We start from the raw sequence: 217,134 nt of genomic DNA, 5'->3' as shown, positions 1-217,134 counted from the left end.
CCGCGTCCAGAGAGGGAATGCTTGCCCTCACCCTCTCCTGCTAATTACGCATGCGTAGGCGGGAAAGGGGGCGGAGGAGCGCCTCACGCATGCGTCCTGCTGCTCTAGTCGCCGCATTCAGAGAGAGAATGCTTGCCCTCACCCTCTCCTGCTAACTGCACATGCTTGGGCAGGAAGGGAGGAACCGGAGGAGCAGTGATACCTTTTATTGGACCATTGAAATGCACAATGTATTTGTTGAGCTTTCGAAGCTGCTCCATGGGCTTCTTTTTCTTCATCTAAATAAATAATTTTTAAAAAAATATATTATTATTATTATTATTATTATTATTATCAGGGAAGATGTTGTTTTAATTTGCCATCTTGCCTTATTTTATTGAATTTTAACATGAATACGTATTTCATTTCATTGAATTTTTAACATGTACTGTAGCGGGTGATCCCAAACCCACGAACCCGAAGGCCCGTGGCCTGCGAGAGGACAAGCAGAGTCAAGGAGACCGATCTGGCTAGAATAAAAACGCTTTATTTTCTGCGCAGGGCAGCAGCACACCAAAGTAGGCGTCACCAAGGCTGCAGCACTGATGGCTTCTTGCCACCCCCCTTTTATGCCCTTCGCAGAGGGCTGTTTTCTAAACAACAAGCGATTGGTTGCGTTCACTGTTCACTCAATGGTCCTGTATTTTCTTCTTGGCATTACATCTGCTTGGAGCCTGGAATGTACAGAGATAGCTAGCTACTGCAAAAGAGATACTTAGCTGAGCTAGCTAAACTCCTCAAGGCCACTTGCTAAACACAGGCCATTGTATTCAGAGTTCTCTAGAGAAAGGAGGGGGTGATAAGTAAGTGCGTGCCGCAGTAAAAAAGAGTGGGGGGCCATCATAGCCCATGCACTTTACTCTGAGGCTCATTCTATAAGCCTTCTGCAACCACTCATTCTTTTGCAAAGCTTTGTACAGAAAGCAAGAAAGCATTATTATGTCCCTCTCAGTACTAATATGTAATTTATTAAATTTTAACTTGTATGTATTGTGTTTTACTGAATTTTAACATGTACTAATATGTATTATATTGACACTCATCCCTCCATGTTTCTGGATTTGATCATTCATGGATTTGATTAATATGTTCCCTCTAGGAATCTCTAGGTCCCCCAGTGCAACTCTATGGTCAACTTTAACTAAAAGTTGCACCAAAGACCTAGAGATTATTCCTAGAGAGACCACTCTCCTAGGCCTTTGTAGCTCCTCCAACACAACTCCATGCTGAATGTATCTTGGATGTTGACAAGAGTTGTGCTGGAGGACCTAGATTCCTAGAGAGGCATCCTCTGAGGTACAAACGTAGTGTTTTTGTTATCTGCGCTTTTTCCACATTCACGGGGGTCTTGTGCCCCTAACCCTAGTGAATATAGAGGCAAGTGTACTTGTTGCAAGCTTTCCAAGCTCCATGGGCTTCTTCTTCATCAGGGAAGGTGCTATCTTGCCTTATTTTATTACATTTTAACATGTATTATATTTAATTATTTTTTGCAGAATGTATGCCATAAGCAGGTTTATTTTATCTGTTTTAATTGATTGTATGTACTGTGCTGTGTAAATTTACAGTGCTATAGAAATAAAGCTTAATAATAACAACAATAACAATGTTGGGAGACAGATGCCTCTGCATGTAGTTTCAGCCCTTAGTGAAGATGGTCTGCTGGGGAGGAGATCTTTTGCAGGCAGGCTCCGCTTCCTTCTAGCCATGCAAATAGGGACATGTTCAAAGTCCAGGAAATTTAAAGCCCATTTGCTTCTTAACAGGAATCTCAACAGGGACTTGCAAAAGAGGGGTTCCTACTGGGAAGCAAATGGACTTTGAACATCTCCCCATTTGCATGGCCAGAAGGAAGCAGAGCCTGCCTGCGAAAGATCCCCTCCCCAGCAGACCATCTTCACTAAGGGCTGAAACTACATGCAGAGGCATCTGTCTGGCTAACATCACCAATTGTGTTTTTTCCTCCTGTTTGGTATGTTATATCTTGCCTGATGGAGAAACCCATGGAGCTTCGAAAGCATGCAACAAGCATATTGTGCATTTCGGTTGGCCAATAATAATAATAATAATAATAATAATAATAATAATAAGTTTTATTTATATTGTCCCGCCTCTCCCGATGGATCGAGGCGGGATTACAACAGAATTATACAAACATGATGATACTAATAACAGTTATTTAAAATCCCAATAAAGCTATCACTGATGGATTTCTGTTTGGATTTCTTAAATGGCCAACATAAATCTCTCTCTCAATGTCGCTGGTTCAGTCCCCGCCAGCTGCTCCTCTTCGTTGGAGGCCGAAGCTGCATCTGCACGGCAGAATTAATCCAGTTTGACACCACTTTAACGGCCATGGCTCCATGCTAGGCGGTGCTGGGAGTTGTAGTTTGTGGTGGCACCAGGCCAGGAAGGTGAATGTCTCACAAAACTACCCTTCACAGAATTCCAAAGAATACATCCCAGGATTCCATAGCATGGAGCCATGGCAATTAAAGCGGCGCGAAACTGCTTTACTTCTGCAGTGTGGTAGCACCCTACTACTCCCAGAACCAACCAGCTGACATGATAGTCCTGGAAGCCATACCCCCCCCCCCCAAAAAAATAATAATAATAATTTCCCCAAACTCTGAGCTCTATTTAGCTCAGTGGATCTTAACTTTGGAGACAACATGGTGACAGTAGCCCAAACAAGAAACTCGGCCTCCCCAGCTTTATCCCAAAATGTCTTTATCGATTGCATCTGCACTGACTGCAGAAATAAGCCAGTTTGATGCCACTTTAACTGCCAAGGATCAGAGTGTTAAACTAGATATTTCTGCAATATGATGCAGTTGATGATAGGCAGAGTATAAATACCATAAATAAATAAATAAACTAATTGGGACTAATGGTTTGAAGGCTGGGTTTCTTGTTTTCATTGCTGCCAATGTTGTCTCCAAAGTTAATGCAGCCTGACACTGTTTTAACTGCCATGGCTCCACGTTACAGACTCCTGGGCTCTGTTCTTTGTTGTGGCACCAGAGCTCTCTGAGAGAAGGCTAAATAGCTCACAAAACTACACATCTCAGCATTAACAGGGTAGTTAAAGCACTGTCAAAGTGCATTAATTCTGTGGTACAGATGCAGCCCTAGGAAACTCCCCCAAGCCCTGAGAGCAAACCGACCATGCCCTGGCTGCCTTTGGCACTATCATTCTGGACAGAGATGGCTGGCACTCCATGAGGAATATGTGACCTTGAGAGACCTTCTCCAGACTCAGACCTTTCTCCCAGAAGTGGGACTTAAAAGGCAGATTGCACGAAGACTAAAAAGAACATTTGGTCGAATTCAAATATATGGCTGTGTTAGTATGTAAAATAATTATGTAAAGAGCTCTTGTAGTGCCTTTGAGACTCAGCAAAAGAAAGAGGTTGGCAGCATGAGCCTTGGCAATGCGGCTGAGGAAGTAACTGAGGCCCAAATGCACCTGAGGTAGTAGAGTTACGTCTAAGAAAGCTCATGCTGCCAACCTCTTTCTTTCTTTCAGTTAGTCTCAAGAGGTGCTACAAGACCTCTTTTGCTCCCCACTATAGAGTAAGGAACAGGTTATCATCCCTGACTCTTCCCCAAAGAAGGCAGCAGAAACCTGGAATTGATCATGAGGAAAAGTGTTTTAATACAAAAACAATGGCAGGAAAACCTGAAGTGCAAAGTGCTCCTTTTGTGCCTCTTCGTCTCTCAGTGCCTGGTGCCAAGCTGCCCCCAGTTCTTCAGTGCCCTCTTCTGAAGTCTCTCCAGCCATGGCATGTGACGTTGTGCCTCGACCCAGAGGACGATGGCAGCTTCTGTCCGAACGCTGTAGCCTGGCCGAAGGAACAGGAGGGACAGCCCTTCATTCGTGGGAGTCATCAACTCAAGGCTGCTTTCTTTTTTAAAAAAATTAATTTTTTTAATATACTTTATTGTTAAAAAAAGCAATCCAATACAACATACACACCATTATATTCAAACAATACCTTAAGTTCTTACATATACTTAGGAGTGAGGAAGTAACCAACTAATTCAATAGAAAAGGACCAACCTTTATTTTTCCTAATTCTTCTTTCCTTTATATGTGATATATCCTTCATCTTCTACTTAAACCTTCTACTTATGGCCTTCACAAATCTTTCTTCTTCCCTACCTTCATCTACCTTTCTTTCCCTCTTCCCCATTTACTTTAACTCCTCTCTTAAGTCATCCTTAATATCCTCCTCCTACCTTCTCCTACAACCAAGGAAAAGCCGCTTTCAAAAAGGGCCTAATTAAAGTACAGCTGCTTCATGGTCTCCAGATCCACCAAGTCCTCCCCCATTTTTTGATGGTGCAGTGAGGTCTCCTTGCTCACATCTGCAGAGAGGTCCAGCACATCTGCAAAAGTCCTGAGGAAGAGAAAGGGGAAGAATGGGTTGGAACAACTGGGGAAGGAGCAGAAATACCAGCCCCATGACAAGGCTTGGTGAAAAAGTTAAGAATTCCTAGGGAGATCTTTCAACACAGGTTCAATGGGCATCTTGCAGGAGGCCTTTAGTTGTGGATTCCTGGTGTTTGACTAGATGGCCCTTGTGGCTCTTTTCATTTCTAAGATGTTGAGATCCTAACCTAAGGGAAACTCTGAGGTTCATTGAAATCATGTGTCTTCTATTTAAGAGTGGCATTCCACTCCATTCCTGGCTGAAGACACTTTCCCAAAAATGGGGAGAGAAAGGCCAGCCTAAAAGAAGAAGAAAAGCCCTCCTCTTTGTCATCTGAGATCATCCAGCCTCAGAGGGAGAGAAAGGCCAGCCAGCTTCATCAGGCCTCTCTTAAGTAAGAAGAGCAACCCTCCCTCCTATGCCATGGTCCAGGGCTGGGAGAAAGAGAAGAACTGCTGGACATAGGCCCCTTCTCCTTTTGAGTCATGTCTTTGTTAGATTGTAAGCCTGAGGGCAGGGAAATGACTAACTGACTCTCTGCAAGCCTGAAGAGCAGGATATAAATGCATTAAGTTGAACATGGAGGTTCCACACCAGGGTTATCCTTCATGGATCCCTGGCCCAAACCATCTGGGCCTTTGCTAAGGCCACCTTCCCTGAGGCAGTGACATCTGTTCATGGACAAGAGAGAAAGAGGCGAATAGCACCCCAGAGTCTGCCCCAAATGGACTGCCCTGTGGGAAGTGCCCTGAGTGAGCTTATTTAAACTTTGTTTTAAAACAATAAAAAGCAGTATCTGTTGTGCCTTTAGGAAAGACTGTTGTTAGCTATGAGCCATTTTGGAAGAATGCATACTCTGAACAGCAGGATATATACAACTGTCACATCCAAATATAAGACCTGTACACTCCAAAACATCTGTCTTTCTGCTCTGCTTTGCTCAATACCTTGGCAGCTCCGCATCCACTTCAAAGGAGGCCTCTTCCAACTCTTTCACCATGCTTAGTGCTTTGGCATTTCTGGCACTCTGCTCTTGCACGGCTTCGTTCAACGCTTCCTGTGTGGCAGCCAGTTCTTTCTCCAAGTCAGCTACCCAAAGGAAGAGTCAAAAGAGGCAGCCATTAGCAAGGAGTCTGCTCAGTGGCCGTAACACTTAGTGAAGTGACACTACTCTTCCTGCTTGAAACGAGCTTAGGAATAGCAAGTTGCCTACTTTAACATTTCACTCCAAGTGGCCCAGGAGGAGGGAGGGAATCTTACTAAGTGTGTCCAGTTACACTTTTCTTCACTCAGGCCAGGAAAAAAAGGATGGTTGCTTTTATGTAAGTCTTTACTTACTTCTAATGTTTTGTAGCCTACACTGAAAGATTGGGGATGTCTCGTAAATGTTTAGAAACACAGTGTTTTCATCAAGCTGTTGCTAGTTTTATGCAGATTTGCAGAAGTTTCATGTGCTTTGATCATATGGCATACTGGGAAAGAACTGTCCTATTACTACTATTAGCCTCATTTCTATCCTGTCTTTTTCTCAAGATTAGGATTCAAGGTGGCTCCCACATTTAAAAGCTCACTATTAAAAACATAGAAAAAGCTAACGTGAGAACCAAATTAAACTATTAACCATAGTTAAAACATAACATGTTAAAAAAGATTTCAAAGCGCTACACCAGGAAATCTGTTCCTTCTGTGCTGCACATCCCCCTTGCCTTACGTGGGGGATCCGTTCTGGACCCCGCCATGTAAGGCAAATTCCGCCTATGCTCAAGCCCCATTGGAAATAATGGGGTTTGTGTGTGGCGGTGCCACATGGCACGCGCACCCATTCATTTGAATGGGATGCGCTGCCCTTTGTGCCCTGCGCGTGCCCCACGGCTTGAGCGCATACGCTCAAGACTACGTAAAGCGCACCACGTATAACACAGGCACACTGTATTGCTTCCGCTGAGTCTCATCCAGCAGAGCTGTTTAGGGTGGTCAAGAGCTAACTCAACCGTCTCCCACCCTAAACGTATTATTTGAACCAACTAAGGCCTGCTGTGATGCTTTTAATAACTTTTTTACGGATAAAATCTCTTGGATAAGGACTGATCTGGACGCCGGCATTATAGCAGAGATAGGAAGAGAGATATCCAGTGACTCTGTGTGCCTTGTTAGACTGGATCATTTTGAGTTTGTAAATACTGATGAAGTAGACAAGATTCTTGGGTGTGTCAGGAGGACGACATGCCCTCTTGATCCTTGCCCATTATGGTTGACCGCCCAGTGAGGGGATGCAACAAAAACATTACTACAATCTATAATCAATGCATCTCTCAGGAAGGCAAGATTTAATAAATAAATAAAATAAATAAATAAATAAAATTTCCATCACAATTAAAGTAAGCAGTCATTAGACTGCTCTTGAAAAAACCCTCCCTGGATCCCCTGGTGAGAAACAATTATAGACCGGTCTCTCTGTTACCATTTTTGGGCAAGGTGATCAAGAGGGCAGTCGCCTTCCAGCTCCAAGCTGTCTTGGATGAAGCCGATTATCTAGACCCATTTCAAACTGGTTTCAGAGTGGGATACAGAGTTGAGACCGCCATGCTCGCCTTAGTCGATGATCCCTGTCTGGGCATCGACAGGGAAAGTGTGACCCTGCTGGTGCTCTTGGACATCTCAGCAGCATTCGATACCATAGACCATGGTATCCTTCTGGAACGCCTCAGGTAATTAGGTATTGGGGGCACTGTGCTCCAGTGGTTCCATTCCTACCTCTCAGGCAGATTCCAGATGATGATGCTGGAAGACAGCTGCTCTTCCAAGAGAGAGCTGACATCTGACGTCCCTCAGGGCGCCATTCTGTCCTCCATGTTTTTCAACACTTAGACGATGCAGCTGGGAGAGATCATCCAGAGATATGGGGTGCAGTGTCATCAGTACGCTGATGACACCCACATTTATTTCTCTATATCCCCGACTATAGCAGTGACTACAGATGGCATCTCTCCTCTGGATGCCTGTTTTGGATCGGTAATGGGCTGGATGAGGGAAAACAAACTCAGACTGAATCCAAAGAAAACGGAGGTGCTCGCAATAGGTACCCCAAGTCCAGGGATGGAGTTCTGTCATCCAGTCCTGGATGGGGTCACACTTCCCCTAAAGGACAAGGTTTGCAGTTTGGGAGTACTCCTGGAACCATCCTTACAATTGACATTCCAAATAGATGCGACGGTCAGGAGTGCTTGATATCAGCTTCGGTTGATATGCCAACTGTGTCCCTTCCTGGACAGAAAGGGCCTTGAAGCAGTAGTACTTGCACTGGTAATCTCTCGGTTAGATTTCTGCAATGCGCTCTACGCGGGGCTACCCTTGTACCAAATTCGGAAGCTTCATTTGGTTCAAAATGCAGCAGCCAGATTGGTCACCGGAACCTCTAGGTTTGACCATATAATACCAATACTGAATCTCTTCACTGGCTGCCAATTGGTATCTGGTTGCCATACAAGGTGTTGGTTATTACCTTTAAAGCCCTACATGGCTCGGGCCCAAGTTACTTGCGGGAGCGCTTCTCCCTACATAATCTGCGCCGCACTCTCAGAACATCTGGGAAGTTCTTACTAGAATATTATAATACCAGGTTAATGGCAACTTCACATAAGGCATTCACTGCCGTGGCCCCAAGATTATGGAATGACTTACCGGAAGAGATCCGTCTCGTTACTACCTTAGAGGCCTTGAAGAAGGCACTCAAAACGGATCTCTTCCGGTGGGCTTATCCACTGAATTCCATATAAAAAGTTATGACGACTGCTCTTCCTTCACTCTGACTGTTTGCTAATGGACGAGTCGTAATTTTTAGAGAACTAATAGGAATTCTTGATAAATTCAGTGTTAGTATTTTATTGTTGTATTGATTATAAATTGTACTAAGTGTCTTTTAAGGTTGTAATCCCGCCTCGATCCGTGGGAAAGGCAGGAGGTATAAATAAACTATATTATTATTATATTATTATTACTACTACTACAGGCTGGCAGTGAGAAAGCACTGCATTTCTCCATACCAAGGTACTGGTCTTTGTCCCTTCCCGTGTAGATCTCCTTCATAGGCAGCTCATGCCTTGTTGACTCCAGGGCTATGGCAAAGTGCTTGTATTGCTCTCGGAAGTGGACACACTGCTCAGCTATAGGGCCAAGGGCTTTGAGCTAGGGATGAGGGCAAAGGAAAGTCATGGGAGGTCACCCCAAAACCCCAACTGAGCTAGAACCCCTAATAATCATAGAACCATGGATTTGGAGAAGAGCCCAACCCTCTGCAATGCAGGAATACCCAACCAAAGCAGATGTCATCCAGCCTCTGCTTAAAAAGGTCAAACGAAGACTCCAGCACCCTTCGAGGCAGTGTGATCCACTGTCTAACAGCTCTTACGGTCAAGAAGCTCTTCCTAATGTTTAGACAGAATCTCTATCTCACATAAAATTTCCCATAACCCTTTCCATTATCTTCCCAACATACAAGAACCACCAAATTCAGAACATGCTTCTGTAGTCAACCTCTCTTGAAGAAAAATGCCATCGCACATAGTTTCCTTGTTTGTATACTGCATATACTCCCGGAATTCCTCAGTCAGTGGGATACTGGCAGCTGCAGTAAAAACAAAACAAACCTCTTGCAAGGTGTGAATGGAACTGCACTTGCACTACAGCTGCAGTCTCTATGATGTGAAGACTCTAGCTCTGCAGAAATGGGAGGCACTTATGTTGCTCTATTCACTGCATGGATTTATGGTTGTTGCTACTATGTGCCTTCAAGCTTCTTCCGACTTACGGTGATCCTAAAAGATTTGTCTTGGCAAGAATTCTTTGAGGAGTGTGTGTCTGGTGACCCAGCAGGTTGCCATGGTTGAGCACATTTTAACCTTTTTTCAACTGCATTGCATGGATTATATTATCTTTACTGAAAGCTTTTCTTGATTCTCATTTGTTATTGTCAACATCCATCCTCCTGCCTATGGCTTCCTGAGGTACCTTCTGGACAGCTGGCCAATGGCAAATCCCCTGTGAACAAATCTTGCCAAGGAAAACCCCATGATAGATTCACATTAGGGTCACCATTAGTCAGAAATGTGACAAATTGTATTGGCAGGTCATGGTAATACACATGCCTTCCCCCTTGGAATATCCCAGTACTTATGGAAGCAGCATACAAATATTGATGTAAAGCCATATGCCTGACCTGTCTGTCCACAGCTTCATTTAGCTTGCTCTCCTGCTTCAGATGCTCCAGCAAGCACTTCTTTCTCTGAGCTTCTATCTGGAGCCTTTCAGCTTCCTTGGACAGAGTGAGCAGGTTTCTTTCAGCTTCCCCTTCCAGGTGGGCAAGGTTTTTCTCCATCTATTATGGTAAAAGATTTCTAAGTTCAAGGTCACAAAGCCAGGCCACTCAAAAAGTTTTCATTTACTCGCTCGTGTATATATCTTTAAAGGATAACTAAGCAGTTGATGCCTGCAAGCCATTTACCTTGATGGAGGCATAGGTTAACAGCAATGACTGCGAATCCAGCATCTCAATCAGATCTTTGGTATTGGCAGGTGACTGAAAGAAAAAAAGAAGTTTTCCTTCTTAACAGACCTAACGTATGGCCATCATACCCCATAGTCACTGACAACCTTATTTTCCGTCAATTGACCTAGTTATTTTTTGAGGCTGTCCAAGTTGGTGGTCATCAGTGCACATAATCTGGTAGAGAATTCCATAATTGGCAAAAGTCATCCCAAAGACCATGGCCATTTTCCTTAGGTTAGGGAAATGGCTCATGTGTCACACTGCAGAACAGTTGAGAAGCAAGTCAGCATGAAGGAAGCTGCCCAGATCCTATCCACAGTGGAAGCGAGATCCAGAGGCAGCAATGGCATAGCTCTGGACATAGTTCCCATCGTCAACGAATGGCTCACACACAACAACAATTGTGACCTGGCATCACTCACCAAAGTTTGCTTTGTCTCTCTAGAGCCTTTTATGCTGACCTTTGAAATTGCTGTCCTGAAGCAGGTTTTATCTGGAAAGCAGGCAAACAGAGAGGCCCAAACTAAAAGTCATGTTCTCCTACGGTTGGGAGCTGTTAGGCCAGAGCCTCAGATTTCAGTGGGGACAGTGTAGCTCCCACTGTGGCTGCAAGGAATGGTACACTCCCTATTTTGTTTCTTTTACAGAAGAGAGATAAGGTAGCCAAAACTAAGGAGGAAGAGGCCCCTCCCTCCTCAACTGTCATCTCGGCCTCAGAGGGAGCCATCAGGCAGACCCAGTAACATCTTGGACTGCCTGAAGGAAGAGGCCCCTCCCTCCTCATCTGTCATCTCGGCCTCAGAGGGAGAGATCAGGCAGACCCAGCAACATCTTGGACTGCCTGAAGGAAGAGGCCCCTCCCTCCTCATCTGTCATCTCGGCCTCAGAGGGAGAGATCAGGCAGACCCAGCAACATCTTGGACTGCCTGAAGGAAGAGGCCCCTCCCTCCTCATCTGTCATCTCGGCCTCAGAGGGAGAGATCAGGCAGACCCAGCAACATCTTGGACTGCCTGAAGGAAGAGGCCCCTCCCTCCTCAACTGTCATCTCGGCCTCAGAGGGAGCCATCAGGCAGACCAGCAACATCAGGGACTGCCTGAAGGAAGAGGCCCCTCCCTCCTCAACTGTCATCTTGGCCTCAGAGGGAGCCATCAGGCAGACCCAGCAACATCAGGGACTGCCTGAAGGAAGAGGCCCCTCCCTCCTCAACTGTCATCTCGGCCTCAGAGGGAGAGATCAGGCAGACCCAGCAACATCAGGGACTGCCTGAAGGAAGAGGCCCCTCCCTCCTCAACTGTCATCTCGGCCTCAGAGGGAGCCATCAGGCAGACCCAGCAACATCAGGGACTGCCTGAAGGAAGAGGCCCCTCCCTCCTCAACTGTCATCTCGGCCTCAGAGGGAGAGATCAGGCAGACCCAGCAACATCACGGACTGCCTGAAGGAAGAGGCCCCTCCCTCCTGAACTGTCATCTCGGCCTCAGAGGGAGAGATCAGGCAGACCCAGCAACATCATGGACTGCCTGAAGTAAGAGGCCCCTCCCTCCTCAACTGTCATCTCGGCCTCAGAGGGAGCCATCAGGCAGACCCAGCAACATCTTGGACTGCCTGAAGGAAGAGGCCCCTCCCTCCTCAACTGTCATCTCGGCCTCAGAGGGAGCCATCAGGCAGACCCAGCAACATCTTGGACTGCCTGAAGGAAGAGGCCCCTCCCTCCTCAACTGTCATCTTGGCCTCAGAGGGAGCCATCAGGCAGACCAGCAACATCTTGGACTGCCTGAAGGAAGAGGCCCCTCCCTCCTCAACTGTCATCTCGGCCTCAGAGGGAGCCATCAGGCAGACCCAGCAACATCTTGGACTGCCTGAAGGAAGAGGCCCCTCCCTCCTCAACTGTCATCTCGGCCTCAGAGGGAGCCATCAGGCAGACCCAGCAACATCAGGGACTGCCTGAAGGAAGAGGCCCCTCCCTCCTCAACTGTCATCTCGGCCTCAGAGGGAGAGATCAGGCAGACCCAGCAACATCAGGGACTGCCTGAAGGAAGAGGCCCCTCCCTCCTCAACTGTCATCTCGGCCTCAGAGGGAGAGATCAGGCAGACCCAGCAACATCAGGGACTGCCTGAAGGACGAGACTTCTCCCTCCTCAACTGTCATCTCGGCCTCAGAGGGAGCCATCAGGCAGACCAGCAACATCTTGGACTGCCTGAAGGAAGAGGCCCCTCCCTCCTCAACTGTCATCTCGGCCTCAGAGGGAGCCATCAGGCAGACCAGCAACATCTTGGACTGCCTGAAGGAAGAGGCCCCTCCCTCCTCAACTGTCATCTCAGCCTCAGAGGGAGCCATCAGGCAGACCCAGCAACATCAGGGACTGCCTGAAGGAAGAGGCCCCTCCCTCCTCAACTGTCATCTCGGCCTCAGAGGGAGCCATCAGGCAGACCAGCAACATCTTGGACTGCCTGAAGGAAGAGGCTCCTCCCTCTTTAACTGTCATCTCGGCCTCAGAGGGAGCGATCAGGCAGACCCAGCAACATCAGGGACTGCCTGAAGGACGAGACTTCTCCCTCCTTTAACTGTATTTTGTATTGTATTACGATTTTACTGTACACCGCTATGATCATCGCGGAATAGCGGTCTATAAATAAAACATATTATTATTATTATTATTATTATTATTATCTGGATGGCTGCACTTTGCCCACTCCTTAGAGGTTCCTCATAAGCAAGGATCCCTTTGCGGACCTTGCTTCATTTCCTCATCCTGCCAGATTGTGTCCCTTTTGATAGAAGCCTCTATTGCTCCTGAGTGAGCAGGCCAACAACATTTTACTTAGTTATCTTATTTACAGCCACACATTAATACAATGCATCTAAAACAGTCTGAAATACTAAAAATTAAAAAAGCATTAAAGTCAACCCACTTAAAAGGATTAACTTAAAACAAGAATACATTAAAATGTTTCAGTTGTTCTATCCCAACCAATTAAAACCTGAAGGAGTATTTGAATCAGAATGTCTTTGCCTGTCAGTGAAAGGGATGCAGGGAGGGGGCCAACCAATCCTCTCTTGCCAGAGAGCTGCAGTCCAGGAGCAGCCACCAAGAAGGCCCTGTTTCCCAGGTCCTTGCCAGCCACAATGATGGTGGTGGTGAACAGAGAGAAAACCCTCTCCCAAAGATCTTGAAACTTGGATAGGGTCGTAAAGGGAGATACAATCTTTTAGACAGTCTGAACCTAAGCTGAATATAGTAGCCAAAATGGTTGACAAGCTGCCTTAAGAAACAGGCAGCCTTTTGCTAAAGAGTAAAGCTTGAAAAGGCTAATAACAACTGCCAGAGGTTTTCTAGTCAGATGGCCAAGGAACGTTATGGAAGTTCTGCTAAGAAGCACTACATTTTCCACATAACAGAGCCAGGAGGAGCCCTGAGCACTGTAGGCTGTCATTTGGATCACTTTCTTCATCCAGATCTAGAAGTGCTCAACCACTTCTAGCCAGGGCCACAAACGACGCTGTTGCCCAGAATGTTTTCTGGAATCATAGGCCTGTTACAGACTGCCAAAATAAAGCTGCTTTGGGTCTCTTTGGAGGTATGCTGTTTAAATGATGCATGGGTCCTAAGAGTCCGGAGGTCGCGCCAAAGCCACGCTCCATTCCTAAGCACTGGAGTGCAGCTTTGGTGCAGCTTCTGGATTCTTAAGATGCATGCATAATTTAAACAGCATATCTCCAAAGAGACCCGAAGCAGCTTTATTTTGGCAGTCTGTAACAGGCCATAGAGTTGGAAGAGACCCCAAAGATCATCCAGTCTAACTCCCTTTTGCCATGCAGAGAGAGCAACGAAAGCATTCCCGGTGACACACGGCCATCCAACCTCTGTTTCAAAACAGCCTCCAAAGAAGGAGACTTCGGGCCCAAACATACAGGCGAAAATAAAGATGCTTCATGTCACTTTGGAGGTATGCTGTTGAAAGGATGCATGCGTCCTAAGAGGCCAAAGCTGCGCCAAAGCCATGCTTCGGTGCTAAGGACTAGAGCACAGCATTGGCGCAGTTTCTGGCCTCTTAAGATGTGTGTGTCATTGAAACAGCATACCTCCAAAGTGACCCGAACCAGTTGTATTTTGGGCTGTCTGTTCAGGCCCTTTACCACACTCTGAGGCAGCAGCAACGTCTTCCATTGCTGAACAACGTTAACCATCAGGGAGGTCTTCCCAATGTTTAGGTGGAATCTCTGTGTAGTGAAATTAGGAAGCCTCCCTTAGAAATCCTTATCAAGAAATGCAGGTTAAATGAAAAAAGCAGCAATGAGCTCAGTGAAGACTAAACCCACCTGCTGAAGTTTTACATTTCTGAAACTGAACGGATGAACTTTTGGAAGAGGCAACCTGTTCCACACCTTTGAGCAAGGACAAGCTGGTCTCTGAGGCAGACTGCAAATTAAACACACACACACACAGAATAAGATAGCAGCTCCCTGCTACAAGACCACTGTGGAGATTTAGGATGTGGGAAAGATGCATGCGAGGGCATGTGTGAACACACTCCTGTGATCAGCCAATGCACATCGGAGTCTTGCCTCCCAATCCAGAGCATATCAACATGAGAGAAAGCTCCTCTGGTTTCAGTAGGTCTTACTTTGCAAGGAGAAAGAAGGGGAAGTTTAGCCCTCATAATTACCTTTCCCAGTCTTATGAACTACTCTCTCTCTCTCTCTCTCTCTCTCTCTCTCTCTCTCTCTCTCTGTGTGTGTGTGTGTGTGTGTGTGTATACACACTCATGTATACGTCTAGAAATTTAGGACAAAAGATTGACCCCAAAAACCTGAGCTGACTTATCCATGGGTCAATTTAAGTACTGTATCTTAACTCTTATTTAAAAGAAGGAACCATCTCATGGTGAAAAGCAAAAGTATAATATGTGAAGCACTGACCTCCTCTACTCTCTCATCCATCCAGTCTAAAGAGTGAGCAGTTATGTCTGATGGAGTTTAATAAGTTCTTTGGCATTGTTTTGCTTTGCTTCATCCTTTAGATCTTTGCTATGCGCCCCTAAATTTTACACTCGACTTATCGATAGGTCATAGCAAGATCCATAGCTCGACTCAGGCTTGCATCCTTCCGAGGTCACTAAAATGAGTACCCAGACTGTTGGGGGCAAATTAGCTTACTTGCTAATTAGCTTACTTGCTGTTCACTGCTATGATCTTTGGAATAGCGGTATATAAATAAAACAAATTATTAATTATTATTAATTATCCATAATTTTGGCTCCAAAACTTACCCTCGACTTATTCATGAGGTCGACTTAGAGTCAAGTATATACGGTAATACAAATTCATTTCTCTTTGCATTCTCTATTCAAAATCTAACAAAAAAGATAACACTGGCACCAACTCATCCCCCTCTCATTTCCTGATCCCCCTTTTTTGGGGGTGAATAAGAAGCCCCCAAAATCTGTACTCTTTGAGGCTAGCAACCACTTTTTACTTTCCTCCAGTCCTATTATATAACCCTCAGAAAGTATCTATGGTTCTCTAAGCAAAGCATAAAAGGAAGGAAACCCCTGCCTGTATGTTTCAATTAGAAGAGAAAAGGGGGCTGCCTAGAGGGAAAAAGGAGTCTCCTCTGCATTCCTGGATGTAATTCGGTTCATGCAGAAGCAGAAAACAAACCAAGGTCTGACTTGTGAGCAATATTGGCTCATAGCTCATAAGAACAGAGAGGTGACTCTCTGCAGGGTTAAAACGCACTGCAGAAATAATCCAGCGTGAGGCTGCTTTCACTGCCCTGGCTCAATGCTAGGGAATTCTGGGAACTGTGGTTTTGTGAGGCATTTAGCCTTCTCTGTTAGAGAGCTCTGGTGACACAATAAACTACAATTCCCAGGATCCGCTAGCACTGAGCCAAGGCAGTTAAAGCAGTCTCAGGCTGGATTATTTCTGCAGGGTGTTTGGGTCCGAAGTCACTCCTATGACAGAACAGCTTAACTCTCTGGTCTTCAGACTTACATGACATTAACAATGCGGTTGCTCCCTTTTAAAAAGGCAAATGGCCAGCTTTTCTTATGCCCAAGGCCTTACAGTTGTTAAGGACAACAGGGAAACAGGAAACAAATGATTCCAAATCTGGGCCTCACCTTCATCCTGGTTTTCTTCTCATAGTCCATGTATCTGGACGGCACGACTCTCCCCCCTAAAGACAACAAACAAACAAAGAAACAGACACAGCCAGAATGAAATGAAAAGAAAGAGAGATGGAAGACTGAGGCAAATGGCCAATGAATCCCTTATTTAGCCAAGTGGCTTTTCTAAGAGGCAAATGGACACCTTGCGGAAGGAAGGAAGGAAGGAAGGAAGGAAGGAAGGCAATTTGGTTAAAGGCCAGGACTTCTTGGTGTGGAAATGCTCCCTTTCAGTCTCAGCAATGAAGTGCATTAAGGCGGTTTAATGGGTTAATTTAATTACTTTAGAACAAAAATGTAATTAAAATTATGTTTAATTTAGTTTAATTGCGGGAGGAAGGGCATTCCCTGAAAAGTGTGCAGACATTTTCCTTGCCAGGTTTAGCTTTGAAGCACATTAAGGCGCATCCACACTGGAGAAATAACCCAGTTTGGAACCGCTTTAACTGCCTTGGCTCAAGGCTATGGAATTCTGGGAGTTGGAGTTTGTTGTGGGCCCAGAGCGGAGCAGAGCTCCAACTCCCAGAGTTCCATAGCCTTGAGCCAGAAAAAGAGTTAAAGCGGTGCCAAACCGGGTTATTTCCCAGTGTGGATGTAATGGGGGCCATTTTCATCCCTCTCTGGAAGCCGCCTTGGGTCCTCCCCTGGAGAAAGGCGGCATGCAAAGGAATCCAGTGATAAAGAAGGCTCAAACAAAAGGACCAATGCTGCTCACCTCTCTGCTTGGGCCGTGCCCCGGGCTCCGCCTCAGGCCCGACGGCCTTCCTAAGGAGAGAAAAGGGCGAGAAAAGTGAGCGACAGACCCCGAAGGCCTCTCCCTGCCTCCTTCCTTTCCTTCCATCTCTGCAGCCTCCCTCACCCGCGAAGATGAGCCTTTCCCGCCATCTTCTTCAAACAAAGCCACGGACGCCAGTGCGCATGCGCGCGGGACTAAAATAGGTCACGCAACTACCGAAAAGGCCGGAAGCGGAGTGGCTAGAGAGTCCCACTTCCGGTCTGGTTCATTCCCCTCACTTCGCCGCTTCCCTCGCCACGCATGCGCAGGCCCCACTTTTCCTTTGCCTCGTTTAACCGCCATGAATTCCAAAATATTGTATTATTCCATAGCCTTGAGCCAGACAACATGTTAAAACGGTGCCAAACCGGGTTATTTCTCCAGTGTGGATGCAGCCTATGTTAACATTTTAGATTATTTGGGTTAATAATGGCCTGACCATCATGGGAGTTGTAGTCCAGTTCCACTTCCTCCTCGGCGGCTGCCATGACAACACGTGACCCCCCTGGCCCCGCCCACCCGCCAACAGAACCTTCAACGTCCCTCTGGAAGCCTCCTTGGCGGCGGTAGAAGGAGCACGTTTCGCTGCCCTAGCGGAAGGGAGGGCAGAGGTGAGAGGTCAGGGGTCAAGCAGCTGGGAGGGGGAGAGGGCTCAGGGCGCCCCTGAACATGTGCAGAATGCCGTTCCTTTCTGCGGGGCCAGAACCCCATCTCTGCTGGACATGAAGGAGAGTCAGTGACACTCTCTCAGCCTCACAGAGAGCCATGGCATGCATCCTCAGGGCATCCTCAAAGGATGGCCAGCCTCCTCTGGACCAAGGAGGCCTCAAGGCCTAAGGGACACATTGTAAGCCGCCTTGAGAGCCTTGGCTGGAGAGCGAGCGGGGTCATCCTCATCATCCTCATCATCCTCATGATCATGATGTATTGATAGCCTGGGGCCCAATCACAAGGAATCCGGGCAGTTACAGCAATAAGGAGACAGAGAAGAGTGCAATCCAATCCAAAAGACAAAGGAAAGAGAGCACCGTCACTTACAGAACTCACAGGGGCATCAATCAATATTACAACTATTAGTATTCGTATTAGTATATCTGGCCAAGGACTGGACTCTACTGGTCTGTCATAATAATAATAATAATAATAATAATAGGTTTTATTTATATACCGCCCAATCACTGGGAATCCGAGCGGTTTACAATAGAGGGGATAACCGACAGTTCCCTGCCCACAGGCTTACAATCTAAAAGACACGACACAAAAGGAGAAGGGAATGGTGAGGGGGGAGGGAATCAGGTCCAGCATTCTTCTCTCCCTCTGAGGCCTGGACAAAGGCAGATGGACCGGAGGGAGGGCTCTTCTTCTTCAGGCTAGCCCTTGATGGCACTGGGCCAGCCTTCTCTCTCCCTCAGAGGCTGAAAGATGATAGTTAGAGATGGAGGAGCCTCTTTCTTCAGGCTAGCCCCTGATGGAACTGGGCCAGCCTACTCTCTCCCTTACAGGCCGAAAGATGACAGTTAGGGAGGGAGGAGCCTCTTTCTTCAGGCTAGCCCCTGATGGAACTGGGCCAGCCTTCTCTCTCCCTCAGAGGCCGATAGATGACAGTTAGGGAGGGAGGAGCCTCTTTCTTCAGGCCAGCCCCTGATGGTACTGGGCCAGCCTTCTCTCTCCCTCAGAGGCCGAAAGATGACAGTTAGGGAGGAAGGAGCCTCTTTCTTCAGGCCAGCCCCTGATGGTACTGGGCCAGCCTTCTCTCTCCCTCAGAGGCCGAAAGATGACAGTTAGGGAGGAATGAGCCTCTTTCTTCAGGCCAGCCCCTGATGGTACTGGGCCAGCCTTCTCTCTCCCTCAGAGGCCGAAAGATGACAGTTAGGGAGGGAGGAGCCTCTTTCTTCAGGCCAGCCCCTGATGGTACTGGGCCAGCCTTCTCTCTCCCTCAGAGGCCGAAAGATGACAGTTAGGGAGGGAGGAGCCTCTTTCTTCAGGCCAGCCCCTGATGGTACTGGGCCAGCCTTCTCTCTCTCTCAGAGGCCGAAAGATGACAGTTAGGGAGGGAGGAGCCTCTTTCTTCAGGCCAGCCCCTGATGGAACTGGGCCAGCCTACTCTCTCCCTTACAGGCCGAAAGATGACAGTTAGGGAGGGAGGAGCCTATTTCTTCAGGCTAGCCCCTGATGGAACTGGGCCAGCCTTCTCTCTCCCTCAGAGGCCGAAAGATGACAGTTAGGGAGGGAGGAGCCTCTTTCTTCAGGCCAGCCCCTGATGGTACTGGGCCAGCCTTCTCTCTCCCTCAGAGGCCGAAAGATGACAGTTAGGGAGGGAGGAGCCTCTTTCTTCAGGCTAGCCCCTGATGGAACTGGGCCAGCCTACTCTCTCCCTTACAGGCCAAAAGATGACAGGGAGAGAGGAGCCTCTTTCTTCAGGCCAGCTCCTGATGGTACTGGGCCAGCCTTCTCTCTCCCTCAGAGGCCGAAAGATGACTGTTGGGGAGGGAGGAGCCTCTTTCTTCAGGCCAGCCCTTGATGGAACTGGGCCAGCCTTCTCTCTCCCTCAGAGGCCGAAAGATGACAGTTAGGGAGGGAGGAGCCTCTTTCTTCAGGCTAGCCCCTGATGGAACTGGGCCAGCCTTCTCTCTCCCTCAGAGGCCGAAAGATGACAGTTAGGGAAGGAGGAGCCTCTTTCTTCAGGCTAGCCCCTGATGGTACTGGGCCAGCCTTCTCTCTCCCTCAGAGGCCGAAAGATGACAGTTAGGGAGGGAGGAGCCTCTTTCTTCAGGCTAGCCCCTGATGGAACTGGGCCAGCCTACTCTCTTCCTTACAGGCCGAAAGATGACAGTTAGGGAGGGAGGAGCCTCTTTCTTCAGGCTAGCCCCTGATGGTACTGGGCCAGCCTTCTCTCTCCCTCAGAGGCCGAAAGATGACAGTTAGGGAGGGAGGAGCCTCTTTCTTCAGGCCAGCCCCTGATGGTACTGGGCCAGCCTTCTCTCTCCCTCAGAGGCCGAAAGATGACAGTTAGGGAGGGAGGAGCCTCTTTCTTCAGGCTAGCCCCTGATGGTACTGGGCCAGCCTTCTCTCTCCCTCAGAGGCCGAAAGATGACAGTTAGGGAGGGAGGAGCCTCTTTCTTCAGGCTAGCCCCTGATGGAACTGGGCCAGCCTTCTCTCTCCCTCAGAGGCCGAAAGATGACAGTTAGGGAGGGAGGAGCCTCTTTCTTCAGGCTAGCCCCTGATGGTACTGGGCCAGCCTTCTCTCTCCCTCAGAGGCCGAAAGATGACAGTTAGGGAGGGAGGAGCCTCTTTCTTCAGGCTAGCCCCTGATGGAACTGGGCCAGCCTTCTCTCTCCCTCAGAGGCCGAAAGATGACAGTTATGGGGGGGAGCCTCTATCTTCAGGCTAGCCCCGATGGAACTGGGCCAGCCTACTCTCTCCCTTACAGGCCGAAAGATGACAGTTAGGGAGGGAGGAGCCTCTTTCTCCAGGCCAGCCCCTGATGGAACTGGGCCAGCCTTCTCTCTCCCTCAGAGGCCGAAAGATGACAGTTAGGGAGGAGGAGCCTCTTTCTTCAGGCTAGCCCCTGATGGAACCGGGCCAGCCTTCTCTCTCCCTCAGAGGCCGAAAGATGACAGTTAGGGAGGGAGAAGCCTCTTTCTTCAGGCCAGCCCCTGATGGAACTGGGCCAGCCTTCTCTCTCCCTCAGAGGCTGAAAGATGACAGTTAGGGAGGAAGGAGCCTCTTTCTTCAGGCCAGCCCCTGATGGTACTGGGCCAGCCTTCTCTCTCCCTCAGAGGCCGAAAGATGACAGTTAGGGAGGGAGGAGCCTCTTTCTTCAGGCCAGCCCCTGATGGTACTGGGCCAGCCTTCTCTCTCCCTCAGAGGCCAAAAGATGACAGTTGGGGAGGGAGGAGCCTCTTTCTTCAGGCCAGCCCCTGATGGTACTGGGACAGCTTTCTCTCTCCCTCAGAGGCCGAAAGATGACAGTTAGGGAGGGAGGAGCCTCTTTCTTCAGGCCAGCCCCTGATGGTACTGGGCCAGCCTTCTCTCTCCCTCAGAGGCCGAAAGATGACAGTTAGGGAGGAGGAGCCTCTTTCTTCAGGCCAGCCCCTGATGGAACTGGGCCAGCCTTCTCTCTCCCTCAGAGGCCGAAAGATGACAGTTAGGGAGGAGGAGCCTCTTTCTTCAGGCCAGCCCCTGATGGTACTGGGCCAGCCTTCTCTCTCCCTCAGAGGCCGAAAGATGACTGTTGGGGAGGGAGGAGCCTCTTTCTTCAGGCCAGCCCCTGATGGTACTGGGCCAGCCTTCTCTCTCCCTCAGAGGCCGAAAGATGACAGTTGGGGAGGGAGGAAACTAATGGGGAAGAAGGAACGGTAATGCATAGGTCATAGCTAGGGTTCCGTTTTAGCTGCTCTGGCATCCTGGGATTTGCAGTTTAGAAACAGAGTCACAGGATCCTAGACTTGGAAGAGGCCCAAAAAAGGGCCCTGATCCATTCCAGCCCCTTTATTCTGCCCTGCAGGAACTCCCCGTCAAAGCATCCCCATTGAGAGATGGCCTCTGCTTAAAAACAGCCTCCAAGGAAGGAGACTCCGCTGCAATCTCCGAGGAAGGAATGTGTTCCTCTGTCAAAAAGCCCTTACTCTCAGGAAGTCCCTCCTAATGTTAAGCTGGAATCTCTTTTCCTGGAGCTTGCATCCATTGCTCCATTGTGTCCTGTTCTCTGGAGCAGCAGAAGACAAGCTTGCGCCTTCCTCAAACAGGGCTATCGTATAAATACTATTACATAGAGGGTTTCTCTTCGCTGGGTGACTACAGACTTGTCCCTCCCCAGGAAGCAGCAAAGATTAGAAAGTTAATTTTTAGTAAGGTATTAATTCCTATTACTCGTTATGACCCTAAAATAGAATAGAATCTTTCATTATGTCCATAAACCATCAGTCATTATGACACTGAAAAAGTAACTTGCTGCTGCCTGTTGCTATTCTCTTAGTCACTTTGTTTTGAAGGAGGGAAAAAACCTTAGGATTGGGAACAAAATGTAGATTGAAAAATCCATCAAACTGTCTGTAAAAATGTACCCAGAAACCACTGGTGAGACTCATAAAGTTGCTTGGCTCTTTCCTGTGATGTTTTTTTGAAAAAGTGACTCCCAAAAGCGAACAGGGACCATTAGTGCTGCTTGTAAGACATGGTTTCCAGAGCTCTGTTTGGCTTCCACTCATCTTCATCTGGGAGTGAGAAAGACAGGCCCAGCTCCATCAGGCCTCGCTGTGAATTACTGTGACTTACGGTATGTCGCTCTGTTTTATCTTAATGTATTGTATTTACTTTATTGTATTCTCTATGTATTTTTATTGCTGCCACCCGCCCAGATTCCTTATGATTGGGTGGGCTATAAATAAATTATTATTATTATTATCATTATCACCTCTCTTTGGTTCTCTCTTTGTTGCTCAGGCTCTTGTAGTGCCTGGAGGCAAACCAGCCTGAGCATCCGCCAGCTGGGTGATGCTGGCCCGAGGCAGGCAGCTCTTTGTGGGGGTCTCTGCCTACTGCAAGCCACTTTTCCATGGCTGCCTCCTCCTGGTCACCAACACGGTCAGCTGCGGGCGGCTGCTGGCTGCAGGGGACACGCTCCGGCAAGCCTGGGAGATGAGGAAGGACCCCAAACACAAGCAGGATCTGGCCCGCACAGGTAAGTCTGCGTTCCAAAATGGCTTCTTCCACCACTCTGCCCCTACTGCTTTTGCAAATCCACCAGTGGCTTCATGGTCTAGTGTGGGGATTGTGCCTTGGGGCTGGTACTGTATCTCTCAGGTAGAGAGGCCTTGTAGGTGGCAGCCCCTGCTTGAGGAATACCCCCAGAGCCCCAAGATACTCACCTGGGGCCAACGTGGGTGATCTTTTCAGGGCCAGTACAATGCCATTTTTATCCCCCCACGTATTTTTAGGAACTGCTTTCAGTGCTTAGTGCTTTCGCACATCTGCGCTCATACCTTTGCTGCTGGTTTTAGTTTGGTTTTGTATGCTGAGATGTTTTGTTTTATGCCGCCAGGTATAATCAAGGCTTTATATCTTGCTTTCTCCGTCACAGTTTTATCATTACGGTTGTATGTTAGAGCGATAGCAGGGAATACGCCGCCCAAACAATCCTGATCAGGGGAACGTTAAAAAGTGTAGCTACTAGCCACAGAACAATCCGGAACACACGAGTGCGATTTATTTTATCATGAGTCCTGTTTTGGGAGAAAGGCAGCATATAAATAAAGTAAATTGGCATGGCAGGGGGTTGGATTTGATGGCCCTTGAGGTCTTTTCCAACTCTGTGATTCCAAATTATAATAAATACATAATACCCTGCTTGGCCCTGTCTGTTTTTGGAAACTGAGCCTGGTTAGTTCCTGAATGGGAGACTTGTCCCAGGAAGAATCCCTAGTCCTGATGAACTGCTGGAGCCACAGCAGCCACCAGTCAAATCTGGCAATGCTGCGCTCGGATGGAGCGCACTCCAAGGGCTTCTCCCCACCTTCCTCTCTCTTGGTGTGTAAATGAGTTGCTCCACCACGGAGCAAGAGGCCTTCCTCAGGGACCAAAGTCCATAGCTGATCTGGAAACTGGCGAGGAAGACGTGGAGGCATTTCTTACAAACAGGCCTTCAGATAGGATGCATTTCTCATGTTTGCCATTTCTATGCCTTCCACTGGAAAACAGGGAGCCAAGATAAAGGAATCCACCAGCACCTTTGAGACTTGTTTATTTGCAGCATGAGCCTCCACAGGCCAAAGCTCATTCTATAATAAATCAGCTTCAAAGGTGTACCTTCATTCCTCCACCTTTTCACTTGCTGAAACACATTAATGTGGCTATTTCTTTGAAAACGACATGCTTTCTATTAAAATAGAGGTTCTTAGAGCTGCCCACAATGAGAAAAATACTGCATGTAGCGAATATGGAAGGACAAGTGTAATTGAAAAGAAATCTCTGGATGCCAAAAGCATTGATTTGAATAAAAAGGTATTTGCTGCTTGCTCTTAGAAGGAAAGTAAGGGGGGCATACTAGCCTTCCTTGTTTATTCAGTCATTGACCAGTATAAAACACGATAAATAAAATGATAACAAAATAATAATTGTACAGTACAATTATTAGAACAGGATTCAAGGAACAAACATTAGAGTCCAACTCCAGCAGCTATCATTAGTTGTCACCAGCCAGTTGGGGATGCATTTTGCACATAATATAACAGAATTTTGCTACCTTAAGTGCATCATTTGGGTCCTGATTGTCCAATTGATATCATAAATAAAAGGTATCAGTATGTCCAGGATATTTGATTAAAAGAGGGGCAATCACCTATTTATCCATAAACTAGAAGCGGTTTTGCTTATCCCTGCTTCCCTTCTCAGTAGGGCATTTGGAACTCAGTGAGCAACCTGGAATATGCTCCTCAAGAACTTTGTTTGAACTCTTTCAAGGGCAGTTATACTAATGTAAGGTCCCAATTGGGCCCCGTATAACAGTTGTGTCCATACTTTGGCCATAAAAAGTTTAATGGCCTGCAGGAAGCCACTGTGGAGGATGCTTCACAGCAGCTGGCCTAGGCTTACCCTGCCATAGAGAGATCTGACCATTGATAGTAGTATCAATGTGGATTTATCTGAAAAGAAATGACACTCCTCGTAAGAAAGCTGCCACATTAGAGTAAAATTGCTGGTTTATCAAGCCTTGTTGTCTCAGCACTCACTAGCAGCTCCAGGGTTTTAGTTTTTTCAGCCCTTCCTGGAGATGCAACAGACTGACACTGTTATTTCCTGTGGGCAAAGTGGGAACTGGCCCCTGAGCAACAGCCCCCCCCCCCCCCATATTCCAGAGCTCCCTGTGGAGAGTTGGCTCTTCCTTCTTGAAGCCTGGCCTTCTGGGGCAAAGATCTGTACACAGCCCTTCCTGTCGCCTCCTTTTGCTCTCTGCCTGCAGGGATGGGGACTATGGAAGGGCAGACTCTGGAGCACAGCTGGCAGGAGCTGGAGGACAATTTTTGGGAGTTCTACAAGGTGGGTCTTCTCTCCCCTTGAGTCACCCTGGTTCTTGGTTCCCTTTTGTGCCACCAGAGCGGCTGACCTAGTTTCCGTTCCCCAGATGGACTGGTGTGTGTGGCCGCCGGCCCAGCTGGTCAACTTCCTGTTCCTGTCCCCCAAGTACCGTGTGATCTACATGAACGTCATCACTCTTGGCTGGGACACCTACCTGTCATACCTGAAGCATCGGGTGAGTGCAGCCACGAGGGATAACTTCAGGGAGGAATTTGTGCCTTAGACTGTGGTGCAGGAGTAGGGTGGCTTATTCCCGCTTTATCTGGAGACAATGAACCAGAATTGTTGACTGGACCAGGCACAGAATTGGAAGGGCCACCCAGTCCAACCCTCTGCCAGACAGTAATACACAACCACAGGAGTCCTGAAATATGTCCATCCGATCTTTAAAAACTCCCAAAGATGGAGAGTCCACCCCTCTCCAAGGCAGTCCATTGCACTGTTGAAGAGCTCATACAATCAAAAATTTGCCCTGCTCTGACATGGAATCATAGAATTGTTGGAAGGGACTGCAGGTGCCATCCACTCCAGCCCCTTGCCAAACAAAATACATGTTGTTGTGTGCCTTCAAGTTGTTTGGAACTTATGGCGACCCTAAGGTGAACCTATCATGGGTTTTTCTGGGGCTGAGAGTGGCTGACCCAAGGTCGCTCAGTGGGTTTCCATGCCACATAGGGGATTTCAACCCTGGTCTCCAAAGTTGTAGTCAAATGCTCAAAGCACTACACGTTAGCTCTCTAACCACACAATTACAGCACTCCCAAGAGATGCCCATCCAATCTCTGTTTACAGACCTCCAGAGGAGAATCCAACACTCCAAAGCAGTCCATTCCATTCTTGAACAGCTCTTATCGTAAAAGTTCTTCCTCGTGTTTTTGTGGATTCTCTGCTCTGTCTGTCTCTCTGTCCATTGTTCAACGATGGTCCTTGCTCTCTATGGAGGGAAAGGTTATTTGGTCTAGACCTCCTCCCTGTTAAAGGGGCTAGAGTTCTTCTTTCTCCATCTCCCTCCCTGATCACCCCTTAATCCAGATCTGTGGATGTGGAGGAAACCGCTGAGGACACTGTAGGGTGCTCTGGACAGCAGAAGGCCCAGAGATGCCTTTTTCCTTTCCTGAAAGACAGGTGCTCTCCATACACACACCTCTCAATTGGGAACACAACCAGGGCAAGGCAGTGCCTCCATTCTCTTGGTATTTTTGGGTAAGGCTAACTGGCAATAGCAATTAAGTATTCAGGGGCTGGGGGAGGCAATGGCCAAAAAACCAGTGATGATGAGATTTCTCCCTGTGGAGAGGCAAGGAACAGATTCCTTGCTCTGCTCTGCAGACAAGGGGAGACACAAAATGGACATGGGGGTGTATCTCTAATAGTGTTTGAGGGAGAGAGGCTTGGGGCTAACCACAGGACTATTACAGCTCACTGCCACTCAAAGAAGCCCCATTCTCACTGCTCTGGCAAGCTACCCTTGGGCAGTTAAGTTGGTTGCCTCCCTCTGAGCAGCAGGGACAACAATTCAGGCAGACTTGGGAGTTGAATCTCAGCAAAATAGAGAGACACATCATCTCCCCACAACTCTCTCCACCCCCTTCTCACTGCACTTAAACTCCATACCAGCCATTATCACATTTCCTCCTTTGGAGTTGACTCATCCCCATCCTCGAATACCAGAAGGAAAACTAAAAATGGAAGCAACCTTGATCGGCACACTTAGTTGCAACCAGGCAGCCGGATACGCTGCCAACTTGGGTTAAAAGTTGCTGCCTGGATCTTGCCTCTTAGCTTCCATTTTCTTCCTCTTTCTCTTTAGCCTAAACATCTGTCCCTCAGCCTGGAGGAAGATTCCAAACCTTGCAGTGCTGAAATCCCAACATCTGGATGAGGAGTGTCAACGGGTCTGTATGGATGGAAGGAGGACTTGTTTGGGTTCTGACACCAACTCTTCTGTGTCTTTGGGAACTTTGCGCCCTTTACAAAAAGTATTTGAATGTCTAGGCAGGAACTTATCGCTGTAATGAGCAATCTGCCCGACTGGAATCTAGCAGATAAGGGAAACCAAAGGAATGCTGCCTCTTCTATCCTTCAGCCCCGGGCAGGACCTGTATGGGAGAAGCAGATCTTATGGAGGAAGAATAGACTCCCTCTGGACCAGTGATGAACATGTGATGAATCAGGTGCTGACATCCAAACTGAGATCCTATCCCTCCTAATTTATTTGCCTTGTTGTTTTTTTTTTGGGGGGGGGGGGGAAGTATGCCAAATCATTGATTTTTCCTAATTAAAGAGAAACAGTAATCAACTTACTACAGTCCAAGGAGAGAAACTGATTTCTGACTCTCCCATGAGTGTGTGTGAGTGAGGGGGGAATTAACATATATACTTGACTGTAAGTCGAAGGCAGGTTTTCGGGGCCCAAATCATAGATTTTGATGTGACCTGTGGATAAGTCGAGGGTAAAACCTAGGGGCCTGTAACAAAGGATGTAAAGGATGGAGCAAAGAAAAATGCCAAAGAACTTACAAAATTCCAGCAGGTATAACTGTCCTCACAGTAAAGGTTGGATGGATAAGAGAGTGGGGTGTGTGTTGGTGCTTATTTTAGGTACTCCAAGGAGGAATTATGCTCTTGCTTTTCACCAGGGGATGGCTTTTATTTTGATAAAGAGTTAAAGTACAGTACTTAATGGATTACTTACTTTAATGGATAAGTCCACTCAGGTTTTTTGGGTCAGCGTTTTGACTAAAATTTCTAGACTTGCACATGTGTAGATTTACACACAGTTGTCCCTATTCTGGAGATGGGGCACAGCACAAGGGCAGGAATGGTTGGGATGTGTTGGAACCAAGAGCCAGGTGTCCAGAACTTTGTTTCACAGCTCTGGGAATGGCAAGATCAAACCAAGACCCCTCTTCCTGCTCCAGCAGATGGATCAGGAATGGTGGGGTGCCATGTGTTTGCCACCAGGGATGATACCTTTAAAAAAACAACAACATAAAAACATCACAAGCCACGGCACAGCAATGAGAGGTCCACAGGCACATCACAGCCTACTTCTATTTACAGGGGTCAGGAGTGAACATCTTAGTCTTCCCCTCTCTCTTTTCTGTACTCTGAGGAAGACGGGAAGGAGGATCAAGCAAGCCTCGGAGATCTTTTATACAACCAAGAGTGGGAAAGGGCAGAGTTGTCCTCTTGGGTGGAACAACTAGAAGATACTTCCCTGGGAGGGCGGGGGGACCAAGTTAGGGAGGACACAATTGCACGCGTCTGCCACAGCCACTCTAACCACCAAGGTCCAAGAAACCCAAGCATAACATGACCTGTGCCATCTCAGACTAGATGTGTAGTTTCACATATATCACAAACAACATGCCAGTACCAGTCCACACAGAACTCCAAGTCTGCCCTTCTCTGTGAAACACACTTTGTACACACAGAGATGTTGAATGGGTTGGGGCAAGTAAAATAAAACCCAATATTGTGTGCCTCTGCTTGCGGAGAAAAGTGGTATGGCCAGGCACAGGCTTCAGTCTTTGCCAAACCTGCAAAAACGAGACCTTCAAATCCACAAGAGTGGCTGTGGGGAGAAGTCGCTTGGAACCAAAGGGTGTCCCCCCTGGGGGAAAATACCTATCATGTCTCTGTGTGTCAGATGGCGAAGGCGGTGGTGGCAATCGCCAGGCGCAAGCTAAAAGATACAAGGTTCAAATGCTGACTTAGCAGAATTAGGGACCATCTCCCGCTTTGGACCAGGCACTCAACTCAGGGGAGGAATTATCATCTGGAACATCTTGCCTGGAGCCAAGATGACCCAAAAGAGACAGAGGGAAGGAAAGGGGACAGGAACTTTCCATGTCACAGGTACTCCTGCCTGTGAAAACACAAACATTGCCCTGACAGCCAGAGGTGGTCCAGAGCGGGTTGGGACGCTCAAAGAGAGGAGGAAGAGGTAGAGAAAGTCAGACATATAAACAGAGGGGAAGTATAAATATATAAATAAATACATAAATAAATACGTGAATAAAAGCATAAAGCCACGAGGGGCTGCTAAAATTCCTGCTCTACCTCTCCTTCCACCTCCATCCAAACAAAATCTCCCTGGGGCTCAAAAGGCAGGTGGGAACATATTGCCCCCACCCAAAGATTGAAGGGAGCGACGTTTAGGATTCCAAGAAGGCTGGACACACTCCGGGTCTGAGTCCCCTCCCCCCCGAACGCCAAGGGAGAAGGAAGAGGATGGGGCTGGATGTGGGAGTGGGTGGTGAGGACGGGGGAGCAAAAGCTGCCAAGGATCGGGGGCACGAGGCAGGCAGGGGTGGGGTGGGTGGGTGGACGGGGGGGGGGGGTCCCAGGAAAATTTAGGGAAGGGTGGAGTTTCCACACTCAAGTCTCTTAGCAGGCACAATCCTGGTGTGGAGGGGCTTGCTGGTCAGTCAGCTGGGGGCCCTGCTTGGCACCGGTCACTGCCAAGTCAGCTGCATCCAAGGACTCTGACATCTTCTCGCAGATGATGTCCACCAGGCGCTCAAAGGTTTGCTTCACGTTGATGTTGTCCTTGGCGCTGGCCTCGAAGAACTCGAACCCTGGAGAAAGAGGAGAAGAGAAGGCTTAAGGACTGGAACTGCACCAGAAGGGGAGGAAGAAGAGAAAACCATCCCAGGCAAGGAGGCTGTGGGCACAGCAGCGCTGGTAGGTCAGCTGGGGACCCTGCTTGGCGCTCAAGCTAGCCACCAGCCAAAAATGCTCCTGGGAAGCCTGTGAGCCTATTGAAAATCCTGAAATGCATTAATCTTGCATTAAGTCCCCTTTTGCAGCCCACACAAGAGGCCCTTCCCCCCAAAACCATGCTGGTCACTCACCCAGGTGTTCAGCAAGCTGGCGGCCCCTTTCCGACGATACCACCCGCTCATCTTCCATGTCACACTTGTTGCCCACCAACAGCACCTGGGCGTTGTCCCAAGAGTAGGTCTTGATCTGGGTCGACCTAGAGAAAGATGGGAAAGAGATGGGAAGAGGACATCACATTGCCTTGGGTCTTCCAGTCAGCTTATGGCAGCTCTACCACTACGGGTTTCTTGGGAAAAATTATTATTCAAAAGAGGTTTGCCACTGCCTTCCTCTGAGGCTGAGAAGGTGTAACCTGTCCCAGTGGGTTTCCATGGGTGAGCAGAGGGGATCTGAGCTGTCTCCTGTGACTTAGGGCAAAGCTCTCCTGGGGTTTTCTAGATGACATTTATTATTCAAGAGGAGTTTACCATCATGGCCTTCTTAGGATGCTGAGAGAGGGTTACACAACGATCACCTGTGGCCAAGTGGGAAATTGAACCCTGGCCTCCCATAATTCTACAGGTTTGAGGAAAGGCTATAGATAAATCAGTGGCTTTCAGAAAACTCAGCAGTGGGAAGGGCATAAAAAAATCATATTTGGAACTGTGTCTTGTAAAATTATTGAGCCCACCTTGCCTCTCCTATCCCCATGCCTCTTTTCTGCATTCGGAAATGCCCTTTAGAAACGAATACCATTCCAAAGATTTGAAAAGTGGGTTCCTGCAAGAGGCTTCAGGGGGGTGGCCCCCACGGCCATCTTCCAGTGCCCAGACTCACCAGTCCTGGACAGCATTGAAGGACTCCTCGTTGGTGATGTCGTACATCAGGATGAAGCCCATGGCGCCTCGGTAGTAGGCAGTGGTGATGGTCCGGTACCGCTCCTGCCCAGCCGTGTCCTGGAAGAAACATTGGGATGGAGGAGCTCAAAGCCAAAGCATGGCTTTTGTTCATATGGAAGGGGAATACAGTAGGAAGCGGAGCACAATCCAACCTTCCTCATGCTGCTCCATCGCCAAAAACCTCCCCCAAAGGGCTGGCACCCACCTCCCAGGTATATTTTCAGTGCTAGAGAGGGTCGCAGATGGGCATTCTGATGCCATGTCCAGTCACACCACAGAAATGACTTAAGTGGGTCAGAGGCTGGAAAAATGGCTTTGGGGCCAGGGGATTCTGGCAGGTGTAGTCCCTTAAAAGTACAATTTTCAGAATTTAGGTGAAGACAGACAATTTTGCCTCAGTCGATCACAACAGCCTCTGAATTGAGTGGGTGACATTTTTAATTTGTTGCCTGCTTTACTTTACTGTACCCCTTCCTGTATTGTTATGTATTATTTATATGTATTATGCTATTATTTCTTAGACTGTACACCATGGGCAGGTTTACTTTATCTGTTTTAATGTTTGTATGTACAGCGTTGTGTAAATCTACAGTGCTATATAAATAAAGCAAAATAATAATAATAATAATAATAATAATAATAATAATAATAATAGCTGACATGAATGTTATGACTTGATGGTGGCCAAGTACTCTACAAATATTAACTGTCTATGTACTGCAACTGCCACAAAAAGAAAAGTGTTAATGGATTCCCCCACCGCCAAAAAACAGCTGCAGTTCTTTCATGTGTTTAAATCTCCTTTCTCTTCAAGCAAAGTCGGCTGACCCTCCACCTGCTTCAGACAGAAATTCCTCATAACACCCATGGTCACGTCAGAAGCAAGTCCCACTGAAGTCAATGGGGCTTCTTCCCTGGTAGGACAAATAAGGCTGCAGCATGAAGAACTGAGCTTGTGCAACTTACGTTTTAGGACTACGGACACCAGAAACCCACCCCTGGCCATGCTGACTGGGGATTCTGGGAGTTGCAGGGCAATTTCTTCCCTCTGCTTCCCAACTAATGCCCATCAGTCACACTGTTGACTGGCAATTTATAAGCCAGCCCTCCATATCCATGGATATAAGCACCCCCAGTTTGAAAATATTTTTAAAATCTATACATTCTAAAAAGCAAGCCTCGACTTTACCATTTTATATAAGGGATACGATTTTACTAGAACACTTTGATTTTTGGTATCCACGGGAGGCCTTGGAATCAAATCCCATGGATAGCAAGGGCCTACTGTACAATTTTTCTCTTAACATTACTGTCATGTATTCTACTGAAACTGAGACTAAAGGCCTTGCATTTGGGAGATGCCAGGGAATAACGACAGACCTATTTAGGGGCAATCCTTGCAAACAACCCTGCAAGGTAGGCTGGCTCCCAAGCAATTCCCTTACCCAGATCTGCAGCTTAATGCGCTTGTCATTGCGGTAGATGGTCTTCACTTTGAAGTCAATGCCGACAGTGCTGACAAAGGCCGGGGTGAAAGAGTCGTCCGCATACCGGAAGAGGAAGGAGGTCTTCCCGACGCTGCTGTTGCCGATGATGAGGATCTTGAACATGTAATCAAAGTTCTGGTCGGAGGATTCCTTCTGGCCGTAGCGGGCATCAGTGGCAGACGCCATCTGGGGGGCAGAAAATGGCAGAAGGCTGAGAGGGGAGACGGCGGATGACCCTCGGCAGCCCAAGATGGACCTGAGAAGGGACATCTCAGGACTCACTCATGCCCAAAAGTAGCATCCCTGCTTCAGGGGTGGGAAGTGTGGGTCCTCCAAGTCCTCGCTAATTCCAGAATTTTAAAATATAGTCTTTAAAGGTGTGTTTTGGTGCCTGTTTCCAGAGCTCCTTCACCTGAAACTGCATAACAACTCGCACCTAAAAGCAGTGATGTATTCAGGGTGACCAGAACTCATCATCACAAAGGAGGACAAGGCAACACAAAATGTTGGACATTCAAGAAAATACATAGGGCATTACAAAAATATCCACGGATCCATTTCCTATGGTTTATTTACAGCTATGTTACCTATCTTGTATGTTATTACCTACACAGATACAAGTTTCGGATAAACTTATCTTTGTTAAAAGGCCTTGTTGGCTTGCAAGACATTTAGAGAACTCTGAGCAAGGCAAAGGCTTAAAACTGTACTTTACCAGCAGCAAAGTGGGGTCAAACTGTATTATTTCAACAGTGTAGAATGAAGCCTTAGTTGGCCACAGCTAAGAGATAATTCTGAATTGGTCTCATGATGCCAACTTTTCATGTTCCCTGTCCATCTGCTTTGCTTTGGGGTATTTCCAAAATCTTTTAAGCCATGATTCTTATAATACAAGTTTCCAGCCCCTTTTTAGTAACCCATCAATACCCTGCCCTGCAAACTTGGACCCACAGCCACACCAAAATTGCATTTTTCTGAGATGCTATCATATTCCCGAAGAGTTCTGGAGAGTCAAGTTTTAAACCTTCCCAGAAAACCAGCCATGAAACCAAGAAATACAAACTGGCAATAGACAGTGGATCCCCTTTGAAGACTAGTTTTATCCAAAATGTGGCACTGCCTCCATCCCCAACCTCAGTCTGGTTTTTAAAATATGACGAAGCTGCTTGTTTCTTATGGCTTTGTTGGTCTTGCGGAGAAATAGACCCACTCAGTTGACTGGACTGAGAAGTGCGACTTTGACTTTGTCTACCTCGATTTTAACAAAAAGAGGAGAGTGGGGGGAGGGAGTTTCCATTAAATTTGGAAATATTGCTGTGATCACCCAAAAAGGAAGGCTAGGAAATATTGGTGGAAAGAGAAACACAGAGAGAGTCCGAGCCCTCCTTTCATGGAAGATGGGGGATGCTTCGAACCCTGGTCTCCAGAGTCATAGTCCAACACAAACTACTACACCACAGTCTCCTCTATCTATCTATCTATCATCTATCTATCTATCTATCTATCTATCTATCTATCTATCTATCTATCTCCTAAAAAGAGTAAATAAAATACAGATGCCTGGATCAGCAGAGGGCCATAGCCAGACCTCTGAATGAATATAATAAGCTGTATAAGATTACCATCCCAAGAGGATTTCCACTTGGAGAGGTTATGATTGGCCTTGTTTTCTCTGACTCTCATCCCAGCCTACCTCACAGGGTTGTTGTGAACCGGTCTGGCCATGGCAGTTCCATCCCGTGGAAGGCAGGACATGATAAAAATGTGCAGACAAATAAATCCACTTTACGTCACTCTCCGGCACCATCAAGGAATGATAAAAAAGCAGGCTGAGAAGACCACAGAGGAGGCCATCTCAGTTTATTTGCTGCTCGCTGCCGCAAGGGCTGGTTGGGTGTAAAAAGGCAGATGGAAGCAGGTTTGTAAAGCAGCAAAAGAAAGAAAGACTTTTTTGCAGGGCTGCTCAGCAAACAATTAAACTAATTGGATTGATCATCTCTTTGCAGCCAACAGATGCCTCTCGGAGGTGGGTTTCTTAGCCCCCCCACCTATGCCAAACCAGGAAAACAAAAGGCCCAAAGAAAGCAGAGGAAGGATACTGCCTCCCTTTCCAAAAGAGCTTTTTTATTTCTCATAAAAAATGTGCAATTGCATGGAAATGGAAAGCCATTCTGTCCACATCTTTTTCCAAAGATTGATCCATCCATCTGGTAAATCCAGACCATAACCGTAACCCAGTGGCTCCCAAGTTTAACATCCACAACAACTATCATCATCATCATCTTCTTCTTCTTCTTACCCACTCTCCCCATGGATCGAAGCAGGGAATAACAACCATGAACAGACAAATGGCAGCAGTGAAAAAAGGCAAATCAAGGCACGACAATGTGTTTCCATGGCTTTTATATTCATCATGTTTTCAAAGCTGTGAAATGAATTAATGATTAAATTTCTCCTGCTTTTAATTGGGTTGCTTGTTTACCTTTTTAAACTTTAAAACGTTTTACAGAAATTGGATTGGGTTTCCTTTTGTGTTGTTGTTTGTTGCTGTTGCTGCTGTGTGCCTGCAAGTCGTTTCCAAATTGCAGCAACCCTAAAGAAAGCCTACCATAAATAAATACAGGTTTGGGGCTATGCAGCCCTCTCGACCGCAGCTCCCACAAGCCTTAGCAAGCACAGGCAATGCCGAAGAATGCTGGGAGTTGCAACCAACACAATCTGAGTTAGGCCATGGTTGCCACTTGGATTTCAGATTTTGGAATATTTGCCTACGCATAATGAGATGCCTCTGAGACAGGAGCCAAGTCTAAACATAAAATTCATTTATGTTTCTTATACTCCTTATACACTTGAAGGTGATTTTATACACATTTTAAATAATTTTGTGCATGCAGCAAAGTTTGTGTCTGCTGAACCATCAGCAGAAGGCAAAGGTGTCATTCTCTCAGCCACCCACCTGCACCATTTTGGAGTATTTAGGATTTTGGCATTCCAGGCAAGAGTGACTCAACCTACATTGTTCTTCTTAAATGAAGACACTGGTTTCAATTTTGTTTGCCTAAACTGCATCTCTGCCACCCAGGCCTTTTTCCTGCTCTCCTTTTGGAGAAAAGCAGGACATAAAAAACTAAAAGCACCACAACAAAATGTGCATTTGCATCGCAAAGGCAGCAACACAACATGAGGACACTGCCACTGCTTTTCTGCCCAGCTTGTATTGGTGTGTCCATGTGGGTCACTGCGGCTAGATTCAAGAGACTAATGTGGGTTCGGGCCAGCTGTGCACAGGTTGGGGAGAAGAAAAGCACCATTGATTTACATATACTGTATTTATCAAAGGGATTATGAGTTGCCTAACAGTCCAGAGATTTTAAGGAAGGGTACAGACAACATGGCATAGTGGTCTCAGTGAAGGACTACAACTCTGGAGAGCAGGGTTCGATTTCCTGCTCAGCCATAGAAACCTACTAAGTTACCTTGGGCAAGTCACACTCTCTCAGCCTCAGGGCATGGCAAAGGCAAACCTCCTCTGAACAAATCATGCCAAGAAAACCCCAGAATAGGGTTGCCTTAGGGTTGCCACAAATTAGAAATGATGTGAAGGCAAACAACAACAACTGACAACAGAACAACACAAGTAGCTCTAAAACAATCCAGAAAAGGAGAAAATGAGGGATGAAACCCAGAACCCAAAAGGTCTCAGGCCAACCTTGGCCCCCAAACACTCTGCCACAGGCAGCAACTACAGGTCCAGGGCAAAAATGTCTGCCCTCTAAGCTAGTCTGGGGCTGACTGGATTGTGAAAAAACGCAAGGTATGGCTATTTTAGATTATCATAGAATCACAGAGTTGGAAGAGAGCTCAAAAAGGGCCATCCAGTCCAACCTCATTCTTCCGCCATGCAGGAACTCTCCATCAAAGCATCCCCATTGACAGATGGCCCTCCAGCCTCTGTTTAAAGACCTCTAAGGAAGGAGACTCCACCAAAATCTCCAAGGAAGGAGTGTGTTCCTCTGTCAAACAGCCCTTACTGTCAGGAAGGTCCTCTGAATGCTGAGCTGGTATCTCTTTCCCTGGAGCTTGCATCCATTGCTCCATTGGGTCCTGTTCTCTGGAGCAACAGAAATCAAGCTTGCTCCCTCCTCAATATGGCCTCCCTTCAAGTATTTAAACAGGGCTATCAGATCACGTCTTAACATTCTTTTCTCCAGGCTAAACATGCCCAGCTCCCTAAGTCTTTCCTCATAGGGTTTCATGGTTTCTAGACCCTTCACCATTTTAGTCACCCTCCTTTGGGCACATGGCTCCAGTTTCTCCATGATGGGGAAGAGCACAAACAAGCCTGGAAAGGGTGTGTTTCTGTGTGGGCACAAATAGGTACAGTTGGCTCTCCACAGCTTGAAAATACTTTTATAAAGTTTCCAAAAAGCCAACGTTCATTTTGCCCTTTTATATAAGGGACATCATTTACTATGCCATTGTATTCAACAGGATTTGATCATCCATGGATTTTGGTATCCATGGAGGGTCCTGGAACCAAAACCCAGCGGATACCAAGGAATCCCAACTTTTTTGGGGGGAGGGGGGTTGAATGTTGAAAGAGTCTGCAGATCTTAGAAATGTCCAATTCACATTCCCTTTCTGCCAGAAAAAAAGGGTACTTGGAGGGAAGGCTGGCTAACCAGTTCGGGACCCATGCCTGGCTTTTGGCTTGCATGCTGCCCAATATAGGGATTGCTCCCACTGGTGGCGCATGCAGTTCTCCACGCCCAGGGATGCACCAGAAGTGAGAATTCCCTTTTCAAAATTCACTAGGCCCCTCTGCAGGGAGGCAAAAAAGCAAATCCTAGGCCAAAAAACCTGGTTCCATGTGCGTGGTCAATATAAGCTCTGCAGCTACAGTAGAAAATTCACTAGCCTTGCCGTTTGCTTATTCAGCTGGCACAAAAGGAAGTAGAACATGGTGGAACCATTCCTGGACAAAAAAGGAACCGAAAGATGGTGGCATTGTTCCTGTCACAAATGAAACCAGGAGATGGTGGAACCATTCCTGGCACAAAAGGAACCGGGAGATGATGGCATTGTTCCTGGCCCCAAAGGAACTGGGAGATGGTGGAAATGTTCCTGGCACAAAAGGATCCAGGAGATGGTACAACCGTTCCTGGCAGAAAAGGAACCTGGAGATGTTGGAACCGTTCCTGGCACAAAGGAAACCAGGAGACAGTGGAACTGTTCCTGGCACTAAAGATGGTGGAAGTATTCCTGGCACAAAGGGAACCAGGAGATTACAAGAAAAGGCTGAGGCAGCCGGGGCAATCTCAACCCAATTTTGTCAGCTGAAAGGGGTAGCACTGGTGCTGCTCACACCCCGGATTGTGGCTAGTGTGCCAAATGGCGCACATGGCGGGGCTGGAGACTTGGAGGGCACAACCAGACACTGGCTGGGTTTTCATCCTCCTTCTTTCCAGGCCTTTTGGACGCCTCAGCCTGGCTCTGCGTATTTAATGATGACAAGAGCGGCTAAATTCAGGAGGATAACAAGGAAACGAGATTAGAGAGGAGCTCAGAATGAGAACCTGCCTCTCATTTTCAGCCAAGGAGAAATCAGCATGCCCAGGAACACATCTACTTGGTTAAACAGACAGGCCAAAATAAAGCTGTTTCAGGTCGTTCTGGAGATATGCTGTTTAATGCTGCATGCATCCTAAGATGCCAGAAGCCATGCCAAAGCCATGCTCCAGTCCAGCTTCTGGCCTCTTAAAATGCATGTATCATTTAAACAGCATACCTCCAAAGTATGATTTTCCAGACTAGCATGGCTGCCTCTTAACTTTGTGTAGTATCACCAGCATTAAAATCCTTATGGATCTTGCACTCAGAGAAGGACAGGTTGCATACCTGTAACGGTATTTCTTCGAGTGGTCATCTGCGAATACATACAAATGGGTTTTACTGCGCCTGTGCAGTACTGTCGGAAACTTCTGGAATCACTGGGCAAAGTACACTTTGCAACAAAATGCAACTTTTTGGCGGTAACTCCGCCCACCCGTTATAAGGCCCCTGCCTTCCCGCTCTTTCCCCAGTTCCGAAACTTTTCGCCGCGAAAGCGACTTGTAATGAGCAAACCAAGAGCAGGACACTGAGGGGAGGATGGGCGGGATTTGTATTTATTCGCAGATGACCACTTGAAGAAATACCATTACAGGTATGCAACCTGTCCTTCTTCTTCGTGGTCTCTGCGAATCATACAAATGGGTTTAGACTGACAAGCTGAGGTAAGTGGCGGAGGGAGTGTCCTGAGGCCAGATGCGGTTCAAGCAATGTAATTTATTATTCACAATAAAGTTATGAATCCAATGCAAACATAGTCAGTCATCTTTTCAAATAACCCAGAAATTTCTTGTCTAACAGACACCATATCTTTGCATGAACAAACAATGCATAATGGTCAAAGGATTGCATAAGCAACAATGCATATGGTCGAACAATGGATATGGTCAAACAATGTGTGATGGTCAAAGGATTGTATAAGTAACCATGCATATGGTCAAGTAATGAGGTAAGAAACATTTGGTGAGAGGCCGTAAGGATTAAGCAACCAATCAGCATCAACACATCAATATACAGATGGAAGGTACATAATACCACATTAATGTAACCCTGAAACCAGTACTGCCCTTCCAAACGCTGCGTCCCGTTTGGCCCTAGTATCGAGCCTGTAATGTTTAATAAATGTCATTGACTGGGACCAAACAGCAGCTTTGCAAACATCCTCCAAGGGCACCCCAGTCAAAAAAGCGGAGGATGCAGCTACCGCCCTGGTTGAATGCGACCGTACCCTGGCGGGGAGAGGTCTGCTCAACAGTTCATAGCAGAGGTGGATAGTCTCAGCCACCCATTTCGAAAACCTCTGCGGCGATACCGGCAGACCCTTCTTTGGTTCCGAGTAATACTGGAACAGTCTCTCGGATCGGCTCGAACCCAACGTTCTGTCCAAGTAGAAGGCCAAAGCCCTTCTAACGTCTAGAGTATCCAGAGTCCGTTTGACCTCTGTTATCGGGTTCGAGGCCATGGTAGGCAACACAATGTCCTGACACAAGTGAAATGCCGACACCACTTTTGGCAAAAAGGTGATGTCGGTATGGAGGACCACCCTGTCCCTATGAAACCTTAAGAAGGGCTGGTCCCTCCGTAAGGCACAAAGTTCACCCGCACGGCGGGCAGATGTGATGGCCACAAGGAAAGCAGTCTTCCAGGTTAAGAGTCTCAAGTCCGTTGTGGCCATCGGCTCGAAAGGCTTGGACTGTAGGGCCGCCAGCACAGCATCCAAGCTCCAAGCCGGAGTCGGTACCGACACCGGGGGGTAGAGGTTCCCACAACCCTTTAGGAAACCCTTCACTAAGGGATCCCTAAAAAAGGAGGGTCTGCCCTCAAATTGGAAATGGGAGCAGACTGCAGACAGATAGCACTTGATGGAGGTCAAGCCGAGCCTGGCCTCCAGAAGCGCCATAAGGAACTCCAGCAGCACCGGAGTTGTGACCTGGTCAGGGGGGAGGTCCCTCTCCGCCAGGAACTGCAAAAACCTCTTCCATTTGAAGGCATAGGACCTGCGAGTGGAAGGCTTCTGAGCAGCCAGGATCACCCTCCGTACAGGGTCCGGCAAGGCTGCTAAGGATGGATGGAGCCTCCAAGCCACTAGTGGTAGGTGATCCATATCTGGATGACGCACCCGTCCGTCCTGGATTGTGAGCAGGTCCGGGCGGGGTTCGATGCGGAGCCAGGTTCTCCTTGACAGATGTAGTAGCGACGGGAACCACGGCTGTCTGAGCCGCCATGGTGTGATGAGGATCGCGTCTGAGCGGTCCACCGTCATCTTGGCCACCACCCGGACAATCAATGGGAATGGAGGGAATGCGTAGAGCCTGTCCCCCGACCACCGAAAGGCGAACGCGTCGCCGAGGGAATTCCTGCTGCGCGTCCTGGAACAGAACTGGGGACAGTGGGTGTTGACGTCGGTTGTGAAGAGGTCGATCGAAGGGGTCCCCCACCGATCGAATATCTCGGCCACTGTCTCTGGATGGAGTCTCCACTCGTGGGACACCGACGACGTCCTGCTGAGCTGGTCTGCTAAGTCGTTCTCCTCCCCTGGGAGATGAACCACTTGGAGCAGGACATTTTTCGGGATGCACCAAGACCAGATTCGTAGTGTGATGTCCAGCAACGTATTTGACTTGGTGCCCCCCTGCTTGTTGAGGTAGTGTTGTCCCTTGTGTTGTCCGTTCTGAGAAGGACCACCTTGCCGGTCACAGTCTCTTCGAAGGATCTCAAGGCTTTCTCTACTGCCAGCATCTCCAGCGCGTTGATGTGGTGAGACCTCTCGTCTAGGGACCATTTTCCTCTCACGCTGAGGTCGAGAAGATGAGCTCCCCAGCCTTCCAGGGACGCATCCGTCGTCAAGGTTAGCTGCGGTTGAGGCGGGCAGAAAGGTAAGCCTGCGCAGACGTTTCGGGATTCTTGCCACCACCTGAGGGAGGATGCGACGGGCCTTGGGATCGTGAGCCATCTGAGAGGAGAGTCTAATGCTGGGTTGAAAATCGAGAGGAAACATCTTTGGAGTGGCCGAAGCCGAAGCCTTGCCCATGGTGTCACAAAAGTGGTAGAGGCCATGTGGCCTAAAGCTACCTGGACGTCCCTGGCTCTGACCCGTCTGTGGGTCAAGAGCGGCCTTATTGAGGACTCCAGTGCCAGGAAATGGTCCCGAGGAAGGTATGCGATGCATGTGTCAGAGTCGAGGACCGCCCCGATAAAACGCACTTGTCTGGAGGGTTTCAGGCGAGACTTTTCGAGATTCACTATCAGCCCCAGGGACCTGAGTAGTGTCAGCGTGAAGTCGATGACACTGAGGAGGTCGGCTTCCGAGTCGGCAGCTAAGAGCCAGTCATCTAGGTATGGGAAGACTCTGTAGCCCCTTTGGTGAAGGTAAGCTACAACCAGCGCCATGCACTTTGTGAAAACTCTTGGAGCCGTGGCCAAACCGAAAGGGAGGATGTTGTAGTGATAGGCGTCGGAGCCGACGGCGAAGGTGAGGAATCTCCTGTGGGACTCTCGGATTCATATGTGGAAGTAGGCATCCTTGAGGTCGATTGTGGCGAACCAGAGTCCCTGGTGAAGGAGGGGTAGAATAGAAGACAAGGTTACCATCCGGAACCGACGATAACGGAAGAAAGAGTTTAAGTCTCTGAGGTCTAAAATGGGTCTGATCCCGCCATCCGGCTTTGGGACAGTAAAATATCTTGAAAAGAAGGCTCCCTCCAAGTCGTCCCGCTGGACTGGAGAGATGGCCCCTTTAGCTACCAGAGAGCGCACTTCGTCGAGAAGAGTGTCCGAGGGTAGGGTTGAGAGAAATTTCCCCTTGGGGGGAAGGGATTCAAATTCGAGGGCATAACCCCTATGGACGATGTTAAGTGCCCAAGAGTCTGTCGTGATGGAAGCCCAGGTGTTAATGAAGGGCTGCAGAATGTTTAGAAAAAATGGAGCGGGGACGAAGTGCGCAGGTACACTTCAGGGCCTTTTCTTGGCTTGGTCATTATCCTGCCTGCAGCCTTTCCGATAGCGGGGAGGACCGCCTCGCCTGCCAGAAGAGGAGGAAGACTGTGAAGGGTACCTGGAACGCTGGGGCCCCTGTTGCTGGTATTGGCGATCCTGACCGGAAGGTCTAAAGGACTGACCTTGAGGCTGCCAGGGGCGCTGCTTCTTTCGGAACAGAGCCGACGAAGAGGAAGACATGCCGTGTTTTTTGGCAGTCGCCTTCATCTTAAATTTACGGTTGAGCCGGTCATCCGTGTCCGCATGAAACAAGCCAGAGCCGTCGAGGGGGATCTCCTCAATAGCTGCTTTCACTCCCGGATTGAGATCCGACCCATGAAGCCAGGCATGGCGGCGGAGGGCCATCGATGCTGACATGGCTCTACCTGCGCAGTCGGTCACGTTCCGAGACACCGTAATGAGCCAGCCCCCAATGGAGAGCGCCTCATCTCTTATCTCGACGAGCTTCCTCTGCGTGTCGTCGGGGACGTCAGGGATAAGCGGTGAGACCTCTTCCATGAGCATATATATATATATATATATATATATATATATATATATATATATGAGCATATGGGTACATATGCACCCATACAGGCCATGTAATTCACGGCCTTAACGGCAAGAGACGTTGCGGAATAAGCCTTCTTGGCCAAACCATCTATCTTGCGGGCTTCCCGATCCACGGGAGAGGTGGCCTGTTTATGTGTGGAGGCGACCTGAGCCCCCTCAACGATGGCGGAATTCTGTCTGGGATGCATTGACAGCCAGGCGCAGCTCGCAGGGGAGACGCGGTACAGAGATTCCACCTTGCGGAAGTCCCGACCAGGGACGCAGGGTTCTCCCAAGACCTCTTGATGATCGTCTCCAGAGAGGGCAAGAGAGGGATAGATGGAGGCGTTGGGACCCGACCGTGGACCCGCCGCTCGAGTGGATCCCGAGCTGACTCCTCCAGATAAGAGAGTTCAATGTCCAGGGCCCTGGACATCTTAATGACATGTTCGCCAAACGACCGAAGATCATCTGTGGGAGAGGCCAGCTCTGGGCGGTGCATATCCTGAGGGGAGTCCTGAGGGGACAGTTCATCTTCGGACTGGCAGGCTGAGGACGGGACCAGCTTGAGGTCTGACTCAGTGTCGGACTGAATCCTCAGCTCTTCTACCCTGCCCGGGTCCTGAGCCGTCTGGGATCTTGGTTCCGAGTGCTTTCCAGTCACCTTAGTTGACTCTGGTCTTCCAGGTTCAGGCAGCACAGCAGGGAGCTTCCCCTTGGGAACCTGGCGACGGTGTCCCTCCTCGAATTTGTGCAGAGCTGTCTCTCTAGGGACCGCCATGTAGTATCTATCCACCTCTGAATCATAGAACACCTCAGGGTCGTCGGGTTTGACCTCTGCAGCGTGTGTGGGTGACGGGCGAGGCACCGGGGTGGGGGAACGTCGTCCTCTCGAAACGGAGCCCTCATCCTCTGAGTCCTCTACGGGAATAGCGACGAGTCCAGAGAGGCTTGGGGTCGTCGCACTTTCCACCCTTCGTGGTGAGAGGTGTTGGCTGTCCTCCTCTCGAACCCGGGAAGGAGGTGATGGAGCCCAGGATGCAGCTACCGGCGTCTTGATCACTCGGTCTGGAGATCGGTGTTTGGAGCCCGACGGGTGACCTGACGGCTTGGGAGGCTTTCCCGAAGATGTGGGATCCTTGGGGGCGTCCTCACGGGACTTTTTCTTTTTAGGAGCCACCGGAGTAGACTCAGGGATCTTAGCCTTCCTCTTGGGGCCCTTGGGGGTTTCAGGAGGAAAGAAGGGGTTGTCCTCCAGCTCCACGAGCACCGAAGACCCTATCTTAGGAGTCTTGTCTATGGGTGCAGAAGACGCACGACTCGGTCCCGCGACACCCGGTTCCGACGAGGTGGAGGCCGGGGCGGGAGCCTCCTTGGATTTGGAGGATTTCTTTGCCAGTTCGGTCGACTTGCGGGGTGGAACGGACGCCTCCCGGCCGGTTCCAAAGGCCAATTTTGACCTTGAAGCAGATATTGTCTGTTCTGGAGAAGCAGCAGCCGCTGCGGCCTCAGACCCCGACTTTTTGTGGGGGCGCTTAGAGGACTTGTCGGTGGTACTGGGCCTGTCTGGGCCGCGGACCACTTGCACAGGCTTGTCGGTGGCTCTGGGCTTATCCTGGCCACGGACCCCCGAAGAAGGCTGGACAATAGCCGGAGGTGCAGAAACGGCACTGGAAGGGATGTCCCGAGGCTTGGAAACCAAGGCCGCAGTCGATGGAGAGGGGGCAGACGCCGGCCGGGAAACCTCCCCCTGCACCTTACCCTGTGCTATCGCTGAGGTCAGATGGGACTCCTGATTCTTCCTTGCTTGGGACGTCATGGACTTGCAGAGCTGACAAGCCTTCATGTCGTGGTCCTTCCCCAGGCAGAGCAAACAGGACGAGTGCGGGTCCTGAACTGGGAGCTTGCCCCCGCAGACGTTGCACTTCTTGAACGGAGGCGACATCTTTCCGAGTAAGCAGACGGAGTCAGACGGTCTGAGGTCGAAGCACAATGGGGAAAGTCAGCAGGAGAATGGTCAAGAACAGTCCGAAGTCGAATGTGGGAGGTCAGCCAGAGAATGGTCAAAAACGGTCCGAGTCAAATAGCCAGTGATTCTAACCGAGAAGAGCGATGAGCGAAGTTCCAACAGTAGCCAACGCGGCGGAAAGAAGGAACTGGGGAAAGAGCGGGAAGGCAGGGGCCTTATAACAGGTGGGCGGAGTTACCGCCAAAAAGTTGCTTTTTGTTGCAAAGTGTACTGTGCCCAGTGATTCCAGAAGTTTCCGACAGTACTGCGCAGGCGCAGTAAAACCCATTTGTATGATTCGCAGAGACCACGAAGAAGAAAGGCAGAATACCAATCAATCAATCAATTCATTTAATACAGCAAATAGCCAGCATAGCAGGTTATAAATTAATTTAAATAGAATTTTATATTTAGGCCACAGAAAACCAGATTCATGTACACAGGATGAGGGATACATGACTTAACAGAGCTGCAGTGTAGAAATTAATAAAATGAAATCCAGTAAGAGACAAGTACTAAATTCTACATTTAGGTCTCAAAAAATCAAATGCAGGATGGGGCGGCATACTTGGCTCAGCAGTACTTCATGTGAAAAGGACCTTGGAGTTCATTCCTAATGTAAAGTTGAACACAACCCAGCAATGTGATGCTGCATCAAAGAAGGCAAATACTATGTTAGCCTGCATTCATAGAAACAGTCATTTCCAAGTCAAGGGAAGTCATTGTCTCCCTATGTTCTGTGCGACTCTGCCTTCATTTGGAGTCTTGTGTCCCGTTCTGGATGCCTCATTTTATGAAGGATGTAGACAAGATGAAGTGGAGAAGGACAATGAGGATGCTAAGAGGGATCAAGAACAAAATCTATGAGGAGAGAAAGATTTTCGGCCTGGTGAAGAGAAGATGGAGGGGTGTTATGGCTGCCCTTTTTAAATATCTCAAGGAAATATTAAGAAGAGGAGACAGGTTTGTTCTCTGATGCTCCAAAGGGTAGGACCAGGACCAGTCTCATGGTTCCACTGCCTTGGTCTCCAGCTTGGATCCCATCCCAGGATCCAATAAAATAAACAATAGTTTTAAATTACAGAAGGGCAGAGTTTGATCGAACATTCAAAGGAACTTGTTGACAGTAAAAGGCATTCGACAATGGAACCAGTCACCGGAAGAGGTAGGTGGTTGGGTCTCATTCTCTGAACATCTTTGAGGATGCACTAAATGGAGAGCCTGCACTGAGCCGGGGGTTGGACTATATGGCCTTTGAGGGACTCTTCCAGTTCTAGGACTTTTAGGATGAGAGCCACATTTCACTTATACAGTGAGCCCTCAGTATCCACTAGGGTTTGGTTCTAGGACCCCATCGTGGATACCAAAATCTGTGGATGCTCATGTCCTATTATATAAAATGGGGTATTATTATTACAGTGTGCCCTTGGTATCCGTTGGGGTTGTGCCAGGATAGTTGAACCATGAATGGTTGAATCTGTGGATACAGAGGGATGACTTTTTACGTTTGGTAGGACTGGTTGAGTCTAGGCGTGCATTTACACTGTAGAAAATAATGCAGCTAGACACCACTTTAATACCCATGGCTCCATCCTACAGAATCTTGGGATCTGTAGTTTGGTGAGGCACCAGGCTTCTTTGGCAGAGAAGGCTAATGTCTTTGTAAAACTACAGATCCCAAGATGCCATAGGATGGCACAACAGTACTTAAAAGTAGTGTCAATTTGCATTATTTCTGTAGTGTAGATGCACCCTAAGATTCAGTTCTCAGCATCACCTGGAAGGGAAAAGCCTGGAGCTAAAGAGGGTGAAGGCCATGCCTTGGCAGAAGATGGTATCTTATGCCATCTGCTTTTTATATACCATATTATTTAATATGTGCATATGTAAGAGTAGAGCCACAGAAAAACTTTGCAGGCTGGTGAGCATCTTTTTAATGCATTTTTCCTTGGAGCGCATGGAAAGAAATCTTTTGTGGAGGAACAAGCAAGCAGGCTGGATGAAGAAGAGAAAATGGCCTTCCTTTTTTTCTCCAAATGAAGTCGGGACTTGCAGAAATGAACTGCTGACACTTTCTGATAGGGATGAAATTTCCTCCATCTTTCTCCACTCTCCTGCATCCCTGCTCCATCTGAGCTTTGCTATAGTCCTCCAACTGGTAGAGGAACGATAGGAAGATGGCTTTCCTTGGCTATAATACACGAATTGGTAACTTGAACCATCAACTAAGAGCCAGTAGCCTTGCAAAAAATTTGCTTTGCATGCTAGAATTGGGTGGTTGTTGTGGATCAAAATAGCTGCCTCCAAGCTGGCTGTGTGGATGTGTGCCCTTCATTATGGGGAGTATCTTGGTGAAAGCTGGGCTTTCAAAGTTTACTACAACAGCTCCATGCATGCACCCCCATCAAAACCACTACATAATAACTAAGGCTCTTCTGCATTGCTCAAAACACACCTCACAGGTTGGATTTGTGGACCTACACATCTGGACACGAATGACAGCATGGATGAAAATGTTTTCAACAGTTCTTGTTTTAGGGACAAGCTCCCAAGCTCTGGCCTTCCAGGTGTTTTGGACTTCAGCTCCTAGAATCCCAGACAATTAGCCAAGATGGCAGAGGCTTCTGGAAGCTGAAGTCCAAAACACTTAGAGCACCAGAGTTTGAGGATCACTGCTTTAGGGGATGAATGTGCAAGGAAAGATGGGCAGCAGAATCTATTGGGGTCCTGCAAAGGCATGGGGTTGGAATATATAGCCCTTGGGGTTACTTCTAACACTCCCATGCCTTCTCTCATCAAGAGCAATGGATGGTTCCAGATCCAGCAAGTGGTGCATTCAAAGATGCCTCCCTTCTACACCTGTGTTGGATCATGGCACCAGGTAGATTTACCTACTTGTGGTATTTCCAACCTGCCCTTTTATCATGTGATCCCCAAGTGGCATGCAAGCAGCAGACACACAAACATTCCTGGTCCTCCACATCCAACATTTAACTTGGGTCTCGGAGAACCTCCATCTTCTTCTCCTAACAACTAAGGTCCAAAACACCCTGCAGAGATAATCCAGTCTGAGACCACTTTAACCACCCCGGCTCAATGCTAGGGAAGTCTGGAAACTGTAGTTTTGTGAGCCATTCGGCCTTGTCTGTCCGAGACCTCTGGTGCCACAATAAACTACAATTCCCAGGACCTAAGGTTCAGATTTTCATGGACGGTTGTTGCAGCAGGAATCCCAGCCAAAAGCTAGCGATATCCACTGCCCATCATCCCCTGTCAGCCTGAACAATGGTGAAGGATTATGGGAACATGAGTTCACCAAATCTGGAGGGCCACACATCCCCACCGCCTTCTCCTTTGCTCTCTTTTTCCTTCTCAGTCGCATCACATTCCTCCTCTTGTCCTCCTAAAATTAACCAAAATCTCCCCAAACTAAATCCTGAACAGAATACATCAAGAGAGTTAAAAAAAACAAAAACCCATCAGCTTTCCTTGCATAAAATAAACAGGCTTACATAATATGAAATGTGCCTTCCTCCAGATCCAGAACTTGGGAGAAAGAAAGTGTGGTATCAGGCATTGCATGGACAAAACTGGCACCACACCACTCTTTCCAATACTTGCATGCTGGAAACCAAAGATGTCCTCTCCCCATCTCTGGAGGTCTACAGTCCTCCAGAGATGCCCAGTCCAGAAGTGGCACCCACTAGCAGTGCCCAGGGAGAGCCAACCAGCTCTAGATGGATACCATGTTGCTCTCCAAGTGCTTCCAAGGCTTCAGCATTGGCAATGTCAGGGCTGAAGAATCCTGCTTGCAAGAATGGCTGGCAAGAACCCCCCAGCTTGAGAAAGACTGATTTGGACCACGGAGGCTCCACTTTACTACTCCTCTCCTATTCATCTGTCCCAGGTGAGGTGTAATGGTCAGACTGGGACTTGGGAGATCTAGGTTCAAGTCCCCTCCCCCCAAACTCACAGGGTGAACCTATGCAGGGCAGAAGAGGGTTGGACTGGATGGCCCTGGGACTCTCTTCCAACTCTATGACTCTATGATTCCAAGACTGCCCTGCCACTTTCTCAGCCTGGCCTGCCTTGCAGGGTCACTGTGAGGGTGATAATGGATGGAAAGGAGACCCAAGGCCTTTGTGAGGAAAGCTGGACTATCAAGCATAATGCAGTCGGCCCTCCATATCCATGGATTCTTTATCCACAGATTCAAGCATCCATCGCTTGCAAATATTTTTTAAAATATATAAATTCCAAAAAGCAAACCTTGATTTTGCCCTTTTATATAAGGGACAATATTTTGCTATCCATGGTATTGAGCATTCACAGATTTTGGTACCCACGGAGGATCCTGGAACCAATTTTACTTTAGCCAACATGGATATTTATATCTATGATATAAAAATGGAAACTGGATCCTAATTGTCAATTAAATACATATAGAGATACCAAGGGCCCACTGTAGTAGTAGTAGTAGTAACAGCAGCAGCAACAGCAACAGCAGTAGTAATAATGCCCCATTGTCTATAATGGGACTTGTGCATCCATGGATTTTGGTATCCATGTGGAATCCTGGAACCAAACGCCACTGGATACCAATGACCCACAATAATAATCATACTAATACCCCACTATATATAATTGGACTTGAGTATGCATGTATTTTGGTATCCATAGAAGGTTCTGGAACCAAATCCCAGCGGATGTCATACTGAGGAGGGAGCAAGCTTGTTTTCTGATGCTCCAGAGACTAGAACACAATGGAGCAATGGATGCAAGCTCCAGGGAAAGAGATTCCAGCTCAACATTTGGAGGAACTTCCTGAGAGTAAGAAATGTTTGACAGAGGAACACAATCCTTCCTTGGAGATTTTGGTGGAGTCTTTTTCCTTGGAGGGCTTTAAACAGAGGCTGGATGGCCATTTGTTGGGTATGCTTTGACTGAGAGTTCCTGCATGGCAGAAGAAGAGGGTTGTACTGGATCAGGCCCCTTTTTGGGGTCTCTTCCAACTCTATGATTCTAATACTGCATTGTATATAATGGGACTGGAGAATTCATGGATTTGCTATCCAGGGGGTGTCCTGGAACCAAACCCCAGCAGATACCTAAGGACGAGTGTTGCCAATTTCGCGACTTTCACGCGAAAACGGGGACTTTTCAGAGCTTTTCGTGTGATTTTCGCGCCTGGCTCTAATTCAGTGCCTTTTCCGTGACTTTGGCCCTTTCAGCTCCAGACTGCTGGAGTGTAACAGTTTTCAGCCAATCAGAGAGAGGGCTGGAGAAAAAACTCTCTCTCTCTCTCTCTCAATGACTCCCTCTGAGAGAGCGAGGACGGAGCAAGAGCAAACCAACCAACCAACCGTTTGGAGGAATCACACTAACAGTTTTCAGCCAATCAGAGAGAGGACAGTGATTGCCTCCCCCTCAGGCATTCAGGCTTCAGGGGAAAGCAAAGTGGCTGCTGTGTGATCATGTGAATGTGATGTCCCTGAGTGTGTGTGTGTGTGTTAGTGATTAAATATGCCTCTGAGCATGGGCAGAGCACCTGCTAAGTTGGCATCCCTGCCCTGTCTTCCCAGAATTTTGTTTTGCGGCTCTCTTTTCGTTCCCTTTTCCATTGCCATCCATACTGCAGAAATAATCCAGTTTGGCACTGCTTCTAACTGCAAGGCTCCCTGCGATGATGGGATTCTGGGCACAACAAACCACCAAGCCCAGAATTTCATGCATGGAGCCCTGGCTGCCGGTAAAAGCAGAGTCTCAACATGTCACAACAAACTACAATTCCCAGGATTCCCTGGTTTGACAAGGGAATTGCCTCCACGCTTCCAGATCACAGCCCAAGAGAATGAGTCTATAGGATATCAGTGTTGCCAATTTAAGTCCACTTCTTCAGCTGCATTTGGATTTAATAATGATGATAATGATGGTGATGATGAGAGAGAGAGAGATCTTGTAGCACCTTTGAGTCTCACTGAAAGAAAAGTTGGCAGCATGAGCTTTCCTAGACTTAAGCGTATTTCCTCAGATGCATGGGAATTGTAGTTCATTGTGGCACCAGAGCTCTTTCTTACAAAACTACAATTCCCAGGGTTCCCTAGCACTGAGCCAGGGGCAGTTAAAGCAGTCTCAAACTGGACTACTTCTGCAGTGTGTCTTGGACCCAACTCAGGCTGCATTTTCACTCCAGACTCCAGAGACAATTCCCAGGATTCCATAGCACTGAGCCAGGGCACCTAAAGTGGTCTTGAACTGGTTTATTTCTGCAGTGTGTCTTGGACCTAACTCAGGCTGCATCTTCACTCCAGAGACAACCCAGTTTCATACCGTTTTTACTGCCATGCTATGAAATCCTGGGAATTGTAGTTTGTTGTCACACCAGAGTTTGCTGAGAGAGAAGGTTAAATGTCTCCGAAAACTAGAATTCCCAGGGTTCCCTAGCACTGAGCCATGGCAATTAAAAGGGTGTCAAACTGGATTTATTTCTGCAGTGCGGTTGCAGCCGAACACATTTCTATTTGGCACAAAGGTTCCTGAACCCCCTTCATGTCAAAATAAATATCTTAAAAGGACTGAAAGATTCTTTGTTTGGTTCAATGGTGATTTTGAGAGTTGAAATAAGTTACAATTATTTTTATTCAATTATGTTTACGTTTATTTGCAAAACATCCGCGATTTTAACATTATGGGAATTTTCTGGGAATTGTGACTGAATATTCCGTGTGATCTGGGGGGATTCAGCGGGTTTGGGACAAACATTTCCGGGAATTATCTTCGAGGCTTGTTGGCCAACACTGCTAAGGGCCCACTGTAACACATACAGCCATACCAGCCAGGCCAAGGCAAGGAGGCCAGTGTGACAAGCTGCCTGGCTTCCCCAGTGCCCGGCTGGCATCAATCATTCATACCAGCCAGGCCTCTGTGTCATCTGACCAGCGGCCCTCACCCTTCTCTGTCAACGCAGAATCCGATCTCTTTGGCTCCTCCTGAGCCAAGAAAAGGGATGAGGGGAGAATTTCTATATTGAAAAGGATGCTGCGGCCATTCCACCTCTCTGCCCTGGCACTGGGCACCAGCAGAGACGGTGGGCATGTCCAGGAAGGACCTGCCATTCCTCCCCACATGCAAAGGATGCAAAAATCCTCCATATCCAAAAAGGGATGCAAGCTCCATCACTTCCTGAGGAACAGAGACAAAAAGAATGGCCTGCATTATCAAAATGGATAAACTCACAGAATTAACCAACAAAAAAATCTCCAGAAAAAGTAAAACAAGAATGGGAATCCTTAATAAATTATTGCAAGAATAACTAGACTCTGGAAAAACAATGGGTTTTTTTCTCTTTATAAGCAACCATTAGAAATCCAGCCCCTTGCTCCAACCTTGCAAATAAATCAGCTTGCATTTAAAAGGCCACAGCCAAGCAAGGGCATCTCTGGAGTCAAACCAGATCGGGAAGCTCCTTCTTCTCTGGCTTTACCATGCTTGAAAGACCATTGCAATCCTGGATCCGCCTGGAAGAGACCTGCCAATGCATTTAGTGGGTTGCATGGGCTGCAAAAGAGGGGAGCCAAGATGCCAAGAGAAGGACCGTCTCGCCTTCCTCTTCCTCCTCCTGCTCCTTCCACCCCCGTTTCTTGCTTCAGGCCTCGCCCCAGCTGCCTCTCTCTGCCTGCCTCCCTGCCATTGCAACCTGCGCCTGAGCCGCCTGTTTACCATCTGCATCGCATTGCACAGGCCCGCATTGCACGCACAAACTCCCCTCCCTCCGGCTTGCGTGGTTCTTTCAGTTTTTGTTTTTGCAAAATGATACCCCCCCCGCAACGCTATGCACCCTTGAAGCACCTCCAGCCCGGCTTAAGATGCCTCCCCTCCACCTTTGCTTTGCAATATGATGCACAACCCCCTGCATCGTTCCGCATGTGTCAAATGAAGGTTATCCTCCCCATGCAATAGGAAGGAAGGCAACAGGGAGATGCTATGCAAAAAAAGGAGGCGCTCAGGGCCAAAAAAGGGTGCATTATTAAAAAGGGGGAATTGCACTCACCTCGAAAACGCGTTCTGGGTCTCTCGCAGCAAATGCAGCAGCAACTGGCGCGAGGCAACTAAGCACCTGCCTGCAGATCCCCGGGCCTACGTCACCAGCGGTTCGAAAGAGGCGGGGCAGTATGCAAATAGAGGCGTGACGTCAGCCGCTCAAGGACGGCCTCCTCCTTCAGCACAGGCTAGGGGCGGGCTTCCAAGACGGTCCCGCCACTCGATTGGCGAAAATGCCGAAGATTGACGTACGCCTTCGAGCCTATCCCCGCTTCTCAGGAGAGCCGTGAGGGCTTACGTTGTAGCCATGGCGACGTTTCTTTTTTCCCCTCCCCTCCATTCCTTCAGCCAAAAAAGGGGTGTCACGTGACACTGAGGGGCATTTATTCGCCTTTAATTTTAACTTTTAGCCAAAATTGGCCCAAAACACACTGCAGAAATAATCCATTTTGAAACGTCTTTAACTGCCCTTGGCTCAGTGCTAGGAATCCTGGGAATTGTAGTTCGTTGAGCTCTCTGACAGAGAAGGCTCAGTGTCTCACAAAACTACAGTTCCCAGAATTCCTTAGCACTGATCCAGGGCAGTCAAAGTGGTCTCAAAGTGGATTATTTCTGCAGTGTTTGGGACCTGTTTGTGACATACAAGTGGCATCTACGTCCTAGTTGTCGATTAAATACATACACAGGGGATGGAATTCCTGACTTTTTACCTCAGGCTTCCTTTTGTGTGTGTGTGTGTTTTCACCACTTCACACAAAAAGAAGGCTCTCCTGCATCTACACTGTAGAATTGATGAAAGCACACTCACAAAAAGAAAACCTGAGGTAAAAAGTCAGGAATTCCACATCCTATGAGTCCACAGTGTAGAATTAATGCACCTTGACACCGCTCTAACTGCTTATGGCTCCATTCTGTGGAATTCTGGGATTTGTAGTTTTAGCTTTTTGGCCTTCTCCGCCAGAGAGCATTGGACCACAACAAACTACAAATCCCAGCATTCCATAGCACTGAGCCGTGCCAGTTAAAGCGGGTGTCAAACTGCATTAATTCTGCAAAGTAGCAGAAAAGTGAGAGAGCTGCTTCTTTTTTTGACCATAACTCCCAGAATCCCCCAGCAACTAAGCACACCTGTCCTTGGGGAATTACTGTAGAAACTCATGTATAAGACTAGACATTTTAGTCAAAAAATTGACCCCAAATATGATGGATGATTCTTTGGAAAAAATATGGTTGTGTTTTGTTTTCTATGAATAAAGTGATCACATACCTAGAAAATGAACGGAGTAATTTGACTACAAAACTGATAAAGATTTGATTTACTCAGAATAAAAACTGGAGAATTAGTTTAAACAAAGGTAGTTTACACAAGAGATATTGTGTTAAATAATGAGAAGACTCCTTTTGGGAATACAGTGGCAAAATAATAAATTAACAAATATAGTATATATAAATTGATGTCAGACCTGTCAGTGGAATGGCGAGTCTTGCTAGAAATACTGTAATGTAAATATTAATATATAATTTGCTTGGATTTACAGTCAGGAGCTATCGACTTTTGTGTGTTTGTTTGTTTTCAATACAACATGACAATACAATATATTAATACAGTGCGGAAAATGGATTACTGAAGTTACAGGAAGTTCTGTTTCGAATACAAGTCACCAATGTCTAAGGTTATATGAATCAGACTAGTGATAACTCTAGTAACGTATACAAATATGTATTTGATATAACTGTGTTATTTTATCTGATGTATATGTATACTTATACTTATTTTATCTGATGTATATGTATACATTTATATGTTTCATTCCCAGTGTTTCCCATTCCTATTTGTTTTCCTGTTTTGTATGCTGCCATAATTTTGTAGATTCTTTGGCATTGCTTTCCTTTGCTTCATCATTTAGGTCCTTTGTTGCATGAACCAAAACCTGCCCTCGACTTATATATGAGGTCAACCTATAATCGAAAACTTTTGGACTGCAAAAGGATCTTGTGGTACCTCTGAGACTTAACTTATGCGAAAGAGGTTGTAGCATAAGCTTTCGTAAACTTGGTCTCCTTCCTCAGATGCCATAAGAACCTGTGTAAATCCTATGATGATGATTCCATGTATATGAGAAAGTAGACCCAAAAATTCATGCTAACAACTTCTTTCTTTCAGTGAGTCTTAAAGGGGCTGCAAGATTCCCTGGCATACTGATTTTCCAGGCAAATACAGCCATATCTGTGAATTCATATCTAATATTGAAATACAACATTGGATAATATGTGAAAGGTGAAAGTCTGAGGTCTTTCTCCAGCAGTAAATAGAAGTTCAGAATGTCATAAAAACACAGCCAATTAATATACTCTGAAAGGTGAGCAACAATATTGAAAAGCACAAAAATAACACTGTAGAATCCCTACAAAGCCTGAGTAGCAATGCAGCTTGATGCAAATGGAGTTAGGGGCACAAGACCCACGTGAAAGTGGGGAAAATAAAATGAATAAATTACTTCTTTTTTTACCTCTAGGAATTTCTAGGTCCTCCAGTGCAACTCTATAATAATAATAATAATAATAATAATAATAATAATAATATCTGCCAGAATTTGACCATAGAGTTGTCCTGGAGGACCTACAAATGCCTAGAGAAATATCCTCTCTAGGAATATCTAGGTCCAGCACAATTTCTGGCGAACGTTGAGTTGCACTGGAGGACCAAGATATTCCTAGAGAGAACATATTAATCAAATCTGTGAATAATTAAATCTGTTAATAAAAAAATCCACAAATGTGGAGAGCCATCTGTAAATATCATGGTCTAGACTACAGCTTATTAGAATCATAGAATAATAGAGTTGGAAGAGACCGCAAGGGCCCTGATCCAGCCCAACCCCCTTCTTCTGCCATGCAGGAACTTTCAGTCAAAGCATCCCCATTGACAGATGGCCATCCAGCCTCTACTTAAAGACCTCTAAGGAAGGAGACTCCATTACATTCCGAGGAAGGAGTCTGTTCCACTGTGGAACAGCCCTTACTCTCAGGAAGGTCCTCCTAATGTTGAGCTGGAATCTCTTTTTCCTGTAACTTGCATCCATTGCTCCATTGGGTACTGTTTTCTGGAGCAGCAGAAAACAAGCTTGCTCCCTCCTCAATATGGCATCCCTTCAAGTATTTAAACAGGGCTATCATGTCATCTCTTAACCTTCTCTTCTCCCGGCTAAACATCCCCAGCTCCCTAAGACTCTCCCCTTAAGACTTCATGGTTTCCAGACCCTTCACTATTTTAGTCGCTATCCTTTGGTCATGGTCCAGTTTCTCACCCTCCTTTTTGAATTGTTTTGCCCAGAACTGGAAACACTATTATTCCAGGTGGGGCCTGATCAAAGCAGAATAAAGTGGCACTATGACTTCCCTTGATCTAGACACTATATTTTGATGCAGCCTAAAATTGCATTGGCCTTTTTAGCTGCTGCATTGCACTGTTGACTCATGTTCAACTTGTGCTCTACTTGGACTCCCAGATCCCTTTCACACATAGTTTTACTCAGCCAGGTGTCCCCCATAAATAATCCTGTATCTGTGCATTTCATTTTTCCGCCCTAAGTGCAATACCTTACATTTCTCCATGTTGAATTTCATTTTGTTAGCTTTGGCCCAGCTTTCTAGTCTATTCAGGTCATTTTCAATTTTGATCCTGTCCTCTGGAGTATTAGCTATTCCTCCTAATTTGGTGTCATCTGCACATTTGATAAGTATGCCTCCAATTCTGTCCTCGAAGTCACTGATAAAGATGTTGAATAACACTGGGCCCAGGACAGAGCCCCACTGGACACCCCACTAGTCACTTCTCTCCAGAAGGAAAAGGAGCCATGGCTGACCATCCTTTGGGTTCGGCCAGTCAACCAATGACAAATCTATATAACAGTTGCCTTGTCTAGTCCACATTTTACAAGCTTGTTTGCAAGAATGTCATGGGAAACCTTTTCAAAGGCCTTACTGAAATCAAGATGGACAGGTTGCTTACCTGTAACGGTATTTCTTCGAGTGGTCATCTGCGAATTCATACAAATGGGTTTTACTGCGCCTGCGCAGTGCTGTTCGGAATCGTTTAGAATCACTGGGCAAAGTACACTTTGCAACAATAAGAAACTTTTTGGCGGTAACCCCGCCCCTCCTCTATAAAGCCCCGGTTCCCGCTCTTTTCCCCAGTTCCGAATTTTTCTGCCAAGAAGGCGATGGTGAAGAAGCCAATGAGCAGGACACCGAGGGGAGGATGGGCGGGAATTGTATGAATTCACAGATGACCACTCGAAGAAATACCGTTACAGGTAAACAACCTGTCCTTCTTCTTCGTGGTCTCTGCGAATCATACAAATGGGTTAGACTGGCAAGCTTAGGTAAACGGAGGAGGGAGTGTCCTGACAACCAAGCTATGACAAATCACAGGTCCATTTATTGAAATAATAAAGGAGTTTGCATAAAAAGAGTCAGTGTCTCAATCTGCATTATACATGACATCAGCCTGCAAAATTTTTCAAAGGGAAACTCAGGACCCTGAGAGTTTTAACCTCTCAAACCTGTATAACCACAACCATCAATATTGCAGCATTTGAGGAGGCAGCATATGGACCTTAAACAGCAATTGCAATGTATAACATGAACAACAGACAGAATGAAAACAGGTGGATTATAATGAAACATCAACCATCAGAATCATTAATAGTGCCCATTAATGTAAACCTGACACCAAAACTGCCCTCCCGAAGGCTGCGTCTTGTCTGGATCTGTTGTCCAGCCGATAATGCTTAACAAAGGTTAGGGGCTGGGACCAAACCGCAGCCTTACACACATTATCCAGAGAAATTCCTGCAAGGAAGGCAGAAGATGCAGCTACCGCCCTGGTCGCATGCGACCGTACCCTGGCTGGCAAAGGCTTTCCTGCTAACTCATAGCAGAGATGGATGGTATTGGCCACCCACTTGGAGAGTCTCTGGGAAGATACCGGTAGTCCCTTTCTAGGCTCCGAGTAACACTGGAAAAGTCTGTCGGAGCGACTCGAATCCGCAGTCCTCTGCAAGTAGAACGCCAGGGCTCTGCGAACATCCAACATATGCAGACCCCGCTCCTCGGTGGTGGTCGGATTCGACGCCAGGGTAGGCAAGACAATGTCCTGACACATATGAAAAAATGATACCACCTTCGGAAGGAACGTGATATCAGTTCGGAGCACCACCTTGTCCCTATGGAACCGAAGGAAGGGCTCATCCCTCCGTAAAGCACAAAGTTCCCCTGCCCTTCGGGCAGAAGTGATAGCCACTAGGAAGACAGTCTTCCAAGTCAATAATCTCAAGTCAGTAGTGGCTAAAGGTTCAAACGGCCTGGACTGAAGAGCAGATAGTACAACGTCCAAATTCCAAGCCGGGGTAGGCGCCGACACTTGGGGATGCAGGTTATTGCACCCCTTTAAAAAGTTTTTGACTAGAGGGTCCCTGAAAAAGGAAGGTAAACCATTATATTGGAAATAGGAACAAATGGCCGAGAGATAACATTTAACGGGCACAAGGCACAGCCCAGCATCCACCAACGACATGAGGAACTCCAGCACCACCGGCACCGTGACATGCTCCGGTGTCAGCTCCTTGTCCTCCAAGAATCGGAGAAACCTCCGCCACTTGGAAGCATAGGACCTCTGCGTAGCCGGTTTCTGTGCTGCCCGGATCACTCTCTGTACCGAGAGCGGAAGCGAAGTCAGCGGCGAAGCCTCCAAGCCACCATCGGTAGCGAGTCGATGTCCGGGTGCCGAACCCTCCTGTCCTGGAGAGTCAGAAGGTCCGGGCGCGGTTCCAACCGAAGAAAGTCGTTCTCGGAGAGGTGAAGAAGAGACGGAAACCACGGTTGTCACGGCCACCACGGGGTGATGAGGATCGCGTTGACATGGTCCCTCGACATCTTGGAGATCACTCTGGTGAGGAGAGGAAACGGAGGAAAGGCGTAGAGAGTCTCCCCGGACCAATCGAAAGCGAACGCGTCTCCGAGAGAATCCTCATGTCGCATCCGAGAACAAAACTGTGGGCAATGTCTGTTGGAGGCCGTTGCAAAAAGGTCGATCTGCGGAGTTCCCCACCGCCGAAACAGGCCGCGGACCGTCTGCGGATGTAGTCTCCATTCGTGGCAAGTCGAGACTGTCCTGCTCAACTGATCCGCCAAGGTATTCTCGTCTCCTGGCAGGTGAATAGCCTGGAGATGGATCCCTCTCGGTATGCACCAATCCCAAATTCTCAGAGTTAAGTCCAGGAGCGTCGTCGACTTGGTGCCCCCCTGTTTGTTGATGTAGTACATTACAGTTGTATTGTCTGTTCTGAGGAGGACGACCTTGCCTGTGATGTTGGATTCGAAGGCCTTCAGGGCCTTCTCGACGGCCAACATCTCCAATGCGTTGATGTGGAGACTGGATTCCTGCAGGGACCATCTGTCCCTTATACATAGGTCCAGGAGATGAGCGCCCCAACCGTCCAGCGATGCATCCGTCGTTAGAGTCACCTGTGGTTGAGGCTGAACAAAGGGCAATCCGACGCAAACGTTGTGGGAGTCTAGCCACCATGATAGGGAGGCGGCGACCGGTCTCGGTATGGTCAGCCACTTGCCTGGCGGATCCGTCATGGGGTCGAAGACCGAGAGGAACCACGACTGAAGAGGTCGCATTCGCAACCGAGCCCACGGGGTCACAAACGTGGTGGAAGCCATATGTCCTAGGGTGACCTGGACGTCCCTGGCCCTTATCCTCCTGTGAGATTGGACGGCCCTCACCGCAAGCGAAAGGGCCGAAAAACGGTCTTGAGGAAGATAAGCGATGCATTCTTCGGAGTCAAGGACGGAGCCGATGAAACGGACCTGCTTGGTTGGCGACAGGTGAGACTTTTCCAGGTTGACTATGAGTCCCAAACTTGACAGGAGGTCCAGTGCAAAGCAGATGGATTCCTGAAGGTCTTCCCGAGAGGGAGCCGCAAACAGCCAATCGTCCAGGTAAGGGAAGACCCTGAAGCCCTTCCGGTGGAGGTATGCGACTACCGGTGCCATGCACTTTGTGAAGACCCTCGGTGCCGTGGCTAAGCCGAACGGGAGAACATTGTAATGGTAAGCGTCGGAGCCGATGGCGAAGGCGAGGAACCTCCGGTGGGAGTCTCGGATCCCTACGTGAAAATAAGCATCCTTGAGATCCAACGTCGCGAACCAGAGTCCCTGGTGGAGTAAGGGCAAAATGGAGGCTAATGTTACCATTCGAAAACGTCTGTAATGCAAAAAGGAATTGAGTCCCCTCAAGTCCAATATCGGTCTAATCCCACCATCTGGTTTCGGCACTGTAAAGTATCTAGAAAAAAAGGCTCTGGAACATAGTTCAGGTGGCAAAGGGGAAATAGCCCCTTTTTGAAGGAGAGAGCGCACTTCGTCGAGAAGGGTGCCCGAGGGGGCGGTGGAAATAAAAGCTCCGGTGGGGGGGAGCTCTTCGAACTCGAGGGTATAGCCCCTTCGGACGATGTTCAAGACCCGAGAGTCGGTAGTAATGGAGGCCCACACGTTGAAAAAAGGTCTAAGGATGTTCAAAAAGACGGGGCCGGGTGGAACGAAGTGCGCGGGGGGGCTTCATGCCCTCTTTTTAGGTTGATCAGCCTCCTGTCTTCGGCCCTTATGGTATTTAGGAGGGTAGGACCGGCGGCCAGATGAAGAGGAAGATTGGGAGGGGTATCTCTGGCGTTGAGAACCCTGTTGGCCAAATTGACGGTCTTGATAAAAAGGCCTTTGGGACTGACCTTGTTGGTGCTGCCACGGACGCGGGCGCCTGCAGAACTGGGGAGCGCTGGGAGCCGACATGCCATGTTTCCTCGCTGCCGCCTTCAATCTAAACTTTCTGTTGGGTTTATCATCGGTCTCGGCATGAAACAGGCCCGAATCGTCAATCGGCATCTCTTCAATCGTGGCGCGGACACCTTGGTTTAGGTCCGATCCACGAAGCCAGGCATGCCGACGCAGCGCGATGGAAGCTGCCATGGACCTGCCCGTGCATTCCGCGAGATTCCTCGACGCGGTGATCAGCCAGCTCCCGATTGAGTGAGCCTCGTCTCTGATCTCTGCCAACGTGCGCTGTGACTCATCCGGGACATCAGGAATTATCGGCGAAATCCCCTCCATGAGGGTTTGAACATAAGCCCCCATGCAGGCCGTATAATTTATAGCTTTGACAGCCAATGCCGATGCAGTGTAGGACTTCCTCGCCAAAGCGTCAGTCTTCTTAGCCTCTTTGTCTAAGGGAAAGGAAGACTGACGTTGAGAGGGGGTGTGCTGAGCACCCTCGACGATCGAGGAGTTCTGACGAGGATGAGCCATCAACCAGGGAGCATTTGGGGCGGAGACCCTATAAAGGGACTCTATCTTGCGCGGTGAGCCCAGCAGGGAGGCTGGAGTATCCCAAGAACGCTTGACCAGGGACTCCATTGAAGGCAGCAGCGGTATCAACGGAGGGGTCTGCATCTTGCCCTGGACCCGTCGCTCGATCGGGTCCTTGGCGAGCTCCTCTGGGTATGCCAGCTCGATGTCGAGGGCGCGGGACATCTTGATGACATGCTCTGTGAAAGACCTCATGTCATCTGTAGGAGAGGCAGGGTCAGGCTGGTGAAGGGCCAAAGACAGAGCATCAGAGCGGTCATCTCCGTCCGAAGGAATGTCAGATTCCGCTGGAGGTTCAGGTTCCGAATCCGACGGGATGATCTGCAAGGCGGACTTCGTCTTGTGCTCTGGTCTATGGCGTGTCGGAGAACGGGACCGAGCTGAAGGTCCAGCCACGGCCTCTTCCTGGTACCGGAAACGGTCTGGTGGAAATTTAAGCATGGCCACGTCCCTAGGAACCGCCATGTAAAATCTGTCGGTCTCAGAATCATAAAAGTAGACGTCATCATCAGGCTCGCGCACAGGTGACGGGGAGGGGGACCTCCTCAGGTCAGCCATAGGAGCTTTCTTGCGAGGTAGGAGCTCCCTCTCTTCCAGGTCAACGCGTGGAACCGTCACAGGGTCAGAAGGACCAGTCGTCGCTGTCTGTCCAGTAGCGGAGTATGAGGTGTCTGCGGTGTCAAGCCGATCCCCAACGGAGCCATCACGGGGAGTACGGTGTCTGGAATGGAGAGCCTCGGAGGAGGTGCGGCGGCGCTCTTGAGATGGTGGGGAGCGCGAACGAGACCGAGAACGGTCCCGACCACCTTCCTTGGTGACAGTGGAAGTCGAACGTGACTTAGTCTTGGCCTTTTTCGCGGGTGGAGCTTCCGGGGTAGAGACATTGGTGGGGGGAAGTCTCTTCTTAGAAGATGACCCACGGGGTGTCTCCGGTGGAAAGAACGGAATCGGCACTTCCGAGACTCTCGTGGTCAACTTGTCCTTGGAAGAGGAGCCCGACTTGGAGCCCGTAGTGTGATCCTTGGAGGTCTTGGTCCCCTTAGAAGACTTCTTTCCAGACTTTACCTCCTTGGGGCCGGGATCAGGAGAAACTGCCCTGCGGGACTTATGGTCAGTGGCTGCCCGCTTCTCCTTCGACTTCGAACTTGTCGGGGTCGGTGCGGGGATGGATTCCCCTTGTTCATGGGCAGATTTAGAAGCGGCACTGGGTTTCGAGGAACCACGGGCCGTGGCGGGGGCCGGACCCATCCGCCCAAGATCATGGGCCGCAGAGACCAAAGCCGGTGGAGCGCTGGCCGGGCTAGCATGGGCGGAGGTTGGAGGAGCCGCCAAAGACACCGAGGGGGCAGACGAGGGGCGAGGGTCCCCCTCCCGGATCTTCCCCTGAGCAATGGCGGAAGTTAGCCGGGATTCCCGGTTTTTCCTCGCTTGAGAAGACATGGACTTACACATCCCGCAAGCCTTTGCATCGTGATCCCTTCCCAGGCAGAGAAGACACGACGAGTGGGGATCCTGAACGGGGACCTTTCCCCCGCAAACATCGCATTTCTTAAACGGTGGCGACATCCTACCAAAATCGAAGGTAAACAGTCCAGTGGTCGAGAACGAGGTCAACAGTCCAATGGTCAAGCCGGGGGGGGGGGGAGCAGAAAAAGGCAAATCCAGAAGACGGTCCGAGTCAAAAGCCAAAAACAGTGATTCAAGAACAAACTAGCGAGAGCAAAGTTCCAAACAGCAGCCAAGCGCGGCAGAAAAATGGAACTGGGGAAAAGAGCGGGAACCGGGGCTTTATAGAGGAGGGGCGGGGTTACCGCCAAAAAGTTTCTTATTGTTGCAAAGTGTACTTTGCCCAGTGATTCTAGACGATTCCGAACAGCACTGCGCAGGCGCAGTAAAACCCATTTGTATGATTCGCAGAGACCACGAAGAAGAAATTAACACAGCTCTACCAAAAGCTGCATTCCGTCTGGCCCTTGTATCCAGTCTGTAATGTTTAATAAATGTCATAGGCTGGGACCAGACAGCAGCCTTGCAAACATCCTCCAAAGGGATCCCAGACAGAAAAGTGGAGGATGCTGCAACCGCCCTTGTTGCATGTGACCGTACCCTGGTAGGGAGAGGTCTACCCAAAAGTTCATAACAGAGGTGGATGGTCGCGGCCACCCATTTGGAAAACCTCTGCGGTGACACCGGTAGACCCTTTTTCGGTTCCGAGTAACATTGGAATAGTCTCTCGGACCGACTCGAAACCGACGTTCTGTCCAAGTAGAAGGCCAGAGCCCTCCTAACGTCTAAGGTATGCAAAGTCTGTTCGACCTCAGTGGTCGGGTTCGAGGCCAGTATAGGACCTTTGGGTGGAGGGTTTATGGGCAGCCTGGATCACCGTCCGTACCGAGTCAGGTAGCGATGCTAGGGACGGGGCCTCCACGCTACCAGGGGCAAACTGTCAATGTCGGCATGGCGAACCTGGCCGTTCTGGATCGTCAGCAGGTCCGGACGAGGATCGATCCGAAGAAACGTCTCTCCTGAAAGGTGCAGGAGGGATGGGAACCACGTCTGTCTGGGCCACCATGGGGTGATGAGGATCGCATTCGATCGGTCCGATGTCATCTTGGACACCACTCGGACAATTAACGGGAACGGAGGGAAAGCATACAGCAGGCATCCGGTCCAATTGAAACCAAACGCGTCTCCGAGGGATCCTTCGCAACGCGTTCTGGAACAGAACTGGGGACAGTGAGTGTTGGACCCAGTTGCAAAAAGGTCGATTTGGGGAGTCCCCCATCACCGAAATATCTGTGCTATTGAATCCGGGTGTAATCTCCATTCGTGGGATACAGACGTCTCCCTGCTTAGTCTGTCTGCCAGGTCGTTGTCCTCCCCTGGGAGGTGAATAGCATGGAGGTGGATTCCCCTCGGAATGCACCAGTCCCATATTCGCATTGTGATGTTGAGTAGGGTTAGGGACTTGGTACCTCCTTGCTTGTTTATGTAGAACAGCACCGTCGTGTTGTCTGTCCTGAGAAGTACCACCTTGTCTCTCAACACCGACTCGAATGCCTCAATGATTTCTCCACCGCGAGCATCTCGAGGGCATTGATGTGGAGTTGTTGTTCAGCCGGCGACCACTTTCCTTTGACCACCAATTCGAGGAGGTGGGCGCCCCAGCCGTCCAGGGATGCATCTGTAGTGAGTGTCAACTGTGGCTGGGGCGGGACGAAAGGTAATCCGACGCAGACGTTTTCGGGTTTGAGCCACCACTGTAGGGAGGAAGCAACCGGCCTCGGGACGGTGAGCCACTTGAGCGGAGCATCCACCACCGGGTCGAAGACAGACAGGAACCATCTTTGAAGTGGACGTAGTCGAAGCCTTGACCACGGTGTCACAAAGGTCGTAGAGGCCATGTGGCCCAGTGCCACCTGGACCTCCCTGGCCCTCACCCTTCTGAATCTGAGGAGCGGCTGGAGGGCGACGGATAGGGCCTGGAAGCAGTCCCGAGGGAGTGATGCTATGCAAGAGTCTGAGTCCAGGAGAGCTCCGATGAACCTGACCTGTTTTGTCGGGGTCAGGTGCGATTTGTCGAGGTTGATCACCAACCCAAGAGACTGGAGGAGTGTGAGTGTGAAATTGATGGGCTGGAGGAGTTCCTCTTGTGACGGAGCCGCCAGGAACCAATCGTCCAAGTAGGGGAACACCCTGAATCCCTTCTGGTGAAGGTAAGACACCACTGGAGCCAGGCACTTGGTAAAAATTCTTGGGGCTGTCGCCAGACCGAAGGGCAGGACATTGTAGTGATAAGCGTCGGAGCCGACGGCGAAGGCGAGGAATCTCCTGTGGGACTCCCGAATCCCTATGTGGAAATATGCGTCCTTGAGATCGATCGTCGTGAACCAGAGGCCCTGGTGGAGAAGAGGTAAGATGGAAGGTAAGGTCACCATACGAAAACGTTTGTACTGGAGGAAGAGGTTGAGCCTCCTTAAGTCTAGTATGGGCCGAACTCCCCCATCCGGTTTCGGCACTATAAAGTATCTGGAGAAAAAGGCTTTTGGCCATCGAATCCGGTCTAGGGGGGAAATTGCACCCTTTTGGAGTAAGGTGCGCACTTCGTCGAGAGGGGTGTCCGAGGGTGGGGTAGGGAGGAAGGTCCCCGTGGGGGGAAGGTCCTGAAACTCTAGGGCATAACCCCTACGGACGATGGTAAGCACCCAAGAGTCAGTTGTTATCGAGGCCCAGGTGTTAGCAAAGGGCCTCAGTCTGTCCAAAAAGCAGGGAGCGACGAAGTGCGCGGTTTCACTTCAGGAGGCTTTTTTGGACTGGTCGGTTCCCTGTCGGTGTTGTTTTCGATACCGACCCGGGGGGCCTCGCCTGCCAGATGAGGATGAGACGGGTATCTAGGGCGTTGGGAGCCCTGATGTTGACCTTGTCGGTCCTGCTGAAAGGGTCTGAATTGTTGGCCCTGAGGTTGCCATTGGTGTCTCTTGCGATACTGAAGGGTGGACGACGAGGACATACCGTGCTTTTTGGCGGCTGCCTTAAGCTTGAATTTCCTGTTGAGACGATCGTCTCTCTCGGTATGGAACAAGCCAGACCCATCTAAAGGCATGTCCTCAATTGCCGTCTTTACTCCAGGCATCAGATCGGTCCCGCGGAGCCAGGCGTGGCGTCAGAGGGCCAAGGAAGCTGACATCGCCCTGCCTGCACACTCGGCCACGTTTCGTGAGGCCGTGATTAACCAGCCCCCTATGGAGTGGGCCTCGTCCCTAATCTCCACGAGTCTCCTTTGGGTGTCATCCGGGACCTCAGGGATTAGGGGGGAGACGTCTTCCATGAGGGCCTGGACGTAGGCTCCCATGCATGCGGTGTAGTTTATAGCTTTCACCGCCAAAGCAGCAGCAGAGTATGCCTTTTTAGCCAGGCCATCTACCTTGTGTGCTTCTCGGTCTATGGGAGATGTGGCCTGTTTGTGGGCGACGTTGAGTTGAGCTCCCTCCACAATAGCCGAATTTTGGCGAGGATGGTTAGAGAGCCAAGGACAGCTTGCTGGGGAAACCCTATACAGGGTCTCAATCTTTCTGGAGGAGCTCGCCAATGAGGTTGGAGCATCCCAGGACCTCTTTATAAGAGTCTCCAAGGACGGGAGGAGTGGAATCGAAGGAGGAGTTGGGACTCGACCATGGACCCGACGCTCCACAGGGTCTCTTGCGGTGTCGTCCGGATACTGCAACTCGATGTCCAGGGCCCTGGACATCTTAATGATGTGTTCATTGAAAGTCCTCAGATCGTCGGTTGGGGAAGCCGGCTTGGGACGTGCATGTCCTGGGGTGAGTCTTGTGGGGACATGTCGTCATCCGAGAATTCCTCCAAGGAAGGAACTATGTCCGGCTCTGACTCCGAAACCGAATGGTCACGGGATGGAGGTCTTTCTGGGTGATCCCTGGGCCTAGGCTGGCGAGGTGTAGCAGTCACCGTCACTGTAGGCGTAGTATCGGAGGGCCCCGGCTCCGGATCCGACCGTCTCAGTATGGGAGGTCTTGGTACCGGTGTTTCGGCGACCTGGGGGCAAGTTGCTTGAGCATGACGCTTGGCTTTGAATCTTTTGAAGGCAACTTCCTTGGAAACTGCCACGTAGTATTACCAGACTCGGAGTCGTAGAAAAAATCTTCTTCGACCCTCTCCTCCTCTGAGGGAATCTCCAATGGTTGGACTGGCATTGGAGTAGGAGAACGATGTCGAGCTGGGGAGCGATGTCAGTCTGGTGAACGATCGCGACCTTGGGTCCCCACAGGGACGGCAGAGAGGTCTTCCACACTTGGGTCCGGTAAAGGAACGTCATCCCGGTCCGGTGATCGCCTCTTTTTGGCCTGTTTCGACGCCTGATGGTCGGGCGATCGGTGCCTCTTTGAAGTTGAGGACTTATCACGGTGCTTGGAACCTTTCTTCAGAGAAGAGGAGTCCTGCACCTTGGATGACTTGGGCTTGGGTACCTCAGGAGTCTTGGGCTTCTTCCTCGGTGGCAATGGTGAGTCTGGAGGAAAGAAGGGGTTGACCTGAAGGTCAGTGATGGAGGTCACTCCGGAAGTGGTGCCGGTGAATGAGCCATTGCCCTTTGCGGGAGTGGAGGGAACAGATCTTGAGGTCGAAGCCCTCCGCTCAGCCGGCGCCATGTCGGAATCAGTCCTCGGCCTCATGTCCTTGGACTTCGATTCTTTGTCGGCCCTCTTAGATGTCTTGGGGGCTTCGAGCCCGAAGTCGCCGGAGGGTCTGACGATTTAGACTTCGAAGATGAAGTCGGATCGACTGGCGGCATTTTGGTTTGCTCCATCAAACCAGAGTCCTCGGTCCCTGACGGTTTGCAAGGGCGCTTGGAGGACTTGTCGGTGGCTCTGGACCAGTCTGGGTCACGGGCCACATGGGAAGCTGAACCTTGAACAGCCGGAGGAGCCGAGGAAGCACTCGCTGGGCTGTCCCGGGTCACAGGAGCCGCCCCAGAAGCGGAGGCCAACGGAGCCGAGGCCAGTCGTGAATCATCCCCCCGAACCTTGCCCTGGGCGATAGCTGAGGTAAGTCTGGACTCACGATTTTTCCTCGCTTGTGAAGTCATGGAACGGCAGAGAGGGCATGACTTCACATCATGATCCTTTCCAAGACACAGTAGGCAGGATGAGTGTGGGTCTTGTACTGGGACCTTGCCCCCGCAAACGGCGCACTTCTTGAACGGAGGCGACATCAGGAACTGAAGTGAACAGATCCGAAGGGAAGAGCAAAGCGTAATCCAAAAACAGTCCGTAGGTCAAGCGAAGGAGAAGTCAGCAAAGTCGAAAAAACAGTCCAAATTGAAGCCAGAGATCCAAGACGAGAGAGATAGAGAGCGAAGTTCCAATAGCACCAACGCGGCGGAAAAAAGGAACTGGGGAAAGAGCGGGAAGGCAGGGGCCTTATAAAGGGTGGGCGGAGTTAGCGCCAAAAAGGTGCCTTTAAGTTGCAAAGTGTACTTTGCCCAGAGATTCTAGAAGTTCCGAGCAGCACTGCGCAGGCGCAGTAAAACCCATTTGTATGATTCGCAGAGACCACGAAGAAGAAGGAAGTTTCCTTTATTAGTTGCCTCTCAGCAATGTTCCCCACCCTGCAGTGATGCTAAGAGTGAAGAGTTCTTTGTCATGGGTGCAGGATGAACAGACAAATATAAATTAAAGAACTGGAGGGAATAGAGGTCTTTCCCAGAAGAGCAGCAATCCTGCTAACTAGCAAGAAGGGGAAATCTAATTCAGATTCCAGGGGCCAGAGAATCATAGAAGCATAGAGTTGAAAGAGACCACAAGGGCCATCCAGTCCAACCCCGTTCTGCCATGCAGGAAATCTCACTCAAAGCATCCCCATTGACAGATGGCCATCCAACCTCCATTTAAAGACCTCCAAGGAAGGAGACTCCACCAATATCTCCTAATGTTGAGCTGGAATCTCTTTTCCTGGAGTTTGCATCCATTGTTCTGGGTCCTATTCTCTGGAGCAGCAGAAAACAAGCTTGCTCCCTCCTCAATATGACAAGCCTTCAAGTATTTAAACACGGCTCTCATATCATCCCTTAACCTCTTCTCCAGGCTAAACATCCCCAGCTCCCTCAGGCGTTCCTCATAGGGCTTCATGGTTTCCAGACCCTTCACTATTTTAGTCGCTCTCGTTTGGCCACATGGCTCCAGTTTCTCAATGTCCTTTTTGAATTGTGGTGCCCAGAGAGGTCCTTGGGGGCCATTTTGTGGATGGTCCAAAACTACCGGGATATTTTAGCCAAAAATATGGAAAACTAGGAACTAACCCAGGAGATTATGTGGGCAGAAAGAGTGCTAGAAAATCACCAAGCAAGGGTGGCCTGAGTTTAAACCAGATTAGGCCTGAGTTTTCCCACTCTTGGTTACTAGTCAGTGTGGTTCACTCACTGGTGTTGATCAGGAACTGGTTGGAGACTCCCGGGTGGTCAACGTCATGGATGGCAGCTGCAAAGATGGCGGCCAAGATCTCCAGGTCAGTAAAAACAGCCTGCAGGGGGACAGAAGCAAGAGGAAAGATGAGAGCTGGAGAACAATGAAGGGGTGCTGAGACACTATCACAAAATGCATCATTTTGGGCACAAAACGCGTCAGTCAAGCTGCTATCCAGACACCACCACATCAAGATTATATTGCTCTGTTAGTAAAAAGAACTGACCTGGGCTACATCTGCACTGCAGACTTCTTGCAGTTTTACACTGCTTCAACTGTCATAGTTCCATGTCTTGGAATCCTGAGATTTCTAGTTTGTCATGGCACCAGAAGCTCTCTGGCAGAGAAGGCTAAATATGTCACAAAACTACAAGTCCTAGAATTCTGTAGGATGGAGCAATGACAGTTAAAGCAGTGTCAAACTGGATTGTTTCTGCAGGGCAGATGAGACCCAATCCTCAGGGTGTTGCACAGTAAGTAATATTTTGTGCTTGCATAAATTTACTTGGGTCAAAAGTGAAACATTTTACATGAATCAGGTTCACAAAGTTGCCACTGCAAATTGTAGTAATTGCAAATCCTGGTATAGTTTTTGTTGTTTATGTATTTTCTTTTATCTTGACATCTTGGAGTGAAGTTATAAATGCAGACTGGATTCACCTTTGCACTGGCATGGAAGCCACTGATGCAACAGCCTCTCCCCCCCCCCCCCCCCCACCGCCATGCTCCCTGAATCCCTGCCCACCTCCAGAGCTGGCATGGAGAGCAGGACATGCGTGGACTGGGCCACATCGGCTGCATGGATGTTATTGTGGTACGCAACGTCCGAATGGTAGTGGTCCTCCAGGGTCATCATGAAGGTGATGAAGATGTCCACGGGAATCTGGAAGGACTTCAGCAGGCCCCTCTCCTGCAAGGTAGGGGACAAAACATCCAAGCATTTTGAATTTAACAATTGTTGTTGTTGTTGTTCTGTACCTTCAAGTCATTTCTGATTTATGGCTACCCTAAGGCAACACTATAAGGGGGTTTTCTTGGCAGAGGAGGTTTGCCATTGCCGTCTTCCGAGGCTGTGACTTGCCTAAGGTCACCCAGTGGGTTTCAGGGCTGAGCCAGGATTTGAACCCTGGTCTCTGGGGTCATAGTCCAACACTCAAACCACTGCACCATGTGGTTTCCCCCCAATGCCACCTGTTGCCCAGCACAATAAATGTCTATGGAATCCTCTGCATCTGTTGCTTCTGAGGTTGTTGTGGGGGACCAGCAATTATTTCACACAGATCATAGAATCCTAGAGCTGGAAGGGACCCCCCGCAAGGGTCTTCCAGTCCAAGACCCTGACATGCAGGAATACACAATCAAAGCACTCCCTGTAACAGATGGTCTTCCATCCTCTCTCTCGCTATCTTTCTCTTTCTTTCCTTCCTGGAAACAGCTTAGGGGTCCCCAATTTTGGGTAGCATTGCTCTCCTCACTGAGATGGGGTCATTTTTTGCCTCCCTCATTCACAGTGGCCCACATTGAAAGGGGCACTGTGCTTCTTGGGAGGTTTTATGGGATGGTGAAGGTTTTAAAAGGCAAACCACTGCTCCAGGAAAAGTTTTTATCTGGAAAAAATAAGAATTTGGAGTGCTGAGGCCACTTGTGGCTTGGGATCACCATTTCCCCTCTCTGTATGGAGCAGAGAAAATTGACTGCAAATTTCAACCAAATTTGCAACTTTTACAAAGAAGAGATAACTCACCTGGAAGATGCTGTACATGATGACTGTCAAGGGGCGGCAGCCAGAGTATTCTGAGATCTTGAAGACGTCCAGGCCCCACCGGTTCACATCCTCCAGCTCCTAGCAAGGAATAATAATAGTAATAATAATAATAATAATAATAATAATAATAATAATAATAATTTCTTAGCCACCTCTCCCCAGGGATCAAGGCAGGGAACAACAACAGACCAACAAATATACATCAATTTAACATCAGTTAAAAGAGCAAACAAAATACATAAGTATTAAAATAGACTATGTTTAAAATCCACTGCTTAATATTTACAGTTTTAGAAATTATCTGGAAGGGACAAATGGTTTGGCAAAGGAACCAGCTTTTGCCTGGAACATGGGATGTGGGTAGGGTGAAGAGGAGGAGACCCCACAACTGTGGGGCCACAAAATAGACCAGCTCTGGCTACATCTGCACTGCAGAAATGATGCAGCTTGGCACAGCTTTAACAGCCACAGTTCCATGAGTTGGAATCCTGGGATTTGTAGTTTGGTGGGGACAAGGCAGGTCCACCAACAGGCAGGCAGGGTTGGAGGCCTCAGGCAGCACCCAGGTGGGCAGGATGCTAGGACCCTCGTCTGCTGGAAATGAACGTATCACGGGTAAGTACCAACGTTCGTTTTCCCAGCAGACAGGGTCCTAACCTCCTGTATTCTGGGATTTACAAAAGCCCTCTCGAATTGGGAGGGAAGTGCTGCTAGGAGACTGTGGCCCCCGACACAATCTGTTGGAGGACCCTCCTTCCAAATGACGCCTCAGCGGACTGAGACCCGTCCAGTTTCTAATGTCTTATGAAGGTCGAAGGCGACTTCCATGTGGCCGCCCTGCAAATGTCTGACAGGGAGGCACTAGTGGCCAGGGCCTTAGAGGTCGATGCACTCCTGGTTGAGTGCGCCATCACCCCCTCGGGTGGAGCGACATCAAGAGTTTGGTAGCTCTCTTGAATACAAGACCTGATCCACCTACTCAGAGTCGAGGCAGATACCTTGCACCCCAAAGAGCCCGGGAGAAAGGAAATGAACAACATCTCAGATGACCTTAATGTTGAAGTCATCTTGATGTAGATTTTGAGGGCTCTGCACACATCCAATGTGTGCCAGGTCTTTTCCAAGTCCTTCTTAGGATCGGGACAGAATGAAGGCAGGAGAATGTCCTGTGACACCTGAAAGGCTGAGGTGACCTTAGGCAGTGGCTTCCATGCCAGTGCGAAGGTGAATCCAGTCTGCATTTATAACTTCACTCCAAGATGTCAAGATAAAAGCCTGAAAGGCTGAGATGACCTTAGGTAGGGTCTGGACGAAGGCACACTGAGACAGGCCTAAAAATACACAAGTCTTTACATACCGACAGGGCCCCAGCTCTGACACCCATCTGGCGGAGGGAATGGCCATGAGGAAGATGACCTTGAGGGAGGCCTCCCAAAGGGACTTGATCGGCCCAACCATCAGTGCTTTTAAGACCATGTTCACGTCCCAAGATGGAAAATGATGTCTGGTGGGCTGGGCCCTGTTGGAAACTCCTCTCAACAGCCTCTTAACGTGAGGATGGCTGCCATTCTAGCTGCTCTCTTATGGAGCAGAACTGACATAATGGCAGACACCTGCCTTATAACCATGTTGGGTCTTAGTCCCTTTTTAATGTCATCTTGAATGGACTATAGCAGGTCAGCCACTGAAAACCTGAAGCCCTCGATGAGAACTTGTCTAAAAGGTGGATTATGGTGGATGATGTGATCAATCAGAATAGAACCTGATCTAATCTGGACCTATGGCAGCTTCCAGCCTATCACTGATCACCTTGTCAACTGGTTATAGCAATGAAGGTGATATTAAGGTGATTTCACTTGTAGCAATAAAGACTTACCACTCTGAAAGAGGAATGTTAATGTCTGACCTCCAACTAATATTTCAAAACAATGTGCAGTTCTTTACTGGAACATCTGTGACCTGTGTAAAATAAAACTAATCCCATGGTTAGGCAAAGAAGACACTGGATTAACGTTTACCTCGCAGACATTGGTGAGTCCATGCAGAAGCATAGATGCACTCTGTGTTAACAGGGCCTGTGGTCAGAATTAAGTCTGATTTCATCTGAGGATGAACTTGTCTAGAGGCTTCAAAAATCACCCCAATTCCATGTAGCAGGCTATCATCAACCTATAGGAAGGCTGAGGGGTCTCCCGGCTGAATGAACTGCTGATTAAGGAGTCATGAAATGGGAACAAAGGGCTTGTTAAAGCTTATGCTCTTAATGAGAAGTGCTATGGCTGATAACAGTTTGCACAAAGAAGGTAGAACCATGTGCTCATCTTATGTCTTAGGCTGTTCCAGCTAAGGCAAAAAGGCTCTGGCCCTAATGGAGACAAGGATGGAGGCCCATGAGGGAGGAAGAAAAGTCATCATGTTGGCTTATGGCTAGCCCCTTCCCTTGTTGAATTAGTTTCCAGGCATCTTCTCTGGCCTGGAAAAAGGAGAGGGGGTTGAGCAGAAACAGCACAACTCAAACTTCATGGGCTAACAGTAATAAAATGAACACCAGAAAAAGTTAACCAGTATCTCTTGTAAATCTCAGCCCCCAGACCTGTTGCTGTGGGGGCTCTCCCCTCCTTTATTTGCCCCATCAAGGGAGGCTGCCTGGGCAGTAGCTTCTTCCAGGCACTGAGGAAACTGCTCCTGGGTTCACAGTGACCGAAGACCATTGCTAGTCATGGGGAGATAGCTGCATATGGCCTGTAGTGTAGCCCTGATATTCACAGGGCATTTTGTTTTATTTATGTATAAAACAGCCCCAACTTCAAGCTGGGGTTTACAAGCTTAGCCCTTTTTTATCTCAGACAGGCTTTATAGTAACCTGGCTGCATGATAGAAGCTGGCTTGGTCCTCAACTCCCTTCCCACTTGCATAGGTAGCTGGGAAGGGCAGAGGGGCTGCTGTGGGACATGGCTCTACATTTACCTGAGGTATGTCTGTGTCCTGAGAAAGGATAATCTCTGATGGAAAGGAGAGGCCAAGCGCTCAATCTGCTCTCTCAAGAGTGCCATAGTTTGGGGGCAGCCAAACACAATTGGGGGTGAAGGGAACTCTCCACCCATGATATCCACAAGTGGTTTCCCCCTTTTTGTTGTTGTAATTTTTGGGGAGGGAACACAGGAGGATTTGTATCCATGTGCTCTCATAGAATCCTTGGGTTGGAAGAGACCCCAAGGGCCATCCAGTCCAACCCCATTCTGCCATGCAGGAACTCTCAATCAAAGCATACCTGATAGATGGCCCTCCAACCTCTGTTTAGAAGTGGGTGGCAGAGGCCATGATCTCTCTGGGGAGGACATGAAGCCATTTTGTGCCTTTTTGTGGGATGCTCTGTGGCAACCAAAAAAGACAATTTTAGAAGTGGAAACTTCAGCTCCTGCTGGGCCAAGTCTAGCTTCCTTTACAGCCATGTGGCTGTACAACATAAAGGAAGAGTCCTCAGCCTCCTTACACACCATCTCATTATAAGAATTCAAAAGGAATGTGCAGGAGCCCTGGCAACACCACCATGTGTTTCCCAGTCTGCAAAAGGATCCCCCACACCTGTTAGGGTCCTGGGTGCCATTGGGGCCAGAGATGGGAAGGAAGGGGGAGACCAAGGGTTTATGCCATCTGCCCTCCTGGCAGTGCCTGCAATGGCCATGGCAGAGGCCTCATGGCAATGCCTGCCCTGAGCGAGGGCATTAGATCTGGCAAAGATTATTTGGTAGCTGGAGAGAGAGGGCCCCTGGTACTTACCTTTCTCCTGTGTCTTCTGGCTGGCTTGCCTCTCCGACGTTGGCCCTGTTTCAGGCTGTGCAGAGGTGATGCAGAGAAATCCCTTGCCATGGCTTTTGGCTGGCCTGTCCTCTGAATTCTGGCCCCAATGGGCTGAGCAGAGATGCTGAGAAGGGAAGTTTCCATGACTTCTGGCCAGTTTCCTCACTGATCCCTGGCCTTAAACAGGCTGGGCAGAGGTGATGTGGAGAAACAGAGACATGGAGGGGATACCCCTCACCATCTGTTTCCATGGCTCCCATGTGCTGCAATGCTGTTTGCAGAAATCTCCTATGCTCCCACCATGAAAGGGGGGCAGCTTTGGAGGAGAGGGAGAGTCATGGGCAAAGCCAAGACCTTTCTCCAATCCTGGGAGTCCTTGCCATATTAAGTCCTTCTTCATGCTTCCAAGGCATCAAGAGAAACGAAGAGAAAAAGGACTGAATGGCAGTAGTGAAGAAGCTGCAGAGCAACAGCAAACACATCCCAATGGGTCTCCCTCTGAAGCCAGCTCCCTCTGTTGAGCTGGCAGACCCTGAGCTAGGGAAGCCTGAGCTAAGGATGACCCTTAGCCAGTGCTCTTGGGGTCCTCTGCCATAGCCACCACCAAAGAAGGGGGGAAAGGCAGGAGAGAGGAGAAGAAGGGAAGGCCAAGAAAACTCTCAAACTGCTTTCGGAGAAAGGAAAAACCTTGCTGGCTCGAAGAGACACATCCTGCTAGGAGCGTAGGCAGGAACAAGACTGCGGCTCAGGGGGGCTAGTGTCAGAAATCCCCTTCATTCGTTTATTCATTCAGGGTTCTGTCATGATGAGTTAAAGAGATTAGATTAAGTCATTTTTGGCCCGTTACAGACGGGCCTAATAGTACGGACTGGGTCCATAATAGGGTTAGAAAGGGGCGTCACTTCTTGACGTCCCTAACCCTAGTACGGACCCAGTCCATACAAAATGGCGGCGAAAGTTCCAAAACTACAGCTCCAGAGACCTGATGGAATATGCCCAGCCACCCTGATGCCAGCCCAGAAGGCCATAGAAGAGGCAGAGAGTGCAACTTCAAAGGACCAAGGGCTTCAGAGGCACCGAGTGCATGAAACCAGAAGACTAGAGACTAAAGCTGCTAAGAGGGCTGACTGCCTGATATCAGGAGAGGTTCAAGCTTCAGCCCCAGGAAGAGTGCAAGGCCAGCAGGGGGTCCATCGGCAGGAGCATGGACCTTCAACCAGAGAAGTGAACACAGTCACCAGACGACTGCTTGGACCAAATATAAGCGCAGGAGGAGAGAAGATCTCCCAGGAGGTGAGACTGAATTCTGGGAATGGACCTTCCACCATGGTGAGCAATGCCAATACCCTTGAGGGAACCCAGGGATTAGCTCCTATCTTGCCACGGGGCCAAGGGTGGGGGAACGGAACCCAGAATCAAGCTAGAGACAAAGGCAACAGTTCAACAGCCGGGGGGCCCTGCCAACACCCAGACACCAAGACCCCTGATAAAAAGGAGCCAAATGAGGGACCCTGTTCTGAGACTCAGGGATCACTGGCTAAACAGCCCACATTGCCTTTAGGGCCTGAGATGGGGTTGTCGGCTGATGAGGGCCAGGGCCAAGGCCAGGTGAGGCCGAGACAGGCTGAGGTGGGGGAGGACCAAAATGAGAGGAGCAAACCCATAGAGATGCTCCCCACGCCGACACTGAGCCCAGACCCTTCAGAGGGTCCCAGGTGATCCCTACAGCGGTGGCAACCCTTAGGACCACTGAGAACCCTGTGGAGCGGATCAGCTTTGCCAGAAGGGGGGAGAGGTTTAGCAAACATGGCTGCAAGCAGCTCTCAAAGTTGCCAAGTAAGCTGGAGAGGCAATACTATTGCAGCGCAGACAGTGAGTGGTGGATTCTCGCTCAAGTCTTGACACACACGGCAGACTCCCCTCCAGGCAAAATGGGCAACAACCTAAAAAACTGTGAGGAAAAGCCCGACCACGCAGGAACAGAAAAGGGCCATGGTGCGGAGGGGGGCCAAATCCCCTGCACTGAGAACACTACTCCCCATCCAGCTACAGAAGCTGTTCTGATGGTTCAGGGGCTTACTACTCCCAATGGGTGTGATAGTGAGGCTCCAGGAATCCACAGACTTCACTTTAGGGACACAAGTGGGAGTGATCCAGGACCAAGCCTTTATGAGAAGCTGGGGGCCAGGACTAAAGAAAACCAAATAATTCAACCGGAGAGGTCCTTTGAGCTACATGACTTAGACTACAGGGGGTTACGGTTAAACCTCAACTCCCAAGAGTCAGCAGCAGCACTCACTAAGATAAAAGACAGGGACTACCTAGACATGAGGGCTGACACGGGAGAGAGACGAATTGCAAAGGATCCCACTGGGGAAGTGAGATCCAAACCACCACCCAAGACTGGGTTGATGGGCAAAACTTTTGATGCAGTCCAAAAAGTTGCCTTGGAAAGTTTCCGAGATCAGTGGGGGCTTAAGAGGTTCCACCCAGGTCTATACCAGCAGGCAGAGGCTTTAAACCAGGAGGTTGGGCCCAATATAAACAGTGATTCAATGACTGCTTTTGAGTCGGTGTGCCAAGAGATCAGGCTCTACAGAGAGACCCCAAGTAAGCTGACCACTGGAGGGGCGCTGGATCAACGCCAGCCTGTCCTCGCTCGAATGGAGGACATGGCTGCAGACCAGAAAAGAGCTTCTGTCTAGCACGGAGAGGTTTTGCCTGGTCTGCCAGTAAATACACCTGGTGTGTTGGGGTTTAAGGAGCTAAGAGTTCCCAACTTGCCCCATGCAGAAGTATTTCAGTTGTGGATGGAAAAAGGGCAGCTTGAGCGACAATTCGCTTGGCTAAAAAGATGGTCTCTCGGGGGGAAGGGGATGACAGGCCAAGTGGGGGCCAAAGGGCTGAGGGTTTTATTGACTCTGACCCAAGACACTGTTTACCCACTTAAGCACAAACACTTTGAGGCTGCAAAAAGAAGGTTGGTGACACGCAAGACACAGAAGATTCTGCATTACAAGGACAGCTTTGACAAGGGGGTGCATTTGGCCACTCCTACCATGGCCTATGAATGATTGGAGTTTAATAAACTGGATGGAGTTTTCAGTTGGGTCTGATATTTGGTTTCAATCAGTTCTGTTTGCTCTTTATATGCGGATTTAATGCTTAACCTTAGAAAAGACTGTGAGTTATATGTTTATTGCCTATTCTGTCAGATTTGGATAGACCTTTATAACGATATATATGTTACTTATAAAAGAGAAAATTGTGATGCATGAGGGGGTTGGTTAGACTTGTTTTACTATTGATGTTTGATTAAAGGGTGATATATTTGGATGTAATTCTTGGTAGCTTACCTTGTTTAACCTTTAAAATAGTGATGACTTAATTTTATGGGATATGATTCATACTGATTTCTAGAATCTTTAGTGATGGACACAACTCTAGGTTGATTTTAAACGTTATACATCCCTTTTGCATTGGGGAGTGTGCCTTGGGGGGGCAGAATGTCAGAAATCCCCTTCATTCATTTATTCATTCGGGGTTCTGTCATGATGAGTTAAAGAGATTAGATTAAGTCATTTAAGTTAGTAATTAGTTACATGCACATTGATGATATGTACTGTTGACTATATGAGGTTATGGTAGTAGATGCAGTGAACCTTTACTTTGTTGTATGATGTGTTGGAATGCTTGAATGCTGCATCTTAGGAGTGGCAGACTGTCAAAAGCTGCTGATCCTATCTAGTAGTGAACATAGCCACACACACACACACACACACACACACACACACACATATATATATATTCTCATATATAAATATAAATCTTAGGTTGTGTTAGCAATATATGTATGTATTAAATAAAGGTATGTATCTGTAGAACTCAATTGGAAAGGCATTATGGGAAATGCCCATCTGTGACCATGGGTCACATAAGCAGAACGACTGGCTAGCAGGGCAAACAGGAAGAATCTTTCACACCCGTAAGACAGATTTATGACTGGGAGATGTTCCACAGATATATGAGGGCCTTATGTATTGTTGGTCAGAGCACAGTTTCACAGCTAGCTCCTCCCTATATAGGGGCCGGTCTTTTGTTTATTGTCCCTGCCTACAGGAGCGAATAGGAGGAGCTAAACCCAGAATACAGGAGGTTAGGACCCTGTCTGCTGGGAAATCCCACATTGAACTGTGACAGTTAAGACAATGCCGAACTGCATTATTTGCTCAGTGCAGATGCAGCTGCCTTGGTCATCCAAAGATGCCCACACACTCTATCAAGCGGTATTCTTCTACTGCTGAATTCCTTTGTACTTTTCTGGGAGGGGAGAGAGAGCTAGAAATCTGGTTTTTAAAAGAACAGTGCAAACTGGAATGTTTCAGGATGTTGGGTCCTGGGCTTTGCAAAAAGACAGAGTGCAATACCCACAGCCAGAGCCTGGTTGGCACCAGTTTCCAGGCACTGGACAAACTAGTCTCTTTGGCCCACCTTGGCCAGCAGCCCCTCTAGGTCCGTCCTGACACCAAAGCGAGGGATGGCGGCAAAGCTGAAGCTTGAGCTGTGTGTGAGTTTCTTCACCCCACTGATCTGTGACATGGGCTGCCTCTTCCTCTCCTTGTCCTTCTCTTTGGCCACTGAGGTTGGGATTTCCACCTCATGCTGCTGGTCTGGGGAGATAGGAAAGAGACACTGGCATTGCAGCAACCCCCCAAAAAAGATCCCTCCCAACCTTAGAAGAGGGTTTGCAGGATGTCCTTTCAGGGAAATCAGTGGTGGCCTTATCATCATCATCATCATCATCATCATCATCATCATCATCATCATCTTTTTTCTCTCAGTAATGAGACTCAAGGTGTCTAACAGCATTATTAGGTTGCTTAATGAAGTTCAATCACATCAGTATTGACATGGCACCATCTATTATTATTATTATTATTAGGAAGTCTAATGAGGCTCTATCACTTCAGTATGGACATGGCTCCATCATATAACAATAAAATTATTAATCCACCACCACCACCACCATCATCATCCCACCTTCCTCTCAATAAGGAGACTCTATGTCCCATTCAAGGCACCTATAAACCTTGTCCCCAATTTTTTGGGGGGGGCTCACTGCCTCCTCTCCCTTATAGACCCCCCTCCCAACAACATGGCCGCCCTCCTCCTGGGGGAAAAAAGCTTTGTGGGCTTTGACATCCTTCTTGGAGTTAGAAATGTGCGGAGAAAAGGCCCACTGGTGAAAAGTCTCTTTGCACGAGTCTCCCGCTGTTCTGAGGGAGATCCCCCCTCCCCAATATTAGGGGAAAACATAAAGTTTGACGTCAGCAGAGGCTAATAATATTACTGAAGCCATGGAAACCTGGATGATGCATGGTGGAATGGCAGCCCTTTCCTCAAAGTGATGTTTCCAAAACCAGATGGGGCCTCCCCTCTTCCTTTTTCACACACACACTTTTGCAATGCATGGGGAAAGGGGGAAAACGCTCCATGAAGAACGTGGAATCTGTCTCTTTTGTCTGCATCCGCACCGCAGAAATAATGCAGTTTGACACTGCTTTAACTTCCATTGTTCAATGCTATGGAATCCTGGAGTTTGTGGTTTTGTGAAACATTCAGCCTTTTCTGTCAGAGCACTTTGGAACCACCAGAAACTGTAAATCTCAGGATACCATAGCACTGAGTCATGCCAGTTAAAAACGGTGTCAAACTCGATTATTTCTACAGTGCAGAAGTATCCATAATCTGGAATATCAGCATGCAAAGGAATCTTGTAGCACTTTTGAGACCAACTGAGTGAAAGAAGCTTTTGTAAACTTGAGTCCACTTCCTTAGATGCATGGAGTGACTGCTGCCCAGAAAGGACCTTTATAACCAGACAGTATGAATAGCCATAGAAATGCAAAACTGATGGGTCATGAAGTGACAATTCAATTTTAACTATGGTTGTTGGGTGACAGACAAGAAGAGGGAAGATGTTGCCTAAGGCCAGGATGGGTGGATGACCTTAAGAATGGAAGAAGGGGTTTAGGAATGTGGTTTATGCAGGCTGGGAACCAGAACAGAGACGTGATAACACACACTCACACATACAACATACATTCCTGTTTAGAAATTAAGAAATTGGCTGAAGGGGATGGTTCTAGATTAAGGTGAAGTGAGAGGATTGTTCCTTCACACATGCTTAGAGAGAGGGGAAAAGAAGGTGGATGCAGAGCAGAGTGGAGGGTGAGCCCTGGTGCTACAATGAGGGACAAAAATGCATACACCAACACCACCCTTACCCCAAAGATTATTTGCAAGTTGCAGCAAAGATTAATTAAACCTTGCATATTATAGCAAGCTGCCACTCTCCAACTGAGCTGGGGATTTACACCCAGCCCTTTGCTCTTGTCTGCAGCTAAGCCCAGCAAAACTGGAGAATTTCCACCCTTGACTCCCACCTGAGATGAACCATGAAATCTGGGGATTCAGGGCCATGCCCTGAAATCTGACAACCTTCCTCTGAAACAGTTTCCCTAATAACACATATATTCACCCTCTCCAAATCAATGATCCTGTCCCTCCATCTTATCTAAAGAATTTGCCCAAACCTTTCTTTTGGGGACAGCAAAACCAACAACCACTTACCCAAGAAAGTGCTGGAGATGTACTCGGAGACTTGGTTTCCAGAGCGGCTGGTTTCCGAGAGGTGCGTCAGTTCTCGATTGAGCATCCTTTTAAACTGGAGGTAAAGACAAAGAATAGAGAACAGCTTTAAAACTGAAATGCACAACCCGTAAATAGCCCTGGTTGTGTTTTAATCAGGAGGAAATCTTGCTCACTGTAACTGCAACAGCCGCATTGTGCCAAATCCTGAGATGTGTAGTTTGGTGTTGCCCTAGACAAAAAACTGGTTTTTGTTTGTTTGTTTGTTTCTTTAAACCAGTTTTTTGCATTAATATGTAGGACTACACCAACAATTAAGTAGCAAAATGCTGTTTGGATATTGTGGCCACTAGCTTAAATAATAATTGTTCTTTTAAACGTGCTTTTTTAAAACAAGTAGTTTTGCTTGGACTTATAGTAACTGAAGGCTTTTTTTTTTACTGAATGGCATTTCTTGCACTGCAAAATAAAGTGATTAAAAAGGAGCAACTGACACATGGTAATAATAATAATAATAATAATAATAATAAAATTTTATTTCTATACCACTATTCCAGCGATCACAACGGTGTACATCAAAGAGTAAGACAATTGAAACATTAGCATGAAATAATACAAAGTTAATAATTAAGAACAGTAAAAAACAAAACAAAACAAAACAAAAAAACCCCCCAAAACCCCTAACAACACCCTATACAAGTGGCTGTGTAGAATGGAATACACAAAGACATTGCCACGGGGAAAAGAATGACCACAAGGCTCACGGGGGGAAAGCCTGGCGGAACAAAAAAGTCTTCAAGTTCTTCTTGAAAGCATCGAGGGAGGTGGAAGTACGGAGCTCATTGGGGAGGGAGTTCCAGAGCTGAGGGGCTGAAATAGAGAAAGCCCTCTGAGCTGATACATATCGAGCGTCTGGAACTCTTAAAAGATGTCTTTCACCCGACCTGAGAGTGCAGGGCGGATTGTATTGGGAGAGGCGGTCCACCAAGTACCCTGGGCCCAAGCCATTTAGGGCTTTATAGGTGATGACGAACATCTTGTATTCGGCCCGGAAGCGAATAGGCAGCCAATGGAGATCTTTTAGGACTGGTGTTATATGGTTGGCCCTGGAACATCCAGTAACCAGCCGAGCAGCCATATTCTGCACTAATTGAAGCTTCCGGGTTTGGTACAAGGGTTGCCCCATGTAAAGCGCATTACAGAAATCTAATCGAGAGGTTACCAGAGCATGTATAACGGTTTCAAGGTCCCCCCAGCCAAGGAAGGGTCGCAGTTGGCGTATCAGCCGAAGCTGATAACAGGTGCTCCTGACCGCTGCATCCACCTGAGCAGTAAGGTGAAGCGATGAGTCCAGAAGCACCCCCAAACTGCGAACAGAGTCCTTCACAGGAAGCGTGACCCCATTTAGGACAGGTGGAAAAATTTCCTTACCCAGACCAGGAGAGCCAATCACCAGTACTTCCGTTTTCTCTGGATTCAGGCTGAGTCTGTTTTCCCTCATCCAGCCCATTACCGACTCCAAGCAAGCATTAAGACAGGCATCGGCAACCTACGGCCCGCGGGCCGGATCAGGCCCGCGGAGACCGTCAGAGCGGCCCCAGGCCGTCCCTGCCGCCGATTGCCGCCGCCGGCGCCCTCCTTCCCCCGCCCTGTGAGAAGGCTTCGGCCTTCCGAGGGGGCGGGGGAACCTCTGGGGCCGCCGGCAAACCCGCCAATCAGCGGCGTTTGCCGCCGGCGCCCTCCTTCCCCCCCACCCTGTGAGAAGGCTTCGGGCTTCCCAGGGGGCAGGGAGAGGCTGTGGGGCCGCGGGCTTCGCAAGAGGGAGGCGGGGGTCCCCCTCGTCCTTTTCCCCAAGCCTGCGGTTGCTGCAGAGCCGCGGGCCTGGCAAGAAGGAGGCGGGGTTCCCCTTGTCCTTTTCCCCAAGCCCGCAGTTGCTCCACAGCCACGGGCCTGGGGAGAAGGAGGCGGGGGTCCCCCTCGTCCTTTTCCCCAAAGCAAGAGGCAAAGCAAGGTGGGAAATCACCCTCCTCAGGGACTTGGGTGCAAAAGGCACGCTTCTTCTTTTTTGCTGCTGCTGCTGCAGGCACCTTTTTCCCCTCTCAGAAGCTCCCGCGGGGGCGGGAGGAAGAGGAGGAAGGCAGAGAAAAAACGGGGGAGAAAGAAGGAAGGGAAACCCCTGCCTTCCCCTTCCTTCCTTGTCCTCTTTCTCCTCTGTTTTTTTCTGCTTTCCTCTTCCTCCAGCCTCCTCTACCCTTCTCTCCCGAGAGTTTGCTTCCAACTCTCTCCTCCTCTCTCTCTGTCTCATACACACAAAAGCTCTGGCCCCACTTTTCTTCCCCTCCCTGCTTCCCCTCCTTTGAGTAAGAGTAGGAGAGAGAAGGCAGCCACGTGGTGGTTGTTGTTATTGTGTGCCTCCATTTGCAACTTATGGAGACCTTGAGGCAAAACTATCATGGGGCTTTTAGGTCCAAAACACACTTTCCAGAAATAACCCACTTTGAGGCCGCTTTAACTGCCTTAGTTCAGTGCTAAGGAATCCTGGAAATTGTAGTTTATTGTGGCACCAGAGCTCTCTGCCAGAGGCTAAATGTCTCATGAAACTACAGTTCCCAGAATTCCCTAGCATTGATCCAGGGCAGTTAAAGCAAGCTCAAACTGGATTATTTCTGCTTTATGTTTTGGGCCTCAGAGGGGATTTTTTTTGCCTTTGCCACTGTCTTCTCCTGAGGCCGAGAGAGTGTGATTTTCCCAAGAGGGAACCCAGTGGAGATTCAAACTTTCGAGGGCAGAGAGGGTTGTTGTTGTCATGTGCCTTCAAGTCGTTTCAGACAATGGCATCTCTAAGGTGAACCTATCATGGAGGTTCCTTGGCAAAGTTTTTCAGAGTAGGTTTATCATGATCCCTCCTGAGGCTGAGAGAGTGTGGCTAGCCCAAGAGCACCAAGTGGGTTTCCATGGATGAGCAGGGCTTCAAACTCTGGTCTCCAGGCACACAACTCAAACCACTGAACCATGCTGCCTCTCTGTATCTTCTGTGCTTTTAAAATGCTTGTTGTTGTATGCCTGCAAGTCGTTTCCAGTTTATATGTATATATCTGTGTGTGAGTGTGTGTGTATTATATATAAATAGATGTGTTGGTGTATATATGTGTATGTGTGGGATATATATATATATATATGGGTGTGGATGTATGCATGTGTGTTTCTGTGTATATATGTGTGGGTGGGCATGAATGTGTGAGTGTATATATCAGTGAGTAGGTGTGGATGTGTGTATGTATGTATATATGAGACAGACTCTGCATGCTAAGTCTAAGGGGGAGCTGTAAAGGGTTGTTGTTGTTATGTAGTTGTGTGCCTCCACTCTCCTCCCCCTCCAGCTCTCTGTTGGTGGTGAGGGGGTTGTTGTTATTGTTGCTGCTGCTGCTGCTGCTGTACACCTTCAGTCTATTTCCAACCCTGGCACCAAGTTTTTGGTGAGTTTCTCCAAAGGAGGTTTGCCAGTGTCTCTCTGAGGCTGAGAGAGTGTGATTTTCCCAAGGTCTCCCAGTGGGTTTCATGGGGTTTCCTTGGAGAGAGTTATATATAAAGAGATGTGTGGGTGTATAAGTGTGTGTGTGTGGGTGGGTGGGTATAAATGTGTGTGTGTAAATAGTGGCTGGGTATATATATGTCTATGTGTGTGTATGTATGTATTTGTGTGTGTGTGTATATATATATATATTGGGGCAGACTGTGCCCCACTACGTCCAAGGGGGAGTTATAGGGTTGTTGTTGTTATATAGTTGTGTGCCTTCAAGTCCTTTCCGACCTATGTGGCAACCCTATAGTGGGGTTTTCTTGGCCATTAACTTTAGAGGAGGTTTGCCCTTGCCATCCCTTGAGGCTGAGAGAGTGTGAGCCAGTGGGTTTCCATGACCAAGCTGGGATGAGAACCCCAGTCTACAAAGTTGGTTCCTTTTTATCATCCTCTATTCTACATTGTAGAACTAATCCAGTGTGACACCAATTTTTAAGTGCTGTAGTTCCATCCTATGGAGTCCTGGGATTTGTAGTTTTACTTTGGTCTTCTCTGCAAAAGAGTGCTGGTGCCTCATAGAACTACTAATCCCAGGATTCTGTAGGATGGAGCCATGGCAGTTAAGGTGGTCTCAAACAACGTTACTTCTGCAGTGTAGTTGCAGCCTACATTAGAGCCACTGAATTGATGGAATCCTACTTGTTCATTCACTGTTCATTTAGCAATTGATTGAATGTTTTTTTTCCTTAGTTGGGAATAACCAACAGGAATTTATTTATTTGTTTGTATTTTATTTATTTTATTTGGTTTATATGTGGCTTTTCTGTCCAGGAAGCTGTCCAAAAGATGCCCGATTTTGAGCAGGATTGTGGTTGTTTCTGACTTACTGTGACCTAAGGGTTTTCTTGACAAGGCTTTATAAGTATTTTTCCTTTTTGTTATGGCATCCTCTGAGGCTGAGAGAGTGTGACTTGCCTCTATTTTTGTGTGCTTTCAAGTCTTTCCCAACTTAGGGCAACCCTGATTTTCTTCACATGAGGTTTGGGTTTGCTGAAGGCTGAGAGAGTGTGACTTGTGTGTATGGTGCCTACAAGTTGCTTCCAACTTATGGTGACCCTAAGCAGAAAATATTATGTGGTTTTCCTGGCAAATTTCATCAGGGGGATTTATTATTGCTAGTCTGAGGCTGAGAGAGTGTGCCTTGGATTTTTACCTGGAAGTCCCACCCCAGAAGGCAGAGGCCCTGCTCCCCAGAGGGCAGATGCCCCTCCCCAGAAGCCTTGCCCCCAGAGGGAGGAAGTCCCAGAGGGAGGAGGTCCCGCCCCCAGAGGGAGGAAGTCCCACCCCCAGAGGGAGGAAGTCCCGCCCCTGGCACTCAGTGCCACCCAGTGAAGAGATACCTTTGAGTTTGGGCACTCAGCTTCAAAAAGGTTCGCTATCACTGGGCTAGAATAACTCTCTATTTTCTATTTATTTATTTATTTATTTATTTGAAATTATTAAATTATTTATTTTTTTGCTTCGGCCCCCCAGTTGTCCGAGGGACAGGAACCCGGCCCCCGGCTCAAAAAGGTTGCCTACCCCTGCATTAAGAGGAGAGATGCCATCCTTAGTTACTGCATCAGACGGAGACATAGAGAAAACTATTTGGGTGTCATCAGCGTACTGATAACACCACGCCCCGTGTCTCCGGATGATCTCTCCCAGCGGCTTCATGTAAATGTTAAAAAGCATAGGGGACAAAATCGCTCCCTGAGGGACCCCAGGTGTCAGGGCCTTCCTATCGGAGCGACAGTCCCCCAGCTCCACCATTTGGAATCTGCCCGAGAGGTAGGAACGGAACCACTGCAAAGCAGAGCCCCCGATACCCAACTCCCTCAGGCGACCCAGAAGGATACCATGGTCGATGGTATCGAAGGCTGCTGAAATGTCCAAGAGCACTAACAGGGACACGCTCCCCCTGTCCATACCCAGATGGAGATCATCAACTAAGGCGACCATAGCAGTCTCAACTCCATAGCCCGCCCGGAAGCCGGTTTGAAATGGGTCCAGATAATCCGTCTCATCCAAGATCCCTTGAAGCTGAAAGGCAACTGCCCTCTCGATCACCTTCCCTAAAAATGGCAGCAGCGAGACAGGCCGATAATTGTTCCGAATTAGGGGGTCAAGGGAGGGCTTTTTCAACAAAGGTTTAACAATGGCCGTCTTCAAAGTTGATGGAAACTGCCCATCCCTGAAGGATGTATTGATAATACGGTGCAACATATTAGTCACAACCGTTCCCCCTTGAGCTGTCAGCCATGAAGGACAGGGATCGAGAGAGCAAGTCGTCTTCCTAACACTTCGAAGAATCTTGTCCACATCCTCAGTACAGACAGACTCAAAGTGATCCAGTTTAACCAAGTCCACGGAGGCTCTGGACACCTCTACTCTAGATTCTAAACTAATAATGGAGTCAAGATCAACCCTTATCCGAGAGATTTTATCCGCAAAGAAGTTGTTAAACTCGTCGCAGCAGGCTTTCAATGGTTCCAAAATAGGGTTCAGGGGAGGAGGGAGTTGAGTAAGCTCCCTCACTACCCTGAACAGCTCTGCCGGACGCGACTCCGCGGATGCGATACGCGCAGAAAAGAAAGAGTTCTTCGCTGCGATTATCGCCACTCCGTAGTCCTTCAAAAGAGAGTCCAGGAGTGTCTTGTCGGCTAAGGTCTGATGTTTCCGCCATTTGCGCTCTAGTCGTCGCAAAACCCGCTTCCTGGTCCGAAGATCTTCCGTATACCAAGGCCGTTTTTTGGAAGCAGGTCTGAGAGGACGCTTGGGGGCGATACTGTATATAGCCCTGGAGAGATCAATATCCCAGATGTTAGTTAGGGCATCAACAGAATCACCATCAGTTCCAATCATAAGCCCCTCTATGGCTTCTTGGAACCTTTTGGGTTCCATCAGCCTTCGAGGGTGGACCATCCGAATAGGTCCGCCACCCCCAGGAGGGATCTGGGTAGAAGCCTTGATATTAGCCTCGACCAGGAAATGGTCCGTCCATGACAAGGGAGAGACATTAGAAACCTCTGCCCACGGCGTCTCCATATCCGTACAGAAGAGAACATCAAGTGTATTACCAGCCGAATGCGTAGGTCCTGAGACTAATTGGGACAGGCCCATGGCTGTCATGGTAGCCATGAACTCCCGAGCCGCACCAGTTGGATCACGACTGGTCTCGAAAGGGATGTTGAGGTCCCCCAAGACTAAAAGTCTAGGGGACTCCAACAACAGTTCCGAGACCAGCTGTGTCAGCTCTGTCAGGGAGTCTGTTAGCGCACGGGGTGGCCGGTAGACCAACAAAATCCCCAAACTGTCCCTGTTCTTCAGGGTCAGGTAAATACACTCGATGTAATCTGTCTGACGTAAATGGTTCCTGGTCAAGGAAAGGGTGTTCTTATGGATCAAAGCAACACCTCCCCCCTGCCCACCTAACCTGCATTGGTCCTTAACTGAGTACCCAGCTGGGAGGGCCTGAGCCCACACCGCTTTGCTTTCAGGCCCAAGCCAGGTCTCAGTAATGCATGCCAGGTCACAACACTTTTCCTCCAACAAATCATACAAGATATGGGTCTTGTTCTTTACAGACTTGGCATTGCACAGGAGCAGAGACAGGGTTTGTGGTACAGTTGGACTGACCCACAGATCTTTTTGGCTAGGAGAGAGGATGGAAGGAGGGATAGATATTACGCATCGATCCCGCCTTCCTTTCTGAAACGACTCCACTCTCCTACCACTATATCTCCCCCTGCCCCACACTACTCTAATAGGAGCTCCATACAACACAGAACAATCCACCATCCCCTCGCCCAGCTGTCCATCATCCATGGCCCAATAATATCCACACAGCAATGTAACAAAGCTGTAGCAGAGGAAGACAACACTACACGTTATTCCTCTGCTGCGCACACAGCAACTCAGGACCTGCCCCAAGCCTGCCTGCGATGGTGCGCAGGTGCGCAACTGCAAACAAAGTCCGTTGGCTGCCAAGTCCCTGGACAAATGTGCAGCTGTGCAAGTTCTTCGCTGCCCAAGGAGCAGCCCGGCAACAGCAGCAAACAACGGCGTCCCTCAGGGCCTTGGAGGGGGCAGGACGAGGAGGTTTACCCACAGGTAGACTTTATGGCGTGCCCCTCTCACCGGCACGACCCTCCGCGCCTTCCCCTTAGGTGTTCCTGGCCCTTCGGTTAGCCGGAATGCTGCGAACAAAGTCCGTTGGCTGCCAAGTCCCTGGACAAATGCGCAGCTGTGCAAGTTCTTCGCTGCCCAAGGAGCAGCCCGGCAACAGCAGCAAACAACGGCGTCCCTCAGGGCCTTGGAGGGGGCAGGATGAGGAGGTTTACCCACAGGTAGACTTTATGGCGTGCCCCTCTCACCGGCACGACCCTCCGCGCCTTCCCCTTAGGTGTTCCTGGCCCTTCGGTTAGCCGGAATGCTGCGAACAAAGTCCGTTGGCTGCCAAGTCCCTGGACAAATGCGCAGCTGTGCAAGTTCTTCGCTGCCCAAGGAGCAGCCCGGCAACAGCAGCAAACAACGGCGTCCCTCAGGGCCTTGGAGGGGGCAGGACGAGGAGGTTTACCCACAGGTAGACTTTATGGCGTGCCCCTCTCACCGGCACGACCCTCCGCTTCTGTACGGATATGGAGACGCCTTGGACAGAGGTTTCTAATGTCTCTCCCTTGTCATGGACGGACCATTTCCTGGTCGAGGCTAATATTAATTAATATTAATATTAATTACACATTAATGCGTAATGTGGTACTGGTCTCACAAGTGACAACTGTCAATAAATGGTTAAAGGGCTTAAATCCAAACAGTCATTGTTATTCCAATAAGAGGGTTGGAAAAGAGTAATAATAACCAGGCCTCAAAAATATGAATAATCAATTCATATTAGTCAATTAATATGAATATTCATTTCATATTGAAAAGTCATGTGTGTGTTTTCAAGTCATTTGGTTTAAACCAACCTGGTTTAAATCAGCCAACACTTCCCTGAAATATCTGGTTCTGGAAAAAGCACAGAAATAAACATTGGCTTACCTGGTGAGATGTTTGTTTTAAGCGATGGAGACGAAGGCATCCTTGATGTATGGGTTAGACCCTGTGGCTCGCTCTAGGTCAGGCAGGAAGTAGACAAAACTTTAGAGGCGTGTCCACAGGATAGGACTAACCCCCAAAGCAAGTTTCAGTTAATGTAACAGCCTAGAGAAGGAAAGTTTCTAAGAACTCTCAAACAACTAAGAACCAAATTTTAGGTCATCTGAAAAAGACCCAGTAACCAAAAAACTGTAAACGTCCAATGGGACGAGAAAAAACACTAATGGTTGACCTCAAAAACTGGGTGCCAGGAGATCAAGACCAATCAGAGGGAGGGGAGGATGCCTTCGTCTCCATCGCTTAAAACAAACATCTCACCAGGTAAGCCAATGTTTATTTTTCCAGCGATGAAGAGAAGGCATCCTTGATATATGGGATATGGCATAGCTCCCCAAAAATAAGGGTGGGTAGAAGGAGATTGAGTTAATGAGGTACTACAGCCTGTAGGACCCTTCTTCCAAAAGCCGCCTCAGATGACTGGAAGGAGTCCAGGCGGTAATGTCGGACAAAGGTAGATGTCGAGGACCATGTAGCTGCCCTGCAGATCTCTTCTAGAGAGGCATTAGTGGAGAGTGCCGCCGAGGTTGAAGCACTACGTGTAGAATGAGCGAAAACAGTTCCAGGAAGAGGCTTTGCAGAATCTGTATAACACATGGATATGCAGGACCTGATCCATTGAGAAAGTGTAGAAACGGACACATTTTTGCCCATGGAATTTTTGTGGAATGAGACAAAAAGGCTGTCAGTCAAACGGAACCTTTTAGTTCTATTAATATAAGTGTGGAGAGCCCTCCGAACATCCAGTGTATGCCAGGTCTTTTCCAAGTCTTTTTTGGGTTGAGGGCAAAAAGAAGGTAGGATGATATCTTGGGACCTGTGGAATGTAGAGTTTATCTTGGTTATAAACGTTGGATCTAGTCTTAGCAACACAGAGTCTTCTCTGAACACGCAGAGCTCTTTGCGTATGGACAGGGCGCCAAGTTCTGAGACTCTCTTGGCCGAGGTGATGGCTGTGAGGAATAGAACCTTCCAGGTAAGGAATTTTAAGTCTATGTCTTTTAGTGGTTCAAACGGAGCTTTGGTAAGAGCCGAAAGTACCTTGTGTAGGTGCCAGTTAGAGTATCTGTGTATTGTGGGAGGTCGGATGAGAGTGGCTGCTCGAAGAAACCTTCTGACATAGTAATTGTTGGACAGTTTGTTAGCGTGTTTTTGAGGAAAAGCAGAAGTGATGGCAGAGACCTGTCTTTTGAGAGTGTTGGGCTTAAGACCTTTATCAAGTCCTTCTTGGAGGTAAGAAAGTAGAGAGCTCACAGATGCCTTGAGTGGGTTAAGTTTGTTTAGCTTACACCAACGGGCAAATGATCTGAAAGAATATTCGTATATTTGTCTGGTGGAAGGTCGTCTAGCATTGATGATGGTGTCTATCACCCTAGACGTGAGCCCTTCTTTTATCATATTTTGGCGTTCAACCTCCAAGCGTGAAGGTTGAGCCAGGCTGGATCTGGATGGTGAAACTGACCCTGGGATAGAAGGTCTGGGCGAAGCGGGAGCTTGAGAGACTCTTGAGCCATTGTCAGGATCTCTGAGAACCATGGTCTTCTTGGCCAGTATGGGGCTATTAGAATTATTGTCACTCTTTCTTTTCTTGCCTTTTTTAGGCACTTGTTGATCATGGACATTGGAGGGAAGGCATATAGAATCCCGTCTGGCCATGGGGCATGTAGAGCGTCCATTTGTTCCGCTCCTTGAGTTAGGAACCGAGAGAAGAAGCGTGGCAGTTGATTGTTTATGGGCGATGCAAAGAGATCTACCAGGGGCGTTCCGAGCTTGTGTGTCACCATGTGAAAGACTTGGGGATGTAGCTGCCACTCTGACTGGTCTATGTCCTGTCTGCTGAGCCAGTCGGCTCTCGTATTTAGAGTCCCCTTGATGTGTTCTGATCTTATCGAGAGGACATTTGTTTGTGACCACTTGAAAAGAAGCTCTGTCTCGCTCATTAGAGACTTTGATCTTATGCCTCCTTGTTGATTTATGTGGGCTTTTGTTGACATGTTGTCTGTCCGAATCAACACTGGTTGGCCTTTGACCAGGGATGAGAATTGTAGAAGAGCCAGGCGCACCGCTCTGAGTTCTAGGAGATTTATGTTGTGGCTTTGTTCTTGGACGGACCATCTTCCCTGTGTATAGGAGTTGTTGAGTGTGGCTCCCCAGCCCCGCAGACTGGCATCTGTCGTCAGTTGTAGTTCTTGAGGAGGCCAGAGTGGCCGACCTGTTTTGAGATCGGGAGAAGTCCACCAAAGGAGGGAGTGTCTGACTCTGTGAGGAAGTATCAGTCGTTTGTTGACCTTTGAGGATATGTGTTTTTGGTGAGGAAGGAGAAACCACTGAAGAGGCCTTGAGTGAAATCGGGCCCAGGGTGTGCAGTCTATCGTTGATATCATTAAGCCTTGTAATCTCGCCAGGAGTAAAAGGTTTGTTGAGTGAGAGCGGGACATGAGGTTGATGGTCTGACGAAGTTTGTTTATTCTTTTTGATGAGAGGTATACCTTGCCGTGTAGGGTATCGATGATCGCCCCGAGGTGGAGAATATGTTGGCAAGGCTCTAGGTGGCTCTTCCCACGATTGACCAGAAAACCATGTCTTGTCAATGAGGATAGGACCAGATGGACATCCTGACGGCCTTGTTGGAGTGATGGTGAGCGAATTAAGATGTCGTCCAAATAAGGATGGACGTGGATTCCCTGTAGCAGGGGTAGGCAACCTAGGGCCCGCGGGCCGCATGCGGCCCACCGAGCTGTTGGAACCAGCCCCTGCTCGGTCCTGCTGCCGATTGCCGCCGCCAAAGGCCCCACGGGGCAGCCGCGTGGGGCCTTGAGCCTCTCGCGCAGGCCCCTCAGAAGCCGGGAAGGAGCCTGCAAGGACGCGTGCGCGTGCGTCCTCCGCCTCCTTCTCTGCCTCTGAGGGGGTTGGAGGCCCCTCAGAAGCCGGGAAAGAGCCGGCGAGGACGCCAGCGCGGGCGTCCTGCGCCTCCTTCCCGGCCTCTGAGGGGCTTGGAGGCCCCTCAGAAGCCGGGAAAGAGCCGGCGTGGACGCAAGCGCGTGCGTCCTCCGCCTCTTTCCCTGCCTCTGAGGGGCTTGGAGGCCCCTCAGAAGCCGGGAAAGAGCCGGCGAGGACCCCCGCGCGAGCGTCCTCCGCCTCCTTTCCGGCCTCTGAGGGGCTTGGAGGCCCCTCAGAAGCCGGGAAAGAGCCGACGAGGACGCCAGCGCGGGCGTCCTCCACCTCTTTCCCTGCCTCTGAGGGGCTTGGAGGCCCCTCAGAAGCCGGGAAAGAGCCGGCGAGGACCCCCGCGCGGGCGTCCTGAGCCTCCTTCCCGGCCTCTGAGGGGCTTGGAGGCCCCTCAGAAGCCGGGAAAGAGCCAGCGAGGACGCCAGCGCGGGCATCCTCCGCCTCTTTCCCTGCCTCTGAGGGGCTTGGAGGCCCCTCAGAAGCCGGGAAAGAGCCGGCGCGAACCCCCGCGCGGGCATCCTGCGCCTCCTTCCCTGCCTCTGAGGGGCTTGGAGGCCCCTCAGAAGCCGGGAAAGAGCCGGCGAGGATGCCAGCGCGGGCGTCCTCCGCCTCTTTCCCTGCCTCTGAGGGGCTTGGAGGCCCCTCAGAAGCCGGGAAAGAGCCGGCGAGGACACCAGCGCGGGCGTCCTCCGCCTTCCCTGCCTCTGAGGGGCTTGGAGGCCCCTCAGAAGCCGGGAAAGAGCCGGCGAGGACGCCAGCGCGGGCGTCCTCCGCCTCTTTCCCTGCCTCTGAGGGGCTTGGAGGCCCCTCAGAAGCCGGGAAAGAGCCGGCGAGGATCCAGCGCGGGCTTCCTCCGCCTCCTTCCCGGCCTCTGAGGGGCTTGGAGGCCCCTCAGAAGCCGGGAAAGAGCTGGCGAGGATGCCAGCGCGGGTGTCCCCTGTCTCCTTCATGGCCTCTGAGGGGCCTCCCCTCATTTTACAGCAGGAGGGGCAGAGAGAGAGAGAGGAGTTGTGTGTACGTATGTGTAAGAGCAGTGTGTATGTAAGAGAGAGAGGTGTGTTTTGTGTGTGTGTGAGAGAGAACGAGTTGTGTGTATGTGTGTGTGTGTGAGAGAGAGGGGGGGAAGTGGGTTGTGTGTGTGAGAGTGGGTTGTGTGAGAGGGTGTGTGAGAAGGCAAGGTTGTATGTGAGGGAGAGATGTGTTGTTTATGTGTGTATGAGAGAGAGAAAAGTGAGTTGTGTGTGAGAGGGAGAGATAAAAGTGGGTTGTGTGTGAGAGAGTGGGTTGTGTGAGAGAGAAGGAGGTTGTGTGTGTGAGAGAGAGATGGGTTTTGTGTGTGTGTATGTGTGAGACACACACAGAGAGAGAAGTGGGTTGTGTATGTGAGAGAGGGGGTGGTTGTGTGTGTTAGACAGGGTTTGGTGTGTGTGTGTGAGAGAGAGAAGTGGGTTGTGTGTGTGAGAGAGCAAGTTGTGTGAGAGAGGGTGTATGTGAGAGACAGGGGGAGGTTGTGACTTCCGGTGAGAGGGAGCTGCGAGGAGGAAGCAAGTTGGGAAGGCTCCCGACTGCAACCTCCGCTGCAACGGTGCTTGTGGGAACGGGGACGCCAGCTGCCCGTCCTTGCCTTTCCCCGTTAAGGGAAGGTATTCCTACAGCTTGTTGGGGGCTCTGGAAGCCAGAGGGGGAGTGTTTCTCCACCCTCTCTTATCAGAGCCGAAGAGCTGGTGACTCCCGCTGCTGCAGTCGTCTAGGTTTGGCGACGTTTGCAACCCCCTCCCCGTTTTACTTGAGTCTTTTGGAGAGAGCCTTGGGAAGAGAACTTACACATAATTGTGGGGCTTTTTGAACCTTATCCCATGAAGAGAGAAGAGTTCTCTTTTTTGTGTGTGTGGCACTCATTTCGGGGCCTTAACGGGAGTTTGTCTGGGGAGTAAGAAGAACGGAGTCAGGAGCACCAGGTGTGCTGGAGAGAAACGGAGTGGAGGTGGGGAGTGCGGGGGACGACAAGAGAGGACTGCTGTGTGTTTGAGTGAGGGAAACCGAGTTGCCGAGAGGATGACTGGTTGGACCCTTTGAAAGGAACAGCACGGAGAGAAAGCAAGAGAGGAAAGGAGAAGAGACAAAGAGGAGAAAAAGCTGAAGGAAAGGCTGTCGATCTTTGTGCTTTTGTGTTTTTGGGAGAGAAAGTGAAACCCCTGGCATTTAAGAAAAAAAAAAAAGAGGAAAATAAGAGACTGTATTCAATTTGTGAAATTCCCCCAGACAAAGCCCAGTAAGCATCCAATTAGCTTACAAAATACAGGAGAAAGAGAACTGCTAGTAAGTAAAATTATGACTGCCAGCTGTGTTTATTCCAGATAAGAAGGATACTGGAACTAAGGGAGCTACTCCTGGAGCCAATTAGGAAAGCAATAAAGGAGGTTCATTAGTGCACTCCTAGTAAATGGCTATTTAGCTGCTAGCTTTCTCCAGTAGATCCTTGCCTCTACTGTTTTTTTTCTTTTTTTTTCCTGTGCCTTTGTTATTGATATTGCTTGTCAGTAGTAGCCTGACTGTTGATAAAGCCTGGAACTCCTTTTTGATTGAAGATAAACCCTTGGTCATCCTTTTTCGACTGAAGATAGAAGATTGGTCATTTGGACACTTTAAAAGCCTTGCAAGCAGGAACCTATCCAGGCAAGCAGAGTGAGAGGGTTTTTATTACTCTGTGCTACTGGACATTAATACTAAGTGGATAGTGGGCATTTTAAGAACTCTTTGTTTGATATTAATAGCCTGTTTGTTGATAAATCTTGGAATCTTTATTTGGTTGCATATAAAGCTTTGGATACCAGGACATTCTAAAAACATTTGCAAGAGTGAACTATCCAGGCAATTGCAAGTGAAGAGGGTTTTTTTTTTTTTTTATTATTAATGGTCATTAACATCAAGCAGATAGTGGACAATTTTGAGAACTCTTTGTTTGATAATAACAACTTAATTGCTGACAAAATTTGGAACTTCTATATCGGCTGGAGAATAAGAAATGGGCATTTGCTTCATTTGTTTTGAACTCTTATTTCTGTTCGCTTAGCTGACTACGCATTGGAAACAATTTATTACTGCAACCTGGGGACCTTGGCATTGGAAACAATTTATTATTGCAACCTGGGGACCCTGGCATTGATTAGTGGATATTTTGAAAATATTTATAAGTCCAACTAGGATAAGAGTCATATATTTGATTTAATATTGTGTTAGATTGGTCAACAAAGTGGACTTTTTCATCTTCTTGATCTCAAAGAGTGTTTTTTTTTTTTCTACTTCTTTTTTTCTTAAAGGAGCTTCCCAGGGGAGATTAATGGAAACAAGAGAATTTGCACGTAAGAAGGGAAGTACATGAACAAGTGAATTATATTGTGTGCTATTGAACAATGACTGATAAATAATTATGATTTACATGTTAAGTTTATGAACTGTGGTACCTTCAATATCTTTACTGTATTATTGAAATTAACAAAGGAAGGAAAATTGAACATAGGGTTGATACATTGCTAATCAAGGTAATATATTTCAGTAACTTAAAGGTTCTACAAAGGAGACTATATATAATCTTGTTTCTTTAGCTGGACTGAATATGGGAAACGTGGTTTGAAACATATAATCATTTCTTCTTTCTTGTGGGTACTATAGAAATATTATTACCTTTATTATTTTTAATATAGAAAGAGGAAACTTTGGCGATGGCAAATACAAAGAAAAACCTGATACAATCTCAGACACCCAGCCAGAGAAGAGGTTCATCAGAGGAAGGGATTAGGACTATTGATCCTAACCTTTTGGTATTAGAGGAGCTAAGGAAGATAAGGGCTGAAATGAAGGAGCTCCGGACAGAATTGAAGGAGGATATTAAAGAATCAAACAGAGAACTAAAGGATGAAATTAAAGAGACAAGGACAGAAATCAGAAAAGACTTTAAGAAAGAACTGGACAATGTCGTTAAGAGAATGGACAAAATGAATTTGGAGATGAACAAAACACAAAACGACGTGGAAAAAATCAAAGAAAGGACTTTAACTTTGGAAGGATCAATGATTGAAATACGCCAAAAACAAGATCATCAACAACGAAAGGAACTATATCAAGATCTAAAATACAGAGATAAATGTGTTAAAGTGAGAGGTATTTCAGAAAGTCCAAATGAAGACCTTTATGACATATTATTACCACCTTTGGCAGACTTTCTGGGCTACTCCTTTGAAAAGATGGAATCTGAATGTGATAAAATCTTTAGGATTAACTCTGTTCAAGCTAGAGAGAAGAACTACCCAAGGGATATAATTTTTTGTTGTACGAGAACGAGACTTGATTATTCAAAAGAGTTATGACTCTGTACTCCTGATTGATGGTAAAGAAGCAAAAATCTATAAAGACATCCCACCCTCTATCATGCTGGCAAGACAGAAGTACAGAGGACTGATTAACTTGTTAAAATATCTAAATGTAGAATACAGATGGGACAGAGTGGAAGGTGTATCTTTTATTTACAGACAGAAGAGAATCAAAATAGACACATTAGAGAAAGCTAAGGAGATGGAAGTAAAACTAAGAAAAGAAAATAAGGGAAAACAAAATGGATTTCCTAAAGAGACCATTGTTAAGAATGACAGTATGAATGAGCAGAAAGACGAGGGAAGAAAACATACAGAAGAAGAATTAAACTTAAATGAACCCAACCCGGGAACGATTTGAGAAAACCGATTTTATTCTTACCTTTTTTGTACTCTGTTTCTTTGAGGATAGTGTTGATTTAATAAAGTTTTAACAAGGGGAGGAAGGGGTGGATCACTATATATGTATATATATATGTATTTAAAGTTACATATATATATATATATATATATATATATATATATATATATAGAATAATACTTTCCTGTGGAGAATCAGATGCAAAATGGTTAAAGTTATTTCACTGAATGTCAAAGGAATTAACTCTAAATATAAAAGGAATATAGTCTTCCATTATTTGGAGAAATTAAAAGGAGATGTAATTTGTATCCAGGAAACTAAAATCAAATCCAAAGAAGAGAGATTATTACGAAATCCAAAATTGGGAATTTGTTATAGCTCCTCCACTGATAAGAAGAAAAGGGGAGTGGCGATCTACATAGATAAGAAATGGTCATTGAGAGAAATATTTAGGGACAATAACGGTTCCTATGTAGCGGTAGAGGTGAAGATCTCAAATCTTACCCTTTTGGCATTAGGAATATATGCACCTAATGAAAATAGAGAGGAATTCTTTAAGGACCTATATAAAGTATTATCAGAATATCATTATAATAACCTGTTGTTGATGGGTGACTTTAATGCTGTTATCGCCCCAGAATTAGATAGAAAATGTGAAGGACTAAGGAAGATAAAAAAGAACCAGGGTAAACTGCCGAAGTCCTTCTTTCAGTTATATAATGACTATGACATTCAAGATGTATGGCGATATAAATATGACAATTCTAGTAGCTACACTTTTTTTTCTGAAGTGCATGATTCCTTTTCAAGAATTGATATGTTTATGGCATCTAAGGAACTACTACCGCTTATAAGATCAATGGATACGTGTGTAACGACCTTTTCGGATCACAACTTGATATATATGGAGCTTAATGAACCCAAAAAAGACTTTCAATGGAGACTGCCACAAGAATTGCTGAATGACGAGGAAGTGTGTGACAAGGTAAAAGAAGCGTTAATATATTACTTTAAGGAAAATTAGATAGAAGGTGTGAAAAAGAAAAGTATTTGGGATGCCAGCAAAGCCGTGATCAGAGGCAATCTGATCAAACTAAACTCAATTAAGCGAAAAGAACTATCATATAAAAGGATCAAGCTGCAAGAAGAATTGGAACGGAGTGAAAGAGAATGGAAAGAGAAAGGCGATAAGGATTTAAGAATCAAAGTGCAGATTCTAAAACAAGAACTAAAGATTTTAGATGTGGAAGAAATAAAGAAAAAAATGATATTGATAAGACAAAAAACGTTTGAGCAGGGAAACAAGGCTGGGAAACTACTGGCTACCCAACTAAGGAAACAGAGGGAAAGAAAGATGATTACAAGTATTTTTTCTAATGGCATTAAATATACTGAACAAAAAGCTATCAAAGAACTATTTAAATTTTTTTACCAGAATTTATACAATGACACCAAAGAAAGCCCTGATGTGGAAGAAAGACTACAAAATTTTCTGTCTAACCAAACCTCGTTGTTCTTATCCGATGAGGAAAATATGAAAATAAATCACGAAGTAACTAAAGAAGAAGTAATAAAAGCGATCAGGAAATTGAAAGTCAATAAAGCACCGGGGCCAGATGGCTTTTCAGCCATATACTATAAGAAAATGGAGGAGGTGTTGGTGGGGCCTTTGAAAGACACTATCAATGATATATTAATCAATGGAATACCCGAGACGTGGAAGGAAGCCCTGATTGTTTTAATTCCTAAAAAAATGAATAATAGAGAAGATATGAATAACTACAGACCTATCTCTTTGACCAACACTGACTACAAGATCTACTCGAGTATATTGGCTGACAGAATGAGGGAAGTTTTAGCTAACCATATACATGAGGACCAATGCGGGTTTTTACCCAAATGCCAAGGAAAAGATAATTTGAGAGTTGTACTGAATATAATTGAACATTGTGAAATTAACCCTGATAAAAAAATAGCTATGTTATTGGTTGATCAAGAGAAAGCTTTCGACAAGATTAAATGGAGTTTCCTCAAAGAACTCTTGAAACAAATGAATTTGGGTAATAATTTGTTAACATGGATAAATGCGATATACAAAGAACAAAGGGCGCGATTGTTAATTAATGACGAAAGAACAGAATATTTTGAGATAAAACGTGGGACAAGACAAGGATGCCCTCTGTCGCCTCTCCTATTTGTTGCTGCATTTGAGGTGTTAATGAATAATATCAGGTCTAATGTTGATATTAAAGGAATTTCTATCAGAAACCATGTCTTTAAAGCAAGGGCATTTGCAGATGACCTTATTTGTTTTGTAGAAGACCCATTATATAACATCTCAGCCTTGAACACCACTATGCAAATATTCTCAGAATTCTCAGGACTAAGAGTAAATCAAGATAAGTCTGAATTGTTAACTAAAAATATGGATATAAGAGAGCAATTGGAATTAAGTTCTATTTCTGGATATAAAGTGGTTAAGAAAGCAAAATATTTAGGAATCTTTCTAACGTCAAGGAACATAGATTTGTTTCAGAATAACTATACCCCCCTATGGAAAGAAACTAAGAAAGATCTGTCTAATTGGTCAAAGCTAAATCTCTCCTTTTGTGGGAGAATTGCGGTATTAAAGATGAATATCCTTCCTAGGTTTTTATATTTGTTCCAGAACTTGCCGGTAATAGCAGAACAAAAACATTTTCTTATTTGGCGAGTTATCTAAGTTTCTTTGGGAAGGGAAAAGGGCTAGAATAAGGTGGAAATTGTTAACTGATGATGTTTGTAAAGGAGGATGTGCGTTACCCAATTTTGAACTGTATTATTATGCTGCTTGTCTGTGTTGGATCGAAAACTGGGTAAGATTAGATAACGATAGACTGATGACCTTAGAATGCGGAGACTTAAGATTTGGAATTCACGCATACTTATGGTATGATAAAATCAAGGAACACCAGGGTTTCAAACATCATTATTTGAGAAATGCCCTTCTATTTGTGTGGAACAAGATCAAAGCCCTCTTTTACATTAACCTACCACAATGGGTATCTGCACAAGAAGCCTTTTTTAGGAGAACTAAGGACTATAAGAACTCATGGTTGACATATAAGGATCTGATTTTATGGAGGTCAGATGATGTTATTTCCCTAAAACAAAAAGAAGATATGGCTGTTGGTGGTCGGGATGTTGATTGGTATCTATATTTTCAAATCGCTAATAGATTTAGAGTCGATTTGAAATCCAAAGGTTTCAGTAAAGAGAATAACGATTTAGATAAAGTGTTATTGGATAAAGGGAAAAATCATTTATCACAATATTATAGAATTTTGAAGGGAAGGAACTTGGAAAATGAAACCGTTAAACACAATATGATTAAATGGGCACAAGATCTCCAGGAGTCTATTATATTGGATCACTGGGAAAGGTCTTGGAGAGATACAAAAAAGTTTACAATTTGTCAAAACTACAAAGAGAACTACATCAAGTTATTCTATAGATGGTATATGACACCCCAAAAAATCAATAAACTATATAAGACTGCTAGCAGTTTATGTTGGAAATGTGGGAAAGAAGAGGGCTCTTTTTTCCACCTTTGGTGGAAATGTGACATGGCAAAGAAGTTCTGGGTGAATATACATAGTTTAATGTTAAAAATTCTAAGAATAAATATCCCATTGGATCCCCGTATCTTTTTGTTAAATATGGTGTGTATAATAGATAACCCAATGGTGAAGAAGATGTACTCTATTATCTTGTATATGGTAACATTGGCGCGAATTATGTATGCCCAAGTTTGGAAACAGAAAGAGATACCTCAAACAGATGAATGGATGGTTAAACTGAGAGAGGCTAAGGAAATGGATATATTAACAGAAATCACCAAGGGGAATGATGCAAAGAAGGTGAATAAGAATTGGGAGTGTGTGGATCTATATCCTGGTTGATATTTGATAACTATAGCTTTGATATTGTTTTTCTTATAATGATTGAGTAGGTGTACATACTGAAATATACTGATTATACTGGAATGAGACAAATGTTAAGGTAATATAATAAGAGATTATTCCCTGTATTTTTCTTTTTAGATGAATAGGATAATCCTTGGTATAATGGATTAGATGTAATAAGGATGTTAGGTACGAAGAAAAGATAGGATATCCTAGTTCGATGGGATCTGAACAGGCTAAAGAAGCCAAGCTCCATAAGATGTGATGGAAGTATTAAAGAGTGATTATATCTTAGGTTTAGATATTCAGTGTAATGTTTGTCCTTTTTGTTATTGTTGTACATATGTATTATGTTTATATGTATGTATTATGTATGTTTGTGAAAAAAAAAAAAAAAAGAGACAGGGGGAGGTTGTGTGTGTGAGAAACAGGCAGTGTGTGTGTGTGTGTGTGTGTGTATGCAAAATCCCCTCTCAGCACCTTGTGCCTTTCTGGGTTGAGACAGTGTGCATGCTTTCTTCTTCTTCTTCTTCTTTTTTTTTTTTTTTTGAATTGCTTTGTAGTAGTTTCCATGCTTGGAACTATTATTATTATTGTTATCACTCCGGGGACGGCGCATGTGTCCCCGCCCCTGGAGTGTGGAAGCTCCAGCCCCAGCATGTAGCCCTGCCCCCCAGAGGGTGGAAACTCCACCCCCTGGCTTCGGCCCCCCCAGTTGTCTGAGGGACAGCAACCCGGCCCCCGGCTCAAAAAGGTTGCCTACCCCTGCCCTGTAGTCTCCAATGGGCCACCAGCGATATCATGATCTTTGTAAAAACCCGAGGAGCTGATGAGAGGCCAAATGGAAGGGCCTTGTATTGGTAATGGTTGTGGTGGTAGGAGAATCTCAGAAATCGGCAGTGGAGAGGGTGAACAGGAACATGAAGGTAGGCTTGAGTTAAATCCAGAGAACAAAGAAAGTCGTGAGGTCTGATGGCCTCTAGGATGGTCTTTAGAGTTTCCATACGGAAACGACGTTTTCTGACAAATTTGTTGACCCATTTTAGGTCCAGTACAGCCTTCCATGACCCGTCCTTTTTTAGCACAATGAACAAAATAGAGTAGCAACCTTTGTACATTTCTGAAGATGGAACTTGTTCTATCGCTCCAATTTGTAGTAGGTGGTCTATGGCTTGTAACATCAACTTGTGTTTTTTGTGACGTTGAGACATCGATGATGGAACAAAGTGGTCGTGAGGAAGGTTGTAAAAGTCTATCAGATAATAATAATAATAATAATAATATGTTTTATTTATAGACCGCTGTTCCGCGATGATCATAGCGGTGTACAGTAAAATCGTAATACAATACAAAATAAAGTTAAAGGAGGGAGAAGTCTCGTCCTTCAGGCAGTCCCCGATGTTGCTGGGTCTGCCTGATCTCTCCCTCTGAGGCCGAGATGACAGTTGAGGAGGGAGGGGCCTCTTCCTTCAGGCAGTCCAAGATGTTGCTGGTCTGCCTGATCGCTCCCTCTGAGGCCGAGATGACAGTTGAGGAGGGAGGGGCCTCTTCCTTCAGGCAGTCCCTGATGTTGCTGGGTCTGCGTGATCTCTCCCTCTGAGGCCGAGATGACAGTTGAGGAGGGAGGGGCCTCTTCCTTCAGGCAGTCCAAGATGTTGCTGGTCTGCCTGATCTCTCCCTCTGAGGCCGAGATGACAGTTGAGGAGGGAGGGGCCTCTTCCTTCAAGCAGTCCAAGATGTTGCTGGGTCTGCCTCATCTCTCCCTCTGAGGCCGAGATGACAGTTGAGGAGGGAGGGGCCTCTTCCTTCAGGCAGTCCAAGATGTTGCTGGTCTGCCTGATCTCTCCCTCTGAGGCCGAAATGACAGTTGAGGAGGGAGGGGCCTCTTCCTACAGGCAGTCCAAGATGTTGCTGGTCTGCCTGATCTCTCCCTCTGAGGCCGAGATGACAGTTGAGGAGGGAGGGGCCTCTTCCTTCAGGCAGTCCAAGAAGTTGCTTGGTCTGCCTGATCTCTCCCTCTGAGGCCGAGATGACAGTTGAGGAGGGAGGGGCCTCTTCCTTCAGGCAGTCCAAGATGTTGCTGGTCTGCCTGATCTCTCCCTCTGAGGCCGAGATGACAGTTGAGGAGGGAGGGGCCTCTTCCTTCAGGCAGTCCAAGATGTTGCTGGGTATGCCTGATGGCTCCCTCTGAGGCCGAGATGACAGTTGAGGAGTGAGGGGCCTCTTCCTTCAGGCAATCCAAGATGTTGTTGGTCTGCCTGATGGCTCCCTCTGAGGCCGAGATGACAGTTGAGGAGGGAGGGGCCTCTTCCTTCAGGCAGTCCCTGATGTTGCTGGGTATGCCTGATGGCTCCCTCTGAGGCCGAGATGACAGTTGAGGAGTGAGGGGCCTCTTCCTTCAGGCAATCCAAGATGTTGCTGGTCTGCCTGATGGCTCCCTCTGAGGCCGAGATGACAGTTGAGGAGGGAGGGGCCTCTTCCTTCAGGCAGTCCAAGATGTTGCTGGATCTGCCTGATGACTCCCTCTGAGGCCGAGATGACAGTTGAGGAGGGAGGGGCCTCTTCCTTCAGGCAATCCAAGATGTTGCTGGTCTGCCTGATGGCTCCCTCTGAGGCCGAGATGACAGTTGAGGAGGGAGGGGCCTCTTCCTTCAGGCAGTCCAAGATGTTGCTGGGTCTGCCTGATGGCTCCCTCTGAGGCCGAGATGACAGTTGAGGAGGGAGGGGCTCTTCCTTCAGGCAGTCCAAGATGTTGCTGGGTCTGCCTGATCTCTCCCTCTGAGGCCGAGATGACAGTTGAGGAGGGAAGGGCCTCTTCCTTCAGGCAGTCCCTGATGTTGCTGGTCTGCCTGATGACTCCCTCTGAGGCCAAGATGACAGTTAAGGAGGGAGGGGCCTCTTCTTTCAGGCAGTCCAAGATGTTGCTGGGTCTGCCTGATCTCTCCCTCGGAGGCCGAGATGACAGTTGAGGAGGGAGGGGCCTCTTCCTTCAGGCAGTCCGTGATGTTGCTGGGTCTGCCTGATCTCTCCGTCTGAGGCCGAGATGACAGTTCAGGAGGGAGGGGCCTCTTCCTTCAGGCAGTCCGTGATGTTGCTGGGTCTGCCTGATCTCTCCCTCTGAGGCCGAGATGACAGTTGAGGAGGGTGGGGCCTCTTCCTTCTGGCAGTCCAAGATGTTGCTCGTCTGCCTGATGGCTCCCTCTGAGGCCGAGATGACAGTTGAGGAGGGAGGGGCCTCTTCCTTCAGGCAGTCCAAGATGTTGCTGGGTCTGCCTGATCTCTCCCTCTGAGGCCGAGATGACAGTTGAGGAGGGAAGGGCCTCTTTCTTCAGGCAGTCCAAGATGTTGCTGGGTGTGCCTGATCTCTCCCTCTGAGGCCGAGATGACAGTTGAGGAGGGAGGGGCCTCTTCCTTCAGGCAGTCCAAGATGTTGCTGGGTCTGCCTGATGGCTCCCTCTGAGGCCGAGATGACAGTTAAGGAGGGAGGGGCCTCTTCCTTCAGGCAGTCCAAGATGTTGCTGGGTCTGCCTGATCTCTCCCTCTGAGGCCGAGATGACAGTTGAGGAGGGAGGGGCCTCTTCCTTCAGGCAGTCCAAGATGTTGCTGGGTCTGCCTGATCTCTCCCTCTGAGGCCGAGATGACAGTTGAGGAGGGAGGGGCCTCTTCCTTCAGGCAGTCCAAGATGTTGCTGGGTCTGCCTGATCTCTCCCTCTGAGGCCGAGATGACAGTTGAGGAGGGAGGGGCCTCTTCCTTCAGGCAGTCCCTGATGTTGCTGGGTCTGCCTGATGGCTCCCTCTGAGGCCGAGATGACAGTTGAGGAGGGAGGGGCCTCTTCCTTCAGGCAGTCCAAGATGTTGCTGGGTCTGCCTGATGGCTCCCTCTGAGGCCGAGATGACAGTTAAGGAGGGAGGGGCCTCTTCCTTCAGGCAGTCCAAGATGTTGCTGGGTCTGCCTGATCTCTCCCTCTGAGGCCGAGATGACAGTTGAGGAGGGAGGGGCCTCTTCCTTCAGGCAGTCCAGGATGTTGCTGGGTCTGCCTGATCTCTCCCTCTGAGGCCGAGATGACAGTTGAGGAGGGAGGGGCCTCTTCCTTCAGGCAGTCCAAGATGTTGCTGGGTCTGCCTGATCTCTCCCTCTGAGGCCGAGATGACAGTTGAGGAGTGAGGGGCCTCTTCCTTCAGGCAGACCTTGATGTTGCTGGGTCTGCCTGATGGCTCCCTCTGAGGCCGAGATGACAGTTAAGGAGGGAGGGGCCTCTTCCTTCAGGCAGTCCAAGAGGTTGCTGGGTCTGCCTGATGGCTCCCTCTGAGGCCAAGATGACAGTTGAGGAGGGAGGGGCCTCTTCCTTCAGGCAGTCCAAGATGTTGCTGGGTCTGCCTGATCTCTCCCTCTGAGGCCGAGATGACAGTTGAGGAGGGAGGGGCCTCTTCCTTCAGGCAGTCCAAGATGTTGCTGGGTCTGCCTGATCTCTCCCTCTGAGGCCGAGATGACAGTTGAGGAGGGAGGGGCCTCTTCCTTCAGGCAGTCCAAGATGTTGCTGGGTCTGCCTGATGGCTCCCTCTGAGGCCGAGATGACAGTTGAGGAGGGAGGGGCCTCTTCCTTCAGGCAGTCCAAGATGTTGCTGGTCTGCCTGATGGCTCCCTCTGAGGCCAAGATGACAGTTGAAGAGGGAGGGGCCTCTTCCTTCAGGCAGACCTTGATGTTGCTGGGTCTGCCTGATGGCTCCCTCTGAGGCCGAGATGACAGTTAAGGAGGGAGGGGCCTCTTCCTTCAGGCAGTCCAAGATGTTGCTGGGTCTGCCTGATCTCTCCCTCTGAGGCCGAGATGACAGTTGAGGAGGGAGGGGCCTCTTCCTTCAGGCAGTCCAAGATGTTGCTGGGTCTGCCTGATCTCTCCCTCTGAGGCCGAGATGACAGTTGAGGAGGGAGGGGCCTCTTCCTTCAGGCAGTCCAAGATGTTGCTGGTCTGCCTGATGGCTCCCTCTGAGGCCGAGATGACAGTTGAGGAGGGAGGGGCCTCTTCCTTCAGGCAGTCCAAGATGTTGCTGGTCTGCCTGATGGCTCCCTCTGAGGCCGAGATGACAGTTGAGGAGGGAGGGGCCTCTTCCTTCAGGCAGTCCAAGATGTTGCTGGGTCTGCCTGATGGCTCCCTCTGAGGCCGAGATGACAGTTGAGGAGGGAGGGGCCTCTTCCTTCAGGCAGTCCAAGATGTTGCTGGGTCTGCCTGATGGCTCCCTCTGAGGCCGAGATGACAGTTTTAAGGAGGGAGGGGCCTCTTCCTTCAGGCAGTCCCTGATGTTGCTGGGTCTGCCTGATGGCTCCCTCTGAGGCCGAGATGACAGTTGAGGAGGGAGGGGCCTCTTCCTTCAGGCAGTCCAAGATGTTGCTGGTCTGCCTGATGGCTCCCTCTGAGGCCAAGATGACAGTTGAGGAGGGAGGGGCCTCTTCCTTCAGGCAGTCCCTGATGTTTCTGGTCTGCCTGATGGCTCCCTCTGAGGCCGAGATGACAGTTGAGGAGGGAGGGGCGTCTTCCTTCAGGCAGTCCAAGATGTTGCTGGTCTGCCTGATGGCTCCCTCTGAGGCCGAGATGACAGTTGAGGAGGGAGGGGCCTCTTCCTTCAGGCAGTCCAAGATGTTGCTGGGTCTGCCTGATCTCTCCCTCTGAGGCCAAGATGACAGTTGAGGAGGGAGGGGCCTCTTCCTTCAGGCAGTCCAAGATGTTGCTGGGTCTGCCTGATCTCTCCCTCTGAGGCCGAGATGACAGTTGAGGAGGGAGGGGCCTGTTCCTTCAGGCAGTTCAAGATGTTGCTGCGTCTGCCTGATCTCTCCCTCTGAGGCCGAGATGACAGTTGAAGAGGGAGGGGCCTCTTCCTTCAGGCAGACCTTGATGTTGCTGGGTCTGCCTGATGGCTCCCTCTGAGGCCGAGATGACAGTTAAGGAGGGAGGGGCCTCTTCCTTCAGGCAGTCCAAGATGTTGCTGGGTCTGCCTGATGGCTCCCTCTGAGGCCGAGATGACAGTTGAGGAGGGAGGGGCCTCTTCCTTCAGGCAGTCCGTGATGTTGCTGGGTCTGCCTGATCTCTCCCTCTGAGGCCGAGATGACAGTTGAGGAGGGAGGGGCCTCTTCCTTCAGGCAGTCCGTGATGTTGCTGGGTCTGCCTGATGGCTCCCTCTGAGGCCGAGATGACAGTTGAGGAGGGAGGGGCCTGTTCCTTCAGGCAGTTCAAGATGTTGCTGGGTCTGCCTGATGGCTCCCTCTGAGGCCGAGATGACAGTTGAGGAGGGAGGGGCCTCTTCCTTCAGGCAGTCCAAGATGTTGCTGGTCTGCCTGATGGCTCCCTCTGAGGCCGAGATGACAGTTGAGGAGGGAGGGGCCTCTTCCTTCAGGCAGTCCCTGATGTTGCTGGGTCTGCCTGATCTCTCCCTCTGAGGCCGAGATGACAGTTGAGGAGGGAGGGGCCTCTTCCTTCAGGCAGTCCGTGATGTTGCTGGGTCTGCCTGATGGCTCCCTCTGAGGCCGAGATGACAGTTGAGGAGGGAGGGGCCTCTTCCTTCAGGCAGTCCAAGATGTTGCTGGGTCTGCCTGATCTCTCCCTCTGAGGCCCAGATGACAGTTGAGGAGGGAGGGGCCTCTTCCTTCAGGCAGTCGGTGATGATGCTGGGTCTGCCTGATGGCTCCCTCTGAGGCTGAGATGACAGTTGAGGAGGGAGGGGCCTCTTCCTTCAGGCAGTCCGTGATGTTGCTGGGTCTGCCTGATCTCTCCCTCTGAGGCCGAGATGACAGTTGAGGAGGGAGGGGCCTCTTCCTTCAGGCAGTCCAAGATGTTGCTGGGTCTGCCTGATGGCTCCCTCTGAGGCCGAGATGACAGTTGAGGAGGGAGTGGCCTCTTCCTTCAGGCAGTCCAAGATGTTGCTGGGTCTGCCTGATCTCTCCCTCTGAGGCCGAGATGACAGTTGAGGAGGGAGGGGCCTCTTCCTTCAGGCAGTCCAAGATGTTGCTGGGTCTGCCTGATCTCTCCCTCTGAGGCCGAGATGACAGTTGAGGAGGGAGGGGCCTCTTCCTTCAGGCAGTCCAAGATGTTGCTGGGTCTGCCTGATCTCTCCCTCGGAGGCCGAGATGACAGTTGAGGAGGGAGGGGCCTGTTCCTTCAGGCAGTTCAAGATGTTGCTGGGTCTGCCTGATCTCTCCCTCTGAGGCCAAGATGACAGTTGAAGAGGGAGGGGCCTCTTCCTTCAGGCAGACCTTGATGTTGCTGGGTCTGCCTGATGGCTCCCTCTGAGGCCGAGATGACAGTTAAGGAGGGAGGGGCCTGTTCCTTCAGGCAGTCCAAGAGGTTGCTGGGTCTGCCTGATGGCTCCCTCTGAGGCCAAGATGACAGTTGAGGAGGGAGGGGCCTCTTCCTTCAGGCAGTCCAAGATGTTGCTGGGTCTGCCTGATCTCTCCCTCTGAGGCCGAGATGACAGTTGAGGAGGGAGGGGCCTCTTCCTTCAGGCAGTCCAAGATGTTGCTGGGTCTGCCTGATCTCTCCCTCTGAGGCCGAGATGACAGTTGAGGAGGGAGGGGCCTCTTCCTTCAGGCAGTCCAAGATGTTGCTGGGTCTGCCTGATGGCTCCCTCTGAGGCCGAGATGACAGTTGAGGAGGGAGGGGCCTCTTCCTTCAGGAAGTCCAAGATGTTGCTGGTCTGCCTGATGGCTCCCTCTGAGGCCGAGATGACAGTTGAGGAGGGAGGGGCCTCTTCCTTCAGGCAGTCCAAGATGTTGCTGGGTCTGCCTGATGGCTCCCTCTGAGGCCGAGATGACAGTTGAGGAGGGAGGGGCCTCTTCCTTCAGGCAGTCCAAGATGTTGCTGGGTCTGCCTGATGGCTCCCTCTGAGGCCGAGATGACAGTTAAGTAGGGAGGGGCCTCTTCCTTCAGGCAGTCCCTGATGTTGCTGTGTCTGCCTGATGGCTCCCTCTGAGGCCGAGATGACAGTTGAGGAGGGAGGGGCCTCTTCCTTCAGGCAGTCCAAGATGTTGCTGGTCTGCCTGATGGCTCCCTCTGAGGCCGAGATGACAGTTGAGGAGGGAGGGGCCTCTTCCTTCAGGCAGTCCCTGATGTTGCTGGTCTGCCTGATGGCTCCCTCTGAGGCCGAGATGACAGTTGAGGAGGGAGGGGCCTCTTCCTTCAGGCAGTCCAAGATGTTGCTGGGTCTGCCTGATCTCTCCCTCTGAGGCCAAGATGACAGTTGAGGAGGGAGGGGCCTCTTCCTTCAGGCAGTCCAAGATGTTGCTGGTCTGCCTGATGGCTCCCTCTGAGGCCGAGATGACAGTTGAGGAGGGAGGGGCCTCTTCCTTCAGGCAGTCCAAGATGTTGCTGGTCTGCCTGATGGCTCCCTCTGAGGCCGAGATGACAGTTGAGGAGGGAGGGGCCTCTTCCTTCAGGCAGTCCAAGATGTTGCTGGGTCTGCCTGATCTCTCCCTCTGAGGCTGAGATGACAGTTGAGGAGGGAGGGGCCTCTTCCTTCAGGCAGTCCAAGATGTTGCTGGTCTGCCTGATGGCTCCCTCTGAGGCCGAGATGACAGTTGAGGAGGGAGGGGCCTCTTCCTTCAGGCAGTCCAAGATGTTGCTGGTCTGCCTGATGGCTCCCTCTGAGGCCGAGATGACAGTTGAGGAGGGAGGGGCCTCTTCCTTCAGGCAGTCCAAGATGTTGCTGGTCTGCCTGATGGCTCCCTCTGAGGCCGAGATGACAGTTGAGGAGGGAGGGGCCTCTTCCTTCAGGCAGTCCCTGATGTTGCTGGTCTGCCTGATGGCTCCCTCTGAGGCCGAGATGACGGTTGAAGAGGGAGGGGCCTCTTCCTTCAGGCAGTCCAAGATGTTGCTGGGTCTGCCTGATGGCTCCCTCTGAGGCCGAGATGACGGTTGAGGAGGGAGGGGCCTCTTCCTTCAGGCAGTCCAAGATGTTGCTGGGTCTGCCTGATGGCTCCCTCTGAGGCCGAGATGACAGTTGAGGAGGGGGGGCCTCTTCCTTCAGGCAGTCCAAGATGTTGCTGGGTCTGCCTGATGGCTCCCTCTGAGGCCGAGATGACGGTTGAGGAGGGAGGGGCCTCTTCCTTCAGGCAGTCCAAGATGTTGCTGGGTCTGCCTGATGGCTCCCTCTGAGGCCGAGATGACAGTTGAGGAGGGAGGGGCCTCTTCCTTCAGGCAGTCCAAGATGTTGCTGGTCTGCCTGATCTCTCCCTCTGAGGCTGAGATGACAGTTGAGGAGGGAGGGGCCTCTTCCTTCAGGCAGTCGGTGATGATGCTGGGTGTGCCTGATGACTCCCTCATCAGATAACCGTGTCTCAGTGTGGTGAGAACCCATTTGTCTGCAGTTGTGGCTTCCCAAATGTGGGCGAAGTGTAGAAGACTGCCGCCCACTATATGTGTCGGCCAGTCATTCTCTGGGGGAATTATGGTTTTGTTTGGAGATAGATGGCCCCTGTTGTTGGTTGGAAGAGTTGTTAGGCCTTCCGAATCCTCGGGAGTGGTATTGTTGTCGGCCATATGGCTTTCGGTCAGACCACTGATTTTTCTTGGACCTAGGGTCTCTGGAGGAAAGGAAGATTGATTGTTTTTGTATGAGCGAAAGGAACCCTGTCCCTGGCGAAAGGATCGCTTTTCATCTCTTTTGGGTAGTGAAGGTAAGGCTTTTTTCTTGTCCTTGGTTTCTATGAGGACGGGTTCGAGTGCGTCTCCAAATAGTTTTTGTCCGCTGAAGGGGGCCATGGTGAGGTTTTGTTTGGACTTGGCATCAACCGTCCAATTTTTTAGCCAAATCTGTCTCCTTACTGGGACAGATGCTGCTTGAGCCCTGGCACTCAGTTGCATGATGTCAAGAGAAGCATCAGAAGAAAAAGCCAACACCTTGAGAAGTTTATTGATGCCCTGGCGTAATCTAATGTTGCCCTTAGGTACCTCTTGGATAAGGTCTCTAGCCCAAGTAAAAGCGGCCCTGGAGAGAATGGAGACAGTAGATGCAGCCCTGATGGCTGTGGAGGAGGTATCAAATGATTTTCATGAGGCCGAATCGGCTCTTTTGTCTTCGTGGTGTTTTAGGGCATCGTCTCCATCTTTGCAGTAGACCGCGGACATGGTCAAAGCTGCAACGGGAGCATCAACCAAGGGGACTTGGAGCTTTGACATGACCGATTGGGGAAGGTTATAAAATTTTTTGAATGATTGAGGATTTGGTCTGGCTGTGGCTGGCTTAGACCACTCTTCCCTAATAACCTTCATAAAATCTGAAGTAAAGGGGACCTCGATAGAAGGGGGCCCAGGTTGTGGGAAGGAGTCGCCCTTTCCCTGGGGAAGGTCTGTGTCTTGAGTTTGAGGGATGGTAGCATTTATAGGCAATTCAAGAGTTTTTATTGCTTTTTTCAACAGGATTTGAAAGTCCTCTTGGGGGAAAAGTCTGCTGGAGGAGGGTGTGGGATCTTCTCCATCATCATCATCAACAGATAATTCGTCAAGGGTGAGTAAGCCCTCTTCACTGTGAGATAATTTGTTTGAAAGGTCCTGTGCATCATCCTCATCATCAGAAGAATGCAGAATAATGGAGGCTTTAGGCCTTTTTGATTTGTGCTGTTGGCCAGTAGGTGGCGCTGGTCGCTTAGTTTTTGTCTTAGCAGCAGCTGAAGAGGAGCCCGGGAGACTTTTCCCGCCCTTTTTGTGAGGCTTGAGGGCAGTTTTTCTGGGGGTGAATTTTCCCCTTTCAGAGGGAGGGATGGAATCCAGGGAGGAGCGGGCAACTGGAGAGGAGGAAGAGGAAGACCTTGTCCTGGTTGGGGCTCTCTAGGCAGAGGCAGGGATGCACTGGGCTGGAGCTGGCTGAGAGGTAGGGAGGGAAGGCTGTCTCCGGTGGTCTGAAATGGTGCCAGTCATCCCCAGAGAGAGGGGAAGGGCTGCAGGACAGGGCTGTTGGCCAGATAAAGCTGCAGCTTGGAAGGAGATGAGGGAAGTGATTATGGAGGAGAGCTCTGGTGGCAATGCTTGCAGCTGGGGGGCCAGTTGGGTGGGGGTAGTACTCACACCCTGTTCTGAGTCCTCCAATCTGGCCCGGGTCCGGTCCTTTTGCTGGAGGGTGCAGTGGGGCCCCTGTAGGTTTGGAGACAAGGGTTCTCCCTCCTCCGACCTGGCCCTGGCAGTCCTAGCAGCAGGCTCCTTGTCTTCATAGGGGCTGAGAGAGTGACTGGGTTGCTCTCTAGCCAAGTTTAGGGAATCACAGGACATGCCTGGGCTGTCCTCCTGATCCCCAGCCCCTGACATCGTTGTTGGTCCCCTGGCAGTCCAAAGAGACAGGAGAGGGGACAGATAGGAGGCAGAGGCAAAAGGAACAGGAGAGAAATAAAGTTGTTGTTGTTTTTGTTGTTGAAAGAAATAGAGGAGGAAAAACAGCAGAGCTGATCTGAAAGCGTCTGACCAGAGCAGAGGCAGAAACGAAACTGAAACTTGCTTTGGGGGTTAGTCCTATCCTATGGACACGCCTCTAAAGTTTTGTCTACTTCCTGCCTGACCTAGAGCGAGCCACAGGGTCTCACCCACACATCAAGGATGCCTTCGTCTCCATCGCTGGAAAATCTGTAAAGTAGCAGACACTGAGGGAGGAAGAATCAGGGCAGAAAAGTCACAAGCACCAAGTTGCGTTGCGGTGGTGTATTACGTATCCCATTCTTCTCATACACAACATAGGTCTGATACAAGTGTGCCAGATTTCAGACACATTGAGCCGTAAGCTACCTGCCCCCCCTTTACTGTGGGAAATACAGATTTAATTGGGATGGATGGAATTATATGTATCTGGAAGAAACAATATACTCACATTTTAGCTGTATGTTTATTAGGGGATTAACACACACCACCTTGAATACTTTTCAAAGCTTTTCCTAGAGTAGACCCATTAAATCAATGGGATTTACATCAATCGATCAGCTGATTGACTGTTAGAGCTACTTCCATTGGGACTGAGAACCAGGCCCCCAAGAAACACAATTTAAAAACCACCCAATTTGAAGAAGATCTTTGTGTAACTCAGAAGCTCACATGCTGGAAGATAATTCTTTTTCTCTTCCTTTTACACAAAGAAATGTGATAGTTAGTTTGTTTATTAACACCAGAGCTTGAAAAAGTTATTCTTTGGTACCACAACTCCCAAAATGTTGCTTGGAAGGTTCTCAGCTTGGCCATGAAACCTACTGGGTTCACTTGGGTAAGAAGCCACACTCTCTCAGCCTCAGGGGAAGGCAATGGCAAATGAATCTTGCCAAGAAAACCCCAGGATAGGTTTGTGTTAGGGTCAGGAATGACTTGAAGACACACAACAACAAAGGCAAGGAAGGACAGGTTGCTTACCTGTAACGGTGTTTCTTCGAGTGGTCATCTGCGAATACATACAAATGGGTTTTACTGCGCCTGCGCAGTGCTGTTCGGAAACTTCTGGAATCACTGGGCAAAGTTTACTTTGCAACATATAGAAACTTTTTGGCGGTAACTCCGCCCACCCGTTATAAGGCCCCTGCTTTCCCGCTCTTTCTCCAGTTCCGCAATTTTTCCGCCAAGCAGGCGATGGAAAGAGCCAATAAGAGCAGGACACTGAGGGGATGGACGGGTGGGATTTGTATGTATTCGCAGATGACCACTCGAAGAAATACTGTTACAGGTAAGCAACCTGTCCTTCTTCTTCGTGGTCTCTGCGAATCATACAAATGGGTTTAGACTGACAAGCTTAGGTAGGCGGTGGAGGGAGTGTCCTGAAACCAAAGCTATGGTAAACCAAAGGCATATTTATTGGAACAATAAACACCTTGAACCATAAAAAGAGTCAGCCTTTTTGTTGATGGACAAACCAAACATAGCAATAACATTGCTAAACCTGAGAAGGGAACAAGAGGTCGTGCAAGACCAGTCCCATAGAAATTGTGCAAATCAACAATGGACAAATTGAAAACAGTGACATCTGTACATAAGTGCTGAAACACAAAACGCTCAGTAGTGCAATCAATGCAACCCTGAGACCAACACAGCCCTCCCGAAAGCTGCGTCTCGGATGGCTCTGGTGTCCAACCTATAGTGCTTTATAAAAGTCAGAGGTTGGGACCAGACAGCAGCCTTGCAGACATCCTCCAAGGGGATACCCGACAGGAATGCAGAGGAAGCTGACATTGCCCTTGTAGAATGGGACCGAACCCTGCCAGGGAGAGGTTTGCCCAGCAGTTCGTAGCAGAGGTGGATGGTACCGGCCACCCATTTGGAAAACGTCTGCGCAGAGACAGGCAACCCCTTCTTTGGTTCCGAGTAGCATTGGAAAAGTCTCTCGGACCGACTGGAGGCAGCAGTTCTGTCCAGGTAAAATGCCAGCACTCTCCTGACATCAAGAGAGTGCAGGATCCGCTCCGCATCTGAAGTCGGATTGGAAGCGAGGGTAGGCAACACAATGTCCGGACACATGTGGAAAGCAGACACAACCTTCGGCAAAAAAGTAATGTCTGTCCGAAGGACCACCTTGTCCTTGTGAAACCTGAGGAAAGGCTGGTCCCGTCGCAAGGCACAGAGTTCGCCCGCATGGCGGGCAGAGGTGATGGCCACAAGAAAGGCGGTTTTCCAAGTCAATAGTCTCAAGTCCGCTGTGGCCATCGGTTCAAAGGGCCTGGATTGGAGAGCAGACAGCACTGTCTCCAGGCTCCAAGCCGGTGCTGGTACCAACACAGGAGGATACAAGTTGGCACAACCCTTAAGGAACCCCTTCACCAAGGGATCCCTAAAAAAGGAAGCCCTCCCCCCAAAATGGTACTTAGCACAGATGGCGGACAAATAGCACTTAATGGACGCGAGGCAAAGCCCCTCATCCAAAAGCGCCATCAAAAACTCCAGCACCACTGGAGTGGACACCTGAGCAGGAGACAAGCCCTTTCGATCAAGGAAGATGGTAAACCTCCTCCATTTCAGGGCATAGGACCGCTGGGTGGAAGGTTTCCTTGCAGCCAGGATCACCTTTTTCACCAGTGGTAGGCTCTCGATGTCCGGATGGAGAATCCGTCCGTCCTGGATCGACAGCAGGTCCGGGCGAGGATCGAGGCGGAGAAAGCATCTCTTGGAGAGGTGGAGAAGGGATGCGAACCAAGGTTGTCTCGGCCACCACGGCGTGATCAGGATCGCATGCGACCAGTCGGTTGTCATCTTGGACACCACCCTGATGATGAGAGGGAACGGAGGGAAGGCGTAGAGGAGCTCTCCCGTCCAGAGGAAAGTGAACGCGTCTCCGAGGGATCCGTCCATTCGCTTCCTGGAGCAGAACTGGGGACAGTGGCTGTTCCACCTGGTCGCGAAGAGGTCGATCCGGGGATTTCCCCAACGGTCGAAGAGGTTGCTGACCGTCTCGGGATGGAGCCTCCATTCGTGGCACACCGACGGAGATCTGCTGAGGCGATCTGCCAACTCGTTGTCTTCTCCAGGAAGATGCATCGCCTGGAGGAGGATCTGCCTCTGGATGCACCAATCCCAGATGCGGAGAGTGAGGTCGAGCAGAGTTCTGGACCTGGTGCCTCCCTGTTTGTTGATGTAGTACATCACGGTGGTGTTGTCCGTCCTCAGGAGGACCACCTTGCCTGCAACAGCGGATTCGAATGCCCTCAGTGCCTTCTCTACCGCCAGCATCTCCAAAGCGTTGATGTGGAGGAGCTTGTCCTGGGCCGACCACTTGTCCTTGATGACCAGGTCGAGCAAGTGAGCGCCCCAACCTTCCAGGGAAGCATCTGTTGTCAGAGTTAAGTGAGGCTGAGGCTGAAGGAAGGGCATCCCGATGCAGACGTTGCAGCAGTCCAACCACCATCTGAGAGAAGCCGCCACAGGTCTCGGTACCGTGAGCCACTTGGACGGGGGGTCCTCCACCGGGGAGAAGACCAAGAGGAACCAGGACTGTAGGGGTCAGAGGCGAAGCCGTGACCAAGGTGTGACAGACGTCGTCGATGCCATGTGTCCCAGGGCGACCTGAACGTCCCTGGCCCTCACCCTCCTGTGGGAGATGAAAGGTCTGAGTGACGCCGCCAGGGCCTGGAAAAGGTCTGGAGGGAGAAATGCGGAGCATCTTTCAGAGTCGAGGATGGCCCCGATGAATTTGACCTGCCGGGTTGGTGTGAAGTGGGACTTCTCTCGGTTGACGACCAGTCCCAGGGAGTCTAAGAGGTGCAAGGCGAACGAGACTGCTTCCCGCAGTTCCTGTTGGGACTCGGCGGCGAACAGCCAGTCGTCCAGGTATGGGAAGACCATGAAGCCACCACCGGTGCCATGCACTTCGTGAAAACTCTGGGCGCCATGGCCAAACCAAAGGGGAGCACCTTGTAGTGGTAAGAAACGGGACCGACGGCGAATGCGAGGAATCTCCGGTGGGACTCCCGAATCCCGATGTGGAAATAAGCGTCCTTCAGGTCGATCGTTGCAAACCAGAGACCCTGATGAAGCAAGGGAAGAATGGAAGCTAGAGTTACCATTCGGAAACGCCGGTATTCAAGACACAAATTAAGATCCCTCAAGTCCAGGATGGGTCTGATGCCTCCATCCGACTTCGGTACCGTAAAGTACCTGGAGAAAAAAGCCCTGGCCAACAGGCCGGGCGGTAAAGGGGAGATTGCCCCCTTGCTAAGCAAAGTGCGCACTTCGTCGAGAAGGGTGTCCGAGGGGGGGGGGTGGACATGAAGACTCCGGTCTTGGGGAGCTCTTGGAACTCGAGGGCATATCCCCTACGGACGATGTTGAGCACCCACGAGTCTGTTGTGATGGAGGCCCAGGTGGTAGCAAATGGCCTGAGTATGTCCAAGAAAAATGAGGGAGAGGGGACGAAGCGCGCTAGACCCCATCAGTCTCTCTTCTTACCCTGGTCACCATCCTGCCGGCGGGGCTTTCGGTGCCGGGTAGGAAAATTCCGTCGGCCAGGGGAGGAGGATGACTGGGACGTGTGCCTGGATCGTTGAGAGCCCTGCTGGTGGAATTGGCGTTCCTGGCCAAATGGTCTGTAGGACTGGCCTTGGGATTGTCATGGGCGCTGTCTCTTGCGAAACGGGGCTGACACCGAGGATGACATGCCATGTTTCCTCGCGGCTGCCTTCATCTTAAACTTGCGATTGAGGCGGTCGTCGGTGTCGGTGTTGAAGAGCCCAGACTCATCGAGAGGCATCTCTTCGATAGCCGACTTGACTCCAGGAGTGAGATCCGTGCCCCTCAGCCAGGCGTGTCGGCGGAGCGCCATTGACGCCGACATCGCCCTTCCCACGCAGTCAGTGATGTTGCGGCACGCGGTGATGAGCCATCCCCCTATGGAATGGGCCTCGTCTCTGACCTCAACCAGCTTCCTCTGGACATCATCCGGGACGTCGGGAATCAGGGGGGAGAGTCTCCATCAAGGACTGCACATAGGCCCCCATGCATGCAGTGTAGTTGGTGGCTTTGATAGCTAAGCAAGAAGCTGAATAGGCCTTCTTTGCCAGCCCATCGATCTTGCGAGCCTCCCGGTCTACTGGAGAGGTGGCCTGTTTGTGGGTGGAGGCGAGCTGCGAGCCCTCTACGATGGCCGAGTTCTGTCTTGGATGAGTTGACAGCCATGGACAGGACGCCGGAGAGACGCGGTAGAGGGTTTCCACCTTCTGCAAAGTGCCGACCAAGGCTGCAGGGTTGTCCCAAGACCGCTTGATGATGGTCTCCAGGGACGGAAGGAGCGGGATGCAGGGTGGGGTTGGAACCCGACCATGGACCCTTTGTTCCACCGGATCCCGGGCCGCCTCCTCAGGGTAAGCCAGCTCAATGTCTAGAGCCCTGGACATTTTGATGACGTGCTCGCTGAAGGATCGGCGATCGTCAGTAGGCGACGCTGGCTCAGGGTGGTGCATGACCTGTGGAGAGTCCTGCGGTGACAGGTCGTCGTCAGAGGGTGAGTCAGGTGAAGCTGGCGACTGTACCGGTACAAGATCCGACTCGGTATCGGAGTGGATCACCAGGTGCTCCAGTTCGGGACGGTCCCGGCCAGGCCCGTGAGAGCGTGGTCCAACTCAAGCCTTGATGAGGAAGGCTTAGCTGCTGAGGTGGAGGGCTTGGAGGTAACCGTCGAGGCCTTGTCCTTTGGGGCCCGGTGATGGCGACCTTCATCAAACTTGCGAAGTGCCGTTTCTCGCGGGACCGCCATGTAATAACGGTCTACCTCCGAATCATAGAGGACATCAAGGTCATCACGGCCGACCTCTTCGGACGGCACAGCCTCCGGACATGGTACCGAGATCGGAGAGCGGACAACAATCGGGGAACGCTGAGGCGGAGCGAGGTCATCATCGTCTGAACCCACGAACTGGGCGGTGGTCAGCCCGGAGAGCGTCGGAGCTAGACGTGGGACATCATCTCGCACGGAAGAGTCCTGTGGCAGCGGAGTGGGAGTCTGGAGGGCCGGAGCTGGTACCGAACGCTGTGGAGTAAGGGGTTCAGCATCCTTATGGTGACTATGTCCGTCGGAGGACTTGGAGGAATCCTTGCGTGGCTTCTTCTTGGATGGCTTGGAAGAAGCGGAGTCAGAGTGTTTGGCCTTTTTTACGGGCCTGGACGCCTCCGGAGGAACGAAGGGGTTCTCCTGGAGTTCTCTCATCCGAGATGAACCGGCTGATGACACAGAAGCCATCAGGGCAGAGGTTGACGGATTGGAGACTGCAGCCGCCGGAGTGGTGAGGTCTCCTCCCTTAGCCTTCTTGGAGTGCTTGGGCTTACGGGACGGAGCCGAGGTTGACCGCTCGGTCCCGACCTTGGAGGCGGAGCCAGCAGCCGACGCCGGAGCCGTCGAACCCTCGGTCCTCGACAGTGTGCAGGAGCTCTTTGAGGGTTTGGTGGTGGTACTGGACCTATCTGGGCCGCTGACCACAGAAGACGACTTGGTGGTGGCACTGGGCTTGTGAGAGCCGCGGTCCACTTTGGCGGGGGTTGATAGCGCCGGGGGGGCCGAAGCAGCGCTTGTAGGACTCTCGCACGGGGCCGGGACAGGAGCGGCAGCCGGGAGGGAAGGAGCCGAAGCCGGGCGGGAAGTCTCCCCATGGATCTTACCCTGGGCGATCGCCGAAGTCAGGTGGGATTCCCGGTTCTTACGCGCCTGCGACGTCATAGATTTGCAGAGCGAACAGGATTTCATGTCGTGGTCGCCGCCAAGACAGAGAAGACACGAAGATTGAGGGTCTTGGACCGGGAGTTTGCCCCCGCAGACATCACACTTCTTAAAAGGAGGCGACATCGTGACAGAGTGATGGAGAGGAGACGAAGTCGAAGTCAAGAGCAGTCCGATGTCAAAGTACAGTGGGGGCAGTGGTCAAAGAGAGTGGTCAAGAACGGTCCGAAGTCAAATAGCCAGTGATCCAAAGAGCGAAGTTCCCTAAAGCAGCGAGCGCGGCGGAAAAAAGGAACTGGGGAAAGAGCGGGAAGGCAGGGGCCTTATAACGGGTGGGCGGAGTTACCGCCAAAAAGTTTCTATATGTTGCAAAGTAAACTTTGCCCAGTGATTCCAGAAGTTTCCGAACAGCACTGCGCAGGCGCAGTGAAACCCATTTGTATGATTCGCAGAGACCATGAAGAAGAAGCTGGTTAACTTTTCCAAGATCTGATTGAGATGCAGCCAGAATGGCTTTGAAGGAAGTGGCGCATCGCCTCTGATCAGTGTGAAACATACAAGGGGTCTTGCCAATGCCTCCTTGGAAGGAGATTTTTTTTTTATCAAAGCCGTATAAAATAAATTAAATGCATTAACCCAGATGGTGGCTCCTCTTCTCCCTTCCCTCCAGGTGCTGAGATTCAGCAAGGTGCTTCTGCTTATAAGCGAATGCTTCCTGGGAGATCCAAAATGTCATGCTCAGCACTCCCTCTGCTCTGTGCATGTGTGAACATATTTATTTTTTTTTATTTTTTTATTTTTTCCATTTAGCATGCATAAAAAAAAAACAGCTATGCACATGATTTAACAGAGTTACATATATATCATATATACACTCTCCATATAATGTTCTTAATTCTATCTTCCTTCTTCTTTCATTCCCTTTTCATGCTAACTTTTATTTTAATAACCGGATTCGAAAAATATTATTTCCAATTTTACATCCGTACCTCCGAATCATTACACTTAAATAAATTGTTGTATAACAGATTTCATGTTCTATAGACATATTGACAATAAATTTCAACAAATGATAAATATTAAGTTATCTCTATTCCTTGCTTTCACATCTCGACATCTATATACCTTTGAATTTGTATCTAAACCTCCTCGTTAAACCATTTAGATTTGCAAAATTGTATAACGGGTTCCCAGTCTCCTTCTACTTTATCCACGTTTTTCTGTTTTATATAGGCGGAAAGCTTATCCATCTCCATTGATTCTATTAGTTTCTGGAGCCACAAGTCCAGATCCGGCATAGTATTGTCCTTCCAGAAATGAGCTAACAGTATTCTAGCAGTTGTGATCATGTATAAAAGTATTCTTCCAAATTTTTTCTGTATTTCTTGTGAAGTTTTATTAATCATGTTCAGGAGGTAAATTTCGGGTCGAAGTTCAAATTTTATCTTTAATATATCTTCAATCATTATATGAATTTGTTTCCAAAATCTTTTAAGTTTGGGACATCGCCACCACACGTGGAACCAGGTGCCTCTTGCTTCCTGGCATTTCCAGCAAGAATTTGACCTCTTTTTATCAATTAAGGCCAGTCTGTTCGGAGTAAGGTACCACCGGTTCTCCATTTTCCAAAAGTTTTCTTTCAAGTTTTGAGATAAGGTAAATTTTTTTGTCTTTTCTCTAGCATTTCTCCAGCTTTCTAGGTCTGTGGTGTTCCCACAATCTGAAGCCCATTTAATCATGGCGTCTGAAATCAAATCTTGTTCTTGGTTCACCTTTAATAAAAATTTGTAGAGCTTAGATGTTTTTTTATGATCTTCATCTATTAGAATTTTATCAATTTCTTCCAATTCTGTATTTACTCCAAGCAAGTTCTGGTCCATCTTGAATCGTTCTTTCAATTGGGTATATAGAAACCAATTTGTTTTCTTGCCGGATTCTTCAAGTTCCTCCTGTGTTTTCATTGATTGGACCCCCTCCAGTGATTTTGTTAGTAGGTCGCCATAATTCATCCAATTGTCTATTTTTCCCCATCTTCCAAAGAATGCTTCCTGTGTTGAAACCCAAAGCGGAATTTTCCTGTAGATTTTCTTTTGTATTTTGTCCCAAGTTTTAAGAAGTGATTTCCTGATCTCATGTTGTGTAAATTCCTTATGGATTTTTGCCTTCCCATAGCAAAGATATGCATGCCATCCAAATCTATTATTAAAACCTTCAATTTTTAATATGTCTTGTTTCTCTAATTTAACCCAGTCGGAAATCCAATTCAAAATATTCGCTTGGTAATAAAGTTCCAAATTTGGTACTCCTCCTCCTCCATCTTCCTTTTGACGAGTCATCGTTTTCCACCCTATTCTAGATTTTTTCCCATTCCATAAGAAGTTCTTTATGTCGTTATTCCATTGTTTAAATGTGCTTGGATTAATTGAAATTGGGATTGATTGGAACAGAAAGTTTATTTTTGGCAAGAGCATCATTTTTAACGTTTCAATTCTACCAGATATTGACAAATCCAGTTTTGCCCATCTCCGACATAGAGAACGGAGTTTAAAACTGAGAGGTGTCCCAGAAGAAATTAAAGAAGACCTTTATGATAAAATAGTACTGGCTTTGGCAAGCTTTATCGATATCTCAGAAGCAGAAATGGGAGCAGCGGTTGACAAAATCTTTCGCCTGAATTCAATTGTAGCTAGGGGAAAAAGACTTCCGAGAGATGTGGTGGTAGCCTTTTTAGGCACGAAATGGAGAAATGAAATATTGCAAAAAAGTTACACAACGGAATTAACGATAGAAGATGTGCAAATTAAGATTTTTAAAGATGTGCCTATAGAGATATTGAAAAGACGTCAAGAGTATAAATTCCTAACTCAAGAACTAACAAAAAAGAATATTCCCTATTCCTGGGATAGGATTGAAGGAATTTCAGTGCTATATAAACAAAAAAGGTTCAGGATCAACTCCACACAGAAGGCAAGAGATTTCTTAAAAAAGGTAAAAGCTGAGAGAAGAAAAGAACCTCAAGAAGAAAGACAAATGTCAACAAGACTACAAGAAAGGAAACAAAGAGAAGAAGAAGAAGCACAGAGGAAGAAAGAATTAGAGAATCAAAAAGAAGAATCTCTAACTCAAAAGGAAAAAGCAACAACTGAAGAAGAGCTTCAGCTCCTGAATTAAGCAATATAATTAATTAAAACAAACTTATTCTTATTCAGAATGACATTTAAAATAGGTACATGGAATGTAAAAGGTTTGAATTCTAAATTTAAACGCAGTAAAATCTTTCATTATCTAGCTAAAAAGAAACTCGATTTAATATGCTTGCAAGAGATAAAGATAAAAAAGAAAGACCAAAAATATTTGAGAAATTTCAAATTGGGTCAATCATTTACAGCTTTGAATGAAAAGAGGAAAAGTGGAATCGTTATGTATATTAAGGATAAAATAACAGCACGCAAAATTTTTGAAGACAATAAAGGTCATTATATTGGAGTTGAAATTATTGTAGACAATGTGAAATACCTAATAGTAGGTATTTATGCGCCCAATGAAAGCCAACATAAATTTTATAAAAAGTTAAATGAACTGATCAGACAAGAAGACTACGATAACATAATTGCTCTTGGAGACTGGAATGCTGTGATAAATCCTCAACTTGACAGAGCCTCAGGGAAGAAAATAAAGAAAAATCAGGGTAAATTGCCATCTACATTCTTTACATTTCAAGAAGAGATGAAACTTGGGGATGTTTGGAGAAGTATCTACCAAAGTGATCCTGGCCATACATATTTTTCAGATTCCCACAAATCTACCTCAAGGATTGATATGTTCTTGATCTCCAAGACGCTCTTTCCAACAGTGAAAAACATCGATGTTCTCCCAAAAATGGTATCAGACCATAATTTGTTGGTGATGACTATCTGGCAAAATGAAAAACAATTTAATTGGAGGATAAATGATTATCTACTCAACAATCAAGAATTGGTTACAAAAGCAAAAGAAATTTTGAGAAATTACTTTGAAGAAAACGTGAATAGAGAAGTCTCTATGAGTACAGTCTGGGATGCAGGTAAGGCTGTTATGAGGGGTTTTTTGATACAGAAAGGGAGCGAACTGAAAAAAAGATGGAATCAAGAACTGAAGAATGCAGAAGAACAAATCCAAAAATTAGAGAGCAAACGGAATAAGGATCCGACAAATGACAAACTGGATAAACAACTAAAATTTTGGAAAAATCAACTTGATAAAGAAATCACAAGACAAATAGCAAAAAAAATGAAATTAGTAAAACAACGACACTTTGAGACTGCGAACAAATCAGGAAAGTGGTTATCAAACAAATTGAGACAACAAAGAGAAAAAAACAGGATCTCAGAGATTAAAGTGGAAGATAAAATAATTCACTCTCAGAAAGAAATAACAGAAGCTTTTCTTAAATTCTACTCGAATTTATATAAAAAAGATGACATTCCTGTACAACGCATACTAGATTATTTAGAAAAACAAGAGATAAAAAAAATTCCCCAGACTCAACAAATCATTTTAAATGCTGCCTTTTCATTGGAAGAAATTGACGAAGCGATTTGTAGAATGAAACCAAATAAAACCCCAGGCCCGGATGGTTTCTCAGCAATCTATTATAAAATATTCAAAGATGAACTGAAAATACCTTTACTAAATACTTTAAATGAAATCAATATCAATGATATGCCGGAAACATGGAAAAACGCTAACATTACGCTTATCCCTAAAGAATCTAAGGATAAATCTGAGATGTCGAATTACAGACCGATTTCCCTGCTAAATGAAGATTACAAAATATTGTCATCAATATTGGCTAACAGATTTAAAAAAATTCTATCAGACTACATCAATAACGACCAAACGGGCTTTTTACCATCCAGACACATGAAAGATAATATAAGGACAATAATTAACATCTTAGAATATTATGAAGAAAACAAAGGAGATCAACTAGCTTTAATCTTTGCAGATGCAGAGAAGGCTTTTGACAACGTAAATTGGAAGTTTATATTTGAAGTTCTTAAGAAGATGAATGTAGGGGCAAATTTTCTAAATTGGATCCAAAAAATATACACGAATCAAAAAGCCCAGCTAATCATTAATGGAAGAAAATCACAAACCTTTGAGATAACTAAAGGCACACGTCAAGGATGCCCTCTATCTCCACTTATCTTCATAACAGTAATGGAAGTTCTGACTAATACGATTAGAAGCAACACAGAAATTAAAGGAATTAAAATAAAAGGATCGGAATTTAAACTAAAGGCATTTGCCGACGATCTGGTGGTGATCCTGAATGATCCTATTGAACAAATTGATACCGTGTTCAAAACAATGGAGAAATTTGGTGCAGTTGCAGGATTTAAGATAAACAGGGAAAAGACAGTAATTATAACTAAGAACACATCAAAACAAGTAGATCAGTCAATTAAAAAGAAAACCAACTGTGAAATTAAGAAGAAAACAAAATATCTAGGTATTTGGATATCGAACAAAAACTCAGAGTTATATGAGAATAATTATAAAAAACTTTGGAACGAGATGAAAAAAGACGTGTGAGCATATTTAATACAGATCTTTGTGAACTAGTTCTTGGAGCAACAAGCCCCCTGTGCCTGCAGCCTTTTTCAGAGAGGGTGGTGTGGGCTTGAAATCCCTGCTTACCTTGATGACGTGGTTCTGCAAGGTGGGCTGGCTGGGATCCGGCATCGCAACAATGCCAAATGTGTCACCTTCTTTGCAACACCCAGCTTCGTCTCCCCTTCCTCCTCCTCTCCAATGGTTTCTCTTACGAGAACCCCCCTCCTCTCCAGATAATCTGGGAATACCACCCAAACTCAGCAAAGTGAAGGAGGCGGAGGGGGCTGGGATTCCCCTGCCTGCATCCTGCTGCTGGAGCGAGGAAGGCTCTTCCAGATGGAGGAGCCAAGGATACTCCAGCAGCATCACTAGCGCTCATCTTCCCAGCCGTCCAATCAAAAGCCACAGATGCTGGGGCAGGAGCCAGCTTCTACTCGGATTGACTGGCAGGGATACCCGATATTGCCTCCCTTTAACCCTTGTGGTACCCAGACTGTCATGCAAAGAAGTCGAAGGTAGCAATATTTCCAGAAACCCAGAGTGTCATGCAGTCTCCTTCTTTGGAGGTTTTTAAATAGAGACTGGATGGGCATCTGTCCTAGGGAGGGCTTGGATGGTTCATCCTGCATGACGGATGCGGGTTAGATTACAGAAGTAATAGTGCCACTCTATTCTGCTCTGGTCAGGCCCCACCCGGAATATTGTGTCCAGTTCTGGGCAAAACAATTCAAAAAGGACATTGAGAAACTGGAGCCATGTGTCCAAAGGAGGGCAACTAAAATGGTGAAGGGTCTGGAAACCCATGAAGCCCTATGAGGAAAGACTTAGGGAACTGCTGGGGATGTTTAGCCTGGAGAAGAGAAGGTTCTCTCTATTTTGCTGTTGAAAAGAGAAGGTTAAGAGGTGATATGAGAGCCCTGTTTAAATACTTGAAGGGAGGCCATATTGAGGAGGGAGCAAGCTTGTTTTCTGCTGCTCCAGAGAACAGGATCCAGAACAATGGATGCAAGCTCCAGGAAAAGAGCTTCCAGCTCAACATTAGGAGGAACCTCCTGAGAGTAAGGGCTGTTTGACAGTGGGACACACTCCTTCCTTGGAGATTATGGTGGAGTCTCCATCCTTGGAGGTCTTTAAGGAAAGGCTGGATGGCCATCTGTCAATGGGGATGCTTTGAGATTTCCTGCATGGCAGAATGGGTTTGGACTGGATGGCCTTTCAGGTCTCTTCCAACTCTACAATTCTATGATTCTGTACATAGCCCCTTGGGGTCTCTCTTAACTCTAGGATACCATGATTATGGCTTCCTGCATGGTGGAAAGATATGCCCAGATGTCCATGAATTTGAGGACGCAGATTGGGCCCCCAAAAACTCAAGGTGAAATACAACAATTGTAAACCTTCTATAGCAATGACAATAGCAGCTTCATTTATATACCACCTCATGTCACCTAAGCAGTCTCTGAGCGGTTTACAACTGTAAGCCAATTGCCTCCAACAAGCTGGGTACTCATTTTAGTAACCTCAGAAGGATGCAAGCTTGAGTCAAGCCTGAGCCCTGGCTATTGCTATTGGTATTGGACTTGCTATTGCTATTGGTATAGAACTCACCACCTTATGGTTTGTGTGTGAGTGGCTACAGCACAGCCATTTAACCACTGTGCCACCAAGGCCCTCTAAAAAGCAGGTTGGTGGTACTCATATCACCAAGATGGTAAATCTGCTCTGTCTTTTAGTCCAAACTTCAACCGGGCTTTCCAAGGTTCAGTGCTTTGGAGAGCCCCTTTAAAATTCAGACTAAAACCCAGAGAGGATATACCACTCTGACATCTTAGAGGTGCTGCTAAAAGTTTTCTGAACCTCTTGGCACGATCTATATTTTCCTCCCCTTTATATTCAGGGACCCTCCACTGTACCTTGCTTAAATGATCCATAATCTGGCCCTGGATTTAGGTCTCCGTTGTGCTCAGAAGCTGGCACAGGCCCTGAGGATGACATGGATCTGGGTACAACTTTTCCCCTTTGGTGCCACATCCCCACTTGGGCACTAGGTTCATTACCTTGTTGGAGGCCATCTCGCTGACTGAGTGGCGGGTCTGCAGTGTCTCCAGTTGATCCAGGCACCAATCCAACTCCTCCAATGTTTCCACAGCCAATTTTTGGAAGGCATCTTCTGCAAAGAGCAAGCGGACACTGTTGAAGAGCGGGCAGCCCACAAGGCATAGCCTTGGGGTGCATCTATGCTGTAAAAACAATGCAGTTTGACATCATTTTAACTGCCATGGCTCCATGCTACAGAATACTGGGATTTGGAGTTTTGCAAGGTCTTGAGCCTACTTTGTAACTTGTCAAAGTACCAGTCCCAGGATCCTGTAGGATTCAGCCATGGCAGTTAAAATGGGGTCAAACTGCATTATTTCAACAGTGTAGACGCACCATATGATGTGCTTAATTCCAGGCACTGCTGGATTTCAGGAACAGCACAGGCTCAAGATGGACAAACACTTCCCCCCTCCCCAAAATAGATTTGGGTATAGAAAACTACTAAATGTTTCTCCTTTTCTGCAGTTCTTTCCCACCTGAATTTTTCTGTCAAAGAGAGATGTCCCCTCTCCCTCATTTTCTCTGTTTTGTTTGAGCTTTGGAGAAAAAGTTACTTTTAACAAGGACAGTGAAGCACGGATAGCTCCCCATAACGCAGCCACAATAGGAGAAGGTCTGGGACCCTGAGTCTGGGGTGGCCATGGCATTCCTTGTCAACTTATGGCAGCACCATGATGCATTTCCTAGGGTTTTCTTAGGCAAGGGCTACTCAAAGGCGGTTTTGCCAGTTCCTTCCTCTGAAACAGAGCCTCTGGTATCTGGTATTCATTGGTGGTTTCCATCCAAAGACTAACCAGGGCTAACCCTGCTTAGTTTCCAAGCTGAGATGGGATCTGACGGTGTCTTTTGGGTATTTAGGTCCTACTAACATGACTTTTTCTTTGGAAACCTCATATTCTTACACACCAAACTCGCTCCAATCTTGAGTGTTAACTATGGCCCACCTGGCAGACTTGTTGGGAAGAAGAGCTACAGGGCTGCTTTAAAGGAAACCCTAAGAGAAATTGTCCCACAGATGTCTGAGTAGCACTTACCAGACAGGTTGACTCTGGGCGTGGGTGCACCGGATGCTCTCCTGAAAAACACAGCATGAAGGTGAGCATGAGCATCTGGGATCTGTAGTTTTGTGGGTTAGTTAACCTCCTCTGCCAAAGAGTGCCCTGGGACCAAAAGAAGCTACAGGTCCCAGCACTACATAGAATGGATCCATAATGGTTAAAGCAGTATCAAAATGCATTAATTCTGCAGGGTGGCAGCAGTCTTTAAAACCCATTTATTTTTGCATGAACAGTTATGCATTTTGATCCACTTCTTCAGATGCAGATGGCACTAATGTGTCACTTTTCCATCATGTTATTTTTTTCCTTTTTTAATAATAATAATAATAATAATAATAATAATAATAATAATAATAATATTTCCTGCCTCTCCTTGCGGATTGAGACGATACATATATAAAAGTAATAAAAATATAAACAACAGAATATTAATATACACTTTAAAAATACATTAAAATTTTGGTCCAAATCCCAAACGCCAATGACATTTTCCCCATCAATGTTTTAGGAATGCCAAATAAATATAACTTATTACTTTTTTAAAAAAGGATCATGGCAACAGACTGTTTATGTCCTTTGCAATAAATAAGTCTCATCATGTCCTTGTTGTCCTACTCACAAAATAACACGTTATAACTAAAAGCATCTGAATTCACTCATGCTATGTCCGCACTGCAGAAATAATCCAGGTTGACCTCTCCATTGACTCACTTCTTGCCACTGCGCTCCTGTTGCACATGAGTCAAAATGGTGAAGTTGCTTCTCACTGTCCGTAGGCTGGCCAGGACCTATGGGGAGGAATTAAAGACACATAAATATGCCAAAAGGCACAAGATCCTATTTGATTTCGGAAGCTAAGCAGGGACAGCCCTGGTTAGTCCCTGGATGGGAGATTGACAATGAATCCCATGTGCTGGATGCTCTCTTTCAGAGGAAAGAACTGGAAAAATCACCTCTGGGGATTCCTTTGCCTAGAAGAAGAGGGGCTAAATCTTGTCCTTCCCAGCAGGCTCAGGCAAAAGCAAACTGCTGCAGACACTTCCAGTTTGCCATCATTTTCCCGATCCAAAGCCATGCTGATGTGGCTTGGCTTCTGTTCTTAGTCTGGCCTTGTGGAATTGGTCACCAACACCTGCTAGTCTCCTTATCTAGCTTTCCTGCCCTCAAACACAGACCCCCCCCCCCAGCACACAGACCTCCAGAAGGATCCCTACCTGTGCAAAGGGGGTGACAATCAGGTCTTCTCCATGCCTGCAAAGAAGGAAAGGCAAAACACATTAGAGATACAAAAGCCCCTTGGCATCTCACAAACATGGTGGAAGCGTTGGACATTATCGTGGAAACTGAGCTGCACGTGTGCAAGGAAAGATTACGTTATGAGATGGACAGGTTGCTTACCTGTAACAGTATTTCTTTGAGTGGTCATCTGCGAATACATACAAATTGGTTTTACTGTGCCTACACAGTACTGTTCGGAAACTTCTAGAATCACTGGGCAAAGTACACTTTACAACATATGGCAACTTTTTGGCAGTAACTCCGCCCACCCGTATAAAGCCCCTGCTTCCCGCTCTTTTCCCCAGTTCCGCAATTTTGACGCCGCGTACACGACATGAATGAGCCAATAAGAGCAGGACACTGAGGGGAGGATGGGCGGGATGGACAGGTTGCTTACCTGTAACAGTATTTCTTCGAGTGGTCATCTGCGAATACATACAAATGGGTTTTATTGCGCCTGCGCAGTGCTGTTCGGAAACTTCTGGAATCACTGGGCAAAGTTTACTTTGCAACATATAGAAACTTTTTGGCGGTAACTCCGCCCACCCGTTCTAAGGCCCCTGCCTTCCTGCTCTTTCCCCAGTTCCGCAATTTTCCCGCCAAGCAGGCGATGGAAAGAGCCAATAAGAGCAGGACACTGAGGGGATGGACGGGTGGGATTTGTATGTATTCGCAGATGACCACTCGAAGAAATACTGTTACAGGTAAGCAACCTGTCCTTCTTCGTGGTCTCTGTGAATCATACAAATGGGTTTAGACTGACAAGCTTAGGTAGGCGGCGGAGGGAGTGTCCTGAAACCAAAGCTATGGTAAACCAAAGGCATATTTATTGTAGCAATAAACACCTTGAACCATAAAAGAGTCAGTCTTTTTGTTCATGCACAAACCAAACATAGCAATAACCTTGCTAAACCTGAGACGGGAGCAAAGGGTCGTGCAAGACCAGTCCCATCGAAATTGGTGCAAACAACATTCAGCAGAATGTAAACAGAGAGAGGCATTAAGTACATAAATGCTGAAAAACAAACCATCAGTAGTGCAATCAATGCAACCCTGAAACCAACACAGCCCTCCCGAAAGCTGCGTCTCGGATGGCTCTGGTGTCCAACCTATAATGCTTAATAAAAGTCAGAGGTTGGGACCAGACAGCAGCCTTACAGACATCCTCCAAGGGAATCCCTGACAGGAATGCAGAGGATGCTGACACTGTCCTTGTAGAATGGGACCGAACCTTGCCAGGGAGAGGTTTGCCCAGCAGTTCATAGCAGAGGTGGATGGTACCGGCCACCCATTCGGAAAACCTCTGCGCAGAGACAGGCAACCCCTTCTTCGGCTCCGAGTAGCATTGGAAAAGTCTCTCGGACCGACTGGAGGCAGCAGTTCTGTCCAGGTAAAACGCCAGCGCTCTCCTGACATCAAGAGAGTGCAGGCTTCGCTCCGCATCTGAAGTCGGATTGGATGCGAGAGTAGGCAACACAATGTCCTGGCACATGTGGAAAGCAGACACAACCTTCGGCAAGAAAGTAATGTCTGTCCGCAGGACCACCTTGCCCTTGTGAAACCTCAGGAAGGGCTGGTCCCTCCGCAAGGCACAGAGTTCGCCCGCACGGTGGGCAGAGGTGATGGCCACAAGAAAGGCGGTTTTCCAAGTCAGTAGTCTCAAGTCCGCTGTGGCCATCGGCTCGAAGGGCTTGGACTGGAGCGCGGACAGTACCGCCTCCAAGCTCCAAGCCAGCGCTGGTACCGACACAGGAGGATGCAAGTTGGCACATCCCTTAAGGAACCCCTTCACCAAGGGATCCCTAAAAAAGGAAGCCCTCCCCCCGAATTGGTACTTGGCACAAATGGCAGACAAATAGCACTTGATGGATGCGAGGCACAACCCCTCATCCAAAAGCGCCATCAAAAACTCCAGCACCACTGGAGTGGACACCTGAGCAGGAGACAAGCCCTTTCGATCAAGGAAGAGGCTAAACCTCCTCCATTTCAGGGCATAGGACCGCTGGGTGGAAGGTTTCCTTGCAGCCAGGATCACTGTCCTCACCGCCTCCGGCAGGGCAGTTAGGGCTGTATCCTCCAGGCCACCAGTGGTAGGCTCTCGATGTCGGGGTGGAGAATCCGTCCGTCCTGGATCGACAGCAGATCCGGGTGGGGATCGAGGCGCAGGAAGCATCTCCTAGAGAGATGGAGAAGGGATGCGAACCAAGGCTGTCTCGGCCACCACGGGGTGATCAGGATCGCATGCGAACGGTCCGTTGTCATCTTGGCCACCACCCTGATGATGAGAGGGAAAGGAGGGAAGGCGTAGAGGAGCTCTCCCGTCCAAAGGAAGGCGAAGGCGTCTCCGAGGGATCCGTCCATTCGTCTCCTGGAGCAGAACTGGGGACAGTGGCTGTTCCATCTGGTCGCGAAGAGGTCGATCCGGGGAGTTCCCCACCGGTCGAAGAGGTCGCTGACCGTCTCGGGATGGAGCCTCCACTCGTGGCACACCGACGGAGATCTGCTGAGGCGATCTGCCAACTCGTTGGAAAGGCATCCAACAGTCCAGCCACCATCTTAGGGAAGCAGCTACCAGTCTCGGTACCATGAGCCACTTGGATGGGGGGCCCTCCATCGGGGAGAAGACCGAGAGGAACCAGGACTGCAGAGGTCGAATGCGCAGTCTTGACCAAGGTGTGACAAACGTCGTTGATGCCATGTGGCCCAGGGCGACTTGGACATCTCTGGCCCTCACCCTCCTGTGGGAGATGCAAGGCCTGAGCGATGTCGTCAGTGCCTGGAAACGGTCTGAAGGGAGAAAGGCGGAGCATCTTTCGGAGTCGAGGATGGCCCCGATGAACTTGACCTGCCTGGTCGGTGTGAAGTGAGACTTTTCCCGGTTGATGACCAGACCAAGGGAGTCCAAGAAGTGCAAGGCGAAAGAGACCACCTCCTGCAGTTCGTGTCGGGATTCGGCGGCAAACAGCCAGTCGTCCAGATATGGGAAGACCATGAAGCCTTTCTGATGAAGGTATGCCACCACTGGTGCCATGCACTTCGTGAAGACTCTCGGTGCCGTGGCCAAACCGAAAGGGAGCACGTTGTAGTGGTACGAGGTGGAGCCGACGGCGAAGGCGAGGAATCTTCAGTGGGACTCCCGGATCCCAATGTGGAAGTAGGCGTCTTTCAGGTTGACGGTCGCGAACCACAGGCCCTGGTGAAGCAAAGGCAGAATGGAAGCCAAGGTTACCATTCGGAAGCGACGGTACTCAAGGAACACATTAAATTGTCTCAAGTCCAGGATGGGCCTGATGCCACCATCCGCCTTCGGTACCGTGAAGTACCTGGAGAAAAAGGCCCTGGAGTGTTGGTTGGGCGGTAAAGGGGAGATTGCCCCCTTTTCACCCCCTTTCCACGGAGCCACGCATGTCGTCGAAGAGCCATCGAAGCCGACATAGCTCTGCCTGCACCGTCGGCCACATTGCGAAACGTCGTAATTAGCCAGCCCCCAATGGAGTGAGTCTTGTCCCTGATCTCGACGAGCTTTCGCTGAGCATCATCAGGGATGTCTGGGATAATAGGCAAAATGCCCTCCATCAGCGCCTGTACATAGGCCCCCATGCATGCCATGTAATTGATGGCCTTGACCGCCAAGGCAGTTGCAGAGTATGCCTTTTTGGCCAGACCATCAATCTTCCGGGCCTCGTGGTCCACAGGAGAGGTGGCCTGCTTCTGGGTGGAAGTCAGTTGGGCCCCCTCGATGATTGCCAAGTTCTGCTTGGGGTGCGACACCAACCAAGAACAGCTCGCTGGTGACACTCAATACAAAGACTCTATCTTCTGGGAAGTCCCCATTAGCGACGCCGGTGTTTCCCAAGACCTCTTAATGATGGTCTCTAGGGATGGAAGAAGTGGAATGGACAGTGGAGTCGGTACACGCCCATGTACCCGGCGTTCCACCGGATCCCTTGCTGCTTCCTCAGGGTACGCCAACTTGATGTCCAGAGCCCTGGACATCTTGATGACATACTCATTGAACGTACGCATGTCATCGGTGGGAGAGGCTGGCTCAGGGTGGTGGAGTTCCTGAGGTGAACCCTGTGGAGATAGCTCGTCGTCCAATGGATCCTCTGAGGGTGAGATCATTTCCAGTTCCGAATCCGACTCGGGATGGAGCGTCAGTTCAGACTGCTTGCGAGGAGTCGAAGCCGGGGCCACAGCCTGCCTTGACTCTGGATGGGCCGCTGCCGTCACCGACGGTTTCGGAATCGAGGATGAGGGCTTACGCTGGTCAGTCTGGACCGGTCGGAGATTAAGTTTAGAGGTAAACTTTTGAAAAGCTGTCTCCCTCGGGACCACCATGAAATAGCGGTCCATCTCGGAGTCATAGATGTGTCTGCTCCCTGGGGTGAAAGGTTTCTCCTTGTATCTGCACCCTTCTGCGACTCCGGAACCAGAGTAGTAAGGATATGGTCTGGAGAGCGGTGTCTTGTAGTCGCTGAGTGACCGGAGCTCTTAGAAGACTTCTTCGATCCTGAGTCATGGGAAGGCTTGAGCTTCTTAGAGACCAGAGGGGCCGGCTCGGTAGTGGTAGATCTCCTCTTCGGAGCCTTAGGAGCTTCCAGTGGGAAGAAAGGGTTCAAGGTTAGCTCAGAGAGCTTGGTGGTGTCGGAGGACTTCCCTTTGGATGGTTTGTCCTTTCCCCTGGCAACGGTACCAGAGGTCCCCCGTTCGGAACCGTCGGATCTCGAGGTCTCAGGAAGGTCCTTGGAGGTCCAGGAGTCATCCCCAGGAGTTTTAGCGTCCACCTTGGACGACTTCGAGGCCAAAACAGATGCCGATGCCGTCTTTCGGGCCGCAGAGTCGGGAGCTGCAGACTTAGACTTCGGGGTCGAGTCCATCGGGGTCGTCACAGTCCGGGCAGGGGATGCAGCGGCCGTGGAACCCTCCATCCCCGACGTTTTGTGGGGGTGCTTGGAGGGCCTGTCGGTGGCACTGGACCTGTCTGGGTCACGGGCCACGAGAATAGCAGCGCTGGGCTCCGCAGAGCTATGGGCCGCAACAACAGGCGGAGCAGAGGCCGCACTTGATGGGCTGTCCTGAGCCGTTGACACCGGAGCAGAGGCCGAAGCTGAAGGGGCTGAAGCTGGCCGGGAGCCCTCCCCACGGACCTTGCCCTGGGTGATAGCCGAGGTCAGACGGGATTCCCGTTTTTTTCTGGCCTGTGATGTCATCGATTTACATAAGATGCAGGACCTGGTGTCGTGGTCCTTCCCCAGGCACAGCAAGCAGGAGGAGTGCGGGTCTTGGACTGGAACCTTGCCCCCACAGGCGTCGCACTTCTTAAATAGAGGAGACATCTCGACCAGGATCGACAAATTCGAGGGAGAGTCTGCAAACGAGGTCAAGACAAGCCGAGAGATCAAAGTCGAGGTGGAGGTCAGAAAAAGGCGAAAGTGAAAGCGGTCCGAGGTCAATACCAGTGATTCAAACGAGATGTAGAAGCAAGCGAAGTTCCAAACAGCAGCTAACGCAGCGGAAAAAAAGGAACTGGGGAAAAGAGCGGAAAGCAGGGGCTTTATATGGGTGAGTGGAGTTACCGCCAAAAAGTTGCCATATGTTGCAAAGTGTACTTTGCCCAGTGATTCTAGAAGTTTCCGAACAGTACTGCGCAGGCGCAGTAAAACCCATTTGTATGATTCGCAGAGACCACAAAGAAGAAGCGCATTTCATCGCACAATGTTGTCATTTCACATGGGTTTCATAGCACAAGCATTGTAAAGATTAATGCTACAGAATCCTAAAGAAGGATCTTGGCTAACATCTGTAGCTCCGAGCAACCATTTTCTCCAGGGTTAGCTGGCTGACCTGCCTGCCTGCAAGACCATATGTTAAACTATGAATGAGTACAGTGGAACCTCTCCTTACGCGGGGGGATCTGTTCCAGACCCCCCTGCGTAAGGCAAATTCTGTGTAAGGGGCTTGTGTTCGCGGCAGCATGGGACACATGCGCCATGGGCACGCCCCCATTCATTTGATTACAGTGCGGCTTCCACATAAAGTAGAAGCCGCGTACAGTGGTACCCCGGGATACGAATTGATCGCGTTACGAAATTTCCGGGGTACGAAAAAGTTAGATTGGAAAAAACTGTTCCGGGTAACGAAAGATTTTTCGGGTTACGAAATTCATTTTGGCGCATTTCGGCGCGAAATTCAAATGCGAAGCGCGGCTAGCGGCTTTCCAGCGCTAACGGAAAGCCTTTTCGGGTTGCGAAATGTATCGGGTTACGAACGGCGCCGTGGAACGAATTAATTTCGTAACCCGAGGTAGCACTGTATAGAGTGGGTGCAAATCCTCCTTTCCTTTCCACCATCCCCATTAGGCAGAAGTCCTCTGTTATCTGTCTGTCATGACTGCAAAATCTCTGCCATGGATTAATCCAGGAATATTCAAGACTATCCGAAAGTGCACAAAGGACCACTCTGCTGGCACACTTGTTGGGAAATGGGAGAGATGGATCTCTTAAGCAGTCAGTTTGGCAAGACACAAGCTGAACCATCCCACTCCAACTGAATTCTAATGGGAGAAAAAAGAGATTTGTCTTCTTTAACTGTTTTACAGAGAATGGCTCTCTCAAGCATAGTAATCAATTTGGCAAGGCAGAAGCTGAACGACCTGTCTAACTTCCACAGAATTCTAGATAAAAAAGTTTTGTCTTCTTCATATGTTTTACAAAGAAGACAAACTTATTTCTTTTCTCTACTAGAAATCAGTGAGAGTGGGATGGGTCATTGTTCAGCTTTTGCCTTGTCAAATTGATTACTCTGCTTGAGATATTCATTCTTTGTGAAACCATATAAAGAAGCCAAACTTACTACTTTTTTCTGCTAGAATTCTGCAGGAGTGGGAGTGGGATGGGTCACTGTTGATTTTTGGCCTTGCCAAATTGATTATTCTGCTCAAAAGACCCATTTTTATCTCTCACATTTCCCATCAAATGTTCCAATAGAGTATTATTTGGGATAGTCTTGAATGTTCCCAAACTAATCCATGGCAGAGACTTTGCAGCCATGACAGTGAAATAACAGAGGACCTCTGCCCAACAGTGATGGTGTAAGGGAGAGGAAGACTGTGAGATGAGGGAGGATTGTGGGATGTGGGGGATTGTTGCACATCTTCTGCTCAGCCTTAGTCTGCTAACCAGGTTCGCAACCTCCTGCAAGTGCCATGTTCCCCTTCATGCTCACATGTCGCTGGCGATGGAAGAATTGCGGGACATGGCTTTTGGTGAGAGGTCATAGTCGCTGTCTGAGCGGTAGAGGAAGGATTCTCGACGCTGACCATGTGGGGTGGTCCCCTGAAGCACAAGCCCCAGACCGGGGCCGGCTGAGGGGTCCAAAGGGCTCCGGCCTGGAGAGAAGCCATTCTCAATGTCGAAGCTGCAGGGAAAGAAAAGAGGGGCAGAAAGGAATGTAAAATATAAAATCCTAAGAGTTGGAGGAGACCCCAAAGGCCATCCAGTCCAACCCCCTGCCATGCAAGAATAAACAATCTAAATATGTCTAGTAGGTTTGTTTCATGTGTGTGTGTCTGCTTCATCTAGTTTTTTTGAAGTCGTTTTTTTTTTTTAACAGAAACATTACTTTTTGGACTACAGCCCCAAGAATCCCCCAGCCATCCCCACATCTTCCCCAATGCCCCAGATTCTGGAGCTTGTAGTTTTAAAAAATGTTTCCAAGATCTGGGTTCTTCCCCACACCTTAATCAAAGTCATTTCTAACTTAGTGACCTTAAGGAAAACCTATCACCAGATTTTCTTAGTAGCATTTGTCCAGAGATTTGCCATTGCCTTTCTCTGAAGCTGACAGTGTACACTTGCCCAAAGTCACCCAGGGGTTTCCCATGGCCAAGCCAGGATTCAAACCGTGGTCTCCAAAGTCGCAGTCCAACACTCAAATCACTACACAGTGCTGGGTCCAGTTGCTATGGCTAAAAAACTCAGTTTCAAGGGAAGGCAATGGCAAATCTCCACCGAACACATTTTGCCAACAAAACCCCAGGATAGGTTTGTGTTAGGGCTACCATAAGTCAGAAATGACTTGAAGGCACACAATACACAACACAGTCCAGCCACCCCTTCAACAGGTTTGGTTTTGCATCTTTTTCAGCTTTGCAAGACAACTATAACCTGCTCCCCAAAAAGCAATGACCCACCCCAAAGGGACTTCTATGAAATCCTAAAACCAGATTATTGTCCTTTCCTTTCCCTACAGGCTCCCACTGCACAGCTCAGCCAGGACGGATGAAGGATGTCTTTGCGTCTCTTGGCTCTGCTCCTCTTTCCATGATGCTGTGTGAGAAAAGAAGCGGATGCCCCACCAGGGATTTGGGGAAAAGGACTCCAGCAACATTATCAGAGATCGGGCAGAGAAGAGGCAGACTGCCAGGAACTGCAGGTGTTGCAGACTTTGGAAGAAACATTTAACAGTGCAGGCAACACAAGGCAGTCATCCAGTCCAACCTGCTTGGGAGTCTTAACACTGGGGATGCCAAGGAAGCACCAAAAGGCTCCAAAGTCACTCTGCACCTCTGCTCCAAGGCAACTTAAGAATGAGTGTGTTTCAGCAAAGGTCATGGACAGCTTATGAACACAACAGCCATGCCAAGCATCCTACAGAAAGGCCATCACGCTCTCCCAAATCTTTCCCAAAGGGCCACCAACCCTGGTCTTCCATTACATGACACCTGAATCATGACCTCCTGATGCCAGTCCGAGCTCAGTGTGGATAGTAAGTGTCCACTTAGTTCTGGGTTCAAGCGTTGCCACTAAGCCATGAAACCTTTCTCAGTGACCAGTTTTGCTCTGCCTGATCTTCCTCACAGGGTTGTTGAAAGGACACAATGGGAAGGAGAGCCACGAATGCTACATTGCTCACTCTACAAAACTCTGGTTGGCACCTACCTTATCTTCCCCCGCACATAGCCAATGCAGGAGTGCCTCCGTAAGGGGCGCTGGGTGCATGGCAGCATCTTTTCCTCGTGGCACCACTCTGCCAGGCCCACAAGGGACTCACTGAGCAGGGCATACTCATCCCTTCCCTCCCCTCTGACCCAGAACAATGGGGCCCCGTTCAGCGGGTGGCTGGTGCTCACGTCAGTGCCCGGAAGGGTGGCATAATGGGCTGATTGTCTATAGAACACAAGCCCCAAACTGGGGTGTGGGGACTGGGGGAGACCATGCCAGGGGTTCCCTCCATTAAGACCCCTTGGTGCTCACCTGTCTGGCATAAAGAGGGTGGACTCTTTGCCTCTTGGTGGCTCACTGAGAAGCAGAGGGCTGTGGAGCCCTTGAGTTGGTACAAGGCAAACATTCACCCTCATGCCATCTGGGGCTTCAAAAACCACCCATTGTTTGGCTTCTGGTTCATTTCCCCCCATGGCACTGGGATGGGACAAAGCATCAATTGTGGGTCAGAAATCTTTGGGAGAAATATAGTTCACCATGCTGAATGCCCCAGTGACAGGGACTGGGATGGGGTGAAGGTCCTCTGCATTCTCACTGGGCACAGAAATACCAGGCCCAGATCTGACACATGGGCACCACCTTATGTGTTGCTCAAAAAGGAGTCTCCTATTCTGTCCCTGACCCAGGAAATTTGTTCAAGTCACCATCTTTCCAGAAGTTCTTTACCTTCCCCTTTTTACACTGTCATCCAGTTGGCAGAAAAAGCACTCTGTGCATGTTCAGATGAGATAGGCCACTATCTCCCTCTTTCCCTTTTCAGACATTTGTTGCTGCTGCTGTTGTTGTTTGCCGTCAAGTCATTTCCAACTTACAGCGACCTTAAGGGATTTTCTTGAGAAGTTTCTTCAAAGGGTTTTTTGCCATTGCCATCCTCTGAGGCTGACAGAGTGTTCAAATATTTATGGTACTTTAATTTTCAGAGGTTTGCAGGCTCAGAGAGATGGGTCAGAGCTGGGAGGAAGGCAAGGAAGGGTCTCCTCCCCTCAGTCTCTAGACCAGGGATTGGGGTGGACTAAATGACCCTTAGGTGCCCCCAGAGGTAGATTCCAACCCTTTGATTCAATGGTTATTGGAAAGGATGGCCAGGCCAGCGTGTTTCCAATTGGCTTTTCTCCTGAGCAGAAACCGATACGGATTCAGACTTGCTGAACAGCAATGGGGAAAGTTTATTTGGGGGAGAAAACAACCAAGACCCTAAAGTAACTTTTCCAACCTGTGGTTTCTGGGAAGCCCAGAAACCTTGATAGCCTAACCCTGCCATGGCTTCATCTGACAGAATCCTGGGATATGTAGTTTTATGCACATGAATTCGATTTGGAAAAGAAACGGGCAAGAAAAGATAGCAAACACACAAAACACACACAGAGGGGAAATGAAACTAAAAGAACAAGAGTTAAAGATATCACCAGGTAGTAAAAAGGGATGTGTAGTTTTGTGAGTCAGCAGCCTTCTTTGGGCAGAGAAGGCTCAAGACCATGCAAAACTACAGATCCCAGGTTTCCACAGGACGGAGCTGCACCAATTAAAGTGGCATCAAATTGCATTGTATTTTTGCAATTCAGATGCACCCTGGGGCAACCGAATATTTGATATAGACCTAAGTCAGGAGAAGGAAGCATACATCCTTTTGGAGGCTGTTGGATTGCAACACCCATTAGCTCCGGCAAAACCAAAGCTTAGGAACGCAATGCTTTTGGAAACACCAAGAAAACATCTGCAGTGGATGTGCCTGGATACTTATACATTAAAATGCTTTTGCGTTGTTTTAAATATGCTGTGACCATATATTCGAAGAAAGGCAGGATATAAGTAAATAATAATAATAATGGGGGGGGGGACTGGCCTTTTCGACCCCCCTTGGCTTGAACCACATCCTCAAAAGGAGTGATGGGGGAGGCGGATATTTGGCAAGAGACCTGTAACTGCGTATTTTCTTTAAAAAGGAAAATGTTCCATCCGATGTTGTTTGCTTTAATAGTTCCTGACCTCATGGATGGTGGGGACAGCAAAGGGGAGGAGAGTCCTGTTTGGAATTTGCAGTTCTCCTATAAATAGCCACCGATCCCACTGGAAAGGGAGGGAGACCAGGACGAAGAAGGGAGCCACAAACAGGGAGGGGATGCTGGGTCTTACAGTCCATAGATCACCCACCCTCTCTCCAGACAGACCCAAAAGGAGCAGGGAAATGGAGATGATCTTCACACCAGACTCAGTCTTTGCAATGTCAACATTCAAAAGAAACAAGAGAAATTTCCTTTGCTAGACCAAACCAGAGCTTGGGAAGTTACTTTTTTCCTGTTATTGTTTATGACCACTTTGGAAAAGACACTTGTTCCTGTTGCTCATATTTTAAAAAGTAACTTGTCGCGCCGCTTGTTAATTTTTTTCCCCTGCCACAATGATAACGTCGTGGTGGAAAACTTGGACGGCACCCTGTCAAAACAGCACTTAAAATGGCCTTTAAAAGTTACTTTTAAAAGTAACTACACAATTTAAATGTTACCAAAAATAACATTTTTGCCAGTAAAGTGGGAGTTTCTCTCCCGCCACCATACTCATATCGCAATGTAACTTTGTTATGCCCCTGTACCCTCCCAGAAGTAACTCATTACAGTTACAATTCCTTCTCGTGTGTTACTTCCATGATGCGGAGCTGGACTTGCATTTTCATTTCCAAAGCGAAAAAGAGAAAAGCCTTCCTCACAAAGCTGCTCGCAATATTATGGAAAAGGTGGTGCAAAGCGATAGGCTGCTTTTCCCTATTGTCTCCTGCCATTGAGAGGCAGACTGCTACTGCACAGAGAGGCTCCACTGAGCAAGCATAAGAATAAAAGAGGTTGCTTGTTGGGTCAAATCAAACCTTCCTGTTTTCCATATTGGGTTGACAGAAACCTCTGGGTAAGCCCATATGAAATCAATTGGAGACAAGGATGAAGATCCAACACCAAAAACCTTTCTTTGTCTGATGCAGAATTAACTTGCAGAACTCCCTGCCACAAAGTGCCAGGATTGCAAACTTTGTGATTTTTAATAATAATATAAGAAGAAGAAGCCCCTATCTTAGGTTCTTTTAAAAGGAGATCAGTCATCTTGAAAGAGGAGGAGGACAAGAGAGCTACCCATGGATCTTAGTATTCATGGCTGCTAAATGGAACCTTCATATCCAGGAGCAGTATACCTCAGAAGACCCAATGTGAGGGAACTCCTTGGGGACTTGGATCTGCTGGGCCACAGAAGGGCCAAATCCCACCCCCGCAGCATCCAGGGAACAATCTTACCAAAGTGGGTGGGCCACCGTGAACCGCCGCTGGACTCGGAGGCTCTGCTTGGTCAACATTTTCTGAAACAGGACTCTTGTGTTATGGGGTTCGATGAGCCCTCCAAGGAACTGTGCGTCTTGGAAACGGAGGAAGAGGAGCGCACACGCATGTGGTTGCTCCCAAGCTACACATGCAGAGAGATGGCTGAGAGCATGTGCCTAGGCTTGCCATATCCCGCCAGGGGGCGGGACTTTCCCAGTTTGGGGTGGGGCCACACGGTCCCGCCCGTTTGGCCCCTCCCCTGGGACCTCCCCCCCCCAGCAAGGCCCTGGAGGCAGCTCCAGCCCTCCCCATGGCTGTGTGCCACCCTCCCCGCCTCCCTGCCTGACTTAAGGCTAGAGAGCAGGTCTTAAAGACATCTTCCACTCAGAGCTATTGCCAGCCCACTTGGTATATATACCCTGCAAAAGGCATTACTTTCAGGTTACAGTGAGCAAAGAAAAAAAGGCCATCAATCGTTCCTGTTTCCCTGGGAGTCTAAATGCCTCATCTTTTAAATGTCTACCGCTCAGTATTGTTGTAATTCTTTATCACAGGGTCGTTTTTGAGGCCCTAAACACCTTTACTTGGAATATGCAAATTTCTCCCGAAGCTGACCAATGGGAAAGAAGCAATCAGCCCCCCTCCCCTTGGGTTGGTTTTCAATGGCTTGGAAGGAAGAGATTTTGCCTTGCAAGTTGCTGGTAAATAATAGAAGGCTTTGGGGTTGCAAAAGGCTGCAGAAATAGTTTGACCCCCCCCTTAAACATCCATGGCTCAGTGCTATGGGATTCTGGGAATTGTAGTTTCTTGTGGCACCAGAGCTCTTTTGACAAAAGGAGACTGAATGGAGGCGTTGCCTGGCTGGGGGCAGAGCCTCTTGCCAGCAGTGAGAAGGCTGCGATGATGAGGAAAAGCAGGGGCTCCTCTGGTGGTCCTGGCCACTTCCCTTGGCTCCCTCCCTCCTCCTCCTCCTCCTCCTCCTCTCAGAGCTCATTCACACTCCCTGGCTTTTCTCTCCCCCCCCCTCTGCACTTTGAGACCCCTTTAACTGCCAAAGCTCAATGCTCTAGAATTCTGGGGTCTGTGAGGCATTTGGCCTTCTCTGTCAGAGAGCTCTGGTGCCACAATAAACTAAAATTCCCAGGATTCCATAGCACTGAGCCCTGGCAGTCCAAGCAGTGTGTTTTGGACACAGAGATCCTCCAAATGAATCCAGTCCCTAGCTTTTATATCTCTCTCACACACTGCAGGAATAATAACCCACTTTGAGACTGCTTTAACTCAATGCTAGGGAATCCTGGGAATGCGAGTGTTTGGGAGACATTGAGACTTCTCTGTCAGTGATGGCTCTGAGGCCACAATAGACTACAATTCCCAGGATTCCCCAGCACTGAGCAGTCTCAAACTGGACCATTTCCTCAGTGTGGATGCACCTGGGGAGGAATTCTGGGCACTGCAGTTCAACTACGTTTGGAGGGTTATGGGACTCCCTGTCAGAGATAGCTCTGGGGCCACAATGTACTACAATTCCCAGCATTCTCCAGCACTAACCCAGGACAGTTAAGTCACTCTCAGACTGGATTATTTCCTCAGTGTGGATGCAGCTTTGGTGAGGAACTCTGGGCATTTCAGTCCAGCATTGTTTTACTTCTGCAGTGTGTTTTGGACCAGAGACAAGGTGACCAGGCATCCTCCTCCTTTTCCAGGACATGTTCTCCATTTGGATCATGGCTAAGAAGCATGGATTTATAATTACATGGGTGTTTTTAGCTTTTATTTACATTTTTTTGCTTGGGTGCCCTACATTTTGGGGTGAGGGCATTGGTCACCTTGGTCAGAGAGCTTTCCAGGGGTTAACTGCCATTCTGCTGTGGTGCTGGAACAAACCACCATTCCCAGAATTCCATAGCATTCAGGCAAGACAGTTAAAGTGGTCTCAAACCAGATTATTTCTCCAGTGTAGATGCAGCCCAAGCCTTTTGCCTCTCTTATGCCTGAGATTTCAAAGCCCAGCCTTGGCACCACAACAAACTACAAATCCCAGGATTCCATAGGATGGAGTGATGAGAGTGAAAGCAGTGTGGCAGCAGCCTAAGCGTGCTTAATGCAGTTCTTAACATGGTGCACCTCTTGCCTACAGAGTCTCACAAGACTTTTTTGTTGAACAACTTGTACCCATTAACTCCATTTCATGTCTCCTTTATTTAGTGGGGAGGAATACAGACAAAACAAGTCAAAATGAAGAAAAACCAAAGTCCCTTGACCAAAGGGTTTGGTTGTGGAATAAGCCTCTGAAATATGCAAGAGGCAATGTTAAAATAAAGCCATGTTCAATGCCCAAATGTGCTGTTTGGAATGGGGACAGGGGGGTGGCCAGAAAGGGAAGTACATTTCTGCGATCTGTCTACGAATAATGTCAAAATGTCCTCCATTTTGATCATGCCTAAGAAACATGGATTTATATTAACATTTCTAAAAAAGACTCAATTTTTTTGTGTGTCCCCCATTTTTTTAAAATGTGTCCTACATTTGAAAATGTTGTCCTGCATTTGTCCTACATTTGTCCCGGTTTGGAGGTCCTCACTTATGGCAACCCTACATGTGCCCAGCTGCTGAAGGAGCCCAGAAGCCACAGGTCTTGCTATGGCTGCAACTGGGTGAAGGAAGGTGGCTAAATGTCCATCCTATTTGCAGTGTAGCGGTCACCATGAACCCAGGAGTTGGAAAAAACGCTCTTCGCCTTGAATTCCAACATGGGGTGGTCTTGCAAATCAAGGGGGAGTCTGGGTCCCGACAAAGGGTGCCATTTTGGGGTCTTGAATGCCCGCCTGGGCCTGGAGGAGCAAGAGAAGTGCCTGGAACCATCCTATCCGGACTGCTCCCAAAAAGTGTCTGCTGGCTGGAAGCTCAACAAGCGGCCTGGCACCAGCCCAACAAAAAAACGTCAAGCCAGCCAAGTTAGTGACAGCTCCGGCTGGGGTAATCCAGGGACAAGATGGGGACCACCTGGTTGGCCCCCATCCCTCCCAGGCTCAAATATTCCCCTTCTTAAAGGGTCTGGCCTCCTCGAGATGCCCACTTGTGTTCTCCTTGCCCTCCAACAATACACTCAAATTGCCCCTTCAGCAACTCAGGGGCAAGATGTGTCAGAAAAAATCAAAGCGTGGTTTAAGAGCTGCAGAAAAAGGGCCGATCCCTCCAAAGGGGACACTGCCAAGGTCAATGCCCGTACGGTGGCATTGGCATTGGGAGTCGGATTCTGCTGGCCCAGATTGGCCCAACTGGCAGCCTTGGTGCTCCCAGCCCTCCAAGCAAACATTTGCTTTGACCTTTAGCGGCTCTTTGGGGGCCGTCTGCAAAGATCCAGCGGGTCACAAGGAGCAATGCCAACACGACAACTGGCAAGGGAGGCAGGGCAGACCAACGTGCCCAGGGGGCAGACAGCAACTTGTCAAGATGTATGCATGTTTGCTGTCATGCAATCCAGACTGGTGGTTTCTGGAATGGCCTTCTAGTGCCCCTCTCAGCTAGCCCAGGCCTGCCTGGCATGGCTAGTGGCAGAAAGCAGAGCTAAAATTTAAACATGCCGTTTGTTCCCATTTCTCCTTGGGCCATCTTTACAGATAACCTCTTGCAGTGCTGAAAGTCAACCTATATAGCATAACCAGTTGCACTTCCAATTACTTTTGGATTACTTTCAGTTATTCTCTTGTGATGGTGGTTGCCGGTTTCTGTGTCATTGTGAAGGACAGGTTGCTTACCTGTAACAGTATTTCTTCGAGTGGTCATCTGCGAATACATACAAATGGGTTTCACTGCGCCTGCGCAGTGCTGTTCGGAAACTTCTGGAATCACTGGGCAAAGTTTACTTTGCAACATATAGAAACTTTTTGGCGGTAACTCCGCCCACCCGTTCTAAGGCCCCTGCCTTCCCGCTCTTTCCCCAGTTCCGCAATTTTTCCGCCAAGCAGGCGATGGAAAGAGTCAATAAGAGCAGGACACTGAGAGGACGGACGGGTGGGATTTGTATGTATTCGCAGATGACCACTCGAAGAAATACTGTTACAGGTAAGCAACCTGTCCTTCTTCTTCGTGGTCTCTGCGAATCATACAAATGGGTTTAGGCTGACAAGCTTAGGTAGGCGGCGGAGGGAGTGTCCTGAAACCAAAGCTATGGTAAACCAAAGGCATATTTATTGCAGCAATAAATACCTTGAACCATAAAAAGAGTCAGTCTTTTTGTCCATGCACAAACTCAACATAGCAATAACATTGCAAAACCTGAGAAGGGAATTGAAGGTCATGCAAGACTAGTCCCATTGAAATTGTGCAAATCAACACTCAACAGAATGTAAAACAGTGGCATTATGTACATACATGCTGAAACACAAACCATCAGTAGTGCAATCAATGCAACCCTGAAACCAACACAACCCTCCCGAAAGCTGAGTCTCGGATGGCTCTGGTGTCCAACCTATAATGCTTAATAAAAGTCAGAGGTTGGGACCAAACAGCAGCCTTACAGACATCCTCTAAAGGGATCCCCGACAGGAATGCGGAGGATGCTGACATTGCCCTTGTAGAATGGGACCGAACCTTGCCAGGGAGAGGTTTGCCCAACATTTCATAGCAGAGGTGGATGGTACCGGCCACCCATTCAGAAAACCTCTGCGCAGAGACAGGCAACCCCTTCTTCGGTTCCGAGTAGCATTGGAAAAGTCTCTCGGACCGACTGGAGGCAGCAGTTCTGTCCAGGTAAAACGCCAGCGCTCTCCTGACATCAAGAGAGTGCAGGGTCCGCTCCGCATCCGAAGTCGGATTGGAAGAGAGGGTAGACAACACAATGTCCTGGCACATGTGGAAAGCAGACACAACCTTAGGCAAAAAAGTAATGTCTGTCCGAAGGACCACCTTGTCTTTGTGAAACCTGAGGAAGGGCTGGTCCCGTTGCAAGGCACAGAGTTCGCCCGCACGGCGGGCAGAGGTGATGGCCACAAGAAAGGCGGTTTTCCAAGTCAGTAGTCTCAAGTCCGCCGTGGCCATCGGTTCAAAGGGCTTGGATTGGAGAGCAGACAGTACCGCCTCCAAGCTCCAAGCCAGCGCCGGTACCGACACAGGAGGATGCATGTTGGCACATCCCTTAAGGAACCCCTTCACCAAGGGATCCCTAAAAAAGGAAGCCCTCCCCCCGAATTAGTACTTGGCACAAATGGCAGACAACTAGCACTTGATGGATGCGAGGCACAACCCGTCATCCAAAAGCGCCATCAAAAACTCCAGCACCCTGGAGTGGACACCTGAGCAGGGGACAAGCCCTTTCGATCAAGGAAGAGGCTAAACCTCCTCCATTTCAGGGCATAGGACCACTGGGTGGAAGGTTTCCTTGCAGCCAGGATCACCGTCCTCACCTCCTCCAGCAGGGCAGTTAGGGCTGTATCCTCCAGGCCACCAGCGGTAGGCTCTCGATGTCGGGGTGGAGAATCCGTCCGTCCTGGATCGACAGCAGGTCCAGGCGGGGATCGAGGCGGAGAAAGCATCTCCTGGAGCGGTGGAGAAGGACAGGTTGCTTACCTGTAACAGTATTTCTTCGAGTGGTCATCTGCGAATACATACAAATGGGTTTCAATGCGCCTGCGCAGTGCTGTTCAGAAACTTCTGGAATCACTGGGCAAAGTTTACTTTGCAACATATATGAACTTTTTGGCGGTAACTCCGCCCACCCGTTATAAGGCCCCTGCCTTCCCGCTCTTTCCCCAGTTCCGCAATTTTTTCCGCCAAGCAGGTGATGGAAGAGCCTATCAGAGCAGGACACTGAGGGGATGGACGGGTGGGATTTGTATGTATTCGCAGATGACCACTCAAAGAAATACTGTTACAGGTAAGCAACCTGTCCTTCTTCTTCGTGGTCTCTGCGAATCATACAAATGGGTGTAGACTGACAAGCTTAGGTATGCGGCGGAGGGAGTGTCCTGAGACCAAAGCTATGGTAAACCAAAGGTATATTTATTACAACAATAAACACCTTGAACCATAAAAGGAGTCAGTCTTTTTGTTCTTGCACAAACCAAAGATAGCAACAGCATTGCTAAACCTGAGAAAGGGAGATAAGATCGTGCAAGACCCATCACATTGAAATTGTGCAAACCAACATTCAACAGAATGTAAACACAAAGGCATTATGTACACAAATGCTGAAACACAACCATCAGTAGTGCAATCAATGCAACCCTGAATCCAACACAGCCCTCCCGAAAGCTGCGTCTCGGATGGCTCTGGTGTCCAACCTATAATGCTTAATAAAAGTCAGAGGTTGGGACCAGACAGCAGCCTTGCAAATATCCTCCAAGGGGATACACAACAGGAATGCAGAGGATGCTGACATTGCCCTTGTAGAATGGGACCGAACCCTGCCAGGGAGAGGTTTGCCCAGGAGTTCATAGCAGAGGTGGATGGTACCAGCCACCATTTGGAAAACCTCTGCGGAGACACAGGCAACCCCTTCTTCGGCTCCGAGTAGCACTGGAAGAATCTTTCGGAGCGACTGGAGGCAGCAGTTCTGTCCATGTAAAAAGCCAGTGCTCTCCTGACATCAAGAGAGTGCAGGCTTCGCTCCGCATCTGAAGTCGGGTTGGATGCGAGAGTAGGCAACACAATGTCCTGGCACATGTGGAAAGCAGACACAACCTTAGGTAAGAAAGTAATGTCTGTCCACAGGACCACCTTGTCCTTGTGAAACCTCAGGAAGGGCTGGTCCCTCCGCAAGGCACAGAGTTTGCCCGCACGGCGGGCAGAGGTGATGGCCACAAGAAAAACGGTTTTTCAAGTCAGTAGTCTCAAGTCCGCTGTGGCCATCGGCTCGAAGGGCTTGGACTGGAGCGCGGACAGTACCGCCTCCAAGCTCCAAACCGGCGCCGGTACCGACACAGGAGGATGCAAGTTGGCACATCCCTTAAGGAACCCCTTCACCAAGGGATCCCTGAAAAAGGAAGCCCTCCCCCCGAATTGGTACTTGGCACAAATGGCAGATAGATAGCACTTGATGGATGTGAGGCACAGCCCCTCATCCAAAAGCGCCATCAAAAACTCCAGCACCACTGGAGTGGACACTTGAGCAGGAGACAAGCCCTTTCGGTCAAGGAAAAGGCTAAACCTCTTCCATTTCAGGGCATAGGACCGCTGGGTGGAAGGTTTCCTTGCAGCCAGGATCACCGTCCTCACCGCCTCCGGCAGGTCGGCTAGGGCTGTATCCTCCAGGCCAGCAGCGGCAGGCTCTCGATGTCCGGGTGCAGGATCTGGCCGTCCTGGACCGACAACAGGTCGGGACGGAAGTCGAGGCGGAGGAAGCATCTCTTGGAGAGGTGGAGAAGGGATGCGAACCAAGGTTGTCTCGGCCACCACAGTGTGATCAGGATGGAGCCTCCACTCGTGGCACACCGAAGAGGACCTGCTTAGGCGGTCTGCCAACTCGTTGTCCTCTCCTGGGAGGTGCACCACCTGGAGGAGCACCTGTCTCTGGATGCACCAGTTCCAGATACGAAGAGTGATCTCGAGCAGAGTCCTGGACTTGGTGCCTCCTTGCTTGTTGATGTAATACATCACGGTAGTGTTGTCCGTCCTGAGGAGGACCACCTTGCCTGTGACAGTAAGCTCGAATGCCCTCAGGGCCTTCTCGACTGCGAGCATCTCCAAAGCATTGATATGGAGAAGCTTGTCCTGGGCCGACCACTTGTCCTTGACAACCAGGTCGAGCAGGTGGGCGCCCCAACCCTCCAGAGAAGCATCGGTCGTCAAAGTCAATTGCGGCTGAGGTTGATGGAAGCGCATCCCGATGCAGACATTGTGGCCATCGAGCCACCATCTCAGCGAGGTGGCCACCGGTCTCGGTACCGTGAGCCACTTGGAAGGAGGGTCCTCCATCGGAGAGAAGACTGAGAGGAACCAGGACTGCAGTGGTTGGAGGCGAAGCCTTGCCCATGGTGTCACGAACGTCGTCAACGCCATGTGGCCTAGCGCCACCTGGACGTCTCTGGCCCTCACTCTTCTGTGAGACGTGCAAGGCCTCAACGATGCTACCAACGCCTGGAAACGGTCCGGAGGGAGAAAGGCGGAGCATCTGTCGGAGTCGAGGATGGCTCCGATGAACTTGGCCTGTCTGGTCGGAGTGAAGTGGGACTTCTCTTCGTTGACGACCAGTCCAGAGCTCGTGCTGTGAATCGGCGGCAAACAACCAGTCGTCCAGGTACAGGAAGACTCTGTAGCCCCTCTGATGAAGGTATGCCACCACCGGGGCCATGCACTTCGTGAAGACCCTCGGATCCGTGGCAAGGCCAAAGGGGAGCACGTTGTAGTGGTACGCGGTGGAGCCGACGGCGAAGGCGAGGAATCTCCGGTGGGACTCCCGAATTCCGATGTGGAAGTAGGCATCCTTCAAGTTGACCGTCGCGAACCACAGGCCCTGGTGGAGGAGTGGCAGAATAGAAGCCAAGGTGACCATCCGGAACCGACGGTATTCAAGAAAAAGGTTGAGTTCCCTCAGATCCAAGATTGGTCTGATGCCCCCATCCGCCTTCGGTACCGTGAAGTACCTGGAGAAAAAGGCCCTGGAGGACTGGTCAGGTGATAAAGGGGAGATTGCTCCCTTGTCCAGCAAAGTGCGCACTTCGTCGAGAAGGGTGTCCGAGGGGGGAGTGGACATGAAGGCTCCAGTTGGGGGGAGCTCTTGGAACTCGAGGGCATAACCCCTACGGACGATGTTGAGGACCCACGAGTCCGATGTTATAGAGGCCCAGGTGTTAACAAAGGGCCTCAAAATGTCCAAAAAGAAAAAGGAAGGAGAGACGAAGCGCGCTGCAACCCTTCAGGCTCTCTTCTTCCCCTGGTTGGTATCCTGCCGGCGGGACTTTCGGTACCGGGAAGGAAAGTTGCGACGGCCAGAGGAGGAGGAGGACTGAGAGGGGTACCGGCGTCTCTGGGAGCCCTGCTGCTGGGGTTGACGGTCTTGTTGAAAGGACCCCTGTGACTGACCTTGCGGCTGCCACGGGCGCTGCCTCTTTCTGAAGGGCGAGATGGGAGCCGATGACATCCCATGCTTCTTCGCCGCGCCTTCATTCTGAACTTGCAGTTCAGACGCTCGTCGGTCTCGGCGTGGAAGAGGCCGCTACCATCCAGGGGCATGTCCTCTATGGCTGACTTGACGTTGGCATTGAGGTCCGAACCCCTCAGCCATGCATGCCGGCGCAGAGCCAACGAAGCCGACATCGCCCGTCCTGCACAGTCAGCCACATTCCTGGAGGCAGTGATGAGCCAGCTGCCGATCGAATGGGCCTCATCACGGATCTCTACCAGGCGCTGCTGGGTCTCGTCTGGGACGTCCGGGACAAGTGGCGAGATCCCTTCCATGAGTGTCTGGATGTACGCCCCCATGCAGGCGTTGTAGTTGATGGCCTTGACTGCGAGGGCTGCTGCCGAGTAGGCCTTCTTGGCCAGACCATCTACCTTTTTTGCTTCCCGGTCGACTGGGGAAGTTGCCTGCTTGGGGACGATGCCCTGCTGCGCCCCTTCTACAATTGCCGAGTTCTGCTTGGGGTGATCAGCCAACCAAGAGCAGCTCGAAGAGGAGATCCGGTAGAGGGACTCGATCTTCCTCGAAGATCCGACGAGTGAAGCTGGCGCATCCCACGACCTCCGGACGATGGACTCAATGGAGGGCAGCAACGGGATGGAGGGGGGTGTGGGCACCCGGCCATGCACCCGACGTTCCACAGGATCCCGGGCCTCCTCCTCGGGGTAGGAGAGCTCAATGTCCAGGGCCCTTGCCATCTTAATGATGTGCTCGTTAAAGGAGCGCACATCATCCGTGGGGGAGGAAGGCTCCGGATGGTGCATCCGTTGTGGAGACGCCTGAATGGAGGTGTCATCGTCGTCGGAAGGCTCTCCCGACGGCAGCAAGGGTTCCCCCTCAGAGTCGGTGTCAGAGGTAAGCGGGATGTCCGGGACCCTGACTCGAGTTGCCGAGTGCGCCGGGATCTGCAAGGGCGGTAGCTCTGTGGGAGAGCGACGCGGTGCAGAGGCTGAGGCCATCGCATGGGAAGGGGCAGGCTCGTCATCTTGGGGGGCCGCCGGGCGTAGGTTGAGCCGGGTGAACTCCCTGAAGGCAGTCTCCCTCGGCACTGACATGTAGTATCTCCCGGAATCGGGGTCGAAAAACATGTCAGTGTCCCTCTCCGTCGGTTCGTCAACCCCCGAGTGGATGGAAGGCGAAGGTGACAATCTCCGAGGGAGCTCAGTTGGCAACTCATCGGCGCGGGCAAAGTCGACCGTCAACGGTAGCAGGGTGCCCAGGACAGTGGCTGCATGCGAGGTGGACGAGCCATCGGGGCGCGAAGAGGTTGGTGTTGGAACCTTCTTCGTCGGGGAGCGCTGCTTGTGGGAAGCGCGCTCCTTCCCTTTGGAGGAGACCTCCGACCCGGCGTGGTCCTTCGAAGACTTAGGCTTCTTTGGTGCAGAGCCCTCAGCTGCGTCTTTATGGTGCCTCTTCTTGGACGACCGTGGTGTCTCGACCCGATCCTCGGGAGGGAAGAACGGGTTGTCCGGCAGGTCCAACAGGACGGCAGCTCTTGTGGATTGAGGCTTAGATGTCTTAGCCTTTTCCACCGGTGCAGTCTTTCCTGACGAGGATGCACCCGACTTGGGCTGCTCGGAGGCGTGTCGAGATGGCTTCGAAGAGGCCTTGGAGGACGGAGTCGGGACCGACGAGGCCACCGCACTCTCCTTTACACGCGAGCCCTCCGGGGACAGCTTCCTCCTGGGCTTTTCCTTAGGCTCGGTACCGTCAGACCCCGACTGTTTGTGGGGGTGTTTGGAGGGCTTGTCGGTGGCACTGGGTTTTCGTGAACCACGGGCCACATCGGTGGTGGTGGACGAACCTGCCATCGGTGGGGCAGACACCACGCTGGAGACACTCGCCCGGGAAGATGAGGCAGCCGGCGGAGCTGAAGAAGCCGATGATGGACGGGGGCCTCCCTCCTGAACCTTGCCCAGACCGATGGCCAAAGTCAGCCTGGACTCACGGTTCTTGCGAGCCTGGGATGAGAGGGACTTGCAGAGTGGGCAAGCCTTCGTGTCATGTTCCTTGCCCAAGCAGAGGAGGCAGGAGGAGTGAGGGTCCTGGATGGGCACCTTGCCCCCGCAGACATCACACTTCTTAAATGGAGCAGGCATTTTCCGAAGTCAACAAGTTGAAAGGGAAAGTCCAGAAACGAGGTCAGCAGTCCAAGAGTTCGAAGTTACCAGGGGCGAGAGACAAAGAATGGTCAAGAGACGGTCCGAGGTCAAAAACGAAAGTGATTCCAAATGCAAGCTAAAGCGAGCGAAGTTCCCTGAAGCAGCTAGCGCGGCGGAAAAAAGGAACTGGGGAAAGAGCGGGAAGACAGGGGCCTTATAACGGGTGGGCGGAGTTACCGCCAAAAAGTTTCTATATGTTGCAAAGTAAACTTTGCCCAGTGATTCCAGTAGGTTCCGAACAACACTGCGCAGGTGCAGTGAAACCTATTTGTATGATTCGCAGAGACCACGAAGAAGAAAGGCGGTTTTCCAAGTCAATAGTCTCAAGTCCGCTGTGGCCATTGGTTCAAAGGGCCTGGATTGGAGTGCAGACAGCACTGCCTTCAGGCTCCAAGCTGGTGCTGGTACCGACACAGGAGGATACAAGTTGGCACATCCCTTAAGGAACCCCTTCACCAAGGGATCCCTGAAAAAGAAAGCCCTCCCCCCGAAATGGTACCTAGCACAAATGGCAGACAAATAGCACTTAATGGACGCGAGGCAAAGCCCCTCATCCAAAAGCGCCATCAAAAACTCCAGCACCACTGGAGTGGACACCTGAGCAGGAGACAAGCCCTTTCGATCAAGGAAGATGCTAAACCTCCTCCATTTCAGGACATAGGACCGCTGGGTGGAAGGTTTCCTTGCAGCCAGGATCACCTTTCTCACCGCCTCTGGCAGGGTAGTCAGGGCCGTATCCTCCAGGCCACCAGTGGTAGGCTCTCGATGTCCGGATGGAGAATCCGTCCGTCCTGGATCGACAGCAGGTCCGGGCGAGGATCGAGGCGGAGGAAGCATCTCTTGGAGAGGTGGAGAAGGGATGCGAACCAAGGCTGTCTCGGCCACCAGGGGGTGATCAGGATCGCATGCGAACGGTCCATTGTCATCTTGGACACCACCCTGATGATGAGAGGGAACGGAGGGAAGGCGTAAAGCAGCTCTCCCGTCCAGAGGAAGGCAAACGCGTCTCCGAGGGATCCGTCCATTTGCCTTCTTGAGCAGAACTGGGGACAGTGGCTGTTCCACCTGGTCGCGAAGAGGTCGATCCGGGGATTTCCCCAATGGTCGAAGAGGTCGCTGACCGTCTCGGGATGGAGCCTTCATTCGTGGCACACCGATGGAGATCTGCTGAGGTGATCTGCCAACTCGTTGTCTTCTCCAGGAAGATGAATCGCCTGGAGGAGGATCTGTCTCTGGATGCACCAATCCCAGATGCGGAGAGTGAGGTCGAGCAGAGTTCTGGACCTGGTGCCTCAGTGTTTGTTGATGTAGTACATCACGGTGGTGGTGTCCGTCCTCAGGAGGACCACCTTGCCTGCAACAGCGGGTTCGAATGCCCTCAGTGCCTTCTCTACCGCCAGCATCTCCAAAGCGTTGATGTGGAGGAGCTTGTCCTGGGCCGACCACTTGTCCTTGATGACCAGGTCGAGCAGGTGAGCGCCCCAACCTTCCAGGGAAGCATCTGTTGTCAGAGTTAGATGGGGCTGAGGCTGAAGGAAGGGCATCCCGATGCACACGTTGCGGCAGTCCAACCACCATCTGAGAGAAGCCGCCACAGGTCTCGGTACCGTGAGCCACTTGGACGGGGGGGTCCTCCACTGGGGAGAAGACCGAGAGGAACCAAGACTGTAGAGGTCGGAGGCGAAGCCGTGACCAAGGTGTGACAGACGTTGTCGATGCCATGTGTCCCAGGGCGACCTGAACATCTCTGGCCCTCACCCTCCTATGGGAGATGAAAGGTCTGAGTGACGCTGTCAGGGCCTGGAAATGGTCCGGAGGGAGAAAGGCGGAGCATCTTTCGGAGTCGAGGATGGCCCTGATGAATTTGACCTGCCTGGTCGGTGTGAAGTGGGACTTCTCTCGGTTGACGACCAGTCCCAGGGAATCTAGGAGGTGCAAGGCGAACGAGACTGCTTCCCGCAGTTCCTGTTGGGACTCGGCGGCGAACAGCCAGTCGTCCAGGTATGGAAAGACCATGAAGCCCTTCTGATGGAGGTAAGCCACCACCGGTGCCATGCACTTCGTGAAAACTCTGGGCGCCGTGGCCAAACCGAAGGGGAGCACGTTGTAGTGGTAAGAAGCGGGACCAACGGCGAGGAATCTCCGGTGGGACTCCCGAATCCCGATGTGGAAATAAGCGTCCTTCAGGTCGATCGTTGCAAACCAGAGACCCTGATGAAGCAAGGGAAGAATGGAAGCTCTTGGAACTCGAGGGCATATCCCCTACGGACGATGTTGAGCACCCACGAGTCTGTTGTGATGGAGGCCCAGGTGGTAGCAAATGGCCTGAGCATATCCCGGAAAAATGGGGGAGAAGGGACGAAGCGCGCTAGACCCCATCAGTCTCTCTTCTTACCCTGGTCACCATCCTGCCGGCGGGGCTTTCGGTGCCGGGTAGGAAAATTCCGTCGGCCAGGGGAGGAGGATGACTGGGACGCGTGCCTGGATCGTTGAGAGCCCTGCTGGTGGAATTGGCGTTCCTGGCCAAATGGTCTGTAGGACTGGCCTTGGGATTGTCATGGGCGCTGTCTCTTGCGAAACGGGGCTGACACCGAGGATGACATGCCATGTTTCCTCGCGGCTGCCTTCATCTTAAACTTGCGATTGAGGCGGTCGTCGGTGTCGGTGTTGAAGAGCCCAGACTCATCGAGAGGCATCACTTCGATAGCCGACTTGACTCCAGGAGTGAGATCCGTGCCCCTCAGCCAGGCGTGTCGGCGGAGCGCCATCGACGCCGACATCGCCCTTCCCACACAGTCAGTGATGTTGCGGCACGTGGTGATGCGCCATCCACCTATGGAATGGGCCTCGTCTCTGACCTCGACCAGCTTCCTCTGGACATCATCTGGGACGTCGGGAATCAGGGGGGAGATAGTCTCCATCAAGGACTGCACATAGGCCCCCATGCATGCAGTGTAGTTGGTGGCTTTGACAGCTAAGCAAGAAGCTGAATAGGCCTTCTTTGCCAGCCCATCAATCTTGCGAGCCTCCCGGTCTACTGGGGAGGTGGCCTGTTTGTGGGTGGAGGCGAGCTGCGAGCCCTCTACGATGGCCGAGTTCTGTCTTGGATGAGTTGACAGCCATGGACAGGATGCCGGAGAGACTCGGTAGAGGGTTTCCACCTTCCGCGAAGTGCTGACCAAGGCCGCAGGGTTGTCCCAAGACCGCTTGATGATGGTCTCCAGGGACGGAAGGAGAGGGATGCAGGGTGGGGTTGGAACCCGACCATGGACCCTTTGTTCCACCGGATCCCGGGCCGCCTCCTCAGGGTAAGCCAGCTCAATGTCCAGAGCCCTGGACATTTTGATGACATGCTCGCTGAAGAATCGGCGGTCGTCAGTAGGCGACGATGGCTCAGGGTGGTGCATGACTTGTGGAGAGTCCTGTGGTGACAGGTCGTCACCAGAGGCCGAGTCAGGTGAGGCTGGCGACGGTACCGGTACAAGATCCGACTCAGTATCGGAGTGGATCACCAGGTGCTCCAGTTCTGGACGGTCCCGGCCAGGCCCGTGGGAGCGTGGTCCAAGCTCAAGCCTTGATGAAGAAGGCTTAGCTGCAAATGAGATGGAGGACTCGGAGGTAACCGTTGAGGCCTTGTCCTTTGGGACAGGGTGACGACGACCTTCATCAAACTTGCGAAGTGCCGTCTCTCGCGGGACCGCCATGTAATAACGGTCTACCTCCGAATCATAGAAGACATCAAGGTCATCACGGCCGACATCTTCGGATGGCACAACTACCGGACATGGTACCGAGATCGGAGAGCGGACAGCAATCGGAGAACGCTGAGGCGGAGCGGGGTCATCATCGTCTGAACCCACGAACTGGACGGTGGTCAGCCCGGAGAGCGTCGGGGCTAGACGTGGGACATCATCTTGCACGGAAGAGTCCTGTGGCAACGGAGTGGGAGTCTGGAGGGCCGGAGCTGGTACCGAACGCTGTGGAGTAAGGGGTTCAGCATCCTTATGGTGACTGTGTCTGTCGGAGGACTTGGAGGACTCCTTGCGTGGCTTCTTCTTGGGTGGCTCGGAAGAAGCGGAGTCAGAGTGTTTGGCCTTTTTGACGGGCCTGGGCGCCTCCGGGGGAAAGAAAGGGTTCTCCTGGAGTTCTCTCATCCGAGATGAACCGGCTGATGACACAGAAGCCGTCAGGGCAGAGGTTGACGGGCTGGAGACTGCAGCCGTCGGAGTGGTGAGGTCTCCTCCCTTAGCCTTCTTGGAGTGCTTGGGCTTATGGGACGGAGCTGAGGTTGAGCGGTCAGTCCCGACCTTGGAGGCGGAGCCAGCAGCCGACCCCGGATCCTTCGAACCCTCGGTCCCCGACAATGTGCAGGGGCTCTTTGAGGGTTTGGTGGTGGTACTGGACCTATCTGGGCCGCTGACCACAGAAGTCGACTTGGTGGTGGCACTGGGCTTGTGAGAGCCACGGTCCACTTTGGCGGGGGTTGCTAGCGCCAGAGGGGCCGAAGCGGCGCTTGTAGGACTCTCGCGCGGGGCCGGGACAGGAGCGGCAGCCGGGAGGGAAGGAGCCGAAGCCAGGCGGGAAGTCTCCCCATGGACCTTATCCTGGGCGATCGCCGAAGTCAGGCGGGATTCCCGGTTTTTACGCGCCTGCGACGTCATAGATTTGCAGAGCGAACAGGATTTCATGTCGTGGTCGCCGCCAAGACAGAGAAGACACGAAGAGTGAGGGTCTTGGACCGGGAGTTTGCCTCCGCAGACATCACACTTCTTAAAAGGAGGCGACATCGTGACAGAGTGATGGAGAGAAGACGAAGTCAAAGTCAAAAGCAGTCCGAGGTCAAAGTACAGTGGGGGCAGTGGTCAAAGAGAGTGGTCAAGGACGGTCCGAAGTCAAATAGCCAGTGATCCAATGACAGAAGCAAGAGCGAAGTTCCCTAAAGCAGCAAGCGCGGCGGAAAAAAGGAACTGGGGAAAGAGCGGGAAGGCAGGGGCCTTATAACGGGTGGGCGGAGTTACCGCCAAAAAGTTTCTATATGTTGCAAAGTAAACTTTGCCCAGTGATTCCAGAAGTTTCCGAACAGCACTGCGCAGGCGCAGTGAAACCCATTTGTATGATTCGCAGAGACCACGAAGAAGAAAGAACCACACTGTGGTTGTTGTAGTTGTGTGCCTGGTTCCCAATCATTTTTGACTTATGGTGACCCAAAGGTGATCCTATCATGGAGTTTTCTTGGCATGTTTCTTCTTGCTGTGGCCATCCTCTGAGGCTAAGAGACAGAGATCCATCCCCTCCAACTGTTCTGAACTGGCAGAGAAAACCCCTATTAATCCTCTGCCGTCCTCACTTTCCCAGCTGCTTTTAAAATGTCCCAGTTTCTCTTTCCTCCTCCTCCTACCTTTCTCCTTAGTCTTCAGCTTAATGCAGTTGCTGCAAATTGAGTTCCACTTTGCATTCAATTAACTCAGCAGAAAGGAAAAGAAAGGCACAGAATTGTGTTCTTCCCATTTGGCTCTGGCAAAAGCAAACTGCTGCATCCTCTCTTAGCTTAGCAAATCATGAGAAGACAGGACTTGCTAGAAAAAATCATGCCTGCCAAGGTGGAAAAGAAAAAGATCAGATTATGGTGCGGTAGATTCAATGAAAAAAGCCACAGTTCCCTTGTGTCTGCAAGACCTGTGGATAATGAGATGGCTTGGACGTCCCTCATTTAGAAGCTCACCAAAACTGGCTTGAGAGAACACAGTAACAAATGGATCCCAAAAATGTGAAAATTTTCTTATTGTTTTAATCCTTCATTGGGAACGTCTCTCCATGCTTCCCTTGTTGCTTGACTTGTTCTTTCAATGGATTCCAGCAGATGGCAGCAGCTGAGCACAGCAAATTGGATGGAACTGGATGATGCCTTTCTAGAACAGATGACCGCACATTCAGAAAGGAGAGATGTAGTAGTGATGGGTGACTTCAACTATCCTGATATTTGCTGGAATTCAAACTGAACTAAATCCTCAAGGTCTAGCAAATTCCTCACTTGCCTGGAAGAAAATTTCATGGTCCAAAAGGTGGAAGAGGCAACAAGGGGGTCAGCTATTTTAGATCTGATCCTAACCAACAAGGATGACTTGGTTAATGGGGTGCAAGTGGTGGGATCCTTAGGTGGAAACAACCATGTTCTCCTGGAGTTTGTTATACAATGGAAAGGAGAAGCCAGGCAGAGTCAGACACGCATCCTAGACTTTAGGAGAGCGGATTTCAGTAAACTTAGAGAAGTATTGAGGGTGATCCCGTTTTCAGAAATACTAAAAGAGAAGGGAGTTCAGGACAGATGGGAGTTTCTCAAAAGGGAAATACTGAAGGCACAATTTCAAATAGTTCCAGTGCAAAAGAAAAATGGGAGATGTCTCAATAAACCAGGATGGATGACTAAGGAACTTTCAACTGAGCTAAGTTTGAAACAGAACATGTATAAGAAATGGAAAAAGGGGGAAATCACCAAAGAGGAATTCAAACAAATAGCGAGCCTGTGTAGGGGTAAAGTCAGAAAAGCCAAAGCGCAGAATGAACTCAGGCTTGCTGAGTTCAATCTTTTGAATTCAGCAAAGTCACATTGTTTGCTAAGGTGCTATTATACTTTTTATATTTTAACTGGCCACTGAAGAAGACGTAGGTCAAAACGCATCTGGCCTTTGGTTTTATAAATAATATTGTCTATAATTGCCAAGTATTTTGGATATTTTATTCACCCTTAGCATTTTAGATCTTCCAGTGGGGTAATTTTACCCTTTTAGATATTACATTGTTTTTTTGCTCCAGGGTGTTGTTATTCTTTTTTTAGTTTTTACCTGAACCCTTTGGTTGTTGTGTTGGTTATATCTTGGGGTTTTTTTGGTTACAGGGACTTTGGTTTGTTTGGTTCCTAGGAGGGGCACTGCATAGCCGATCACTCTCTCCAGCCCCACATTTAAAGAAGTTTATTTCTTCTTCGTGGTCTCTGCGAATCACACAAATGGGTTTACTCTGCGCCTGCGCAGCAATCCTCGGAAACTTCTAGAATCTCCAGGCAGAAAGCAATGTATCTTTCTGCAACATTTTGGCGGTAGCCCCGCCCACCCATATATAAGGCCCCTGGTGGCCCGCTCCTCTTCAGTTCCTTCATTCCGCCGCGCTAAGCAGCTCGAGGAACTTCGCTTGCATCTTGTTGCTCTTTTCGATTTGAATCTCTGGCATTTGACCTTCAGACTTTCACTTGACCATTCTTCGGACTTTCCCTATCGGCTTGTCTTCTACGTGATCTTACGGCTTGACCTCGGACCGGTAACGGACTTGATTACCATGGCCTCGTTCAAGCAGTGCACTAAGTGCGGGGTGAAAATCCCTAAGGCCGATGGCCATGAAAAATGTGTCCTTTGCCTGGGGAAGTCCCACATTCCTGGCAACTGCCCCCACTGTAAAGCTATGTCGGCCCAGGCCCTGAAGAACAGGGACCGGACACTTAAGGCTGCGCTCTACGAAAAGGTTTTGAGCCAGCCCAGTGGTTCTGGAGCCTCTGGAGACGTGGACGCTCCCAGAGCCTCTAAGAGGAGAGGGGACAAACGCTCCGACCACGAGAAGAAACGGGCCCGTTCTTCATCTCCGCCAGCCAAGAGCCGTCGCAAGGGCCCTCCAAGTACGGTCTCAGTACCTCCACCTGAGTCGAGGCCAGCACCGTCTACATCCCCAGGGGCCGAGCCGGCGAAGACCCCAACTCCTGTACCGGCGTCTTCCCGGATTGTACCCTTAGAGCCCAGGGTCCTCCTTGCAAGCCACGTCTCTGCACCGGCGGACACCCTGCAGATCGTGGACTTGGGTTCTGACTCTGAAGGGGAGCTCCACGACTCCGATGCTCCCCTATCCCCACAGAGAGCCAGACCCCGTTCTCCCTCTCCTGTGGTAAGACCATGTCCCGTCATACGGGACAGAGAGCGTTCCCGCTCCCCCCCGAGGAAGGATCGGGCCGCACTAGGGGCTGAGGTGGATGCCGCCTTGGATCCGGACCGTCCAGACTCCATGGAACGAGACCAGGATCTGTTTGATGCCTTCCCGGATCTCATCTTTGACCACCATACCGGGCAATATCTTATCCCGGTAGATCCGTCCCGCCTATGGCGCAACATCCGGGACTACTCACGGGACCGTCGCCACACTGATGCCCCTCACGGGCTGGATGACTTGGCCACTACCGACTTGTCGCCCAGGAAGCGTAGCAGATCTCCATCAAGATCCAGATCGAGATCCCCACACTCTGCGTCACCCTCCGACGATGATGAGGCTCCTTTCGTCCCGGAGGGACCTGCGGTTCCATCCCCCACAGATGACGTCAGGTCCTTTGCTGACAGGGTTATCCGGATGGCGGATGCCCTGAAATTGGAAGTCGCCCATCCAGAGGACGATGCCCTCGACCCGGTGGAGAGGAGGATCCACGGTTCCGCCCCAGCTCCACCAGCCTTGGCATATCTCCCATCACTAGAGAAAATTGCCAAGCGCTCCTGGGACGCACCGGCCACCATCCCGTCGACGTCCCGTAGGATTGAGAACCTCGATCAGGTCACTCCTTCGGCGCCTTCTTGGCTCTCCAACCACCCTAAGCTCAATTCGGCTATCGTGGAAGGAGCCCAATCCACCTTCGTCCCAAAGTCCTCGTCTTCTCCAGTTGACAAGGACAGTAAAAAACTGGATGGGCTAGCTAAAAAGTTTTACACCTCAGCGGCCCTGGATTTGAAGGTGGCTAACTACGCGGCCTGCATGGGAGCCTACGTGCAGTACCTCGTAGAAAAGATGGACCCCACCATCGCTGACCTGCCGGATGATAGGAGACGGATGATGTCTGCACTCAGGAATGAGATCCACCTGATAGGCGGACAGCAGATCATTTCCGCGAGGCACTCGACAGACTGTGCATCAAAGGTCCTCTCCGGCTCTATAGCCCTCCGGCGCCACGCGTGGCTCCGGTCTTCAGACCTCACTCCACAAGCGAAGGCAGCCATAGAAGACATGCCCTTCGACAACTCGGGCTTGTTTCACCGGGACATGGATGAGAAACTCAGTTTCCGTTATAGGATGAAGACTGCCGCCAGAAAGCACGGTATGTCATCCTCCACATCCAAGTCCCCCCGACAGAGGTACACTAGTCAGCGCCCCTGGCATCCAGGCGGCCACTACTGCTTCCAACCACAGGACCGTCCCTACCATCTGGACACCCAGCCTCAAGGCCGATCCTCCCGATCACCTGCTCCTCCAACCGACAGGCGTCAACCTTCCCAGCCCAGATACCAACAGGGCTATAGGAAGAAGGACGGCCGGGGCAAGAAGAGATTCTGATGGGTTCCGGCGCACCTCGTCACCTCCAGCAGGCTGAGCCCCTTCTTTGACACCTGGGCCGCCATTACCAGTGACTCTTGGGTACTTAACATCGTCCGTAGGGGCTATGCCCTAGAGTTTTCCCAGCTCCCACCAACTGGAGCTTTTGTTTCCACTGTCCCCTCGGACACCCTTCTTGACGAAGTGCGCATTCTTTTGGACAAAGGCGCCACTGAACCTGTCTCTCCCTCTGACTTCAAGCGCTGTTTTTTCTCTAGATACTTCACCGTACTGAAGAGAGACTCTGGCCTTAGACCCATAATGGATCTACGGGCCCTTAATAAATTCATTATTTACAAAAGGTTCAGGATGGTAACCCTTGCTTCTATTTTACCACTCCTGCAGGAAGGCTACTGGTTCGTGACTTTGGACTTGAGGGACGCCTATTTCCACATTTCGATCCTGGAGGACCACTGAAGGTTCCTCGCCTTTGCCGTCGGCCAGCAGGCCTACCGGTACCGGGTCCTTCCCTTCGGCCTTTCCACAGCTCCCAGGGTCTTCACCAAATGCATGGCACCCGTGGTGGCGTACCTGCGTCAAAGAGGGATCACAGTTTTCCCATACCTGGACGACTGGCTCTTCACAGCGCCCTCCAAGGACACCCTACTAGGGCAACTCGAATTCACTCTATCCCTGCTGCAGGCACTGGGACTACAAGTCAACTTCGACAAGTCCAACTTGACTCCTACCAATCGAATAGACTTTATAGGAACAACACTGGACTCTGTACAGATGAGGGCATTCCTTCCAGAGACAAGGTTCCAAACCCTCTGTGCATCTCTGCAGCCTTGCCTCCGCCGAAGACGGCTTCAGGCCCGTGCAGTACAAGTCGCCATGGGACACCTAGCCTCCACCACTTTCGTCACACCGTGGGCCAGACTGCGCCTCAGACCCATTCAATCTTGGTTCCTCTCCGTGTTCGACCCCGTCCGAGACACGGATACCAAGTTACTCACCATCCCGAGGACTGTACAAAGGTCTCTACGATGGTGGCTCCGGTCCGACAACGTCTGTGTGGGGATGCCATTTCTACCCCCTCAGCCAGATCTCTCCCTGACTACGGATGCCTCCCTGCAAGGATGGGGCGCCAACACAGTGGACCTTACAATAAAGGACAAATGGTCACCGGCGGAAGCTACTCACCACATCAACGTCCTGGAAATGCTTGCCATGGAGAAAGCACTCAGAACCTTTCAGTCAGTCCTCGCGAGCAAGGTGGTACTTCTCACCGACAACACCACTTTCATGTACTACCTCAACAAACAAGGCGGTACAAAGTCAAGGACTCTGCTGTCAGTCACCATCCACATTTGGGAATGGTGCATAGCACACAAGATTCTGCTGCAATGCATCCATCTGCCCGGCGACCAGAACGACCTTGCAGACCATCTCAGCAGATCACCCTCCACGTCCCACGAGTGGAGACTGCATCCAGAGGTGGTGTCCCAACTCTTCAATCGTTGGGGAACCCCCCTCCTCGACCTGTTTGCCTCCCGGCTAAACGCCCACACTGCAAGATTTTGCTCACGGTACAGAGAGCCAAGATCGGAAGGGGATGCCTTCCAGCTCAAGTGGACTCAGGGCCTCCTGTATGCCTTCCCCCCGTTTCCTCTGATCACACGGGTCCTCTCAAAGATGTTGGCAGACCACACGGACGCAATCCTGATAACCCCGTGGTGGCCCAGGCAGCCTTGGTTTGCTCCGCTCCTACAACGAGCGCAAGACCATCTCCGTTTGGAGCATCGGCCCAACCTGCTATCTCTCCACGACGGACAAGTCCACCATCCCGAGATGCAATCTCTCCCATTGGTAGCATGGAGGATTCGATCCTGAGGACACTTCCATCCGGTGTACAGGATATCATTAGGGCAGCACAAAGACCGTCCACACAGAGGTCCTATGCCTACAAATGGGACAGGTTCCTAACCTTTCTACAAGCAAAGGACATTCCACCATCCCGTGTCTCCATCCCTGTAGTCCTGGAATTCCTCATGACTTTAACAGGCGCAGGTCTCTCCTTGAGTTCTATCAAGTGCTACCTGTCAGCCATTTCACCTCACTACCTGTTTCAGGACAAACCTTCTCTGTTTGGGGCTCCTCTCATAAAGAGGTTCCTTAAGGGATTCAACAATTTGCATCCACCTATTCTAGACCCTACACCGCAGTGGAGTATAGACACCGTCCTGGCACATTTGGTATCCAAGCCCTTTGAGCCCTTAGCTACTACGGACCTGAGACTCCTGACTTGGAAGACAGCCTTCTTGGTAGCTATCACGTCAGCCCGCCGAGCTGGTGAACTGTGTGCCCTGAGGATGGACCAACCCTTCCTCCGTTTCCATAAGGACAAGGTGGTGCTCCATACAGACATCACTTTCTTGCCTAAGGTGGTGTCTGCCTTTCACATCAACCAGGACATTGTTTTGCCGACTCTGGCTCCCAATCCGACCACGGACTCTGAGCGCCAGCTCCATGCCCTGGATGTCCGCAGGGCGCTGGCGTTCTATTTGGACAGGACTGCTGCTTCCAGGCGTTCGGAGAGACTTTTTGTGGGTTACTCTGAAGCCAAAAAGGGGCTGCCGGTGTCACCGCAGAGGTTCTCCAAGTGGGTGGCCAACACCATCCACCTCTGCTATGAACTGGCTGGGAAGCCTCTATCAGGTCGGGTTAGAGCCCATGCAACTAGGGCGGTAGCCGCATCCTCAGCCTTTTTGACGGGGATTCCCCTTGAGGATGTGTGTAAGGCAGCTGTCTGGTCCCAGCCATTGACATTCATTAGACATTACAGGCTGGACGCAAGGGCCAGGCATGATGCAGCCTTTGGGAGGGCAGTGTTACTGTCTGCCATGCACTAACCTGTGTACTGTAAATAAATCACTCAGGTATTTGGTTTATATATTTATTGTCATGTGATTGTTTGGTATTGACACTCCCTCCTTCACAGACTACAGCTCGCTAGTCTAAACCCATTTGTGTGATTCGCAGAGACCACGAAGAAGAAGAACAGGTTGCTCACCTGTAACTGTGTTTCTTCGAGTGGTCATCTGCGAATTCACACAAACCCACCCATCCATCCCCTCAGTGTCTGCTCATTTGACAACGCTTGTTGCTGCGCTGATTAGCGGCTCATTCGGAACTGAAGAGGAGCGGACCACTAGGGGCCTTATATATGGGTGGGAGGGGCTACCGCCAAAAAGTTGCAGAAAGATACATTGCTTTCTGCCTGGAGATTCTAGAAGTTTCCGAGGATTGCTGCGCAGACGCAGAATAAACCCATTTGTGTGAATTCGCAGATGACCACTCGAAGAAACACAGTTACAGGTGAGCAACCTGTTCTTTCTTCCTATCCATGCAGGAAGACACAATCTATAGAGTTGGAAGGGACCCCCAAGAGCCATCCAGTCCGACTCCCTTCTGCCGTGCAAGAATACATAGGATACTAGAGTTAGAAGAGACCCCCAAGGACTATCCAGTCCAACCCCCTTCTGCCATGTCAGAATACATAGGATCCTAAAGTTGGAAGGGACTCCAAGGGCTATCCAGTCCAACCCCCTTCTGCCATATAGGAAGGCTCAATCAAAGCACCCCCAACATATGGCCAGTGAGTCTCCATTCAAAAACCTCCAAAGGTAGCGATTCCACTGTAATCCCCAGCATAAATTTGGGAAGCCGTGGCTTCTTCATGGCACCCTTTTTCCAAGGGTGGCTCCCTGGATGCAAAAGGCCGAGTTATTGATAGGATGCTCTCCAAACCCCTGAAGGAGCCATCCATCCTCCTTGACCGCTGCCCCTGCAAATCCAATTAGCCGAGGGCAAGAAAGCTGCCCACAGCTGTGCCCGGCCTCTCAGGCTTAATTGGGTTATTTTCCTGGCCTAATTATTCTGTCCTGATGAAGGAGCCTTTTTCACCAAAGAGTTCAGGATTCACTTCCAATAACCCCTGGTGCAGTGGTCGGCAACAGAAAGACGTTCAAAGTAATCTCTAGCAAAAACTATCATACATGGGTTGGGAACCAATTTCAGATTCAATATTAGGATATTCTCGGGGCTCACCCAAAAATGGAAATGGGGTGGGAATGATCCTTTGGGTCTCTTCCAACTCTAGGATTCTATAGGGTCAGCATAGTAGAACCATAGAGCTGGAAGGGACCCCACCCAATCCAAGGCCTGAGTACTGAACCAAGAGTTTCCTGCTTCACTTCTACATAAGGAGACAAAATGTACCTAGAAGAAGAGGATGAAATTACAAAAGTCAAAAGGAAATGGGGATTTACAAACCAGCGGAGCTGTACACCGGAGCCAGCATGGCGTAGTGGTTTGAGCATTGGACTATGGCTCTGGAGACCGGGGTTCGGTTCCCTTCTCAGCCATGAAACCCACTGAGTGAACTTGGTCAAGTCTTACCTTCTCAGCCTCAGTGGATTGCCATGGCAAACCCCAGCTGGAGAAACGTGCCAAGAAATCCCCATGATAAGGTTGCCACATTTATCCAACATTTATCCATAATTTATCCAATATCCTTTTCAAAGCCCTCCAAAAGAGCAGTGAATTCTAATCCACCTAAACCTTTTTATTTTTAACCGCAAGAACTTTTCAACAGTTGAAAAGACTGCCTGGAAAACGTTGCATTGCTGGTTGTGCTCCTCGATGCTTTCCAGTCACCCAGAAAAGTTAGACTGAAACCCAGAGCAGATTCACTGTCCTTTGGATTCGGATTCCTGGCATGGGGCTAATGCCAACCAAAGTGGGCACGGAACTGCAAAGGGAAGCCATGGCAACAGCCCTGATTTGCTTCTCTGCCAGGATCTGCCAACTTCCTGGAGATGGAAGGGCAACCTTGTTTTATAGAGCCACCCCCCGCCCCACGTTTACATCCATGTTGGTTATTACTTTTGTTCGTGAGAGAACAAACCTTATCGCCCGAGGTGAGGAAAGCTAAGTTGATTAAAAGAACATGGCTGTTCGTACATTTTATATTAGATTTCGCTCCCATGGGGGGCATATTCATACATTTGCCAGAGGGCCTGATCCTATGCGTACTTTCGGCGGCTGAGCCTGCATCATGCCCTGCACTAGTGTCAGGAGGAACATCTTCTTTACTTGCAATTTGGCCCAGGAAATTTTGCACAAAGCAAGAGTGGGTTCTGCAATTCCAGGCCCATTTATGTGCTCCAAGCAAAGACCTGGAAATGTGTCCTGGGGTAGTTGTGTTGCTTATGTAACAAAGTACAATAACATCCAAAATCCACAAAACAGGGATACTTTTATGGGCCATCCAAAATGCATCACCATCATCATTTCCCCCTCCTGTATGAATTTAACATCTTTTGTCTTTTTAGACATTTTAAAAACATCTTTAGGATTCTATGTGTCTTCCTGCATGGCAGAAGTGGGGTTGGACTGGATAGGCCTTGGAGATGACCTGGGGACTCTTTCCAACTCTAGGATTCTATGTGTCTTCCTGCATGGCAGAAGGGGTGTTGGACTGAATGGTTTCTTGGGGTCCTTTCCAACTCTTTATGACTGAATCTATGACCCTGGAATTCATTGTTGATCAAAAGTAGCACATGAGCCAGAAGTGATGCTGCAGCGAAAAAGGCAATTACTATTAATAGAAACCATCGTGTCTAAGTCAAGGGAAGTTATCCAACTCTAGGACTCTATTCTCCAAAGAGGTCAATTTGTTGTTGTGGTTGTAGTTGTGTGCCTTCAAGTCCTTTCTGACTTATGGTGACCATTAGGTGAACCTATCATGGGGTTTTCTTGGCAAGATTTGTTCAAAGGTGGTTTGTCATGGCCTTCCCTTGAGGGTGAGAAAGTATGACTTGCCCAGGCTCACCCAACGGGTTTCATGACCTGGCAGGGATTCAAACCCTAGTCAAGACAGCCTAGTAAACAGGCTGCTGAATAAAGGTTTTAAGTATGGCAGTTAAGAATTCACTTCAAGCAACTAGGAAGAGCCATTTTCTGAATTTAATGCCACCACGTATTTGCACTGCCTTTTTATGTGGGTCTCCCAGATGAATCCAGCCATTGGAAAGCCATTACACAGCGGTGAAAAAAATCAATGCAGAAGCAGTTAAAGGACTGTAAAAGTCAAACAGGCAAAGAAGGGGAAATAAAGCCCATCAGCCTCACTCACTAAGCACCAATGGATGGGAAGAGATTTGCTGGGGAGATGCGTGGGTGCGGGTTTCTGCAACACACACACATATGTTCTACCAGCAACTTAAAAAGAAATTCAATACAAAGGATTTCTAGTTCGCCTGCCAAGCAGAAGCCTGACTGTTGTCCCAAAGAAAGAGAAAATGGACTGGTTTGGAAGCTCATTTAAAGCTCTGTTGGCATTCTGGGGGGCTAATCAGGGCAGAGGACCCATTTAGGGCTGCCAACCTTCCCTAGCAATTCAGTAGTGGTTTGCATGCTGGATTTAGATGCTGGGAGGCCAGAGTTTGAATGCCTACTCAGGCACAGAAACCCACCTTGGCAAGTCATGCTCTCCCAACCTCAGAGGAAGGCTACAAACAAATCTGCCCAAGAAAACGTAGGACAGGTAGTATGGTGTTGTGAGAGACCAAGGTTTGACTCCTCACTTGGTCATGGAAACCCACTGGCTGGACACACTCTCTCAGCCTCAGGGGAAAGCAATGGTGGCAACATTTTGTGTGTGTGTGCGTGTGTGTCTGTGTGCACTTTTGAGTCATTTCCGAAACGTCACCCCTAAGGCAAACCTATCACTGGATTGTCTTAGCAAGTTTTTCAAAGTGGGTTTACCATTGCCTTCCCCAGAGGCTGAGAGAGTGGCAACATTAGGATACCACCTGAAAGGGATCTGGGAGTCCAAGTAGGCCACAAATTGAACATGAGTCAATAGTACGATGCGGCAGCTAACAAGGCCAATGCGATTTTAGGCTGCATCAATAAAAGTAGTGTCTAGATCAAGGGAAATAATAGTGCTTCTGTATTCTGCTTTGGTCAGGCCCCACCTGGAATAATATTGTGTCCAGTTCTGGGCAAAACAATTGAAAAAGGACATTGAGAAACTGGAGCCATGTGTCCAAAGGAGGGCGACTAAAATGGTGAAGGGTCTGGAAACCATAAATCACTATGAGGAAAGACTCAGGGAGCTGGGGATGTTTTGCCTGGAGAAGAGAAGGTTAAGGGGTGATATGATAGCCCTGTTTAAATACCTGAAGGGATGCCATATTGAGGAGGGAACATGCTTGTTTTCTGCTGCTCCAGGGAATAGGACCCAGTGGAACAATGGATGCAAGCTCCAGGAAAAGAGATTCCAGCCCAACATTCGGAGGAACTTCCTGAGAGTAAGGGCTGTTCGACAGAAGAACACACTCCTTCCTCGGAGATTATGGTGGAGTCTCCTTCTTTGGAGGCTGTTTCTAAGCAGAGGCTGGATGGCCATCTGTCAATGGGGATGCTTTGACTGAGAGTTCCTGCATGGCAGAATGGAGTTGGACTGGATGGCCCTTGGGTCTCTTCCAACTCTACGATTCTATGATTCAAAGAAGAATCATAGTTCCTGACTGTAAGAGCTGTTTGAAAGCAGAATATGAACACCCTCAGAGGGTCCTTTTTTAAGAAGTTTTAAAACAGAAGTAGGATGGGCATCTTGTGTTCTTGAATCATGTATTCCTGCATGGCAGGATGGGATTGAACTAGATGGCCCTTGGGTTCCCCTCCAACTCTATGATTCAATGTTTCCCCATCCTGTGTTGACGGTTTTATTTCCTCAATAATAAAAAACATGGCACTGTCTGTGGGCATTGCCATCTGTGGGTATACTCTTTAAGACTGACTGCCAGAGACTTTGGCATCATTTCCATGCCAGGCTAAAACCAGGCTCGTTATTCCCCTTAGAGAGGTTGATAAATCTGCTTCCGCCTTCAGCCCAAATTTGAAGCTGTGACCCAAGGGGCTTCCCTTTAAAACCTCAGACCCAATAGACCCACAAATCACCAGGCAATAATGGGATTTGAGTAGCCACGGATTAGGACGCAAAGACACAAATGGGGATTTGACTCAAGCAGGAAAAGAAGCAACACCATTCCTGGACCGACCTAGGTAGCAAGAGCGCATGTTGTGAATCAGCCAGAGAAATGTTTCAGATTACTCATGCCACCTGGCCTTCTCACCCATCCAAGCATTGCATGACTGAGGACTGAGTCAGAACTTGCAAGAAAAAGAAAGACAAAGAATAGGTTTTTGGAGGTTTTGAAATAGAGGTTGGATGGGCATCTTGCAAGAGTGCTTTCATTGTGGATTCCTGCATGTCAGAAGAGGGTTGGACTGGATGGCCCTTGGGGGTCCCTTCCAACTCTATGAAATATCTAAAAGAATTTAATGCAGAAAGTGGAGGGAGCTTTTTTTCCTTCTGCTCCAGAGATTAGAAGACAAAACAATGGATTCAAATGACCAGAGAAGAGATTCCTCCTAAACATAAGGAAGAACCGCTTCACTGTAGGAAGAGTGAAATAGATTTTAGAGGTTTTGAAACAGAGATTGGATGGGCCTCTTCCAAGAATGCTGTAGTTGTGGATTTCTGCATGGCAGGGGGTTGGACTAGATAGCCCTTGGGGATCCCCTCCAACTCTAAGTTTCCCAGAAGTGTCCCAATTCTGATGTTTCCCATTCGGACACACTAGAGAAAAGGAGATGCCACTGCCGCCCCTTGAATTTGCTGAGATGCTACCCAACCTCCAAAGCCATTGGCAACCCCCAAAAAGCCCACCAGGGCCGACAAAAGAACTGAGTCACTGCAAAAAGACTGGCAGGTCAAAGTGAGATTTTCTCCTTTAAAGAGCACAAATGTGCAGGTTATGAGCCAGTGAGTCATGGCTCTAATATAGAGGGAGTGCCAGTTTTGGAGTGGAGAAATGGAGGAAAAAGGGGTCCCCGCCACCACCATTTCTCCAGGCCTGATTCCCCAGTTTTATTCCCATTTGGGTTCCTCCAGCACTGAAGTGCTCTGGAATTAAATTCTGCACCTGTCACAACAGAGACGAGAAGCCCAAAAGATGGGGGAGATGCCAAGGCATGCAAAGCATGCATGGCAATGCCAGTCCAAATGCCCTCCTTAATCTATCACCCCATATCTACTTTCCCACAAGACATGGGGAGAGAGGAAAGTCCCTTCATTTCAGAATTCAGCTCTTGCCCTGACAGGGTTACAGCCTTGATTTGTGTCAGCCATTTCCCGCAAGGCTGAAGTTTTGCATTTAGATTTGCCAGTCCTCGAATCCGGAGTGGGGATAGCAGACAGAGTGCAGTTAGAGAGAGGGAAAAAGAGCAGACGGGTGCCATATATGCCATCTGTCAATGCGGGGGATGGCAAGGGGGAGAAGGTTTATGGGGAGGATGCAATGCCATCTCTCTCTTTTCTGCCCCAAGCCCCAAATATTTGGGGGCATTGTACCAAGAGCAAGCAAAAAGCACGACTTCTTTCCAGCCTCTGCCCTCCTTGCGGGTGCCAACTTGGCATATGATCATTATTTTGGGTTACAGTGACCACAGTGTCCTAGCCAGCATGGCCAATTGTCATCCAAAACAGTAGGGTGTTTTCTGAGGGAGGGTGGAATTACTGTTGGGTAAACAGTAATGCCCAAATTCTGCCCACTACCAGCTGGCAGAGCCCCTGCTTTGCAAATTTGAGCCCTGGTATCTCCCATTTAGACACATGGCATAGGGTTTCAGCACTGGACTACGACTCTGGAGACCAGGGTTTGAATTCCATGCTCAACCACAGGTGGCCTTGGGCAAGTAACAGTCTCTGAGCCTCAGAGAAAGAAAGTTTTGGCAAACTGAGGGAGGTCAAGCAGGCCTCCAAACCCATGCCAGATATCACCACACTCAAATGAGCCAGCATGATGTTGTGATTTGAGGGCTAGGACCCTGGAAGATGAGGTCTGAATCCATACTTGGGCATGGAAACTCACCTTGGGCAAGTCCCACTCTCTCAGCCTCAGAGGCAGACAATGGTGGCAAAACCCCTCTGGAAAAATCCAGCCAAGGGAACGCCATGATAAGGTTGTCAATTTGGAGCCAGCGTGGTGTTGTGGTTAGAGTGCTGGACCAGGACTTCAATGGACTGTGTTCGAATCCTTGCTCAACCAGGGCAAGTCACTTGGCCTCAAGCTTAGAGGCAATAATGGGAGGAACCCTGAGAAAAAATCTGGCCAAGAGTACCCTGTATACGATTTCCATAAGTCAGGGTCAACTTGAACATGCATAACCACTGAGAGCAGTCTTTGAATATCACATAGGACTCCTGGAGGCCATGCTTCCCCCAGGGCCTCCCAGTCCAATCTGGAGGTCATGGTTCCCCAAGGGACCTCCAGAGGCCATCCAGCCCAACCCCATTCTGCTGTGCAGAAAGACACAGTGCAAGCCTTCCCTGAGACAGACAGCCATTCAGCCTCGGTTTAAAAACCTCCAAAGAAGGAGACTCCACCACACTCCGAGGCAGTGGTTATTCTTACTGTCAGGAAGTTCTTCCTAATGTTGAGGTGGAATCTCTTTTCCTGTAGCTTGAATCTTCCTTCCTCTAGCCATCTCTTCCTTCCTTTACCCATCTCTTCCTTCCTTACTTCCTTCTTTCCTCTATCCATCTCTTCTTTCTTTCTTTCTTTCTTTCTTTCTTTCTTTCTTTCTTTCTTTCTTTCCTCCCTCCCTCTCTCTCTCCATCTCTTCTTTCTTTCTCTTTCCTCCCTCCCTCTCTCCATCCTTTCTTTCTTTCTTTCTTTCTTTCTTTCTTTCTTTCTTTCTTTCCTCCCTCCCTCCCTCCCTCCCCCTCTCTCCATCTCTTCTTTCTTTCCTCCCTCCCTCTCTCTCCATCTCTTGTTTCTTTCTTTCTTTCCTCCCTCCCTCTCTCCATCTCTTCTTTCTTTCTTTCTTTCTTTCTTTCCTCCCTCCCTCCCTCTCTCTCTCTCCATCTCTTCTTTCTTTCTTTCCTCCCTCCCTCCCTCCCTCTCTCTCTCTCTCCATCTCTTCTTTCTTTCCTTCCTTCCTACTCTTCCCTCCTTCCTTCCTCTAGCCATCTCTTCCTTCCTTTACCCATCTCTTCCTTACTTACTTCCTTCTTTCCTCTATCCATCTCTTCTTTCTTTCTTTCTTTCTTTCTTTCTTTCTTTCTTTCTTTCCTCCCTCTCTCTCTCTCTCCATCTCTTCTTTCTTTCTTTCCTCCCTCCCTCTCTCCATCTCTTCTTTCTTTATTTATTTCTTTCTTTCTTTCCTCCCTCCCTCCCTCCCCCTCCATCTCTTCTTTCTCTCCTCCCTCCCTCTCTCTCTCCATCTCTTCTTTCTTTCTTTCCTCCCTCCCTCTCTCCATCTCTTCTTTCTTTCTTTCTTTCTTTCTTTCTTTCTTTCCTCCCTCCCTCTCTCCCTCTTCTTTCTTCCCTCCCTCCCTCCCTCCCTCCCTCCCTCCCTCCCTCCCTCTCTCCCTCCCTCTCTCCATCTCTTCTTTCTTTCTTTCTTTCCTCCCTCCCTCTCTCCATCCTTTCTTTCTTTCTTTCTTTCTTTCTTTCTTTCCTCCCTCCCTCCCCCTCTCTCTCCATCTCTTCTTTCTTTCCTCCCTCCCTCCCTCTCTCCATCTCTTCTTTCTTTCTTTCTTTCTTTCTTTCTTTCTTTCTTTCTTTCTTTTCTTTCTTTCTTTCTTTCTTTCTTTCCTCCCTCCCTCCCTCCCTCCCTCTCTCCATCTCTTCTTTCTTTCTTTCTTTCTTTCTTTCTTTCTTTCTTTCTTTCTTTCCTCCCTCCCTCCCTCCCTCCCTCCCTCCCTCTTTCCATCTCTTCTTTCTTTCTTTCCTCCCTCCCTCCCTCTCTCCATCTCTTCTTTCTTTCTTTCTCTTTCTTTCTTTCTTTCTTTCCTCCCTCCCTCCCTCTCTCTCTCCATCTCTTCTTTCTTTCCTCCCTCCCTCTCTCTCTCTCTCCATCTCTTCTTTCTTTCATAGAATCATAGAATCATAGAATCGTAGAGTTGGAAGAGACCACCAGGGCCATCCAGTCCAACCCCCTGCCATGCAGGAAATCCAAATCAAAGCATCCCTGGCAGATGGCCATCCAGCCTCTGTTTAAAGACCTCCAAGGAAGGAGACTCTATCACCTTCCGAGGAAGTGCATTCCACTGTCGAACAGCCCTTACTGTCAGGAAGTTCGTCCTAATGTTCAGGTGGAATCTCTTTTCCTGTAGCTTGCATCCATTGTTCCGGGTCCTGTTCTCTGGAGCAGCAGAAAACAAGCTTGCTCCCTCCTCAATATGACATCCTTTCAAATATTTAAACAGGGCTATCATATCACCTCTTAACCTTCTTTTCTCCAGGCTAAACATCCCCAGCTCCCTAAGTCATTCCTCATAGGGCATGGTTTCCAGACCCTTCACCATTTTTGTCGCCCTCCTTTGGACACGCTCCAGTTTCTCAATGTCCTTTCTGAATTGTGGTGCCCAGAACTGGACACAATATTCTAGGTGGGGCCTGACCAAAGCAGAATACAGTGGCACTATTACTTCTCTTGATCTAGACACTATACTTCTATTGATGCAGCCTAAAATAGCATTGGCCTTTTTAGCTGCCGCATCACACTGTTCACTCATGTTCAACTTGTGGTCTACTTGGACTCCTAGATCCCTTTCACACGTAGTTTCATTCAGCCAGGTGTCACCTATCCTATATCTGTGCATTTTATTTTTCCGCCCTAAGTGCAATACCTTACATTTCTCTGTGTTGAATTTCGTTTTGTTAGCTTTAGCCCAGCTTTCTAGTCTATTCAGGTCATTTTGAATCTTGATCCTGTCCTCTGGGGTATTAGCTATTCCCCCTAATTTGGTGTCATCTGCAAATTTGATAAGTATGCTCCCAATTCTGTCATCCAGATCATTGATAAAGATGTTGAATAGCACTGGGCCCAGGACAGAGCCCTGTGGGACCCCACTGGTCACTTCTCTCCAAGATGAAAAGGAGCCATGGCTGACCATCCTTTGGGTTCGGCCGGTCAACCAATTACAGATCCATTTAACAGTTCCTTTATCTAGCCCACATTTTACAAGCTTGTTTGCAAGAATGTCATGGGAAACCTTGTCAAAGGCCTTACTGAAATCAAGATATACTATATCCACAGCATTCCCTTCATCTACCAAGCTGGTAATTTTATCAAAGAAAGAGATTAGATTTGTCTGGCATGACTTCTTTCTCTGAAACCCATGTTGACTTTTTGTGATTATGGCATTGCCTTCTAGATGTTCACAGACTCTCTGTTTAATGATCTGCTCCAGAATCTTTCCTAGAACTGATGTCAGACTAACTGGACGATCATGGTTGGGATCCTCTTTTTTCCCCTTTTTGAAGATGGGGACAACGTTTGCCCTCCTCCAGTCTGCTGGGATCTCTCCTGTTCTCCAGGAGTTTTCAAATATGATTGCCAATGGCTCCGATATTACTTTTGCCAGTTCTTTTAATACCCTTGGATGGAGTTCATCTGGTCCTGGAGACTTAAATTCATTTAGATTAACAAGGTGTTCCTCTACTATCTCTTTACTTATTCTGTGCTGAAATTCCCCTATTCTGTCCTCTGCTCCATTATCCTCAGGTTGAGCACCCTTTACCTTTTCTGAGAAGACTGAGGCAAAGAAGGTGTTGAGTAATTCTGCCTTTTCTCTATCTCCTGTTAGCATTTTGCCATCTTCTCCACGCAGTGGCCCTACCGTTTCCTTCTTCTTCCTCTTGCTGCGGACATATCCAAAAAAGCCCTTTTTATTGTTCTTAACCTCTCTAGCAAGCCTGAGTTCATTCTGCGCTTTAGCTTTTCTGACTTTACCCCTACACATGCCTGCTATTTCTTTGAATTCCTTTTTCGTGATTTCCCCCTTTTTCTATTTCTTATACATGTTCCGTTTCAAACTTAGCTCGGTTCAAAGTTCCTTAGTCATCCATCCTGGTTTCTTGAGACACTTCCCGTTTTTCTTTCTCACTGGAACTGTTTGAAATTGTGCCTTCAGTATCTCCCTTTTGAGAAAGTCCCATCTGTCCTGAACTCCTTTATCTTTTAGTATTTCTGACCATGGAATCGCCCTCAATACTTCTCTAAGTTTACTGAAATCCGCTCTCCTAAAGTCTAGGATGCGTGTTTGACTCTGCCTGGCTTCTCCTCTCCATTGTATAACAAACTCCAGGAGAACATGGTCACTTCCACCTAAGGATCCCACCACTTGCACCCCATTAACCAAGTCATCCTTGTTGGTTAGGATCAGATCTAAAATAGCTGACCCCCTTGTTGCCTCTTCCACCTTTTGGACCATGAAATTGTCTACCAGGCAAGTGAGGAATTTGCTAGGCCTTGAGGATTTTGCTGAGTTTGACTTCCAGCAAATATCAGGATAGTTGAAGTTGCCCATCACTACTACATCTCTCTTTTCTGACTGTGTGGTCATCTGTTCTAGAACGATATCATCCAATTCCTCAGTCTGACTTGGGGGTCTGTAGTAGACTTCCACCGTAACACCCCTGTTGTTTCCCTCCCCTTTGATTCTTATCCAGATGCTCTCCACCTGGCTTCCATGATTGATGTCCAGGATCTCTTCACTGGTGTAAATATCTCTGATATATAGTGCTATTCCTCCTCCTTTCCTGTTTGGCCTATTTCTCTTAATAAGGTTATACCCCTCTATTTCCACATTCCAATCATGAGACTCATCCCACCAGGTTTCAGTGATGCCTATTATATCATATTTGCTTTCTTGTACTAGGAGTTCGAGTTCATCTTGCTTATTTCCCATGCTCTGTGCATTAGTGTAGAGACATCGCAGACCATGGTTCCCTTTTACTTGCTGCCTGTGCAAGTTTTTTTGCCTCCCACTGTTGGGTCCTTGCACTGTTTGCCTTGTTTACTCTATGGGGGTGTTTCCACTGGGGTTTAACGAGGGTTACGAATCGAATTCAGATAGAGGCGTGCCCATTTGAACCTGATTTAAACCTAGAACGGTTCTAGATCACCCCGCATGCGTTCCCATTTGAAATCGATTTTTTTCGTCCTTTTTTTAAACCGTGTTAAATGCCTTTAACCCGCTTTAAAAAAATAGAAGGGTCGAACCTTCTATTTTCCTCTAATCCGGGATAGTTACCGATGTATTTCAAATGGGAACGTTAGGACGTGAATCGGGTTACCTGTATGGGAGGAGTCAAGTGCGAGTGGGCCGGCCCCTTGCCTAGTCCCCGTCCGTCGTGGCAGTCGCCATTTTCTCATCAGTCGTCCTTTGTCTGCGGTTCCGAAGGTAAGATCAGTATATTTTAATATTTAAAAAAAAAATTCTGGCTTTTTCATATCGCAATTGTCTAATATCATAGCGGTGGCCTTACTATCTGTCATAAGTGTCAATTTTTAAATTGATATAATGTTAAATTTCGAACTTAACTTATTACAAACTTCTTCTGTAAGCCGTTCCCCCAGCAGAATGTATCTACACTGGTGCCCCGGGATACGAAATGACCGGGTTACGAAATTTCCGGGATACGAAAAACGTGGATTGGAAAAAACTGTTTCGGGTTACGAAATATTTTTCGGGTTACGAAATTCATTTCAGCGCGAAATTCAAATGATGCAAAGTGCAGCTACAGGCTTTCCAGGGATTTCCAGGGCTAACGGAAACCTAAGGGGGCTGGGTTAGGGGTTAGCTTTGGCGCGAATTTTGAATTTCGTTAGCAGCAGTGATTGGCTTGAGAAATCAAGCTGATCATCTGGATTGGCTAACGAAATTGGGGGGGTGGCCTGGCTTGAGATACAAAAGCCGGCTTCCATTGATCTGCTCCTTTGTCTGGCCTTGTGGACTGTCTGAGCAAGAGTTTCTTCTGAGCTCTAACTTGGTTCCACTGTTGGTCTGGACTTTTCCTGGCTTTCTGCCTTAGCCTTTGCCAGGTGTACTGTATTCTTCGGATCAAGACCGGCCATCAGGAATTTCTCTACAGGTAGGTTGATGGATTTTTACCTTCTTCTTGTGGGGTGGGGTGGGGTGAGACAGTGTGACCATGCTTTTGCTGTGGGTGCTGGGTTTTTTTTTTTCAAAGTGTGGATTGTGGGTTTTGCTACTGGCATGTTCAGATTTGTGGATTATGGGCTTGAGGTGCTGGGTTGCTTTTTTTGGGTTTTTTTGCTGTTTGGGTGGCATGTTCAGATTTGTGGATTATGGGCTTGAGGTGCTGGGTTGCTTTTTTTGGGTTTTTTTGCTGTTTGGGTGGCATGCTCAGATTTGTGGATGATGGGCTTGAGGTGCTGGGTTGCTTTTTTGGGTTTTTTTGCTGTTTGGGTGGCATGCTCAGATTTGTGGATGATGGGCTTGAGGTGCTGGGTTGCTTTTTTTGGGCTTTTTTGCTGTTTGGGTGGCATGCTCTGATTTGTGGATGATAGGCTTGAGGTGCTGGGTTGCTTTTTTTGGGTTTTTTTGCTGTTTGGGTGGCATGCTCTGATTTGTGGATGATGGGCTTCATTTGCTGCCTTGATTTCTTCATGGCTCTGCTGTTTTCAAAGTGTGGTGTGTGACTTTTAAAACTTTGGCCATGGTCGCATGTGGCCAGAGACTCTCACCATAGGGTGGCATTTTCTGATTTGGGGGTTTTGGCCTATGGGCTTGTGTTCTTGTGTGCTTTGGCCATGGCTGTGATGATTTGAGAGTGTGGGGTGTGACTTTTGCAAGTTTGGCCTTGCTTTGATGTGGGCCAGACAGTGTGACTTTGGGGTTGCATTTTCAGATTTTGGGTTTCTGGCCTATGGGTTTGTGTTCTGGGGTGCTGTGCTCATGGCTGTGATGATTTGAGAGTGTGGGGTGTGACTTTTGCAAGTTTGGGCCAGAGAGTGTGACCATGGGGGTGGGGGTGGTTTCCAATTGTGGCTTTTGCTCAGTGCCTGTGCCTTTTGTCCTTTTTAGGCTTGAGCTATGGCTCCCAAGCCAAGCGGTGAGAAGAAGAAGAGGGCTCCCTTGTCCTTGGAGGACAAGAAGGAAATCATCGCCAAGCACGAGAGGGGCGTGCGCTTGGTGGACATTGCCAAGGAGTATGGACGAAACCCTTCGACAATTGGCACTGTCCTCAAGCACAAGGAGGCCATCAGAGCTGTTGTGGCTCCAGCGAAAGGCGTGACGACGATTGCCAAGCAGAGGACACCGAAGCACGAGGAGATGGAGCGCCTGCTTCTCCTCTGGATCAAGGAAAAGGAGCGAGTCGGGGACACTGTGACCACCTCGGTCATCTGCGAGAAGGCCACCACCATTTTCGAAGACCTGGCCAGCAAGGAGGCAGGCGAAGGAACTTCTTCGCAGGAGGAGCCAGCCACCCCGGACTTCAAAGCATCACGTGGCTGGTTCGAGAGGTTCAAGAGGAGGACCGGGATCCACTCTGTCGTCCGTCACGGCGAGGCGTCCAGCGCAGACCACCAGGCCGCCGAAGCATTCGTCGTCGAGTTCAAGGCCATGGTGGAGGAGGAAGGCTACGTCCCGCAGCAAGTCTTCAATTGCGACGAGACGGGCCTCTTCTGGAAGAAGATGCCTCGCCGCACCTACATCACCCAGGAGGAGAGGAGACTGCCAGGCCACAAGCCTATGAAGGACCGCTTCACACTTGCGTTGTGTGCCAATGCCAGCGGGGACTGCAAGATCAAGCCCCTGTTGGTGTACCACTCCGAAAATCCAAGGGCCTTCAAGGCACACAACATTCAGAAGGACAGGTTGCCAGTGATGTGGCGTTCCAATGGCCGCGCATGGGTCACACGCCTCCTTTTCGTGGAATGGATCAACAGTGTCTTCGCCCCGACTGTGAAGCGGTACCTGGAGGAAGAGGATTTGCCCTTGAAGTGCCTCCTCCTCTTGGACAATGCTCCTGCGCACCCGCATGGCCTGGAGAAGGACATCCTTGATGAGTTCTCCTTCATCAAGGTCCAGTTTCTGCCGCCCAACACGACCTCCCTCTTGCAACCCATGGACCAGCAGGTGATTGCGAACTTCAAGAAGATCTACACCAAGCACCTGTTCAAGCGTTGTTTTGATGTGACGGAGAGCACACAGCTGACCCTTCGAGAGTTCTGGAAGCAGCATTTTGATATCGTCGTGTGCTTGAAGATGGTGGACTTGGCCTGGCAGGAGATCACCAGGCGCAACCTGATTGCTGCGTGGAGGAAGCTGTGGCCTGATGCTTCTTCCTTGGAAGGGTCACAGACCGAGGGTGCTGAGCCAGGTGAAGAAGAAGAGGTTGCAGAGATCGTCTCCATCGCAAGGTCCCTGGGACTCGACGTGGACAACGAGGACGTGGAGGAACTCATCGAGGAGCACAGCGAGGACCTGACAACAGAGGACCTGAAGGCCTTGGCGGCCATGCAACACTCGGCCGTGGATGAGGACGTGCTCCATTTCGACAGGGGCCAGCAGGAGGAGGCTGCGGGGGCATTTTTGCCAACAGCAGAAATTAAAGACATTTTGCGGCAATTCCACAATGTGTCTTCATATATTGAGAAGCACCACCCTGAGAAGGTGCTCACCAGCCATGCCATTGCCCATTTTGATAATGTCTGCCTTAGCCATTTTAAGAACCTGCTTAAGGGCCGGCAAAAGCAGACATCCTTGGACCAGTTCTTCACTAGAGAGGGAGAACCGTCATCCAAGAAGGCAAAAGGTGACCCTTAAAAAAAAGGTGACCCTTAAAAAAAACACCAAATTCTTTTTTAAAAAATGGTTAACTTTGTTAAATTGGTGGCATTGGCTAAATTGGCTGAATTGGTTAAATTGCTTGAATTGGATAAATTGGCTGAAGTGGTTAAATTGCTTGAATTGGCTGAAGTGGTTAAATTGCTTGAATTGGATAAATTGGCTGAAGTGGTTAAATTGCTTGAATTGGCTGAAGTGGTTAAATTGCTTGAATTGGTTTAAATTTGGCTTTTTGGGCTGCCCCTCTCCTCCTCCTCCTCCTCCTGCCTCACTCCGAGATGCCAGGACCAGATGCCAAGACCATCAAAGATAAGAAAAACACTTTTTTTCTTTATCCTTTAGAATGGGCCTGACCATGGGGTTGCATGTTCAGATTTGGGGTTTCTGGCCTTTGGGTTTGAGTTCTGGGGTGGTATGGTCATGGGTGTGATGATTTGAGAGTGTGGGGTGTGGGGTGTGAGTTTTGCAAGTCTGGCCTTGATTTGATGCGGGCCATAGAGTGTGACCATGGGGTTGCTTTGGTCATGGGTGTGATGATTTGAGAGTGTGGGGTGTGGGGTGTGAGTTTTGAAAGTTTGGCCTTGATTTGATGCGGGCAATAGAGTGTGACCATGGGGTTGCTTTGGTCATGGGTGTGATGATTTGAGAGTGTGGGGTGTGGGGTGTGAGTTTTGCATGTTTGGCCTTGATTTGATGTGGGCCATAGAGTGTGACCATGGGGTTGCTTTTTTAGATTTGGGGTTGCTTTGGTCATGGCTGTGATGATTTGAGAGCTCCTCCTCCTCCTTCTCCTGCCTCACTCTGAGATGCCAAGACCAGCAAAGATAAGAAAAACACTGTTTTTCTTTATCCTTTAGAATGGGCCTGACCATGGGGTTGCATGTTCAGATTTGGGGTTTCTGGCCTTTGGGTTTGAGTTCTGGGGTGGTATGGTCATGGGTGTGATGATTTGAGAGTGTGGGGTGTGAGTTTTGAAAGTCTGGCCTTGATTTGATGTGGGCCAGAGAGTGTGACCATGGGGTTGCATTTTTAGATTTGGGGTTTCTGGCCTTTGGGTTTGAGTTCTGGGGTGGTATGGTCATGGCTGTGATGATTTGAGAGTGTGGGATGTGAGTTTTGCATGTTTGGCCTTGATTTGATGTGGGCCATAGAGTGTGACCATGGGGTTGCTTTTTTAGATTTGGGGTTTCTGGCCTTTGAGTTTGGGTTCTGGGGTGGTTTGGTCATGGCTGTGATGATTTGAGAGTGTGGGATGTGAGTTTTGCATGTTTGGCCTTGATTTGATGTGGGCCATAGAGTGTGACCATGGGGTTGCTTTTTTAGATTTGGGGTTGCTTTGGTCATGGCTGTGATGATTTGAGAGCTCCTCCTCCTCCTTCTCCTGCCTCACTCTGAGATGCCAAGACCAGCAAAGATAAGAAAAACACTGTTTTTCTTTATCCTTTAGAATGGGCCTGACCATGGGGTTGCATGTTCAGATTTGGGGTTTCTGGCCTTTGGGTTTGAGTTCTGGGGTGGTATGGTCATGGGTGTGATGATTTGAGAGTGTGGGGTGTGGGGTGTGAGTTTTGAAAGTCTGGCCTTGATTTGATGTGGGCCAGAGAGTGTGACCATGGGGTTGCATTTTTAGATTTGGGGTTTCTGGCCTTTGAGTTTGGGTTCTGGGGTGGTTTGGCCATGGCTGTGATGATTTGAGAGTGTGGGATGTGAGTTTTGCATGTTTGGCCTTGATTTGATGTGGGCCAGAGAGTGTGACCATGGGGTTGCATGTTCAGATTTGGGGTTTCTGGCCTTTGGGTTTGAGTTCTGGGGTGGTATGGTCATGGCTGTGATGATTTGAGAGTGTGGGGTGTGGGGGGTGAGTTTTGAAAGTCTGGCCTTGATTTGATGTGGGCCATAGAGTGTGACCATGGGGTTGCTTTTTTAGATTTGGGGTTGCTTTGGTCATGGCTGTGATGATTTGAGAGCTCCTCCTCCTCCTCCTGCCTCACTCTGAGATGCCAGAACCATCAAAGATAAGAAAAAAACTTTTTTTCTTTATCCTTTAGAAAGTTTAGAATGGACCTGCCAGTCATTGTTAAGCTCTTTAGTGCCTCAGGCAACTTGTATTGTAGGGTACTTAGCTTAATAGGCCTCTATTGTGCCTTTGTTTTGACTTGCAGGTTCAGTCTGAGGTCATAGAACGCATTAGTTATTTTCAATGGAAAATGTGTTTCGGGTTACGAAATTTTCGGCTTACGAAAGGAATTGCGGAAAGAATTAATTTCGTAACCCGGGGTAGCAGTGTACTTACAAATGATCTGGTATGTTACGGATTACACTAGGATTTTCCAAAAAAAGGTGTATGCTGTGTGATTTAGTACTGACTGGAAGAGTGTGTGTGTGTGTGTGTGTGTGTGTTAATATAAATATCTACATATTGACAGGTGAATGATTATTTATATGATCGTTTGGATATATGTATCTATCTATATATATATATATATGCACTGAACATATATATATTACAGTGTACATATATATATATTACACTGTACATATATATATTACACTGCACATATGTGTATATATATATATATATATATATATATATCTCCAAGAGATAACAATAGAGATATATACATAAATATATGCACAGTGTAATATACTGTGTGTGTGTGTGTGTGTGTGATTTCATATTTATATTTGTATTTATATTTAAACACATACAGATGTTTTATGTGTGTTTCTATGCACATCGCTGTATGTATACATGAATAGATGTATACATATATGTGTATGTTAGTGTGTGTGTGTGTGTGTGTGTGTATGTACATATACAACTTTATATATTTTGTGAACTTTCCACCGCCCTGTTATGTGAGGTAGTTTATTGCTATCCTTCGGAGCTGTGAAAAACAATTTACAAAAGGAACTTAATTCCAGCCTGATTAGAGTTTACATTACATCAAAAACATTCTTACCCTCACCAGGCTTGACTACTTTTCAAGTAGTGGTGATCATGACAGACATTCAGCGAGCCACTTCCTCAGATACATTATTAATACCTCTTGATCACCTACTGAGCCAATAGCATAATAATAATAGCATAATAAGCCACAGGCAATTTTCCAATTGGAGTAGCTTCTTCATACTTTGAAAAGCCTTGTTTGTTCAGTATAGACTTGAATCATTTCAAAGGAACCACTGCAGCTGAAATAAGACTGTTGTGGTAGGGTTGACACAGATTAGTTTATGATCCTTTGTTGTATCCCGGCGTGTCTTGGAAATTTTCCTACTTGTTGCCCAGTAAATCAGCTCATGAGAGGAATTATTGGGTACAAGCGGTGCTGCGACTCCACATTACCTTAACCGCCCCCTCCCCCTTTTGTGAGGAGGGTTTCCACAACCACCGAGGATATCCCAGGGTTCCACCAATATGGAAGCGCCCATTTGAGTCATAGCCTTTCTATCTAATATTTCAGGGACACCATCAATTCCACTGCCTTTTTGGATGAGGGTGAACAAAATTCCTTTGCATATTATCCTGCCTAAAATGCAGCTGTAATATCCACAGCATATCAGGAACCAGTCGCCATTCCACAACAACAACAACATCATCATAAACAACAACAACAACAACAACAGCGACATGAAGAACAATCAATTTATTTCCACCCGCCTGTCTTGTTGCTTTCCATATTTGGTCTTTCAATAAAATCAAGTTTCATTCATCCTTCTGTCGTGGAATTATTTCCCATTCACATTACATCTTGAGGACTCCACAGGTGAACAACTGCAAATGCAACATTCTACACAGTCCAGTGATGATTTGAGCTGCAGTGCTGGATCAGAAGATTTATTTTCACAAGGTAAGATTTAACCCATTCATGTATTGCTTGCAATGATCATTTGGTATTCCTGTTAATCCACATTGTTTTACCTCCTAAAATTTGTTTTCTCATATATATATATAAAATTTAATGAATTCTAGTTATTGCATTACTACATTCAAATATTTGACAAATATCATGTCAAGACTGTATTTTAAATGGTTGAAAAGTAATACCTGCTTCAGATAATATATAGTGCAATGCTAGTAATTGTGATATGTATAACTGTTATATGCCATATATACATATAATATTTAATACATATATATACATATATATATATATATATGTATACACACACATATCTTTATATTTATATAAAAATTTATATATATATAAATATATATCTGTGTATATGTTGAAAAAGTAATGTAATGTGTGTATGTTTAATAAGTAATGTATGTATGATCAATCAGTAATTTAAAAAATTCAAAATGAGATAAATATACATAAATTATTTATAAATATTTTACATACAATATAATTTTTATATTTTTCTATATATGTGATAATAAAAAATGTTCTGTGTCTAAATAAAAATTATTCACATACTTTAATAGAGAAAATTAATAAGTTTACTTAATATTTCTTGGTGCGCAACTTCCAGAGGCACAACCTGGGACAGTTCTGCTAAACTTGACACCAGTAACTTTTGACAGTGACCAGACTCAAATTGAAATTGAAAATAACAGCAATGCAACTGTACAGCAAACTGATAATGAAAATGTGAATATGTGCCCGGAATATGATGATAATGAGTGTGAATTTCCGAATCTGCAACCCGTGAAACCCAGTGGTGAGAACTATCACTATTTTTCACTGTTAACTATATCTGACATGAGACTTGATTTATTAAGCTACATTTAAATAGTTGTAATAATAGTAATTTAATTTTATGGCACATTTAATTAATATATGTACAATGGGGAAAAATATATATATATGTATATAAATAAATATATATTATATATATCATATAACTTATAAATATATAATACAATATATTATATATATATATATATATATATATATATACATATTTAAATTTATATTTATATTATATATATATATATATAATGTAATATATAAATATATAATAAAATATTAGTAATACAATATATAGTACATATATATATATATATATATAATTTATTTTACATTATATATTATAGTTATAAATGTATATAATTATAATATTATATAATATTATAAAATTATATAATATTATAATAATATATAATATTTATATATTTATATATATGTATATATTTGTATGTTCATATATATATATATATATATATATATATATATATATACATACTTACGCCATGTATATTCATTTTTATATTATATTGTAATTATAAAAAGATAATATATTATATATAATATATATAATATATAATATAATAGTTTGATTACATGTGGTACATGTCAGAATACAAATATATATATATATATATATATATATATATATATAATATATATATGTGCATATATGTATATGTATGTATGTATGTGTGTGTATATATATATATATACATATACATATTATGTATCACGTATATATATATATATATATTTCAAGTTATTGCAAATTCGATTTATGAAATTTCAGTTATAAAATTATTAATAATATTGCTTTTATTTAATACATGAATGTTTTGTTATGTTTCTATTAATGCAGAAACTTACGTTGCTCGTCAAAGGGAAAGCTTGACCCCCCAGGAGAGGTTATCAATGATAAAACGGAAAACCAAGAAATCCAGCTGTGTTCAAATGTGTGAACAATTGATTCAGTGTTCCAAACAGAATGTACAAATGATTATTGAGAACAGCAATGATAGGCTAGCAAATGAGATTAATTGGAAGGAAATGTATTTTGAAAAAACCAACTCTAATTTTATGAGGCTGATTTCAGTTCTGGAGGATTTCTCTTCTACTTACAAGGAGGCTTGTTCTGAGATGAAAAATAAGGAAGTTAGAATTGTTAGACGTGTAAAGAGAAAGCTGAGAAAGCAGCCACAGAATGTGCAAAGCACTCCTGAAAATAATGAGTTGGGCATTGGTGGAAGCGAAAATGAGCCTGGTACTAGTAAAATCCAGCTGCAAGAGACCAAAGTTGTACGGTCTCAAAGAAATATTCGCAAACCCTTCTCACCATAATTCCAGACATATAATGGAAGTATAACATGGTGATTTATGAAATAGAACATATTAGAAAGGTTAGAAAGACAAATCATGTGTCTATGCACACTTTTGTATCTGTGAAATAATTGGTTTTATAAACAGTACACATGTAATTTTTGAAATTGGTATGTATACGTGATCTATTTGTTCTACACAAATAAATATCTGGTTAATTTGTGTATGGGGATAGATTGTACCTGTTTTCCAATAAAAATGTTACATACAGCATTCAAAGTTATTACAGAACATTTTTTATTAAACATTTATAACAGGGAAATATATATTCAAAATAATGATATAAGGAAATAAACACCATATAAAATAAATACATAACCAAATACATAAGTCTGTCAACAGTAATAAATGAAAATAAGTATCTGTATAAACTACAAAAAAGCGTATGAAGAAAATATATATGTTAAGAAAGTGCTATTTCAAGAAAAACAAATATCTTGAAGCATGACGAAGTCAACTGTCATTTGGGTTCTCTTGACTCTTCCGGTCTGTGACTATTTGAAAGGGAAAAATTAAAATATTAATTTGCAATAGTAGATATAATAATTGATAAAATAACTACTCGTTACTGTACATACTGTTCTGCATCAAAATGCTCTCTAGAAGCTTGACTTTTGCCTCCAATGCAGATATCCTCTGTTCTTGGGTTTTATCTGTAATAGAATAATGTGATGTGATGTAATGCATATGTTCATATGTGTATTAAGCATTATAACAAACAGTGCAAAAAACCGGTCGATGCCAGTTAGGTTCAAACAGAAATTAAATTTTTAATACATACTTCCATACTAATGACAGTGTAGTACATGATAACATTTTAATTCTGAGATACATATCACTTCATTCTAAGATTTGCTTCATTATGTTCAAATTTCTAAATTTCTATGCCCTGAAGTCATTTTTACCAAACCCCAAGAAATCCCATAGTAGCTGAGAGAGTATAGGTTCTGGATATCCGTGAAATTCCATTGCCTAATAGGGTTTGGTAGTTATGGTATGGACCAAGACACTGCACCACACTGGCTCTGTATTCAGAAACCAACATCATAATCATGCAATCATGATAGCTAATAACATAATATTAAATAATACAGACAAGTTATTTTATGATAGAAATAAACACATGTTGTTTTACAAAGGACATTCATACCTTGGGATGGTCCAGCTTGAGTTTCTTGAGGTTCTTCTACTCTTGGAGGTAGTTGTGGTGAACATTGTCTTCCTGTATATTAATTAAAAGCATTTAAAGGATGTTTTTAACCAAATAAATTATGAAATTAAAACTTCATTTTAAACCTTTAAATATTGAAAGCTATCTAGTTCCTTGCAGCCCTAGTTTCAGGTGGTAGGAAGATGGGAAGAGTTCCCCAAAAAAACCAATCACAATTTGCTCACAATTGGGGGCATGTATGGCTTTGGATGTTACCCAGAATCTGGCCGAAAGGTGGTAAAGGGAGGCTTGTCTGTAATCTGCTATTGTGTTAAAGGGGGGATGGGATTTAACACATTCAACACAGGAAATAGATAGCTTCCTGTCCAAGGAAAACCTGCGACACACACACACACTCTAGTCACATTCTCCATTCTCAAGAAACAGGGAAAAGAAAAACAACCTCACAATTTGCTCAAAATTGTGGGCAGGGAGGGATGTTTTAGGGTGTTCCCCAGAATCTGGCTGAAAGGAGGATTTTCAGAAGGGGGGTTCCAATGATCAGATCAGACAATCTGATCTGATCATTGGAAAACCTCACAATTTGCTCACAATTGGGGGCAGGGAGGGATTCCCCAGAATCTGGCTGAAAGCTGGAAAAGTGAGGCTTGACTCTGCCAGTTGTAAAATGGAGGGGGATGGGAACTGGAAAGCTTTCCCTTCAAAGGAGAAGCAGCAATGTCCCCTTACTAAAGAAACACTCACAGACACACACACACACACACACACACACACGAGTTACATTTTCTCAGCCCTAAAGAAATATGTACGCTTTTGAAAATAGCGCTAGCCAGGTCCTACACACACAAATACACACACATTGCCTAGCCACAAAAAAACAGCAGGGTTTCCTGGGTGGATTTTCAGAAGGGGGGTTCCAATGATCAGATAGGACCCCCTAACCCACATTCCCCGAAATGCTCCAAAAAAACTAACAGTAAGGAAAGGGGGGAAAAAACCTCACAATTTGCTCACAATTGGGCAACCCTAGGCACAAGTATTACTGGAAATGCATTGCAAGCAGTGCAACGGTAGATTAAGAGGGAAGGATATTTGGGGGGATTTAAACTCACCAGCTGGATAGCGTTCGTCCGGGTGCGGTGATCCTGCAATCTCCCACATTTCCCTGAGATTTGGGAAATGTGGAAATCTGGCAAGTTCTTGTTCTGGAGGATTTGGCCCAAATGTTTTAATTAAATAATAAAATTTTGATTTTAGACATTTGAATTTACGGCGTGCCATTTGCCATGAACGGGGGTAGCCAGATTTCCTAAGTTCTTTTGCCACGCGGCGGAAAATGTGGCAATTTTTCCGCGACGTGCTTTGCATTAATAAAGGCACTATTTTTTTGTATTTCAAAATTATGCCAAGCATAATTTGCACCTCCTCTGTCCGCCAATACATGTATCTAACCTGCTCCATCCTCAAACCCACGGAGGTAACAGTACCAGCATTTCCTATTTTATACCTTTTGAAAAGGTTAAAAATTCATATGGACTGCTTATTTCAATAGAGATGTTAATCGCCGTATATGGGAGCCACCTATATGTATTTAAGTACTTCTTTACAAATTATAGTATCATTATTGTTATAAACAGTTACAAAAAAGGTCATCCTTAGGGTAAACAAACATATATATATAGCCTAAAAAGAGTTACAATGTGAAACAGTGAAAAAGCGCTCAAGTAACATCATGAGTTGTAAGACAAGACACTATGGAAGCGCCCAATTCACATAAATGGCAACTTTAAAAGGGGCAAGGACTTCTATTGTTAGTATATCTCAATGAGTGATGATTGAAGCTTTAACTACTGATAGAGGTAGGTGATGATTTTTGCGTATCTAGCAATGTATTTCAAGATGTGATCTGCTGGTAAGGTATTCAAATAAAATATTATTAATAAAAATATCCTAGGTTTTATGTTTTTGTGGTGTACTCTATGTTATGGTGCTGAGAGAGTGATTTCTGGACGGTTCATATTGTTGCCAGCTGTGGTTTCAGAACTAAAAAACACAATATCCCATAGCAGATGCTTTCTGAAAGTAGCATAGGACTCTATGGAAGGGCGAAAAAAAATTCCATTTAAGCAATACATCAGAGCGTTCTGTTTTTTATGTTGATGAGTGTGTGTTTAATTTTTCCCAAAGGTTCATTCTGACAGATCTATGTACCTTTGAAATCTGTTTCTGTTTCATTTGGATTAATACTGTAAGATCTTTACACATACTGTTATTGGTATTGTATTAGCATGGCATGGCAATGCATCTTTAATCTAAAGATAGTGCAGTCACTGTTTCCCAGGCAGGGTTGGCAAAACTGGTGTTCCAAACTTCTAGTCACAACACAGTAATGACACAGGTCCAAAATGGGATGCCACAATTTAGGCAACCACACCAAAAGTTATGTTTGTTCTTTACAGGAGGAGAATGTGTGTAAGGTGGAAAATAAGTCATTATTTCAGAACGGTTCATATTGTTGCCAGCTGTGGTTTCAGAACTCAGAAAAACAATATACAAAAGCAGATATTGCTTATACAATGCATTGGAGCATACAGTTGTTTATGGTGATGAGAGAGAAGAGAGTGTGTGTAATTTTAGAACTCAGTAACACATTCCCACTGCAGATGCTGCTATCAAGTTTCATTTGACTATGACTCATGGGAAAAAAAAAGAAGGCAAGTTCAACAACGATGAGATAGTTTTTTTGTTTATGATTAATAGTATTTTAGTGTGTAATCATATGTGTATAATCATATGTGTACGATATAAGGGTAAATGTAACCTTCCTATCACATGACATTGCTTACCTTTTCCTTCACTGCCCCCTTCATCCTTTCTTATATGTTACAATGAGGAACACACACACACACACACACACACACACACACACACTAACACACATACATATACACAGACTCATACACTCTCAAAAACATCGCTTAAAAATTGGCAGGCATCATAGACCATAGGTGAATTTTTTTGGTAGTAGTGGGGTTCATCTGCCACAGAGTCATCTCTTTAGAATCTTTTTTTGTACTCTATCACATAGCCTCATTGTCACAGAATAAACCAGAGATTAAAAGGTAACCAATGTTAACTGAAGAGTGCAATTATTTGAAATGGCTTGATTTAACACAACATTTGGCATCAATGGGGGAGGGGAAGGCAAGGCTTGTTAGCATTCAGCATTTGGCCCAGGAAATGAATTTAATAACAAAGGTAAAGATAAATAGCCATTTAAACAATATGAAGGAAGGTATGTTCCTCCCCATCAGTTACCTACATGCAGGTGTAGCCAAGGGATGTTTTTTAAGGAAGTTCCCTTGCCTTGGGTTAAGGGGGAGTGGTAATGGTAAAAAAAAGAAAACCCATGTGAAATTTGCCATTTAAATAGGTTTAGTATGTGGCCCCCATCGCCAAATACATACAAATAGTGCTCAGGTTTAAACCCACCATCCTACAAACACACATACAAACACAAACACAAACAAACATCCCACCCCCCCACCCCCGACAAATGGCAGTAGATTCAAAGGTAATGGAAGACTTGTGTTAACTGTGAGGGGGAATAGGTTAAAAAAGAAAAATGACATTTATCACAGCCTAAAGAAGAGGTGTAATTGTGTGAAGCGGATTTTGAGTTTATTTCTAAACATGTTATTATTATTACTATTCTACTCTCAATGCATCCTAGTTGCAATCCAGAGCCCAGAGGAGGATCCCCCCCCCCCAAGAATGCTAAATACAGGAAATGTTGTTTTCCTGGCTTGTTATGTAAATGAACCTGAATAGCATTTGACAATGGCAAGTAATTGTAGCAGCCCATGAACCCCCCTCTTCCACTCTTGAATGTAACTGTTGGAGGTAAAGGCTTGAACCTCATATTTTCTAACAGTCAAGGGGAATCTGAAAATTAAGAATAAATCAAAATTACTCTGAGCCCCCTTTCTCGTAATACAAACCAATTATTACTCTGGATTTGAAGCTTCCCTCCCTAGACATGACTGCTTGGAGATGAGAGGAAGCTTTTTGTTCCACCAGACAGACATGGCTGAACATTGCACAGAGTAGTAATGTAATGCAAAAAATCAATTTCTTTCTAGAGATGAGGAACTATTGCAGGTGTATCGAAATGTGAAATAACGATGAACTCATACAAAAACATTGCCATTTGATGTAATGATTTATTGATATGCAGTATATACGAGATGTTTTCTATTGACCCATATTCCAGCCATGACAGCATTTCATAGCCAAGTAATAAGTTTAAAATTTATGAGTTAAAATATGTCACAAAGGCATCTCTTATTCCCTCCCCCAATTTCCTCTCATCATCATCACTGATGTAACGTCGTGGGTCTATAACAAATGTTTCTGGAGAAGTGTTCCTTCCATTTAAAACCTCCCCATTGGTTTCAATAATGTTGTGGAGAATGCAACCAGCAAGAATCGCTGATGGCATGTTATCCACGGAGAGATCGAGCCCGCACTGGAGGGCCCGAAATCTTGACTTTAATCTACCAAAGCTCCTCTCCACGATACAACGTGCTTTTGACAGCCTTCTGTTGAACACCCCCTCCCTTTTGCTGTGTCCCACCTGGAAAGGGATTAGCAAGAAAAGTTTTATCGGGTAACCACCGTCTCCAAGCAGAATTGGGCCAACTTGTTTTCCAGCAATAGTCACAGTTGGACGACCGGGTACATAAATACCAGCCTTCAGAGCGTGGTAAATGGGGGATTCTTTCAGCAAAAATGTGTCGTGGTTGGACCCAGCGAATCCAGTGAAAAGATCCTGAAATATTCCTTTATGGTCACATGTCACCTGCAGAATCATGGAGTGCCTTTGCTTCCGATTGATGTACTGCGCGCCCTCAAGAGCAGGTGCAATTATAGGAATATGACAGCCATCTATTGCCCCAACCACCTGTGGAAATCCTAGCCGCTCAAAACCAGCCATTACCTAGGGGTGAAACATTAGAAAGGATTGTGTCAGTCAGTTAGCGTTGAACAGTTACAAAGTAGATGAATGCAGATGCTTGCGAAGAAGAAAGGATGGCTTCTATCCCTCCTATTTTCCTGTTTAAAAATTACCTCACGCTGAGTTAACCTGCACCTGTACAAAGCTAGGTCCATACCTTTTAGTTTATACTGCTATCCATCCATCCATGCATCCATCCACCCAGCCAGCCAGCTATCCAGACAGCCAGCCAGACAGCTAGCTCTCTCTTTCTATCTCAATCCATCTTTCTTTACTTGCATGTATCTATCTATCTATCTATCTATCTTTCTATTCACTCCTTCCATCCCCCTCATGTTCCTTCCCCCCCCCCTCTCTCTCTCTATCTCCCTCTATACGATGGAAGTAAAAAATGAAAAAGTAAAAAATGAAAAACGCAGCCCACAAAAAACAAAGATGTAAAATAAATACTAAACCTTTCTGTGGTCTCCAAGGTAGACAGCTCTACGGAGTAGATGTGTCTCCATGCAAAGGAAGACATGAATTATCGCCCTGTAAGCAGTAGACTTGCCCACTCCAAAAAATGTAGCAACTGTTGCATAAGAGCCTTTATGGGCCAGGTACATGACGGCCATGGCAATTTGCTTTTCCACAGGGACTGCCTTACGTAGCCTTGTGTCTCTCCGGGTAAGATGAGGACGCAACTCCTTAACAAGCACCTTCTAGCCATGGGCTGAATGCTCAGTTGGGAATTTTGATAGTAGAAATGAAGCATACCATTAAGATCTTCAAGATGTGCAAGCATATCATCATCATGTTCTCCGTTTTCAAAAGTGGACATGATTATTTCCCGTTGCTCCATTAAGTGATGTAAAAGCAAGCAAATCAGAGACAAAAAATTCTGAAACTCGCCTAGAGGAACCATGGCTGTGTGAAGGAGGAGAACAGCGGAGCGAAGCTGGAGAACTTCTAAGGCTGAAAAGCTTTTGACGTTTCAGAAAATCGCAGCCTGATTGGTCCTTTCAAAAAAAAAAGGCGCAAAACACAAGGGGGGATGGTAACTGACGGACAAATGGGAACGACTGGAGACTAACATCGCTTTAAATTACCCCGGTTAAAAACAACGTCAGTACTACGTCATTTGATTGACAACCACGAACCCGGTTTAAATCCTAAATTATACACCAATTTATGTCTCAAATGGGGACGATCAGCGACATAAAAATCGATTTATTGTGATAAATGGGAACGAAAAATAAAGCGCTTCGGAGAGCGGGGTAAATAGCGTGGTATTTTAAAATGGATTAAACACAAGCGGTTTATTCTATAGCGATTTAAAACTTAAGTGGGAATGCCCCCTATGTCAGTTTGACTATTTTCGCCATCCCTTTTGCCTTCCTTAATATTGTCTCCCTTCCCCTTGGAACTCAGTTTAAAGCTCTCCTGATCAAGTTCTTGAGACTGTTGGCAAAAACATTTCTTCCAACTGGCGTGAGATGCAACCCGTCTGTTGCAAGAAGTCCCTCCTCATGGAACCGCAGCCCATGATCCAAGAATCCAAATCCTTCTCGGCGGCACCATCTGCGAAGCCAGTTGTTCACATCTGCTATTTTCCTCTCCCTTCCTGGACCATGCCCTTCAACTGGCAGAAGAGACGAGATGACAACCTGTACATCCATTCCTTTCAGCTTCCTACCAAGCGCCTCGTAATCCCTTTTGATGTTCTGAATGCTGTGTCTTGCAGTATCATTAGTTCCCACGTGGACCAAAAGGAAGGGGTATTGGTCAGTAGGCTTGACCAGTCTTGTCAGCCTCTCTGTCACATCACGGATCTTTGCACCTGGAAGACAACACACCTCTCGATACATCTTGTCAGGCCTACAAATCACTGCTTCTGTACCCCTCAGCAAGGAGTCCCCCACTACGACCACACGCCTCCTCCGAGGCTTAGCAGTGACTGTTCCCTCGGGTGGGACTCTCAGGCTCCCCTGCTCCGTCCCTGAAGTCTGTCCATGCTGCTCTTCTTCATCCTCCTTGATAAAGGAAAGAGCTTCGAATCGATTCTCTAGCTGCAAGCTCCCCGAACAATTCCTTCTTGGCTTACTTCTCTTTGTGACATTCCTCCAGCTGTCTGCCTCCTCAGTTTGGCAAGTGACCTCTTCCACCCTAGCATCTTCCTCTGCGTGGTACTCATCCAAGATGGTTAGTTCTATTGTGTCCAGGAAATCCTCTTGTTCCCGAATATGCTGAAGTGTAGCTACTCTGGACTCCAGCTGCTGCACTTTCTCCTCCAAGAGTGCTACCAACTTGCACTTGGTGCATGTGAAGTTCTCCACTTCTGTAGGCAAGAAGAGAAACATCCCACAAGAGTTGTAGGTGACTGCGGCAGATCCCTCGTTGTCCATACTGCAAAGTCTTTAGTAGTAAATATAACAGTCAATCTACTGGGAATACTTCTTTAAAGGTAAGTACTGGCTGCTATCTTACACTTAAAGGGAAGGTTCTGTTCAATATCTGATTCTAACCTGATGCCACCTGAGCAGAGTTGTTGAGTTAAAGAAAATGAAAATTTGGCGTGCGGCTCTGGAAGGTGGTATATAAAGCTAGTCTGCTAGCTCCGCCCCCTTGTGACTCACAGATGTGACTCACAGAAGCTCCGCCCCTTCAGCAACAAGCACACGGTCTCAAGCACTCGGTCTCAAAATGGCTGCCAAGCAGCTCCTCTCCTTCTCCTCTCTCTGGCCGGACTGTTCTGGAAGGCTCTGGAAGGTGGTATATAAAGCTAGTCTGCTAGCTCCGCCCCCTTGTGACTCACAGATGTGACTCACAGAAGCTCCGCCCCTTCAGCAACAAGCACACGGTCTCAAGCACTCGGTCTCAAAATGGCTGCCAAGCAGCTCCTCTCCTTCTCCTCTCTCTGGCCAGACTGTCTTTCTTTCCTTCCTTACCGTGGCTGGAGGAGCGTGGCGTTGGAGGAGGAGGAGGAGGGCCAGGAGCGCCGGGGGCTGCGGAGGGCGGGACGGGGCCGGGGCCGGAGGAGGTGGCGCTCCGAGTCCAAGTGGAAGCGGCGCGGGATGCGGATACGGGGCCGAGGCTGGCGCCAGAGGTGCTTCGGGGCCTTGGCGTTCCCCGGGCGCCGCAACGACCCCGCCGCCGACACCAGACCCACAGCAGCCTCGGCAGCCACCGCCTCCGCAGGGCGCCCCAGGGCGGACCGGCCCCGCTCCTCCTCCATGGCCAGCGAGGGCCAGGGCAGCCGGGGCCCCGGGGGCTCCTTGGGTGGCGGAGGGAGGGAGGGAGGGAGGGAGGGAGGGAGGGAGGGAGGGAGGGAGGGCTGGCTGCCCCAGAGGCGCCCCTCGCCCGCGGCCAGAACGTCTTCTTCGAAGGCAGCCGGGGCTCGCTCTGCTTCCTCGACGCCAGACTCTGCTCCGGAGCCTCTTTGGGAGCCGGCTTTAAGCGGAGGCTGGAGCGCCACCTGCCGGAGACGCAGGGAGGGTGCACCCGGATGCAGGACAGGAAGCAGGAGGGGAACGGATGGATGGCCCCGTCCCTCTCCATCGAATAGAAGCCTAGAGTTGGAACTAGAGACCCCAAGAAGGGCCCGGATCCGGTCCAACCCCCTTCTTCGGCCATGCAGGAACTCTCCATCGAAGCATCCCCATTGACAGATGGCCATCCAGCCTCTGTTTAAAGACCTCCAAGGAAGGAGACTCCACCACAATCTCTGAGGAAGGAGTGTCTTCCTCTGTTGAACAGCCCTTACTCTCAGGAAGTTCCTCTGAATGTTGGGCTGGAATCTCTTTTCCTGGAGCTTGTATCCATTGCTCCACTGGGTCCTGTTCTCTGGAGTAGCAGAAAACAAGCTTTCTCCCTCCTCAATATGGCATCCCTTTAAGTATCACCTCTTAACCTTCTCTTCTCCAGGCTGAACATACACAGCAGTTCCCTAAGTCCTTCCTCCTAGGGCTTCAGGGTTCCCAGACCCTCACTCTCCTCCAGGCCTAGGATTCGACTATCCCTCCCAGGAACCTCAGGCCTCAAATGAAAGGGAGGCACCAGACACCTTCTTTCTTTCTTTCTTTCTTTCTTTCTTATTTTATTTGTATCCTGCCTTTCTCTCAATATAACAACACATTAAAACAAAATTTTAAAAAACCCAATTACAATAACTAAAACAGTAAAAAAAATCAAAACTTTAAACAGATAAAAATTTTAAAACATGCAAAGGTTAAGATATAGCCTAAACCAATCCCACCCCAATAAAACATGGCTTGCATGCTTTTAAAAATTGCTGGAATAAAGACGTTTTATTCTAGCGTTCTAGCTGCAGCTCTTTGGACCCACTGAAGTTTCCAAACAGCTTCCAAAGGCAGCCCCATGTAGAGCGCATTACAGTAGTCCAAACAGGGATGTAAAATGTAACCGAGGCATGGGTCACCATAGTCATATCTGACATCTGAAGGAATGGGCGCAGATGGTGCACTAGTTTAACCCTGCAAATGCCCTCCTGGCCACTGCTGAAACCTGGGCATCCAGCCTGAGTGGGGTCCAGGAGCACATCCAAACTGCCAGCCTGAGATTTCCGGGGGAGCGTGACCCCATCCACCTCAGACAAAGCCCCAGTTCCCTGATCTGCCTTACGACTGACCAGGAGCACCTCCGTCTTGTCTGGATTAAGCTTCAATTTGTTTGCCCTCATTCAGCCCATTACTGAGAGCAGACACTGGTTCAGCAAAGAGACAGCTTCCTTGAGGTCAGATGGAAAGGAGAGACAGAGTTGGGTGTCATCCACATACTGATGACCCCGCACCCCAAAACTCCTGATGACAACTCACAGCAGTTTCACGTAGATGTTAAACAACATTGGAACAACACAGAACCCTATGGGCCCCACAGACCAGTGGCCAAGGAGTCGGAGTCCCCCAAAACCACCTTCTGAGTTTGCCCCTCCAGGAAGGACCAGAACTACTGCATAGTAGTGCCCCCAAATCCCATCCCAGAAAGGCGACTCAGAAGGATACCATGGTCGATGGTATCGAAAGACGCTGAGAGACCTAGCAAGACCAATAGGGGCACACTCCCCCTGTCCAGTTCCCTGTGAAGGTCATCTACCAAGATGACCAAAACTGTCTCTATGCTGTAGCCAGGTCAAGCCAGATTGAAATGGATCTACATAATCCGTTTCATCCAGAAATCCCTGGAGCTGGGAGGCCAGCACTCGCTTCAGAACCTTGGCCCATGAATGGAACGTTAGAGACTGGCTGATAGTTATCTAGAATGGTGGGATCCAGGGATGTAAAAGATCCCTGACAACTCAAAACACCTCTTCTGGATGACACTATGGAGACGCAACAGTGGCAGAGAAGGACAGGTTGCTTACCTGTAACGGTATTTCTTCAAGTGGTCATCTGCGAATACATACAAATGGGTTTCTCTGCGCCTGCGCAGTGCTGTTCGGAAACTTCTGGAATCACTGGGCAAAGTTAACTTTGCAACATATAGAAACTTTTTGGCGGTAACTCCGCCCACCCGTTATAAGGCCCCTGCCTTCCCGCTCTTTCCCCAGTTCCGCAATTTTTCCGCCAAGCAGGCGATGGAAACAGCCAATAAGAGCAGGACACTGAGGGGATGGATGGGTGGGATTTGTATGTATTCGCAGATGACCACTCGAAGAAATACTGTTACAGGTAAGCAACCTGTCCTTCTTCTTCGTGGTCTCTGCGAATCATACAAATGGGTTTAGACTGACAAGCTTAGGTATGCGGCGGAGGGAGTGTCCTGAGACCAAAGCTATGGTAAACCAAAGGTACATTTATTACAACAATAAACACCTTGAACCATAAAAGGAGTCAGTCTTTTTGTTCTTGCACAAACCAAACATAGCAACAACATTGCTAAACTTGAGAAGGGGAGATAAGGTCGTGCAAGACCCATCCCATTGAAATTGTGCAAACCAACATTCAACAGAATGTAAACGCAAAGGCATTATATACACAAATGCTGAAACACAACCATCAGTAGTGCAATCAATGCAACCCTGAAACCAACACAGCCCTCCCGAAAGCTGCGTCTCGAATGGCTCTGGTGTCCAACCTATAATGTTTGATAAAAGTCAGAGGTTGGGACCAAATAGCAGCCTTGCAAATATCCTCCAAGGGGATACTCAACAGGAATGCAGAGGATGCTGACATTGCCCTTGTAGAATGGGACCGAACCCTGCCAGGGAGAGGTTTGCCCAGGAGTTCATAGCAGAGGTGGATGGTACCAGCCACCCATTTGGAAAACCTCTGCGCAGACACAGGCAACCCCTTTTTCGGTTCCGAGTAGCATTGGAAAAGTCTCTCGGACCGACTGGAGGCAGCAGTTCTGTCCAGGTAAAACGCCAGCGCTCTCCTGACATCAAGAGAGTGCAGGGTCCGCTCCGCATCCGAAGTCGGATTGGAAGCGAGGGTCGGCAACACAATGTCCTGGCACATGTGGAAAGCAGACACAACCTTAGGCAAGAAAGTAATGTCTGTCCGCAGGACCACCTTGCCCTTGTGAAACCTCAGGAAGGGCTGGTCCCTCCGCAAGGCACAGAGTTCGCCTGCACGGCGGGCAGAAGCGATGGCCACAGGAAAGGCGGTTTTCCAAGTCAGTAGTCTCAAGTCCGCCGTGGCCATTGGTTCAAAGGGCTTGGATTGGAGTGCGGACAGTACCGCCTCCAAGCTCCAAGCCGGCGCCGGTATCGACACAGGAAGATGCAGGTTGGCACATCCCTTAAGGAACCCCTTTACCAAGAGATCCCTAAAAAAGGAAGCCCTCCCCCCGAATTGGTACTTGGCACAAATGGCAGACAAATAGCACTTGATGGATGCGAGGCACAGCCCTTCATCCAAAAGCACCATCAAAAACTCCAGCACCACTGGAGTGGACACCTGAGCAGGAGACAAGCCCTTTCGATCAAGGAAGAGATTAAACCTTCTCCATTTCAGGGCGTAGGACCGCTGGGTGGAAGGCTTCCTTGCAGCCAGGATCACCGTCCTCACCGCCTCCGGCAGGGCGTTCAGGGCTGTATCCTCCAGGCCACCAGCGGTAGGCTCTCGATGTCCGGGTGGAGAATCCGTCCGTCCTGGATCGACAGCAGGTCCGGGCGAGGATCGAGGCGGAGGAAGCATCTCTTGGAGAGGTGGAGAAGAGAAGCTAACCAGGGCTGTCTCGGCCACCACGGGGTGATCAGGATCGCATGCGAACGGTCTGTTGTCATCTTGGACACCACCCTGATGATGAGAGGGAATGGAGGGAAGGCGTAGAGGAGCTCTCCCGTCCATAGGAAGGCGAACGCGTCTCCGAGGGATCCATCCATTCGCTTCCTGGAGCAGAACTGGGGACAGTGGCTGTTCCAACTGGTCGCGAAGAGGTCGATCCGGGGATTTCCCCACCGGTCGAAGAGGTCGCCTACCGTCTCGGGATGGAGCCTGCACTCGTGGCACGTCGAAGGGGATCTGCTCAAACGATCCGCCAGCTCGTTGTTCTCTCCGGGAAGATGAATCGCCTGGAGGAGGACATGCCTCTGGATGCACCAGTCCCAGATGCGGAGAGTGAGGTCGAGCAGGGTCTTTGACTTGGTGCCTCCTTGTTTGTTGATGTAGTACATCACGGTGGTGGTGTCCGTCCTCAGGAGGACCACCTTGTCTGTGACAACGGATTCGAATGCCCTCAGTGCCTTCTCTACTGCCAGCATTTCCAGAGCGTTGATATGGAGGAGCTTGTCTTGGGCGGACCACCTGTCCTTGACGAGCAGGTCGAGCAGGTGGGCGCCCCATCCCTCCAGGGATGCATCTGTTGTCAGAGTCAGCTGGGGCTGAGGCTGATGAAAGGGCATTCCGATGCACACGTTGCGGCGGTCCAACCACCATCTGAGGGAAGCGGCTACAGGTCTCGGTACCGTGAGCCACTTGAACGTAGGGTCTTTCATCGGGGAGCAGGCCGAGAGGAACCAGGACTGAAGAGGGTTGGACTTGGACATCCCTGGCCCTCACCCTTCTGTGAGAGATGCAAGGCCCGATCGATGTCGTCAGTGCCTGGAAACGGTCCGGAGGGAGAAAGGCGGAGCATGTTTCGGAGTCGAGGATGGCCCCGATGAACTTGACCTGCCTGGAAGGTGTGAAATGGGACTTTTCTCGGTTGATGACCAGACCGAGGGAGTCTAAAAGGCGTAAGGCCAATGAGATTGCCTCCTGCAGTTCTCTCTGGGATTCGGCAGCGAACAGCCAGTCGTCCAGGTACGGGAAGACCATGAACCCTTTCTGATGAAGGTAGGCCAACACCGGTGCCATGCACTTCGTGAAGACTCTCGGTGCCGTGGCAAGGCCGAAAGGGAGGATGTTGTAGTGGTACGAGGCGGAGCCCACCGCGAAGGCGAGGAATCTTTGGTGGGACTCCCAGATCCCGATGTGGAAGTAGGCATCCTTCAGGTCGACGGTTGCAAACCACAGGCCCTGATGGAGCAGAGGCAGAATGGAGGCCAAGGTTACCATTCGAAAGCGATGGTATTCAAGGAACAGATTCAATTGTCTCAAGTCCAGGATGGGCCTGATGCCCCCATCCGCCTTCGGTACCGTGAAGTACCTGGAGAAAAAAGCCCTAGAACATTGTTCGGGCGGTAAAGGGGAGATTGCCCCTTTTTCCAGTAGAGTGCGCACTTCGTCGAGAAGGGTGTCCGAGGGGAGAGTTGACATAAAGGCTCCGGTTGGAGGGAGCTCCTGGAACTCAAGGGCATATCCCTTACGGACGATGTTGAGAACCCACGAGTCCGATGTTATTGAGGCCCAGGTGTTAACAAAGGGCCTCAGGATGTCCAAAAAGAATAGGGGCGGAGGGGAAACGAAGTGCGCTGCGTCCCTTCAGGCTCTCTTCTTCCCCTGGTTGGTGTCCTTGCCGGCGGGACTTGTGGTACCGAGGCGGGAAATTACGATGGCCAGAGGAGGAGGAAGACTGCGAGGGATAACGGCGCCTCTGTGAGCCCTGCTGCTGCTGCTGTAGGTCCTGAGAAAAAGAGCCCTGGGACTGACCTTGCGGTGGCCAAGGACGGTGCCTCCTTCTGAAGGGCGAGATGGGGGTCGACGACATCCCGTGCTTTTTAGCTGCAGCCTTCATTCTGAACTTGCGGTTCAGACGCTTGTCAGTGTCGGCGTGGAAAAGGCCGGTACCGTCCAGGGGCATCTCTTCAATCGCCGATTTGACGTTGGCGTTGAGGTCTGACCCCCTCAGCCAGGCATGTCGGCGCAAAGCCAGCGATGCTGCCATGCCATGACCTGCGCAGTCGGCGACGTTCCTGGAGGCGGTGATGATCCAGCTCCCGATGGAGTGGGCCTCATCGTGGATCTCCACCAAGCGACGTTGGACCTCATCTGGGACGTCAGGGATGATGGGTGAAATCCCCTCCATCAAGGCCTGAATGTAGGCCCCCATACAGGCGTTGTAGTTTATGGCCTTAACGATGAGGGCGGCCGAAGAGTAGGCCTTTTTGGCTAGGCCATCGATCTTCTTGGCCTCTCAGTCTGCTGGGGACGTCGCTTGTTTCGGCACGAAGGTCTGCTGTGCCCCCTCCACAATCGCCGAGTTTTGTTTGGGATGGTCGGCCAACCACAGACAGCCCGGCGGGGAGATTCGGTACAGCGTCTCGACCTTCCTGGAGGACGCAGCGAGCGAAGTCGGGGCATCCCATGACCTCTGGACGATGGACTGTAACGAAGGCAACATTGGGATGCAGGGTGGTGTGGGGACACGACCGAGGACCCGGCGCTCTACAGGATCGCGGGCCTCCTCCTCAGGCGGGGAGAGCTCGATGTCTAGAGTCCGGCACATCCTAATGATGTGTTCGCTGAAGGAGCGAACATCATCGGTTGGCGATGAGGAGCCCGGGTGGTGCATCGCCTGTGGCGAGGGCGGCTCGGATGGGTCCTCTTCTCCGTCCGAAGGTTCCTGCGATGGAGGCAAGGGATCCTGGTCGGAATCGGAGTCAGACGTCAGGGGGATGTCTGCCACCTTGGCTCGGGATGCAGCGCGAGCTGGGATCTGAGGGATCGGTGGCTCGGAAGGCGGGCGGCGAGGTACCGAAGTCGAAGCCACAGCATGGGAAGATGGTGGTTTATCTCCCTGGGGAACCGCCGGACGCAAGTTGAGCCTGGTGAATTCCCTGAAGGCCATCTCCTTCGGGACTGACATGTAGTACCTCTGAGTCTCGGTATCGAAGAACATGTCAGTATCTGGCTCCTGTGGCTCGTCCATGTCAGAACCAGGGTCAGCTTCCTCCGCATCCGAGTGGAAGGAGAGTGGAGATGGTTCCCTCTGAGGGGAGGTTGGCTCGCTGACGGCGGCAAGGTCTTGTGCCGGTGGCAGCGGTGTGGTCAGTACCGTGGCCGCATGCGCTGAGACAGACGTCTCCGGACGCGGGGGGACCATTTCTGAGGCCCTTTTGGAAGGGGAGCGTTGCTTGTGTGAAGCACGCTCCTTTGACTTGGCTGGGCACTCTGACCCGGTGTGGTCCTTGGTCTTGGACTTCTTGGGTGGAGCTGCCTCGGTCCCCTCCTTATGACGCCTCTTCTTGGAAGATGTCGGAGTTACCGTCTGGTCTTCGGGGGGGAAGAAGGGGTTGTCCGGCAAGTCATGTAGGACAGCGGCTCCCTTGGAGTAGGCCTTGGCTGGCTTAGCCTTATCCGATGGTGCCGCCTTCCCCGAGGAAGATGCTTCCGTCTCGAGCAACTTGGATGCGTGTTGAGATGCCTTCGACGACGCCTTGGAGGCCGGAGGCGAAGCGATCTGGACCTCCGCCTCCACATGCTCTCTCGAGCGCGAGCCCTCCGGGGATGGCTTCCTCCTGGATCTCTCCCTGGGCTCGAAACCCTCAGTCCCCGAGGTCTTATGGGGGCGCTTGGAGGGTTCGTCGGTGACACTGGGCCTCAGGGGACCACGGGTCACATCGGAGGTGGTAGGAGACCGTGTCCCAGCCGGGACAGAAACCACACTTGAAGCGCTGGCCCGGGACGAAGACGCAGGTGGCGCGGCCGGAGGGAGCGACGACGAGCAGGAATGACCCTCCCAGACCTTCCCCAGGGCAATAGCTGACGTAAGCCGGGACTCCCGGTTTTTCCTGGCCTGGGAGGACAGAGACTTACAAAGGAGGCAGGCTCTGGCATCGTGGTCCTTTCCCAGGCACAGCAGGCAGGAGGAGTGAGGGTCCTGGACGGGCACCTTGCCACCGCAGAAATCACATTTTTTAAGGGTGCAGGCATCCTTCCAAGTCGTCTAGTCAAAGGGAGAATCCAAAGCGAACTCAAACGAGCCGAGAAGTCCGAAGTTACCGGGGCGGGAGAAAGAGAGTGGTCAAAAAACAGTCCGAGGTCTAGTGAGAGTGATTCCGTTAACAAGCAAGAGCGAGTGAAAGTTCCTTCAAGCAGCTAGCGCGGCAGAAAAAAGGAACTGGGGAAAAGAGCGGGAAGGCAGGGGCCTTATAACGGGTGGGCGGAGTTACCGCCAAAAAGTTTCTATATGTTGCAAAGTAAACTTTGCCCAGTGATTCCAGAAGGTTCCGAGCAGCACTGCGCAGGCGCAGTAAAACCCATTTGCATGATTCGCAGAGACCACGAAGAAGAAATATTAATACTCTCCCCCTCCCCACCATGTGCATCACCTCTGGCTTGTGCACATCAAGTACAAAAGTATGCAAGAAGGAAGACAGACAGGCATTTTGGGAAAGCAAAGAGAGAGAGATATTAATTCTCTCCCCCACCCTGCCATGCCTACTGCTTTTGGTTTTTGCACATCATGTGCAAAAGTGTGCAAGAAGGACAACAGATTGGTATTTGGGGGAATAGAGAGAGCAACACATTAATTTTCCCTCTCACCCCATCATGTGCACCACCTCTAGCATTTGCACATCATGTGTAAACGTGTGCAAGAAGGAAGACAAAAAGGTATTTGGGGAAACAGAGAGAGTGAGACATTGTCCAGTTCTGGGCACCACAATTCAAAAAGGATGTTGAGAAACTGGAGCCATGTGTCCAAAGGAGGGCAACTAAAATGGTGAAGGGTCTGGAAACAATGAATCCCTATGAGGAGAGACTCAGGGAGCTGGGGATGTTCAGCCTGGAGAAGAGAAGGCTAAGAGGGGATATGAGAGCCCTGTTTAAATACTTGAAGGGATGCCATATTGAGGGAGCAAGCTTGTTTTCTGCTGCTCCAGAGAATAGGACACAATAGAGCAATGGATGGAAGCTCCAGGAAAAGAGATTCCAGCTCAACCTTCCTGAGAGTAAGGGCTGTTCAACAGTGGAACACACTCCTTCCTCGGAGATTTTGGTGGAGTCTCCCTCCTTAGAGGTCTTTAAAGAGAGGCTGGATGGCCATCTGTCAGGGATGCTTTGACTGAGAATTCCTGCATGGCAGAAGGGGGTTGGACTGGATCAGGGCCCTTGCGGTCTCTTCCAACTCTACGATTCTATGAAAGAACATGCAAAATCCACAAAACAGAGATACATTTATTGGACCAACCCAAATGCACAAAATACAAGCTTTCGAAGCTTCACTGGCTTCTTCTTCATCAGGCAAAAATGTTCAAAGCCAAACAGGAGAAAAGAAAAGAAAAATCATGATAATGCTAGTCACCAGCCTGCATTTTGAAGATGGTGGTGTTATAGCCAATGAAGCTTTGAAAGCTCGCAATGTGCATTTTGTGCCTTTGGGTTGCCCTAGTATAGGTATCTCTGTTTTGTGGATTTTGGACATTGTTGTATTTTGTTCCGTGGCAAACATGGCTACCCCTGGATATATTTTTATAAAGAATGCGCAACAACAATAAAAGAAGAGGCAGGATAGTATCGAAACAGGGCCCAAACCAGCCCTTGTGCTACTGATTCACACAGGTCTCTTCCTCATTTTGTTGAAAGGTTCAATCTGTTTCCCTTACCTGGGAACGATGGGCTCTTCAGTGTCGACGGGTATGGACTCCTCAATGGTGAAAACAACCCGGCCTCCTCCATCCAGCCCTGGCAGGCGGGCGAGATCCACAGGACCCGCCTGGCGAGAGATGAGGAGTGGCAGCAGTGGAGTGCCCGAAAAACGCCGCTTGATGGCGCTGCCAGAGGGACCCCCAAAGCAAGACCCCAAATCCAGCTGCTCCCGGGATCTCTGGGGAAAGAGAAAGAGGGGCATGAGAAGGAGATTCAGGATGAAGGCAGCTGTGATGTTGTTGATGCTCTGCCTGGCATTCTTTGGAAACTACAATAGAACATCCATAACCAGGGGCAGCCTATCTGAGAATTAAAAACCCTAGGTACATTGGTCAGGAATTCTGGTAGCTGAAGTCAAAAACATCTGGAGGACCAAAGTTTGGGAAACACCGAGTCCAATGAATCCACAGGCAGTACTTGCAATAGACTGATTCCTACACTTGGGTCCTCCAGGTGTTTCTGACTTTGGCTCCCAGAATTCTTGACTGTTGGCTTCATGGGGCTTCTGGGAGTCAAAGCGCAAAATACCTGGAGGACCAAAGTTTCGGAATAACTGCTCTAGGATAGTAGGGTTAGTTTCACCCATCTAAAGCTTGGAAACATTACTTTTGGATGCTAGTGTATCTCAGCTCACAATTACAGCAACCTGATATGCCTTTAATGGCCACAACGCTGTCCTATAACATCCTGGGAATTCTAGTTTGGGGAGAACTTAGAATTGTCTAGTCCAGTGATCCCCAAACTTTGGTCTTCCAAGTGTTTAGCACTTTGGCTCCCAGACCAGTGGCCAAGATGTCTGAAGCTGCTGAGAGTCCAAAACACCTGGAGAACCAAAGTGTGGGACCCACTAATTCAAGGAATGGACTATGCAGCAAGTCCCAAACTTTCAGATGTTTTCAGTTCAGCTACCAGAATCCCTGACTGTTGGCTAAGTTTGTGGGGCTGCTGGGAGTTCAAGTCCAAAACCCCTGGAGAACCAATGTTTGGGAATCATAGCTATAATTCAAGGAATGGATTCCCAAACTTTGGTCTTCCACATGCTGCTGCTTAGCCAGCAGTCACGAATTCTGGGAGCTGAAGTCAAAAGCATCTGGAGGACCAAAGTTTGGGAACCACTGGAATATAGCATTAGAACAGAGAATTCTAAGTACTTCATGAAACTCCAAATCCTGGGATTGCATAGCAATGCAGCCATGGTTGTTAAAGTGGTATCAAAGTGGTATAATAGCACAGTGTGGATACACCCCAAATTGGGACTAAGAATGGATTCGAGTCTTGTGCAATCCAACAGCTGGATCTGTGCAGCCCAGAAAAAGAGAGAAGTGTTGAGCATCACTAAGACTGATGTGGCAAGGGCGGCCTAACCAAACACCAGCAACTAGAAATCCCAGCTTGAACCAAAAAAGCCTTCTATGGAAGAACTAGCCCTGCAAAAAGCTACTTTTATGGACCAACTCCCAGCATCCACCAACCAGCAAGTTCACTGTGACACTGATGTCTCCAAACTCTTTGCAAACTCAGAATCAAAGCATTTTGTACTGAAAACATGGGGCAGGATGGCTTCTAACCACTTGGGTTTGCAAAGGATGCTCAGTGGAGTGAGTGTATTATATGTCCTTCTAGGCTGCATCTCCCATCATCCCTCCCCCTTTGGCTCTGCTGGCCCAGGACTGATGGGAATTGCAGTGCTTTCTCCAGCCTTGCAGGATTCCACCACAGAGGGGTTTGGGCGAGAAAGAATGAGGAGTCAGCACCCTTTCATTGTCCTGTGTGTGTCCAAAGCTTCCCCAAAAAATTCCCCACATGGCCCTGGATCAATTGCACCAGTTCAACCAGTATAATCTGGCCAGTTGGGCTGGAATGGACTGGTGGGAAAAGATGTGCTGCTCTTGCGCCATCTATTGGCCGCATCCATGAACTGCAAGGCAGGAAAAGACCCATTTTGCAGCCCATCCATCATCACACCAGACATGGGGCTTTCAAAAAGTTACATAATCCAAAGGGACAGGTTGTCCAAACGTGAAATTACAAAGCGTTTTTGCAAAGTTTGGCTTGTTCCCTTTCCAAAAGGACACAGTTCACAGTAGGGTCGGTTTCACCTGAATTGCAAATCAATTGCATTCTCTTTCCCTGATGGAAGGAGTTGCAGGTCTGGAATGCTTGCAGTGTGTGTGTGTGTGTGTGTGTGTGTGTGTGTGTGTGTTTGTTTTTGTGTGATTTTCACCTCATTGAGTACAGTGGTACCCCGGGTTACGAAATTAATCCGTTCCACGGAGCCCTTCGTAACCCGAAAGATTTCGCAACCCGAAAAAGCCATAGGCGCTAGCGCTAAAAGCCGCGATTTCGTGCGAAATAGCGCCGAAAAGCACCAAAAATTTTTTTCGTAAGCCGGAAAAAAAAACGTAACCCGGAACAGTTTTTTCCTATGGGATTTTTTCGTATCCCGGGAATTTCGTAAGGCGGTGCTTTCGTATCCCGGGGTACCACTGTACCTTCAAGTAGTTTCTGACTTGCGGCAATCCTAAAGTAACCCTATCATGAGGTTTTCTTGGCGGATTTCTTCAGAGGAGGTTTGCCATTGCCATCCTCTGAGGCTGAGAGAGTGTGACTTTTTGCCCAAGCTCACCCAGTAATTTCCATGACTGAGAGGAGATTTGAACCCTGGTCTGCAGATTTTCACACACACTCCAAAGAAAATCCTCTTTCAAATGGAAGGAGATCTCACCCGCTCCGCTCCTGTTGCGCCTTGGGATCTGAATCAATATATGTTCCATCCATGCAACCTTTCAGTCTTTAAAATGTGGATTTTTAAAGTCCTTTGTGAACTGGCTGTAAAGCATCGTGTCTAGTTTTAAACATTTGCATTTGCACTTTTTTTTAACTATGTGTTTTTTAAGTTTCATTTTGAGCATCATTTGTGGGGGTGGGATTGTGGCACATGGACAGAAAAGGGCTGAATAAACATTTGCAATAAATAAAACCGTTGACTGTTGTTGTTAGTTTTTTGTGGGTCTTTCGGGCTATGTGGCCATGTTCTAGAAAAGTTTATTCCTGACGTTTCGCCAGCATCTGTGAGATCTGAGATCTTTCTCTGAAGATGCCTGCCACAGATGCTGGCGAAAGGTCAGGAATAAACTCTCCTAGAACATGGCCACAAAAAACTATGGATCCTGGCCATGAAAGCCTTTGACTTCACATTGCATTGTGTTATTTTGTGCATTGTGGTTGGTCCAATAAAGGTATCCCTGTTTTGTGAATTTCGGATGCATTGAAGAGTGCATGCAACAGTATATGCAAACAGTGCATGCAATAGTGGGGCTGCCTCCAGCCTGGCTGAATAGGGCCCCTCAGGATTGCTGCATTGCAACTTTGCTTCATCCCAGGGGGCCACCCCAAATGTCTGGTTAAGGCCCTGCAAGGCCCAAGATGCATCCCAGATAGAGAAGGAGGCATAAGGCCTATTGGGACTGCTTTAGGGGGGGCAGGAAGGGGGTGAGAAGTCAGATGCTGATGCTTCATCAATGGGGGAAAGGAAAGCTGGACTTGCACCTGGGTTTCCAGGGAACTGTGTAAGATTATGGGCTCATTAGCCTTTGTTTGCGCAGCAAATGGCCCTCAAGGAGCAGCCCATAAATCATTCTGTTGCCGTCAGGGGCACCACCTGACACCTTAATGGATGGCAAGCCCCATGTGGGAAAGCATAATGAGGATGATGGGATACTGTGGAGGAAAGGGGCGGTGAGGTGGAAAGAACACCTGTGCCCACACACCCCACTGCTCCAGGGACAACGATGCCAAGATTTGGGTGGCAGAGATGCCCCGTTAGGGTCAAAGTTTGGAAAAGGACAAGAATTCCCAGATTCTACTGGAGCAATCTGAGAGCTGCAGTCCTGGAAACTTTGCAAAGCTCTTTGCAAGGTAGACTGCTGCTGGATGAGAAGGTTCTACTTATTGCCAGGGGCAGAAGAGACAAAAGCTGAAGAGCACCTATCAGAATCCAGAAGGAAAACCAGAAAATGGTGTATTCCTGGGTATTGACAGGAACAGTGTGTCTGTTAATTGTTGTTGTTCCCTGCCTTGATGCATGGGGAGAGGCGGGTAAGAAATAAATGATTTACTACCACCACTACTACCACCACTACCACCGCAGCCTCACAAATGGCAAAACGTGGAGAGAAACTTGGGAGGTTTTCCTATCTACTCCAACTCTCCCCAAATTCTGGATCATCTGGAGGCAAGGTCTGCCTGACATTTGGAAATATGTGTGTGTGTGTGATTGATGCCCGCTATGCATGTGGCAATTAACCCTGCCACGGTGCTAATTGGCACCCCAGGGCACCCGTCACAGAGCACTCACTCTTGCTGCCTTGGCATGGCAGACACAGCAGGCCCTGTGTAACAACTACCCAAATCTGGTTTGCCATGGTCCCAGCGGAAAGGAACACGTCAAGGAGATGCAAAGTTATTTCTTGGTGCATTCCTTGCATGTGCATATTGATGCCATGGCAAACAGGATTTGGTTCCAGCCAGCTCATGCCAAGAACAAAACAAGAGAGGGGACACATGACCCTGATCCCACTGCCATCTTGCCACAATGCCAACAAGACCAGATCTTTATGGTGGGCACATCCCCAACTGGATGGGTCATGTCCTCAACCACCATCGCCACATGCCATTAGAGATATATTAATGCCAGGTGCTGGCACCAAAAGTCAACAAAATGGGTGCCACGGTTGTCATAGGAGTGGTCCAAGACAGAGCCAAAACCTTTGGATTTCTCTAAACAGATGTGGGTCGGTGGGGAGAAAGAGAAATCTCATCCTAGCAGGTTAGAAACTGGCATTCCTTCCCAGCAAATACCTTTCCTGAGTTTTGTGCCATTTGGTGCCCATGTTGCCTGATGCAGAATGAAGCAAAATGAGTGGCAACAATGGACAATCTATGGGATGCCTCCTTCATGTTTTGAGCAGCAGGCAAAAGCTATTTCATTCTCCTGGACATGTTAAGCTTGGCACGGAAACACTTTCTTGGGCATACTGGGTTGGCTGGCATTCTGGTGGTCCCAATAAAGGTAGCACTGTTTTGTGGATTTGGGGTGTTATTGTACTAAGTAATAGAAGAAACGTTTAACGGTAGAGTTGTCTGATCTTGGGCAAGGCACACTCTCTGGGCATCAGAGGGAGGCAATGGCAAAACCCTCTCTGAACAAATTTTGCTAGAAAATAGGATTGCCATAGGTTGCAAACAGCCTGAAGGCATGCAACAACAACAATACCTTTGCTTTATTATCTTGCTATTGGTTTTAATTTGGTTGTATATGTTGCAATGCAGCTCTTTCAGCCTCATGGGGGCCGAATTCAATTTCAGCCAAGTTTAGGATGCCAGGGTTACATCTGAGAAATGAGGGCAGACAAAGAGCAGGAAGTACATATTTTAGTTTAAAGCAAGGACTAAAACCTTGCATGACGAAATCCCATTTCAAGCTTTTAAAATGTGGGAAGAAAACTCATGTACAAGTGGACAGCAAAAAGCAATGGCTTCTTTACATAACTAAAAATCTTTTTAATGCAGATGTATGTTTTATCTGGTTCTAACTTTTGCACATTTTTAAAATCAGTTTGATGGTGTTTTCATGTGATGTCTTTTAAATTTGCCTAGAATTTTTTGTCAACATTTTTAAGATGTTATGGAAGCTGCCTTGGGTCCCGATCCGGGAGGAAGGTGGCATTTAAATAAAGGAAATAGAATAAAATGAATAAAAATAAATGGAGGGGTGTCTGGATTGGGACCTCCAAAGGGCCTGAGGTTCCCCCAATCCTCCTGTAACCTTTTCTTCTCTGAATCTGTTTGCATCTTGGTTATAGGCTTTGCTGTTGAAAGTCAGGTTTTTATTGCATTTGCTTTGCATTTTTTAAATAAATGTTGCACTGCCCAGAGAACTCAGGTTTCAAAGTACAAAAGTAATCACCATTATTGTAATAGCAAATGCATAAGAAAAATAACCAGAGGGGGATTCTGCACGACTTAAGTTATTTTTCGCTCCCCGGCCCTTGTGTTTCCATCACTGCTGATGGATGGGGAGCCGGCGGAGCGTGATCCGTGACCAAGAAACAGGGGGCTGCAAACAGAGAGCAGGCTGAGGCTTGTCTGCAATGATCCAGGGCAGAAGGAGTAAACAGTCATGCCTGTCTTCTTGAGAGGCAATGGGGAGAGTGAGGCTGATGGGCCTTGTTGCACCTCCAGGACCTCATACCCTCCAACGCTCTTGATTTGGCAGCGACAGTCTAGATTAATCCTCTGCCATCCCACTTTCACAGCTACTTTTCAAATGTCCCGGTTTCTCCCTCCTCCTCCCACTTTCCTCCTTTGTCCTGAATGGTGCAAACTGAATTCACAGGGCAAAAGTCATTTACACTTACCTCAGTAGGGAGGAAAAAATAAGGTTAGGAGGAGCTATGATAGCCCTGTTTAAATACTTGAAGGGATGTCATATTGAGGAGGGAGCAAGCTTGTTTTCTGCTGCTCCAGAGAAGAGGAGGCAATTGAGCAATGGATGCAAGCTCCAGGAAAAGAGATCACAGCTCAACATTCGGAGGAACTTCCTGAGAGTAATGGCTGTTTGACAGAGGAACACACTCCTTCCTCGGAGATTTTGTGGAGTCTCCTTCTTTGGAGGTCTTAAAGCAGAGGCTAGATGGCCATCTGTCGGGGATGCTTTGATTTAGATTTCCGGCATGGCAGGGGGTTGGACTGGATGGCCCTTGCAGTCTCATCCAACTTTACGATTCTATGATTCTTATTCTGTGCACCGTTGGTGTGAGTGCGGTAGTTTTGCACAGGGAGGAAAAAGGATCTCCTCTGCAGGAAACAGATGCTTCTGTGCCAAATATATTTCTGTGAGGAAATGTTTTCTGCACAGAAAAAGCTGTTTCAAATGGAAATCAACCGAGCACAAATTTGGCACAGAATGTCCCAATTATTTTTTTCTACACAGAAAATTATATCTCCGTGCCAAAATATTATTTTCTATGGAGAAAAAGCTGTTTCCCGTACAAAACAACCACCTGCAAATTTTGCACAGAATAAGTCCCAAACTGCGAAGATTACTCTCTCTCCAGGATTTTTCTCAGAGAGTTTCTTAATGTGCAAAAAACCCCATGTTTTCCAATCATTTTTTGGTATATTTTCAAATATTTGTTCCACTGAGAACTACGGACATTAGCGCATCACATGGCTCATGCGCTCTGCTGTTGTGTTGCACCAGAAGATCCCCATGTCCCTGCAAACTAGGAATCTGTCCCAACAGCATGGCAGCCCTTTTCCTCTTTGCAATACACACAACACACACAGCCTTTACTCACCTCCATGCTCAGGAAGGACATGGTTGTCCGGCTGCATCGCATCGCGGTGGAATGTCGGTACATGAACAGCTAACTGCTGCTTTCCTGCAATGGGAAGAGAGCAATGGAGAGATGGTTCAGGCAGGTGTGAAGGTCTTCCAAGCATCACAACACACCTCGCACCCAAACCCACACTTGGTGGTGACTCAAGAAAGAGGAGAAAAGGTATAGTCCCCCACCCCCCCCACCCCCCGTCTCCAATGAGCTGGAAGTCAAGCTGCCTTCTCTGCTGGGAATTTTCTGGTGTAGACATATTGTTCTGTGCCTTCAGGTTGTTTCCAACTTATAAAGTGCTTCTCAGATGGTGTTTTTGGCAAGATGTCTTCAGAAAGTGTGTATCTTCTTCTGAGGCTGAGACAGTGAAGATTCGAACCCTGGTCTCTCGGAGTCCTACTCCAGGACCACAAAATCTTGTGGTTTTCTTGTCAGACTTTGTTCCAAGCAGGTTGCGTTGCGTTCTTCCTCTAAGGCTGAGAGAGTGGGGCTCGCCTAAGATCACTCAGTGGGTTTCTGGGGCTGAGCAGGTATTCGAACCCTGACCTCTTCAAGGCTCAAACCATGACACCATTCCTATTAATGTATGAGGTTCCATAAAATGTACATGAGACCCCAACCACCACCCCATATGGACTCCATTTGATGTCACTGTGTGCCGTCAAGTCATTTCCGACCTATGGCAACCCTAAGGCCAACCTATTTCTTGGCAAGACTTGTTCAGAGGGGGGTTGCCATTGCCAACCCAAGGCCACTCAGTGGTTTTCCATAACCAAGGTGGGATTTGAACCCTGGTCCCCAGAGTCATAGCCCAATGCACTAAGCCTACGTGACCAGGTTGGCACACTCCTCCAGAATTAGATCCTGGGTGGCACTTGTTTTTGCACTGACTGGCATTCAATATATTCACCCCAATGGGTTTGGCACCAATGCTATCCAGGTTATTGGCATTTGGGGGTCAACAAAGACCCTCTTCCACAGTATTTAATGTCTGCCCCCTAACTCTTGGCACCCCTTCCTTCCTCTGGAAAACACATCCTTCCTATCCTGGGCAGGCAAAGCAGTAGCTATTTAAAATAATCTATACACTATATAGACAAGCAGATGGCAGAAGCAGGTCATTCTTTTTCCTCTGGCGGGAAAAAGCACAGGCCCTTGCCCACATGCATAGCCCCTTTTGGGGTCACATTTGTGCTCCTTTTAACATACCAGGGAGGCTAGGTAGCTGTGCTGAAACGTGAAACATGAAACATGGTGGTTTGGGTGTTGCAACTCTGGGGACCTGGGTTCAAATCACTGCTCGGCTATGGAAGCTGATTGGGTGAACTTGGGCAAGTCACACTCTCTCAGCCTCAGGGGAAGGCAATGGCAAGCCCCCTCTGAACCAATATTGCCAAGAAAACCCCAGGACAAATTCGCTTTAGGGTCCCCATAAGTTGGAAATAACTTGCCCACAACAACTTGCCTTGGTCCTGCAAAAAGCAGAATCCTACTGGTGCAAAAAGTATAGGGCTGGTTCTGACACTGAGGATGGGTCCACACTGCAGAAATAAAAGCGGTTTGACACCACTTTCACTGACACGGCTCAGTCCTACAGAATCCTGGGATGTGTAGTTTGGCGAGGCATCAGAGTGCACTGACAAACCAGGCTGAATCCCTCGCCAAACTACACATCCCAGAATTCCGTAGGACTGGCAGTTAAAGCAGCATCAAACTGCATTATTTCTGCAGTGCGGATGTACGTTTCAAAAGATAGGAGCGAGCGAGGCTTGTCTTTCACAATAAATGGGCATCTGCTGTTGTTAGTTTTCAAACTTACTTTTAAAGAGCCCTTTAAACAAGCATTTTGGCAAAAGCAAAAATTCACATTTAACGCCACCCTTTCGGGTTTCTTTTCTCCCTAAAGCAACCAAAAGTTGTTAAAAAGGCTCAAGGAGGGCAACAAGTTCCTTTAAAATAAAAACAGAAACAGGCAACTTTCTTAATTCTGTAATGCATAACAGAAAGAAATTACTTTTTAAAAGCAGCCCTGCAAGTTTTCAATAGATATGTGCTAAACCCTTTTAAAAATAAATTCTATAGTCAAACTACAATGAAATAATAAATGTCTTTAGGGCCTAATGGCACCATCAGATCCCATCTGATCTTGGAAGCTAAGCATAGTCAGCCCTGGATAGTCCTTGGATGGGAGACCAAGGTGCTGAAGGCTTCATTTCTGAAGAAGGATCTGGGCATTCCTTGCCTAAGAAAAGCCATGAAATGCTTGGAGTTGCCATAAGCTGACAGGCAACTTGAAAGGCACATATGCACAGACACAAATAAAAGCATCAGATCCCATCTGATCTTCGATGCTAAGAAGGGTCAGCCCTGGACAGTCTTTGGATGGGAGACCACCAAAGAATCCCAGGTGCTGGAAGCTCCATTTCTGAAGAAAGAACTGGGTATTCCTCGTCTAAGAAAACCCATGAAATGCATGGGGATGCCAAAAGTCGACAGCCAACTTGAAGCCACTTACACAATCAATATGTATACCTTTTCAATGCCTACAGGCTGAGTCTCCTTGATACAGAATTCCAAAACACTCCAAAATTGCCCAAATTGAGTAGCTGAGACAGTGGCCCACTTTGCTTTCAGGGTAGACAAAACCTGCTTTCGTGCACAAAATTATTTACGTATAAAAGTATCTTTATCAGGTGCATGCAAAAGATAAATCAAGTCCATGTTTAGATTTGCGTCTGCAAGAAATCTTATAATGCAAGTGCAAATATTCCAAAATCCCCCCTCCTAGACATACATACATACATACATCAAACTACTTCTGGTCCCAAGCATTTCAGAGAAGGGAAACTCCAAATGCAAGTATTTTCAAAGCTGGAGCTGGTTTTATTTTTGCAAAATAGAGCAAAGGTAGGATGATGGGGATGATGGGCCTCCCACTCCTCTTCCCCCCACTGCCCCAATTTCTTTCCCCAGAAGACTTACAGGTTTTTGGAGGTGCAGAAAATGCACTTCTGGAGGCAGACGCAGGACTGGGAAAGCCTGCCCAAGTCTTCCTGGATCTTCCTTTCTCAGAGCCCCAGGGCAGTAACCCTTCCCTGCCCAGGCTCTGGATGCAAATCCAGCAGGCCACACTGTCTCAGCTCCTCCTGGCTGCACCTTCCTCCTAGGTTCTATGGATTTCCTTTCCTTCCCTCTCCCTTGCCACTTTCCTCCTTCCAGGGCAGAGTCTTCTTGGCTCACTTCCCAGCAAAAGCTGCTGGGTGGCCTTACTGGTTCAACTGGAAGGACTTTGGGATTAACTGGGCGCGTCTGAT

The 217,134-nt window shown here is 48.4% G+C and overlaps 4 protein-coding genes across 4 annotated transcripts; 1 reads left to right on the top strand and 3 right to left on the bottom strand.

The window, feature by feature from the left end:
* Positions 1–3,673: 3,673 nt before the first annotated feature.
* LOC149284570 (HAUS augmin-like complex subunit 8) lies at positions 3,674–16,968 on the bottom strand. Its single transcript, XM_089496560.1, has 8 exons — positions 16,907–16,968; positions 16,147–16,202; positions 9,976–10,050; positions 9,691–9,849; positions 8,519–8,660; positions 5,423–5,564; positions 4,409–4,442; positions 3,674–3,947 (listed from the first exon to the last, which is right to left on the bottom strand). The coding sequence occupies exons 2-8, from the start codon at positions 16,174–16,176 to the stop codon at positions 3,930–3,932; spliced, it is 600 nt and encodes a 199-aa protein (XP_089352686.1). The 5' UTR covers positions 16,177–16,202; positions 16,907–16,968; the 3' UTR covers positions 3,674–3,929.
* Positions 16,969–21,348: 4,380 nt separating this feature from the next.
* On the top strand, positions 21,349–27,718 carry LOC149284569 (mpv17-like protein 2). The gene is made up of 5 exons (XM_089496576.1): positions 21,349–22,245; positions 22,413–22,650; positions 24,928–25,004; positions 25,090–25,218; positions 26,854–27,718. The coding sequence occupies exons 2-5, from the start codon at positions 22,464–22,466 to the stop codon at positions 26,923–26,925; spliced, it is 465 nt and encodes a 154-aa protein (XP_089352702.1). The 5' UTR covers positions 21,349–22,245; positions 22,413–22,463; the 3' UTR covers positions 26,926–27,718.
* On the bottom strand, positions 27,669–52,494 carry LOC149284568 (ras-related protein Rab-3A-like). Its single transcript, XM_089496575.1, has 5 exons — positions 52,392–52,494; positions 32,155–32,382; positions 30,648–30,766; positions 29,903–30,027; positions 27,669–29,626 (listed from the first exon to the last, which is right to left on the bottom strand). The coding sequence occupies exons 2-5, from the start codon at positions 32,380–32,382 to the stop codon at positions 29,436–29,438; spliced, it is 663 nt and encodes a 220-aa protein (XP_089352701.1). The 5' UTR covers positions 52,392–52,494; the 3' UTR covers positions 27,669–29,435.
* A 16,243-nt stretch (positions 52,495–68,737) lies between these two features.
* On the bottom strand, positions 68,738–216,860 carry LOC149284567 (3',5'-cyclic-AMP phosphodiesterase 4D-like). The gene is made up of 14 exons (XM_089496651.1): positions 216,803–216,860; positions 213,788–213,871; positions 206,384–206,604; positions 136,750–136,941; positions 129,459–129,495; positions 128,956–129,032; positions 128,221–128,261; positions 127,144–127,256; positions 80,987–81,080; positions 78,828–79,023; positions 77,296–77,320; positions 70,532–70,630; positions 69,533–69,697; positions 68,738–68,845 (listed from the first exon to the last, which is right to left on the bottom strand). Exons 2-14 carry the CDS (start codon positions 213,848–213,850, stop codon positions 68,738–68,740), a joined length of 1,431 nt encoding a protein of 476 aa, XP_089352777.1. The 5' UTR covers positions 213,851–213,871; positions 216,803–216,860.
* Positions 216,861–217,134: the final 274 nt, after the last annotated feature.

This window comes from Sceloporus occidentalis, unplaced genomic scaffold (genome assembly GCF_023333645.1).
Source record: "Sceloporus occidentalis isolate IW3139 unplaced genomic scaffold, rSceOcc1.0.p SCAF_91, whole genome shotgun sequence".
Lineage (NCBI taxonomy): Eukaryota > Metazoa > Chordata > Lepidosauria > Squamata > Phrynosomatidae > Sceloporus > Sceloporus occidentalis.
Note: the sequence above shows the minus strand (reverse complement) of the source record. Positions and strands in the feature narration are given on the sequence as shown.

Bases quoted from the DNA above. Each gene is read 5' to 3' on its own strand.
- LOC149284567 (XM_089496651.1), bottom strand. From the start codon at position 213,850: ATGTACCGACATTCCACCGCGATGCGATGCAGCCGGACAACCATGTCC. The intron at 128,262-128,955 runs GTGAGTCAATGG...TGTGTTTTTCAG, and splicing joins CAGGAGCGCAGTGGCAAGAA to GAGAGCATCCGGTGCACCCA. The intron at 70,631-77,295 runs GTAAACAGTGTC...ATTCCTTGCTAG, and splicing joins AAGTGTTTGTGCTTAAGTGG to GAGCTGGAGGATGTGAACCG.
- LOC149284569 (XM_089496576.1), top strand. From the start codon at position 22,464: ATGCTGGCCCGAGGCAGGCAGCTCTTTGTGGGGGTCTCTGCCTACTGC. The intron at 25,005-25,089 runs GTGGGTCTTCTC...TCCGTTCCCCAG, and splicing joins ATTTTTGGGAGTTCTACAAG to ATGGACTGGTGTGTGTGGCC. The intron at 25,219-26,853 runs GTGAGTGCAGCC...CTTTCTCTTTAG, and splicing joins TGTCATACCTGAAGCATCGG to CCTAAACATCTGTCCCTCAG.
- LOC149284570 (XM_089496560.1), bottom strand. From the start codon at position 16,176: ATGGACTATGAGAAGAAAACCAGGATGAAG. The intron at 9,850-9,975 runs GTAAATGGCTTG...TTACCATAATAG, and splicing joins TAACCTATGCCTCCATCAAG to ATGGAGAAAAACCTTGCCCA. The intron at 8,661-9,690 runs GTCAGGCATATG...CCTCATCCCTAG, and splicing joins ATGAAGCTGTGGACAGACAG to CTCAAAGCCCTTGGCCCTAT.
- LOC149284568 (XM_089496575.1), bottom strand. From the start codon at position 32,382: ATGGCGTCTGCCACTGATGCCCGCTACGGCCAGAAGGAATCCTCCGAC. The intron at 30,767-32,154 runs GTAAGGGAATTG...TGTTTCTTCCAG, and splicing joins GCATTAAGCTGCAGATCTGG to GACACGGCTGGGCAGGAGCG. The intron at 30,028-30,647 runs GTGAGTCTGGGC...ATCTTTCTCTAG, and splicing joins TTCAATGCTGTCCAGGACTG to GTCGACCCAGATCAAGACCT.